The sequence below is a fragment of the Oreochromis niloticus genome, linkage group LG2 (assembly GCF_001858045.2).
Source record: "Oreochromis niloticus isolate F11D_XX linkage group LG2, O_niloticus_UMD_NMBU, whole genome shotgun sequence".
Lineage (NCBI taxonomy): Eukaryota > Metazoa > Chordata > Actinopteri > Cichliformes > Cichlidae > Oreochromis > Oreochromis niloticus.
In genome coordinates this window covers 36,216,438-36,504,795 of record NC_031966.2, presented here as the reverse complement: position 1 = coordinate 36,504,795, position 288,358 = coordinate 36,216,438, and the positions used below count along the sequence as shown (strand labels likewise).

At 42.8% G+C, this 288,358-nt stretch overlaps 10 protein-coding genes across 22 annotated transcripts; 5 read left to right on the top strand and 5 right to left on the bottom strand.

The window, feature by feature from the left end:
• The first annotated feature begins 105,038 nt into the window (after positions 1 to 105,038).
• On the top strand, positions 105,039 to 135,689 carry polr2b (RNA polymerase II subunit B). Its single transcript, XM_003458660.5, has 25 exons — positions 105,039 to 105,174; positions 107,023 to 107,095; positions 112,884 to 113,034; positions 113,422 to 113,534; positions 113,618 to 113,837; positions 114,037 to 114,195; positions 114,375 to 114,539; positions 114,620 to 114,816; positions 114,904 to 115,023; positions 115,181 to 115,367; positions 115,468 to 115,611; positions 115,695 to 115,834; positions 115,915 to 116,026; positions 117,254 to 117,408; positions 117,505 to 117,703; positions 117,796 to 117,964; positions 118,040 to 118,136; positions 118,209 to 118,303; positions 120,109 to 120,359; positions 120,433 to 120,522; positions 120,705 to 120,812; positions 122,704 to 122,817; positions 122,896 to 123,056; positions 123,158 to 123,353; positions 135,472 to 135,689. The coding sequence occupies exons 1-25, from the start codon at positions 105,156 to 105,158 to the stop codon at positions 135,559 to 135,561; spliced, it is 3,525 nt and encodes a 1,174-aa protein (XP_003458708.1). The 5' UTR covers positions 105,039 to 105,155; the 3' UTR covers positions 135,562 to 135,689.
• Positions 135,690 to 137,273: 1,584 nt separating this feature from the next.
• On the bottom strand, positions 137,274 to 144,794 carry igfbp7 (insulin-like growth factor binding protein 7). Its single transcript, XM_003458662.5, has 5 exons — positions 144,324 to 144,794; positions 143,809 to 143,918; positions 139,919 to 140,023; positions 139,718 to 139,844; positions 137,274 to 137,689 (listed from the first exon to the last, which is right to left on the bottom strand). Exons 1-5 carry the CDS (start codon positions 144,742 to 144,744, stop codon positions 137,667 to 137,669), a joined length of 786 nt encoding a protein of 261 aa, XP_003458710.1. The 5' UTR covers positions 144,745 to 144,794; the 3' UTR covers positions 137,274 to 137,666.
• Positions 144,795 to 148,876: 4,082 nt separating this feature from the next.
• cox18 (cytochrome c oxidase assembly factor COX18) lies at positions 148,877 to 167,832 on the bottom strand. 3 transcript variants are annotated; one of them, XM_025898602.1, is made up of 8 exons: positions 167,701 to 167,832; positions 167,517 to 167,609; positions 157,892 to 158,276; positions 152,466 to 152,566; positions 152,204 to 152,358; positions 151,630 to 151,745; positions 151,449 to 151,556; positions 148,877 to 149,687 (listed from the first exon to the last, which is right to left on the bottom strand). In XM_025898602.1, exons 3-8 carry the CDS (start codon positions 158,258 to 158,260, stop codon positions 149,526 to 149,528), a joined length of 1,011 nt encoding a protein of 336 aa, XP_025754387.1. In that variant the 5' UTR covers positions 158,261 to 158,276; positions 167,517 to 167,609; positions 167,701 to 167,832; the 3' UTR covers positions 148,877 to 149,525. The 3 variants fall into 3 exon arrangements, with proteins under 3 accessions (XP_025754387.1, XP_019202480.1, XP_019202478.1); XM_019346935.2 differs by lacking the exons at positions 167,517 to 167,609; positions 167,701 to 167,832 and adding an exon at positions 160,573 to 160,748; XM_019346933.1 differs by lacking the exons at positions 167,517 to 167,609; positions 167,701 to 167,832 and adding an exon at positions 160,471 to 160,520.
• Positions 167,029 to 177,095, top strand: selenot2 (selenoprotein T, 2). Of its 2 annotated transcripts, XR_001223353.3 has the most exons (7): positions 167,029 to 167,282; positions 167,723 to 167,833; positions 167,904 to 168,030; positions 169,506 to 169,593; positions 176,339 to 176,468; positions 176,571 to 176,710; positions 176,848 to 177,095. XR_001223353.3 is itself a non-coding variant. In XM_003458670.5 (6 exons), the coding sequence occupies exons 1-5, from the start codon at positions 167,059 to 167,061 to the stop codon at positions 176,458 to 176,460; spliced, it is 672 nt and encodes a 223-aa protein (XP_003458718.2). In that variant the 5' UTR covers positions 167,030 to 167,058; the 3' UTR covers positions 176,461 to 176,468; positions 176,848 to 177,095. The 2 variants fall into 2 exon arrangements, 1 of the variants encoding a protein (XP_003458718.2); XM_003458670.5 differs by lacking the exon at positions 176,571 to 176,710 and having other exon boundaries at positions 167,030 to 167,282.
• A 952-nt stretch (positions 177,096 to 178,047) lies between these two features.
• rnf4 (ring finger protein 4) lies at positions 178,048 to 186,273 on the top strand. Of its 6 annotated transcripts, XM_005463796.4 has the most exons (9): positions 178,055 to 178,334; positions 179,441 to 179,529; positions 179,723 to 179,806; positions 179,916 to 180,057; positions 180,964 to 181,052; positions 181,183 to 181,195; positions 181,287 to 181,398; positions 181,481 to 181,532; positions 184,888 to 186,273. In XM_005463796.4, the coding sequence occupies exons 3-9, from the start codon at positions 179,795 to 179,797 to the stop codon at positions 185,035 to 185,037; spliced, it is 570 nt and encodes a 189-aa protein (XP_005463853.1). In that variant the 5' UTR covers positions 178,055 to 178,334; positions 179,441 to 179,529; positions 179,723 to 179,794; the 3' UTR covers positions 185,038 to 186,273. The 6 variants fall into 6 exon arrangements, with proteins under 6 accessions (XP_025754416.1, XP_025754419.1, XP_025754422.1 ...); XM_025898631.1 differs by lacking the exons at positions 179,441 to 179,529; positions 184,888 to 186,273 and adding an exon at positions 182,311 to 182,544 and having other exon boundaries at positions 178,048 to 178,334; positions 181,481 to 181,565; XM_025898634.1 differs by lacking the exons at positions 179,441 to 179,529; positions 184,888 to 186,273 and adding an exon at positions 182,311 to 182,544 and having other exon boundaries at positions 178,048 to 178,334; positions 181,481 to 181,569.
• On the top strand, positions 186,129 to 188,840 carry sqstm1 (sequestosome 1). The gene is made up of 8 exons (XM_005463795.4): positions 186,129 to 186,470; positions 186,780 to 186,875; positions 186,955 to 187,307; positions 187,384 to 187,528; positions 187,778 to 187,846; positions 187,984 to 188,120; positions 188,250 to 188,439; positions 188,524 to 188,840. The coding sequence occupies exons 1-8, from the start codon at positions 186,308 to 186,310 to the stop codon at positions 188,679 to 188,681; spliced, it is 1,311 nt and encodes a 436-aa protein (XP_005463852.1). The 5' UTR covers positions 186,129 to 186,307; the 3' UTR covers positions 188,682 to 188,840.
• Positions 188,767 to 210,686, bottom strand: mrnip (MRN complex interacting protein). Its single transcript, XM_025898642.1, has 7 exons — positions 210,560 to 210,686; positions 209,317 to 209,336; positions 192,894 to 192,953; positions 191,739 to 191,845; positions 191,477 to 191,653; positions 189,278 to 189,332; positions 188,767 to 189,165 (listed from the first exon to the last, which is right to left on the bottom strand). The coding sequence occupies exons 4-7, from the start codon at positions 191,786 to 191,788 to the stop codon at positions 188,884 to 188,886; spliced, it is 564 nt and encodes a 187-aa protein (XP_025754427.1). The 5' UTR covers positions 191,789 to 191,845; positions 192,894 to 192,953; positions 209,317 to 209,336; positions 210,560 to 210,686; the 3' UTR covers positions 188,767 to 188,883.
• A 1,021-nt stretch (positions 210,687 to 211,707) lies between these two features.
• Positions 211,708 to 225,349, bottom strand: tbc1d9b (TBC1 domain family member 9b). Of its 3 annotated transcripts, XM_019346877.2 has the most exons (24): positions 224,995 to 225,349; positions 223,835 to 223,843; positions 223,136 to 223,246; positions 221,913 to 222,031; positions 221,605 to 221,836; positions 219,089 to 219,347; positions 218,788 to 218,995; positions 218,445 to 218,642; positions 218,224 to 218,370; positions 217,995 to 218,145; positions 217,699 to 217,913; positions 217,400 to 217,517; positions 217,081 to 217,283; positions 216,893 to 216,975; positions 216,684 to 216,813; positions 215,803 to 215,901; positions 215,656 to 215,724; positions 214,847 to 215,087; positions 214,569 to 214,634; positions 214,153 to 214,221; positions 213,857 to 213,910; positions 213,524 to 213,562; positions 213,340 to 213,431; positions 211,708 to 213,042 (listed from the first exon to the last, which is right to left on the bottom strand). In XM_019346877.2, the coding sequence occupies exons 1-24, from the start codon at positions 225,101 to 225,103 to the stop codon at positions 212,419 to 212,421; spliced, it is 3,645 nt and encodes a 1,214-aa protein (XP_019202422.1). In that variant the 5' UTR covers positions 225,104 to 225,349; the 3' UTR covers positions 211,708 to 212,418. The 3 variants fall into 3 exon arrangements, with proteins under 3 accessions (XP_019202422.1, XP_019202416.1, XP_019202420.1); XM_019346871.2 differs by lacking the exons at positions 223,835 to 223,843; positions 224,995 to 225,349 and adding an exon at positions 224,153 to 224,624; XM_019346875.2 differs by lacking the exons at positions 213,857 to 213,910; positions 223,835 to 223,843; positions 224,995 to 225,349 and adding an exon at positions 224,153 to 224,624.
• An 11,742-nt stretch (positions 225,350 to 237,091) lies between these two features.
• rnf130 (ring finger protein 130) lies at positions 237,092 to 270,851 on the bottom strand. The gene is made up of 9 exons (XM_003458659.5): positions 270,304 to 270,851; positions 269,872 to 270,168; positions 265,849 to 266,040; positions 263,388 to 263,638; positions 262,609 to 262,680; positions 262,072 to 262,148; positions 261,813 to 261,909; positions 238,842 to 239,028; positions 237,092 to 238,606 (listed from the first exon to the last, which is right to left on the bottom strand). Exons 2-9 carry the CDS (start codon positions 270,137 to 270,139, stop codon positions 238,494 to 238,496), a joined length of 1,257 nt encoding a protein of 418 aa, XP_003458707.2. The 5' UTR covers positions 270,140 to 270,168; positions 270,304 to 270,851; the 3' UTR covers positions 237,092 to 238,493.
• A 92-nt stretch (positions 270,852 to 270,943) lies between these two features.
• Positions 270,944 to 276,768, top strand: si:ch211-132p1.2 (proteinase-activated receptor 4). 3 transcript variants are annotated; one of them, XM_025898586.1, is made up of 4 exons: positions 270,944 to 271,081; positions 271,440 to 271,683; positions 271,795 to 272,422; positions 275,649 to 276,768. In XM_025898586.1, exons 3-4 carry the CDS (start codon positions 272,311 to 272,313, stop codon positions 276,737 to 276,739), a joined length of 1,203 nt encoding a protein of 400 aa, XP_025754371.1. In that variant the 5' UTR covers positions 270,944 to 271,081; positions 271,440 to 271,683; positions 271,795 to 272,310; the 3' UTR covers positions 276,740 to 276,768. The 3 variants fall into 3 exon arrangements, with proteins under 3 accessions (XP_025754371.1, XP_019202414.1, XP_003458715.1); XM_019346869.2 differs by having other exon boundaries at positions 271,043 to 271,203; XM_003458667.5 differs by having other exon boundaries at positions 271,043 to 271,340.
• The last annotated feature ends 11,590 nt before the right edge of the window (positions 276,769 to 288,358 follow it).

Genomic DNA, 288,358 nt, shown 5'->3' with positions numbered 1-288,358 from the left:
AAAAACCCTTTCTTTATGTGAGATATCTGGATGACATATTTGGGATCTGGACCCACTCACAGGAGGAATTTGCGGAATTCATCCAGATATTAGACACTCACGATCCCTCCATCAGACTAAAACACAAGCTGGATCATAATTCCATTGATTTCTTAGACACCACCGTCTACAAAGGGGAATCATTTCCACGAGATCAAAATTTAGACATCAAAGTCTTTTTCAAAGAAACGGACACACATTCACTACTGTTCAAGACCAGCTTCCATCCCACTCACACTTACAAGGGACTAATTAAGTCACAATTGATTAGGTTTCAACGAATCTGCACACAGGACTTTGATTTCATGGGGGCAGTAAAAACACTATTCGCCGCATTAAAGAACAGAGGCTACGGTCGATCGTTTCTCAGACATTGTCTCAGAACCTTTCGGACTCGGAAACCCGCATCACAAAAGGAATTCATCCCACTCATAACGACCTTCTCTTCAACTAGTAGGTTGCTCAACAACAAAATCAAAGAAAACTTTCGGGAAATCATTGAGAATTCGGGACTTTTGGATAACCATCAGGTGATCTCAGCGTACCGCAGGAACAAGAACCTAAGGGATTATTTAGTCAGGGCAAAACTGCCACCCATTCAGCCAAAACGTAAAACCAACATCCTATCAGATACATTAGTAAAACTGGAGTACGTTCAGAACAGGATTAACAAAACTATTTACAAAATTTCACAAATTTTCACACCTCAGACCTGCAATTGTGTGTATATCATCTTTTGTTCACGGTGTGAGAGACAGTATATTGGCGAAACCAAAAATTCGATCTCCACCAGGATGACACAACATAGATACAACATCAGACACAAGAAAGAAGTCCACACACTTTTGGTTAAACACTTTATTTCTCATGGTTGGCAGAGTCTGAGGGTTGCTGGAATCCAGAGCAACTCAGGTTGGACAGATGGACAGAGAAAGAAACGCGAGAGACAATGGATCCATCGGTTGAACACAAGGGAACCTTGGGGATTGAACATGAAGAACAATTGATAGCAACTATCCCGGTTGCTCAACATTCAATCCCCAATCCCGGGATCATTCCCAACCCTGACCTCATTTATTTTGGACGCCAACCTGACGCTAAGCCCTAATCCTAACCATTTGGATCTTTTATTTCTAACCCCAACCCGGTCATAAGCCCTAATCCTAACCATTTTGATCTTTTATTTCTAACCCCAACCCGGTCATAAGCCCTAACCCTAACCATTTTGATCTTCTGTTTCTAACCCCAACCCTGTGTATAAGCCCTAACCCTAACCAGGGGGGGGTCTTTATTTTTCATTCCCCAAACCCCACTCATGTGAGGAACCCTCATGTTCAATAGTTCATTAACATTGTTTTAACACACATTGAAAAATACACAACATCACTGCAAAAAAGCAAAAAAACAAAAAAAGCAAAAAAACAAAAAAGTACACAAAAAAATACACAAAACACTGTAAAATATCTTGAAAAAACATCAAAAACTTCATTCATATTTGTTCACATTGTTTGTAAATAGTTAAAAATAATTTCTCCTGTTAGTATTGTGTACAACATTGTTTATCTTTAAAACGTGCAAAATTCATAATTAAAAATATAATTAAAAGCACCAAAAATGAATAAACAGAAAAAATTTAAAAACCACCAAAAACACCAAAAAAATATTTAAAATCAGTTCATAAAATACTAAAAACAATTTAAAAACCACCAAAAACACCAAAAAAATATTTAAAATCAGTTCATAAAATACTAAAAACACTTTCAAACGAAGTTTCATTTAAAACTTTTATGTTGGTTAAAAACTATTAAAAAAAACCTTAAAAAACAATTTTGTGTTACTCAATTATATGCACATGTTCTATTTTCTATTTTTTTCATCACTATTGGCAAGGCTGCAAACACTCCAAACATCAGTTCATTGAAAACTGCATTTTCAGTTTACTTCATCAGAGGCTATATAAGGGGAGGAGTGCTGAACACCCTCATTCTTGCCCTGACAGCCGAAGGAGCAACATCTCCTGATAGCTTACAGCAGCCAGTTTTTCAGTTTGTACAGCGTGTGCCCTGGCCTGAAGAAGACCCTGTTGGGTCGAAACGTTGCCCCGGGCACACTCATAATTGGCCTATTTTGAATTTATTAAAAATTAATTAATTTTTTATTTTAATTAAAAAAAGTAATTTTTCATTCTTTTCATTTATATATTTTTTTTCACTATCAATTAGATACGTTATCATTCATACTTACATTCATAAATAACAAACAAACAAATTTTATTAAACTATAATACCAAAGGCTGCATCATCCACACAGAACTTTATTATTAGATAACAAAGGCTTCATCACAGACAACACAAAACAACACAACACAACACAAAATGGTCTACCTGGATGGGGACCAGGATTGGATCCCTGTGCGGTACCGGGGACGGCGCTTAGTGCCTGGTGGCCGTAACAGGCAGTGGAGTAGCGGGAGGGCCCAAGGGAAGGACCGTGCACCTCCGCGTCCCTTCAGGGACCGGAACACTTTTCCTCTCCCTAACCGGCCAGTGCCTCCCTTTGGTCCGAACCGCTACTATGGACCGCAGTCTCGGTCTTATGCAGCAGTCACACGGGGATTTGACAGGGGCTCTGCCACTAGGTTTGGGCGGTGGCAACCCAGAACAGCTGGTTATGGGAGACAGCAACCAGCCCCCCAGCATTTGGAAGACTTGTGCGAAAGATGCACATGGTGATTAAAATGGTTCATCACCTACAAAATGTGGCCCCTAAGCCAGGGAAACCCCACCCTAGGATGATCTCCCGGATGGTTGAGATCTTGGGCTCAATGATCAAGCCCGCGTCCCCTACTTCTAAGACACTTGATCTTATACAGGGGAATGCAAAGAATTGGGGCTACACGACATTGCTTGTGCTCGAGGACCACTACCTCACAAGTCTTGAGTCCCTGTTGGATGACTTGGAGGGAGACTTGGTCCCAGATTGGAAGGATGCGTTTGGGGTGTCCAAACGGTGGGCTCGCCGCAATTTGCCCCGCATATCCCAGGAAGTTCTGGATCATGCGGAAGCCTTGATCACTGCAAGAACAAACAAGGACACTGATCAACAAACACAACATGACAGGCAGGCTCCTACAGAGGAGTCTAGCGACAGAGATCGCACAACACACAGACGTGACGCACAGCAACAGACATCCACAACACAAACCACTGACACTGAACAAGCGGAAGCCCCACTTCAACGCACTGGAGCACGCACAGCTGCCACGATGACGGAGCAGGTTATGGTGCATGCTGCACCTGCTTCCCAGTCCCCACCTCCTGTACAACCTCGGGAGAAAAGACCACCACGCAGGAGGAATGCATGTGTGATCTCGCAGGATGGTGACCTCCTCCAGGTAGAGGACTTGGGACACAGTACCCCCCAACAGGTGAGACAGGGGGCCTCACCTAGCCTTTATGATAGTCCCATACTTGATGAGGCGGTAGGACAGGATGTGGGAACGAGTGAAATCCTGGTTCCACTTCCTGTATTCAGTACCTCAATGGAGCAATCCTCACAAGCAGAACCGGACGCACAGCAGTCACATGTGATGGGAGCAGTTTCTCCCAGTCAAGGGTCACCAAACCTACAGGCCTCTACCCCAAAACCACAGATCTGTAGAGTAACCAGACACGTCAGAACAGAGCGCAAAATGATTGACTGGGGCCTGAGTGTGCGAAAGAAGTGGCTGATCTTGGGTGACTCCAATCTTGCCAGGTTCCCTGGATATTCTATCCCAGACCTGCAGGTTGATAGTTACCCGGGGGCCAACTTTCGTCATGCACAGGCATTGATGGCCAAATCCACAAGCCAGGTGGTTGTGGAGAAGCTGGTGTTGGCCTTTGGCATCAACTGCAGGGGACAAAGAGCCAAAGAGACGGCAATTAAACAGATGCAGGGGCATTCAGAGCTGCCAAAAAGTACTTCCCGTACGCAGAGATTTGGATTCCTGTCATCAATTACTCGCCTGGTCTCCCCCTGATGGAACGGAACACTCTGCAAATGTTGAATGCCCACCTGATCAGGAACCAGCCGTTTATCCCAGCACTCAGGAACTCAGCGTTCCACACGGAGTCGGATAATGTGCATTGGACCAGGGAAACGGCTAGAGCCATGTTCCGGCATTGGGTCGCCTATTTAAACTTGGAAGCCCCGTAAGCCTTCCAGAGGAGGGGCATAGTGGGGCTAGACCCCAGTTGGTTAACAATGTGATGGTGTTGGCCAACAATTTCAACCTCACTAGCTCACAGGCGGACCTACTGAACCGCGGGTTGACCTTCATTCCCACGCTTGGCGTGAACAAAAAGCAAAAGGTACAACTTCTATTGGATATTCAAAATTATCACAGGCGGCTAAAATTGGCAGCGTATTTTCGAAGGAGAAGACATCGAGACGCACCTCGGTTCACACTGAAATCATATTGGGTACCACCCTTACATAAATTGCCCCCAGAAGTTCTTTTCCTACTCAAACAAGATTTAAAACAATTTAATACACATTTCAAATCACAACAAGAAAAACCAAATTTATCACAAGCTGAACAGCAAGCACTTAGGGAATTGGCAACAAACAAACACATAGTCATCAAGCCTGCAGATAAAGGCAGTGCAGTCGTTATTTTAGACCGGGAGCAATACATATTTGAAGCGAACCGACAGTTGGACGACAAAACATATTACAAAAGATTACAACAACCAATTTATTTACAGACAGTCCCTAAAGTATATGAAATTGTGGAAGATTTACATAAAAACAAATTCATCAATTGGAAACAAAAACAATATTTAAAAGGGGAACTAGAACCCCGACCCAGGAGGTTTTACATGCTCCCGAAGATTCACAAGAATCCAGAACAATGGACAGTTCCATTCAGGATACCTCCCGGACGACCAATCGTCTCCGATTGTGGCAGCGAAACCTATCAAACGGCAGAATACATAGATTATTTTTGAATCCTCTCTCGGTTAAACACCCATCATACGTGAAGGATACTTACCATTTCATTGGCATGATTAAAAATTTAAAAGTTCCACGAAATTCATTATTTTTCACGATTGACATAGACAGTCTTTACACAAATATTGACACAAAAGCTGGATTGACAGCAGTTAAAAACATCTTCCAGAAGTATCCCCAACAAGACAGACCGGACCGGCAATTATTAGCCCTATTGGAAATTAATTTAACTAGAAATGATTTTGAATTTAATAATCAATTTTTTCTCCAAATCAAAGGGGTGGCAATGGGCAAAAAGTTTGCCCCTGCCTACGCCAACATTTTTATGGCGGAGTGGAGGAAGCTGCTCTAGGAAAGTGTCCCAAAAAACCCTTTCTTTATGTGAGATATCTGGATGACATATTTGGGATCTGGACCCACTCACAGGAGGAATTTGCGGAATTCATCCAGATATTAGACACTCACGATCCCTCCATCAGACTAAAACACAAGCTGGATCATAATTCCATTGATTTCTTAGACACCACCGTCTACAAAGGGGAATCATTTCCACGAGATCAAAATTTAGACATCAAAGTCTTTTTCAAAGAAACGGACACACATTCACTACTGTTCAAGACCAGCTTCCATCCCACTCACACTTACAAGGGACTAATTAAGTCACAATTGATTAGGTTTCAACGAATCTGCACACAGGACTTTGATTTCATGGGGGCAGTAAAAACACTATTCGCCGCATTAAAGAACAGAGGCTACGGTCGATCGTTTCTCAGACATTGTCTCAGAACCTTTCGGACTCGGAAACCCGCATCACAAAAGGAATTCATCCCACTCATAACGACCTTCTCTTCAACTAGTAGGTTGCTCAACAACAAAATCAAAGAAAACTTTCGGGAAATCATTGAGAATTCGGGACTTTTGGATAACCATCAGGTGATCTCAGCGTACCGCAGGAACAAGAACCTAAGGGATTATTTAGTCAGGGCAAAACTGCCACCCATTCAGCCAAAACGTAAAACCAACATCCTATCAGATACATTAGTAAAACTGGAGTACGTTCAGAACAGGATTAACAAAACTATTTACAAAATTTCACAAATTTTCACACCTCAGACCTGCAATTGTGTGTATATCATCTTTTGTTCACGGTGTGAGAGACAGTATATTGGCGAAACCAAAAATTCGATCTCCACCAGGATGACACAACATAGATACAACATCAGACACAAGAAAGAAGTCCACACACTTTTGGTTAAACACTTTATTTCTCATGGTTGGCAGAGTCTGAGGGTTGCTGGAATCCAGAGCAACTCAGGTTGGACAGATGGACAGAGAAAGAAACGCGAGAGACAATGGATCCATCGGTTGAACACAAGGGAACCTTGGGGATTGAACATGAAGAACAATTGATAGCAACTATCCCGGTTGCTCAACATTCAATCCCCAATCCCGGGATCATTCCCAACCCTGACCTCATTTATTTTGGACGCCAACCTGACGCTAAGCCCTAATCCTAACCATTTGGATCTTTTATTTCTAACCCCAACCCGGTCATAAGCCCTAATCCTAACCATTTTGATCTTTATTTCTAACCCCAACCCGGTCATAAGCCCTAACCCTAACCATTTTGATCTTCTGTTTCTAACCCCAACCCTGTGTATAAGCCCTAACCCTAACCAGGGGGGGGTCTTTATTTTTCATTCCCCAAACCCCACTCATGTGAGGAACCCTCATGTTCAATAGTTCATTAACATTGTTTTAACACACATTGAAAAATACACAACATCACTGCAAAAAAGCAAAAAAACAAAAAAAGCAAAAAAACAAAAAAGTACACAAAAAATACACAAAACACTGTAAAATATCTTGAAAAAACATCAAAAACTTCATTCATATTTGTTCACATTGTTTGTAAATAGTTAAAAATAATTTCTCCTGTTAGTATTGTGTACAACATTGTTTATCTTTAAAACGTGCAAAATTCATAATTAAAAATATAATTAAAAGCACCAAAAATGAATAAACAGAAAAAATTTAAAAACCACCAAAAACACCAAAAAATATTTAAAATCAGTTCATAAAATACTAAAAACAATTTAAAAACCACCAAAAACACCAAAAAAATATTTAAAATCAGTTCATAAAATACTAAAAACACTTTCAAACGAAGTTTCATTTAAAACTTTTATGTTGGTTAAAAACTATTAAAAAAACCTTAAAAAACAATTTTGTGTTACTCAATTATATGCACATGTTCTATTTTCTATTTTTTCATCACTATTGGCAAGGCTGCAAACACTCCAAACATCAGTTCATTGAAAACTGCATTTTCAGTTTACTTCATCAGAGGCTATATAAGGGAGGAGTGCTGAACACCCTCATTCTTGCCCTGACAGCCGAAGGAGCAACATCTCCTGATAGCTTACAGCAGCCAGTTTTTCAGTTTGTACAGCGTGTGCCCTGGCCTGAAGAAGACCCTGTTGGGTCGAAACGTTGCCCCGGGCACACTCATAATTGGCCTATTTGAATTTATTAAAAATTAATTAATTTTTATTTTAATTAAAAAAAGTAATTTTTTCATTCTTTTCATTTATATATTTTTTTCACTATCAATTAGATACGTTATCATTCATACTTACATTCATAAATAACAAACAAACAAATTTTATTAAACTATAATACCAAAGGCTGCATCATCCACACAGAACTTTATTATTAGATAACAAAGGCTTCATCACAGACAACACAAAACAACACAACACAACACAAAATGGTCTACCTGGATGGGGACCAGGATTGGATCCCTGTGCGGTACCGGGACGGCGCTTAGTGCCTGGTGGCCGTAACAGGCAGTGGAGTAGCGGGAGGGCCCAAGGGAAGGACCGTGCACCTCCGCGTCCCTTCAGGGACCGGAACACTTTTCCTCTCCCTAACCGGCCAGTGCCTCCCTTTGGTCCGAACCGCTACTATGGACCGCAGTCTCGGTCTTATGCAGCAGTCACACGGGGATTTGACAGGGGCTCTGCCACTAGGTTTGGGCGGTGGCAACCCAGAACAGCTGGTTATGGGAGACAGCAACCAGCCCCCCAGCATTTGGAAGACTTGTGCGAAAGATGCACATGGTGATTAAAATGGTTCATCACCTACAAAATGTGGCCCCTAAGCCAGGGAAACCCCACCCTAGGATGATCTCCCGGATGGTTGAGATCTTGGGCTCAATGATCAAGCCCGCGTCCCCTACTTCTAAGACACTTGATCTTATACAGGGGAATGCAAAGAATTGGGGCTACACGACATTGCTTGTGCTCGAGGACCACTACCTCACAAGTCTTGAGTCCCTGTTGGATGACTTGGAGGGAGACTTGGTCCCAGATTGGAAGGATGCGTTTGGGTGTCCAAACGGTGGGCTCGCCGCAATTTGCCCCGCATATCCCAGGAAGTTCTGGATCATGCGGAAGCCTTGATCACTGCAAGAACAAACAAGGACACTGATCAACAAACACAACATGACAGGCAGGCTCCTACAGAGGAGTCTAGCGACAGAGATCGCACAACACACAGACGTGACGCACAGCAACAGACATCCACAACACAAACCACTGACACTGAACAAGCGGAAGCCCCACTTCAACGCACTGGAGCACGCACAGCTGCCACGATGACGGAGCAGGTTATGGTGCATGCTGCACCTGCTTCCCAGTCCCCACCTCCTGTACAACCTCGGGAGAAAAGACCACCACGCAGGAGGAATGCATGTGTGATCTCGCAGGATGGTGACCTCCTCCAGGTAGAGGACTTGGGACACAGTACCCCCAACAGGTGAGACAGGGGCCTCACCTAGCCTTTATGATAGTCCCATACTTGATGAGGCGGTAGGACAGGATGTGGGAACGAGTGAAATCCTGGTTCCACTTCCTGTATCAGTACCTCAATGGAGCAATCCTCACAAGCAGAACCGGACGCACAGCAGTCACATGTGATGGGAGCAGTTTCTCCCAGTCAAGGGTCACCAAACCTACAGGCCTCTACCCAAAACCACAGATCTGTAGAGTAACCAGACACGTCAGAACAGAGCGCAAAATGATTGACTGGGGCCTGAGTGTGCGAAAGAAGTGGCTGATCTTGGGTGACTCCAATCTTGCCAGGTTCCCTGGATATTCTATCCCAGACCTGCAGGTTGATAGTTACCCGGGGGCCAACTTTCGTCATGCACAGGCATTGATGGCCAAATCCACAAGCCAGGTGGTTGTGGAGAAGCTGGTGTTGGCCTTTGGCATCAACTGCAGGGGACAAAGAGCCAAAGAGACGGCAATTAAACAGATGCAGGGGCATTCAGAGCTGCCAAAAAGTACTTCCCGTACGCAGAGATTGGATTCCTGTCATCAATTACTCGCCTGGTCTCCCCTGATGGAACGGAACACTCTGCAAATGTTGAATGCCCACCTGATCAGGAACCAGCCGTTTATCCCAGCACTCAGGAACTCAGCGTTCCACACGGAGTCGGATAATGTGCATTGGACCAGGGAAACGGCTAGAGCCATGTTCCGGCATTGGGTCGCCTATTTAAACTTGGAAGCCCCGTAAGCCTTCCAGAGGAGGGGCATAGTGGGGCTAGACCCCAGTTGGTTAACAATGTGATGGTGTTGGCCAACAATTTCAACCTCACTAGCTCACAGGCGGACCTACTGAACCGCGGGTTGACCTTCATTCCCACGCTTGGCGTGAACAAAAAGCAAAAGGTACAACTTCTATTGGATATTCAAAATTATCACAGGCGGCTAAAATTGGCAGCGTATTTCGAAGGAGAAGACATCGAGACGCACCTCGGTTCACACTGAAATCATATTGGGTACCACCCTTACATAAATTGCCCCAGAAGTTCTTTTCCTACTCAAACAAGATTTAAAACAATTTAATACACATTTCAAATCACAACAAGAAAAACCAAATTTATCACAAGCTGAACAGCAAGCACTTAGGGAATTGGCAACAAACAAACACATAGTCATCAAGCCTGCAGATAAAGGCAGTGCAGTCGTTATTTTAGACCGGGAGCAATACATATTTGAAGCGAACCGACAGTTGGACGACAAAACATATTACAAAAGATTACAACAACCAATTTATTTACAGACAGTCCCTAAAGTATATGAAATTGTGGAAGATTTACATAAAAACAAATTCATCAATTGGAAACAAAAACAATATTTAAAAGGGGAACTAGAACCCCGACCCAGGAGGTTTACATGCTCCCGAAGATTCACAAGAATCCAGAACAATGGACAGTTCCATTCAGGATACCTCCCGGACGACCAATCGTCTCCGATTGTGGCAGCGAAACCTATCAAACGGCAGAATACATAGATTATTTTTGAATCCTCTCTCGGTTAAACACCCATCATACGTGAAGGATACTTACCATTTCATTGGCATGATTAAAAATTTAAAAGTTCCACGAAATTCATTATTTTCACGATTGACATAGACAGTCTTTACACAAATATTGACACAAAAGCTGGATTGACAGCAGTTAAAACATCTTCCAGAAGTATCCCCAACAAGACAGACCGGACCGGCAATTATTAGCCCTATTGGAAATTAATTTAACTAGAAATGATTTGAATTAATAATCAATTTTTCTCCAAATCAAAGGGGTGGCAATGGGCAAAAAGTTTGCCCTGCCTACGCCAACATTTTTATGGCGGAGTGGAGGAAGCTGCTCTAGGAAAGTGTCCCAAAAAACCCTTTCTTTATGTGAGATATCTGGATGACATATTTGGGATCTGGACCCACTCACAGGAGGAATTTGCGGAATTCATCCAGATATTAGACACTCACGATCCCTCCATCAGACTAAAACACAAGCTGGATCATAATTCCATTGATTCTTAGACACCACCGTCTACAAAGGGGAATCATTTCCACGAGATCAAAATTTAGACATCAAAGTCTTTTTCAAAGAAACGACACACATTCACTACTGTTCAAGACCAGCTTCCATCCCACTCACACTTACAAGGACTAATTAAGTCACAATTGATTAGGTTTCAACGAATCTGCACACAGGACTTTGATTTCATGGGGCAGTAAAACACTATCGCCGCATTAAAGAACAGAGGCTACGGTCGATCGTTTCTCAGACATTGTCTCAGAACTTTCGGACTCGGAACCCGCATCACAAAGGAATTCATCCCACTCATAACGACCTTCTCTTCAACTAGTAGGTTGCTCAACAACAAATCAAAGAAACTTTCGGGAAATCATTGAGAATTCGGGACTTTTGGATAACCATCAGGTGATCTCAGCGTACCGCAGGAACAAGAACCTAAGGGATTATTTAGTCAGGGCAAAACTGCCACCCATTCAGCCAAAACGCAAAACCAACATCCTATCAGATACATTAGTAAAACTGGAGTACGTTCAGAACAGGATTAACAAAACTATTTACAAAATTCACAAATTTCACACCTCAGACCTGCAATGTGTGTATATCATCTTTTGTTCACGGTGTGAGAGACAGTATATTGGCGAAACCAAAAATTCGATCTCCACCAGGATGACACAACATAGATACAACATCAGACACAAGAAAGAAGTCCACACACTTTGGTTAAACACTTTATTTCTCATGGTTGGCAGAGTCTGAGGGTTGCTGGAATCCAGAGCAACTCAGGTTGGACAGATGGACAGAGAAAGAAACGCGAGAGACAATGGATCCATCGGTTGAACACAAGGGAACCTTGGGATTGAACATGAAGAACAATTGATAGCAACTATCCCGGTTGCTCAACATTCAATCCCCAATCCCGGGATCATTCCCAACCCTGACCTCATTATTTGGACGCCAACCTGACGCTAAGCCCTAATCCTAACCATTTGGATCTTTTATTTCTAACCCCAACCCGGTCATAAGCCCTAATCCTAACCATTTTGATCTTTATTTCTAACCCAACCCGGTCATAAGCCCTAACCCTAACCATTTTGATCTTCTGTTTCTAACCCCAACCCTGTTATAAGCCCTAACCCTAACCAGGGGGGGTCTTTATTTTTCATTCCCCAAACCCCACTCATGTGAGGAACCTCATGTTCAATAGTTCATTAACATTGTTTTAACACACATTGAAAATACACAACATCACTGCAAAAAGCAAAAAACAAAAAAGCAAAAAACAAAAAAGTACACAAAAAATACACAAAACACTGTAAAATATCTTGAAAAAACATCAAAACTTCATTCATATTTGTTCACATTGTTTGTAAATAGTTAAAATAATTTCTCCTGTTAGTATGTGTACAACATTGTTATCTTAAAACGTGCAAAATTCATAATTAAAAATATAATTAAAAGCACCAAAAATGAATAACAGAAAAAATTAAAAACCACCAAAACACCAAAAAATATTTAAATCAGTTCATAAATACTAAAACAATTTAAAAACCACCAAAAACACCAAAAAATATTAAAATCAGTTCATAAAATACTAAAAACACTTTCAAACGAAGTTTCATTTAAAACTTTTATGTTGGTTAAAACTATTAAAAAAACCTTAAAAACAATTTTGTGTTACTCATTATATGCACATTTCTATTTCTATTTTTTTCATCACTATTGGCAAGGCTGCAAAACTCCAAACATCAGTTCATTGAAAACTGCATTTTCAGTTTACTTCATCAGAGGCTATATAAGGGGAGGAGTGCTGAACACCCTCATTCTTGCCCTGACAGCCGAAGGAGCAACATCTCCTGATAGCTTACAGCAGCCAGTTTTTCAGTTTGTACAGCGTGTGCCCTGGCCTGAAGAAGACCCTGTTGGGTCGAAACGTTGCCCGGGCACACTAATAATGGCCTATTTGAATTTATTAAAAATTAATTAATTTTTATTTTAATTAAAAAAGCAATTTTTTCATTCTTTTCATTTATATATTTTTTTTCACTATCAATTAGATACGTTATCATTCATACTTACATTCATAAATAACAAACAAACAAATTTTATTAAACTATAATACCAAAGGCTGCATCATCCACACAAACTTTATTATTAGATAACAAAGGCTTCATCACAGACAAGACAAAACAACACAACACAACACAAATGGTCTACCTGGATGGGGACCAGGATTGGATCCCTGTGCGGTACCGGGGACGGCGCTTAGTGCCTGGTGGCCGTAACAGGCAGTGGAGTAGCGGGAGGGCCAAGGGAAGGACCGTGCACCTCCGCGTCCCTTCAGGGACCGGAACACTTTTCCTCTCCCTAACCGGCCAGTGCCTCCCTTTGGTCCGAACCGCTACTATGGACCGCAGTCTCGGTCTTATGCAGCAGTCACACGGGGATTTGACAGGGGCTCTGCCACTAGGTTTGGGCGGTGGCAACCCAGAACAGCTGGTTATGGGAGACAGCAACCAGCCCCCCAGCATTTGGAAGACTTGTGCGAAAGATGCACATGGTGATTAAAATGGTTCATCACCTACAAAATGTGGCCCCTAAGCCAGGGAAACCCCACCCTAGGATGATCTCCCGGATGGTTGAGATCTTGGGCTCAATGATCAAGCCCGCGTCCCCTACTTCTAAGACACTTGATCTTATACAGGGGAATGCAAAGAATTGGGGCTACACGACATTGCTTGTGCTCGAGGACCACTACCTCACAAGTCTTGAGTCCCTGTTGGATGACTTGGAGGGAGACTTGGTCCCAGATTGGAAGGATGCGTTTGAGGTGTCCAAACGGTGGGCTCGCCGCAATTTGCCCCGCATATCCCAGGAAGTTCTGGATCATGCGGAAGCCTTGATCACTGCAAGAACAAACAAGGACACTGATCAACAAACACAACATGACAGGCAGGCTCCTACAGAGGAGTCTAGCGACAGAGATCGCACAACACACAGACGTGACGCACAGCAACAGACATCCACAACACAAACCACTGACACTGAACAAGCGGAAGCCCCACTTCAACGCACTGGAGCACGCACAGCTGCCACGATGACGGAGCAGGTTATGGTGCATGCTGCACCTGCTTCCCAGTCCCCACCTCCTGTACAACCTCGGGAGAAAAGACCACCACGCAGGAGGAATGCATGTGTGATCTCACAGGATGGTGACCTCCTCCAGGTAGAGGACTTGGGACACAGTACCCCCCAGCAGGTGAGACAGGGGCCTCACCTAGCCTTTATGATAGTCCCATACTTGATGAGGCGGTAGGACAGGATGTGGGAACGAGTGAAATCCTGGTTCCACTTCCTGTATTCAGTACCTCAATGGAGCAATCCTCACAAGCAGAACCGGACGCACAGCAGTCACATGTGATGGGAGCAGTTTCTCCCAGTCAAGGGTCACCAAACCTACAGGCCTCTACCCCAAACCACAGATCTGTAGAGTAACCAGACACGTCAGAACAGAGCGCAAAATGATTGACTGGGGCCTGAGTGTGCGAAAGAAGTGGCTGATCTTGGGTGACTCCAATCTTGCCAGGTTCCCTGGATATTCTATCCCGGACCTGCAGGTTGATAGTTACCCGGGGCCAACTTTCGTCATGCACAGGCATTGATGGCCAAATCCACAAGCCAGGTGGTTGTGGAGAAGCTGGTGTTGGCCTTTGGCATCAACTGCAGGGGACAAAGAGCCAAAGAGACGGCAATTAAACAGATGCAGGGGCATTCAGAGCTGCCAAAAAGTACTTCCCGTATGCAGAGATTTGGATTCCTGTCATCAATTACTCGCCTGGTCTCCCCCTGATGGAACGGAACACTCTGCAAATGTTGAATGCCCACCTGATCAGGAACCAGCCGTTTATCCCAGCACTCAGGAACTCAGCGTTCCACACGGAGTCGGATAATGTGCATTGGACCAGGGAAACGGCTAGAGCCATGTTCCGGCATTGGGTCGCCTATTTAAACTTGGAAGCCCCGTAAGCCTTCCAGAGGAGGGCATAGTGGGGCTAGACCCCAGTTGGTTAACAATGTCATGGTGTTGGCCAACAATTTCAACCTCACTAGCTCACAGGCGGACCTACTGAACCGCGGGTTGACCTTCATTCCCACGCTTGGCGTGAACAAAAGCAAAAGGTACAACTTCTATTGGATATTCAAAATTATCACAGGCGGCTAAAATTGGCAGCGTATTTCGAAGGAGAAGACATCGAGACGCACCTCGGTTCACACTGAAATCATATTGGGTACCACCCTTACATAAATTGCCCCAGAAGTTCTTTTCCTACTCAAACAAGATTTAAAACAATTTAATACACATTTCAAATCACAACAAGAAAAACCAAATTTATCACAAGCTGAACAGCAAGCACTTAGGGAATTGGCAACAAACAAACACATAGTCATCAAGCCTGCAGATAAAGGCAGTGCAGTCGTTATTTTAGACCGGGAGCAATACATATTTGAAGCGAACCGACAGTTGGACGACAAAACATATTACAAAAGATTACAACAACCAATTTATTTACAGACAGTCCCTAAAGTATATGAAATTGTGGAAGATTTACATAAAAACAAATTCATCAATTGGAAACAAAAACAATATTTAAAAGGGGAACTAGAACCCCGACCCAGGAGGTTTTACATGCTCCCGAAGATTCACAAGAATCCAGAACAATGGACAGTTCCATTCAGGATACCTCCCGGACGACCAATCGTCTCCGATTGTGGCAGCGAAACCTATCAAACGGCAGAATACATAGATTATTTTTGAATCCTCTCTCGGTTAAACACCCATCATACGTGAAGGATACTTACCATTTCATTGGCATGATTAAAAATTTAAAAGTTCCACGAAATTCATTATTTTTCACGATTGACATAGACAGTCTTTACACAAATATTGACACAAAAGCTGGATTGACAGCAGTTAAAAACATCTTCCAGAAGTATCCCCAACAAGACAGACCGGACCGGCAATTATTAGCCCTATTGGAAATTAATTTAACTAGAAATGATTTTGAATTTAATAATCAATTTTTTCTCCAAATCAAAGGGGTGGCAATGGGCAAAAAGTTTGCCCCTGCCTACGCCAACATTTTTATGGCGGAGTGGGAGGAAGCTGCTCTAGGAAAGTGTCCCAAAAAACCCTTTTTTTATGTGAGATATCTGGATGACATATTTGGGATCTGGACCCACTCACAGGAGGAATTTGCGGAATTCATCCAGATATTAGACACTCACGATCCCTCCATCAGACTAAAACACAAGCTGGATCATAATTCCATTGATTTCTTAGACACCACCGTCTACAAAGGGGAATCATTTCCACGAGATCAAAATTTAGACATCAAAGTCTTTTTCAAAGAAACAGACACGCATTCACTACTGTTCAAGACCAGCTTCCATCCCACTCACACTTACAAGGGACTAATTAAGTCACAATTGATTAGGTTTCAACGAATCTGCACACAGGACTTTGATTTCATGGGGGCAGTAAAAACACTATTCGCCGCATTAAAGAACAGAGGCTACGGTCGATCGTTTCTCAGACATTGTCTCAGAACCTTTCGGACTCGGAAGCCCGCATCACAAAAGGAATTCATCCCACTCATAACGACCTTCTCTTCAACTAGTAGGTTGCTCAACAACAAAATCAAAGAAAACTTTCGGGAAATCATTGAGAATTCGGGACTTTTGGATAACCATCAGGTGATCTCAGCGTACCGCAGGAACAAGAACCTAAGGGATTATTTAGTCAGGGCAAAACTGCCACCCATTCAGCCAAAACGCAAAACCAACATCCTATCAGATACATTAGTAAAACTGGAGTACGTTCAGAACAGGATTAACAAAACTATTTACAAAATTTCACAAATTTTCACACCTCAGACCTGCAATTGTGTGTATATCATCTTTTGTTCACGGTGTGAGAGACAGTATATTGGCGAAACCAAAATTCGATCTCCACCAGGATGACACAACATAGATACAACATCAGACACAAGAAAGAAGTCCACACACTTTTGGTTAAACACTTTATTTCTCATGGTTGGCAGAGTCTGAGGGTTGCTGGAATCCAGAGCAACTCAGGTTGGACAGATGGACAGAGAAAGAAACGCGAGAGACAATGGATCCATCGGTTGAACACAAGGGAACCTTGGGGATTGAACATGAAGAACAATTGATAGCAACTATCCCGGTTGCTCAACATTCAATCCCCAATCCCGGGATCATTCCCAACCCTGACCTCATTTATTTTGGACGCCAACCTGACGCTAAGCCCTAATCCTAACCATTTGGATCTTTTATTTCTAACCCCAACCCGGTCATAAGCCCTAATCCTAACCATTTTGATCTTTTATTTCTAACCCCAACCCGGTCATAAGCCCTAACCCTAACCATTTTGATCTTCTGTTTCTAACCCCAACCCTGTATATAAGCCCTAACCCTAACCAGGGGGGGGTCTTTATTTTTCATTCCCCAAACCCCACTCATGTGAGGAACCCTCATGTTCAATAGTTCATTAACATTGTTTTAACACACATTGAAAAATACACAACATCACTGCAAAAAAGCAAAAAAACAAAAAAGCAAAAAACAAAAAAGTACACAAAAAATACACAAAACACTGTAAAATATCTTGAAAAAACATCAAAAACTTCATTCATATTTGTTCACATTGTTTGTAAATAGTTAAAAATAATTTCTCCTGTTAGTATTGTGTACAACATTGTTTATCTTTAAAACGTGCAAAATTCATAATTAAAAATATAATTAAAAGCACCAAAAATGAATAAACAGAAAAAATTTAAAAACCACCAAAAACACCAAAAAATATTTAAAATCAGTTCATAAAATACTAAAACAATTTAAAAACCACCAAAAACACCAAAAAAATATTTAAAATCAGTTCATAAAATACTAAAAACACTTTCAAACGAAGTTTCATTTAAAACTTTTATGTTGGTTAAAAACTATTAAAAAAAACCTTAAAAAACAATTTTGTGTTACTCAATTATATGCACATTTTCTATTTTCTATTTTTTTTCATCACTATTGGCAAGGCTGCAAAAACTCCAAACATCAGTTCATTGAAAACTGCATTTTCAGTTTACTTCATCAGAGGCTATATAAGGGGAGGAGTGCTGAACACCCTCATTCTTGCCCTGACAGCCGAAGGAGCAACATCTCCTGATAGCTTACAGCAGCCAGTTTTTCAGTTTGTACAGCGTGTGCCCTGGCCTGAAGAAGACCCTGTTGGGTCGAAACGTTGCCCCGGGCACACTAATAATTGGCCTATTTTGAATTTATTAAAAATTAATTAATTTTTTATTTTAATTAAAAAAAGCAATTTTTTTCATTCTTTTCATTTATATATATTTTTTTTCACTATCAATTAGATACGTTATCATTCATACTTACATTCATAAATAACAAACAAACAAATTTTATTAAACTATAATACCAAAGGCTGCATCATCCACACAAAACTTTATTATTAGATAACAAAGGCTTCATCACAGACAAGACAAAACAACACAACACAACACAAAATGGTCTACCTGGATGGGGACCAGGATTGGATCCCTGTGCGGTACCGGGGACGGCGCTTAGTGCCTGGTGGCCGTAACAGGCAGTGGAGTAGCGGGAGGGCCCAAGGGAAGGACCGTGCACCTCCGCGTCCCTTCAGGGACCGGAACACTTTTCCTCTCCCTAACCGGCCAGTGCCTCCCTTTGGTCCGAACCGCTACTATGGACCGCAGTCTCGGTCTTATGCAGCAGTCACACGGGGATTTGACAGGGGCTCTGCCACTAGGTTTGGGCGGTGGCAACCCAGAACAGCTGGTTATGGGAGACAGCAACCAGCCCCCCCAGCATTTGGAAGACTTGTGCGAAAGATGCACATGGTGATTAAAATGGTTCATCACCTACAAAATGTGGCCCCTAAGCCAGGGAAACCCCACCCTAGGATGATCTCCCGGATGGTTGAGATCTTGGGCTCAATGATCAAGCCCGCGTCCCCTACTTCTAAGACACTTGATCTTATACAGGGGAATGCAAAGAATTGGGGCTACACGACATTGCTTGTGCTCGAGGACCACTACCTCACAAGTCTTGAGTCCCTGTTGGATGACTTGGAGGGAGACTTGGTCCCAGATTGGAAGGATGCGTTTGAGGTGTCCAAACGGTGGGCTCGCCGCAATTTGCCCCGCATATCCCAGGAAGTTCTGGATCATGCGGAAGCCTTGATCACTGCAAGAACAAACAAGGACACTGATCAACAAACACAACATGACAGGCAGGCTCCTACAGAGGAGTCTAGCGACAGAGATCGCACAACACACAGACGTGACGCACAGCAACAGACATCCACAACACAAACCACTGACACTGAACAAGCGGAAGCCCCACTTCAACGCACTGGAGCACGCACAGCTGCCACGATGACGGAGCAGGTTATGGTGCATGCTGCACCTGCTTCCCAGTCCCCACCTCCTGTACAACCTCGGGAGAAAAGACCACCACGCAGGAGGAATGCATGTGTGATCTCACAGGATGGTGACCTCCTCCAGGTAGAGGACTTGGGACACAGTACCCCCAGCAGGTGAGACAGGGGGCCTCACCTAGCCTTTATGATAGTCCCATACTTGATGAGGCGGTAGGACAGGATGTGGGAACGAGTGAAATCCTGGTTCCACTTCCTGTATTCAGTACCTCAATGGAGCAATCCTCACAAGCAGAACCGGACGCACAGCAGTCACATGTGATGGGAGCAGTTTCTCCCAGTCAAGGGTCACCAAACCTACAGGCCTCTACCCCAAAACCACAGATCTGTAGAGTAACCAGACACGTCAGAACAGAGCGCAAAATGATTGACTGGGGCCTGAGTGTGCGAAAGAAGTGGCTGATCTTGGGTGACTCCAATCTTGCCAGGTTCCCTGGATATTCTATCCCGGACCTGCAGGTTGATAGTTACCCGGGGGCCAACTTTCGTCATGCACAGGCATTGATGGCCAAATCCACAAGCCAGGTGGTTGTGGAGAAGCTGGTGTTGGCCTTTGGCATCAACTGCAGGGGACAAAGAGCCAAAGAGACGGCAATTAAACAGATGCAGGGGGCATTCAGAGCTGCCAAAAAGTACTTCCCGTATGCAGAGATTTGGATTCCTGTCATCAATTACTCGCCTGGTCTCCCCCTGATGGAACGGAACACTCTGCAAATGTTGAATGCCCACCTGATCAGGAACCAGCCGTTTATCCCAGCACTCAGGAACTCAGCGTTCCACACGGAGTCGGATAATGTGCATTGGACCAGGGAAACGGCTAGAGCCATGTTCCGGCATTGGGTCGCCTATTTAAACTTGGAAGCCCCGTAAGCCTTCCAGAGGAGGGGCATAGTGGGGCTAGACCCCAGTTGGTTAACAATGTCATGGTGTTGGCCAACAATTTCAACCTCACTAGCTCACAGGCGGACCTACTGAACCGCGGGTTGACCTTCATTCCCACGCTTGGCGTGAACAAAAAGCAAAAGGTACAACTTCTATTGGATATTCAAAATTATCACAGGCGGCTAAAATTGGCAGCGTATTTTCGAAGGAGAAGACATCGAGACGCACCTCGGTTCACACTGAAATCATATTGGGTACCACCCTTACATAAATTGCCCCCAGAAGTTCTTTTCCTACTCAAACAAGATTTAAAACAATTTAATACACATTTCAAATCACAACAAGAAAAACCAAATTTATCACAAGCTGAACAGCAAGCACTTAGGGAATTGGCAACAAACAAACACATAGTCATCAAGCCTGCAGATAAAGGCAGTGCAGTCGTTATTTTAGACCGGGAGCAATACATATTTGAAGCGAACCGACAGTTGGACGACAAAACATATTACAAAAGATTACAACAACCAATTTATTTACAGACAGTCCCTAAAGTATATGAAATTGTGGAAGATTTACATAAAAACAAATTCATCAATTGGAAACAAAAACAATATTTAAAAGGGGAACTAGAACCCCGACCCAGGAGGTTTTACATGCTCCCGAAGATTCACAAGAATCCAGAACAATGGACAGTTCCATTCAGGATACCTCCCGGACGACCAATCGTCTCCGATTGTGGCAGCGAAACCTATCAAACGGCAGAATACATAGATTATTTTTTGAATCCTCTCTCGGTTAAACACCCATCATACGTGAAGGATACTTACCATTTCATTGGCATGATTAAAAATTTAAAAGTTCCACGAAATTCATTATTTTTCACGATTGACATAGACAGTCTTTACACAAATATTGACACAAAAGCTGGATTGACAGCAGTTAAAAACATCTTCCAGAAGTATCCCCAACAAGACAGACCGGACCGGCAATTATTAGCCCTATTGGAAATTAATTTAACTAGAAATGATTTTGAATTTAATAATCAATTTTTTCTCCAAATCAAAGGGGTGGCAATGGGCAAAAAGTTTGCCCCTGCCTACGCCAACATTTTTATGGCGGAGTGGGAGGAAGCTGCTCTAGGAAAGTGTCCCAAAAAACCCTTTTTTTATGTGAGATATCTGGATGACATATTTGGGATCTGGACCCACTCACAGGAGGAATTTGCGGAATTCATCCAGATATTAGACACTCACGATCCCTCCATCAGACTAAAACACAAGCTGGATCATAATTCCATTGATTTCTTAGACACCACCGTCTACAAAGGGGAATCATTTCCACGAGATCAAAATTTAGACATCAAAGTCTTTTTCAAAGAAACAGACACGCATTCACTACTGTTCAAGACCAGCTTCCATCCCACTCACACTTACAAGGGACTAATTAAGTCACAATTGATTAGGTTTCAACGAATCTGCACACAGGACTTTGATTTCATGGGGGCAGTAAAAACACTATTCGCCGCATTAAAGAACAGAGGCTACGGTCGATCGTTTCTCAGACATTGTCTCAGAACCTTTCGGACTCGGAAGCCCGCATCACAAAAGGAATTCATCCCACTCATAACGACCTTCTCTTCAACTAGTAGGTTGCTCAACAACAAAATCAAAGAAAACTTTCGGGAAATCATTGAGAATTCGGGACTTTTGGATAACCATCAGGTGATCTCAGCGTACCGCAGGAACAAGAACCTAAGGGATTATTTAGTCAGGGCAAAACTGCCACCCATTCAGCCAAAACGCAAAACCAACATCCTATCAGATACATTAGTAAAACTGGAGTACGTTCAGAACAGGATTAACAAAACTATTTACAAAATTTCACAAATTTTCACACCTCAGACCTGCAATTGTGTGTATATCATCTTTTGTTCACGGTGTGAGAGACAGTATATTGGCGAAACCAAAAATTCGATCTCCACCAGGATGACACAACATAGATACAACATCAGACACAAGAAAGAAGTCCACACACTTTTGGTTAAACACTTTATTTCTCATGGTTGGCAGAGTCTGAGGGTTGCTGGAATCCAGAGCAACTCAGGTTGGACAGATGGACAGAGAAAGAAACGCGAGAGACAATGGATCCATCGGTTGAACACAAGGGAACCTTGGGGATTGAACATGAAGAACAATTGATAGCAACTATCCCGGTTGCTCAACATTCAATCCCCAATCCCGGGATCATTCCCAACCCTGACCTCATTTATTTTGGACGCCAACCTGACGCTAAGCCCTAATCCTAACCATTTGGATCTTTTATTTCTAACCCCAACCCGGTCATAAGCCCTAATCCTAACCATTTTGATCTTTTATTTCTAACCCCAACCCGGTCATAAGCCCTAACCCTAACCATTTTGATCTTCTGTTTCTAACCCCAACCCTGTATATAAGCCCTAACCCTAACCAGGGGGGGGTCTTTATTTTTCATTCCCCAAACCCCACTCATGTGAGGAACCCTCATGTTCAATAGTTCATTAACATTGTTTTAACACACATTGAAAAATACACAACATCACTGCAAAAAAGCAAAAAAACAAAAAAAGCAAAAAAACAAAAAAGTACACAAAAAAATACACAAAACACTGTAAAATATCTTGAAAAAACATCAAAAACTTCATTCATATTTGTTCACATTGTTTGTAAATAGTTAAAAATAATTTCTCCTGTTAGTATTGTGTACAACATTGTTTATCTTTAAAACGTGCAAAATTCATAATTAAAAATATAATTAAAAGCACCAAAAATGAATAAACAGAAAAAATTTAAAAACCACCAAAAACACCAAAAAAATATTTAAAATCAGTTCATAAAATACTAAAAACAATTTAAAAACCACCAAAACACCAAAAAATATTTAAAATCAGTTCATAAAATACTAAAAACACTTTCAAACGAAGTTTCATTTAAAACTTTTATGTTGGTTAAAAACTATTAAAAAAAACCTTAAAAAACAATTTTGTGTTACTCAATTATATGCACATTTTCTATTTTCTATTTTTTTTCATCACTATTGGCAAGGCTGCAAAAACTCCAAACATCAGTTCATTGAAAACTGCATTTTCAGTTTACTTCATCAGAGGCTATATAAGGGGAGGAGTGCTGAACACCCTCATTCTTGCCCTGACAGCCGAAGGAGCAACATCTCCTGATAGCTTACAGCAGCCAGTTTTTCAGTTTGTACAGCGTGTGCCCTGGCCTGAAGAAGACCCTGTTGGGTCGAAACGTTGCCCCGGGCACACTAATAATTGGCCTATTTTGAATTTATTAAAAATTAATTAATTTTTTATTTTAATTAAAAAAGCAATTTTTTCATTCTTTTCATTTATATATATTTTTTTTCACTATCAATTAGATACGTTATCATTCATACTTACATTCATAAATAACAAACAAACAAATTTTATTAAACTATAATACCAAAGGCTGCATCATCCACACAAAACTTTATTATTAGATAACAAAGGCTTCATCACAGACAAGACAAAACAACACAACACAACACAAAATGGTCTACCTGGATGGGGACCAGGATTGGATCCCTGTGCGGTACCGGGGACGGCGCTTAGTGCCTGGTGGCCGTAACAGGCAGTGGAGTAGCGGGAGGGCCCAAGGGAAGGACCGTGCACCTCCGCGTCCCTTCAGGGACCGGAACACTTTTCCTCTCCCTACCCTTTTTGCTGATATAGGCCCTTTCATGGCCATCCCATTATAAACTCCTGGCCCTGAAGCCTTCCCTAACCTTAACCTCTTTTAACCCCATGCAGGGACTTTGTTTCGGGCCTAAACCTAACCGCCCAGAGCCCCACCTGGACACTGGGCCCTAACCTTAACCCCCATCTTCTCCCGACCCTAAACCTAACCTCTGGGTCCCCTACGCCCACTTTTAAACCCCTTCAGGACTAGAGAGGACACTCCCCTCCTGAAAAGCAATCGGTGAGTGACGTGGGGCCCCGGGATGGGAACAGGTATGGATTGTGCATGGAGTTTGGCCACCGAACCTCCCAACTTGATCTCCCCCTAACCAGACAATTGGTGGACTGTCACGTCTGCCCCAGGGTCTCCTGAGAACTATACAATTAACACCTTATGGTAGTTTAACATAACCAAGAAACTTAAAAGGAAGAAACACAACAAACAGTGTTAATATGAAAATAGAATACCCAACGCCAAACGATTCAGTGGACAGGGACGGAGCTGAGAGGAAAACGGAAGTAGAGACTGAACAAGGTCCAGAAGGCTACGCATGACGTGCGCCGGCCCGTGCATTTCCAATGTTCCTCTATCCAACCACCCAGTCGTCGGACGAGGTGGGGAGGTTCATTGCGTTCTATCTCAAAACCCTAACCCCCTAACCCTAACCCTGAAAACCGTGGAATCACATAAAATGTTAAAAACAGGAAATTAAAAACAGCATTTCTTTACAATACAAGTTCATAGTGTAGAACATTAACATAATTATATTCAAGAAAGCTTATAATAGGGCAAAATGTTAAAAAACAGTTTATTTACACAAATAACATTTACACAAAGCAAATACGGTTAAAAGCATTAAATATTAAAAACTATGGATTCCACAATATTCAAATTCATATATACACTAGAATCTTAAAAAAGGTTTATATACACAGGATAATATAGGCTTCAACAGAAGAAAACTGAAAAGGTTTTGTTAAAAACAAAAAACCACACACAGAGGGAAGGGTATAAAGTGAAGTGGAGTCAGCCTGGAGCTCATTTCGACTCTGGACTCCGAGGAGTGAACATCAGTAGCCACAGCCTTGTGCAATACAGCCTCATTCTTTCATCTTTTTGTGTGCCAAGCACCTGAGGAAGACCCTTAAAGGGTCGAAACGTTGCGCGTACGGCACACTACTTTTTTGAATTTATTAATTAAATAAAACTTTTGCTTTAATTTATTTTGATTTTTTTCCCTTTTTTTTCATTTTCTACATTTATTTCTCGCCTCATAAAAGCTCACATAAGAGTTATAATTACTTATATAACAAAGGCGAACCCAAATCACAAAAACTAAAACAGAACAACACAAACACAAAAATTCACCAAAGACTGAGGACCGGATGGCCTCAGCAGGTTGGACCGTCGTCCGATACGGGAAAAGGCGGAAGCTTTCCCGTAATCGTGACAACCAGCAGGGTGGGTTTCCTTCGGGAGGGATGGCCCGTGCATTTCCTGCCTCACAGAGGTGGCAGGCTCAGTCCTCTTCCCCTAACCCTTTCCCCCACCAATCAGAGGAACCCTCTTTCCGCTAACTGATGACAGGAAACCCAAGAGAGAGTGTGTTTTCAGGAGCTAGAAACACCAGAGGAGGGACAGGTCACCCAGACAGCTTCCCTAACCATAACCACACCAAAACCAGGCACTTGGCGGACTGTCATGTCTGCCCCGGGGTCTCCTGAGAACTATACAGTCAACACCTTAAGGTAGTTTAACCTAACCAAGGAACTTAAAAGGAAGGCAAACAACAAAGAATGTTAATATAGAAATAGAATACCTAACACCAAACATTCAGTGGACAGGGACGGAGCGGAGAGGGAAACGGAAGTAGAGACCGAACAAGGTCCAGGAGGCTACGCATGACGTGCGCCGGCCCGTGCATCTCCAATGTTCCTCTATCCAACCACCCAGTCGTCGGACGAGGTGGGGAGGTTCATTGCGTTCTATCTCACAACCTTAACCACCTCCCCCCTCTCCTCTTTACCCCCCTCCCCTCACCCCTCACTTCTCTAACCCCATCCATGGGACCCCATTTGGAGCTTCGCTTGGGGTTTTCTGGAGACCTGAGATGGGAGCGGGTATGGTCTGTGCATCGGAGCTTGGCCCCCCTTGGGGACCGTGCTCCCAATCTTGATTTCCCCTAACCAATTTGCTTATCTAAAATTAATCTAACCCTAATTGGAATTTAGCCCTATTTTTCCTACCCCCGGATCTAATCTGGCCCTAAAAATTCACAATTTTGGAAAATCCCACTTCTACTTCATTTTTGGAACTAAATCTTAAACCTTAACCCAGTACTAGCTCTGAAGCCCAAGTAATCCTAACCCTAGCTGAAACCTAAAGCCTAACCCAACGTCACATCGCCTTTCTAAATTGTTTACTCCCCAAGTAGGGTTGAGTCCTCCCCAAGCAGGGTAGAGAGTTTATAAAAAGCCAAGTCGGCATTAATGGAACCTAAAAATTGGAAGAGAAAGAGACAGATGTAGGCCAAAAGGAAGGGTAAAGGGCAGAGGTCAAGAGAAGGGAAGAAAAGGATGATGAAAAGGGAAAAGTCCAAAGGGGAAAGAGGAAAAGACTGAAAATGAAGAGAGAAAGAAGAAAAGGGAAAGATGAGAGCCAAAAAGTCTGGCAGAATTGGAGAAACGCAAAAAGCAGAAAAGAAATTTAAAAGAAAGCCGAAAAAAAATGCCAAAGGAGGCGGGATCAGAGGGGAGAGTATAAATAGGAGGCTCAAACACAGCTCTTCAGTATGCCCTCGCCTGAGGAAGGAGGAACATCTTCGAAACGTCGCGACAGGGGCATACTCATTTAATTTTTCATCTTTATGTTAGTTTGTTATTTTAGTTTGTTATTTTGGGGGATTTTATTTCATATTTTAATTCATGTTTTATTGATTTTCCTTAAAAACTCAAATTGGAGATTACTTAAAACTAAATGTGGACAAAAAACACAAAAAACACAGAAAGCAAATTGGAATTAAAAATCTTTATTGGAAACAAGCCAAAGTAACGGACATGAAATATGACAACCTGTAAAAAAGTAAAAAAATACTTACCTGAAAGGAAAGAACCTGCAAAAGAAATACTTACCTGAAAATTAAAAAACAATCATGAGGTAGAGGGATGTGGGGCTGCAGACCGTCGGGTGCGATGGCCCGTGCACGCTCTGTTCCTCCTGGAGTGCGTACAGGGACTCGATTGCTGTGACCCTGTCCACTCTGAGAGGGACAGGTTCTTTTTCTCACTCCTAGTCCCATCCCCTTCCCCCACCCCCACTTATTTTGTTTTTGTACATTTTATTGTAAATAGTTTAAAAATTTAATATATAAGTTTTGTAAGTTTAAATTAGGGGTTACAACAATTTACACACAGTTTGAATAAATATATGAATAAATAAATACTTGTCATAAATAAATACATAAATAAATAATTTCGTTTAAAAAGTTTTTATGTAAATAGTTAATTTATTTTATATACACACCATTTAGTTCATATCATTTCATGTGGTGTGGTTTTAGTTCATTAAAAAATTATTGGTAAGATTTAAAAACGTTTTGGTTAATTCATTTGGACTGTGGTGATTTCTTTTTGTTTAAAATTCAGAAGCCGTAGGGGCGGAGCCAGAGCTTATTTAAGGGGTGAGCCTGCAGACCAGGCTCATTCTTTCGTTGCCCTTCAACGGAGACAGTCGCTCTTTCTGCAGCAGACATATTTTAGTTGGTTTTAAGTGTGCCCAGGCCTGAAGAAGACCAATAGCGGTCGAAACGTCGCCACAGCGGCACACGATTTTTATTTTTTGAACCTTTTTAAAGGTATTTTTAGTTCTTAACAGTTTTATTTTTATTTTTTATTTTTTCATTAAAAAAAAGCAATAAAAAAATAAAAACAACAAAAAAATATTGAAAACTTTACCAGCCCTCCATTATGGCTGATGGAGGGTGGCAGCAGGTCCGCTATGGGAGGAGGGGTCGCTCCCGTATGCAGACCAATATCAATCGACCCCAATCTCAAGACCAGGATTGGTCTTCTTGGGACCAGGGAGGGAGGGGCCCGGGAGGGAAGGACCGTGCATACCTCGGTCCTCCCCAGGGAGGACGGGGCCGTAACCAACGTCCTAACCCCCCCCCAGCAGCAGCTCCATGTAACAAACATAAACATGTTTCCACATGAGATAGAGAGCATGACCCTGTTTTTTGCATTTCTGTGAAGATTCAGACACTGATGATCTTTCACATGTCAAGTGTTTTTGTTACCGTGCGCTCACAGATTTGGAAGGAGCGCTTGCTTGTTTTGTACTCGTGTATTTAAGTCTCTGTGCTGAAGGACAGACCCTGATTCATGTGCATGAGGAGAAGCAGTGACTTGAGTGTGTTTATAGGTGTTGACAGATTCATGTTTAAGCTTGGCCTCAGACTTCAGTGTGCAGGAAAAGGACATGAACATGAGTGGAAGGAGCACTTTATGTAAAATATTTGATAGATGAAGTTTGACAGCAGGTTGACCAGGGTGGGCTCAGGGGGGTTTCATGGGGCCACAGAACCAAAACAAGAGGCAATATTGAACCGTTTCATCCATGAAGTGAATTTATTTGAAGCACAAACAAAGTGAACATTTAACAATCAAAGTGAAGATTTCACATCCAGCACACGTGCACATCTTTAAAAAGCACTGACTGACATCACTGTGGACTGAAACGTCTGCATGCATGAGTCCATAGTTACAGAGAAGTCCACCCAAGGAGGACTTTCCTACCAGCTGGGCTGGAAGCTGCGCCTCCTGTCCCCCATTCATGTGGTGGGGACGTCCTCAGACTGGGGGGGTCGTCCTCGCTCCTGCTGATGTCTGAAAAGAGACGAATGTGGAGGAAACACGAGGCTGTAACTGAGAACTACAGTAACTTATTACTTTATCTTTTCATTGTTGTTCATGAGTGTTACTGAAACTGAGTGTGTGGAGTGTAATCACAGTGTGAGACACACAGGTCTGATGGTCCACTGCGTCCCTCACAGCCCGTGTCCTCCTCCTCCTCCTCTCTGTAGTTTCCTCACGCTCTCCATCTTCATCTTTGCTAACAGGGAACAAACGTCTGGGTTTCTTTCATGTCAGCTGATGTTGTTCCAGCTGTGACGCTGAAAGCTGAGCTCCTGTCTCATTATGAGCGACAGCGAACAAAATAGAGGAGATCTTCCACACACGGCTCGCTTTTCTTGCTTTTAATGAAGATCCTTTAAAGCCTTCTCTCCCTCAAGGCTTCTCCTTGCTATTTCTTATTTGTAACTGAAACATACAGAAAGTGAAAATAAATTGCTAGCTAATACACATCTTAATGACAAACTTAATGATTAGCTTAACACGTGCGTCACATTAGCATCACAGGTAACTCCAGGTAAACACACATAAAAGTTATTTGGGAAACACAAAGACGAACGTTTCCCAGGTACACGCGTGTAGGCACTTTTAGCTTTGAGCTCATTCACAGCATTAACGGAGAAAAGACGTCAAAGATAGGTGAATGATCAGAGCGCTCCCTCGCTCCCATTTTCGCACATACAATACAAAGATCGCTTGTGATAACGATGTCTCACTCTGAGCAAATTTCGAACCCACACATTTTACCTGTTTTTAGCATGAATTACTTATGATATTTCTTAACTTTGAACTTATTTATCACCTTGTTACGTAACTTAATCAGACTAACTACTGACTTTTGACCAAAAGGCATAACAGTTTGAGACACAAGTGCATGATTATAATACTGTGTAGTTAGATGAGACAGAGCTGATGCTTCCTCTTAATTATCCTCTTCATGTTTCCCGAGCCTCAGCAGTGGAAGCTACCATGGATAGAAAAACAACGACTCATCTTAAATCTCAAATCTTTGTCTCCAAAGAGCTGCTGATGTGTCCGATATGATCCACAAGCTTAAACTAGGATTATAAATGTGTGCAGTGATGTGTGTGAAACCTCTGAGGACTCACACGTGTGTGCTTCAGCCCACGCACACATGTGAAGCTCTGTGACCTCACACACAACTATTTTATACATCCAACCTGAACACATCCTGATCATTTCTACAGTTTCTTAAGTTGAGCTTCACCTGAACATCAGTGATGAAGCTGCTCTGACTCCATCACAGCTCACAGCTGCTGGAATGAGTCAAACAATGAAGAAGGTTCAGAAAACAGCTGATGATTTTACAGAAACATGATGCAAACATGAGGATGGACACATGATTTTTATTAACAGACTGTTTATGTTTCACTTTGCATGACGTCATCAACACTGTGACACCAGGGGGCGCTCATCACCAGCCTGAGGCAGTGTGCAGTGATAATGGGGGGAGACGCAGTATTGTGTGTACTGCAGTCGGACAGAAGGAAAAACTTCCTCCTGAAAATATTTTCATCCTTCACAAAAGTGTATAAATACAATAAAATACAGGCTCTTACATAAAGTTAGTGATGCAGTTGTGCACGGAGCACCTTTCCAATGTTCCTTCCTCACATGAGTGCCCAGCTGCTGAACACATTAACATCTGTATGTAAATGTAGCCGAGAACCAACCTGAGCACTGCTGGGAAGATAAAAAGGCAAACATCTAAAGTGCTGTATTATCTTATTTATTTTAAAATGTTGACTTAGATCCACACCACGATTTATGAAATTATAGAACTAAAATAACAACAATCGTCTGCTTTAAAATTTCTTTTATGACATCAAACCAGTGAAAATTGAAAAAAACAAAGAGCTGTTAGCATGTTTAGACCAACTTTGAGACAGAGACTGTAAAGTTCTGCACTTTAAATCCTGCAAATGATTCCCACTGAAAGTATCTGAGTTTAGTATAAGTGAGCCACAAAGCAGCCTGATAGCTTTAAAAACAGTAAAAGTAAATGAAATTCCCAGTTTCAGTGTAGCTGGATCTGATTATTGGGGGGTCGTGACCCCCGTAACCCCCCTGGAAATTACGCGCCTGGTCCTGAGGTCAAATCCACCATCTTTGTTTCAGTGCTTCATGTTCTCCCGTGCTTGCGTGTGTCCTCTCCGGTACTCCGGCTTCCTCCCACAGTCCAAACACATGCAGTTAATGGGGTCAGGTTAACTGTGAGTGGTTGTGTCTCTGTGTTATTCCACCTTAATAAATGACTTCCTGTTAGCATTAAGTGCTTCTGTAGGACTGATGTCATTTTCATGGTTGGATCATTTAAATGAAGCTGGACTCAGATGCAGTAAATAAGTTGATTGATCATTAATGAATAAAGCTGGTCAAATCCATCACGTGGACACATGTGATTGTGTAGTATTGATCCCAATGCTGGTATTAGTCCTGGATCAATAACACTGGATGGATGCGTTCAGCATGGAGCCCCTGAGCTGTGTTACAGACAAACATGGAAACTGACAGGTCTGTGTCATTCACAGTCTGTAACACTTCTAAACAACAGAGGCTGACCCAAGTGCCTCAGAGCCAGGCACGCTCACATCACAGCTCTCTAAAGAAGTTTCAAAATAAGAGCTGAAAGCTGTGTTTGCTTGTGTTAGCTTATTATTGTGGAGACTAACATTCAGTGATCATGTGTTCAGACTCATAATGATTACTCTCATAAATCCTGATCTTTGTATTTACTGTGTGTTGGATCAATAACTGAGATTCATCGTATCACACAGCTGTGCTGCTGCTGCTGCTGCTGGTGATGTCAGCACATCTGGAACTTCTTCAAATGCAGCTGAACTCCAGCTGGTATTTTATTGGACTTTGCAGCTGTTTCTGGTCATTAGTTCATTCCTGCAAACCTCTGAACCTGAACAACAATGATGCTGCATTGCTGGCTGATCCCAAAAGGTTGATTCTGTTCATCTGGATGTTTTCACGTTTGCTCACTGATCAGGTGACTTCTTCAGTCTCAGCTGACTGCAGCTTTACAACCTTACAAACAGCACATTTGCACAATGACTGGAACCAGCAGCAGCTGATATATATGATACTAATATAATACATATACATATATAATCCATACTAATGATGAAGGAGCTGAGCTCACAGTGTTCATTCAGTGAACTACTCAGTTTATTTTGGCCTCAGAAATGCTCACTCTGTTTGTACATCACTGTCAGCAATAGACTCATTCTGCTGTGTGGACAGGAACACATGTGACATCACTTCCTGTTTGTTTGTGACTGAAGAGGAGGAAGTTTACAAGGAATCATTTAGAAGAGTTTCAAACATCAACTGATTGAATCCATGAATGTGAAAACATGTTTGTGAGTGAAAGAAAGCTGTGCGAGCTTCGGGCACGGATCTCATTCCAGCGAGAGATGCGGGACTGCTGCGTGATCTGCCTCACAGAAACCTGGCTATCGGACAAGGTACCGGACTCCGCAGTACAACTACCGGGGTTCTCTGTGCACCGCGCGGACAGGTCACAGGAGCTTACTGGGAAAAGCAGAGGCGGTGGTGTGTGTTTCATGATCAACAACAGCTGGTGTGATTATGGGAACGTGCACCCGGTCAAATCCTTCTGCTCACCGGACCTGGAGTACCTGATGGTTAAGTGCCGGCCATTCTGGCTACCGAGGGAATTCACAGCAGTGATTATTACGGCTGTTTACATTCCCCACAAGCCGACACTGACCGAGCACTCAGGGAACTGTACAGCGCGATCAGCAGTGAGGAAACCGCACACCCAGAGGCGGCGTTTATCACAACCGGGGACTTTAATAAGGGTAACCTGAAGAAAGTCTCACCAAAACTACACCAACACATCCATTTCAACACTCGTGGAGACCGGCTTCTTGACCACTGCTACACCTCTTTCCGGGATGCGTACAAAGCCCTCCCCCGCGCCCCATTCGGCCGATCAGATCACCGCTCCATCCTGCTTCTACCCGCCTACAGGCAGAAGCTGAAACAGGAAGCTCCAACCCTGAGGGCGGTGCATCGTTGGTCGGACCAATCGGAGTCTACGCTGCGGGACTGTTTTGATCACGCGGACTGGGAAATGTTTCACGTGGCTGCTAAAGACATTGATGAGTACACAGACTCAGTCTGCGGATTTATCAGAAAATGCGTGGAAGATGTCGTCCCATCCAGAACAGTTAAATCCTTCCCAAATCAAAAACCCTGGATTAACGGAGATGTTCGCACGGCGCTGGCGGCACGGAGCTCCGCTTTTGCCTCCGCGAACACATCGGACTACAAACACGCACATTACCAACTCCGGAAGACGATCAAAGCAGCCAAACGTGAGTACAGGGACAGGGTGGAGCAACAGTTTGACAACCCTCGGAGTATGTGGCAGGGACTAAACACGATCGCAGACTTTAGAGGGAAAACCAGCACACCGCAGACCACGGCCTCTCTGTGTGAGGATCTAAACGTATTCTACGCTAGATTCGACACAGCGAACACCATGAGACCGGACAGTGTGCACACCGCGGATGACGTCAGTGCGCACACTGTGTCTGAGGAGGATGTGCGGAAGTACTTCAGGAGAGTGAACCCACGCAAAGCTACTGGTCCGGACGGGATTCCCGGCCGCGTCCTCAAGTCATGCGCGGCTCAGCTGGCTGGAGTGTTTACACACATCTTCAACCTTTCCCTCTCTCTGTCTGTAGTCCCAGCCTGCTTCAAAATGGCCACCATCGTCCCTGTACCCAAATCCTCCACCATTTCCTCATTGAACGACTGGCGACCTGTAGCCCTGACCCCCATCGTGAGCAAATGCTTCGAGAAGCTGGTCAGGGACTTCGTCTGCTCTGCACTACCCGACTCACTGGACCCTCTACAGTTCGCATACCGCCACAACAGGTCCACTGATGATGCCATAGCCCTGACACTCCATGCTGCCCTGTCACACCTGGAGAAGAGAGACACGTATGTGAGAATGCTGTTTGTAGATTACAGCTCAGCATTCAACACCATCGTTCCCTCGAAGCTGGACAGGAAACTGCAGGATCTAGGACTGAGCAGCTCCCTCTGCAGCTGGATCCTTAGCTTCCTGTCTGACAGACGTCAAGTGGTCAGACTGGGCAGCACCACCTCATCCCCCATCACACTGAACACTGGTGCTCCACAGGGGTGTGTACTGAGCCCTCTCCTGTACTCACTCTACACCTACGACTGCACGGCCACTAGAAACTCCAACATCATTGTGAAGTTTGCGGACGACACTACAGTGGTGGGTCTTATCACCAACGGTGATCAGACGGCCTACAGGGAGGAGGTCAGCGCCCTGACCCACTGGTGTCAAGACAACCATCTCACCCTCAACGTCGCAAACACAAAGGAGTTGACAGTGGACTTCCGGAGGTGCAGAGGAGTACACACCCCCATCACCATCAACGGCGCCGCTGTGGAGAGAGTGAGCAGCTTCCGCTTCCTTGGTGTACATCTGGCTGAGGATCTTACGTGGTCAGTACACATAGAGAAAACAGTGAAGAAGGCGCAGCAGCGCATGAGCCCCCGCATCCTCAGGACCTTCTATCGCTGTGCCATTGAGAGCATCCTCACTGGATGCATCACCACCTGGTATGGCAACAGCACCGCCTACAACCGCAAAGCTCTCCAGAGAGTAGTGCGGTGTGCTGAACGGATAATTGGAGGTGAGATTCCCTCCCTCCAAGACATCTACAGGAAGCGGTGCCTGAGGAAAGCGGGGAGGATCATCAAGGACTCCTGTTAGATTTGTGTTCTCATGAGTAAATATATTAATTTATCTTGTGTTGTAAAAGACGTTTTCTGATTGTCATTTTATTTTGGAAATGATTTTATTTTGGTGATCATAGAGGACTTCACTTCCTGTCCCGTTGTTGTTGTGAAGCGCGAACTGCCAAAAATGGATGTATGTTTTTCCCTCCTGTGTTGCGGACAATAAAAGAAACGAGAAAAAGTAATCAACCAACCAAGTGTGTACATTATTAAGAGAACATGGCCAAAGAAGAAAACTCTTCGAGCTCAACAACTCCAGTCACCCCAGCCACAAACTGTTCAGACTACTTCCATCAGGAAGGAGGTTCTGCAGCATCCGGTCCCGTACCAGCAGACTGAGAGACAGCTTTTTCCATCAGGCCATCAGACTGCAGAACACGTCATAGACACCGCACCTTCACTACTGGAACTTCAACATTATGCACTCCATACTGTACATTAATGCCACTGTTTTGCACATACCAACCTCTGTATATTTTATATATCTTATTTTATTGTTTACTTTATTTCATTTGTAAAACATGTATATACACACACTCTCACACACACACACACACACACACACACACACACGTAGAAAAACATATTTAGTACACACATTCAGTAATGTGTATACCTTTATATATTGTACATATATTTATTACTTTTTAGATTAGCCATTTTTATATTTTGCTTGTTTTACGTTATTGTATTTTTGCACAACTCTGTTGCTTGTGAAGCTCGCACACAAGAATTTCACTCACATGTACTGTACCAGTGTACCTGCACATGTGACGTGACAATAAAAGTGATTTGATTTGATTTGAAGAGACAGACATGTACAGACTGAACTATCTGTTCAACAGTCAGTGTGTTTCTCTAACAGGAGACACTCTTTACACTCAGCACAGGGACACTGAGGAAGCAGGCCAGACCCAAAACCCAGAATAAAGAGTTTGAGTGAATGTGGTGTTGAAGGTGTGGAGGTGGATCAGAGTGTCAGAGGAGACTCTGTAGAAGGACAGAGTGCCAGCAGGACAGTCCACATACACTGCTGCTCTGTTAGAGACAGAGGAGGAGGAGGAGGAGGAGATGGGTGTTAGTCTGTTATTGTGATAGACAGACTGAGGACCATCATCAGAGCAGCTCAGACTCCAGGACTGCTCATTCCATCCAAACACACAGTCAACACTGTCTCCTTTCCTTCTGATGCTTCTGTAACTCACTGATATAAAAACGTTTCCTCTCCACTCGACCTCCCAGTAACACTGACCAGTCAGACCATTTCTACACAGCAGCTGAGGAACATCAAATCTGTCTGGATGATCAGGATATGACTGAACCTTCTTCACACGTGTCACCTTCCTGTTGTTGTCAGACAGTTGGAGCTTTGTGTTCACTGTGTTTGCGTCGATTGTGAGTTGACAGGAATCTGATGGAGAGAACAAACACAATCCAGCTGCAGTTATTGATCCATCATCTGTTCATTGATTGACACTTTGATGATGACTCCTGACATGATGAAGATGGTTGAATGTGTGCTGCTTTGTTTTCATGAATCCCATTAAAAACACACTTACACTTCCTCAGACCTGGTCTCAACCATCGGACTCCAGCAGGCTCCGCCCTGAAAGGAGGAGGGGTCAGAGCAGTCAGCATGCACACATGGACATTACATGGCTCTCATACACACACTGTTACACACTGATAAAGGAACAGTCCAACATTTTCACAGATACACTTCAATCCATCCGTGGATCAAACTGCTGATGATTGGACTGATCCTAGATCAGTTCATCACTGTGTTGAATGAAATATGACTGATTCAAACTGTGACCTTCATCATCTTTATATTCCTCTCCTGTTTAGGTGGAAAGGACACCTCCCTGCCTTTGCTGCCAGCTGCTTTTCTCCTCTTGGAAACACATTTACCATGGCTGACACTTTATTAGGTACACAGTGGCCACTGTCTCAGGTACAGTACACCTGTGACCTAATAAAGTGGCGGTCACTTGTTTATGAGCCGTCTCTCTTCAGCTTTTTTAGCCGACCTGTTTACCTCCAACTTTGTATCAGCAGCAGCGACACAGACGAGTCCTGCAGGAGCAACAATCCACCACAACTTCTCCAGAAACGACCTCGTCTGGTTTCATTTATTTTATTTCCACACAGAACAGACTGGATGTTCTCAGCACACAGAACATGAACGTGTGCATTAAAACATGTTAGTGGATTATCCACCAATGAATGAGGAGATGTTGGACGTGTTAATAGATGACAGATTAGGCCTGGGTCTGTAATACTGTGAGCAAACACAGAATATTAACCAGGAACAGCTCTTTAATTTCCATCATTTAAGTTGGCTGATACAAACCACACCTCATCTCCTAATGCACTGAGCTTTCCTCATCTCTGACTGACTGCTGGTCCATGGTGTTGCTCCCCCTGCTGTGCAAACAGCTGCCTTCTTTGCGTCACATCAGTCTGTCCACTGTCCTTCTTTCCATGACTTTCCCAGGATGAGATGTTAGAGCTGCAAGCCTATAACCTGAGGTCTTAGTGGGGTCTTTCCCTGCTTTCACAGTTCTTTCCAGCTTCCTGATATATTCTATTATAGAAGAGCAGCAGAGCATCCTCTAACTGCTTCATCATGATGTAACACACCTGATCCTTCACAGGTGGAGTCATTTTTATGCATTTAAGAGCTGCTTTGAACTCAAACATTACAAACTGAACATTAGAACTATCCTCCTCTCCAGGATTTTCCTGATTTAACATTTCAATATTTTGTTCTCTCTGCCGTCATCACTTCATTTATTCCCACTGTGGATTAGATCAGATTGTTTGCCCAGCATCTCTACATTTTCCCATCCACACTTCCTGTAGCTCATTAATACTATTAATACTGGAAACTGCTGTTGAAGCCTGATGGTGACACTTTCTGATGAAGAAGTTAACAGCAGTAACAGGACTGGCTGGCTTATGATACACTGGACATTTCCATCAGTGCGTTTATGAAGCCACTGTAAGTAATAACAGGTTTATTACCTGTCAGGACCTTCGTGGTTATTAGTTTATTGCCTGGCCTGTTAATGTGTGTCGAGAGGAGTTGTTGTTGAAGCTAACAGTATCATTATTATTTCACCTGTGTAACAGGTATTATGTAAACTACATTTATATTTCACTCATTGTGGGAGAATCAAAGCTCTTTGTTTTCTCTGCTCACAGACAGCACAGACACACGCATGTATATACAGCCCACGTCCAGCTCTGCATGTGCTCCTTCTGATCCATTTCTATAGAGAAGAAACAACAGGATCATTCTCCATTGTTTCCAACTCAACCAGCTGCATTTAATGAAGGAGTCTGAATTTACTTTACGACAGCTGCTGTTGTTTCTGCGTTCATGTTCTTAACTGTACTCCACACATCCTGAACTGGTGGAGTTCTTCCTAAAGTACTGCAGTATTCCTGCCAGTACATCCTTTTAGTTTTCTGTTTCCTCACCTCTGATGCTCGTTGCTATTTTTTCCTCAATGCAAATTCATGCTAAGCTCCTTCATATCCATCCCTGTTTCTAAACCTGTAATGATTCCTTTAATGTGTCTTTGGCCTAATTATGAGTCTGTCCACATGTTTTTAGTTCCCCACTTGCTTTTGATTCTCTGAAATTTATCCTTGAAATCATTTACTGGCATCTCTCCCTCCCACTATCCCCAGAATACCAGAGTATTCATCTCCTGGTTTATCATATGGCCTCTTTACATTTGCTCCAATTATCCCTGCTTCTTGCCCCATCTGCAGGCAGTCCAAGAGAAACTGCCTCTGCCATTTTCTTCTTCTTAATCTTTGATTTTTCTCTTCACTTTCTCCATTGGCTCTTCTTAGACGCACTTTCCAGAAAGCAGCAACATTTTTTGTGCCCCATTTTTCAAATTGTGCATCTTACTTCAGCTTAATGTGTTTACTGTTTTGTTTTTACACAGGTCATATAAAAAAGTGTTTGACATTCAAAAATCCTACCAGAGGCTGCACAGAGCTGAACTGAAAGACAGCACGGGCAATAGATCAGAGCAGCACAGAACTTAAGCACACGGTGCATAGAAGCTGGGGTCTACAGGTGTACCAGGACAAGCTTAGTGGAAAGTCCCCCGAAAAAGTTTCACTTGTGCTGTTTCTGTGTAAATTACTGGTTTATTTGAACAATTTCATCAGCTGAACCATAAATGCTCCAAAACAATTTCTTTGTGACTCCGTGTGATTTTGCACTTTGTAATATTAGCATGTCAAACTCTACCTTCTCTACACAGATGAGAAATGACGTGTATTTAATAATAAAGTTATCTCTCAGAGACAAAGTTAGTGTCTCATTCAGGTCTGTATCTGTGTCGTCTCAGACACATGCAGTGCTCATATTTGATGTTTTGTTTGTCGCTCAGACCTCTTCCTGACAGGGGCAGCAGTATCATGTAAAGTCACATTCACTGATACAGGCTGCTGGAGCTCCAACCAGGAGGGTACACACATGATCCAGGGAAAAATCTGATTAATATTTTTGTGCTGAAACGTGAACATATATGTTCTCTTAGATACATATTAAGAGGTCCTGTGTTTTACTACAAAATCAAAGTAGTAAAACACAGGACCTTTGGGTTAGATATAAGGTGCTTTGACAAATCATGTCAAATCATCGTCTGTTGTAAATGAGTAAGCCATTTATCGACCTGACTCAGGTTTTAAATCATCATCAGAAAAGACTGAATCCTGACCTGAGAATTCCCAGTGTACACTTTGGACTTTCCACTGCAGAAAATAGAAGCTTCAGTCCTGAATCCTGCAGGTTGTTGTGACCCAGGTCCAGCTCTGTCAGACGGGAGGACTGGGAGCTCAGCACTGAGGACAGAGCTTCACAGCTTCTGTCTGACAGCTTACAGCCACTCAGTCTGAAAACATGATGACAAGAAGACATGAAACACTTGTGTTCGATACTGTTGACCATAATATCCTATTAGAGCGATTAGAACATGCTGTAGGTATTACAGGTACTGCACTGCAGTGGTTTGTATCATATCTATCTAATAGACTCCAATTTGTTCAAGTAAATGGAGAGTCTTCTTCACATGCTGAGGTTAATTATGGAGTTCCACAGGGTTCAGTGCTAGGACCAATTCTGTTCACATTATACATGCTTCCCTTAGGCAGCATCATTAGAAGCCATAGCATAAATTTTCACTGCTATGCAGATGACACTCAGCTCTATCTATCCATGAAGCCAGATAACACACACCAATTAGTTAAACTGCAGGAATGTCTTAAAGACATAAAGACCTGGATGGCCGCTAACTTCCTGCTTCTTAATTCAGATAAAACTGAGGTTATTGTACTCGGCCCTGAAAATCTTAGAAATATGGTATCTAAGCAGATCCTTACTCTGGATGGCATTACCTTGGCCTCCAGTAATGCTGTGAGGAACCTTGGAGTCATTTTTGACCAGGACATGTCCTTCAACGCACATATTAAACAAATATGTAAGACTGCTTTCTTCCATTTGCGCAACATCTCTAAAATTAGAAATATCCTGTCTCAGAGTGATGCTGAAAAACTAGTTCATGCCTTCATTACTTCCAGGCTGGACATCCTGATAATAACGAATTACAATTCGTTATTATCAGGATGTCCTAAAAACTCGCTGAAAAGTCTTCAGTTAATCCAAAATGCTGCAGCAAGAGTACTGACAGGGACTAGAAAGAGAGAGCAGATTTCTCCTGTTTTGGCTTCTCTTCATTGGCTTCCTGTTAAATCCAGAATTGAATTCAAAATCCTGCTCCTCACTTACAAGGTCTTAAATAATCAGGCCCCATCTTATCTTAATGACCTTGTGGTACCATATCACCCTATTAGAGCACTTCGCTCTCACACTGCAGGCTTACTTGCTGTTCCTAGAGTATTTAAAAGTAGAATGGGAGGGAGAGCCTTCAGTTTTCAGGCCCCTCTTCTGTGGAACCAGCTTCCAGTTTGGATTCGGGAGACAGACACTATCTCTACTTTTAAGATTAGGCTTAAAACTTTCCTTTTTGCTAAAGCATATAGTTAGGGCTGGACCAGGTGACCCTGAATCCTCCCTTAGTTATGCTGCAATAGACGTAGGCTGCCGGGGATTCCCATGATGCATTGAGTTTTTCCTTTCCAGTCACCTTCTCACTCACTATGTGTTAATAGACCTCTCTGCATCGAATCATATCTGTTATTAATCTCTGTCTCTCTTCCACAGCATGTCTTTCATCCTGTTTTCCTTCTTTCACCCCAACCGGTCGCAGCAGATGGCCGCCCCTCCCTGAGCCTGGTTCTGCCGGAGGTTTCTTCCTGTTAAAAGGGAGTTTTTCCTTCCCACTGTCGCCAAAGTGCTTGCTCATAGGGGGTCATATGATATGATTGTTGGGTTTTTCTCTGTATTTATTATTGTGCTATCTACTGTACAATATAAAGCGCCTTGAGGCGACTTTTGTTGTGATTTGGCGCTATATAAATAAAATTGAATTGAATTGAATTGAATTGTTAAAGTATATTCATGGTGCCATGAGGAGCTACTACATTTACAATATTTCAACACTGTTTCAGGACATGCTCGAAGCCTTATATTACAAAACTCAAATGTGGCAGTTTACTGTGACTTGCATGGATTCATTAAAAAAACAAAACATACACACAATGTTAATTTTTTCCAAATGAAATTGATTAAATGACGTTAATTGATGAAAAAAAAAAATCTATATTGCTTGATCTGACCTCAGCGTTTCCAGTTTGCAGTATTGACTCTTCATCCCAGCAGACAGAAGCTTCACTCCTGAATCCTGCAGGTTGTTGTTACCCAGGTCCAGCTCTGTCAGACGGGAGGACTGGGAGCTCAGGACTGAGGACAGAGCTTCACAGCTTCTGTCTGACAGCTTACAGCCACTCAGTCTGAAATCAAGCGTAAGGGAGACAAGATCACAAAACACATTACAGCTTTATTGCTTTTTCTGTTGTTATTAAGCAGAAATCAGTGAGGTGCTGGTAGATTCTGTTCTTTTGGTTTATTACCCAATAACACACACATACACTAATATTTGTGACTTTTGTAATAGTAATAGTAACTTTTGTAATAATGCTACTTTTGTAATAGTAGTATTTACAATGCAAAAATGCAAAGCAACAGCGATCACAGATTGAAGGGGCCTGAATAAAACTACAATGCAGTGATTTTTAAGATGACCTGTTCTTCCAATTTCCAACAACAGATTTCTATTCTCCAACCTTACGCCATTCCTTCAACTGACCTCAGTCGCTCTCGTCTGCTCCCTCGTAACACTGCTCTTTATTGAGGTTACATGAACATGCATGAGTTCATTAACATATGACGTCTTACACAGGTATGAACAAAGAGTACCAGTCTGTGCATAGTGTAGGTGTGTGTGTGTTCCAGATGTGACCCTGTGACCCCAAAGCTGGTGCTAAGAGTCCAGCGGTCCCCCTAACAAAGGGCTCTTATACTTAACCAGACCCAGAGTAGGTGTCCTCCTACACCATAAATCAGTAAGAGAAGGTACGACCTCTCTCATGACCGGTGTGTGTGCATGCCAGAGCACTCTGGAAGGCACACAGAGTCTTCACAGACTACTAAGGATCAAACCTCTATCATTATGCAATCGATTATAAAACTCATATAGGAGTAAATATTTCTAAGCATAAATGACAATCAACAATATAAACCTTACAGCTGGTTTTAATAACAGAATGTATCTGTTTCTCAAATGAGAAAGAGATATCGAGAAACACTAATAAATCTTTAGCAAACAGAGTTCTGAACTTTTCCAGTGGGCCAAGGTCAACATTATTCGATAATGCTAATTCTTTTCTCTTGCATTATAACAATGCTAAGTATACTGCCATTAGCGTCTAATTCTAATTAGGGGTCAATAATTATTACCAGCTAATGCTAATATCGTTTTCTCTTCCCTTCTAACAATGTGAACAGCTAGTGCTAGGCAGGCTGATGCTAGCAGCTAATGCTAATTTGATGTGAATTAGCATTATATTAGTGAGGAGTTAATGCTAAATAGACTGCCATTAGTCGCTAATGCTAATTTTAGGTGAATAGGAATTGGCATCTAATGCTAATACCATATCTTCTTGCTTTATAACAATGTGACCAGCTAATGCTAAGTAGGTTGCCGTTATTAGCTAATACTAATTTGAGGTGAATTAGCATTATCCGTTAATGCCAACAATATTTTTTCTTACTTTTTAGTAATATGTGTAGCTAATGTGAACACTTTTTTCCGTTCAATTTTAACTTTTCCCTTGCGATGTGAATAGGGTTGCTAACCGTCCCTTAAAAAACGGAATCGTCCCGTATTTAGAAACAAAAGTACACGTCCCGTATTGAGCTGAAAAGGGACGCACTTTGTCCCGTAATACAGTGAGAATCAAAAGTAGTCTATAAATGTTAATGGAATTAACGCTTTGTTTGAAAACATAATTCCCAGCCCCTCTCCTGCTCTGTGACCAATGAGCTGACACTTATGACAAATCGAGTATGACAATTCAGATTACGGCTTATCTCATTGGTCGAGGAAAGGTCGCTTGCGGAGAAAATACCTGAAGACAACAGATGACCACAACAAGAAGCATGGCCAACAGGGAAACAATCACTGACACTGTGGCACAAGTCTCGGACCACAGTACACCTAAAGCTGGGCTCACACTGTGCGATTTTTAAACTGCACCATTGACTCGCAGGGGTTATAAGTTCAGAGGTCACGATGCAGGTCTCACACTATACGGCCCGATGCTCTGATGCGACCTGAGTGCTCACACTGTGCGTCCATAAAATGAAGGTTATAACTTTAAATCTGTTACTGGCTCTCCCTCTCTGTCTTTCACTCACACACACACCACCACCATCAACTTTGCTAAATTGCTAATGAAAAACATTGATCAGGCAGCTGTGATTGAGCAGCAATGTAGATCCAACTATTTTCATGGTTGTTGTGGTCGTGATAATTTTGTGAGGCCACATCCAAAAGGTTTGGATGAGCTTTCCAAAGTTCTACAAGTTGTGCCTCCATCACTTGTGTCCAGATCACACGCTACAACGCCGTGCTGCTCCGTCTTTTTCACGGACTTTTACGTGTTTGCGCGTGAGCAGTGTGAACAGCTGCGGTGACACCGTCACGAGCGATTGATGATCGGGAGCTGGTCGTGAGGTGTTAATCGCTTCTCGTTACCCCACGTATACTACACGATGCACGATGAAGGCCAAACTCGGGCCGATCACCAAATCGGTCGTACGACTCAAAAATCGGCTCAAAATGGGCCAAAAATCGCACAGTGTAAGCCCAGCATTAGACCAGCAATGTTTGTTCTCCTCAGAGAAAGAAAAAAGGCTGCAAAAGTACTGGGAGGAATGGGAAAAGGAAAACACCTGGCTGGAAAAAGGTCACCATAATGGCACATAATGGTGGGCACATGAAGAACATGAGGGGCGTGAACCCTTAACCAATTTGTTGTCCACCAGGCCACGGCAGAAGCAGATATGGTCTGTAAACACTGGTTTGTTTTTTTAAACCCTCTGGTTAAGGTTAATATGGGCATGTGCAGTGAATATCAGCGCTATGTGGCCAGAAGTGTGATAATATCATTTATTTTGTGTAATAAACAACTGCAAGGATAGATGATTACAACAAATAGATGACTAATACATAAAAGTAATACATAGATGAATAATGATGATGAGTTATGATGCGTAATCATGGGAACAAGCGGGTTTACAAATGGCAGCAGCTGATTAGCATTAGAAAAGCTGAAATAATACCTCAACTGAAGCCAATTGTACTAAATGCACTAAATGTGCACTGTTACAAGAATGTTTTTCATTCTATTGTTTTCTATTAATTTATATAATTTTAAGTTAAGCAGGACAGAGTTCTTTTAAAGAAAGATTCACTTATATTCTCAAAAGTTAAGCATGACAGGCTTCTGTTTAAGAAAGAGACCTGTTTTATTGTGTTAATGTTTCATTTTGAGCTAAAAATAAATGGCTAAATGATCATTTGTTTCCCATGTGTTCATGTCACAAAGAATATGCATCTACTTAAATCAACTTCAAGTCAAATGGTTAAAAAAATAATTTCACACACAAAAGAAAGAGCTACAAAATTCACCACACTGGGAAGGGTGAAGACAACTGGGTTGCCCGGCCCTGGCCACGAGGTGTCCCTTATTTATTTTTCAGGGAGTTGGCAACCCTAGATGTGAAGAGTTAATGCTAAATAGGACGCCATTAGGGGCTAATTCTAATTTTAGATGATAAAGCATTAGCAGCTAATGCTCATATGTTTTCCTTTGCTTTGTAAGAATGACAGCAGCTAATGATTAGTTGAAGTCTACATTTAAACATTATTTCACTAAATGGATGGACTGAGCTCAGCCTACAGATGAACTGGTGCCAGAGATCATAAAGAACATCAAACAGTCAAATTCAACACTTTAGATGGAAATATGAGATTAATGCTGCAGACAATCATGAACCTGCTGAATTCATGAACATCAAGAATGCAGCGAGTGGTAAAATAAAGACTTGACCTCAGTGTTACTGTCTATTCCTAACATATTCCTAACATGATAGCTGCACTTTAGAGCTCTAAAACTGGAACTGACACATATTTAAACTTTACATGTTACTCAGTACATTCAATTCTGACACTCGCCCACAGTCCAACAAAGGAAACATGGAGATCACATCAGTTTGTCATCAAAGTCTAATTATTAGGGCAACTTAACCTGTTATTATCTTGTTAACTCATTAATTGATTAACGTCAGCAATTATTTTAATCACAGTTTTTAAAATCATGATTATTGTGAAAGTGCTCACTGGCTCTGAATATAAAAGCCATGGGTCACAGGAGGACTGTTGATCAGTGCTGAAATGGGCGTCATTTTGCATCTCAGCCAATGAGAGCATTGAGGGTTGGCCTAATACTACTGTAGCGCTCACATGACCCAGGACAGAAAGAAAGGGGCGGGAACAGAAACATGGAGACAGGTACAGATCTTTGACATGTTCATTTTAAACTGTTCCAGGAGGCAGTGTTGATACAACCAAAGTTATCTGGAAGCAAAGTTGAGTTTTTATAATCGGAGTACTTGAAGTCTGAAGTATCACTTAAATGCATTACACGCTGTTGATGGCAGCAAACAAACCCAAACAAACAGAGGTGGGAGGCTTGGGCAGACTACGCAGATTCAGCTTGTGGGAGGAGTCTAGATAAACCAAAGAAAGACAAGCTAACAAACGCCACAGTGAAGTGAGTAGCGACAAACTGCAGGCCGATTAGTGTTGCTGAAGAAGTCGGTCTGAGACACGTTCTTAGGAACAACAAATGACGGCATGTATGAGCCTCAAGACACAGCATCACAAGAAGAACACATGAGCTGTAGAGAAAGGAGAGACTACGAAAGCCACGGCGTTACAACATGAACCTGCTGTTGGTCTCTCTGGAGACTACTGGGCGTGGCTGGGAGTTACAGAAACGTGCTAACATGTGATTCATGTTGCACAGCAGTGGGACATTTGAAATAAAGTCAGCACACTCAGTACAGATAGTGCATCAAATATGCTGCTGCTTCCAGACGTCTGCTGAGAAGAGATATTTTACTGTTATTTTATCATTGCATCAGAATCATATAATAAGCATTGCATTAAAGCATTTATTGAAGCTATTGATATTACATTAAAGTTTGGATGCCAGTGATTGTTATAACCTCATGTTAATCTTCTATTTACAGGTGTTAGTATAATCATATAATCTTTCATTACAGGTGTAACCTGGATCATCTTTATACACATTGCTGCTTGGTGCTTATTATGGAGTTGTGCTCAAGTCAGTAAGGGTTAAAAGCTACAGTCAGCGGGATGTCTGACTGATCTATTGAGGGAAGTGGCTCAGAGCGTAGAAGGCCGCACATGCTTACAAGACACTTACATCATGTTATTTTATGATCTTTTATTTAGTTATATCTTTTGTTAACCTTTAAGTAGTGTGTATTGGCAATAATTACTCAGTTCATTTACTCATCATCATTAATTGTGATCGTATTAGAGAATTTCTTTAGGCTGTCGGCCTTATGTTACAACTTCTATTACAGGTATCGTCGTAGTCCCATATTAACATTTTCTATTACAGGAGCAGTGATAATTATTTTCATATACATGCATTGTATTTTTGTGCTTGCCAATGAGGGGGGCTCGATCAACTAGTGGAGGGTCGGAAACTTTGTTCGGCGCGAGGACCAAACAATCTATTGTGTTAAGGATCTTGAGCTATAGAAAGAACATGCTTACAAAACACATATACCATGTCATGCATCATTATCCTTTATTCATTTATATTCTTTTATTAAGCTTTGAGTAGTGGCATTTGATTAGAACATTTATTCAACATATTACCTGTATGGTTTCAGTTAGGTCACTGCACACATGAAGAGTTGGCCTCTGTCCTTATAGACAGAGTGAATGCTGAGGTCGAGGCACACACGCACACACACAGGCAGTAGTTAAACTCATGTGTAGGGGAGAGTTCAAATATTTAGAAAACAGTTTGCAAGGCCTTGTAGCTGTTTGATTGTGCTTGCAGGAGAGACTGTTTGTTCCAGGGGATAAGCAGAGTGGAAGATTACTGGGAAGGATCTGGCCTCGGGAAGAAGATGTTCTTTTAATGTGTTAAAAGTTGTCAACATTGATTGTATTGTACCTACTTTACGCATGAGGGGGCGTTCTAATACCCTGATGTTCATAAAAACTATTGTTGTGTGGTTTTCGGAGAGAGATCGGTGCTGTCTGCCTGCAGTATCCATCTCCCACACGTGTGTTCATTAAAATCATCGTTTTGACCTGACTCGGCCGGACCAGTGTTGTTATTTTGGTTTTCCTCTTGTATCCATCCCCAATATTTTGAACCCGTAACACTGCTTTTGAACACGTCCCTGCATCGCGCACAACACAAAGGTTGCCATGGCAATCACAGCTAACAGGGACAACGTGCACAGCTGGAGCCCTGCAGGTATATTTAACATGATGTATTTCTCAGTGTCCTGTCTGAGTGTGAGAGACAAACAGCCTCTGTATGTGTGTGTAAATACAGCATGAATATGTAGAGGACATGTTTGTGTATATAAGTACATGAATGCTCTACATTCTCATTTGAATCTTTGATTCTTGTTTCTGTTGCAGGTCTGTGACTGAACTTCTGGGAGGAGAAAAGTTGGTTTCATGCTCTGTGATTCTGTGTTTTGTCGTCTCTCTCAGCTGATGGAGAGCTCAGATGATGACTCCGCCTACGTGGTCAGATTCAAGTCTACATTCAGAACAGACCTGGAGACACGCAAGCAAAATGCCAACATTGTATATGTGAAAGCTGCTGCTGCACTGGAGCCAGATTCAAGGAGCTCAAGTGTTTTCCCAGATCTTACTGAACTTACTGAAGGAACAGAGGGTTGTTGGAGGGAAACCTGTGGAAGCAACAACATCCGAGCCACCAGAGAAAAAGTTGGTCCTATTGGTGCTTCATCAGAGTGTGAACAGGAGGAAGACTCAGCTGAGAACAGTGTGGTGGATACAGAGCAGAGCCCACCATCAGTACAGAGGCCTGTCCATTAGAGTGCTGCTCCAAACATGCAGCACATGTACTTGGCCACAGCTGCAACATCTGTACCTGTGAAAGCTTGTTCTCTGTTGCTGCTCATATTGTACAGAAGAAGAGAGTTTCTTTATCATCAGAAAATGTCAGTGAGCTTGTGAGTCTTAGCAGCTGGCTCAGTGCAGAGGAGGAAGAACATGTCAAGTCAGAGGAAGATAAATGCAGTTCATGTTGTCAACTCAACCTGGACTATTGAAAGAGTTTTTCTTTGTCTTGTTTCTGACTGAGATTCTCCAAAGGAAATCCAGTACAAACACACACTTCACACACTCAAAGTCCCTGCACAGTAAATGAGCTGATGAGCGTTTGTGCTGCTGCCTGATAACAGAAAAATAGTTCTGCTGGTTCCTGTTCTGAAAACACACATTTATAAACGTTCACTTGCTGTTGGTCAAAGGTATGTTGGTGTCTCTGGACTCTGAGGGGAACTTTGTAAAAAACTAGATCAAATGTTGACGTCCTGGCAGAGGCAAAGAACTTTGATTTGATATTTGATTAGATTCATGTTTCAGCTCAGACTGACAGAAATATTTGAACTGCTGCTGTGTTAAAGGGAACACTGCTGTTAGAAAGCACCTGATTTGTTTCTGCACACTGAATGTTGCACTTCTCATACTGCAGTACTATTAACATAAGGACACAATACACTACTTTTGAACTCATGATTGAATGTTGCTGTAACAAAGCCATTAATGGTGTTCATGGTTTCCCAGCACAACAAATGATTGCACAAGTGTGACTGATCCACTTTCTAATGTGTGTGTAGCCACACTGTGTGTCACTGTGTCACAGGTGAGTCTGTGTATCCAGGTTCTATGAGGAGAACAGGATATAGTGACTGAGTCCAGCAGCTTAAAGTCTGACTCCATCCTCCATTTAAATAACTCACACCAACAACTGAACAGCTTTGCCTTTGTGTAGCTGACACTTCATTTTAATGTCCTTCTATTCTGGTTCATCTGGTTTCAGTTTCTGTAAGCACACAGGTTTCATCAGTGACTCTGTGACCTCAGTAATCTTTGCTGGGCCTTAATGCTCTGAACAAAGCTGCACATCACAAGACTAAATAGAAATCAGTCTTTCATTTCTCACTGCTGTTTGACTTCAGCTCTCACCATAACCCATGGAAAGAATTACTGTCCATCCAGGCTCCTGAACATGAAGCTGATGAAGGTGGAGTATTGTGAGGGCTGATGGAGATGATGGTGAGGAATCCAGGAGCAGTGGGTGGATGGCAGCATCAGAATGAAGGATCAGTGTGAGAACACATCATCATCCACAAAGAAAACCAGTCTGAGTGTCTGACGCTCTTGTTAGACAGACGCAGTCCCAGCAGTTAGCTTGTCTGCTAGTTAGCTAAGAGCTAACTCGTACATTGAATACCAAACTGTGTAAACCAGGGGTGTCAAACATATGGCCCGTGGGCCAAATCCAGCCCCTGAGATAATTTCATATGTCAAATATTGATGAATTTTCAGGCTTGCTGATAATCAATGTGAGCACGGCTGAGGTTTTATTCTGATGAGCAAACCATGTGGCCAAACACTTTAAGAGAAAGACTGGGATCATACCATTATGTGAAAGAAGACATGTCCCATAGACAGCAAGGGTAGTGGTATAGACCAGGTACACAGAGAAATGGGAGCTGTATTGAAATGCAAGCGTGTCAGGAAAGAGTGAAAAGGCAAAATGAGCAGCATCTGGCTGCATTTCAGTGATACTGGAGATCACAAAGCTGAGTGCAACATTTATATAGGAGATATACAGGAGACGCTGAGAGTAGAACTGATAAAATTAGGAGCTGGCTAAAGTGAGACCCATTTTTATTTCCACCCATTTTCCATTGTGGAGGACAAAAGGTTTCAAACTCGTCCAGATCTTAAACCTCACGTGTGTTATTCCTAATAGCAGTAAATGGATAAAAATAAGGCTTTTATGAAAACACAGAATACAAATTGCTGCCTTTAAAAAGACTAAATGTACAGTTCAGCATTGAATACTACATAAAATAAACTACATATAAAGTGTGTCTGAATGGCAGAGATGCAGAAATATGTGCATGTAGCACAGAGCCACGGCTCAGTGTCTGAACGAGTCTCACAGACCTGAATGTGCTGTTGAAGCCATTTATAATTATAACGTAATTCTTTACTCGTTTGATCTGCTCCTTACCACAAGCGACCAGACATAGAAGGTTTTGGACTTTTAACTATATTTTCTTACGTTTTACAACTTTTCTTACTGTTAAAAACCTCGTTATGGCCATTCATGCTATACAAAGTAATTAGACATGTGTGGTATCTACAGAAATGTCAGAATCTCAGCTAAAAGTTCACAAAACCATCTCAACAACCACCAAACAGCTGAAACAGCAGGTGAACAGATTACACAAAAAAGATGTAAACACAAATCCCCCTGATCATCTGTTTTTTTAAACATGAAGCGTAGTTTTGGACGTTCATTTACTGCTGGTTCAGTGAATTTTGGTTGGACAGTGATGAAACCTGCAGTCTCAGAATCTGTGAGAAGTCTGCTTTCAGCAGCATTGTTGTGTTGTGTGCTGTGGATTCACCTCTGGAAACTCATCACTGTTTTACCATCATGTTTCTACTCAGACAATAAAAAAGGAAGCAGTTCCCAGGAACTACTTCCTGTCTTGTTAACATAAGAGTATGTTGCCCTTCAAAACACCTCCACTTCTCCTCTTTTTAGAGGACTGCCTTATTATTAATTTGCTAATTCTGTCAGTTGATGAAAAAACAATGCTTGATCTCACCTGAGAGTTTCCAGTGTACAGTGTGGACACTTCAGTATTTCAGACAGAAGCTTCACACCTGAATCCTTCAGGTTAATGTTACTCAGGTCCAGCTGTCTCAGGTTAGAGGTCTGAGAGTTGAGACCTGAGGCAAGAGCTTCACAGCTTCTCTCTGACAGGTCACAGTGACTCAGTCTGAAAAATAACAGGTAAACAATTACAAAAATAAAACACTTATGTTGAAGTGTAATGAGATACTATTATATTTAGCAATATTTAATCTTGTTTTTGTCAGGAAACTGAGCACTGATGCAGAGCAACATGTGGAGAGAATCAGAGGAGAAGAAGAGAGAACAGCAGTAAAACAACACTGAATTGTTCAGTGTGCTTTTGATATCAACAAAATGTGTTAAATGTCTTTATTTTGTATTTGTTTTAGTAGAATTGATGATCACTTAGATAACAACCACAGGCCAGGTCTAAATTGCACTTTGGTAACAGTTACACCCAGAAATATTTCAGAAATGTGGACAATTTGTGCTCCAATGTATTCAGTATTGAACAAACTGAGTACCGATCACCACTTAATATTTTTGATATTTTATTTGAGTTGTTCCACCTGATCTGTGTTAACTAGAATAAACATTTAAAAACTAAAGCTATGATCACAGATTTACTTACAGAGCTTTGTTGGAGGGTTTGACTACTGGCAGCAGCCTCAGAAGAGCCTTTTTAAAGGCTCATGTTCTCATTTAGATCATCGATTTCTACTTACATTTCTTTCTGGGAAAAATGGGGATTACTTTGAAAACAGGAACTATACTATAAAGGACACTCAAGGCTGGCTTAGAAAGGAATGAAGTCCATGGTGGGGATGCAGAGCAAGGACAAAAGATGAATGTGATGCTGAATCAGCAGAAGACTTGGACCCATGTGATTCTAGCTTTGATATCATTGGTTTCAATGAAGAGCTTTGTGATTTTAGGAAAGGGCTGGTAGCTCTGAGAGTCACACTGATGAGGTGTCTGTGAAGGTTCGCAGTCATCTAAAGAGCTTAGAAAAAAAGGCATCTGGACTTCTTTAAGTTTCTTGAAGACATTTCACCTCTCATCCAAGAAGCTTCTTTATTTCTAGGGTCAAATGGTGGAGAGTCCCAGATGTAAGCCTTGTGGGAGAGTCCACCAAGGGGGTCATGAACCCCCCTGATGATCCTCTACCTAATCACACGAGCCAAGGTGTGAAAATGGGTGTAGGTCACAATCAGCCAAGGAGAGCTCATTGTGAAACCTAGCCCCACCCTATCGTGTGATTTCTTGAGGTTAGCCTGTGTACAAACAGACTTCAGCCATATGAGAGTGAGTGAATGAGAGCACACACAGGACACTCTGATCTCTGAATGTGTGTGACTCAGTGAAACAGAGGATTGTACTGGATATACTGTAACTGACAGAGTTTAAAGACAAAGGTGTTTGGATTAAAATGGATTATGCTAAAGTGAACGTGCTAATGAAATCTGACCTGACTGAAATGTGAAGTGAAGATAATTCAGATGTAAAAGAGAGAGGGGTGATAATAAGGTGGGGCTGAAGATCAGTGAATATGATGTAAACACCTGATTGGCTGAGTAGATATCAGATCGACAGTTTCACAGTTTTCCCTGCGGATTATAACTTTAAGAAGATGTGACATTCATCAAGGAATCCTGCTCTCCGGATTATTTCCATCAACACTGAGCTGGAACAGATCTACAGTGCTGAAAGTGCCCATCTCACCACCAACCTCTCTGTGCACATTCACTTTTTAACTCTTTGTGAGACAATAAAGATGTAAATCTGAGTATTTATCTATGTTAGTGCTCACCCACATCAGCTCAGAACTCTGCATTATCTACTGAGTCAGACTCAGAGGATCAGGGATCAGAAGTTCTAAAAAGTGTAGAACCAGACTTCCTTTATAGAGGTTTGTGGGCCTGCTGATCCACAGTGTCAGCACAACTCACACATCATATTCATCTCAGCACAACTAAAACATGGTGACTGACCTCAGAGTTTCAAATCGACATCGTGGGTTCTCCAGAAGAACACACAGCTGCTTCAGTCCTGAATCCTGCAGGTTGTTGTAGTCTACACTCAGGTCCAGTACTCTGGGACACGAGGGGTTGGACTTCAGCGCTGCTGCCAGATAATCACAGCTGATCTCTGACAAACCACAGCTCACCAATCTGTATAAAGAATGAAAGATGTAAGTTTATTAGACAAAGTGCTTGAAATCATTCAGTGTTTCATCATCTGTTCAGAGCTGAAGAAGGTTCAGAATGTAGAAGTTTAGAAAATGGAAATTCCAAACAGCTGAAGCCAACAGGAAGCAGCTTCAAACAAACAAGAGAAAAAACTCTGAATGTTTCACATTAGAGTCGTACATTTATCATAAAAACAGGACAAAGTCGTGTTTTTCCTTCCAGGAACAACATGGCTTCACTTTTAAAGGTGAAGTGTGAAAGAAATGGACATATTTGAAGTCCAACACCTTTTTCCAGTCACATGATTAAAGCAGACAAACTACAAGCTCATTTTCATTCCAAAAAGTCATCTTCTGACCCTTTATTATTATTGTTATTATTCAATATTTATGGAGGATGTTTTTAAATTCGGCTCAAATATGTGAAAGACATTTAATCCCATTTCAGTTTGGCCTCATCCTGGGCCGGATTATCCAGCACACACTCTGACCACAGGCCCAGGGGCCACGCACAGCTGGGCTCCATCCAAGAGACAGGAAACAAACCAACACAATAATAAAGAGCATCCCTGAGCGATCCCTTGGACCACTGTGAGCAACAGCAAATGTGTGTACTGTGGTCATGACCAGTGTTGGGATTATATAGTTACTTCTTCAAAAAAGTAACTCAGTTTGGAAAACAACAAAGTTTTTTGCAGCTGTTTACCTAAAAATGCAGCCAAGGCGTTTTTTTAAATAAACATTTCAAACTATTTACAGAACAATCAGCTGTTGTGCATCAGATCTGATGGCACACAAATTATTTGTGCCACTCCAAAAAATAATTTCTGTCCACTATGAGATAAAGGAGAACAACAGCCTGATACCTGCAGGCCTGACAGCAGGAGATGTATCACTCCTGTAACACCTGTAACATTCAGCAGTCGCCTCATTGTTCTGACACACACAACAAATCTATTGACTACACTACACACTGACTACACGCTAACTATAGGCTAACTACACGCTAACTACACACTAACTAGAGGCTAACTACACGCTAACTACTTTGCGCTGAACGTCGCAAATCTCTCAAATCTCAAAGCACCGCCGTCACTCCTAAAATTGCCCCCTTCCTAAACAACAAATGCCATGTTTTGATTGGTCGACATGGTACATTTTTCCACCAATAGGAAAGGGTGGGGGTGTTTTGGTTTTGTTTTTGCTCACAGGTGGAGTGCGCTTGTTTTTACCGTTTGTCCCGAGGTAAATATAAACAACGACAGTATTCAGGAAGAAAACCAAACATTGCAGATATTTTATCATAACTCTGGTTTTACGTGGCCTATCAACACAATTTAAAAACTGGTATAAAGTCCACACTTTTCCCGTCAGTTGTTCCGTCTGTCCTGCTCACATCTCCAATGGTTGGACACGTTGTCATTAACGTGGCTTCACTCCACATCAGCCACGCCGCTTTGCTAGCTAAAACACCGGTGTCGGCACATAAGGACGCTGTCATAACCTGTCAACCACCTTGATTAGCTGCGTATATACGAATGTGAATCGCATCAGTGGCTGGACTGTGGGATAAGGTGGCATCGTTCTAATCCCATACTGGAGCAGCCATATAGGCAGAAATCTGTGCCATCAGAAACTGAATTTGAATAAGTTAAATTTGAATTTGAATTACTCGGATTGAATCTGAATTGTAACTTGAATGAAAGCTTTTGAAAACTGAATTTGAATTAGTCTAATTTGAAATTGAATTTATGGTTTGAAAATGAATTGATTTGCTTTGAAACTGCATTTTATCCTTTAAAAATTCAGCTCTCGAATAATTTCAGATTCACTTCTCACCATTCAGTTTCAGTTCTACAATTCAATTTCAGTTCCAAAATTCAGTTTTTTGGGACTTACATCCGGTTCCGGTTCAAGCGCAGATTAATAGAACTACAGACTGATAGCGTTACTGACGGGAATCTATAGCGTCTTGAGCTGAATTAAGACTTCAGAAGTCATTCGTCATGTCGAATGACCAGCGGATAAACTCTCAGGTTGGTAATAAATGTATTACATGTATAAGAACAAGCGTCATGTTAACAAATGATAGCCGTACAGTAACCTTTATGCTTATTGTAGCTGCTAGCTAAAAACGCTAATTTAGCGTAGTTTGCCCTGATTTCAGCTTTGACAAACAAATATGATCGACTGTTTCTAGTAGAATTCCAAAGTTGTCATCTTGTACCCTGTCAGAGCCCTGTATGCTTGCAGAGACCCCTACAGTAAGGAAACATGCAAAACGCTGTCCAAACCTTTGTATTTTAGCTTTATTTATGTCTTACACAGCATCCCAACTCTTTAGCTAACTTAATATCTTTAGCTAAAGTGAATAGTTAGTCTAATTCATTAGTGCAGCATTACTGGATCACCTCTGTTTGAAGTGATATAATATGATATACAACTATCACTGTGTTTAACCTCCATAATAATTCTTAGGGTACTGAGTGCATGCTTAATTAGATTTTTTTTTTTAAACATACTGCTCCATTGCTATGTTTGACAGGCTGAAGTTGTCGGGTCACCTCCTAAATCGACCATCTTTTACAGGTGTTTTGTGCCAGAAATGGAGTGTCCACTGAAGATACTGAATTTCTACGCCGTGCCATTGATCCCTCCTGTGCCTTCATCTAGACAAGAGACATTAACTTAACCACTCTCACATCTCTGTACCTACATCACCTTCCCTGACACTCGTAGCTTGGCTCATCTGAGGGTGAAATTATAAGAATGTGTTATTTTGCAAAGTGCTCTCTAGGGTTCCTAAATAAAATATGGCATTGAGGTCATTTCTTTTGAATTAATCCCTTCTTCTGAAATATAAGAACCTCTCCTGGTTTAAATGGCACTTTCTGTTCCTTACTTCCTGTTCCACTCCCAAACCCAAATAGATGCTGACAAGCTGACACAGTAATATGGAAGAGGGAAAGAAGCTGGAAAGGACTACTACAAATAAACCCAATGCCTAACAATGAAAAATGTAAAATAAGAACAATAATAATAATAAAGATAAAAGATGAAGTAACAAGTTTTTTGTTTTTTTGTTTATTCCAAATGATCATCCAGATGTCTGTGACATGTGATGACAAACACCATAATGGAAGGCCTTAGTCATCACATGCTTAAACTCATCATATATTTTTGCACATGCTGAACAGGCAGTCAGACATGCTGTAACTGTGGGGTAGAAAACAGCATGAACACCATACAGCAGGGGTCTCAAACTCCAGTCCTCGAGGGCATGGAAAAGTTGCATGACACCGGCCCTCAAGGACTGGAGTTTGAGACCCCTGTCATATTCCATATGACAGGTGTGGTTGAACTTCATGAAGACTCTGAAGTTTCTCTTCTCTTCTGGCAGGACAGGAATGTTGCCTTGTCCTGTGAGCCACCGTAAGGATGTACTTAGTGTAGAACTGGAGTGTCACCGGCCTCAGGCTCTTCACCTTTTCAAAGACAAAGCAGTCATTTAGATAAAATATTAGATATTGTTTACCTGTAAATGCACAAAGAGAATTTAGAAATGTAATTATTGTCAAGAGTGAACAAGCACTGATAGTGTAATCTACAGCTGTGGCCAAACGTTTAGAGAATGAGAAGTGTTGTTTATTTACAAAGTTTGCTGTTTCAGTGATAGTTGTATATCATATTATATCACTTCAAACAGAGGTGATCCAGTAATGCTGCACTAATGAATTAGACTAACTATTCACTTTAGCTAAAGATATTAAGTTCGCTAAAGAGTTGGGATGCTGTGTAAGACATAAATAAAGCTCAAATACAAAGGTTTGGACAGCGTTTTGCATGTTTCCTTACTGTAGGGGTCTCTGCAAGCATACAGGGCTCTGACAGGGTACAAGATGACAACTTTGGAATTCTACTAGAAACAGTCGATCATATTTGTTTGTCAAAGCTGAATTCAGGACAAACTACGCTAAATTAGCGTTTTTAGCTAGCAGCTACAATAAGCATAAAGGTTACTGTACGGCTATCATTTGTTAACATGACGCTTGTTCTTATACATGTAATACATTTATTACCAACCTGAGAGTTTATCCGCTGGTCATTCGACATGACGAATGACTTCTGAAGTCTTAATTCAGCTCAAGACGCTGTAGATTCCCGTCAGTAACGCTATCCGTCTGTAGTTCTATTAATCTGCGCTTGAACCGGAACCGGATGTAAGTCCCAAAAAACTGAATTTTGGAACTGAAATTGAATTGTAGAACTGAAACTGAATGGTGAGAAGTGAATCTGAAATTATTCGAGAGCTGAATTTTTAAAGGATAAAATGCAGTTTCAAAGCAAATCAATTCATTTTCAAACCATAAATTCAATTTCAAATTAGACTAATTCAAATTCAGTTTTCAAAAGCTTTCATTCAAGTTACAATTCAGATTCAATCCGAGTAATTCAAATTCAAATTTAACTTATTCAAATTCAGTTTCTGATGGCACAGATTTCTGCCCATACAGCCAGTCACTTACTGACTAAAACTGCAAAACAGAATTGTTAAAGTTTTTATTTTAATTTTTTTGTGCGCAGAGACCGGGCCAGCAGTGTGCAATTGTGCACGCACGCAGCTTAGAGGGAACATTGGGCACCACCACAGTTCACTTCAACAAAACTTTACTTCAGATTTGTTTTCATGTTTTGATCCAGTGATGAGAGACGTTTCCCCCATGTCCAGTCCTTGTACTAAGCTAGGCTAAACTCGTCCAGTGCCTGTCTCTGTGCAGCTTTTAATCTGATGTTAATAAGGTAGAAATGGAGGAAGAAGAAAATCACTTCATCAATCAACATGCAGCTACCAACCCAAATGGTGAGATGGTGGTTAGTTATTACTGTTGTTTATGATCCCCTACATTATCCTACATTCAAATATATTCTCCAGCTACAATAGTGTTTGTGTTCCTAAAAGGATTTCATGAATGTGTTATTGTTCATGTCACATCTGTATGAAACAAAAAGGAAGTGAGGTTTATCCTTCATGATCACAAACTGTTCCAGCATGTAAACCTGAGATCTGTGTGGAGCAGCTGACCTGTGCGATGTGCTCAACACAAACATTATTTACCATCAGTTACTGTGTGACTGAACCACGTGGGTGTATGAAACATCGCTTTTAGTTTTAATAGAACATTGCAACATTCAGACGTGAATCACTTTGATGTGTTACAGTGAGGAGACTGTTGAAGGGAACGATAAGGGGAAACTGTAACAGCAGCAACAGAAACCAGGACACAAAGCTGAGGTCTGGGTTCCTCTATGCTACACACAGCCTCCTGCTCCTGGACTTTAGTAAACACATAAATATCTCCAAGTACACTTACCTCAGAAACTCTATTAAACTCATTACAAGTTTACTTCAGCTTTAAATTAATCACAACATCCTTGCACATGAGTAAACAAAGTAACTCACACAGCTACTGTTCAAGTTTAGTCATCTTTAATACAAATATACCTCATTATTATGAATCTCACAGCTACCTGCTCATTGAACTGAACAATAATTCTGTTTTACCATTAAAACAAAATATGTGACTGTAAAAACTCTTCAGACAGTAATTAAGAATCTCCTAAGCAAGCCAAAGATAAAGAAAAGTTCACCTGCCAATTCTATAAAGCTCGGTTGTTTATACAATAATATAATTTAATGATCAGCAGTGGGGATGTTTGGATCCTGACCTGAGAGTTTCCAGTGTACAATGTGGACTCTGCAGTGCAGCAGACAGAAGCTTCACTCCTGAATCCCGCAGGTCATTGTTACTCAGGTCCAGCTCTTTCAGACTAGAGGACTGGGAGTTGAGAACTGAGGACAGAGCATCACAGCTTCTCTCTGAGAGGTTACAGCCACTCAGTCTGGAAGAAAACAAACAAATTAACTAATTAAATCAGTCAAATGAAACATTTTTTAATGCCAGCATGCAATACAATTATTGGTTAACTAAATAGCTTCATTAAAACACAACTCTTCTTCTATATCAGCACTTACTCCTTGTAAGCCTCGCCTGCTCCACCTTCTGAGTCCGAAGACATGAAAACAAACTGCAAATCTAGTAGAAACATGATTGGAAATCTTCTCAGATCCATTTGTACATTTAGCCTGATACTGAAATATAGCAGCACGGACATTCACAGCAGCAAAGGGTTCATGCGGATCTGAGCTGGCTTGGCCCTGGCTTATTGAAGATTAAAGAAAGCAGAATCAGCTGTTCAAAACCCCACCAAGCTGCCTGCTGTGACTGAAACAATGGGACGGGTCGTGACTTCTCAAAATGGGCTCATTGAACGCAGCACGGATAAGATCTTGAAGAAGCTCGTGGCGGTCGTGAGTTCTCAGACTTTGCTCTTTGAGCGCAAAACTGATAACCTCTCGGAGAAGCTCGTGGCTCTCCAAGGGGAGATTGAGAGACGAGTGACGGACTGTTAGATCAGCTGTGAAATTGACATGCAGTTGTTGGGACTAAAAAAAAACACCATCATTTCATGCGGCTAACATACCGGCGCCAGCTGTGGTCTCAAGGCTGGAGCTGAACATAACAAATCTCACCCTGATGACAGACGGTGTTTAGACTGTTCCTTCCCATCCTAAGCATGCTTATCCCCTCCCGGTGCAGGCGGTGGGTCGAGGAGACCAGCGCAAATGCTGCAGGCCCGGATGCGCTGTCTACACCAGCTGTCTCTCACCTTTTACCCATCCCTGTTGCTTGTCATGTGTTTCTATGGCGCATTAAGAGTTTTCATGTGCTCTGCACTAAGGTCATTTTTTTTCTGTTCTCAAACTGATCTCCCTGTTGGAGCTCAGTCTGGGTGGAGTTCTTTTTTCTCCTCATCTTTCCTGGTGTTGTGCATTTTCTGCTGTTCAGTTCCGGGTCGCTGCTCTAGCGGCTGACCGGCCAGCTACCTGGCCTGACCTGTCTCCCCAATGCGATGTTTGTGTATTGTATGTACGGTTGGCAAGGTCAGTATCCTAATTGCCCCTTGAAAATAAATACAGTGTTCTGAATCTGAAAAGATTACAGAAGACGACTCTGTTCAGTAAATATTACGCTCATGCTGTCAAGAAAAACCAAAGGTAGGTAAAACTCTGGTTGTTGCAGCCACCCAGTATGACATGCTTTGTACTGTCCTGCTGCAGTTTGTGACACCTGGTGGATGAGCTGTGAAGGATGATGAAACAAACACTTCACTCAATGTTTTTCTTCTAAACTGGATGTAATTTTGGCAGCCGAGAGTTTTTCACAATCTATCCCAGCTGCAAATAGGAACACAATAAATAAATAACTTTACCCACTTGGATCCTTATCATTCAAGATTGTGAAAAGATTCTCTACTCAGAGAATACTGGTGATTTTAGATGAGAGAGATGATTTGTAAAATGATGAAGGGGGAGAGTTTTCACAACTTGAGGCCTTTTGTCTTCACTGTATAGGACAGAGAAGACAGGAAGGGAGGGAGAAGTGAGGAGAATGACACACAGGAAATGGTCTTGGGCAGACTCAAACCAGGCCCTGGAGTCACGACTCTAACCTTCAGTACATGGGTCACCTGCTCAGCCAGGTAAGCTACAGCAGTCAGCAGTGTATCATCAACCAACAACTTTTTTTTAACTTTTAACTTTAACTTTTGTCCCAGATACCACCTTAAAAATCATCTAGATTAGGATATGTTGGCTGATCTGAATTGTGTTCTAGATCCAGTCACACCTAACAGAGAGCTGTTGTGTGTCCAAGGTGAACAGGAAGAATATATACATGCATAAAGTCAATAAAGTCAGAAGGTTTGCTTTAGACTGTGCTGCAGTTTATCATCAAAGACAAACAGGCACCATGCTGCCAATAAATGGCATCAAGTCTGACTTGAGATTTTTCTTTTTTTTTAATCAAGATTAAATTTTATAGCAACCACAGCAGAGATGACCAGGGGAGGTGTGCTTGAGGGGATAAAACAGCTGGTTTCAGACTGAAGATGAACTGAGGTGTTGCACCCAAGTCTGTACCAACATTTTGACAACAGTGTGAAAGAAAAACTGGAAGAAAAGCAGGTTCAGGGAGGGACAAACATCTGCTGCAGCCAGACTGGAGTGAGAGGAGAGAGCAGGCCAACAACAACAAAGAAACAACAAACACACTGTGGAGGACCGAAGCAGAGATTGAAGTGTAACTGACTGGCTGCCATGATTCACTGAGTAATTCAAATGCTTTCTTTAATGCAGGACCCACCATGCATGGAAAAGCAAGTGTTTCACCAATATTTGTGACTAAAAATAGACCTGCAGTAGAAATGTATCTAGGAGCATGCATGTGAATATAAAGTATCACAACATCAGGCACATGCAGCCTAAGTTTTTAAACAAAGACTGATAACATGGGGGGGCAGGGATAGCTCAGTAGGTAGAGTGGTGGCCCCATGGTCGGAAGGTCGGGGGTTCGACTCCACTAAAACGGCTACCCTGAGGTACCCCTGAGCAAGGTACCGTCCCTACACACTGCTCCCCAGGCGCTGCATTGGTGGCTGCCCACTGCTTCACTGGGTGAATGGGTTAAATGCAGAGGAGTAATTTCCCTACGGGGACTAACACATACACATTATTATTAAAAAAACATAACAGCAGCAGTGATGTCAGAGTTTATGGTGGATTCAGCGTCTCGAGTGCACCGAGTTCTGGAGCCATCAAAGAGGTTACAGTTGTATTAGAGAAATCCCAAAACTTTAGGATACAAATTCATACAAAGACAGAAAGCCTGGTGAAATAAATTACTGACACAGTCGGATGTTAAAAGTAAAGACATGAGTACAAATGTACTCACAGAGCTTTGTTGGAGGCTTTGACCACTGGCAGCAGCCTCAGAAGAGCCTCCTCTGAAGCAGAGTATTTCTTCAGGTCAAACTCATCCAGATCTTCTTCTGATGACAGTAAGATGAAGACCAGAGCTGACCACTGAGCGGGAGACAGTTTATCTGTGGAGAGACGTCCTGATCTCAGGGACTGTTGGATCTCCTCCACTAGAGAACGATCATTCAGTTCATTCAGACAGTGGAACAGATTGATGCTTTTCTCTGCAGACAGATTCTTACTGAGCTTCTCCTTGATGTACTGGACTGTTTTCTGATTGGTCTGTGAGCTACTTCCTGTCTGTGTCAGCAGACCTCGTAGGAGAGTCTGATTGGTCTGCAGTGAAAGACCCAGGAGGAAGCGGAGGAACAAGTCCAGGTGTCCATTTGGACTCTGTAAGGCCTTGTTCACAGCACTCCGGTGGAGAGAGATTAAACTCTTTTTAAATAATTTAGGTTTCTTGGAGGTTGTTTGTTGTTCTTCCAGCAGATTGAGTCCAGAGTTGATGCAGGTCAGATGGACATGAAGAGCAGCCAGAAACTCCTGAACACTCAGATGGATGAAGCAGAACACCTTGTCCTGGTACAGTCCTCTCTCCTCTTTGAAGATCTGTGTGAACACTCCTGAGTACACTGAGGCTGCTCTGATATCGATGCCACACTCTGTCAGGTCTGATTCATAGAAGATCAGGTTTCCTTTCTGCAGCTGATCAAAAGCCAGTTTTCCCAGACACTCCATCATCTTCCTGCTCTCTGGACTCCAGTGTGGATCTGTCTCAGCTCCTCCATCATACTTGACCTTCTTCACTTTGGCCTGAACCACCAGGAAGTGGATGTACATCTCAGTCAGGGTGTTGGGCAGCTGTCCTCCCTCTCTGGTTTCCAGCACATCCTCCAGAACTGTAGCAGTGATCCAGCAGAAGACTGGGATGTGGCACATGATGTGGAGGCTTCGTGATGTCTTGATGTGGGAGATGATCCTGCTGGCCTGCTCCTCATCTCTGAATCTCTTCCTGAAGTACTCCTCCTTCTGTGGGTCAGTGAACCCTCTGACCTCTGTCACCATGTTGACACACTGAGGAGGGATCTGATTGGCTGCTGCAGGTCGTGTGGTTATCCAGAGGCGAGCAGAGGGAAGCAGTTTCCCCCTGATGAGGTTTATCAGCAGCACATCCACTGAGGTGGACTTTCTAGGGTCAGTTAGGATTGTAGTTTTGTGGAAGTCCAGAGGAAGTCGACACTCATCCAGACCATCAAAGATGAACACAACCTGGAAGTCTTCAAAGCTGCAGATTCCTGCTTCTTTGGTTTCAGCAAAGAAGTGATGAACAAGTTCCACCAAGCTGAACTTTTCCTCTTTCAGCACATTCAGCTCTCTGAAAGTGAATGGAAATATGAACTGGAAGTCCTGGTTGGCTTTGTCTTCAGCCCAGTCCAGGCTGTATTTCTGTGTTAAGACTGTTTTCCCAATGCCAGCCACTCCCTTTGTCAGCACTGTTCTGATTGGTTCATCTCTTCCAGGTGAGGCTTTAAAGATGTCTTCTTGTCTGATGGTTGTTTCTGGTCTGTCTGGTTTCCTGGATGCTGTTTCAATCTGCCTGACCTCATGTTCATCATTGACCTCTGCAGTCCCTCCCTCTGTGATGTAGAGCTCTGTGTAGATCTGATTCAGAAGGGTTGGGCTTCCTGCTTTAGCGATGCCCTCAAACACACACTGGAACTTCTTCTTCAGGCTGGATTTAAGGTTACGAGGACAAACTGCAGCTTGAAGTTCTGAAAGAGAAGAAATATGTAGAAAATAATTTGAAAGTGGAAACAAACACTTGATTCCAAAAAGAATGAATCTTTAAAACATGTTGCTCCGTCTCTTCAGACATTAGAAAATATTCATTTATCCAGCAGCTTAAATCTTTAGATAAATCCGCTTACTGCTCTGCAGACGCTCAGCCAGCTCCTCCTGCTTCATTCTCCTCAGGAAGTCCACTGTGATCTTCACAAATGCCTCTCTGCTGCTCATCTGACTCTCTAAGCATTCTGGGTAATCTGGACTCAGAACCTTCTGGATCTTCTTCAGCTCGTTCTTCACAAAAGTGATGATGTTGTCCTCCAGCAGCTGGAACAGAATATTTATGAATGATCCAATCAGACTGAAATCATGGAGCCAAACATCAGATCCATGTTGGACACACTGACAATCCACTGGTCTACAAAGAGCAGCATGGAGATGACTGTGGACACAATAGATGTAACAGTAGTTGTTGTACATGTACAGACCATAAATATGGAGTCCAGCTGTGTTTGATGCTGCTGGGCAGACTGACCACTGGGAACCTCTGAGCTCTGCTGGTCCACTCTGTGGAGGAACCATGAAGGATTAGATCAACACAGGATAAAGATCCAGGAGTTTCTGCTCAAATAACTTCATCTGAATCAAGTCTGTCAACTTTTAAACTCAGATTGTGAAAATATCAGTAATTTTTACTAAGTTTTGTTTTTTTCCTATCAGCCTATCTCTCTGACATGTCTCCCCAATGTGTTGTTTGTGTTTAGTTTGGTCAGAAGGTTCCTTTGTAAGTGCGCATGCGCCATTAGCGTGCTGCCTGCTGTAACCGTAATTTCCCTTGGGATTAATAAAGTATATTGATTGATTGATTGATTATAAACTCTCAGATTGTGAACATATCAGTAATTTTCAGTCTGTTTTCATGGACATCCTTTCAGTGGTGATGTCAGGGAGGATTTTGAAGAAGCTCATTAAACTGAACCATCAGCAGATCACTGCTCCAACACCAGAACATGATCCGAGGTCTCCCTCCACCACCAGAACACCAGCTTTACTAACGTGGTAGATCAGTGTAGTACAGATCAATAACTGATGAGTCATTTGATCAAAATCACTGAGTGCTTCACATCTGACCCTCTGATGTTTCTGTGGACATTTTGCATATTTAATGAATGTCTGACAGTTTTACATTCATTCTATGAATACAGTGGAAGAACCAGCACGCCCGCTAGTTCTGCATATGAAGAGTGCACACAAGGCAATAAACAAGTGCTGTCTGCGATTGCTTCTTTGGACGCCAAGATAACTTAAATGAAAGCGGACATTTGTGATACTCTGTGGGGGGAAATTGCAACGCTGAGGGTTGAAAATGAACTTTGAGAACTGTGATGGAAAACCACAATGTCCAGCTGAAGGATTTATCAGAATCGGCACATCAAAATCCGTGGTGAAATTAGAATAAAAGGTTAAACAACTTTCTATCAAAGTGGAACGACTGACTGAAAAATGCATTGATCTGGAAGGGCGTTCAAAGAGGAACAATATAAGGATAGCCGGGGTACCTAAAGGCAGAGAGAATGGTCAGCACATCAGTGATTTTGTGGCAAAGCTGTTACGAGATATATTGGACCTGGATGAAACTCCGCTGCTGGACCGAGCACACAGAGCCCTGCGAACGATCCCAGAAGATGACGCCCCGCCACGACACTTGATCACGATATATTAGTTTTATAGAAAGGTTTTCAGCTTAATCCCAGATATACCAAATGGTAATTTAATAATTGGAGGCGATTTTAATTTAGTGCTAGACCCATACTTAGATAAATCCCTCTCCAAAAAAACACATTGTGTAAAGGTAGCAACTTTATTAAAACATATATGAACAATATGCATATTTGTGATGTGTGGAGAATTTACATCCATCAGGTAGAGAGTATTCTTTCCACTCTTCTGCACATAACGTTTATTCAAGGATTGACTATTTTCTGGTACATGGAAAAATGCTCTCCCTTGTTCACTATATGACCTCTGATCATTGCCCTGCCACCTGTTCCTTTGCACTTAGCAACTCCACCAAAGCATATAGGAACTGGAGATTTGACCCACAACTACTGAGCGATTTAAAATTTCAACAGTATATAAACTCTCAGACCTCTTTAATTTTCAATATAAATGATAATGCCGAAATCTGACCTGATATATTATGGGAAACGTTTAAAGCCTATATCAGGGGGTGCATAATATCATATCAGGCCTCACAGAATAAAAATAATAAACTACATACATTACAAAACGTATGATGCCTTTTCTATGGCCTGCTTTAACAACGTGCTAACCTTATTTACAGTTAAAATTAGAAAAAATGATCCACGACTTGGACGCCAATAATGCAAGGGCTCCCTCTTTAGATAAGTACAACACTATTTGTTCATTAAAATCTAAATCAAATACTAACCAGCAACATTTCATTTATTCATTTATGAAGCACATTTAATAACAACAGGGCATTGACCAAAGTGCTGTACAACATAACAATTAAACAGTGACATTAACAACAACAACAGGTAAAATTTAAAAGCAGATTAGGATAAAAGAATTGGTAACTCTCCTACAGTTTCGAAAGCCAGAGTAAAAAAATATGTTTTAAGATGCGATTTAAAAAGAGTAACAGCTGGGGCCTTTCTAATGTGGAGAGGTAGATCGTTCCACATTTTCGGTGCCACAACCGCAAATGCCCGATCTCCTCTATGAACCATCCTAGACTTATGTAAAGTAAGGAGTAGGTGATCACTTGATCGAAGGGCTCTAGAGGGAGTATACAGCTGCACAAGGTCAGACAAATAGTCCGGTGCCTGGCCATTTAGCACTTTATAAGTTAAAAGTGAGATTTTGAATTTAATTCTAAAACGCACTGGAAGCCAATGAAGGGAAGCAAGCACCGGAGTAATACGTTGGTGTTTCTTCACACGAGTCAAAAGGCGAGCTGCAGCATTCTGTACAAGTTGGAGCACCAAGCTGGACTGACTGACACCCACATAAAGTGAATTGCAGTAATCCAGTTGAAATAAAACAATTAATAGAGCGTTCACCTTTGTAAGACAGAAGTACTTTGAATTTGGGGACAAGCCACATAAGTTGTTAGCTAGACTGCTAAAGAAGTTAGAAAATGACAGAACAATTCACAAAATTAGATCACGCAATGGAAACCTGGTTAAATCACATAAAGACATTAATGATAACTTTAGACAGTTTTATGAATCTCTCTATACTTCTCATTCTACTGCAGGGCCTAAAGATATGCAGGACTTTTTAGACAGGTGTGACCTCCCTGTGTTAGATCAGGTGGATCGCAAAATTTTGAATGCCAAGATTACAACTGAAGAAATCATTAAATCTATTGGTTTATTAAAAAATGGGTCCAGGCCCAGATGGGATAGGGAACGAATTTTACAAACAGTTCAAGATTAAACTGGTTCCATATCTATTTAAACTGTACAACCATGTATACAAAGTGGGCACTCTACCACCAACATTAATGAAGCAGTTATTACAGTACTCCCAAAAAACGGTAAAGACTTGGAGGAAGTGGGACTATGTAGACCTATTTCTTTATTAAATTCAGATCAAAAAATCCTGGCTAAAATACTAGTGAGTAGACTCACTATGGTAATAGATAAATTGTACGGGTGCAACAATACTCGTATCGATATTGAACCGTTCGATACAGTGCTTTCGGTTCGGTACGCATGTGTATCGAACAATGCAACATTTTTAATTTATTTTATCAACTTGTCTGCTGACGATGCTGTCTGTGTTGAGAGCTCAGTGGATCTGCGTTCGTCTACTGCGCCTAGGCTGCACTGTCGAGCGCAGATCCACTGAGCGCAGCGCAAGCTAGCAAGACAGAAGCTAAGCTAATTGCAACATGGCAAATTGAACCTCCCCCGCCCGCATTCAGATCTGGCCTTTGGAACTATTTTGGTCTTCATGTAAAGCATGACCCTGAAGGTAAGCGCGTCATGGACAAAAGTAAAACAGTATATCAGTATGTGCCACACAATGCTCAATTACATGGGTGGGAACTACTGCGTTAGCAGTTAGCTCGTTAACGTGTTGACGCTGTCCAGCCCCACGCACGGGGCGATCCGCGGTAGTTCTCAAAGGAAGATTTGCCGTGTTGTGGCGTTAACGTCATTTCAGATTAATGCTGACAGCACTAGTGGGAACACAACGAATATGACTGCACATTTACGCCGACATCATCCTAGTGCAAAGACAAGTGGAAGCAGACATAAACAACAAGCATGCATGCTACAAACTTTACCCGAGTCATTTAGACAGCCGTTAGCACATGATTCTCCTTATGGTGACCTGATATGTTTAATATGCTGCTGAGAATATCGCCCAGAAGAAGCGTATAGTAGAGCTTTTATTCTGGAAAGAGCCATTTCTCTGTAATAAACTCTCTTTTCCAAAGATGAGTGATTTCACGATCAGATTTATTTTTTTATTACTTTGTTTCAGCAACATTAAATTTAAAAACTGTACTTTTGAGTTAAAATATATATTTATAATTTTAATAAATGACAACTTAAAAAAGCATGAACATTTTTTTGTATCGAAAAAATATCGAACGGTGACACCAAAGTATCGAACCGAACCGTGAATTTTGTGTATCGTTGCACCCCTAATAAACTGGTACACTCAGATCAAAAAGGCTTCATACCAGATAGGAGCTCCGTTAATAATCTTAGGTGTCTATTCAATATAATTTACTCCTCCAAGGTGCAACAGGATCTACTTGTACTTAGCTTAGATGCCGAAAAGGCATCTGATCATGTGGAGTGGCCCTATCTCTTTGCTGTCTTAGAGAAATTTCAACTGGGACAAGATTTTATTTCCTGGATAAAATTAACCCCACAGCCAGAATCCTTACAAACCAAACATAATCCACTCAGTTTAAGCTCAGCAGAGGGATACGACAGGGATGTGTTCTTAGTCCGTTATTGTTCGCTCTGGCTCTGAAACCCCTGGCACAGACAATTCGTACATGATATACATGGCTATGACACAGTATATACTTCCAATACTATATCGCTCTATGCTGATGACATTTTACTATACATAACAAAACCCCAAATTTCCGTCCCAGCAGTCCTCTTCGTTATTGACAAAATTGGCACCTTCGCCGGTTAAAAGATCAACTGGGGAAAAAGTGAAGGACTGCCCATCAAATTGGAAAGCAATGAGTGGCTTGCATCCATCCTATTTAAAATAACATGTGAAAAAATTACATATCTGGGCATCACAATAACAAGAAAATATAGTTCCTTAGTGAAAGAAAACTTTCTCCCTCTACTGGAGCAGCTAAAAAACAACATCAGTTTTGGAGGACACTCCCTATCTCACTGATAGGAAGAGTGAACTCAATAAGAATGGTATTTATCCCCCAATATCTTTATTTGGTCCAACATATCCCAATTTTCCTGCCCAGATCCTTCTTCAAACTGGATGATACAGCGTTACTCCCCCACGGTCTGCAGATGGAGCGAGAGGACTGCCTTCCTTATTGTGTTGGTGGAATATTACTTTCTCCCACTCCCATGACAAGTGCATACTATAATTATAACCCAGTGATTCATACCACTTTGCCAATTTGAAAACAAATAATTAAGCACTTCAAACTGAAACCATTATCAATGAGTATGCCTGTTACACCCCTCTTTCCTCCCATCATGTGCAGACGGAGCCTTCAACGTGTGGCAGGAAGTGGGAATTCGTAAATTAAAAGACTTATATTCAAATGACAGCTTCATGTCATTTCAACAATTAATAGATAGATTTGGACTACCGTGCAGCCATTTTTTTTAGATATCTTCAACTACGAAATTATATCCGCACACATCTGCCGCAGTTTGAAAGCATGTCGTCTGACAGCTTGCATAGATGCCTTAGTGATAGCCGGGGTCCCACCAGAGAGTCTCATTATTCTATAACTCAGTACAGGAGATGAGGGTACCTTCAACTCACTCAAAGAGGAGTGGGAAAAGGAATTTGGGATTTCCCAATTCCCGTCACTGTTTAATTCAGTATAAAATTGTACATAGGTTACACTACTCAAGGGAAAGACTTCACAAAATGTACCCAGACTGCTGTCCTCTCTGTGAAAAATGTACGACACATTATGGAAATCTGTTACATAGTTTTGCACTTTGTCCAAGGCTTCAGGGTTTTTGGTGTGACATTTTTACTTACCTGTCTGATATTTTTAAAAACAAGATTGAGCCAAATCCAACAGTATTATCTTTGGGATCTCCAAAGAAACACAAAGTTTACAACATTCTCAAAAAAGGTTTATGTCATATGCATTGATCATCGCAAAGAAACTGATCCTGCAGCTTCGGAAAGGCAAAGAGGTTCCTGTGTTAAAGATGTGGTTCGAAGAAATTACAAATACTAGATATACCACGAATGGCAATGTGAAAGATTTGGAACTAATTTGGCACCCTTTACTTGCATATCTTGGGAAAATATAAATTCAGTCGGGGGATCGGGGTCCATAGAGGGTGTTTTTTTTTTTTTTTTGTTTGTTTGTTTGTTTGTTTTGTTTAGAGAAAAAGGGGCATAAGTTCTATTCATTTGTAACAACTGTGATACTTGCTTCTAATAAAAGATATTCGAAACATGAATTCTTAAGTTCAGAAAATTAGATTCTTTTTCACAGCTGAAAAACAACAACATTTATTCTCTATTGAAATCTGCATCGTCCACTCCAAAGGTCACAATCTGAAGGTAACATCTGGTTTTGTTCCCTGTGATTAACTCTGAGCATCAGTATGGTGGGATTTATCCACTACATCCACACCACTGTGGTTCAGTGCTGTCCTGATGGAGTAACAGCAGCCAGTATGATCCAGGCTTTAGCTGCTGGGTCTCTGTGTGACCTCTCAGACTGTTTAACAGATCAGACACAAAGAGAATCAGAGCAGCTCTTTAAAGACAAACATGAACCCACTCAGGTCACACTTTCCCCACAGATATGAGCATCACTGTCCTCAAACAGCAAATGACCAAGTCGAACATTTGGATCTTTTCTCTTTGTTTTCTTTTTATGAATCTTTGTAACAATCTGAGGATGTTTCAGGTCATATTTATCCAGGAAACACAAACATGTAAAGGAGTCATCACAGCTCTCTGACCTCGTTGGTCCTGGTTCACCACTGAAGTTTGGAGTCTTTCCTTTGGACCAGTCACTCCTCACAGACGGACAGCTGGACCCTGCAGACTGTGACCTCTGACCCCTGCAGACACAAACATGATTGAAGCAGCTGTGATCACACAGACTGCAGATGATGCAGCTGTTTCCTGTCAGTAACATCCTCTTAGATTAGAGTTCAGCTTTTTACAGGAAAACTGGACAAAACTGATTTTTATTGAATTTAACTGAATCTTTATTTTGAACATGTTAAAAAGTACAACCACAGAGAAATAAAAAGAGACAAACAAACAAAACAAAAACAAAACGAAAACAAAGCAACCACAACTACAAAAATCAAACAAAGAAAAAACAAACACAAAACACAGCTCTCTGACCTCGTTGGTCCAGGTTCACCACTGAAGTCTGGAGATTGACCTTTGGACCGGTCACTCCTCACAGACGGACAGCTGGACCCTGCAGACTCTGCTCTGTCCTCCTCTTCCTCCATCATCATCTTCAGTCAGTCTGAGAGGTAAACCACAAACACTCAGTGAGTCACATTAACAGGAGTAACTGAGTTACAGTCGCTGACCTCTGACCTGGTCAATATGTCTTTAGGTTCTCAGTCATCCAGGTCATGTGATCTAAGGAGGTTGGAAAGAAAAAAGAGACTTCTTTAAGTTTCTTGAAGACGTTTCATCTGAGAAGCTTTTTCAGTTCTAAAACCAAACGGTGGAGAGTAGAGCTGCCACGATTAGTCGACTAGTCACGATTAGTCGACTAGTCACGATTACGTCGACTATCAAAATCGTCGACGACTGATTTAATAGTCGACGCGTCGTTTGAAGCTTTGTAAGATCACAAAAGACGCAGGAATAAGTAGTAGGATTTAAAAGTGTAATAACGGACTGAAACAGAAGATGGCAGCAGTGCATGTAAAGGATGCCAGCTGCCGTTAAACCCCGAAGAAGAAGAAGCTGTGTCCCAGAATTCATAGTGCGGCCCAGCGCAGTTGTCAACAATGGCGGCAGCTAGTTAGTTTTAATATTACTCTTATTATTCTTTCTGGGTCACAAAATAAACGTTTAACATATTTTCAAGCTGTAAGTTTTACGTCCAATCGATGCATGATCTGATTAGTCGACTAATCGCAAAAATAATCGGTGACTAGTCGACTATCAAAATAATCGTTTGTGGCAGCCCTAGTGGAGAGTCCCAGATATTTAAACCTGAGAGGGAAAGAAAGCATGTCGCTGACCCACTATTGATCATGTTATTTCAAGGAGGAAACTGAGAGCCTTTTCACCAGGAGCACAAACATCTGGAGAACAAACATCAGGAGCACAAACATCTGGAGCACAGACACCAGGAGCACAGACACCAGGAGCACAAACATCTGGAGCACAAACACCAGGAGAACAAACATCTGGAGCACAGACACCAGGAGCACAGACATCTGGAGCACAGACACCAGGAGCACAAACATCTGGAGCACAAACACCAGGAGCACAAACATCTGGAGCACAAACACCAGGAGCACAAACATCTGGAGCACAGACACCTGGAGCACAGACATCAGGATCACAAACATCTGGAGCACAAACATCAGGAGCACAAACATCTGGAGCACAGACATCTGGAGCACAGACACCAGGAGCACAGACACCTGGAGCACAGACATCTGGAACACAGACACCAGGAGCACAAACATCTGGAGCACAAACACCAGGAGCACAAACATCTGGAGCACAGACACCAGGAGCACAGACATCTGGAACACAGACACCAGGAGCACAAACATCTGGAGCACAAACACCAGGAGCACAAACATCTGGAGCACAGACACCAGGAGCACAGACACCTGGAGCACAGACATCTGGAACACAGACACCAGGAGCACAAACATCTGGAGCACAAACACCAGGAGCACAAACATCTGGAGCACAGACACCTGGAGCACAGATACCTGGAGCACAGACATCTGGAACACAGACACCAGGAGCACAAACATCTGGAGCACAAACATCTGGAGCACAGACACCAGGAGCACAAACATCTGGAGCAAAGACACCAGGAGCACAAACATCTGGAGCAAAGACACCAGGAGCACAAACATCTGGAGCACAAACATCTTGAGCACAGACACCAGGAGCACAAACATCTGGAGCAAAGACACCAGGAGCACAAACATCTGGAGCACAAACACCAGGAGCACAAACATCTGGAGCACAAACATCTGGAGCAAAGACACCAGGAGCACAAACATCTGGAGCACAAACACCAGGAGCACAAACATCTGGAGCACAAACATCTGGAGCACAGACACCTGGAGCAAAGACACCAGGAGCACAAACATCTGGAGCACAGACACCTGGAGCACAAACACCTGGAGCACAGACATCTGGAGCACAAATATCTGGAGCACAAACATCTGGAGCAGCATGTCGATGCTGTTGGTTGAGATCCTGAAGACTGAAGTCCAGGCAGCTCCAGCAATGATCCACTGATGTGTTTTTATTCCATGTATGAATGTTGTTATTGACAGAGATGAAGTTTGTGTGTCAGTGATGCAGTGACTGTTGTTGTTACCTGTACAGGCTGGTTAGACTCTATGAAACAGATCATACAGATCTCTGCATGTTAGAAGAGACTATTAAAGGTCATGAATGAGACAAAGGCAGGGAGGCGTCCTTTACAGCTAAACAGCAGAGTGAGAGAACAGCCAGCACCTCTACATTTATCACATTATACAGCACATGTATGATACTGACAGGGATGATAAGGATTTAGTGATTCCATCATTGATATTACTTATTGATTCTCAGTAGCTCTGCTCTATCAAAGACATTTGTGCGCATTAACTGCATGTTGTGGGTCAAATGTTTGTGCATGTCGGAGGCATTTCCTCTTTGTTGTGACCAGTGTTGGACCATTAATCAAAAAAGTTATTATTACACAGAACAATTATTAAAAGTAATGGAGTACGTTACTTCATTACTCCTCATAACATTACTTTGATGTTACTGTGTAAAATGAACAAATGAGCATGTAACAATCCAAAGCTGAGGCTACAGCCCCACACACCAACACAGATCCTGATGAGATCACGTGATCTTTGTCTGAGTGTTTATGAACACAAAGATGAAACAGCACAAAGACACTTCAAAGTGATTTTACTGTAGAAACATGAACAGGTAGAAACCTGGAGCCTGACTGCTCATCACTGTGTTACCTGTTCAGGTTCAGCAGCAGCTCACTTTATCACGGTGCTGGTCTGGGGTCAGTCTTACTCAGCTTTAACCTCACTCTGGGCTCTTGGCTAGCTTAGTGTTATCTTAGCGTTAGCTTAGCGTTAACATGCTGTCAGGTGTCTCGTGTGTAAATATTAATCACAGTGACAGTAAAGGAGGTAAAGGGCTGTGACGTCATCACGTACGCTGCGTCCTCTGTGGACTCTGAGTGAACTCACAAAGTACAAACTACAAGTACACAAACAGGAACGTAGCTCAGAGTGGCGGACACACTCGGCCTCGTTGGTCCAGCTGTGAGTCCGTTACCGTGAACTATGGAGCGGCAGATTTGTGCTGAACTAAGCTGCACACAGCTGATGTTAGCCAGGAAACATTACACACTGACTTTAATGGAGAGACCGGAAATACAAACACACACACAGTTTGTTGTGTGAAGAAATCAAACATGAACAAACAGTAAAGTTCCTAAAGACAAACTGTTAAAGGAGGAAACAAAGCAAACTTACAGTTTCTTCACACCAACAACAACAAGCTCCACTCCACACCTGGACACTAAACAGGGACACACAGGTGAGCTGCTTCCTGGGAGGAGGCGGGGCTCCACCTGAAGCTCAGCACAGGTGGGAGGGCCTCAGCTCTGTGCTGATGTGTTAACTTTAAAAATATGCAGTCTGACTGCTCAGACTGAGTCAGAGTAAAGTTCACATGCTGACCTGTGGAGACATGAAACCTTGTTGTAGCTGCAGGTGTGAACACACTGATCCCAGATCAGCTGTATTTGTAACATGAACATTTCTGCTGCAAAGCTTCAAGTGTTCAGCATGTTTCTCTGTTTCCAGTCTATAGATCCAGACACACTTTCTACCTTCACCTGTGCAGTAAAGACTGAGAGCAGAGCTGAAACCAACCGTCCAATCAGTGAGCAGCATCAACACCTGAGCTTCATTCAGGCTCTGTTATTGAACATGTTGATTTATTTCACTGAATGTTTCTTCAAAGCTCATTTCAACCTGTTGAAGTCATGAATGAAAGTGCAGACTGAGAGTGGATCATGTGATGTTTAAGGTGTCTCATGTGACATGTTCAGTATTGTCACACGTGTCTAGATTGTCCCTGATATCATAACTGCTCAAACACTGATGATTATATGCAGTGTTGGGAAGGTTACTTTTAAAATGTATTCCATTACAGATTACCGAATACATGCCCCAAAATGTATTCTGTAACGTATTCTGAATACTTTGGATTACTTAATATATTATCATGCTGTTTACAACTACGTGAATGTACTATTGCTGTGATTTATTACTGTTACTGAAGGTCCGCGGCTCCTAACTGTAGTAAAGGGACCTCTGGCTAATACGGTGGGTTCCTGTCAGGCTGGTAGCTGAAAACTAGCTTTACTTTGTTGTCTGGGTCACTTTGCTTCCGAGAGACAGAGAGAGACGTTGAAAGGCTGCTCAAAGGAACTTATTTTTACCAGAGGAAAACACGAACACAGCGTACAGTCGAGTCTTAATAGCTTAATAGCTGGGCTCGTCAGGCTCTGTGTTTGGCTGCTGTGGTTATTATTATATTTACATGCTTCCAGCTCCCGTTTTTGCTCCATGACAGCTCGGACTTTTCCTTTCTCTGTATGGTAGTCCATTCTCCCTGCAGCACAGACTACACTGCCCATGGTGCTACATTCTTTAGAGCTATGCCTGTAGCATTCTGCCTATTAGCTTAGCACAACAACAACAAAAATGCTCTCTCTCACCCAGGAAACACGCACGGAACACGGCGGTACATGTATTCCCTACTCCCCAACACTGATTATATTTGAAGAATTATTACTGATGGCAGCAAAGTTTGAATGGAGCTCTCTGTCTGTGCTGATTTGTCGCCCTCTGGAGGTCAAAGCAGAAACTGCATGATGCCGCTGTAACCACCACAGAGACAGGAAGTGTTTTTGGCTAAGTTCACACTGCAGGCGAAAGCGCATCAAATCCGATTTTTTTGACCCTATGTGATCCATCTATCCGATCATGGTATGACAGTGTGAACGGCACCAATCCGATATTTTCAAATCCGATCTGGGTCACTGACAGGGGATTTCTTTAAATCACTCTGCCGTTCTTTCTTTAGCCAAGACTCCTGAGTTTAGAAAACACACAAACACTGCAGAAGTTTTTCCTCGCGAGGGGCAGTCATGTACACAGGATCTGCAACCCACGACTGTCCGCGACCTTTATTTATACAAGATTGTTGTGCGTGTGTGTGTGTTACATAGATAACATCATCACTCCAGTAGCGGGACTTTCCCTTTTCTACGTCTGTATGTTCTTGTAATAGAGCTGAGCTTGGTCTTGTTCTACATCTAAATGTTCAGAACAACAGGATGCGGTTAGTATCTTTAAGAGGTTCAGCACACAAGTTACTAGGTGAAAAGTCATGTAGAAATGTGCTTAATGATAATACATTTCATGTAGCTGATCACATATATACCATATTCTCTTAACATTCCGCCCTGTTTATCAGAGAAATGAAATGTACAATAAGCAACTCAGTTACTACATCATAAGTTACACTTCATCTTCATCTGACAAACAGGAAAAGAAGTCTTCACTGGTTTTGGTACATCTGCGTATGCTGTGAATGACAAACTTATCATCTGTGAAATTACAGCTTCAAACAAAGAATAACATAAGTAAAGAAAAGCAAAATAAAAACAAGAAAAATTCAATGACGATCAACAGTCTCTTTAAACTTGTTAAAGTTGAGGGCTTCTTCCTGGATCAGGATGACGATGTTGTTGTTGTTGTTGTTGTTGTTGTGCACTTTACAAAAGTCACTCTGAAGGTGGTCGGAAATCAGAATTAGTGCACCTGTCCCAGGGTGTTTCCCATATATGGTTGTGTTAATATGCTCGGCATGTGCAAGCAAACATAACAGTCTTTCTCTGTGGTCTGTATCAGGCATTTTTCATCCAAGGATGGATGTAAGGGTGAGCTTTTGTAGTCAAGGTAACCAGGAGGCTTCCCCTTCACATTGTTGCACATTGGTCCATCACACCTGCACCTGGCTGCCCTAAAGTTGATCGGATAGAGAGTGGAGTGCAGGCTTACCCAACGGGGGCCCAATCGCACTACCCCCCCCTCACCCCCGAAGCAACCAAACGTAGGTGAGGCCTTCCTAATGTGCTTCCTCCTTAGTGATGGGGCTTCCCGGGACCTCAACCCTTTTGCAGTGGCTCTGATGTATCCAGGAGGGTCTCTCTGCAATTTTACAGGCTGTGGGTGTCGTCAATAACACTTGGTGTCAACCTGCAAGAGACTGGAGAGTCTTACGGCAGTTTATTGTTCAAAACAATATCCTTATTTTCTAGTAGTTTTGCCATCCATTCTGCCAGAGTTGTTTCTCTGACGGATTTTTCTAAAGGTTCACTTTTTACAACTGAGATTGCATCTGCTTTTTACACTGGATAAATCTATAATCACTAGAGTATAAAAGTGTGTATTAGGGACCTGGACTATCCCCCCCTGAGGACGCATGGGTCACCCCATGTGTCACACTGGGATTTGGGGAGTATCGGTTTACCTTCACAAGTCATCAAATCATATTATTTTGGGTATTCTGATGATTAAATTGTGCCCTAAAGCAATGTCAGCTGACTTTCTTACTGCTTCTGCTGCGGCTGCACAGGCCTGCACGTCCCTTTACGTGTAAGTAGAAAGGCTTATCATAATCAGGCAAAGCCAAAACTGTATTTGTCTGTAATGCCAGTTTCAAGTTACTGAATGCTTCTTCTGCTTTCTTCTTTGTAGATGCAACACTACATTTTGACTTAGGGCATTTTAGGCAATTCCTATTTCTCAAAGAATTCATACATCTTACATATTTCAAACTTTTAAGTTAAGGAAAAACTTTGCATTGCTTACAGCTCATAACTCACAGCTCTAAAACTAGGCATTAGGAAATCATATGCCTAATCATTATTTGTCATTGTGATCCAGAGGCATGATCACAAATTTATTTTTCAAACCAACAAAGCAAACAAACAAAAACAAAAACAAATTGCCTATGGCACCAAGGCTTTGCGTTCATATTAATTGAGTGTAAGCTGCTTTCTTCATTGCAAGTGTTTGTTACAATAAGGTTTAATTCATGCATCTTATCACTGAGTTCTAAATTCAAACTATCTCACTTCTAATTCATTTCAATAATAATCTCACATGTAACAATTTGTGTATGTGTGTGGTCTATTTGTGTTTACCTCTTTTAAACGTGATATTCGTGGACATCACTAAACAATCATGAGTTCCCGCTTCAATTTTTCCAATCCAATTATATCCTATATTCTCGCAGTCTTACTCGTCCACATTCACCTGACACTGGTCCCTTTTTCATTCACATTGTCCTGTTCGGGCTTCAAAGCTCCAGCAAACACAATTTGTTCCTTCTCTTTTTCTTCTCCAGTCTTCTCTTCCAAAATTACTCCAAGCATGGCAAATATGACACTCAATGTCCAGTGCTCTTCCACAATTCTTTATCCCACTGTTCAACTGCCCAGCCTGTATTTTCACAGTACATGTTGCATTACTCTTACATGCTGCTGCTGGTCGTCAGTCATCATCAGTGTTAATGGATCAGTGGCACTGTCGTTTGCCTGCTGTATTCAAGTCCACGATGTTCTGTCGGTCTTCATCAGGCGATTAACTGTCCTTTGAACTTCTTCTCAGTTTAGGGACAAAGTGACAGGTGAAGCTGTAGAATTTCAGCCAAATGTGGCCTGTTTTTCCCAATTGTTCCTCTATACTCTCTGCCGGTTACTCAAGGTTCAATGTTGAGAGAAGCCCACCTGTATTGGCACACTAAAGCATACAATTAGTATTATATTCATTTCTTTTCCTAAAGGCTTCATTTGCTTTATGTGCCTAGAGGTAACTCATCTATCTCTCTGTGTTCTTTCTTTACACCCTCAGTTCCTTTTATGGGCATGCAAAGTTCCTGTTCCAGACACACAACCACCACGTCCTCTCACACAGCAGGCACACAGAGCCATATTTCCTGTTTCTTCAAACTAATCTAACTCTTTTGTTTTTTTTGTATTTATAATCTACAGGCCCTCTTTTATTCTACTAAATCTTAGTCTAAAAACAATACACCTTCATTTCACTCCCACACATTTAAATAGAGCTCTTTCAACCATCCAAACAATTAACCAAGTGTATATGCTTATGTGTTTTTGAACTGAGAGAAAAGAAACTCAACCTCTCATACCATCACTCATGCATTTCTTGAATTAAAAGCACTTTCAAACTTTAGCACATCCTACTTTTCATCACACAAGAAATATATTTCACACACACCTTTAAATGTTCTAACCTCTTTCAGACGCCATAAATCGTCTCACACGCACTGCCTTTTCTCTCTCAAACTTTCATTTTCCACTCACTCAGACAAATCATGCAGAGTCACTCAACTCAAATACTGACAGCATTCACACGGTTAAAATCACTCGAAATACGCTTTCATACGAGTATTTTGGACATGCCTTCCATGATCAGAAAGAGCAAGTCAAAAGAAAAAAGAAAAAGAAAACTGAAACCTCTCATCATCCTCACGGCTTCTCATTTGCATTCTCACACACACCGTCTAAAAATAGAATCAGCAGCCAGTGCACTGTTGTGTTGTCACAAACCTGTAGCTTTAGCTGTTGTATTCAGGGCTTGACTTATTATTTATTAGTATAGGTTTGCTCTTCATCTCAAGAAAGTCTCATCTAGGCTAACAGGTTTACAGACAGGTCAGGTGTCTCTATGCACTTGATTAGATTTGGTGTTCTCCTTATTTTTTCATCGCATATATCATTGTACTGAGTTTGAGCAAACCTTAAGCTTGAATCAGACTACTTTTAACAATTATCCACCTCACATCATAACTGACTGAGGTGTCTCTTATTATTTAATATTATGTCATTATTAATGTTATTATTGTTTTGGTCTTCCTTTTTTATAACAGCAATAGTATATTACAATACACTACTTTACTACTTTACTATTAATATACAATAGTATATTAGTTTATATTTTATTATGTATCCATCACGGGTCTGTGTGAACCTGCAGCTTCACACCTTCCCAAGCTGGAGACATTTGCATTTTCACACTCTTTCTTTGGCTGAACAATGACACAGCCTTAATATACGTTATGCATTTCTCTTTCTTATTTGATATATTTTCGTGTGAATTATCTGGTTTCATTCATTCTATTCATTCTGGGTATGGTTGTCTACCCAATTTTGTATCATTTGGTAACACCAATTTACAGGTTGCTATGCTTCCTATTATTAGTTTGAATATAGTAGAGATAAGCTCTAATTTAATTTAAGTTAACCTTAATTTAACCTTTTGTTTATTCCACTTCATTCCTCTTGTATTTATATATATATTCAGTTGGGTCTGTATCCAACTCTTTTTAAACTTCTACCTTGATCTCTAATTTTACACTTGATGAGGGATTATTATTTCCTCCTGATATGGGTGAATGTATAGTGGGACATTTTGTTGTCTTGGGAATTCTTCATCTACAAGCACTGATTTGTCCGGCGCCTGGACATTTCTTTTCTAACCACTGCTCGTCAACAGTGAGTTTTGTGGGCTGATTCCCCATTATCACAGAACTACAAAGCTTTCTCTGGTACTAAACTCAGGGGTGGTTGCTGACACGCCCTTCTACCTTTCCCCTTTATCACCAGTACTTGAGCTTATGCGGGATACACAAAGAAAACAATAAAACAAACAATGGAAGTAGTTCAGCAGCGTATTGTGCTGTAAAATCAACTTACTTCCAAACACATACACAAAACAAATATACATACACACAGATAGACATTTGCGCGCTAATTTGTCACGAAGTAATTCACGGTCACTTCTGAAACCAGTCTAAACACAGTTCCTTGTGGCGAACTTAAACCTTATTTGTCACGAAGTATTTGACGGCTACTTCTGAAACCAGTCTAAACTTAGTTCCTTCCGGCGAACTCAACCTATTTCACGCGTTTATTTCTTCAGACCCTTGGGGCGGGTTAGACCTATGCGCTTCTCTTTTGTGCACCCGTGCAGTGGGTCAGCCTAATGCGCTATTAATCCTTGCGGCGGATAAGACCTATGCGCTTCTCTTTTCAAACCCTTGCGGCGGGTTAGACCTAAAAAGTGTTTTCTTACCCTCAGTTGTCTTTTGCTGGTTGTTCAGGTCATCTGGCTGGACCCCAACGCCGTGGACCAGGCCCGGCCTGGATACGAATTTACGCCCAGGGCTTTCACCTCTACCTAGAGAGGGCTGTCGACAGACTTCGGTTCTGGTTTACCCACGGCGTCAGGATGCAGAAGTCAGACCTTATTGGAGTCACAGAAATGAGTCTGCTGTTTCCATCTCTAGGTTCGAAGGACCAATTTAAATGACAGGGGATTTCTTTAAATCACTCTGCCGTTCTTTCTTTAGCCAAGACTCCTGAGTTTAGAAAACACACAAACACTGCAGAAGTTTTTCCTCGCGAGGGGCAGTCATGTACACAGGATCTGCAACCCACGACTGTCCGCGACCTTTATTTATACAAGATTGTTGTGCGTGTGTGTGTGTTACATAGATAACATCATCACTCCAGTAGCGGGACTTTCCCTTTTCTACGTCTGTATGTTCTTGTAATAGAGCTGAGCTTGGTCTTGTTCTACATCTAAATGTTCAGAACAACAGGATGCGGTTAGTATCTTTAAGAGGTTCAGCACACAAGTTACTAGGTGAAAAGTCATGTAGAAATGTGCTTAATGATAATACATTTCATGTAGCTGATCACATATATACCATATTCTCTTAACAGTCACCTTCATATGTGGTCCTGAATCCGATACATATCCGATGTTTTAGAAAGCGACTGTAGGTATTACAGGTACTGCGCAGCAGTGGTTTGTATCATATCTATCTAATAGACTCCAATTTGTACATGTAAATGGAGAGTCCTCTTCACCCACTAAGGTCAGTTATGGTGTTCCACAGGGTTCAGTGCTAGGACCAATTCTGTTTACATTATACATGCTTCCCTTAGGCAGCATCATTAGAAGACATAGCATAAATTTTCACTGCTATGCAGATGATACGCAGCTCTATCTATCCATGAAGCCAGGTAACACACACCAATTAGTTACACTGCAGGAATGTCTTAAAGACATAAAGACCTGGATGGCCGCTAACTTTCTGCTTCTTAATTCAGATCAAACTGAGGTTATTGTACTCGGCCCTGAAAATCTTAGAAATATGGTATCTAAGCAGATTCTTACTCTGGATGGCATTACCTTGGCCTCCAGTAACACTGTGAGGAACCTTGGAGTCATTTTTGACCAGGACATGTCCTTCAACGCACATATTAAAAAATATGTAAGACTGCTTTCTTTCATTCGCGCAACATCTCTAAAATTAGAAATATCCTGTCTCAGAGTGATGCTGAAAAACTAGTTCATGCATTTATTACTTCCAGGCTGGACTAGTGTAATTCACTATTATCAGGATGTCCTAAAAACTCCCTGAAAAGTCTTCAGCTAATCCAAAATGCTGCAGCAAGAGTCCTGACAGGGACTAGAAAGAGAGAGCATATTTCTCCTGTTTTGGCTTCCCTTCATTGGCTTTCTGTTAAATCCAGAATTGAATTCAAAATCCTGCTCCTCACATACAAGGTCTTAAATAATCAGGCCCCATCTTATCTTAATGACCTTGTAGTGCCATATCACCCTATTAGAGCACTTCGCTCTCACACTGCAGGCCTACTTGTTGTTCCTAGAGTATTTAAAAGTAGAATGGGAGGCAGAGCCTTCAGTTTTCAGGCCCCTCTTCTGTGGAACCAGCTTCCAGTTTGGATTCGGGAGACAGACACTATCTCTACTTTCAAGATTAGGCTTCAAACTTTCCTTTTTGCTAAAGCATATAGTTAGGGCTGGACCAGGTGACCCTGAATCCTCCCTTAGTTATGCTGCAATAGACGTAGGCTGCCGGGGATTCCCATGATGCATTGAGTTTTTCCTTTCCAGTGTGTGTGATTTCTCTCTCTCACACACACACACACACACACTTCAAGAACAGCTTCCCGTCTAAAAGTCTGTTTTCTGCATTATTCGCTTGTTTGTTACGCATAAGCCTACCGTTGTTTACAGCGCTGTCGGCCGCTGTTTTTTCCCTTTGAAATACTTCCATGAAGAAAACCTAATTTCTGCCGTTCAATAGGCTAATAAACAAATTTAAACTTTTTAACATTATGCAAAATTGCAAAAAGCTAAGGCGTGTCTCTAATAAAACCTCTGTAATTTGCTCTGCTTCAATTCAGCAGCATCAGGTAATGCTCATTTGTTGCTTAATGGTTTTCTTTCGTTTTTGATCTACTGCTGAATATTTTTATAAAATGTTTTTTTCTGTTTTAGCCTCAGCTACGGTGACACAAAGGCATCTGCTGTGATGCTTACACATTAGATAAGGTCTGGAAAGTGTCAGCTTTCATTTTATAGTTATAAAAATATGCAAATGTACTGATCTATGATCTGAACTAAACTATTGACTGACTGTCTGAGGCTAACAGTTACACAATCATACCAAAACTCTGTCATGGTAGTTTCCACTTTCTCTTTTGTATCACACATACTGAGACAATATTCGGGATAAATAACCACGAAAACAATTTATTTATTCAGTTTAGAGGTTTACACATCATTATAATCACAGAGCCCGCTTCACTGGAATTGTCCACTTGATGGCGCAGTAGAGCAAATGAATCAGACCTTCACAATAAAACAGGAAACGAGAACACTACACCAAGACACAGACCTGACACTGAGAGACAGACAGACAGAATGACACATGGAACCTGAACTAAACTAAACGTGAGATACAACCGAGAACAAATCCTTAAACATGAAAAAACAGAAACATAGAATTCAAATAACAACCGACATATCACAAAGGTAACAAAATGATCGTACAAGAATAAACCAAAACATTAGAACTCAAAATACTGGCTCGCACCGACCCAGAACCGTGACAAAAACATAAAGTTAAGCAACATAAAAATTGTGGCAGTGCATGCCATGAGTCCCATTTTCTTCCTTATCCTCTTTGACTCCCAGTATACGTGAGACTCAAGCTGACATCACTGTTGAAATCTTACCCAGTGCCTTCAGTGATATTTTCTATAGAGAAGTATGTGTACAGCCATCTTAGCTATAAACTGTAGATCACAACTGAAGACAGCAGTGAGGATTGATGTGCAAGTAATTGGATTTCAAATAGCAGTAAATATATTGCAGTGTCTTTAAAGTCCTTTATGCTCTCCTGTCTTTACATTGTTACTTCAGAGTTAAACTGAGTACACAAAGCATTCAGATATTAATCACAAGATTGTATTCAACAAAATGAAACGCTTTATATTGATATTACTACTTATAACAACATTGTACTTGATTCCATATATTGACCTGTGCTGTACATGTTTCTGTCTTTAAAATAATGCCACATGCTGTTTGTTTGATGTACTGGAGAAATGAAGGATAATAAATGAAGATTAACTTATTACAAAGGCTACGTCATCAATTTGGGAATGTTGGTTGCATTCTAGTATAAAAAAATGGTTTATAGATAAAGTGTAATGTCCATGAGTGTTGGCAGTGCAGCCAACCTTCAGTCAGGGTGGAGGTAGGGCATGTTTGACAGCCTGTGGGTAGAAGCTTCCATTGAGTCTGTTTGTCTTTGACCTGATGGACCTGCAGCGTTTATCAGAGGGAAGGGGGAAAAGTGAGTGTCCAGGGTGCGAGGGGTCCTTGATGATGATGGTACTGGCTTTCCGCTGAAGTCTGCCAGTATAAATGTCTCTGAGGGGAATTAGTGAAGTGCCGATTGCCCGCTCTGCTTTCCTCACCACCCACTGCAGTTTCCTCTTGTCCTCCACAGAGCAGCAGTTGAACCAGAGTGTGCAGCAGTAGCTCAGAAGGCTCTCGATGGTGGAGCGGTAGAAGTTTACTAGCAGTCTCTGGGATAATTGTGCCTGATGCAGCTTCCTGAGAAAGTACAGCCTTTGTTGTGCTTTCCCTACCTGGTGGGAAATGTTCGTGGACCAGGTAAGGTCGGCCGAGATGTGGACTCTGAGAAAGCGTTCTACCCTTTCTGCCTCCTCCCCATCAATGTAGAGGGTAGCGTGCTCAGATGGCCTTGTTCTCCTGAAGTCGATTACCAGCTAGCAGCAAGTGTGTATACCGTAGAATTGTATGTGAAATTTGAACCAGGTGCGCCATTGTATTTCACGCACACGGTATGCACAGCAGTCTCAGTAGGCACAAGGTGTTATTCTCTCCCTCCATCATGTCAGCCTTGTGAACCTGTCCAGAGGGTGTGGTCACCTGAGCGCTCCCCTCCGCTATGCTGATCTCTGAGGATACAGAGATGTAGAGATACAAACATCAAGTCTAAAGATCATCTAGCGTCAGCTGCATAAGAGAACAGTTCCACTAGAAGGCTGGTAACCTCCCCCCTTTGACCCTTGAGCACAGATGTTACATATCAGTTCCTGCTTATCTCACCTGGGATCTTGAGGCTGAGAACTCTGTAGGCTCAAAAGTCCTGGCCTCGCTCAGCCCGCTGCACTCACACGCACACGGTTCGCGTCACCAATTCCTGACTGCTTGCTCATAACAGCAACTGGGCTGCTGGGAACATGACAACCGTTCTTCTCGATGTTAACAAGGTGCTCACCGATCTCCTTGGGAACAAACGAGATTCCTAAGACAGACAGACAAAACAGATACTGGCTGACTCACACACCTGAGCCCATCATCTAATCATGTCTTCCCTGTTAAAGACGTTGCCGGGACCGCGGGAGAGGGTGGTGTGCGTGCTACAGGAGCCGTGTGAAAGCCAATAAAAACGTGCTGAACTGCAACGCTGCTGTTGTCGGGTCTTCATTGTCACACATATATCCTTACTAAATTGACTGCATTTTTATTGCTTCAGTTTAGGCATCTGATCAGAATGTTTCCAGGCATGTAGACTTATAGAAAACCATTATCAGTGTAAGTGTAAGCGTTGCTGCAAAAACCCTCCGCACTTGTACCTGCAATATTTCAGCCCAGCCATAGCGCCAGGCGGAGCTCATGACCCTCAAAACTTCAAAATGAGACCGGTCTACTGTCATTTAGGTTTTACACAGTTCAGCTGGCAGACTTCCCTTTATTCCCTTCATAAAGTTACTCACACAAGTTTGGGCCCTGACTTGATCTGAATTCTGCAATAATCGACACTACTGGACAGACGAGCCAAAAGATCAGATCACCTTCTTTGAATAAAGCTGTGGTGATAATGGGGAGGAAGAAACAAGCACCAGCACAAGCTGGTCTTTGCCAACAGCTATCTCTGCCAGAACAGAGACCAAAGAAAATACACTGACACCTCTGATCTGCTCGAAAAGCTTAGATTCATTTCAAAAAAATCATAAAAACATCAATGTTGGGTCTAAACTCAGACCCCACTGTATCCAGGACTTATTCCCATGAAAGAAAAACAAGGCAACAGCGTTTGATCGATTACTTGCGCGAGGGAGGCCTCGTTGGTAAGTAAGTAAGTAAGTAAAATTTTATTTATATAGCACATTTCTAGATAGAAATCACAAAGTGCTTTACAAGATATAACAGATTAAAAAGACATAATACAAACAAAGTTAGCAAAAAGCAATTTTAAAAAGATGTGTTTTTAACTGTTTTTTAAAAGTAATCAATGAATCAGCGGATCGTAAGTCCAGAGGAAGGGAATTCCACAGTCTGGCGGCCACAGTAGCAAAAGCTCTATCACCCCTAGTTTTCAGTCTCGTATTCTGGATGACAAGTAGGCCCTGACTACTCGACCTCAGAGACCTACTAGGGGCATAGGGCTGTAAGAGTTCAATAATATATGGTGGTGCCTGTAGTTGAAGAGCCTTAAAAGTTAGAACCAGAATCTTAAAATGGACTCTAAATTCGACGGGAAGCCAATGTAACTGCATAAGCAACGGTGTTATATGTGAATATTTAGAAGCTTTCGTCAAAAGTCTTGCTGCAGCATTCTGAACGATCTGCAGACGCTCCAAAGAACCTTTGTTTAGACAAGTAAACAGGGAATTGCAATAGTCCAATCGTGAAGAGATAAAAGCATGAATAACAATCTCCAGTTCGGTATAGGATATTATAGAGCTCAATTTAGAAATATTTCTTAGATGATAAAAGCAAGACCGAACAAGAGATTTAACATGACTATCTAACGTAAGAGCAGGATCAAGGATAATCCCTAAGTTCCTGACAGATGGTTTTACAAACGTTGAAAGAGGACCAAGAGCATTTATTATACTGGGTATGTATCTTAGCTCATCACGAATGATCCCAACGATGGCCTCATCTCGCTGCCTTTTATTGAGAGACAGTTCACACAAAACACAGCAAAGCAACGCCCACATAGTTCTAAGGCATTGTATGTATATGTGTGAACTTCTATATGTAAGTAGGAATGTGTGTGTGTGTGTGTGTGTGTGTGTGTGCTGAGACCTCCTGCTGGGCAGGAAGCTTACATCAAAAAGACCTTCACAAGGATGCTGCCTGTAATAAAAGACTACAGGCCCTCACCCAGAACCTCGAGAATCTGGGGAGGGGGACAGTGGAATTCCTTTCATCCTACAGTTAAACAATGTAGAAATGGATGGTAAGCATAAAAATGACAAACATTTAACCATCCACTCTAACAATCAATATACTGGCAACCGTACAAGGGTGGCGGAAAAAAGCCATAGTAAAAACATTCATGCTTAGAAAAACATCCATCCATTCGCTTCCGCTTATCCTTTTCAGGGTCGCGGGGGGCGCTGGAGCCTATCCCAGCTGTCATAAGGCGAGAGGCGGGTACACCCTGGACAGGTCGCCAGTCTGTCGCAGGGCCAACACACAGGGACAGACAACCATTCACACCTAGTGACACATGGCGCAGCCAGGCTTTGGCAGGAGACCACACATTTATGCACTCAAATACTCACCAGATTTCACACACTCACACCTGCTTTTTTCCCTGCCCACCTCTTTCTCCACGTATTTATCAGCAACCACTCCTTTGTCATCTCTGCTACCTTGCCTTTATTACATGCTCTTAGCTAGCATCAGTGAGCGGAGAGCAACAACAGCAAGCCAGTGCTTTTCTCATCATTTCTTTAGTCACGGTCAATTCATTGGCCTGTACGGATTAGCTAAAGCAACTTTACAAAACAAGTTTCCCCGAAGAGCCCAGTTCTCATGTTAGCTGCATAGATTTCAGGAGCTAGCTAAGGACGGTAGTTATGGACACAAAGACATGTAACTTACGGAAAAAAAAGGCTGGGGTCCCTCTGTGGGGTGGTCAGTGTGCTTATTAGGTGGTAATAATTGGATGTAAAAGTGTGTCAGACAGTAGCGGGCGGAGGAGTTGTGGAGAGCAGGAAAAAGGAAAAAGGGAGAAGCCAGTTGGCGTCTCCCCGCCCCCAGCAAGCACGGCTGTGGCAGCGAGTCCGTGAGGGGTTCGAACTCGGGGCGTTCAGGTTCAGACCACTCCGTCATACGACTTATGCCAACCGGCCGGCTGCAGGGAAACAGGAAAAAAAAGGACTTTTATCTTTTATTTATTTTCAGTATTTTTTGGGGGGGAGGGGCGGGAGGGTTTCTCCAAAATAGCCATTAAGTTTCTTGTGCAATATTGTTCCACACAAATTACATCTCTCACTTTCATCTCAAAGTATGCACACAGTAACAAATATCACCAATCATAAGCACCATAATAGAAATAAACAACAATACACATCCTACAATCTCATTTCTGTCTTTTAGTTTATTACAAAGTGAAGCACCAAACACTAGTTTGTGTCATTATCCACATGTACACAAGCATGATTACACAGTTACTAGGAGCGGCTTTTGATTATCCATTCAAATCAATTTTAAATCAACTTTTATCTTTTATTTATTTTCATTATTTTATTTTTTTTGGGGGGGGGGGGGGGGGGGTTTCTCCAAAATAGCTATTAAGTTTCTTGTGCAATATTGTTCCACACAAATTACACATGGAAACCTAGCTGGCTTTTGTTTTTATTGCCTTTCACAAAATGCCACTGCCAATGTTGGATGGCTTACCAAGCCAAAGCCTTCCTGCTACCCGCAATCCCTGCTTGCAAACCTGCTGGCGGCGCCACTATGTTTACACCACGCTCTTCAGCTTCAGCTTTTTTGCCTGTTTTCAGCACACCTACCTAGTCCCAGCTAGCGTGTGTGTGTGTGTGTGTGTCACTTCCTGACACCATACAAGGCATGATATCAATCAACGACCTAACGTGTGTCATGCTGAAACAGCAGAAGGGAGCATTGCCGAATTTGCTCCGAAGCCCATTGTAATCTGGACAAGCTCACCGTATATTTGCTCTCAATGACAGATTTTATAGCGCTTTTAATTCCAATCTGGCAGGCCTGCTTAAAAGAGAGCCGACTATTAAATCATCAACACACAAAACATCATCACCAGAGGGCTGACACCTGACAGGTTTTCTCTAAGTGCACTGTTACACAAATATTAGGCCCAATTCCAGACATGTCCACCTATAGAAAAACTCTCTCTCTCTTAGAAAGGGAAAAACAACGGATGGCTTATTGAACCACTACTCCAACAGGGTGTCATGGCTGGGTCTGTGACCCAGCATTTTGAGTTCATTATATATTGTGTATTTCTGTTTTTAGTATGGGAATATGTTAAGTTCTTCTTTTTGCATTATTAGTTAAAACTTGAGTCTTTGTGTTTTGTCATTTATTGTTTGGGTTAAGCTCATCTAGCTCTCTTAAACCCCTAAGTTGTTCAGCCTTAGTTCTGTTTATTGGATCTCCTCATTTCCCCTTCCCCTGGATCTTAGTCTCATTTGCCCTTTGTGTTCCACGTCTCATGTTGTCCAGCCCATGTTGTTTGGTCTGTCTCATCATGTTTCCTGTTTTATTTTGTAAGAGTCCTCTGTTCTTTGTTCATTGCATTTAGTTTCACTTCCCCTGTCCTGTCATGAGGTTATGTGTGTCAGCTGTGCTCCCATGTGTGGCCACTTCCCTTGATCATCCCCTATGTGTATTTAGTCTCCGTGTTTCATTCAGTCTGGGTCGCGTCGTCTGTGTAACCTTCCCAGTTATGTCTCGTCATAGTCGTCACAGTTCTCATAGTCACAGTCATAGACTTGAGTCTCAAAGTTTCATAGCTTTATCACAGTTTCATGGGTTTTTCTTAGTCTGTTTTTCAGTTTAGTTGTCTTGCCTGCACTCGTCTTAGCTAGTGATGGGTAGATGGGGCCTCGTGAAGCGTTTCAGCACATTCCCCAAACTGTATCGACACTGTGTCGACACAGTTTTGCTGTTTTGCTCCATACTGACACCTGCTGGACCTTAAATATCATTGCAGGCAACTTACTTGAGACTCACAACAGACACTGATTCAATGACCTAGTCATACTTGTACACTGTAAGGTATTGTACTTTCCATGGAATCATTTTATATCTTTTATATTGCAAATATTGTAGACATCTTTAAAATATATTGTGAATGACATTAAGTGAAAATTAAAATGAAAGTATTGTGAATGTAATATTACCCATTTGACTCAGTTTATTATAAATTTCTATTCAGAAAAATAGGTTTATCCAATGTTTTTGCATTCAGTCTATTGCGGGGTTTTTTTGACACCATTTCCCCAGCTTTGGAAAACTCACAGGGACAGATGAAGCTGGGGTACACAAAAGCTGTAAAGCCAGGTGGAAAAAGTTCTGATAAGATGTCTTCCTATTCCCCCAGTACGTTAAAGGATCCTCTGATCTTGGAATGTTTCTCTCCGACACTCTCCACAATACTAAGGGGTTGGCAGTCCTTTATAATAAAATTCAGGACTGCCTGGTCCAGAGCAGTCTTCCTAGATGCTTGATTTGAAAATAATAAAACACATATTAATAAAAAAAAATGATGATAAAGCTGTTCAGTGTCTATATAGGCCTACCAGTGTTCATTCTCGGTGAGTTTGTCTCCTCATTTTCATGTTTGGCTCTGTAATGCCTAAACACGGAGGAGGTGCTTTTGTTTGTGTAAGAAAGCAGAACAGATGCGACATTTGACCTGCATAAAATGAAATAAAAATTTACACTTCAAGTCACATTGCTGTTTTTCCTATTCTGATAGATTACACTGAAACAAAGACAGACAAACTATTACCTTATTTGCAGTTAAAAGATCAAAATGATCCCACACAGCAGAAACATTTCTTTTTCTTTCAGGCTCCATTTTATTATAGAGAGATGTGTTTTGTTTTTTTTTTTTAATCTTTGCGAGAGTAATTTTGTGGGTTTTTTTGGTGGCGACTCATTCCGTTGGCAGATGCGGATGCGGTATCTTTTAAACACAGTTTGGTGCGTTGGCAATGAGCGATACAGCAGCTGTATCGATCACGTGACTTTTTCTTAAAGCGACGCACGCACCGATACAGGCATCGCTAGGTGAGCTTGATACATGCGTCGGTGCGTCAGTGTTGCAGGACCCATCACTAGTCTTAGCTTTTGTTTTTGCCTTCTGTTATCAGTCATAAAGGCTCGCTTTTTGTCCAGTCCAGTTTTGTGTCCTCAGCTCTGTCTGCTCTTGGGTCCTCTACTCACTCCACACGGTCTGCCCCGGCAGTCTGTGACACAGGGTTGGAAATCAAGTCATCTGGAGCCACAAACAACATTCCTATAAGAAGGTAGAAGCCGCAATGAGTTTTTGGTAGTGACTTTTATATATGCTTTATTTATCTAGTTCCAAAATGTGGTTGACATTAAAAATGTGTTTGTTTTTTTTAAGAGTAATGTGGGCAAAAGGACAGCAGATCTTGCAAGAAATCTAAGAGTAGTTGTGTAAAGATATTTTAAGTGGCCAAAGAGGATAAGGCGTTTGTAAACCCTGTTCAAGGAATTCTATCTAGCAAGATATGTAAAGATATTTGAGATAAAATAAATAAATAAATAAATAAAAAAACCACAGGGAAACATAGGAAATAATTTTTTGTCAGGCAATGACTTGTTGGTAGCCATGACAACAAGGAGGTCCCATAAATGGGGCTGGGCTGTTTGTCCCTCTGTGGGGTGGTCTTGCTGCAAGCAAAAGCTCGCCGGACCTCCTCTCAGCGTCCCGCTCTATCCGCCATTCCCGAGCAGAGATAATCAAGTTTCTCCGTGACTGCAGCTGCCAGTCAAAGCTGTAAAGATGAGGTTTTAGCCCAATTGAACAGCCTCGTGTTATATGATGCAAAATACATCCTGAAATTATGATTATAGAGCAAGCCGAGTAGAAGCAACTAGAAAAATGAAGATAAAAACAAGATATTCAGGTTAACTTATTGTACTTGTATGTATGTGTGACTTTACAATGTGAAAAGGCATTATGGCTCCTTAGAGGAGCTTAACTGTAAATCCTGCTCAGTGTGAGGAGCACCAGTGACGGTTTAGACATTTGTTGGCACATTACCACAGTGGCTGATGCGAATTTGAAGTCAATTGAGAAAAAATGTAGAAAGAAAAACCCAAATCACGGGATGTAAATAATGCATTAAAGATTGCATTTTTCTTTAAAAAAAAAAAAAGCTTCAGTGTCTGCATGTACTTTATATTAATGAGATGAATATTGAGCACAAGACTGTGCTTATTAGGTGCTAATAGTTTGATGTAAAAGTGTGGCAGACAGTATGAAAAAATGAAGCCATGAGGCCCAATTAATGAGATCATCTGCACGCTCCACAGAGCTCCAGAGTTACTGTTCATAGCAAAAGTGTAATGCTGTCCTTGGAGATGTTCTGTTGACCCACTGAGAGAGGCATCTTTGAGAAACATCAGGAAGACTGAAGCTCATGGCAGGAATGAAGGAGGACCTTGTGACCTGCACCAGCAGCTCCCTCACAAGGAACTCTTCAGAAGTCCGCTGCAGGCACGCCCCAGAAGATGGATAAAGCCAGCGTTTCATGAAGACACTGGAACCTGGAATCTATCTTCATAACAGTGAGTCTTATCAACAGGTCATATGCTCTTGAGACATAGTCTGGCGATACCAATTATACACAAATTGTCGGTGTGTTTAAATTATAGCAGCTATGTGGTGTAGCTTATAGCAACATGTACTGTGTGCTCTGGATGCTTTGTAGGTGAAAGCAGCATAGTTCACTACAAAAAGCTTTCATGGTCAACATTTCTGCCTCTATAAAGCAAAAATGTATCAGGAATTCATCGATCAAACTTTATGAGTCCCTCGGGTGGGTTCAACCTATCATGCATTTTAATCTCCTTTACAAAAAACACACACTGACATGATTTGAAAGTTGAAATTGTTACCAATTAACCAACTTGTTTCATTTGAGTTTATCTGATTAAAAACAAAATGCTGCTAAGTAAGCTTGTTACAGTATTGGATGTAAATTGTGTATGCTGTTGAAATATCTAACAGACCAAAATATTTTTCAGTGGTGAATGATATTAGGAAAATCCGTAGATCTTATTTTCTAACTGCATTATAAGTAGCAGATAATAAGGGATGGCGTTCAGCTGCAGTTAAAGAGGTTCATGTTTACAGCCGTACCCAAGCTGCTCCCTGCCTTTGGCCACACAGCTGTGTAAATACATTTGGCGAGGTGGCCTTTGGTCTGACTGTAGACTGAGTTTAAATGACAGTTGCACTTGCACTGGGTGACTGATCTCCATTTCCTGGACAGTAAACGCAGGGTTTCCCTTCTTGGAGTGAGTCAACTCAGATTTTAGGGTAAGTTAAAGAGGTTGTTGTCTATATTATGATAAATGCTCATGCCTCCATGGATAATGCTGCAGTTTCCCAGACATGGATTAAGCCTAGTGCTAGGCTTAAAGTTGTTTAAATGGAGGTCTTCACTGAATTATTCTTTTAATCTGGGCCTAGAAATAACCCATATCTGGGAAACCCTTTGAAAACATCTTTAGTAGACATTATAAACAAAACTTGCTGAAGTGCATTTTTAGAATAATTTGAAACATGAATTCTGTCCATGATTACTTTCAAGCAGACTTCTTCTAAAATTGCAAGGATCATAGTTGCCTCGGTCTGTCATAGCGTTCGATGTCTGTACTTTAGCCCAGACAGATCTGTGTTAAACCAGTGTGAGATATTGGTCATCTGTGTGCTTGTGCAAGTGTGTCTCAAACTGGGGACCTGATCATAAATGTGTGTCTCCATTGAGCTACAAGTGATCAAAGAAAAGTGCTTCAAAGTGTTGCTTCTGGAATATAAATAGTACAGCAAATCTGAGCCAAATAGACTGATCATTTTTTTTCATGTGGCGTCTCATCAGAGGAAACTTTTCCTTTTCCAAGCTCCTGTAGAACTGGCAGAAAAATCCTGGAAGCGCTGTCTGAATTCTGTTTCCAGACATGTAATCACAGACACATATTTCCCTTTTTTAGCAAAAAGGTTGGCCTGTGGATAAGCAGCTCTGATCTTGGACAGTGTGGGGAAGTTGCGTTGAAGTTGTCTTAAAGAGATTGACCTTCACACAAAATGCTTTCATGTGCGCATAAAGTTGTGGTACAAGCTGCTCTTTCCCTTGTAGGCTCTTGTTCAGGGTGGTTAAATGATCAGCAAGATCAACTAAAAATGCAAGATCTGCTAACCATAGAGGGTCATTCAGCTCATGAAGAGGTCGGTCCTTCTCTTTCAAAAATGGTCAATTTCTGATCTCAGGGAGTAAAGACGCTTCAGCACGGCGCCGCGGCTTAGCCAGCGCGCTTCCGAGTGGTAGAGTAGATCCCCATGTTCAGCATCCACATCAGAAAGGAAAGCCTGAAATTCTCTGTTCGAATTGTTGACAGTTTTTACAATAGTGTTCATTACATCTCCAAGATTGACTGTCTTGGCACAAAGGGCTTCTTGGTGAACAGTACAGTGCATTTTAACAGCCTCACCTCCAGCCTCTTTCACCTCAGCGCACATCATAGACGCCATTCCTTTGTGTGCACCTGTCTGTTGTATCTGCACACAGCTTGTCCCATTTAAGTCCCATTTTGTCAGTTGAGTCTGACACAGCTTCAAAAGTATCCATACCCGTTCTTGTGCCTTTTAGACTCTTAAGATCGAGCAGCTCCTCTGTAACTCCATGTCTTGCGAGGAGTTGGGCCACCTCATAGCTGGCTATTGTCGCCTTTTCCTGGACTTTTTGAGCACAAACAAATACTGTTGCTGACCCTGCAGGACAGCTACTATTTACTTTACTTTCTGCTCTCGCTCAGCACCAGTGTAGGATGCATAGACCTGATATTTGGTTTCATAATGACGTCGTACATTACACTCTTTCATAACTGCCACAGTTTCAGTGCAGATAAAACAGACACACTTCCCCTTGAATTCTTTGAAGAAATATTCACTCTCCCACCGTGTCTGAAATTTTCTGCACTCACTTTCTACCTTTCGCTTCTTTGGTTCTGCCATGTTCAGTAACTTGGGGTAAATTTCTTCTAGGATTGTCCTTTTTGGTGGAGCAACTGCCTTGATCAACAGTAGCCTCCCCGGTGTTAAAACTAAGAAGTGCAATACACTCAAGCAAAAGTTGAAGTGCGGGCCATATTCTATTCTATTTATAACATTTCTTGCGGGCCAATTAAAAATGGACCGCGGGCCGTAGTTTGGACACCCCTGCTATAGACATTAGCACACACTCCAACAGGTTTTCATCCTCTAGAGTCACTTGGATGACACTGAAAACACTACGTCCAGATCAACTCCGTGTATATAGTGTATTATCTTACAAAAAATACAAACAAATATAAAATAAGTATTTTATTTTCTAAATGTAATGCTTCCTTTTAGGAGGAAGGTGGAGGCGCAGCTCCAGCAGAGCAACACCAGATGTGTGTGGAGAGGACTGAACACCATCAGTGGACGGAACACTGTGAGCGGAGGGGGTCCAGAGTCTGGAGACCAGGTTCTGGCTAACAGATTGAACCAGTTGTTTAACAGGTTTGATTCAGTAGCCCTTCCCTCCCCCATCCACCAGAGCTCATCACACCTCTCTGCAACCCCCCATAGCACCGGGGACATGAAATGCACCTCACCTGTCCCCCTTTTCCTTTTCCTTCTACCACTCTACTGGGTCTAGGTCGTCTCCACCTGCTACGGCGGCTGAGATCCTTTGGGGTGAACAGGACACTCCTAAGGACATTTTATGACACTGTGGTGGCGTCTGCTATTTTCTATGCTGTGGTCTGCTGGAGTGGTGGAATGGCAGAGAGGGACAGGGGGAAACTCAACAAGCTGGTCAGGAGGGCCAGCTCTGTCCTGGACTGTCCGCTGAAGTCCATCGAGCAGGTTGGGGAGGAGAGGATGTTGTCTCAGCTAACATCCATCATGGACAACACCTCCCACCCCCTGCATGAGACTGTACGAGCACTGAGCAGCTCCTTCAGCAGTGGACTTTTACGCCCACAGTGTAGAGAAAGTGAAACAAATAGAGGTCCCCGTTGATGCTTTTTTAATTTTCCATTGATATTGACAGCTCTATACAAATATAGACATTAGAGAGGGAATCAAGTCCATAAGCAGAATCTTTCAAAAATATCCAGATAAGAGAAGACCAGATAAAGAACTGTTACAGATATCGGAAATAAACCTCATGAGGAATGATTTTGAGTTCAACGGGGAATTCTATTTACAGATTAAGGGTACGGCAATGGGGGAAAAAGTTTGCCCCAGCCTATGCCAACATCTTCATGGCAGAGTGGCAGCGGACCCTACTAAATAGAGGCCTTAAATTCATCCCCACAAAACTCTAACTGTATTCCATAAATGATTTCAGGCAGAAGGTGGAGAATAATAATAATAAGAAGAAGAAGAATCAATGTGAGGAATAGTATAAGTGTGCCTCTTGGCATAGGTACACTTAATAATATGCGTTAGTGGAATTACTACAGTCTCTTGAAATGTGCCGTTTCCGTTCGTGCTTTTATTTTGAAGGCAGCCCATTGAAACGGAAATGTTGCACTGGGTCACGCGGCTAGCGTTTCGCATTTCCTTTCCCTTAGCAAAGTTGCAGATTGCAAGACGTTCTTCAGGAGTATACATTTGAGCACACCAGAACAAAGGAAATACACACATATAAAGCACGGTATATACACCGAGTTGTTGTAAAGAAAAAAAACCCCAAAACGGGCTTGTAGACTTGTAACATGGGACGGTCTAGCCTCCCTCGCGCTGCCCAGGTTGCCTAGCAACCATGATTAAAAGCGGGAAACGTGTCATACAGCTTTGTTTGACAGAAATGAAAGAGAACATATTTTGTTCATTTGTTTCTACATGAGCTTTGTGTGATGTGATAAGTATCTGAGTCTGAGACCACAGGACTGTAAAACATGATTTTTGGGCTTCATTTTTGTATTGAACAGTCATTTTAAGATTAGCTAGTAAATAACAATTAGCTCATGTTGTTCATGAGACTAAAGTCATCTTACTTTGGTAATGTAAATACAATATGGCCAATATGATAGTTATTATATTAATCATTATTATCACAGCACTGAGTTTGAACTCTGTGTCAGATACTGGGCTTTCAGTAAAGATTAGGGCTGCCAGGAGTAGTTGACTAGACACGATTACGTCGTCGATAGTCGACGACTAATTTAATAGTCCCAAAAGACGCAGGAATAAGTAGTAGGATTTAAGAGTGTAATTGACTATGTGCACGAGAAAATGCTAACTTCCTGGTTTGAGGCCGGCTGTGGGGTTGCACATTTCCGGTAGCTTTACTTTGCGGTAAATCGCTACTGCGAAGATATACTCCAAAATCATGTCCAAAACTTGAAAACGGAAAGATTGCGTTAAGTTCCAAAGAGCAGAAGTTGGGAACACTCACCACTGTTGTGTCACAAAAAAATCTAATGATAGATTTTGACGTTTAACCACTTAAGCCCCATGTCTCCGGTACCGGGGGCAAAAAGGAGGAGATCACGTTTAATCGGTTATAATGCGGGTTGAGAAATATAAGTCCAGACATGTGTGGTATCCACAGAAACCTCATAATCTCAGCTAAAATGTCATATAAACCATTTCTACAACCACCAAACACACCGAAAATAAGCCGCGATTAAACGAGCAGTTATGTAAATGCGCAGAAGTCCGCTAAACAAACAAAACCGAACCAGAAATTCTTCAGACTTCATGTAAGTAACCGGTTAAAGATAGGCTGGTTAGCTCCCAGAGCTATCACTGACTCCACACACCAAGTTTCACCACGATCAGACCAAAATTCACTGAATTAGCCGCAAAAGAAGACCACAAAAACACACAGCAGCGCAAATGCGCTAAGACAGAAATTGGCTTACCGTCCCGATTATTTTCGCCGGTAGCCGGTAACCACGTGATTGACGTTTAAAGAGTTTAGATCAATCGGTTGTTTGCATCACTCAACACAAGCAGAACTGCATCACTGCAGCATAAGGCACATCGTCCACATTCAGAAGCACATCTCTGTATAGTGACTGGTCTTATTCTTTAAACAGGCAAATGTTCAGCATTCAAACTACAGGTGAACAGTCACAGATGTTTCCCGTTATGTCGACATCAGCGAGTCAAGTACACACCTACACAGCATGTTAACAAACCGTGAAAAAAGCCACACAAAAAATGAACGATTGCTGGTGAGGGTTTCTATACATTAGTATGTATGAAGGGTATGTTGTGACTTACCTTCTAAATTAAAAAGTGCAGTACTGGATGTCCACGATGTCCACGCATCAAAAAAATAAAATTGGCTACTTGATTTCACCTATCGCTGGTTATTTTTAGAACATAACACCCGCAATAAACGAGGGACAGCTGAGAAATATAACATTTGAATCCCTTTTCTCTTTTGCTCTGAGGCGTGGGGGCAAAATATCGACAAGTCCATGAACATCATTTACAGTTATATTGGGTAAATGACCAAGACATCTATAGAAATGTAAATCGACGCTTAATTCATTTATTTGGTTAACTTCTTTTGGACATTAAACAGGGCGCGAATAGGACACCGGAAACAAAGCTCCACACAGGATTTTCCGCACCGGAACTAGCATATGCTAACGTCCACATAGTCAATAACGGACTGAAACAGAAGATGGCAGCACTGCATTTGCCAGCTGCCGTTAAACCCCGAAGAAGAAGAAGAAGCTCTGTCCCAGAATTCATAGCGCAGCCCAGCTCGGTTTCCAACAATGGCGGCAGCAAGTTAGTGTTAATATTACTCTTATTACTCCTCTGGGCCACAAAATTAACATTTAACATATTTTCAGGCGAGAATGTAACTGTGTAAACCTCAAATATCTGCTCAGTTTATCAAGACACCACATATTTTCAAAAGCGCTCCGACGTTTTCGGAGACGTCTGTTACCCACCAGCTCGATAGCGAGCCGGGGGCAAGGCTCAGTAGAGCCCGTGAGAACACCGGACTCCCGGCAAATCGTTTTCAAACCCACCGCCGTCTTTCGCTACTCAGGTTAAACATACATAAGTCACTTAGATAACTTAAAAATGTTATTGTTTGGCTTTTTTAAAGTATTTTATTTGTTCCTGAGTAAATCGGTTTGGCTGAGATTAAAGTTATAGTTTTTACACAGCTGAATAAACGTCAAGCAGACAGCTGATTATCAGAAGTGTGAAATGCTCGAGAATATACTCCGGTGTCCCGTTATATTTTAGATAGCAAGGAGTTTATTAAACTTCACCGAAACAATCTGCAAATTTCATTAAAATTTAATAAACTATCATCTTGTCTTTATTTTTAGTTAGCACATACCTTAAACACTTAAAGTTGTAAGCTAATGATAGTTATATAAGAGCAGATGCTGCGGGTGCAATAAGCTGTACGTTTTACGTCCAATGGATGCATGATCTGATTAGTCGACTAATTGCAAAAATAATCGGTGACTAGTCGACTATCAAAATAATCGTTTGTGGCAGCCCTAGTAAAGATTCAAGTTACAATTATTTATATTTCCTATCTCCTTAAATCTTCACTCAAAGACAAGTATCTTTGACAGTGTGTATATAGATGTATCATATATAAAAGACAAATATTGTTCTTTTAATATGTTGGCATTACTACATTTGGCTCAATGCTTACATATATGTGTAAAAAGAAAATGTACGAGCTGTGATAACTGTTGCTGATAAAATGAAGAGTAGACTGATATATGAAATATTCCTTTATTGGGTGAGAAAATCAGACCATGTCATAACTGCTTTAAGTCATACAGAATAGACATCAGAGCTTTAAACAGGCTGACTTCTGCTAAATGGGTCAAACTGGGCAGAAAGTCTACAAACACATAACATCCTTATAGAACATGATGTAACACTATAGATCAACTTACCTCAGAATATGTAAAGCATACAAACAGTTACAGCAATGTGATGCAACAAACACAGCAGTGCTACTAATCCAAAATACTCAAAGCTTCATAGAACTGAAACAAACATTTATTTTTAGCTCCATTCTGCTGCTGATATATACTTTAGGTTTCTGAATATGAAACTTGTTGCTGCCTTTCATAGTGTGTAACTTGAAGGCCCTGAGTACTTTCTCCCACACTGAAAACACTGGGATGATAACATTATTTGAACATTACCTAATAAGACTGATTCAGGACAGACAATTAGTTATGTTAAACTTTCCCAGCAGTCCTTCACAAACAGGGAACAGTCTGTCTATTCTCTCCATCTGTCAGCTGCTGCTGGCTCTTCCTCCTCCTCTTCCTCACACACTGCTGAGTTTGTCCTGGTGGATCATCAGGGCTGCAAAGCCTCACAGATGATGTGCAGCAGTGGGTCCCTCAGTCTGTCCTCACTCTGGACACTTGCAGTTGTCACACATGGAAATCAAATGTGCGATAAGCTGCAGGATTCAAACACAAGTGTAACTTATAAATACATGTTCATACTTTTATTCCACAATCAGAGAGAAAGAAACAGAGAGAGAGTGCAGGACAGACAGACAGGTGACAGTCTCAGGTGTATACACTGCTACAAAACAGCACAAGAGAAGGAGGATTTAGTGTTTGTGTTATTACGAGTACTAAAGAAGAAGAGTTCCCAGATGGTCCAGTGGACACATGTGTGACTCCTGTGATTAAAGCATCTTTCTTTCAGCTTAACGAGTGAACCGTCAGCTCGTTCAAACACACGTTAAAGTCCGTTTGGCTCGACACCACCGAACAGAGGCAGCAATATAACATAGCTAACATTAACAGTGCAGTGAATCCTGCTTGTGCCGTCATATTCAGGACTGCAAACCGAGCAGCATCACTGACTTTCAGCTTGTTGTGTTTGTGGATATATGACTGACTTTAATTATCCATAAAATCATCACATTCTCTGTAAGATTAAGGTCAACTATTGAACGGCGTATATTTTAAATAAAAGGCTTTAAAACCAAGTTAGTACAAACATCACTAATGTCACATAACTTTGCCGACATGTGGCCAACAGTAATGTTTTAATGTTCTTCATTATTAAACATTCGCACATATGTGAGTGACATCATATTCAGTACTTATGTTGGGTCTAAACTCAGACCCCGCTGTATCCAGGACTTATTCCCATGAAAGAAAAACAAGGCAACAGTGATCGATCGTTTTTACTTGCGCAAGGGAGGCCTTTGGTCAAGACCAGCTCTTGGAGCTCACGCTCCTATCTGTCTCCAGCCCAAAGTCCTTCAAAGAGCAGCTTCCCTCGCAGCTATTTATTGACAAACTGTTACAGTTCACACAATAGTTTACAACACGTACCTCCCCTCTTAACCCCCCTTGTTTACAAAGACGAGGCACTGTATGTATATATATGTGTGTGTGTGTGTGTGTGTGTGTGTGTGTGTGTGAGAAAGAGACCTCCTGCTGGGCAGGAAGCTTACATCAAACAGACCTTCCAGATAGGATGTGTCTGTAATCAAACCTACAGCCCCTCACCTAAAAACTCAAGAATCTGGGGAGGGGGACAGTGGAATTCCTTTCATCCTACAGTTAAACAATGTAGAAATGGATGGTAAGCATAAAAATGACAAACATTTAACCATCCACTATAACAACTTACTTTTGAAAGTTCACTCTTCGGCCGCTCCACTTCAGCCGCCTGCCGTATTTTTCGGCAAAATTATCCACACCCACCGCCACGCTATGAATTGTGGGATATATGTGACCACGAAGTGTACACCGGACCACACTTCAAATTTGGGGAAATGGACGGCAAATTTGTCGACGGCATTTGGAGTACACTTCGAACTGGGACAGGCGTCGTCACGGTGCTGTGGCATAATCGGTCTCCAAATGCGCACTACGAAGCATGTGGTCGCTGGGTTGGGACAAAGCCGTAGGCAGCGAAGGCTGCGTTCTCCAAGGATGCAGACCCTGAATTGACACACATGAACCTAATGACAGGACAGGTGAAGTGAAACTACATACAATGAACAAAGAACACCAGACTCTTTCAAAATACAACCGGAAACATGGAGACATAGACATGACACGAACTTGACAACAAGGACAACACAGTCATGAAACATGACAGGTAGACGTGTGGACCAGGGAGACTTAGTACAGGGGAAGATGACAAAAAGTACTAAGAAACAAAGGACTAAACTGCAATCTAAAAATTAACTACATGAGCTAAACTAGAACATAAATGAATACAAAAGATACATAAAAACTCATACACTGGGTCACACGACCCAGTACCCTGACAATTGCTGTGCAATGCCCAACCATTAAATGACAGTAAGAACTGACAGTAAGATTTACAGATTACTACAAAATTTACAGATTTTAACTGAGAAATTTACAGTAAAACAATGCAAATAACGATTTACAGAAGAAATTATGGATAAAAAGAAATTATAAATTATAAGAAGTGTGCAAATAAACAGAGCGTGTCCGGTGCAGTGATGTATGGGACTCCAGTCATGTCCTACAGCTGGTTCAGGGCCCGAATAGCCTGAGGGAGGAAGCTCCTCCTCATTCTCTCTGCTTTGGTCTTAAGGAAGCGTAAGCACTTCCCAGACCTCAACAGTGAGAAGAGTCCATTATTGGGATGGGAGAGGTCCATCATAATCTTCCTAGCTTTGGTCTTACACTGCTTGGTGTAGATGGACAGCAGGTCAGGAAGCTCTGCTCGAATGATGTGTTCGGCTGAGCGCACCACTCTTTGCAGATCTCGTCTGTCCTGCTTGGTGCTTTTCCCAAACCAGGTGCAGATGTTTCCATCAGGACGCTCTCGATGGTGCAGGAGTAAAAGTTCTTGAGCACCCTCAGTGGCAGATGGAAGTCTCTGAGTCTTCTGAGGAAGAAGAGACGCTGGTGAACTTTGGATTCTAGCCAATCATTTTACCTTTGCAAGCGTAGTAGGCGGGCCCAGATACATACATTCTTTTAGAGCTACAGATTAAAAATACCCAAGGCAAAGCGGTCAAAAGTCTGGCTGTACTTCACAGCAAAAGATGCAAACTCAGCAGCCTGCAACAAGTGCTTTAAGCTGATACTGTGATACTGTCAAAGGAGGTAACTCCTCGAATCTGATGAAACACCTGGCGATGTATAGCATTTTGTTAGAAGCCGAGAAATGCGCCATATTTGATAGCTTGCTGCGAGACCTCACACCGAGCACATCTACTGCGGGTGTGGTGCCTCGGACCCGGAGTTAGCAACATCCCCCAAAAACCCGAAGAGGAGAGTCCTGGCCCCTAGCCCTGCCAGTGTAGCAGAAATGATGACGATGATGATGGCAGCAGCAGCCGTTCTTCTCTGCGTGAGTATGAGTAATGTTGTTCGTGTGTAATTTACGTTGAGTAGGCTAACCACATTATTACATTAATGCATGTAAGGTGAACTAGCAAACACCGTCGTAGTTACATGCGGCTGTCTTCTTGTTTGATGGCAGGTACTCCCTTCACCCTGGCCAAAAAGGCTAAAATGACCAAAGAAAAAGTGGGAAACAGTTAAACATGAGAACATGAGGTTTTTGGACAAAGTTTGTGTTTTTACCATTGTTTAAGCACTGCTTCCAGCCAAGAGTGATGCCATATATGCCCTATAGCTGCAGAAAAGGCTAACTTTGTAATTGTTACTTGTGCTTCACAATAAAATATCTGAAGAGAAATAAAGAACGTTTTTTGGAAAACCAAACAAACAAAAACACACACGATATTGACTTGAGAGCAAGCTTGAGGATTTGTGCAGTTGTAGCATCCAGCCTGTGAGGGACAGTAATGCTTCACCTCTGCCTATTACTAACAAAGAAGAACAAAGCGGAAGTGACCTGCGTTTCCGGGGCGCGCGGTGATCGCATCGTTTTGTGGTTGTTGTTTTTATTTTTGTTGTTGTGGTTTTAAGTTTTCAGGAGATAAACATGTATGACCAGGATGAAGGTGAGCTGCACAGCCGTAAAACTTCATTACGTCACATGGTGGATTATTTTATTTGCATTTATTGGGTAATTTTATTAACAGGACGTGACAGAGGAGCTAACCCGTGCTACAGCTAACCATTTTAGTAATTTCTGAGAGAACAAAAGCTAGTATCACTCATCCAAACAAACACCTGTCACACAGGTACGCGTCGGCTTCACGCAGATCACGAGCCTCACCTGAATCGTGTGCTAACAGCAGCTAAAAGCAGCGGGGCTTTGTGTGAGCTAACAGGCTAAATGCTGCTAACGCACGAGGACCCTTTATTTAACTTATCGCTGCAGACGTTTACACTCAGCGTTACTGTGACACTACACCCACAAATACTGCAATTTATAAACAGTACCACAGTATAAACGCGAACACTTATATTATGTGTAAATTCTGCAGTATAAAAACAGTGTACAATCCGCCACATTTACACAGTATAAACACTGCATAAAGAAAGCTCTACCGTGATCAGAGATTGATCAGCGATGGAAGTAAACGTTGACCACAAGATACTTGACCGATCTATCTTTAAGTTAAAGGTGAGAGGTCATTACCCAGTTTCTCAGGGAGGCAAAGCTACAGGCAGCAGGTCAGTTCCTCCTGTCTTCTCCTCCTTACCTCCTTTTAACCTGTAAAGGTCATGAAATGAAAGAGATGATGAGAAAAATAGACGTGTGCTGTGCTGAGACACACTAGTCTCCTCAATTACGTGAGGCTGAAGGGCTGCCGTGTTAAAACTACAAAGTGCAGAAGATGGACTACAAAATGTCTTCCTTCATCACAGGTGTTTTACAGGTTGTGATAATGAAAATGTCCCTTCAAAGACAGGACAGGATGTCTGCTGCACCTCAAAACACTCAGCTGTCTTTATCCTGGAATAACTGAAGAGGTTTAGGACTCAAAGTCAGGGACAAAGTGTTTTTGCAGTACACTAATGACACAAGTATTTGTAAGAGGTTCCTTTCAAGAGCAGAATATTTAAATGAGCCACATTAACAGGATTTGTTCCACAAACTTTAACTCTGAGTAAATAGTTTGTGAAGCAGAGTAATAGCTGATTTGATCATTTATGATTCATTTGAATGAGGGGGACGAGAGAGTTTGTAATCAGCTCAAAGCTGTGAGAGCAGGTCCAAGACTCCTCACTTAAGTGTTTCAAAAGCCAAGCTTGGATTTTATGAAACAGTTGTTTGAGCTCACAGGGAGCGTCATCTGTAGTGTGAGAAATGAAAGTGAAGTGTCTGTCAGACTGCAGCTGTTAATGAGATTCTGTGTGGGCTGGAAAACGCTGAACGTTGGATTTAGCCGTGTGTCACCTCCATGACTCGTGATCTGACAGTAAATCATCACCATCGTGCGGTCAGCAGTTTGGAATCAGCTCTCTGATGAACCCTGCGGCTCAGTCTTCAGGACCTCACAGTTCATATCAACAGAGTTCTCCTGATACAACCAGCTTCAGGCTGTGTGCTGCATTTGCCTGCACTCAGATAGGAAGTGATGTCATTACACTCAACTCACACCAACAGGAAGTTTACTTAACAGATCAGATGTGTTGCTTCTGATTGATCAGTTTGCGTGATCAGAGCCAGTGAGTTGAAAACAGAACGATCAATAACTTTCCTGTGAGATTGTCATCTGTTTTTATTGATGTATCTGATCAATTCACCAGTTGTTTAAACTGATCAGTAAACTCTATGTGCAGTTATCTGTGAAAAGGAAGCAACCTGAACCGACAATCTGTCATTGATTGATCGGTGAAGCTTCTATGTCTCAGTATGTGTATTGCTCATGTATATTGATCCCTGCTGTCTCTGTCAGATAATCAGTATGATGAAGATGATGATGAGATCACTCCTGACCTGTGGCAGGAAGCGTGCTGGATCGTCATCAGGTAAACTCACCTGTGTGTCTTTGTGGAGATGTAGTGATCATCTGTTCTTACAGGAAAAATATTATGGTGAGTCCACACAAAGCGCGGACCGGAGGGCATGTACACGGACCCGCCATCGGTGTTCAAAGCTGACAGCTCAAAGGTCTCTGATGCTGCAGGTTTTGTCTCTCTCTGAACCAGCAGCAAAAGAAGATCAAACTACGTTTCTCGTTTGATAAACATAATCATTAATTCCCTCTGACTTTGGCTAGTTTCCCATCTCAGATCTCTGTTTTTTGCATTATTCACTGGCTCATTACCCACCAGCAATGTTCCCTCTAAGATACGCACGTGCGCAATTGCGCACTGCTGGCACGGTCTCTGTGCACAAAAAAAATTAACCTGAATTGCAATTAAAATTAAAACTTTAACAATTCTGTTTTGCAGTGTTAGCCAGTGAGTGACTGGCTGCTCCCGTATGGGATTAGAACGATTCCACCTTATCCCACAGTCCAGCCAATAATGCGATTCACATTCGTGTATATGCAGCCAATCATCGTCGTTGACAGGCTATGACAGCGTCCTTATGTGCCGACACCGGTGTTTTAGCTGGCAAAGCAGCGTGGCTGATGTGGAGTGAAGCCACGTTAATGACAACGTTTCCAACCATTGGAGATGTGAGCAGGACAGACGGAACAACTGACGGAAAAAGTGTGGACTTTATACCAGTTTTTAAATTGTGTTGATAGGCCACGTAAAACCAGAGTTATGATAAAATATCTGCAATGTTTGGTTTTCTTCCTGAATACTGTCGTTGTTTATATTTACTGCGGGAAGAAACGGTAAAAACGGCGTTTTATAAGGAAAACGCTCGAAAGCCTGTGAACAAAGACAACACCAAAAACCCCGCCCTTTCCTATTGGTGGAAAAATGTACCATGTGGACCAATCAAAAAATGATATGGCAACATGGCATTTAGTTTTTTAGGGAGGGGGAAGTTTTAGGAGTGACGGTGGTGTTTGAGATGTGAGAGATTTGAGACGTTTAATGCAAATCTTGTGTAGTTAGTGTGTAGTTAGTGTGTAGTGTAGCCAATAGTTTTGTTGTGTGTGTCAGAACAATGAGGCGACTGCTGAATGTTACAGGTGTTACAGCAGTGATACATCTCCTGTTGTCAGGCCTGCAGGTATCAGGCTGTTGTTCTCCTTTATCTCATAGTGGACAGAAATTATTTTTTGGAGTGGCACAAATAATTTGTGTGGCATCAAATTTGATGCAGAACAGCTGATTGTTCTGTAAATAGTTTGAAATGTTTGTTTAAAAAACGCCTTGGCTGCATTTTTAGGTAAACAGCTGCAAAAACACTTTGTTGTTTGCATAACTCAGTAACTTTTTTGAAGAAGTAACTATATAATTAATTGCCCAACATTGGTCATTATTTACTGTACTTTGTAGACAGAGTTACAGACTCTCTCCCAGACCACAGACTCATAATACAAGTCAGAGCTTTATAAAAAAAAAAGAAAGTTGTGTTTTAAAAATTGGAGTTGAAGTTATTTTTCCTTCCAGTAGTGTTAACATACTACACAGGTCATGAACAAGATTTTTTTACATTTTCATTGTAAGTGGGCTAAAGCAGTTAATTAAAAGTAGTCTAACATAAATGCTGTAATTTGATTACGTTAATAAACATGTAACTTGGATGGATTGGATGCTGGCGTGACCACAGTGCACACGTCTGCTGTCGCTCACAGTGGTCCAAGGGACGCTCAGGGAGTTTGTGTGTTCGCTCAGACACATGAAAAATTAGACGGAACATTGCTCACCAGTCTGCCGTTTTTTTACAGCGCTGGTGGCTGCTGTGTTTTTGTTTTTGTGCAAGCAGCTGTTTTAATGCCATGCAGCCTCAGGTTTTTGGCCCGCTTGGATGTTCTATCAAAAATTGTGCTATGTTGTGTATCTGACGAACAAAAACCAAACCAGTAACACACCACTGAAGTAGCAGCATTTTTACAAACCAGTTCTGGTTCATCTGTTTCATTTACCGATCAGCTTTCGCCCTTCTCATTCTCCGTTGCCGCCATGCTTTTTCCGCCATGTGCGTATGAAAACAAAGGCACTGTGCATGCGCGTTTTACCCATATTCTATTGCGATATTTCATTTTCTTATCATTGCCTAACATTATACCGGTATTACCATGAACGGTATGATATTGCCCGGCCCTAGTAAAGACCCTACGTTAATACAGAGAAAGCCCCCAAAATCATATTTGATTCCCAATTCTGCCAAAGCGCAGAATTGGGAAGGAAAAACTCCCGTTTAACAGGAAGAAACCTCCAGTAGAACCAGGCTTAGGGAGGGGCGGTGATGTCCTGTGACCGGTGGGAGTGGGGGGGGGGGCAGGACAAAGACATGCTGTGATAGAGAGTCGGAGATTAAAAATCACTAATGATTAAATGCTGAGAGGTGTATAAACACATGGTGAGTGAATAACAAACAATGGGTGTCATGTGATGATTTTCACATCACTTCCTGTGTCGTTACAGACGATCTTTGTGGCGTGTCGGTCCGTCTTTTGCTAACCTGGCAGATTGCGCTGCAGCAGTCGCAGCTGGTTTGTAGACACAACTATGCGAACGTGCCATATGAGCAGCTCAAATTGAAAATACTTGTTTTTCCCTCTTTTGAGTATTTATTATTGCTCATTTATAAGACAAAGTTATTTCTTATCTGATTACTTGATTAATTGGTGAAATAATCAACAGATTAGTAAAATAATCCATAGCTGCAGCCCTAATCCAGAGTAAGAGTCTGGTTAGATCCTATATTTCTAAGACTGCATGTTCTCCCCGTGTTTGCGTGGGTTCTCTCCGGGTACTCCAGCTAGTGGGGACAGGTTAACTGGAAATTCTAAATTGTCCGTATGTGTGAATGGTTGTCTGTGTCTATCTGTCAGCCCTGCGACAGACTGGTGACCTGTCCAGGGTGTACCCGCCTCTCACCCCTAAGACAGCTGGGACAGGCACCGCCATCGTGGACCCTGAAAGGGATAAGCGTGTGTTATCTGGCTTCATGGATAGATAGAGTTGGGCGTATCGAACGCTGCACTGAGGTCTAGCAGGACAAGCACAGAGATCAGGGCTCGCAAAATTTCAAAATCCCTGGTAGCCCTTCGGGCAGGGACTCTTCAGTTTTTGGTAGCCCAAAATAAATTTAAGTAGCCCGAATAAAAAAGGGAGCAATTTTTTTTATGTTTTGTTTCCTGTTTTGTTTCCATTACAATATTATACTTTAATGTATAATATTGTAACGGAAACAAAACATTAATCAAAAAATTGTTGAAACACAAATTACAATATTGTATAAAAATTACAATCATCAACTCAAATACTTGGTTGTAATTGAACAGAAATTTCTATGAACTTGTAAGAACTGTACAGCAGGAATCAGTCTGTGTCAGATCCTGAATTTGAAATTTCCACTGAAATCACAGGTAAGAGGCAAGTGGAACCAAGATCTAGGCCATTTGCTTTTTGAAGTTTGCAAAGACTGCTGAATTTTGCCAGTGGTAGTTCACTCTTTGCAACATAGTAGTTCATCATTTGTCTAAAGCCAGCTCACCTCCTGCAACCACTTTTCCTAGAATACGGGCTTCTTCTGTGGTTCGGACTCCATCTGACATTTCTTTGGAGGTGGAGGAACACCAAAGTAATCGCTTAAAGGAGCTTCTTCGACATCTTTAAGAGTTCTAAACAAATGTCTGTCCTCCTCCAGAAAATCTTATGGACGCAAACATGCGTTGCAACTTCTTATCTTGTGCGTCTTTTATTTTGACAGCGAATGCGCACCTGCGGACCACTTATGTGCACCCCTGGTTATTTAGCTTGTCATATTGCAGCCACGGAAATTCTTTTGTCCATGAAACCATAAAGCTGCACTTTCTTTTTGCCTTATAGTCTGATTTCTCATAACTTTTCCGTTTTGTGGTAAGCTTTTCTTTGGCTGTCACTTCTTCACCCTGACCGGTCTTATTTGGCTCAGCAGAACTAAAATATATATCCTGCTGCTTTTACACACGCACTCACATAACGCTCAGCGATTCTCTGCGCGATCAACCTCTCACATGTTTAAGCTTCCTGCGGGAGATTTCACTTGTCATGTTTGCATAGTAAACTAACGATTGACAAGACGATGTCAGAGGAATTGGTGCGCAAATTATCATCACTCACCAATCAGTACTGTCGCTCTCTATACACAGTTCGCACGATTGCAAAGTGAAAGCAAAAAACAAGAGCAAATTCAAATGTGATTTCAATATGTCACATATAGGGCTGCTCGATTATGGCAAAAATGATAATCACGATTATTTTCACTGAAATTGAGATCTCGATTATTTGATGATATTTATTTAACAATAACAATGTATTGAATAATGGCTTTAAAGATTGTCAAAAATAGTATAAAATAGTGTGCAAATACTGATAACAGTGCAAATGTTTGCAATATAAAAAATAAAATGTAAACATCTATGTTTAGTGAACTTTGCCATGTCGCTCTGTGGTGCAGCTACGACACCAAAGTTTACACACTATGTCTACTTGATCCACGTCTGACTCCGCGAACCCATAATGTTTCCACACCACTGAAGGGTTTTTTACCTCTCTTTTCAACCAACGGCAGTCACTCTCCTCTCCAAATAACTTCTGCTTAGCTTTCCGAGCTTCCCTCTGTTAGCTCCTCTTAATTGTTGTGACGCGTGTTCGAAACGCAGAGAGGTGCGCTCGATTTGCCACACGGAGCAGCGCGAGAGTAAAGCACGAGGGAGGTGCTAATCATCGGCTCGGTCATTTTTAATGATCGTTGAAAGCCCAGATCGTAATTTAGATTCAAATTCGATTAATTGAGCAGCCCTAGTCACATATTGCGGGCGACCGTGGCTCAGGGGGTTGGGAAGGGCACCTGTAACCGGAAGGTTGCCGGTTCGATCCCCAGCCTCTCTGTCCTGGTCGTTGTATCCTTGGGCAAGACACTTTACCCTACTGCCTACTGGTGTTGGCCAGAGGGGCCAATGGCGCGATATGGCAGCCTCGCTTCTGTCAGTCTGCCCCAGGGCAGCTGTGGCTACAACCGTAGCTTGCCTCCACCAGTGTGTGAATGTGAGCGTGAATGAATAATGTCATTGTAAAGCGCTTTGGGTGCCTTGAAAAGCGCTATATAAATCCAATGCATTATTATCATTATTATTATTATTGACAGTGGCTCACCGATGCCAATGACATATTTACCCAGCTACATTTCCGAAAGAATGCAAAAGCATTGACACATATTTTTCCTTCCCATGATAGCCCGACGGGCAGGGCAGGGATAGATTCTGGTAGCCCGACTGGAAAAATCGCTAGCCCCGGGACGTCGGGCTAGCGATTTTGCGAGCCCTGGAGATAAGTCAGAGGCTATAAGAAGATCTGTTGCCACAAATCTGAAACTGAAGTAAATGATCATCTGCTCTGTAGAACAGTTCATGTGTCTGCCATTTTGAACTCAGCTGCAGGTAAGGAATTCAAGTTGTACCCACACCAGACCAGCGCTGGTCTAGTGATCGGTCCGCTGATCAACATTGAAGTATCGATCAGAGACTGGACAGGTAGACCTGCAGCTTTAATTCATTCTGATAGGTGATGTTAAGCTTGGGTCATGTGATGGCCTGACAGGGTATTTTTTTACTGAGTGCAGAATCTGGAGCCTGTGAGGTTCTGACGGGGCCAGCACAGTATCTCAGCTCTTATTTTGATGTCCCTCTCTCTCTCTCAGCTCTTATTTTGACGAGAAAGGGCTGGTGCGGCAGCAACTAGATTCCTTCGATGAGTTCATTCAGATGTCTGTTCAGAGGATCGTGGAGGACGCTCCGCCCATCGACCTGCAGGCTGAAGCTCAGCACACCTCAGGGGAGGTGGAGGAGCCGGTGAGTAACACAGGTGTGAGTGGGAATGGGGGGGGTAGCTCTGTCACATGGGGCGACTTGGCTCAAGAGTTGGCAGTTCGCCTTGTAATTGGAAGGTTGCCGGTTCGATCCCCGGCTTGGACAGTCTTGGTCATTGTGTCCTTGGGCAAGACACTTCACCTGTTGCCTGCTTGTGGTGGTCAGAGGGCCCGGTGGCGCCAGTGTCCGGCAGTCTGTCAGTGCGCCCCAGGTCAGCTGTGGCTACAATGTAGCTGCCATCACCAGTGTGTGAATGTGTGGATGACTGAATGTGTTAAGCGCTTTGGGGTCCATAGGGACCAAGTAAAGCGCTATACAAATACACTACATTTACCATTTACATCACCGACATCACTGTTTTTGGTGTAGCCTCGGTACCTCCTGAAGTTTGAGCAGATCTACCTGTCTAAGCCCACCCACTGGGAGAGAGATGGAGCACCATCTCCCATGATGCCCAACGAGGCGCGGCTGAGGAACCTGACGTGAGTTTGACCTCTCGCCTGTCTTTGCTGTCATTTCCTGTTCACCCCTTCTCACATCCTGTCCCATTTCACCTGCCCCTCAGGTACTCTGCGCCACTGTATGTGGACATCACAAAGACAATCATCAAGGAGGGTGAGGATCAGTTGCAGACGCAGCACCAGAAGACCTTCATTGGGAAAATTCCCATCATGCTTCGCTCCACGTACTGCCTGCTAAGTGGCCTGACTGACCGAGACCTGTGCGAGCTCAACGAGTGCCCATTGGACCCCGGAGGTTACTTCATCATCAATGGGTCAGAAAAGGTGTGCTTTGACATCAACGCGTGGCGAGCTGCTTACTCGAGAGAACGATGATTCAGCTACGCCCGCATGCCGTGTCCTGCTTACAAGCTAACAGACGCACATTCATGTCTTTGCATGTTTTACATGGAGCGTCATACACTGATGTCGCATCAGTGGCATCAGGCGGCAGCCGTGTAAACAAATGTGTCACTATTTCCAGGTGCTGATCGCTCAGGAAAAGATGGCCACCAACACGGTGTACGTGTTTGCCAAGAAGGACTCGAAGTACGCGTACACTGCAGAGTGCCGATCCTGCCTGGAGAATTCATCCCGCCCAACCAGCACAATCTGGGTCAGCATGATGGCTCGAGGAGGGCAGGTGAGTCACCTGGAAGCAGGAAGTGAAGTGAGCGCCCAAGCCGGGCTGCGATTGAGTGAGAAGAGCTCATAACATTGAGTTAGAGAGATAAGCGATGCTCTTATTTCTGTTGTTGCAAACAGAACGTTGTCTGTCAATTGACCCAGACCACTGATTACTGATTACTGATCATCTCTCAGGGAGTGAAGAAGAGCGCCATAGGTCAGAGGATCGTCTCCACGCTTCCCTACATCCGACAGGAAGTTCCCATCATCATCGTGTTCCGGGCACTGGGCTTCGTATCGGACAGAGACATCCTGGAACATATCATTTATGACTTTGATGACCCTGAGATGATGGAGATGGTCAGTCTGCGACGCATTGATGATTTTTTTTTTGACTGTCTCAGTCTGCAGGTAGTAACTGTTAACCCCGCCTACTTCAGGTGAAGCCCTCTCTGGACGAAGCTTTTGTGATCCAGGAGCAGAACGTGGCGTTGAACTTCATTGGCTCACGAGGCGCAAAACCCGGTGTGACGAAGGAGCGACGGATAAAATACGCAAAGGAAGTCCTACAAAAGGAGATGCTGCCACATGTCGGCGTAAGCGACTTCTGCGAGACCAAGAAGGCCTACTTCTTAGGGTGAGTCACACCTGAGGCTGACTGTCGCACCTGAGGCTGACCTGAGTCACACACTTGACAGGAATCCTTCTGTGTTTGTGTTTTCAGGTACATGGTGCACAGGTTGCTGCTCGCCGCTCTCGGCAGGCGGGAACTGGATGACAGAGATCACTATGGCAACAAGAGGCTGGACCTCGCCGGGCCATTACTGGCCTTCCTGTTCCGAGGGTGAGGACTCTCTGTTGTCACCTCTGACCATGCAGATTTTGTGTACACGCAGGTTCTGTTACTCAAAGAAAGCCTTCCAGTGTGACGCTGTTATTGTTGGAACTCGCAATCTGATTGGATGAAGGAATGACATCGTTCTTCTTCTTATCCTCATCAGCATGTTTAAAAACCTGCTGAAGGAAATCAGAATCTATGCTCAGAAGTTCATCGACCGCGGGAAGGATTTCAACCTAGAGCTCGCCATTAAGACGCGTATCATCTCTGACGGGCTCAAGTACTCTCTTGCCACAGGTAACTGGGGCGACGTGAAGAAGGCTCACCAGGCCCGAGCCGGCGTGTCACAGGTGAGCTTACCTGTAAACTGATGCTCACTCTGAAATACAAATGAGAGCCTGACACCTGCCGCTCTGCCTCCACTGATGCTCATCATTTATGTGTTCACAGGTGTTGAACCGTCTCACCTTCGCATCCACACTGTCTCACCTGCGCCGGGTCAACTCTCCTATTGGTCGAGATGGAAAGCTGGCGAAACCTCGACAGCTGCACAACACGCTGTGGGGGATGGTGTGTCCGGCTGAGACGCCCGAGGTAACGCTCACCGCTCACATGAAGATTGGTTCACCTTTAACACAGCGATCCGGCGTATTGATTGTGGAGTTGATGGTTTGCAGGGTCACGCTGTGGGGCTGGTGAAGAACTTGGCCCTGATGGCCTACATCTCTGTGGGCTCGCAGCCATCGCCCATCCTGGAGTTTCTGGAGGAGTGGAGCATGGAGAACCTGGAGGAGATCTCACCTGCGGCCATTGCAGAGTCAGTGACCATTTCATAGTCAGACGAGGTTATTGATTACCCTGCAGGTGTGTAATGTGTGTCCCGCTTTAACATTTTAGTGCCACTAAAATCTTTGTGAATGGCTGCTGGGTGGGAATCCACAAAGATCCAGAACAGCTGATGAATACGCTGAGGAAACTCCGCAGACAGATGGACATCATCGTCTCTGAGGTAACCACCGTTGCACACATCCACACGCGACCAGTAATCAATACTGGAATGTTTACACGGTGGATGGTGACAGAAGGCATAAATCTGTTTTCTGCTCGTGAGACGTCACAAACACTTTGATTACGGCTGCCGCTCTGCTTTACCTGATAGAACAGGTACGGTGGTTGTCTCCTCCTGCTCTCTGCTCTCATTGGTCAGTCTCTCTGAGACTTGTAGTAATCAGTAACTGTTTCCTGTTCATGCAGCCTGGATGCAGTCGATTTAGCAGTGTGTGTGTATACCGAGCAGTACACTTCACCGATTTCCATCACACATCAAAAGTAGACAGTAGGGCTGCCACGATTAGTCGACTAGTCACGATTACTTCGACTATCAAAATCATCGACAACTAATTTAATAGTCGACGCGGTGTTTGAAGCTTTGTAAGATCCCAAAAGACGCAGGAATAAGTAGTAGGATTTAAGAGTGTAATAACAGACTGAAACAGAAGATGGCAGCACTGCATTTGCCAGCTGCCGTTAAACCCGGAAGAAGAAGAAGCTGTGTCCGGTATCGTAGCTGTGTCCAAATTCAGGGGCTGCATCCCTTAAGAGGCTGCATTTACTCAGGTTAAACATGATATATAAGTCACTCAGATAACTTAAAACTGTTGTTGTTTGGTTTTTTCAGTGTTTTATTTGTTCCTGAGTAAATCGGTTTGGCTGAGATCAAAGTTATAGTTTTCACACAGCTGAATAAACGTGAAACAGAAAACTGATTAAACAGAAGTGTGAGACGGTCGAGAGTTTACACCAGTGTCCTGTTAGATTTTAGATAGCAAGGAGCAGACGGCTGAGTTTATTAAACTCCACCGAAACAATCTGCAAATTTCATTAAAATTTAATAAACTACCATCTTGTCTTTATTTTTAATTAGCACCTTAAACACTTAAAGCTGTAAGCTAATGATAGTTATATAAGAGCAGATGCTGCTGGTGCAATAAGCTGTACGTTTTACATCCAATGGATGCATGATCTGATTAGTCGACTATCAAAATAATCGTCTGCAGCAGTTCTAGCAGACAGGATGTTAACACAAACCTTTAGAATTTGAGTTATTGATTGGCGGGGCAGCGCTCGGTCATTCAAACTGTTTACCTGATCAAATATTTGATGGTATTTAATTGAAGTCCTTGTTAGGCCCACCGGGCTGTTGATCAATCACTGAGCACTCGCCTGATCGTTACAGGTGTCGATGATCAGAGACATTAGAGAGCGTGAGATCAGAATTTACACGGACGCTGGACGAATCTGCCGACCGCTGCTGATCGTTGAGAAACAGAAACTGCTGCTGAAGAGACGCCACATCGACCAGCTGAAGGAGCGCGAGTACAACAACTACAGGTGAGGCAGAATACAGACAGTTGAGATGGTGCTGAAGGTTGGTAATTGCTGCAGATGCTGCAGGTGGTGTTGACATAAATGTTCTTTGGCACTTAGCTGGCAGGACTTAGTGGCCAGCGGTGTGGTGGAGTACATAGACACCCTAGAAGAGGAGACCGTCATGCTCGCTATGACTCCAGATGACCTCCAGGAGAAAGGCGTGGCCTATTGTTCCACCTACACCCACTGTGAGATCCATCCATCTATGATCCTTGGAGTGTGTGCGTCCATCATCCCGTTCCCCGATCACAACCAGGTACTCAGACAAAACAAACTAATAAACAAGCAAACAGATAAATAGATAAGCAAGCAAACAGGAAGCTCGGGCCTGAACACGCGTGTTTTCAGTCTCCCAGGAACACGTATCAGTCCGCCATGGGGAAGCAGGCCATGGGTGTTTACATCACCAACTTCCACGTTCGAATGGACACGCTCGCTCACGTGCTGTACTACCCTCAGAAACCACTCGTCACCACTCGCTCCATGGAGTACCTGCGCTTCAGGGAGCTCCCCGCAGGTATGCTCAACTGCCCACTGAGATGCTCAACTGCCCACTGAGATGCTCACATATAAAAGTTCTCACACCTTTCAGGTATCAACTCGATCGTGGCGATCGCCTCATACACCGGCTACAACCAGGAAGACTCTGTGATCATGAACAGGTCAGCCGTGGATCGAGGATTCTTCAGGTAAGTTGTTGGTTGATGCACCTGTGACCACATGTGTGTCAGGGGTGTTAAAAGTGTGATTTCACCTGGCAGGTCTGTGTTCTATCGGTCATACAAAGAGCAGGAGTCTAAGAAAGGCTTTGATCAGGAGGAGATCTTTGAGAAGCCGACGCGTGAAACCTGTCAAGGTGAGAACTCATTAATTCAGCTTGGTTCAATTCAGTTTTATTTATACATCACCAAATCACAACAACAGTTGCCTCAAGGTGCTTTATATTGTAAGGTAGACCCTACAATAATGCATACAGAAAAAAACAACAATCATATGACCCCCTACAGGGCTCTAGAGTGCGACCAATTTGGTCTTAGGTCGCACCAGCGAGTCCAATTGAGACCAACTGTTCAAGTAAAAAAAAAAAAAAAAAAGTCTTTGCAACTGTGAAAGTGTCCGTGTGGTCAACAACAGGCACACATTATGCCCATATTGTGTTCTAAATCAATCAGAGATAGTCAGGGGCATTAATTAATGGCAGGACTTCTTTGAGCAGTTTTGTAGGAATGGGGTCTAAAAGACACGTTGATGGTTTGGAGGAAGTAATTATTGAAGTTAACTCAGAAAGATCAATTGGAGAAAAAGAGTCTAACTTAACATCGATGGTACTAAAAGTAGCTGTAGATAATATTACATCTGTGGGATAGCTAGCCGGGGTTCAAGGCTCACTAGAGCCGGCGAGAACAGCGAACTCCGGGCACATCATTTTCAAACCCCCGCTGTCTTTCGCTACTCAGGTTAAACGTGATATTTAAGTCACTTAGATAACTTAAAAATGTTATTGTTTGGCTTTTTTCAGTGTTTTATTTGTTCCTGAGTAAATCGGTTTGGCTGAGATTAAAGTTATAGTTTTCACACAGCTGAATAAACGTCAAACAGAAAACAGAAAACTGATTAAACAGAAGTGTGAGACGGTCGAGAGTTTACACCAGTGTCCTGTTAGATTTTAGATAGCAAGGAGCAGACGGCTGAGTTTATTAAACTCCACCGAGACAATCTGCAAATTTCATTAAAATTTAATAAACTATCATCTTGTCTTTACTTTTAGCTAGCGCATACCTTAAACACATAAAGCTGTAAGCTAATGATAGTTATATAAGAGCAGATGCTGCTGGTGCAATAAGCTGTACGTTTTACATCCAATGGATGCATGATCTGATTAGTCGACTAATCCAAAAAAAACATTGGTCACTATTCGACTGTGACAATAATCGTTTATGGCAGACCTAGTAGTGAGGAGGTGAAATTATTAACAACCTCTGTTGGAGTAGCATTCAGATAGCTGCTCTGCTCTATGTTGGTACAGGGCATTGAAGATGATAACAGTGGGTGGATTATATTCTTAAACTTACAGCGCTTTCAGAAAGACATCTACTGTGATGGGCCCTGGAAGACAATCGATTATGATTGCAGGTGTTTCTAGTTTGACATGTCTCAAAACAAAATCAACACTTACTCTAGTGTTTATTCCCCAGTGGGTGTGTCACAGTGTGGGGAAAAACATTTAGACACATAAACAGGTTGGTGGTGTACCCGGGGCTTCTGTTTAACACTATGGTCACCCAGCCATCATGTTTTCCCGGCTGCTTGGTACTGTCTGCTGGAGGAGAACTAACGGGGCCTTCGCTACCTTGGTACGCTACCAGTGGTCCTGGTCTGCAGAGCTGCAAACACTACACTACAAGTATCATTGTGAATGAATTCAACAGAGTGCGCTTTGGATAAATCATGTGAAGATGCAGTATGAAATAAGAAGTTCTCTATAAGCTTTAATTAAATTGGTTACATAGATAACCTATACAAGCTGTGCACTGGAACAGGAAGCGATACTCTACTGCAGAGGGAGCCACACCCAGTGTGCCATTTACAGAAAATCACCTCGGGTCTGACAACCGGTCAGGTTTTAGGAGGCGGGGCTAATCATATTCTAATCACTTGCAGGGATGCGACATGCCATCTATGACAAGCTGGATGACGATGGACTCATCGCACCTGGCGTCCGTGTTTCTGGCGAGGACGTGATCATTGGGAAGACGGTGACACTGCCAGAGAATGACGACGAGCTGGATAGCACGAACCGCCGCTACACGAAGAGAGACTGCAGCACGTTTCTGAGGACCAGTGAGACGGGCATCGTGGACCAAGTTATGGTGACCCTGAATCAGGAGGGCTACAAGTTCTGCAAAATCAGGGTGAGCGCACACCTGAGACACCTGAGAGGTCAGATGACACGGCCACACTCTAACAGCTTCGTGTTTCCGGCAGGTACGCTCTGTCCGAATTCCTCAGATCGGCGACAAATTCGCCAGCCGACACGGACAGAAGGGAACCTGTGGGATCCAGTACAGACAGGAGGTAATCCCAGCAGGTCACGTAGCTGTCATCAGGGCACCGCTCCCCATACACACAAAGGATTCATTAAAGTTCTATTTTTTAACAAAACAGGAAAGGAAACAGCAAAGATGCTCAAAGTACAAAAACAATCAAAACTGAGATTTTATTTTTGAAGGATCTCATTGATTTGTTTTATTTTGAAGGATATGCCATTCACCTGTGAGGGGATCACTCCTGACATCATCATCAACCCTCACGCCATTCCGTCCAGAATGACAGTCGGCCATTTGATTGAGTGTCTGCAGGGGAAGGTAACGATCATTACACCTCAGTTTATTCATATAGTGTCAGTCACAACAACAGTCAAATTGTAGCAGATCTTTAATTAATTTATAACAACTGATCTTTAAGGTAAAGAAGTCTAACTCTGTGACAAAGTGCAAGGTTTTTGTCATAATAAGGCTTTTATTTTGACAGTTGTGGTAGCGTGTGTCTTCCTGAAAAGATTCCTGAAAGCTGTTAGCTCAAGCTACTCTGCAACCCTGTGCTAGCTTTAAAGCCCAATTTCAGATCTCTTGCTTCTCTTACCTGGCGACAGGTGAATGAAGAGTTTGGGTTATTTCACACCTTTCATTTCGACACTGTGGGGATCAGCTGCTAGCTGCTGAAGCCTTCTGCACTATCAGAGGCTCAGGTACCCAAGTACACTTTTATTTCACCGTAAAGACTCATCTGAGCACCAGGTGTGGAGTTTTGAAGCTACCGCTGCTCATTTGGATGTGGAGGACTGAAGATGGTGTGCAGTTAAAATAAACACCTGTGCACTCGTGGGCCTCATAATTAGAAATCTCTGCAAGAACGATTGAAAAGAACGTATGAAACGACACGAAGCGATTAAAGCGTGAATCAAGTGTTTGCTACTGATGTTAGCAGCTCTGTGTTTAAGTAAAATCTCTTGATGTTGGGCAGAAAATGAAGTGAAGTGCACACATACAGTCGTGGCCAAAGGTTTTGAGAATGACACGAGTATTAGTTTTCACAAAGTTTGCTGCTTCAGTGTTTTTGGATCTTTGTGTCAGTTGTTTCTGTGATGTATTGAAGTATAATTACGAGCACTTCATAACTTCCAAATGCTTTTATTGAGAATTACATCACGTTTATGCAAAGAGTCAATATTTGCAGTGTTGGCCCTTCTTTTTCAAGACCTCTGCATGTTGCCAATCAACTTCTGGGCCAAATCCTAACTGATGGCAACCCATTCTGTCATAATCAATGCTTGGAGTTTGTCAGAATTAGTGGGTTTTGTTTGTCCACCTGCCTCTTGAGGATTGACCGCAAGTTCTCAATTGGACTGAGGTCTGGGGAGTTCCCTGGAAAATGCATTGTTCCTCATCAGACTGTTCTTGGATGGTTGGAAGAAGTTGCTTTCAGAGGATGTTTTGGTACCATTCTTTATTCATGGCTGTTTTTGGCAAAATTGTGAGCGAGCCCACTCCCTTGGATGAGAAGCAGCCCCACACATGAATGGTCTCAGGATGCTTTACTGTTGGCATGAGACAGGACTGATGGTAGCGCTCACCTTTTCTTCTCCGGACAAGCCTTTTTCCAGATGCCCCAAACAATCGGAAAGGGGCTTCATCAGAGAAAATGACTTTATCCCACGCCTCAGCAGTCCACTCGCTGTACTCTTTGCAGAATATCAGTTCGTCCCTGATGGTTTTGTTGGAGAGAAGTGGCTTCTTTGCTGCCCTTCTTGACAACAGGCCATCTGCCAAAAGTCTTCGCCTCACTGTGCGTACAGATGCGCTCACACCTGCCTGCTACCATTCTGAGCAAGCTCTGCACTGGTGGCACTCTGATACCGCAGCTGAATCATCTTTAGGAGGCGGTCCTGGTGCTTGCTGGACTTTCTTGAGCGCCCTGAAGCCGTCTTCACAATAATTGAACCTCTTTCCTTGAAGTTCTTGATGATCTGAGGCCTGGAGTTCGAGACCCCTGTTCTAGAGTATATGGAAATTGCTATCATAAAAACTGAAGCAGCAAACTTTGTGAAAACCAGTATTTGTGTTATTCTCAAAACTTTTGGCCACGACTGTAGGTGTGACGGAGCCTCATCGTTGTTGCTTTTGTTGTGTAAACAAAGATAAACATGTACCCGAGCTTTTGACTTGCAGGCTGACGGGTGACTCGGTCTTGTTTCAGGTGTCTGCCAACAAAGGTGAGATCGGTGACGCCACGCCATTTAACGATGCCGTCAACGTGCAGAAGGTGTCAAACTTGCTGTCTGAATATGGATACCATCTCAGAGGAAATGAGGTCAGCGCAAGGTCACATTTCCTATTGGCGGAGTCTGATGGTTTTGAATATTTATATTGAGTACTGGTTTGTGATCAGGTTCTGTATAACGGCTTCACTGGGAGGAAGCTGACGTCTCAGATCTTTATCGGCCCGACATATTACCAGCGCCTGAAGCACATGGTGGACGATAAGATCCACTCGAGAGCCCGCGGCCCGGTCCAGATCCTCAACCGACAACCCATGGAGGGGCGCTCACGGTGAGTAACACACCTGTCCGTGGCTGCGCATGTCTGCGCCCAGCATCAGCCTGCCTGTGCTCAGTAAATAAAGATTAATGTCTGATCTCGTCCATCCTCAGTGATGGTGGTTTGCGGTTTGGCGAGATGGAGCGTGACTGTCAGATTGCTCACGGAGCAGCTCAGTTCCTGAGGGAGCGTCTGTTCGAGGCGTCTGATCCCTACCAGGTGCACGTTTGTAACCTGTGCGGACTGATGGCCATTGCCAACACGCGGACACACACGTACGAATGTCGTGGTTGCCGCAACAAAACCCAGGTAAGCATGATCAATATTAAGTCCATCAAGGTTTCTGGCACAGCTTCAGCTGGATCTGAGGTTTTTGGAGAACGTAAAGTCTGAAGAAGCTACAGGAACAGACTAATAAGCTTTTATAGAGGAAGTGGCACGAGATGCGCTGAATGCTGCGGCAAACACTGTGTTGTTGGTCTCAGACTTGTGTTGATCTGTCCACGGCACTCTGCCTATACTTTTTTTTTTTTTTTTTTAAATGGCTGCTTGTGTCTCCATGTGTACTGTCTTTCTGCATTTCTACCAGTCGTCTAAATTCATGTGACACTTTGCTGCGGGTAGAGGTCATCAGCATGCGTGTTTGCCCTGCGTTGTGCTTTGTGTGACACAACAGAAAGCAGCCATGGTACCATAGAAATGCTGTTTAAGTGCTTGATTTAGACATAACGATTGGTTCTTACCATGTGTCTAGATGCGCAGCCGGTATCTCATTGGTGGATACATATGTTGGATTTATTGATTGGCTGCTTTTTAGAGAGATCTGCAATGACCCTGATGAGACCACAGCTACAGGGTCTCAGTTGAGTAGTTTTCAGTTTAATAGGTTCTTCAGTTAATTAAGTTGTTCATACTGAAAGTGTTGCCAGACCTTTAACCTTTGCTTTACTGTAAATGGCCTGTATTTGTATAGCGCTTTACTTAGTCCCTATGAACCCCACTACATCCAGTCATCCACCCATTCACACACTGGTGATGGCAGCTACATTGTAACCACAGCAGCCCTGGGGCGCGCTGACAGAGGTGAGGCTGCCGGACACTGGCGCCACCGGGCCCTCTGACCACCACCAGTAGGCAACGGGTGAAGCGTCTTGCCCAAGGACACAACGACCGAGACTGTCCGATAGGACTGGGCGATATGACCCAAAATTCATATCTCGATATTCTTTAGCTGGATGACGATATATATCTCGATATTTTTTAAAGCCATAAAGTAAGAACAAAAAGAGAGTTCTTGGTCAAAGCTGTGTCCCAGATGTCACACAGGCACTTTTATTAACATACAGCGCAGATGTACAAGAAAAAATTACTCCGAAATAAATTATGAGCATTCATTAAATAATAATGCTCCATAAATAAAATAAAACTATTTGTTATGCACAAAAACAACAAAGCTCACAACTGTGCAGTCAAAATGTAAACTAACAGACGCTGAGCAGAATAACAAAGATTTCACAGCTGCTCTGTTCCCAACTTCTACTGTGTGACTGACAGCCTGGAGTTTGAAATCTGCTTCATAACCGCGTCTCTGAACAGCTGCCATTTATGTTCCTTATACACACACAGTACCGTAATATTACGTTGAAGCACAGAACGTATCACTCCGCGAGGCTCCTCGGTAGCTGTAACAATCCATCAAGCAGTGCAGCTCCGTAGCTTACCAAAGCATTGTTGACAGATTGCTGAGTGCCGTGTACCACAGAAAATCGGTTTGCGGTCAGTAAGCACAACCAGAATTCATACATAAGGCGCACTGTCGATTTTTGAGAAAATAAAAGGATTTTAGCCCGGTTAACTCATTAACGTGTTGACGCCGTCCAACCCCAGGCATGGGGCGATCCGCGGTAACTCGTTAACAGAGATTTGCTCCATTGATGCAGTTATGTCGTTTACCGACCAGCTCCTCTTTGATAGCTGCCGTGTCCATCTTGTCGTTGCCTGCAGGTGAAGCGATGGGGGAGGGGGAGCTGTGTTCAGTGAAGGAGAGGCGAGGCCGAGTAACGTTGCGTAGAGACAAAAGTGGACGAAAGAGAGGCAAACTTGCAGCTCCACAAGTATAATTAAAACGTAACATAGACTATATCGATATAAATGATATTGTCACATCTCATATCTCGTATAAAAATATATCGATATCTTTAAAAATTCCATATATCGCCCAGTCCTACTGTCGGAGCCGGGGCTCGAACCGGAAACCTTCCAATTACAAGACGAACTGCCAACTCTTGAGCCACGATCGCCCCACACACTGTGACAGAGATTTCAATCCTGAGCTCACGATAAATCCACCAATGGAAACATCTGCAAATGTATTCAGTCTGAGCGCTGAGATAACCATCTACTCTATTACCATGGTAATAGAGTAGATGGTTATATATAATAGAGTAGTAGGCTTACAAAACAGTAAGTGCTTACTGTTTTGTTTTTTTAACTTTTTATTTAGAATTTTCATTCTGACAGGAGTATGACAAAAAATAAATAAACAAAAAAACAACAAAATTATAAGAGGAACAAAATGTTCCAGGCATCATACAAAAAGAGAGAAGAGCAAAATTAAGTGACAGAATTTTCAAGCCTTTGCTTATATTTATGCCATTTAGTCCAACATTGTTGAAAGAGATGACCTTTTAGTTGTAGAAGGAAAGTCAGTCTCTCCATAAGATGCATTTCCTCTATAATCTCTAGCACTAACTCGGGAAGGATCTGTCTTAGGCAAATTCCTTGTTATGGCCTTTTTAGATGCGATGAACTGGATTTTAAAAATATATCTGTCCTTTTTTAGAATCGAATCCCTGGGTAGCAAGCCCAGTAATAAGATTCTGGGATCCTTAGAGATGGCATCGGACATGATGTCATCTGTTAACTTGGATATACTGTCCCAAAAGGAAGTCAGTTGTGTACATGTCCAAAAAATATGAGAGTGATTGGCGTTCGGGTGGCCACACTGTCTCCAACATTGTTGCTGGTTCCCTTGAAAGTTTTTAGTAATATGTAGAGAAATAAAGAATCTAATCAGAGTTTTCCTCCTGAATTCCCTCCACCTTTAGGAGCTAGTTGATGTTTGTTGTGTGGTTAGGGTTAGGGTTATTTAGATTACATTTAGAGCCAATCACCCTCTGACAATCCAATTTTCAACTCAGCTTCCCATTTTGACTTCACATATAGTGTGTTGTTGCCATATTGTTTTTGTAGCCCTTTCTAGTGTTTAGACACGGTTTTGGTGGGCAGACATTTGTAGACATTTGTAAAGACTTTGACAAGATCAGTTTCTGGGGAGGAGGGGCCCTGCAGATATCGCAACAGATCCGTATTTTCCAGATTAAATTCTGTTTTCATTTTTTTTAAATGATTTAAAGGTGCCCGCTTCCACAAACAGACACAGAGCAGTTAAACCTTTTCCAATACAACCCGAGAATGCTGGATCTAACCTTCCAGGTGGGAACTTCTGTAAGTAGGAAGGCCATGACAAAATGTTAATATTGCTCCCCAGATTGTATTTGTTAATAACTTCATGCCAAATTAAAAGAGTGTTTTCCACTATATGGTTATCTAAGTTACTTATCCTTGATTTTTCTACCAATCGTGTTTGGGGAGGAGACTTGCCCATGCTAAACTCAATTTGTTTCCATTGGGCCCCCACTACCCGGGAACACCAACAAACAATGTTGCTGCCAAGTAATATCCAGGGTTCGTACGGATGCTTGAAATCCTTGAAAATGCTTGAATTCTAATGTCATCTTTTCAAGGTTTGAAAAGTGCTTGAATTTCAGATGTAGTGCTTAAAAGTGCTTGAAAATGTAACTGTATTTCATTCACAATAAATAGCTATCTGATTGAATTGTTTTCTTATCAGATAGAGAAATAAAATGAGACGCAAAAGCAAAATTTCCCCGCCTGGGCTGCCTTGGTCTGTTTCAATATGTGACCCCGCCCCTCCCTCGGACAGTCGGGGATGAGTGCGCTAACATACCTGTAGGTTGCTGTTTTAATGAGTGTTTGATGGAAAACAACAATGGCGGAGTTTGCGTTCTCCAGTCGCATGATAGGTGAGTGCTAGTAAATAATTTTACAGTACGCGTACGTTACACATGCTATTTTTTTTTAATTATGGTTATTATTTTGCTAGCTATCAAACTCGCTGGAGAAATGATTGAAATGCACTGAGTGTGATGCAGTATGGCAGCACTATTACGGAATATGCTGTGAACTTAGCTAACATTACTTAGCAGTAATATGAGTTAATTTACTCAAGTGAAAGCTTTAAACATTAGCCCGATACATAACTAGCTAACTTAAGGCTTTCGGATTAACCCTCTGGGGTCGACGGACCCAGAGTCTCCATTTCAACTTGGGTCGAACGTGCGGACTTCAAGCTATATACCAGTTTTTAAATTGTGTTGATAGGTCACGTAAAACCGATGTTTTTTTGGGGGGGTCTGAATAAAACAGTGGCGTTTACTCCGGGAAGAAACGGTAAAAACTGCGTTTTTTATGGAGAGCGCTAGCAAACACGCTTTGCTTGTGAGTGAAAAAAGAAAAAACACTCCTTCCCTAGGGCTGTTCGATATAACGATATATATCGGATGACGATATAAAAACGTCTATCGTTTCATTTTACGCTATCGTTTGTTTCGTGGTGTCGCAAAATAAACTGTTTACGGCAATATTTTTTCATTATTTTGATGGTCACTGTAGTGGCTATATGAATTTCCTAAAGTTCTCTCTTTCTCTTATATTTAATATAACCACACTACAGACAGAAAAGCGCTTGTTTTTATGCGTTGTCCTTAGCAACAACGACGGTAAAACCACCTCGTGTCCGCTTGTTTATTTTCCACATAAACCTTTCACAATAAAGCTCAAGATCCTGTTGAGACTTTTCAAAATAAACTGAATCACGTGAAAGATGCAGAGTATTTACGGATGAGAAGCAGAAAAGAGCCGCCAGGTGCTAAAAAATAAACCTTAGACTCAAACGTTAGAACAGGCTTTTCCCCCGCAGCACGCTGTGTAATAAATACTCACAAAGAAAACGGAGGCCGTTACAACCTATGTCTAAAAATGTATCGTTTCATGCATCAGTTAAAACACTCGACTCCAGGTACGCGACGCCCAGCTGGAAACACTTCACGCAAGTCGAGCTGCCCGACATTCACAGAATTTACAGAAAATGTTACATTTTTGTGATTTATATCGTTATCGGACGATAGATGTCTTAATATCGGGATATGAGATTTTGGTCATATCGCACAGCCCTATCCTTCCCTATTGGTGGAAAAATGTACCATGTCGACCAATCAAAAAATGATACGGCAACATGTGGTATTTGGTTGTTGGGAAGAGAGAGAGAGCGAGTGAGCGAAAAAGAGAGAGAGAGTTTTGATACGTGAGAGATTTGTGATGTTTATCATGTTTGGAGTCTCAAGTTAGTGTGTTTTCTTGTGTAGTTAGTGTGTAGTGTAGTCGTTTTGTTTTGTTTTGTGTGTCAGTTCTACTAGTGAACATCACAGTTGCTGCAACTGTGTGCTGGAAAAGCTTAAAAAGGGACCTTGAAAGTGCTTAAAAAGTGCTTGAATTTGACCCTGAAAAAAGCGTACGAACCCTGAATATCCCTTTAAGTTAGGGAGGGCCAGTCCGCCATGATCTCTATCAATTTGAAGGATTTTGAATTTTATCCGTGGTCCAGCTCCTGCCCATATAAAGTGTGATATTAACTTGTCCCAGGTGTTGAATTGAACATCTGGGATTTTAATGGGAAGAGCCATAAAGAGATATAAGAATCTGGACAACAGATTCATCTTCACAATCTCTATTCTTGTACTAAAGTCCGGAGTCAGTGAAGACCAGCGAGTTGTGTCCTCCTGAATTGAGTTCAACAGATTATCAAAGTTCAGGACTTGTGTTTTAGTAATATTTAAATTATAACCCGACAGGGCCCCAAACTCTTTCAGAGTTGACATGAGCTCAGGGAGTGACATATCAGGATTCTGGAGGTATGTAATGATATCGTTGGCAAAAAGAGCAATTACCTGTTCAGTATTGGATATGGTAATGCCTTTTAACTGGGTTCTGTCTTATTGCCTGGGCTAAAGGCTCAATAAACAAAGTGAAGAGCGAGGGGCTGAGCCCGCAGCCTTGCCGGGTGGCTCTATTCAATTGAAAACTAGAGGATAGATGTCCATTGATCTTTAACCTGGCCACTGGGTTACTGTATAATGATTGTATACATTTAATGAACTTGTTGTTGAATCCTAGACACTCTAGTACCTTATAAAGAAGGTCAGCTGACCCGGTCAAAAGCTTTTTGTGCGTCTAGGCTTACTAATGCCATACTCAGTTTCTGATTCTTTGCTTCTTCTATAATATGAAGCGTTCTTCTGATACTGTCATGTGTTTGATGGCCTTTTATGACGCCTGTGTGATCTTCATGTATTAAGTCCAGCAAATTGACTTCTAGTCTTTTAGAGATTATCGAGGTAAATAATTTATAGTCTACATTCAAAATAGAAATGGGGCGGTAAGATTCGCAGTATTCTTTATTTTTACCCTCTTTAGGGTAGGACAGATATTACCGCCTCATCCCAGGATGGGGGTATTTCAGCATTATCGAGGGTCCAGTTTAGTGCTGGGCGATATGGAAAAAATGTTTATGACGATATGAATTATTTTATATCACGATAACGATATATATCACGATATACCACCTGACCTGTGGTCATCTGGAACGTATGCAGTCTGTAAACAGCGAGTGGAGAGGGTGCAGTCTTTGTTTTGAGTTACCGTAAAGCATGTCGCAAATCCGGGTGCACGTAAAGCAGCACCATGTCGCAAAACCACAAGACGGAGTTTCTTTGCGAAAAATATCATTTTTTTATACTTTATTTTCTCTTGCATAAAGTTAAGGGTATGTATAGTGAGAAGACAACACTAATACATTTGCCGCAGGCTATTTAACCCTTTAAGACCTACCATAGAACCAAGTCCGCCAGAGCTTATCTTTACATTTTACATGCTGTAGTGCCATTTGTGGGAGCATTTCAAGTTGCTATACATCAATACAACCGTTATAGCCCAAATTTTAATAATATGTATGCATTAAGTCCATAGTAAATACATAAATTGCAAAAAAGTGCAATAAACTACAAAAAAATTGAATTTTTTTTTTTTTTTTTTTTTTTTACATATATTTCTAGTTAGAGAAATTTAAGAGGCTTATCCCTCAAAGCTGTAAATACAAAAAAGTTGCACAAAATAGTTTCCAACCACGAGAAATTTACTTTGAGTGTGTTCATAGTTTTATGTTTGAGATACACTAATTTTTATATACTACAGGAAAAATTAAAATAAATATTATAATGCAAATTTGCAAAAAAACAGCATGTGCATCAAAATAAACTATTTCCAACAGTGTAATTTGACTTCTAAGCATCCCAGAAACGATACAGAAAAGCATAAAGTCAAACATGACTTTTAAAAACACCAACATAGGCTTTGAAGGTAAAAAAAACTACATTTTCCGCAAAAAATGACGTCACTTCTGGTTTCGGACAGGTAATGGCGGACATGCGATAGTTTGCGCTGACTTATATTCCAACGTAGGAAGTGTTGTGAACAGCTGATCGGATCGGCAAAGCGTGTTTCTGGAATATTATGTTTTTGTTGCTGGAAGTGCTTTTTATGCAATTTTTGCAAAGCTATATGTGGAAGGAAACCGTGACCTAGGGCAAGCTAATGGAATAAGATGTAAGTACAACTCCTCCGGTTTCATATGCAAAAAAAAAATAAAAATATTGCGCTACCTTACGTGGTTCCAGTTCTACAGGGATTTAAAAATAGTTAGGCAAAACGGAGTGTGCCTGCTCCGACCGGTTGTAAAGGGTTAATGATATATTTTATGTAATAATTTATAAAATTAGGGTTAGAAACGATAGAAGACAAATGGCACGATAGACACTTTTCTGTCGTCCACACGATATATATCGCCCAGCACTAGTCCAGTTAAAGGATTCGAGTAAAGTAGGGGCAAGTTCCTCTTTAAATATTTCGTACCACTCATTTGGAAATCCATCACTACCAGGGCACTTATTTGCTTTTAAGTTACTGATTGCAGTATCTAATTGTTCTCTAGTTATACGTGTGCATAAGGCTTCATTCTGTAATAATCCAAGAGAAGGAAGATCTAAAGAGGATAAATTTTGAATAATGACATTTTCTGCTATTGGAGCTGGACACGAATACAATGATTGGTAGTAGTCATTAAAAATTGTGTGAATTTCTACCGGATCATAAATCAAGTTACCGTTAGAGAGGTCCCAAGGACAGCATAATTTAATTCCTGCTTCCGGAGCCGCCTAGCTAGAATTTTTGTTGCTTTCGGGGATGATTCGTAAAGGGATTGCTTGCAGAATCTTAATCTCTTTCCAAATTCGTCTTGCACTAATACTTTTATCTTGTTTTTATTTACTCTAATTTGGTTGACCAAGCTTTGATCTTTGCCGTTTTGTTGTAGTTTGATTTCTAAGTTTCTCAGTTCTTTTTTGAGATCATCATATGCTGCCCTTTTAGCTTTTTTTAGATGAGCCACCCTTGAAATCAGTCTACCCCTCATCACTGCCTTAACCGTGTCCCACACCACAATCGGCTTAACCTGACCATCGTTATTATCTCCTGTGCAACTGGTTATTTCCCCCTTTAACTCCTTTATAGTAAACTCTTTATTGAGGATACCTAAGTTCCATATTGTAGATTTTGCAAAACTTGACAATTGAACAGATAAATAAATCATATTATGATCTGATAAATCTGAAGTACCAATCGACCACTCATCATGTCGGTCAACAACGTTCATCAGGAAGAAATCAAGTCTGGAATGAACTTGGTGCGAGAATGAGCAGTGGGTGTAATCCCTGTTTTTAGGATGGAGGGCTCTCCAAACATCGAACAGACCAGTTTCTTTCATCAAGATATTAATATCCTTTGAACTATATGTTTTTTTTGTCTCTTACAACCTGTCATATCCAGGGAGAAGTTAAGAATTGTATTCCAGTCTCCACCACAGAATAAAATCCCTTCGCCCACTCTAATTAAAGCATCAAAAAAATGACTTAAAAAATTTTCTATCATATTCTGGAGGAATATACACATTAGCTAGTGTGATAACAATATTATTAACTCTCCCTTTGACAATTAGATATTTGCCCTCCTTGTCACCAACCTCATCAAGGAAAAAAGTTTAATAGATTAGAAAAAAGAGTTGTTACTCCTCTTTGTCTGCTATTGCTACAGGTGCTATTAAAAAAAGGTGGAATATCTGGGAAATTTAAATTTAGCTTGTTCCTTTTTTGGCAAATGTGTCTCTTGTAGAAAGGCCACGTGTGAGCCATCCTTTTTCAATTTCTCCAGAACTCTTTTTTCTTTTAAGTGGATTGCCCAAACCATTAATATTCAGGGAGGCTATTTTAAAATTATCCAACATTGAACAAAGCAGCAAAAACAAGCAAAACTGGAACAGTGGCCCCCGAAAACATAGCAAAACAGAGATAGGGGAAACAATGAAGAACTGACTTCTGGAGGAGACTCTTGCTCCCCAACAAGGACCCCGTTGGTGGGTCGGGGGGAAGCCTCTCAAAGTGAGAGGGCCTGGAAAGGAAAGTAACTGTGTCTATAGACATAAACACCACCATCCTAAAAGTCCCAACGTATTTCAATTCAATTCAATTCAATTTTATTTATATAGCGCCAAATCACAACAAAAGTCGCCTCAAGGCGCTTTATATTGTACAATAGATCGCACAATAATAAATACAGAGAAAACCCCAACAATCATATCATATGACCCCCTATGAGCAAGCACTTTGGCGACAGTGGGAAGGAAAAACTCCCTTTTAACAGGAAGAAACCTCCGGCAGAACCAGGCTCAGGGAGGGGCGGCCATCTGCTGCGACCGGTTGGGGTGAAGAAGGAAAACAGGATGAAAGACATGCTGTGGAAGAGAGACAGAGATTAATAACAGATATGATTCGATGCAGAGAGGTCTATTAACACATAGTGAGTGGCTGGAAAGGAAAAACTCAATGCATCATGGGAATCCCCGGCAGCCTACGTCTATTGCAGCATAACTAAGGGAGGATTCAGGGTCACCTGGTCCAGCCCTAACTATATGCTTTAGCAAAAAGGAAAGTTTGAAGCCTAATCTTGAAAGTAGAGATAGTGTCTGTCTCCCGAATCCAAACTGGAAGCTGGTTCCACAGAAGAGGGGCCTGAAAACTGAAGGCTCTCCCTCCCATTCTACTTTTAAATACTCTAGGAACAACAAGTAGGCCTGCAGAGCGAGAGCGAAGTGCTCTAATAGGGTGATATGGTACCACAAGGTCATTAAGATAAGATGGGGCCTGATTATTTAAGACCTTGTATGTGAGGAGCAGGATTTTGAATTCAATTCTGGATTTAACAGGAAGCCAATGAAGGGAAGCCAAAACAGGAGAAATATGTTCTCTCTTCCTAGTCCCTGTCAGGACTCTTGCTGCAGCATTTTGGATTAGCTGAAGGCTTTTCAGGGAGTTTTTAGGACATCCTGATAATAATGAATTACAGTAGTCCAGCCTGGAAGTAATAAATGCATGAACTAGTTTTTCAGCGTCACTCTGAGACAGGATATTTCTAATTTTAGAGATGTTGCGCAAATGGAAGAAAGCAGTCTTACATATTTGTTTAATATGTGCGTTAAAGGACATGTCCTGGTCAAAAATGACTCCAAGGTTCCTCACAGTGTTACTGGAGGCCAAGGTAATGCCATCCAGAGTAAGAATCTGGTTAGATACCATATTTCTAAGATTTTCAGGGCCGAGTACAATAACCTCAGTTTGATCTGAATTAAGAAGCAGAAAGTTAGCGGCCATCCAGGTCTTTATGTCTTTAAGACATTCCTGCAGTTTAACTAATTGGTGTGTGTTACCTGGCTTCATGGATAGATAGAGCTGCGTGTCATCTGCATAGCAGTGAAAATTTATGCTATGGCTTCTAATGATGCTGCCTAGGGGAAGCATGTATAATGTAAATAGAATTGGTCCTAGCACTGAACCCTGTGGAACACCATAATTGACCTTAGTGAACATAAACGTATAAGAACATAAACGCAGAACCGACTCTCCCACCTGGCTGGTGAATGAAGTGAAGCCAAAAGGGAGCGGAAAGGAGCTTCCGCATTAAAACTAAACCACTGGATCTCTCTGGAAACCCTGTAGCTTATCCTTCGCTCTCATTGCCGTGACTAGACCGTTGCCTTTCCCTGATAGCCAGCCCAGAAGCTCTCGAAGTCGCAACACTGCATTCGGCTGATCTTCCTCCTCTGAAACCAAATGTTTTTCTCTTTGAGCAGCTTCTTTATGGCTGTGTATTCTTTGCGTTTTTTGACAATTTCATATGGATAATCATGGTCGAAATAGATGAAGCTGGCACCTACTTTGATTTTCTTTTTCCATGCTTTCCGTGCTCTCAGGACCATGTTGCTGAATATTCCTGAAAGTTGATGATGACAGGTCTCAGAGGTGCCCCCGGTAGGGGTTTACTTGCCAGCGAGCGATGTGCGCATTAAATTTTCATGTCAAAATCCTCCGGTATTTGCAGGTGGGTCCATGGATTATGGAACTGGGTTCGTTTCTCCCCCCTCCAACAAACTGAATAGACGAATATTGTTTCTCTGCGACCTTGATTCCAGATCAGTAATCTTTTGCTGAAGATTTTTCCATTCCTCCAGACTCGTGCACATGGCCATGGTCACCTCTTCAGCCCAGCTCTCCAGCTGGGTGATCCTGGACTCCGCCTCATCCACCCGCTCTGATAGGCACTGTATGTCCCAGGCAATGTTATCCAGCTTGCCATTAATTTCATGGCTCAGTTTGTCAATACTTTGTCTGCTGTCCTCTTGAATCTCCGCTTTTAGTTTTACTATAGCTTGGAGTATCTCCGAGTCTTTGCTAGCGGCTGCGTTGTTGCTAGCATTAGCTTGGTCCGGCTGAGAGTTAGCTTTAGTGGTCGAAGCGCTTCTATCTTGTTGTTTCGGCATATTTCCCCACTCCCTTAAGGCCTTTTAGGGGTTATAACCCTTTCGATGTTGAGTGAGTAGAAAACAATCCAAGGTAACGAGATGAGAAGGAATAACTAAAGGTAAGGTGGGAGAGCAACTCCTCGACATGACCGGTTACTCCATTGGCTAAAGCGGAAGTCCCTAGGCTTACTGTTTTTCAAGAACAGCAAAGCCAGAGTTTTATCTCAGGGTCCAACCATGTTTCAGAAAACCAGCTGAAGTGATGCTTTGGTTGTCTTTGTTCTTATGTGTTGTTTACCTCACTTTGTTTGTTGTTGTCAGATCTCTCTGGTGCGGATGCCGTACGCCTGTAAGCTTCTGTTCCAGGAGTTGATGTCAATGAGCATTGCTCCTCGTATGATGACATCATAAAGTAATCAGCCGGATGCAGAGAACATTGTGACGTCACAAGGAAGTGAAAGTCAAAGTTTAGTTGTTTTTTTTAGTTTTTTTTGTCTTGCTTTTTGTAAAAGTCAATAAATCAGTTCCTGATTATGTGATGATCTCTGTTTTGTTCTTCATGTGACCATCCTGACGGGTTATATGACTTTAAGGTACAACTGGTGAGTCTCCAGTATTGATCAGAGATGTTCTTGAGTCAGGTGATTGATTTAAAAACTCAGATGATCCAAGTTAACTGAATCCTCTCTCACTCTGAGCACGCTCATGTTACAGGCATTTGAAGGGTCATGTTACCTGCATATAAGAATATTAATATACACACTACCAGTTAAGTTTTAGAACACCCAGTTTTTCCACTTATTTATTGCAGTTCAAATTGTGTAAGTCCAGTGAACAGCTTGAAATGGTACCAAGGTAAGTGGTGAACTGCCAAAGGTTAAAAACGGTAAGGTTACCCAAAACTGGAAAAACACGTACATGTCAGAATTATACAAAAAGGCCTTTTTCAGGTAACAATTTAACCTCCTAAGACCCAAACTCTTCCATGGCATGCATTTTTAATTTCTCTTTGATATTTGGGCATGTTGGGACCTGATGAATGTAAAAACCTTTTTTAACCTGATTTTTGTTTCCAAGAAAAATGAGATCCACATATGAGGATATTCGTTTAAAATTTCGATAGAACAGTAGCAGTATAATGTCCTAAGTGGATATCAGGCCCTTGTAGAGCAAAATTGAGTGTTGTGGTCTAAATACCCAAAATGTGATGTCCACATATGTGGACGCCAGGTCCTAGGAGGTTAAAGCTGTTCTGCAGTACTGGAGGTTGATCAGCCTTGAAAGTTGGTGCTACTAATTCCTACAGGTGTTCCAACTTGTCTGGATTACTTCCCCCTCTGTCTGCATGAAGCAGTGTTGGAGCACACGGTGGTGCCGTACCCTCGTCAGCATCAGCTTAACAGTACTGTACTGCAGAAAGCAGTGTGTTGATACAAACATGGCGAGAATAACAGTGGAAGAGACACAAACCATCATAACACTTATAAATGTCGGTCTGTCTAACAGAGAGACTGCAAAGAAAGTCAAGGTGTCAGTGAGTCCAGTTTCCTTCAGCATCCAGAGGCTCAGAAACAAACTGACAGGAAGAGGTCTGCAGACCCAAAGACACGACTGAACCAGAGGACACGTTTCTGAGAGTTAACAGCTGTGATATAGGTGACTCACAGGACAACAGCTTCAAGGAGCTTAATAGTGGTCGTAATAAGCAAGTCTCAGTTTCAGGTGTGAGAAGACTTTGACCTGCAGGTTTGACAGGACGAGCTGCAGCAAGAAAGCCAGACGTCAGAATAAGACAAACAGGCTTGTCTGGGACATGAAACACCACCATTGCACTACTGAAGACTGGAAGGTTTTACGGACTGAGGAATCAAAATTTGAAATCTACGGTTCATCATGCAGGATCTTTGTACGCCGTTGACTAGGTGAAAGGATCTGCCCCAGGGCCTCAGCTGACCTAGGAACAGCTTGATGTTCCACTGGATCAGCTGGGGAGAGGGAGGTCTGGGCTTCTCTGCTTAGCCTGCGGCCACCATGACCCAGCCACAGATAAGCAAAAGAAAATGGATGAATGCGTGTTTGTATTTAATGAAAGTTCACATTGATCACAACGAATTAGTTGATCGTTCCATTTTTCTTTTTTTATTCTTGAAAATATGTTTTTCTGGGACCTTCACAGTAAAAACATTGATTATTTAACTGAAAGAGTTGAAATATTGATTAGATTCAAACAACACACCAACATTATTATGGTTTATTAAATTGAGGGGGAAAAAACATGCAGTTTAAGGTTCATATTTAATGTGTAGACTGCAACAAACAAATACACCTGTTTCACCATTTCAAACTTCCGCTGGTGCCCAGAGGAGGAAAAATACTTTAAAAGTTACAAATATAACATGTAGAACAAAAGACTGAAGTTTGAAAAAGTCTGATTTAAAACTAAAAACGACTGAAAGGAAACAAATTCAGGTTTTACTGAAAGTTAAAAGTCTGGGATTCCTGAGACGATCAGCTGATCACAGGTCGGCTTCCTTTGTCACTGAAAGAAAACGACATATTTACTTTCAGATATGTTTCTTGTTCAACAAATTATCATTTTAAAATGTCAATAATGTAAAGGCGGTGTCCCAATCTTTTGATATATTGTTTATATACAGTGGTGTGAAAACATGTTTGCTCGTGGGTCTGCTCATGTCAGATCATGAAAGATAACACAAGTAAAACAGTAAAAACATCATGCATATTCTAAATAAAGGTTTTTGTTCATCTCTGGGAAAAAAATCCAAACCCACGTGTGAAAAAGGTGATCGCCCCACCCCAATTTATAACATAAATTACCCCAAGAGTGGAGCAACGGCACAAAAGATCCCCGAGCAAGATCCAAAACACTGCACGCCTCACTTGCCTTAGTTAAGGTCAGTGCTCATGACTCCACCATAAGAAAGAGACTGGGCAACAATGGCCTGCATGGCAGAGTTCCAAGACAAAAACCACTGCTTAACAAAAGGAACAGAAAGGCTCGTCTCAGTTTTCTAAGAAAACATCTTGATCCCCAACATACTCTGTGCTCTGGCAAGACAAAACTTTTTGGCAGCTGTGTCTTGCAGTTGTTAATGGAGCCATGAATTCTACCAAAACATCTTGAAGTGCACTTGTGTTCTGCAGCAGGATGATGATCCAAAGCACACCAGCAAGTCCATCTTTAAATGGCTTAAGAAAGACAAAATGAAGACTTTGGAGTGGCCTAGTCAAAGTCCTGACCTGAATCTGATTGAGATGCTGTGACATGACCTCAAAAATGCGGGTGATGCTGATTAGAACGATTCTCATAAGATGAGGGGACCAAAATTCCTCCATAGTGTGTAAAAGACTCATTAGCAATTATCACAAACACTTGGGTGGCATATATACATGTATCTATGTATAAATGTAATACATTCAGACATATACACATCATCCCACATACAGCGATTATTAACATTTCTATGTTTTTTAAAAGGGTCCCAATCTTTTGATTTTCCTGTATATTCAGTTCGTTTCATCATCTCCTTGTGAATGTGATGTTATGTTCTCTGTTTGCATTTGTTTGACGTGTCATGTACAACATATGTTGCTCATATGTAACTTAACCATCACCAGTCACTTCTAAATCTGGAATGAAGAATTTAAAAAGTGTCACAGGTCATTTTTATTTTGCTAGTATTAAGACCAGTTATCAGATCCAAGTTCAAAAGTTGGAATTTGGTTATCTAGATTCAACTACATGAAGGAGACAAGCTAACCTCACAACCAAAGGCACTGTTCATTTTCTGTTGTTCATTTTCTAAGTAGACACATCCCAAAAATGTGCTTTTCCTGAGAAAAAGCACAGGACAGCACATTATGAAAGAGCAGTACAGATGGAGGAAGAGGAGGAGATCGTCAGCTTTGTGTGGGCACATTAAAGTTAGTACTAGCCTTACAAAACAAAAAAGCCTGGGCTGCTTCATTATTCGTTTATGTTAGAGACTTTTGGCAACGCTGGATTCTGATGGCTATGCTTTATTTTGTCAGTAAGGTTGCAGTGCTCTCCATCTAGAGCCCACATTCCTGTATGATATATCTGTCATTAGTGAAGAAAAAAAGACTGATCATCAGAATAAGTTGGCAGGAGCCCAGCAGTCCGTAACTGGATGATCTGGGCATGCTTGGAATCATCTCTGGATCATTTTTCTGCTTACTTTGTAATGGGATAAAAAGAGAACAGGCCTCAGGTAATAAAAGCTGGATAATGTCTCTGCAGATGTTTTATTTATCATTTTAAAAGTTTCAGTAACAGGAGCTCTGATTCCACTGCCGCCCTAAAACGTGTTTCACTGACATGGATAAGTCTGCTTCTTGGACTAGAAACATTTTTCTTCATTTAACAGTTTATAGTTATGGAAGAAGTGGAAGAATCTACACCTGGAAAACTGAGCTGAGTCTGATGGTGTTTTTGAAAGGCTGACAAAGGCTGAGGTAAATCCTCCAGAGACCAAGGTCAGTGATGACCACGGAGGATGTTTCATAAGGTAATTTTAGATGTTACCTTTCCTGGCAGTGAGCTCATTGATGGACTCAACCACGTGAATTGCTCCAACAGCTGAAGCTTCTCCTTTGGCGTTTGTGGCGTGACACTCGTACGATCCTTCTTCTTCTTTGGTCAGAGGCGAGATCTGAAACACAAACACCATGGTCTATTTTGATTGGTCCCACTGCAGCAGTGACATAACGTAGTGTTTGTACTGACCAGCACCCAGCCGGTCACTTCATGCTTCTCCGGTCCTCCTCGAGTCTGGATCGCCAGATTGTCACGGTCTCCAGGAAGAAGCTCCATCTTCTTCCCACTGAGGATCTGAAAGAAGAAACCCATCATTATCATCATCACTCTAATCTTAGAGATCCAACTTCAAATACCTTATTGACTCTGTGACGTCATCACAGAGTTGTCTAACCCCTGTGGTCTTCTAACGGGTTTCTCACTCATACTCTGTGGTGGAGGAACCACCTGACATCCCCACTTGAAGCTGAGACTGATGACTGGACATCCTGCTTCACCACAGCTCTGAGCAGGTCTTAGGTCTTAAGGTCTGTATATTCTCTTCAAACAGGCCGTTACTTGCCACCCTGATAGACACACCTGAACATACCTGAGCCCTTAGTGTACAAGCTGTCAGCTTGTCAGAATCATTTTTTAAGCCCTGATGTCAGGAAAAAATAAAGAAAGTTCATGAAACATGCTGTTATCTCTGAATGCTGCAAATTAACCTATTTATTATATTACTGCCTTGAGGCAGCTGCTGTTGTGATTTGACACAATATAAAGAAAGTTGAACTGAACTCCTTACATGGCCAATCCGGTCTTTAAGTCTGACGTTATTAGCCATGTCTGGGCCCAAACTCCGCTGCAGGTCCCAAAGTCAAACAAACACTGCAGCATCACTGAGAGTTTAAACTGTCTAAATTCTTTCATGTGTAATAAAATGATCAGCATTGCTGCTTTACCAGGTGTAACTATGAAGTTTAACATCCAGGCATCCATGAAAACAGGATTTATGATATTTAACAGAGTTAGAAGTTAGCAGGAAGTTAGCTCGCTAGTTTCCACCTAAACAATTCAAACGTACAGCTCTGCTATCACTTCCAGCATAAATGAAGACAGAAAACTAAACAGCAGTGACGTTTGTAGGGTTACTGAAGTTGGGCTAGCTGGTACATAATGATGAGCTACGTGACCCTAGCGACACAGCTACATTAGCATAACATAAACACAGTGAAGCTGGAGGATGAACGCTAACTTTTTTCCACTCGATAAAAGTTAACGTGAGGGTTCCCGATGGTTAGGGACAAATGCAATCGCATGGCAGGATGCTGTAAACGGACCAAACTTCAGTCAGGAGAACAACTGAGATAATCCATCCACAATACGAGGTTAGTCATTAATATACTGCTGCATGGGCTGGGCTGTAGTTACATCGTAAGGGTTTAAAAACTGGTTTTTATTACCACTGTTCATTTTACAGCTCGGTTTTTAAACCCTTACGCTGTAACTACAGCCCAGCCCATGCAGCAATATATTAATGACTAACCTCGTATTGTGGATGGATTATCTCAGTTGTTCTCCTGACTGAAGTTTGGTCCGTTTATATGGGCTCAAAATGTGGTCATAAATATTTTGTACTTGTAAATCAGGATTTGTATGTGTAAAAAAGATTTGTATGTGTAAAAAGAATTTGTGCGTGCGTAAAAAAGATTTGTGTGTGGACTTAGCCAAAAAAAACCCTGCAAGTTACAAGTACGAATTTTGACCCTATTTTTCTTCCTGTCATCTGATTGTCAAAGGAGTTTGCAAAGAAAAGCGTCTGGACTTCTTTGAGTTGCTTGAAGACGTTTCACCTCTCATCCGAGAAGCTTCTTCAGTTCTAAGGTCAAATGGCCGAGAGTCCCAGATTTAAACCCAGTGGGAGTAACCCCCCAAGGAGGGACAAAGGACCCCCTGGTGATCCTCTAATCACATGCGCCAAGGTGTGAAAGTGGGTGTGGGACCTAATCAGCCAGGGTTTCGGGTGAGCTCATTGTGAAACCTGGCCCCACCCTATCATGTGATTTCCTGAGGTCAGATGGCCCAGGATGTGAGTGGGCGTTAAGGCGTCTGGGGAGGGAACTCAAAACTGGATTATAGATGGCAGACAGTTGGTGTCGTAAACCACCGCCTCTGTTCAAAGATGGTCGCTCACAGTGGACATAGATGGCCTCTTTCACTCCTCTTTCAAACCATCTGTCCTCTCTGTCCAATATGTGAACATTGGCATCCTCGAAAGAGTGACCTTTATCCTTAAGATGCAGGTGGACTGCTGAGTCTTGCAGTTCAAAAAAGTGCCCCTCCGACAGCCAAACCCATCTGTTCTCTGATTGGATTGTTACATTTGTGATTGACATGACATTGACCAATCAGATGAAAGGAAGAAAAATAGGGTCAAAATTCGTACTTGTAACTTGCAGGGTTTTTTTTGGCTAAGTCCACACACAAATCTTTTTTACACATACAAATCTTTTTTACGCACGCACAAATTCTTTTTACACATACAAATCCTGATTTACAAGTACAAAATATTTATGACCACATTTTGAGCCCATATATCAATCAACAATAGAGCCAAAAACGATTTAAGTTTTGAAAGGCCGACTCTGAGCCTCATAACACGCTAACCAAAAAACTGAATTGTTGTTATCTATCATGCAGCTGACCCATACTCAGACTTTCTCTACGATTTCTCTTTTACTGAAAATAACAGCCTCAACATGGAATTTAATCTATTATTAGACTCAATTGAGTTCACATCCTTGTTCTGACATATGCCACAGAAACTGAACATTTAACTATATTTCTTGAAAACTGTCTTTCGTGATCATTTTTAATAACATTTAAGTTTACAGTAACAGATTACACAGCAGTGGGGAATACACTGCATTACAGTAGCTTCTGAAGGTGCAGTAACAGTTTAAGGATAGAATTCATCCGTGTTATTCTCTCATGTTATTGAAGAATATCATCCACTCCCACAGAGGTTGGTTGTCTTTTAATACTGTTACATCCTCACCAGAAATTGGCAGTAATGCATTACTGTAATCTTTTCCCAAGTAACGAGTAAAGCAAGGGATTACTATTGCAAAAAAGTAATTAGATTACTGTTACTTTCCCATAAGCATGCTGCATTGCTGTGGTACTAACCTGTGATTTTGTTTGTGAGTGTCTCATGACAATGACGTAAGCGCGTGGTAACAGACGTGTGCAGATATGGAGTGCGGGAGAGAGTATGACCATGCAGGGTTTAAAGCATAACAAAAACATTAGCGTCCACTGTTCACTCTGCGTGGGAAGAAAACTTCTTTCTACAGTTGAAAAAATCCCTAAACTTTTGAGTGAGCACGCTGCCACGGGAATGTGACATTCACAGAGAAACCCCCGGATCCCCCCACTGACATGACTGCTGTGGGCAAACCTCCACCCGCCCCACTCCTACTAAACTGGTGACAATAGATTTAAGAGCTGCTGAGTCTTTGATTTTATTTATTTTCTGCCGCTTTACTTGCATCTATTTCAAAGAGTGAGTGTAAACACAAAATATGATTTTATTTTATATGCTGGAATATGTGTACCCCGCCTCTCGCCCTATGACAGCTGGGATAGGCTCCAGCGCCTCCCGCGACCCTGAAAAGGACAAGCGGAAGCGAATGGATGGATGGATGCTGGAATATGCAGAACATAGGTTTAAGTCTTAAACAATTTCTTCAAGTCAAAGACTGTTGATATAATTAAATTTTTGCTTGGCGTCCCTCTAATAGGTCTGTTCCTTACATTTTAAAGTACCTCAAGGTGACTATTGTTGTTAAGTAGTGATGTAAGCTGCTGTTGGGGGGAAATGTTTAAATCAGGATAATTTCCTGTTTTATGTTTCCAGGTGGAGAACTTTGATTGTTTCTATTGGCAGCAGCAGGAAACAGGAAGTCAGCAGCAAAGAGGAAGGCAAACACTTCTGTGGAGTCACGCCTGAGCCTTTGAGTGTTTCTTTTTATGGAGAAAAACAAAAGACATCTTAAATGTGTGACAAGCTGCTGAGTGATGGCACACAAACTCACCTTCTTCCAGGTTAGCACTGGTGTGGGCACGCCCACCACCTCACAGCTCAGGTACACCTGAGAGCCACTCACGTTGTACACCTCACCTGGAGGAGTAACAATGAGTGGAGCTGCAGACAGAGAGAAAAGATGAATGTGGGTGAAACAGGCCCAGACAGGAAGTCCTCAGTGACCTCACAGGAATTCAGTTTGCTCTGAGTACACTCAGTGGGTCTTTTCATGTAGAAAGGAATGTGATGTTTGGGATGGAGGAGGATTATCAGAGGCGACATCAGTCTGCAACTGACAGACTGCCTCATAGTCCGCTGGACCACAGACGGGGAAAGAGACGTTTTGATTTTTTTAACTGCTCTACATTTACATCACAGCAACATATACGTATACGTACATATATATGTACGTCAGCTGCAGGTTATTTCTCCAACTGTATCAAGTCACATATCAGAATAAGTGAACTGTAGGCTACATAGATGAACAAATGCTTCACTGATCGATACCATGACCTGCGACCTCACCTGAACCACAGCGACCTTTGTTCTGCATGTTGACAGGTTCTTTTCCCTCACTCTGGGCTCTCAGGCTTGCAGTTTTCAGTGCACAGGAGTTCCTGTAGGTCACTCCGTTTGTCCCGCAGACCTCGTATTTGCGCTTACAGACACAGACTCCCATCTTGTTCTTCTTGTTCTCGCTGCTTCTCACGCACTCCAGACCAGAGCCACAGCGGCGAGCTGCCGACTGGCGACCTCCGCACAGCTCACCCTCTGCGGCAGCGCAGACAGAGCAGCAGCCACAGGAGTCCACCAGAGAGCCAGCAGCACAGCCCTCCGCTGGAAGAGGAGCACACTGAGCCAGGTCACAAGATCCACATCCCAAAGGGGCAGAGTCCTGGACTGAGAGGACCGGGAGGATCAGACAGAGGAGGCAGAAAGACTTCATGTTTGCGAGCAGCTCTGAGTCAGTCTGAAACTGAGGGGCTGAAACACAGCTGCTTTAAGGGTGGGACTCCGCCTCCACCCACAGCTGATCCCACCCTCAGCCTAGAAACACAGGAAGATAATATGACCCTGTAAAGTAATACTGCATTACTGTACTGTGTACTACTGTACTTTACACTATTTCCATACAGTATTACATGCACAGAGACCTGCCACCTTCAGGAAATTTCTGATGACTCCTTTGTCACGTGATGCGAGCAGAATCATCTGCAGCTCAACGTGACAAAGACCAAAGAACTGATTGTGGACTTCAGGAAGACCAGGAAACTCGTGACCCCCGTTTCAATCCAGGTGGTCGATGTGGACATTGTGGAGGAGTATAAACACCTCAGAGTACACACTGACAATAGGCTGGACGGGGTTAAAAACGCCACTGCACTCTACAGGAACAGCCAGAGTCTCTGAGGTCCTTTAACATCTGTCAGACAATGTTCAGGATTTTCTGTCAGCCTGCTGTGGTCAGTGCTATCCTCTGTGCTGTTGCATGCTGGGACAGCAGGTTGAGGGTCGCAGATGCGACTAAATAAACTGATCACAAGGCCAGTAATGTGGGAATGGAGGCCATCTCTGTACAGCTCCATCAGCACACAGTGCAGTATTTATACTCTTTGCACACGCTCTGCAGTAAATAACAAAGTTTTACATTTTAAAGTAAAATGTGGATCGTATATATCACGTCTGTATTATTCTAGATATTTATAATTGAGATATTTTTATATATTAGAGTTAGTTCTTATTTTATAAACTTTGCATTATAGTGTATTATTATTTAGTTTGGTCTGTTACTGTTCTTATTGACCACATACTTTCCTCAGGGATCATTAAAGTATTCTGATTATTGCAACTGTGCTGTACTCTATGTTATAGTATTACTGTGGGAAGCAGTCTGACTCGAGCATCAAGGAAGGGGGTAGGGTAAGCAGACATTTTGGGTTCCCAGAGACGAGCAATTTACTTACAGTGACCTCCATTATTTGTGAAACTTAACACAACTCAAAAGCACATGGAATCGGTAACACAGCTCACCTCTCCTCCCTCACCTGAATCAAGCAGAGACTGACTATAACTGTGTCCCAATTCCTAGGCTGCATCCTTTGGAGGACCCGTCCTTCGTGGTCTATGTGGGCCATGTCCTCCGAAAACCGGGTAGGCCTGAAGTGAGCGGCTGTGAAATTAGCCTTCAGATTTGCGTCACCGCTGTCTCAGTGGAGTTTAATAAACTCAGCCGTCTGCTCCTTGGTATCTAAAATATAACAGGACACTGGAGCAAACTCTCGACCATCTCACACTTTGACGTTTTTTGACGTTTATTCAGCTGTGTGAAAATTAGAACTTTAATCTCAGCCAAACCGATTTACTCAGGAACAAATAAAATACTAAAAAAAAAGCCAAACAATATAATTTTTAAGTTATCTGAGTGACTGATATATCATGTTTTACCTGAGTAGCCAAAGACCGCGGGGGTTTGAAAACGGTGTGCCGGGAGTTCGCTGTTCTCTAGTGATGGGAATTCCGGCTCTTTTTGGAGAACCGGCTCTTCAGGTTGTTTTGCTGCTTTAATTAATTTATTATCAACAATAATATAAAATTATGCACAAAATGAATTACTAATGTAAAAAAACAACATGTTTTTATTTATATATGTTTATATATAAATATGCTTTTATTTATTCACTTCACATAAAATGTAAAAAAATCTATTATATAATTAAAAAAACAAATATTTACATTTCAACTTTTAACTGTGTTATGATCCAATGTTGTCAGTGTTTGTTTTATGTGTGACTCCTCCCACCAGAGGATGGCTGTGGGTTTTTTTTCCCCCTTTTCTTTCTTAGGCGGTGGACACCTGGGCGTGTCTGCTGAGTTGTTGGGTGGAGTCTCTGCCTGTCCTGGGATTGGATAATTGGTTGATCACCTCCAGTATTTAACTACCAGATGACAGCCACCTGGCCCCCTCTCTCCTAGCCTCCACCGTCCAACAAAGAATTTGTGTTTTTGATTCGTTGTTTCGTAGAGTGTCGTTGCCTATTGATTTGCAAGTACAGTGGCTTGCAAAAGTATTCGGCCCCCTTGAACTTTTCCACATTTTGTCACATTACAGCCACAAACATGAATCAATTTTATTGGAATTCCAGGTGAAAGACCAATACAAAGTGGTGTACATGTGAGAAGTGGAACGAAAATCATACATGATTGCAAACATTTTTTACAAATAAATAACTGCAAAGTGGGGTGTGCGTAATTATTCAGCCCCCTGAGTCAATACTTTGTAGAACCACCTTTTGCTCCAGTTACAGCTGCCAGTCTTTTAGGGTATGTCTCTACCAGCTTTGCACATCTACAGACTGAAATCCTTGCCCATTCTTCTTTGCAAAACAGCTCCAGCTCAGTCAGATTAGATGGACAGCGTTTGTGAACAGCAGTTTTCAGATCTTGCCACAGATTCTGGATTGGATTTAGATCTGGACTTTGACTGGGCCATTCTAACACATGGATATGTTTTGTTTTAAACCATTCCATTGTTGCCCTGGCTTTATGTTTAGGGTCGTTGTCCTGCTGGAAGGTGAACCTCCGCCCCAGTCTCAAGTCTTTTGCAGACTCCAAGAGGTTTTCTTCCAAGATCGCCCTGTATTTGGCTCCATCCATCCTCCCATCAACTCTGACCAGCTTCCCTGTCCCTGCTGAAGAGAAGCACCCCCAGAGCATGATGCTGCCACCACCATATTTGACAGTGGGGATGGTGTGTTCAGAGTGATGTGCAGTGTTAGTTTTCCGCCACACATGTTTGCTGTCCCCCACATGGCCTGTGGCAAACTACAAACAGGACTTCTTATGGTTTTCTGTTAACAATGGCTTTCTTCTTGCCACTCTTCCATAAAGGCCAACTTTGTGCAGTGCACGACTAATAGTTGTCCTATGGACAGATTCCCCCACCTGAGCTGTAGATCTCTGCAGCTCGTCCAGTCACCATGGGCCTCTTGGCTGCATTTCTGATCAGCGCTCTCCTTGTTCGGCCTGTGAGTTTAGGTGGACGGCCTTGTCTTGGTAGGTTTACAGTTGTGCCATACTCCTTCCATTTCTGAATGATGGCTTGAACAGTGCTCCGTGGGATGTTCAAGGCTTGGGAAATCTTTTTGTAGCCTAAGCCTGCTTTAAATTTATATAATAACTTTATCCCTGACCTGTCTGGTGTGTTCTTTGGACTTCATGGTGTTGTTGCTCCCAATATTCTCTTAGACAACCTCTGAGGCCGTCACAGAGCAGCTGTATTTGTAATGACATTAGATTACACACAGGTGCACTCTATTTAGTCATTAGCACTCATCAGGCAATGTCTATGGGCAACTGACTGCACTCAGACCAAAGGGGCCGAATAATTACGCACACCCCACTTTGCAGTTATTTATTTGTAAAAAATGTTTGGAATCTGACCACAACCAGGTGAAGTGTATTGCCCAAGGACACAACGACCGAGACTGTCGGAGTTAAAACTAAGTAGCTGCCACCATCGTTGGAAACTTGGCTGGGCCACGCTATGAATTCTGGGATATGGTGAGCCACAAAGGATACACCCGACCCATCCTTGAAATCTGGGAAAATGAAGGACACATTTGTTGGCCCCATTTGGAGCAGCCTTCGTCACGTCGCTGTAACTAATTGGCCTTCAAATCCGAAGGATGAGGCCCCTGAATTGGGACGCAGCTCATATCAGTTTACCTTCAGTTATTCTAGCCAGTACCACTGGCTTGAGCTGAGGAATCTAAAACTCAACAGAAATGACTGAGAATTACAAAAAGCTCCCCAATCTTTTGATTAACACATTTATGACTAAATGGCTCAATATAAGAAAAAATATGCAACAAATCCCTTTGTATCATGAAACAAACAAAAGGAAGCAAGCAAGCAAGAAACCCCTCCTCTTGGTTTAACCTGCTGATGTCAGACATGACATCATCAGTAGTAGTCAGGAGATGCTGGGCGGGCCTTTCCCGCACATGACCTACGTGAAGACTGAAAACAAGAAAACAAATGACTTAATCCTGCGACATAATAAAATATAAAGCAACATGTAACTGAGTATTTGCTTTAATTTGCTGACTGTTTGTTTTGCAGGGGACAGAATGCTCAAACAAACAAAGCCGGGAGAGTCAGTGCATAGCAAATCATAGCAAACAAATATATAGAAAGAATAATGTACAAAAAGTCAGTACTTCTGGGACAAGTGCAGAGTATCACAACTGCTCATCCACTTTGTGTCACACTGTGTGACAGAAGAATCAGAGAAGAGACTATTGATCCACACAGGTATAAATACGGGAAACATCTGATCGATAAGTGGCTGATCTGTAATCCTTCCTCTTGAACTGTTTCTAAGTTTAGAGAGTGTCTGTGGGAAAATAAACAGGCGGTCAAAGATCATGCATTCACTTCCTGTTATTGTTCAGAGATGAACACAGAGCATTCAGTCTGAAGTTACTTTATTTATGACCAGACAGACACATCTCAGATTAACATCAAACACTTTAAACGTCTGAGGTGATCACATCGTCACAGACGTTTACCTGACTTTATATGACTTTAAACTCTGACAGGAAGTCACAGTCAGCTGTTTTTATTTCATCAGGTGGACCCAGGCAGCTAGTAAATATTAAACTGAGTCAGTCTGCTGTCCTCAACTTGTTTTGTAGATGTTTGCAGCTGTATTATCTGACAGCGTGGTCATTTGTGGTATTTGGCGATGAAGGCGGTCAGCAGGTCTCTGTATGGAGATGTCGAGTGAGGAGTCGACAGTTGCAAGAGACGGTGGATTGAAGGAGAGCGAAGGAGGAGGTTGTGACTGAATCCCACCAGACTGGAAGCAAACCAGTACAGAGCCATGGACTGTGAGGAGAGACACAATGAGACTCTTTCAGAATAAAACACCTTAATCTGATTAATACACAGGAACATTCTTTCAAAATAAAACCCTGAACAGACACTTTAATCTGATGACCTGACAGGAATGCGGGAGCGACTCAACACGTTCAAACATTCATTGACTCGGCAGATCTAAACATGAAACATTCCTCAGCCAGAGCTGTGTTTATAAACAGGAAACGAGGCAAATGCTGCTTCACACACAAATGTCGGGAGAACGAGCTCACCAGTGTAAAGCTCGTAGGTGGCAGTACCGACATTTCACAGACTGTGGAGAGATTAAAAACTTTCACTTACATACAGATCAACTTAATCTCCTAACCCATTCAGTGGCCATAATAATCTTTTACCTGTAAGAGATATAAGCCAATTAGAGCTCAGAGAGGGCGGGGCTATGACACTCATCATCAGCTGATGTGAAGGATAAAGAATGCCTTAGAATGTTTAGATTCTATCAAACGTTGGATGGCTGTAAATTTCCTCCAACTCAACGAGGGGAAAACTGTCGTATGTGCTCCGGACAGATTTGTATCCCAGATAGTGAAAGCCCTTGGTCCTCTTTCTGTGTATGTTAAATCCTCTATCAGGAATTTAGGTGTCACTTTTGACTCGACCCTCACATTGGATGGGCACGTGAATTTTCTGGTTCGGTCTTGTTTTTATTATTTAAGAAATGTGGCTAAGTTAAGCCCGATTTTATCTCGCTGTGAACTGGAGATAGCTATACATGCATTTATTTCCTCACGCTTGGACTATTGTAACTCTTTGTTTATGTGTCTAAGCAAAGGTTCTCTGGATCGTCTGCAGGTTGTGCAAAACGCTGCAGCTAGACTTTTGACAAGATCCTCCAAGTATTCACATGCGACACCATTGCCATTTCAGCTACACTGGCTTCCTGTTGAATTTAGAGTCCATTTTAAGATCCTGGTCTTGACATTTAGAGCTTTGCATGGACCGGCACCTCCCTACATCTCCGATCTGCTACAGCCCTATGTCCCCAGCAGGTCCCTGAGGTCATCTGATCTGGGCTTACCTTGCTATAAAACAGACTAAGATGAGAACTAAGGGTGACAGAGCTTTTGCCACTGTGGTCCTGAGACTGTGGAACTCTCTCCCTCATACATTAAGAACTGTGGACTCGGTAGTTGTTTTTAAAAAACAACTCAAAACTCACCTTTTTAAACCTTTTTTTGGTTAATTTTCTGACTGTTTTATGTTGTCTGTTTTACCCTTTTATTATTTGTTATCTTATGTGCAGCACTTTGTGACTCTGTCTAGAAAGGTGCTATATAAATAATATTTTATTTATTTAATGCCATTTTTGTCTCATGTTAGCAGCTTACTACACCTTCATCACCTGCATATTTGTGCTGTGAGAATGAATAAGACTCTCAGTCTCCATGTGTTCATTCTGAGTCCTGATCGAAGCTCAGAGTAATCAATCTCTGATCACAGATCAAATTCTGAGTTCTTGTTCAGGTTGAATGGGACGTGCAGTGGTTGGGAAATGAGGGTGGTCCAGGTGTGCACATGTCTAAGCGGGCTGTAATGTGTAAAGGTTATTTTCCCTGCAGGTGTAGTGCGCATGTTTTATGACTCAAATGTTTTTCTTTTTTGTAAATTTCAGCTTGTACCTCGTTTCCTGAATGTCTCAACCAAGTGGCTGTTCCGACCTGGTCTAAGACCTCAGGCTGAGAAAAGTGATGGACTACACCTTAAACTCACAGAGGGCACCGTGGCGGCGATTGGGATCATCAGCAGAGAAAATCCTCTAACGGTGTTCAAGACCAGCCGCTGGGTTCGAGACGCTGCGACTCTCTGCAGAGAAAAGACCTGAAGAAGCACACAGGAAGCTTAGACTGATTACACCACTGATCAGCTAATTACATACTGCTGACAAACTGACCTCTACGATGAGCAGGTTGGTGAGTCCCAGACAGACAGGGAGGATCCAGGTGGAGTCCGGTATGGTGAGGTCAGGGAACCACAGAGCACCTCCTGCTGCTAGCGCCCCCTGCAGGTCTGCAGGAAAAACAGAGGTCCTGGATCGGGAGTGGTGTAGACTACATCCTGGACCAGGTAAAAGTCACGGTACTATGCAAGACTCTTGAGCAGGTGCACCAATTTTTCGAAGCTTGCAAACATATAGGTAAATATATTATGCAGCCTGTTTCAGTTGTTTTTTCTCTGTACCTTAAACGTTTCTCTTACTTTTTTGTCTCTTATTTATGATATCAGCCTTTTTTTGTGCAGTTTGTCACGCAGTATGTCTGCTAGCTGAAGCTCCAGCTGCTGTATGTCGCAGGGAGGGAAAACAATGAGCACGTGAGAGAACTCTCGCTCAAGAGCACTTAACAAAAATACAGGAAAGTCAAAAATTTAAAGACATGAGGGGTGGCTCAAGACTTTTGCACAGTACTGTATCCTACCTCATAATTTTGGGCTGGGTTAGGTTAGTTTCACTTGGTCCATGTTCTTACCAGACTGATCCAGGCTCAGATTTCGGAGGGCCAGAGACAGACTGATCCAGAGTGGCAGCTGAACCCAGACCAGCAGACTGGCTTTGAAGGGGTGACAGTTATCTCTGATGTAGAGCTGAGAGACGATCCGCCGCAGGTTCTTCTTGAACTGGAACCTAGCAGGAGGACAGACTGACTGGTTCTATGCTGTCTATTGGATGTTTTTTTGTTTCTTTGAATGCATTTGTTTGTTGTTGTTTTAAGTCTGTTAGTTGTGTCTCACCGGCTCTCTCTCTCCGTCCAGCTTCTCTCTCTTGCTCTGACTGACACTTCATAGCGTAGTCTCTTAGCCAGCTCAGAGATTTCAGTCTGTAGTGCCTCCACCTGCACATCACCTGAAGGTTACTATGGTTAGATTCTGGGGGGTTGGTTAACAATAGTTACTTTTGTGGGTTTTTCATTGCAGGAACTAGGGGGCTGCTTTAGATCAAGCTTACATCTTTGCTCTGACCAATTCAATTCAATTCAATTCAATTTTATTTATATAGCGCCAAATCACAACAAAAGTCGCCTCAAGGCGCTTTATATTGTACAGTAGATCAACTGGAACTCTTTCGGGACATCTCACGGGAAAAAAAAAAGCACCTTAAATAAACGGATGCTTCTGATTGGATAAACTCAGAGGCAGTTGCAGAGTATTCCTCCAAAACATCCATCCATCCATCCATCCATCTTCATCCGCTTTATCCGAGGCCGGGTCGCGGGGGCAGCAGCCTAAGCAGAGAAGCCCAGACCTCCCTCTCCCCAGCCACCTCCTCCAGCTTATCCAGGGGAACACCAAGGCGTTCCCAGGCCAGCCGAGAGATATAATCTCTCCAGCGTGTCCTGGGTCTGCCCCGGGGCCTCCTCCCGGTGGGACATGCCCGGAACACCTCACCCAGGAGGCGCCCAGGAGGCATCCTTGTCAGATGCCCGAACCACCTCAACTGGCTCCTTTCGATGTGGAGGAGCAGCGGCTCTACTCTGAGCCCCTCCCGGATGGCCGAACTTCTCACCCTATCTCTAAGGGAGAGGCCAGCCACCCTTCGGAGGAAGCTCATTTCTGCCGCTTGTATCCGCGATCTCGTTCTTTCGGTCACTACCCACAGCTCATGGCCATAGGTGAGGGTAGGGACGTAGATCGACCGGTAAATTGAGAGCTTCACTTTTACACTCAGCTCCCTCTTCACCACGACGGACCGGTGCAGCGTCCGCATCACTGCAGCCGCAGCACCAATCCGTCTGTCGATCTCCGGCTCCCTTCTCCCATCACTCGCGAACAAGACCCCAAGATACTTGAACTCCTCCACTTGGGGCAGGAACTCATCCCCGACCCGGAGTGGGCACTCCACCCTTTTCCGGCTGAGAACCATGGCCTCAGATTTGGAGGTGCTGATCCTCATTCCCGCTGCTTCACACTCGGCTGCGAACCGTTCCAGTGCGAGCTGGAGGCCCTCACCTGATGAAGCCAACAGAACCACATCATCCGCAAAAAGCAGAGATGAGATTCTGAGGCCCAAGTTCCTGAAGGCTCTGGACGTTGTAGGGCTGTCCTGGTTGACACGCCTGTACAATGTTGCGTGGAGATCAGGGGCAGTACCCCTGGACTGGCAGACCGGGCTGGTGGTCCCCATCTTTAAGAAGGGAGACCGGAGGGTGTGTTCCAACTACAGGGGGATCACACTCCTCAGCCTCCCTGGGAAAGTCTATGCCACGGTGCTGGAAAGGAGAGTTCGTCCGCTAGTTGAACCTCGGATACAGGAGGAACAATGCGGTTTTCGTCCTGGTCGCGGAACACTGGACCAGCTCTTTATCCTCTCAAGGATACTTGAGGGTGCATGGGAGTTTGCCCAACCAGTCTACATGTGTTTTGTGGACTTGGAGAAGGCATTCGACCGTGTCCCTCGGGGTGTCCTGTGGGAAGTGTTGCGGGAGTGTGGGGTGTCTGGCCCATTGCTACGGGCCATTCGATCCCTATACAACCGTTGCAAGAGTTTGGTTCGCATTGCCGGCAATAAGTCGGACTCGTTCCCGGTGGGTGATGGGCTCCGCCAGGGCTGCCCTTTGTCACCGGTTCTGTTCATAATTTTTATGGACAGGATTTCTAGGCGCAGCCAAGTGGCGGAGGGCTTTCGCTTCGGTGGCCTCAGAATCCTCCAAAACATGATGAGGTAAAGTAAAGTAACTTAAAGGCAGTTAAAAGCTGACGTGTCAGCTGAGAGTCTCAGAGGCTTCCTTTTTCATTTCAGTTTAAAAGGACACGAGGAGGAGGAAGAGGAGGACAGAATTCATGGGAGAGAAGGGGGAAGAAAAAATGTCTGGATTCCTGAAATATTTCTTCTCTCTGAGGACAAACTACAGCCTGATCTAAGATCAGATGTAGAGACGTGGGAGCGCTGGACTTTCTTTTAAAAGCACAAAGATGGATTAGAGGCGGCAAAAACATCATGAGACCCTCAAACTCTGACCTGAGATCATGTGACCAGCATTAAGTATGTTGGATGAGTCTGTGGACACAAACAGACCTTTCCCCTCTTACTGACCAATCAAAGTATTTTAAACCATCAACATGTTTAAGTCTGCATTCACGTAGTGAAGCAGAAAGGGTCTGCACTCTGCACTCATCCGCCTCACCTACAGGCAGAAACAGGATCACACAGGAAGAACGAGCTGAAGCAGCAACCTTGTCATTGTCAGGTGACTCTGGTAACCACTGCAATGACACTGCACAGATGACCTTCAACAGCTACAACACGGTGGCTCTGACATCCCACCTGATGAAGATCCTGGAGCGGCTGGTCCTGGCTCAGCTTCGGCACCTGCCTACCAGCCTGGCATTGGAGCGGATGATGCCGTCATTCACCTCCTACATCGTTCAATCGCTCACCTGGAGACCGCTGGAAGCACTGTGAGAATCATGTTCTTTGATTTCTCCAGTGCCTTCAACACTATTCTTCCCACGGTCCTGAAGGACAAGCTGGAGAACTCTGGAGTGGATCATCACCTCACTACATGGATTCTGGACTACCTCACCGACCGACCACAGTATAGGGCTGTGCGATATGACCAAAATCTCATATCCCGATATTAAGACATCTATCGTCCGATAACGATATAAATCACAAAAATGTAACATTTTCTGTAAATTCTGTGAATGTCGGGCAGCTCGACTTGCATGAAGTGTTTCCAGCTGCGCGTCACGTACCTGGAGTCGAGTGTTTTAACCGATGCATGAAATGATACACTTTTAGACATAAGTTGTAACAGCCGCCGTTTTCTTTGTGAGTATTTATTACACAGTGTGCTGCGGGGAAAAGCCTGTTCTAACGTTTGAGTCTAAGGTTTATTTTTTAGCACCTGACGGCTCTTTTTTGCTTCTCATCCGTAAATACTCTGCATCTTTCACGTGATTCAGTTTATTTTGAAAAGTCTCAACAGGATCTTGAGCTTTATTGTGAAAGGTTTATGTGGAAAATAAACAAGCGGACACGAGGTGGTTTTAACGTCGTTGCTAACGACAACGCATAAAAACAAGCGCTTTTCTGTCTGTAGTGTGGTTATATTAAATATAAGAGAAAGAGAGAACTTTAGGAAATTAATATAACCACTACAGTGACCATCAAAATAATGAAAAAATATTGCCGTAAACAGTTTATTTTGCGACACCACGAAACAAACGATAGCGTAAAATGAAACGATAGACGTTTTTATATCGTCATCCGATATATATCCGCCTCGGACCGGAAGGCGTTGCAGAGGGTCGTGAAAACTGCCCAGCGCATCGCCGGAGCACCACTTCCTGCCATAAAGGACATCTACAGGAAGCGGTGTCTGAAAAGGGCTGGGAAAATCATCAGAGACCCCAGTCACCCATCACATGGACTCTTCACCCTCCTGCCCTCTGGGAGGCGCTACAGGAGCCTCCGGACTAAGACCACCAGGTACCGGAACAGCTTCTTCCCCACAGCTGTCAGACTCCTGAACTCTGCCTCCTGACATCTGACCCACGTTAAACTCATGGACTGAACATACACACACCCACAACCACTAGCACTTAATCACTATCACAATTATCCTAACTGCACTACTGTATAGTTCTGTGTGAATATCATTCTGTACATATGATAATTTTCAATCCTACAACTGTTTATAACTTGCATAGTTCACATTTCTGTATAACTGTATATCTCAGATTTCTGTATAGTTTTTATTTCATATTTATATCCTGTTCATAGCCTGTACATAGCTTGTACTCACTACAGCCTGTACATACTTATAGTTATAGAATATTCATAACATACTTCACACCGTGTACATTATAACATACCATAATAGACCCATTTCTGTAATATACTTACACATCTATATTATTGCTAATATATATTGTAATATACCTATATCACGGCTAAAGCACTTCTGGATGGATGCAAACTGCATTTCGTTGCCCTGTACCTGTGACATGTGCAATGACAATAAAGTTGAATTCTATTCTATTCTATTCTATATCGTTATATCGAACAGCCCTACCACAGTATGTGAGAACTCAGGGCTGTGTGTCAGACAGGGTCGTCTGCAGTATGGGGGCCCCACAGGGAACGGTTCTGGCGCCGTTCCTCTTCACCATCTACACTGCAGACTTCTCCCACAACTCCACCCAGTGCTTCCTGCAGAAGTTCTCTGATGACTCTGCAATAGTCGGCCTCATCACTGATGGGGACGACAAGGAGTACAGAGGACTGACTCAAGACTTTGTGGACTGGTGCCAGCTGAACTACCTCCAGATCAATGCCAGTAAAACCAAGGAGCTGGTGGTAGACTTCCGCAGGCACAAACATCCTCCACTGCAACCACTGAACATCCAAGGTATGGACATTGAGGCTGTGGACAGCTACAGGTACCTTGGTGTTCATCTGAACAACAAACTGGACTGGACTCATAACTCAGACGCCCTCTACAGGAAAGGGCAGAGCAGGCTGTACCTGCTGCGGAGACTCAGGTCGTTTGGAGTGGAGGGCCCACTCCTGAAGACCTTCTATGACTCTGTGGTGGCCTCAGCCATCTTCTATGGTGTGGTCTGCTGGGGCAGCAGCATCTCTGCTGGGGACAGGAAGAGACTGAACAGGCTGATCCAGGACCAGCTCTGTTCTAGGATGCCCTCTGGACCCAGTGGAGATGGTGAGTGACAGGAGAATGGTGGCTAAGCTGTCATCCCTGTTGGACAACATCTCCCACCCCATGCAGGAGACTCTGAGAGCACTGAGCAGCTCCTTCAGTGGGAGACTGCGGCACCCACGGTGTGGGACGGAGAGATTTCACAGGTCTTTCCTCCCCACTGCTGTCAGACTCCACAACAAAGACTTCAACTGATCAAACACATCCACACATGTGCAATAATACTAAGTGCAATACCCTCTGACAAAGTTGTATTTTTACTCAGTTGTATACAGCATTTGTATTCTATTTTTATCCTATTGTATATATTATTTTATTCTATTCTGTACAGTTGTGTACAGTATCTTATTCTTATTGTGTTCCAGTGTTCTCCAGTTTTTGCTATGTAACTTTGCACTGTCCACTTTCTGCTGTGACAAAACAAATTTCCCACGTGTGGGACTAATAAAGGTTATCTTATCTTATCTTATCTTGTATGTGAAGCCCTGCGCCACTGACCTTAGAGATGACAACCAGCTGGTAGGCAGCGAGCGGCAGAGTGACGAGTGTCCTCACTGACAGCGTCGCTACGCAGATGCTAAACCACCACGGCAACCCGCTCGCCTCCTGTACGCTCACCAGGAGCTGTTCACACAGGTGAACTGGGGTCGAGTCCGCCAGGCTGCTGTACCACCCACCTGCAGCATCGCTGCTGCCACCTGACAGGGCCCGCACACCTGACACGTGTGCCCCCCCTCCTGATCTATGGAGGTAGTTGCCAGGAGAGGAGGTGATGACAGGTGGAAGTGACTTCCTGTAGATCACAACTGAGCAGAATCCTCGTACAGGAAGGCTGAAGATCCTCGACGAGCCCCCCACACTTAACATGGTGACCCTCACAGGCCTGAAAGGATGACACAGAAAGGACGGCCGTAAAATATCATATGACTGCAACAGGAACCAGGATGGAGTGAAATATGGTAAATGGAAATATGAAGTCCATGTGTAGGAGACCATGCTGACGGGAAGGATGAGACTCCTCTTCATCTTCCATCATGAGCAGATTATTTACAGGTTATTACAATTGGTGAAGCAACTGTGAACTCGAGGTTTTTCAGTGATCGATTTATCGATGAGGAAACTTCCTCAGAGATCAGAAACATTTCAGGACTTCACCTGTTTGCCAACAAACAAACGTGAGTGTGACCGGTGGTCCAGGTCTGCTCTCTCCGTGTTGCAGACGTTGCGTCGTTTTCACTGGATGTCATCTCTGTTTCTGGGTCATGAGGTTTGACAAGACAAAAATGGGCTCCATCTGCAGCTCGTTCAATATTCTCATCAGATATAATATTCTCAATTTTTTTTTTTTTAATCAAGAAGTCTTCCACCTGGTCTCACAGCTCTGTCCTTCTGTAACTTAAACAAGCCAACGTTTTCCTCATGACACTACAGACAAAGCCTTGAGTTTACCTGCAAACATCCTGTTCACCTGTCAGCTGTTTAACACCTGCTGATCACGGAGAGTGGAGTATGTAAACGGGTCACACCAGTTAAACAAAAACCTGTGTTTTACTGTCACAGTCTGTGTGGAGAAGAAGAGAAAACTGCCTGTTTGTGTTTATTAAGCTTCATGTCAGGAGGAAGTTCAGCTCAGCTGTTCCTCAGGTAGCTGTGAAGATCAGCTGCTATTATTTGGCACAGGGGAAAGTGGGGTGATTTGGTTTTTGATTGTTTCGTCTGAACAGTTACAGTTAAGTCTGAAAACATTTCACAGATGTGTTAGAGATTTGGTAAGCTACACTGTGAGTCTATACTCAAAACTGTTGGATGATGCTTTTTTTTTTTCAAAATGGTGTTGTTGGGGTAATTTGTGCCAAGGGGCCACACTTATGAATATTTTAAACATATTATTTTATTGTAACTGTAGATTGTATTTTTTATAGTTTTCCACTGTGACATTCTTAATTTCAGACCAAAAACAGAAACAGACCATCATGCCACAGAGTTATAACAGAGAGAGTTTACAGAGTGAACGAGGTGGAGAAGGGAAGTCCATTCGTCAGGTGGCGAGGAAGATGAACATTCAGGATGACATTAAAACGATACATGGAGAAGAAGAACATGGATGGTGTAAAGGTGGATATGTAAAGCTAGCTCATATACACATAATATAACGTTTGTGCTTTTATTTTTGGTAACTTCCTGTGTGACCAGAAGTGAATGTTGCAAACGGAAACTAGCTTGATGTAACAAAAAGACGCAAGAAAACTGTAAACTACTGCTAAAAGAGAAAAGGGAGAGAAAAACATGGTTAAATTGTATAAAAATGAATGGTTCTAGCTACAGTCGACAGGGGAACAAGCTCTTACGTTGGTTCGTTGTCGGATACACAGCAAGGAATAATAAAAGTCATTCAACAACCATCAGTTCTGGCCTTCTCAGTTCAGCTGGATGCTACAGATGGAAATGCCATCAAGTATTTGACAAAACATCTAAAAGGCACTAGCAGCCTTTATATGTTCATTTCTTTGTGAATACTCAAAAGCCAGTTGATGGTCTTTGAATATGCACAAAGAAATTAGATTTTGATCCAGCTGGCAGGGATATCACATGCAAAAGCAGGTTTGGTTAAGTGTGCATTTATTAAGAAAAAGTAATAGAGAATATTCATAATTATTTCCCATAGAGAAAATGTGCATAAAAATATTAACCACATCACAAAAACTTCGTGGTAGAGCCAGAAGAGGGCAGTGAGTAGCATCAACAGCTGGGATGTTATGGAGTAGGCCAGATTTGTGAAGACAACTGCAGTTAATTTCATCTTCATTTGAATTTCATTTTGTTCTGAACATGTCAGAACTTTTTTATTTTAATAATCAATGGCACAGCTTACCCCATACCGCGTGCAAGTTGTGCGGCAAGACCACTTTTTTTCAGAAAGCTATATTTCAGATCCACAGTGATTGTTAGCAGGGATGCTCAACATCCTGAAATATGTGTACATGTTTTAGTTGGACATTACAGTCGCTTTAAAGTCACTTTAAGTAAAAACTGGCACAACTCACCCCACTCTCCCCTACATTAATTAAAGTCTTTACCTGTCCAGGTAAACATGTTTACTGCGTGAATACATCTCATGCGTTCTCCTGTTAACAGCTCGATATTGCAATCTTTAACATGACCGCACAGCGGAAACGTACCTGTGTGACGTCAGCCGTTAGGTGCTCTGTGCTCGGGGTCAGAGGCTGAATAAATTATTAAATCCCCGATTTTATTTGCTTATATCTGTTCTATCACCTTGGCGCCTCCAACCACACGCTACGCTGTGTCCCACGTTTATGACGTTGTACTGTTTACCACTTTGTGTCGGGTGAATGTGACGTCACTATGGGACGATACATGAGTCAAAAAGGAGGGGGTGAGCGAGTCCTGAGTGAATCGCTCGCTCTATGATTCAGCACAGGATGGAGGGGGTGAGCGAGTCCTGAGTGATTCGCACGCTCTATGATTCAGCACAGGAGGGAGGGGGTGAGCGAGTCCTGAGTGATTCGCTCGCTCTATGATTCAGCACAGGAGGGAGGGGGTGAGCGAGTCCTGAGTGATTTGCTTACGCTACGATTCAGCACAGGAGGGAGGGGGTGAGTAGCTCAAATGTGCTGTTAGCATGTTAGCAGAGCGATTGTCTTGATGTGAGCTTCTACTCAGGGTTTTTTTCTTCCAGTTCAGAGCAGAAATGTTTTTGTTAAGATACTGGATGTTGTGTTTTTCTCCACAATTTTAATTATAAGCTAGATATATTGCTGCTAACAGCAACAGGGATGAGTCAGTGAGTCAGTTGGGCTTGTGAATCATGATTCATGAGTCAGTAAAGTGATTCTCGAGTATTGAACGATTCGTTCATGATTCGCGCATCACTACTTCCGATTCCTGTATGGGCTCAAAATGTGGTCATAAATATTTTGTACTTGTAAATCAGTTTTGTACTTGTAAATCAGGATTTGTATGTGTAAAAAGAATTTGTGTGTGCGTAAAAAAGATTTGTATGTGTAAAAAAGATTTGTATGTGTAAAAAGAATTTGTGCGTGCGTAAAAAAGATTTGTATGTGTAAAAAAGATTTGTGTGTGGACTTAGCCAAAAAAACCCCTGCAAGTTACAAGTACGAATTTTGACCCTATTTTTCTTCCTGTCATCTGATTGGTCAATGTCATGTCAATCACAAATGTAACAATCCAATCAGAGAACAGATGGCTTTGGCTGTCGGAGGGGCACTTTTTTGAACTGCAGGTCCTTGAAGGGAATAAATGCCCTTTTACATGCCAACTCAGCGTTTTCCTTCATCACCACGAAGGAAAACAGTCTGTGGTCGTCTGAGTTTGGTGATTTTTGTGTCACAGGTCTACGTGCTTTATACAGGGACTTCCACAGCCTTTTCAACAGCGCTGCGGACCGCGGGGGGGGGCAGTGTTTTGGAAATGACAGTCTTCATTACAAAGCTTTCTTCGTTATGAATTAGCATACATGTTTTTATTGAACATTTGAAGAACTAGCAAAAAAACCAGAAACTGTTGTAGAGGACATAAAGTCAGAGATAGAAACGACAAGGAGCAGGTGCATCTAGTACAGGTAGAGCTGCTGCAAAAACCCACAGAGCTCAGCAGCCAGCGCAACAAATTCTGGATCCTTTGCTTTTAGTTAGCAGTTAGCATTAGCAGCACATCCTGCGTCCGATGTGAAAGGACCTTTATGCTGCGCACTGTGACTCACAGCAATGGTCCCGGGTCAGCCCTGACTTTGTGTTAAACTAATCCTAAAGTAATAATGGTATTTCTAACCACTGACATACCACAACTTTATCCTTTCAACAGCTGCTGAAAGTAAGGTGACCTAGCTGCTATCGGATATTTATATAGAGATCCTCCAGCTTCAAACTGTATTACCCTTCAAGGACCTGCAGTTCAAAAAAGTGCCCCTCCGACAGCCAAAGCCATCTGTTCTCTGATTGGATTGTTACATTTGTGATTGACATGACATTGACCAATCAGATGACAGGAAGAAAAATAGGGTCAAAATTCGTACTTGTAACTTGCAGGGGTTTTTTTGGCTAAGTCCACACACAAATCTTTTTTACACATACAAATCTTTTTTACGCACGCACAAATTCTTTTTACACATACAAATCCTGATTTACAAGTACAAAACTGATTTACAAGTACAAAATATTTATGACCACATTTTGAGCCCATATTCCTGTGTTTGACTACTGCAATCTGTGGGGGATGATCAGGAAAATGGGGGGAGACAGAAGAGACTGGAGTTATCCAATTCTTGAAAAGAATAATCGAGTAGCTGTTACTGATGGGGAAAAAGTTGATTTGTTGGCAAGTACTTTTGTTGATGTACATAGTGGGAGAAATTTATCAGAGGAAAGTAAACGAGGAAGAGAGAGAACTAAAGAAAGACATTTGACACTTTAGGGAGGAAGGAAAGTACTGCAGATGTAATGGGTTGTCCCTTTTCTATTGGAGAACTGAAAAGAGCTCTGGGCAGAACTAGGAACAGTGCTCCAGGGAAGGATGAGATATGTTATGTTATGCTGAAACATCTAAGTGATGAAGCATTAAATAAATTGCTAATGTTGTTTAATAAGGTATGGACAGTAGGGCGTCTCCCACATCGGTGGAAAGAAGCGCTGATTGTACCAATCATTGACTGTAGAAAACATGGACGACGCCACAGCTCCCCAAAAATGAAGCCAAAACGTCTCTATCACCCCCTGGTGTCTGGCTGCAGTATAGGTCATAAACCCCGCCTCCTCCATGTTAGCGGATGGGACTGGGGTCAGACTAAAATTAATTTATTCTCCTTAGATAATTTTTTTCCAAAGATTCTTTCTTTTGTTATCAATAGTTCTCATCATGCTCATTGATGTCCAAGGGGTCTCCTTTCCCATAAGTTTGATTCTAATTCCTACAGCGGCGATGTTAAATTGGGGTGAAACGTCATCATAGCAGCTTTGACTGGCAGCTGCAGTCACGGAGAAACTTGCGTATCTCTGTTCGGGAATAGCAGATAGAGCGTAGGCTCTGAGAGGAGGGCCAGTGTTTACGCTACGAAAACACGACCGAGTGTTTTAACCTGACAGTCTGAGGTGCTCTTCAGTAAACTGGACTACCTGACAGAAGGACCCGAGGCCCCGCTGCACTTTTTCGGTAAGTTAATCGTGTTTGTAAGCTAATCCATAACTACTGTCCTTAGCTATGTCCTGAGACCTAGCTAGCTAAAATGAGCACTCGGCTGTCAGGGTTCGTTTAGCTAATCTGTGCAGGTGAATGAATTTACTAAAGAAATCAAGAGAAACGTTCCGGGCTAATCAGTCACTAATTACTGTTACTGTACTTTTATTACAAGTATTATACTGTAAAAGCAACAGGCTGCACCCTGCTGCAGCTCCTGTGCAGAACTGAATATTAAATATGTGCAAACAACAGCATGTTTTCAGTCTCTTGCCACATCTGTAAAGACAGTAACATTTTTTTAAAAGCTTGTACTTCAATAACTCCTCATTAATCAGGAACTATGGATTAAAGTACTGTAGTGTACTGTAATACTGAAAAAATGTAAGAGAAGAACTTCAGATCCTGTGTGTGAGGACAGAAGAATCAGCTTTATTTCAATTTTGAGGGATAAAATTTATATTTGAGTTTGTGATGGTTCTGTTCTCTTTGTGATTACAGGAGCTGCCCTCAGATTCAGACCTCAGCACCACCCAGTGACAGCAGACAGATCATCCAACATGTTAACTGCAAAATGAACTGATGAAAACAGTACAAAGATTAAAGTACCACATGTGCTGTAGTGAAAGCTGCAGCTTTATTGATAAAGTTAAAGACAAAAAAACAAAAGGATTAATCACTCATGTAACTGTGTCACTATATATCAGCATTAACAGGACCTCAGTTTGTATCTCAGACCTGCACAGCTTCTGCTCTAAACACTTGATGTACTCAGCTGCATGAAGAGCATATGAGATTTTCTCTGGCACAATTAAATAAAACCTGATGAAGGTCAAAGGTCGTCACTTGTATGTTGAACTACAAACTTGTCATCTGGAATTCTTTCACAGTTTTTTGCAGATAATGTGTTATTTACCATAAAGTGATTCAGAGTTATTCATACCAGAGTAACCAGAGAGGATCATATTTTTAAATATATAACTTTCTACAGGACTGAATATAATATCTTTATGTAAAAGTCTGGAGCCTCTGGGGAGTATCCGAGTATTTATAACATTACACAAAGCAAAGGTCTCCATCACAGTGTTCATGAAATGCTGGGTTTATCCATCTCCTGGGGCGGGCCTATGGAGGAGTGCTGAAGATTTCCCTGTGAGGGAGCTGCTGGTGAAGATCATGAGTCCTGCTTGATCAATGCGATGAGCTTCAGTCTTCCTGGTGTTTCTTAAATGAAGCCTCTTTCAGTGGGTCAACAGAACTTCTGGCACAGGACATCTGTGATGAAAGAAAAGGAAGAAGTTTCTCCAAACCTCTGGACCCAGGAAACCCAGCTTGGTCCTGGTGGTCTCCCTCACTAGTTTCTCTCCAGGGTGAATGTAGCTGTTGATATAATATGGACTCTGTTATTAAATGAAAAGAACAAATTAGACTACACTACTGAAACGTTCTGCTGATGTTTTTAAAGTCTCCATGTTACCAGGCTGTAGAGGGCTCTGAAGATTTAAACAGTTTTGGATCCATTACACTCACAGTCTTATGTTAAAATCTCAAAGGACAGCATTATATTTTTGATATTAACAGTAACTCTGGGCCTCTGTAGAGTGTGCAGATGATCTCATCGCTGTCTAAAAATGGATAAAAACAAACATAAGAAGTGCTGAATCCTTCAATAACACAGACTATTGGAGTAACAGGTGTGTAGCATCGCTAACTAGCTAGCAATAAGCCTCCAACACAGTGCGTATGCTAGCGGCTAATCTAGCTAACGAATTAACAACAGAGTGATTTTAGAACTGTAAGATGATAAGCTGTGCGTCTTTTTTTATAACAGTGACATGTTTGTATTTACCTTAATTAAACGAGTCGTCAGTCGCGGTAAACCAGCAAAAAAACTCGAGCAGCCGGGCTACGTAAAAAGTGTAGGGGGGCGTGTTTGCGGTCATGTCCAGCGGGTGTGTGGGCGGGAGCGTTACACAGTCGCTCCACCTCAAGTCACTACTGCGCAGACTCTGGCTCCAAATTTGCAAGATGGCAGCCTCCACAAGCGGGATATTTTGGCTTCATTTTTGCACAATGGTAGGAGGCGGAGTCGCGTCGTCCATGTTTTCTACAGTCAGTGGTACCAATAAAGAAACCAGGGAAAGACCATAGCGATCCTGGAAATTATAGGCCCATTGCTCTGACTTCCAATATGTGTAAACTAATGGAACGGATGGTGAATGAGAGATTGGTTCACTTTTTAGAGTCAAGAAATGTCTTAGCACCCTATCAGAGTGGTTTTCGTAGAGGAAGAGGGACGATGGATCCTGTCTTATGTCTGGAAGATGATATCAGGAAGGCGCAAGTTAGTAAAGAGGTGGTGGTTGCTGTCTTCTTTGATGTAGAAAAGGCATATGATATGCTTTGGAGAGACGGTCTACTGATTAAGCTACATGAAGCAGGGGTAGGAGGAAGTATGTTTAATTGGATGTTAGACTTTTTATGTGACAGAACAATTCAAGTTAAAATAGGGTCGCATGTTTCTGAGCCGTGTGTGATAGAAAATGGAACTCCTCAGGGAAGTGTAGTTAGTCCAACGGTTTTCTCACTTATGATTAATGATATTTTTAAAGATGTGTCTGGTAGTTATGGTAAATCACTTTTTGCTGATGATGGAGCATTATGGGTGAGGGGGAAGAATGTTGACCATCTCGTCCGGAAACTTCAAGAGGGGATAGGTAAAGTAGAAAAGTGGGGTGTAGAATGGGGTTTTAAATTTTCTGTTGAGAAAACTAAAGTAATGTTTTTCACAAATAAGAAAATTGGGGGAAATAAACGCTTATACTTGTATGGGAAAGAGTTAGAAAGGGTGGATTGTTTTCGTTCTTTGGGTGTGGTTTTTGACAAGCGATTAACTTGGAAACATCACATAGAGCATGTTGTGGGGAAAAGAAAAAGGTTCTTAATATTTTGAGGTGTTTAGCGGGACTGACATGGGGTAGTAATTTTGCTGCACTTAAGAGTATTTATCTCACGATGATTCGATCAAGATTGGATTATGGGTGTATATAGCGGATTAAAGAGACAAGAGGAGGTTGTTATCAGTAGAATACGAACGGGCCACTGCTTTTTAAATGGTACTCTTTTTAGGATAGGTAAACATCCGACAGGGTTGTGTGATGTGTGCACTGATATGGAGACGGTTGAGCATGTACTCCTTAGTTGTAGGAAGTATGCAAGTCACAGGAGGGTGATGTGGGGTGAAATGAGTGGTGGAAGGGAACTTACGTTTGAACAAGTGGTTAATAAGTTAAGTCATGGTGAAGGGAAAGTGGTGGTTTTTCGTTTTTTGAGAAATACTGGTCTCATCAAGAGGATCTAAGGACTCAGGAGTGACGGACGATTAACAGCCAGGAGATGGCAGTAATGCAACAGTTTTGGATGCAAGCTGCCGTTAAACTTGACTGAAGACGATGAAGAAGACTACTGCAATCATGGCGGAGTACAGCCAGACTGGCCTTCTGGCGGCTCTGCTCCTCTTCACGGCGCTCACCCTCCGGGACATTTATGTTGGAAGGTCGAGCTCGCAGAGTGGGCACCAACCGCCCGACAACTCGGCCGTCTTCCCGGACACGGAACCGCGAAAGCCCGCTAAGGCGGCGATCTACAGCGGCCCCGTACTGCGGTTCCAGTACTGGTGAGTTAACACAGAAGCTAACAGAGGCTAGCAGTGAGCCTCCGTGAGAATGACCGAGGTGAAGAGAAAATAAAGACAGGGTGGGTGAAAATCTAAAAACAAACCATCGACGATACGAGTTAAGTTAGCGTGATCTACAGCGCCAGCGCTAACAACTAGCGGTGAATACTTGTCGTTAACGAGCTTCGGGTAACCCAACTTTGCTCATTTGGTCGGTTGGAATTTGGAGACTACCCGGATTTTGTTGGCTGATCAAGTTCGAGTTGCTTCGCTTCTGACCATCTAATTGGACACCTTAAGGCAGGTGTTCTTGTCTTCAACGTCAGTCTGTCGGGAAAAGAAAAAAATACACCTGATAATTGATCGGCTAATGTTATTGTGTGTGACAGTGTGTGTAAGTGTGACAGATTATGATCACCTAACAGATGTGCTTCTTTCAGTATCTCCTGAGGTTACAGTAAAGTCTTCCAGGATTACTCTCAGGCCATCAGCCAGGTGTACCCGGACATCCGCATCCAGGGCGAGAACTACCCTCCCACTGCCTTCAACAGGTGAGGTGCTCCGTCTGTAAACTCTGTCCCCAGCCTCTACAGCTGTGTCTAACCTGCCTCCTCCCGTCAGGTGTGTGGCTCAGCTGATCTCGTACCTGAAGCTGCTCTCCATTTTGGTTATCGTCAGTGGTCAGAACCCCTTCTTGCTTCTCCACCTCCAGACGCCACCTGCCTGGACCTGGAGTCAGAACAACAAGGTACCAGCACTTAGCAGATAGCACATGTGCATGGCTCTGTGATTGGCTGTTTGTTAGTGGTTCTTGATTGGTGCAGCCTGAGCCGCTGTTCAATACTGATAATGTTTAATCACCAACTGATGACACATACAGGCAAACTCCACCCACACTGTGGTTTTAGGTGGGACTTACTAATGACAGTAAATCTACCATTCCATCAACACGCCGGTCCACTGTTTCCATGTCAGGCTTTGCCTCTCCAAAATGTGAAATGTACACGCTTGCAGAAGTTGCAGTAATCTGCAGTACCAGCAGAGGGAGTCGTTTTATTTCAAGCCAACATGAAAATAATCACAGCAACGTGTTTAAACAGACATTTACATGGAAATACATATTAGCCTAGTATAATGGATTTTGCTGATTAAGGACCCTGGAATTAACTTGATATGTTTTTTGCTCACTACTGACTTGACTTTAAATACATTAGCTCCCCCTGCTGGTAATCCAATTTTTACATGGGTGTGTAAATGGACACAGTGGACTGGCGTGCCTATTACACATTTTGCCGTGACATCAGAGCTACTGGAACATGCCCACCCGCTGTGAAAAAAACATTACTGGAGTCCTTTGCTCTCCAGTCATCCTTCAAACATCTGGAAGTTTAACTTATCCAAAGAGCCAGATAGTCGCTGTGCTATCTGATGCACTAATCAGTGCTGGTTATGGATCCAACAGGTGAGCTCAAGTCTCTTCACTCTGAAGCCCTTTTTCCATTAGTGCCTGCTCAAATCAACTCTGCACGGTTCACCACTGTTTACAGGGTTTTGCATCAGGTCACAGTACCTGGTACCAGGTACTTTTTTTGTTTTTGTGACTGCTCTCCCAGGATTCCAATCGATCCGGGCAGGTACTAAAATGTGACATCGTATGACTGCATGCCACTGATTGGCTGGTCAGTAGTATCGCTCGATGTGTCTGAGAGCGCGTCACTCACGAAAATCTAAACCACCATTTTTTTATTTTTTTTTTTAAACACTTGGGAACGATGAAAAGGGCTACAAAGACAACGCTGTGGTTCCCGAGTCTAATGAAAAGGCACAGACTGAGCAGTAGTTATATCATTGCTTCAACGCCCACCTTTGTTGTAGTGTTGCGGGAAACTCGGGCGTGTTGCTCTGACCACACACTAGGCAGTAATGGAAAACCAGTCGCTCCGAGTCGTGGCGAGTTGATCCGAGTGGGTAGTAGTGGAAAAGGAGCTTGACAGGCCAAATCTCACCAATCCCGGTTTCTCCAGGCTGTCAGTGCAGCTCATTTAAACTGAGGAATGATTTAAATGACCTTGGAAAAACACTCATGAATAGACTGATGACTGAGGTTATGGTGTGATCAGAGCGCTAGCTTGTAGAATCGTCTGCCTATCCTGCTGCTGTTACCACGGTAATAGGTGCTGTTTACTGATTACCATGGTAACGGACACTGTGCTTCTGTTGCAGATCTTCTCCTGCCTCATGGCCTTCTTCCTCTGTAACATGATGGAGACTCACTTCCTGTCCACTGGAGCCTTTGAGGTCACACTAAATGGTGAGTTCTGATTGGACCAGACCTTTGTGTTAACATCATGCTTGTGACACAGTTTCAGTACTACAACTCAAATTACTGCAGTACTTCACGCTTGTCTGCACTAAAGTCAAAGTATTCAGAGTAATAAACTGTCAGTCATCAGAAACAGAACAGCACTTCTTACTGTAACCAATTACATCACTGCTGACCTCACTTCCTGCTGTAATGCTGCCTGATCTGTACCAGAAACCCAGTTTATTTACTTATAAGAAAGTGCTCATACTTCCTGTCACTCTGACAGCAAGCTCTGCGTACATGTCTTAGACATGATCTCTGCAGAACGCACTCTTTTCTTTGTGTGAGTTATTAAAGAGAACATGTATGTATTCAGTCTAATTTCTATCCTGGAGCTCTGCTCAAACAAACTGTATGTGAAGCTTGATTTAAAAACAAAAAACATTCACAGTGATAGGGCTGTTCAATATAACGATATATATCAGATGACGATATAAAAACATCTATTGTTTCCTATCACGCTATCATTTGTTTCGTGGTGTCGCAAAATAAACTGTTTACGGCAATATTTTTTTCATCATTTTGATGGTCACTGTAGTGGCTATATTAATTTCTTAAAGTTCTCTCTTTCTCTTATATTTAATATAACCACACTATGGACGGACAAGCGCCTGTTTTTTACGTGCTGTCGTTAGCAACAACGACGGTAAAACCATCGTGTGGCTCCGCTGTCCGCTTGTTTATTTTCCACATAAACCTTTCACAACAAAGCTCAAGATCCTGTTGAGACGTTTCAAAATAAACTGAATCACGTGAAAGATGCAGAGTATTTACGGATGAGAAGCAAAAAAGAGCCGTCAGGTGCTAAAAAATAAACCTTAGACTCAAACGTTAGAACAGACTTTTCCCCGCAGCACGCTGTGTAATAAATACTCACAAAGAAAACGGAGGCCGTTACAACTATGTCTAAAAATGTATCGTTTCATGCATCGGTTAAAACACTCGACTCCAGGTAAAGGACACAAAGCTCGAAACACTTCATGCAAGTCGAGCTGCCCGACATTCACAGAATTTACAGAAAATGTTAAATTTGTTTATATCGTGGTCGGAACGATAAATGTCTTATATCGGAATATGAGATTTTGGTAGTCAAAGGAGTTTGCGAAGAAAAGCGTCTGGACTTCTTTAAGTTGCTTGAAGACGTTTCACCTCTCATCCGAGAAGCTTCTTCAGTTCTAAGGTCAAATGGTGGGGACTCCCAGATTTAAACCCAGTGGGAGTATCCCCCCCCCAAAGAGGGACAAAAGGACCCCCTGATGATCCTCTAATCGCCTGAGGCGATCGGCTCAGGCGATTAGAGGATCATCAGGATCATCAATATTGCCGTAAACAGCACCTAGTGTCCAGGGCATGGAGGCGCTACCAGGAGACAGGCCAGTACATCAGGAGACAGGCCAGTACATCAGGAGACAGGCCAGTACATCAGGAGACATGGAGGAGGCCGTAGGAGGGCAACAACACAGCAGCAGGACCGCTACCTCTGCCTTTGTGCAAGGAGGAACAGGAGCAGCACTGCCAGAGCTGTGCAAAATGACCTCCAGCAGGCCACAAATGTCTGTCATGTCTGCTCAAATGGTTAGAAACAAACTCCATGAGGGCAGCATGAGGGCCTGACATCCACAGGTGCTTACAGCCCAACACCATGCAGGACGCTTGGCTTTTGCCTGAGATCACCAAGATTGGCAACTTTGCCACTGGTGCCCTGTGCTCTTCACAGATGATGGCAGGTTCACACTGAGTACATGTGGCAGACATGACAGTCTCGAGATGCCGTGGAGAACGTTCTGCTGCCTGCAACATCCTCAAGCATAACCGGTTTGGCAGTGGGTCAGTAATGGTGTGGGGATGCATTTTTTGGGGGGGCTGCACAGCCCTCCATGTGCTCGCCAGAGATGGCCTGACTGCCATTAGGAATGAGATGAGATGAGATCTCATCTCATTAGAAAATCATCAGGTGTAACAAAGGCAGAGATGTTAGAGGCACGTTCAGTTAAAGGGACCTGCCAGTAACCTTTAAGAAGATCTAACTTGGTGACGTACTGAGCAGTCCCAACACTGTCCACACAATCCTCAATTCTTGGGAGAGGATGTGAGTCAGCCACAGTCACAGAGTTCACCTTCCGGAAGTCTGTAATAAAACGGGGCGAGCCATCTGGCTTAGATTCCACTATACAAGGTGAGCTCCAGGGGCTTTGACTGGGCTTCGCTAAGCCATTTTGCAGCAAATAGTCAGCCTCCTGTCTCATGAGCAAGCGTTTATGGGGGCTGGCTCGATAAGGATGCTGCTTAATAGGTTTAGCTCCCTGAACATCAATATATCTTCTCTAGCACTGTAGTGCTAGAGCCCGCCTCAACTACATGCAGATCAGAGTGTGCCAGACCACTCACACCATTGGCTGCTGCAGGAGCCTTGAACATGACGGAGATGAGATGAGATCCGTAGAGCCCTTGTGAGACTATAGGCTGGTGCGGGTGGCCCCGGGTTTCTCCTAATGCAAGACAATGCTAGACCTCATGTTGCTGGAGTGTGTCAGCAGTTCCTGCAAGACAAAGGTATTGATGCTGTGGACTGGCCCGCCTGTTCCACACCCCTGAATCCAACTGAGCACATCTGGGACATCTGGGACATCATGTCTTGCTCCATCCAGGAGTTGGCGGATGCTTCAGTCCAGGTCTGGGAGGAGATGGCTCAGGAGAAAATCGGCCACCTCATCAGGAGCATGCCCAGGCATTGTTGGAAGGTCATACAGGCACGTGGAGGCCACACACACTACTGAGCCTCATTTTGACGTGTTTTAAGGACATTACATCAAAGTTGCTTCAGCCTGTAGTGTGATTTTACACGTTTAATTTTGAGTGTGACTCCAAATCCAGACCTCCATGAGTTGCTATATGTGATTTCCATTGATAATTTTTGTGTGATTTTTGTTGTCAGCATATTCAACTATGTAAAGAACAAAGTATTAAGAGTATTTCATTCATTCAGATATGGGATGTTTATTTTTGTGTTCCCTTTATTTATTTTTTTGAGCAGTGTATTTTTCCGAAAGACACTTGCACTAGGTGATGCTACACACACACGCTAAAAACTGTGAACACTTATTTGTTAAATCAGCTTTACAAATGGAGTTAAATCTGACAGTTTCTTAGAGCAGGGCTCCATGGTGTGATTTTTTTTTTTCTTTTCTTTTTTTTTTTTTTTTTCTGAAATCACGCAGAGTTTCATGGTGTCAAAAAAACAAAAAAACCCTCTTATAATATCTATAAAATGCACTACCTGTCAAACGTTTTCGAACACCACAACTACACCCATACCAGAGAGTACTGCATGGTGCTGCAGAATGCTGTGGTAGCTGTTCTGGTTCAGGGAGCCTCTCACTCTGTACCATTCACTGACCCTGGATCCAGCAAACAGCCACACACTGTGGAACCATCCTTTCACCTACTCCACGGCCTACAAAGATCCTGAGTGATGAAACGAAGAGTCCAAATGTTGATCCATCAGTCAATGATACCTTCTTCCAGTCTTCAGTAGTCCAATGTCGGTGTTTCATGGCTCAGACAAGCCTGTTTGTCTTATTCTGACGTCTGGCTTTCTTGCTGCAGCTCGTCCTGTCAAACCTGCAGGTCAAAGTCTTCTCTTCACAGCTGAAACTGAGACTTGCTTATTACGACCACTATTAAGCTGCTTGAAGCTGTTGTCCTGTGAGTCACCTATATCACAGCTGTTAACTCTTTGGATGCTGAAGGAAACTGGACTCACTGACACCTTGACTTTCTTTGCAGTCTCTCTGTTGGACAGACCGACATTTATAAGTGTTATGATGGTCTGTGTCTCTTCCACTTAGGGCTGTGCGATATGACCAAAATCTCATATCCCGATATAAGAATTCTATCGTCCCGATAACGATATAAATCACAAAAATGTAACATTTTCTGTAAATTATGTGAACCTCGGGCAGCTCGACTTGCGTGAAGTGTTTCCAGCTGCGCGTCATGTAGCTGGAGTCGAGTATTTTAACAGATGCATGAAACTATACATTTTTAGACATAAGTGGTAACGGCTGCTGTTTTCTTTGTATTTATTACATGGCGTGCTGCGGGGAAAAGCCTGTTCTAACGTTTGAGTCTAAGGTTTATTTTTTAGTACCTGGCGGCTCTTGTTTTGCTTCTCATCCGTAAATAATCTGCTCTTTCACGTGATTGAGTTTATTTTGAAAAGTCTCAACAGGATCTTGAGCTTTATTGTGAAGGGTTTATGTGGAACATGAACAAGCGGACACGCGATGGTGTTACCGTCGTTGTTGCTAACCGCAACGCATAAAAACAAGCGCTTGTCCGTCTGTAGTGTGGTTATATAAAATGTAAGAGAGAGAGAGAAATTAAGAAATTAATATAGCCACTACAGTGACCATCAAAACGATGAAAAAACATTGCCGTAAACAGTTTATTTTGCGACACCACGAAACAAACGATAGCGTAAAATGAAACGATAGACGTTTTTATATCGTCATCCGATATATATCGTTATATCGAACAGCCCTACTTCCACTGTTATTCTCGCCATGTTTGTATCAACACACTGCTTTCTGCAGTACAGTACTGTTCAGCTGTTGCCCATGAGGGTATGGTACCACCGTGTGCTCCAACACTGCTTCATGCAGACAGAGGGGGAAGTAATCCAGACAAGTTGGAACACCTGTAGGAATTAGTAGCACCAACTTTCAAGGCTGATCAACCTCCATTCCTGCAGCTTTACATTGTTAACTCATGTTGTGCTCCCTGGAAAAAGGCCTTTTTGTATAATTCTGATGTGTACATTAATTTTCATCTTGGGTAACCTTTTTTTTTTTTTTTTTATTAACCTATGGCAGTTTACCACTTACCTTTGTACCATTTCAACCTATTCACTGGACTTGAAACAGATGAATTTTGATAAATAACTGGAAAAACTGGGGTGTGTGTATAAATAATAATATAGTAAACCAAGATATTTTCACACTGTAAGCAGTAATTAAACATCAAGTTGTAGTTTGTACAGTAAATATAATAAAACAGCAAACACCTTTTATATTTATGTAAAGGACTTTTATTGGGAAAGGAGAGATCTGTTCCTGTGTGGAATCTTAAGCAAATTAAGATTCCACACAGGAACAGAAGGTTCATGAATGAGCTGAAGTATTAGCTCAGAGAGTGATGAAGGCCTGTAAACCAGAATAATCGAGTGTGCGATCAGGTTTTACGGTGTCTGTCCAAAAGCGGTGAGCTCAGACCGATACGAGGAGGCACATTGCGTGTTGTTCAATATAGTTTTATTCCACTTGAAATCTGAAAAACAATGTTACAAAGCCTGGAGGTAAATATGGTGTTTGACAGCGCTCCCCAACCCCCGGGCCTTGGACCGGTACCGGTTCGTGAGTCGTTTGGTACCGGGCAGCGAGAGTTGAGGCTCAGGTGTGAAATGTGTGGTTTTCAGGGTTTTTATCGGTTTTCAGCGTTATTTTGTTATCGTTTTTACGTGTGTTATGAATAAATCTTCTTTTTTTCAGTACCTGTACTAGTTTTATTTTGTTGTATTTATCCGCGACACCTTAAAGGTCGGTCCGTGAAAATATTGTTGGGCATAAACCGGTCCGTGACGCAAAAAAGGTTGGGGACCACTGGTGTAGGACACTCTATGCCCCCCTTTAGACTCAGCCCTGTAGGGATCACTGGGACGGAGAGTGGGCCGGCCGCCGTCAGCCTTCAGCGAGCTCTATAAATTAAACATTATATCAGACTCAGTTAACAGTTCATCTGCATATTTTGATGTAGCCTTACTTCTGCAGCTTTACTGCAGATTTTTCTGTAAAATAAACGGCGATGGGTGGAGCAGCTACAAAGTTTGCTGTTCTCCATTGATCAGCTGTTTCCAGGTTTCAATGGTGACTTCAGGAACAGCGCTGCTGTTTCGGAGGCTGTGCTTTCTTTCTTCTCACCTGAGCTCACCGTGTCGGTAACGCCTCTGCCTCTTTACTCTTCACGTTGTATAAACAGACTCCGCCTCCATGTTAAACTGTGCCAGCGTCATCATCGCTGCTGCCGTTATCAGTGTTTTCGGTTTAACACAGTTGATTATTCACACACTGCTCATAGATACACTTCTGTTGTAGTCTGTAGTCAAAGTTTATTGGTCACATATCATGCACTGTGTGACATACGGCGAAATGCTTATTGCTGTGCAATTCCCGCCCATTAAAAATATTCGAATAAACTCAAGAATCAAAATGATGAAGGTGTGCAGATTGATGTATTTATTTTGTTATTAAGTGTGTGTACAGTGACGTGATACGAGAGACACCAGATCAGAAGTATGTTGTTGTTGTTATTAAAGTGCCGTCCGTTAAATGAAGAATCGAGGATTTTTTTTTAAATAAGAAAGTTATAATTGGAGTTACTCGATGAATCGTTGCCGCCCGCCTCTTTAAAACTGTGGATGACGACGAGCTCAGAACACGAGGGGAGGTAAGAGGTGCGGCCCGCCTCTGGATGTTGTAGTTTCACCATACGAGTCTGAGTTACCTTCTCCTAAACAGGAGGTGAGGGGTCATTTTTGAACTGTACAAACACACCCAGATTTCCTTGTGGAGATCAGGTAGGGACATTCCTGTGACCTCATTTCCTGGTGTAACGCTTTCTGTCCTCCCCTCAGATGTGCCCCTGTGGTCGAAGCTTCAGTCTGGTTACGTCCCGAACATCCAGGAAATGTTTCAGATCCTCGACAACCACATGAAGATGAACCAGGTGGATCACATGACCTTCACCTCCACTTAGAGCTGCAGGTGAATGCACATCAAGTTAACTGCGCAAAGTGACGAGACTCACAGGAAGTTTGTGTGAACTCGGCAGGTGCGATCAGATTATCAGCTTCACCTATCTGTTAGATTTTCCTCGTACTGATGCATGGAGAAACGCCTGACAGGTACAGACTCACCTGTGACCCCAAAGACTGAATTTAGTCAATTTAAGAGGAACAAAAATTCGGTCCAGTCATCCTGATGAGACGGGTGTGACACCGAGACAGGTGAGGCAGAGGCGGGGCCAGAGTTTGATTTACAGACAAACATTTCTTTAAGTGCTTCAGGGAGTATGTTTTGTGAGAGGGTCTCAGCTGTGCTGTATTCAGGTGTGTCTCTCTCTCATTACCTGTTCTGTGTCCAGGTGCTCTGGCTTGCTAGGCGTTCTCCTGATGGCGTTCATGAAGGGCGGGCCTTAAAACAGATTCTGAAGGGCCCGGCTGGATGTTCCTCGCCATGAACTGAGCACTCCCTCTGCACCGGCTCACCTTCAGCACTACAATACCAGAAAGCACTGCTGGCAGCTTTGTGCTAATTAGCGTGTAGACAGGAAGTAGATGGCTGTTTATGTGAAGCTTTTATTGTGAAAATAATAAAATGTTCAGGTCTGTTTCCTGTTTCCTGCCTGTTTGTGCATGCAGATCGAGTCTTTTATTCACAGCATGTTTTCAGTGTGGCTCATTTATGACCAGAGAAGCAGCCATGACATCCCAGAATTCATAGCATAACGCTCAGATATTTCTAATGAGGACAGTTTCACCTGTTCTCATTTATGTGACCTGCTGAAACATGCCGACATCAGTGGGGTGAAGTGAGTTTAGTTTGTGGATGGGATTATGATCCGTCTCATGGACGCTGTTTCCATCACAGTGTTACTGAGTCCACTCAGAGCAACAAACTCCACAAATGCTTCTTTTCTGTCACCTCCTGTTTTATCAGATGACATTAAAAGCGGTGAAATGAGGTAATTTCTGCACTGAATCCAAAGAGGCCACAAAGGTGGAGCGGGTATGTGGTGATGATGTGAGCTCATCATCACTTCCTGTTTGGAGACATGAATCATCTGAAATGTGAAGGTTCATCTCCAGGCTCTTTGTGGAGGGTCTGGATTTTCCTACATCTGAGTTTCAATGGTGCAGGTAGACTGAGCGGGTCAGGCTTGACACAGTGGAAAGGTTCCATGTGTCTCTGAGTTTTAGTATCCTCATCAGTAACTACAAACAAAATAAATACAGTCATGTTTAAAATAAAACAAGTTCAATGTCCCAGGTCAGGTTCTCCTTTCAGGTGTTACTAATCCAATCCAATGTAACTTTGACGTGAATATAGTTTGATTTCAGCGACTGACTCAGAGTTATTTAAACAATTTCATTTGAATGTCCTGTGTTTTTATAGCCTTTTTTGCCTGCAGTAACCACACAGTAACTGTACTTTTACTGGAGTACTTCGAAGTACATGTCAGGTAGTTCAGTCTGAGTACATAAAATAAACTGTAAACAAAACCATAAAGACACAAAAAGGTCTTCCCTTCAATCAGTGGACGCTGCGATGCACGCAGTGAGGCAGCAGGGGGCGCCAATGAGCCGGCGTTTATGAACACTTCCGGTACAAAAGAAGCGGCTGTGAGACGGACAGTAGCTAACGTAAGCCTCCACAGTGTGTTTATTCGACTTAATTATTTTTTTACTCTACTAAAATGTTTGAGGCCGGAAATCTGTCGCTGACACGCACGCGAGCTTCACGCTAACGGTAGGAGCCACAGTGACGAAGAGAGAGGTGCTAACGGCTAAAAGTGAACTGCTAAGAGGAGCAGTGACGGTGACAGCGGAAGCTAACAGTTTATTGCTAACAGTAAGTAAAGTTTAAGCTCAACCGTACACATGTCACGTTTAAAGTATCGGTGTGTCTGAATCTACTGTTTAAATCCTGAAGAGCCAGGCCGTGTTTCTAATTCTTGTAAAGGTAAAACTCCATCATCATCATCATCATTATCAGTGACAGCAGGGTCACTCTGGGTCACCAGAAGCGTTTCTTTCGGCTCCTGGTGACCTCTTAGTGTGATCCCCCTGCAGCTCCACGAGTTTAGCTGGTCCTGGTTTTATGTATCAGGCTCAGATTAGAAATTCTTGACTTTCTGAACAGAGACGAAGCAGCTTCTGGTACGGAGAAAAGGTGCGAGTTTCAAAGGTCCCTCCTGTTTCCTTTTCCTAACCTCTTTTACTTGCCCTCGGTGGAAGCATCATTGAGGTAAAGGAAAGGTGGTTAGGAGACGTACGCTGAGGAAAGGAACGGCCTCACACTCGTTTCTTTTAACAGCGTGACACTGCAGAACATGGACTACAGATTGATTTTCTTTCACCCAGATCTCTTTTATCCAAATTGCATCGCTGTTTTTAGAGAAAAAAAATGAGTAAAACCTGAGTTTGCACTGGGTTATTTTGGTTAGCATCCTTCACGCTCCCTCCTTGAGTCACTAATTCAGCTGCTTCTGCTACCTCACAGAGTAAATCTGTCCCATTGCATATAATATCCAGATGCGGCTGTCGCAGCACCTTTCCTCTTCTTGTTTGAGGAATTCTGCGACTGCATTAAATTTCCTCCATCACCACTGATCCCAGCTGACCTGAAGTAAACACAAACCCTACAGTACCATAACAAAGGACATCACTAATAACCACTGATCATACAGAACCTTGAGCACACTTTGTTCATATAGATCATAATTTTAGCTCGTACAGCGTTCTTTGTGCAACACTACCTCAACAGGAAGTAGTTTTTATTCCAGCAGTGTGATGCTCAGCTGTGAGTTTAATCGCTGCTGTTAAAAACTATAAATCTATCAGCGGGTTAAGGAGGAAATGGAAAATGCAGTCAGAAGGAACATTTACATGATCCACTTTGGTCATGTTTGTTTTCATGCGTGGTCAGATGTTTTCTTTCCCTCCCCTTTCATAAAGGATGCTCCAGCGTCTCCTATGCTAAAGGAAGCAAGATCCCTGTTCCCCTATGAACAAGGATCAGATGGATTCATACACACCTGGCTGAGGTGTGTATGAAACCTGTAGGACTCTGTTCTTCCATGTTTATTTAGTTTTATTTTTTTAAATCTCACAGCATGGATTCATTAAAAGAATTACCAAGGGTTGTTACTGATTGGCTGGAGGGTATTGTCACAGGTGGATCAAAACAGACTGATTCATGTCTAAAACCGACAATCGATAACACTCCAGCTGTTACAGGTGCAGGTACCTGAGCTGTTTCTCTGGTCTCCATCCTCACCTGTGCCGTGAAGGTGAATCATTAAGTCAGAGATGAGCAGCTCTGTAAGTCTTCTTCTTCTTCTGTGGTTTAACCTGTTCAGCTGTCACACTGTCAGCTGGTGTTTACCTGGTCAAGTGTGTTAAGCTCCACCTCCTGCTGTTCTGTTTTCAGGTTCAGAGGAAGAGGCGGAGCACACAAAGTCCCCCGGTTTCTAGACACAACGCCAAGAGCGGGAGAGCTGCGAGTACCAGGAGGACGGCGAACGCCGACAGTGATCCCACCCCCCCAACAGAGACCATTGACGTGGTGGACGGTCAGTCCCGATCAGTACACTCAGTTTCCAACTGATCGAACAGTCATTGATAGGCCTGCATCTACAGGTGTTTTCAGACCAGACCTGACTCATCTAGACACACTCTCAACCTCTCGGCCAATCAGAGAGCTGCTTCTGGTCAGAGGGCCCGGTGGCGCCAGTGTCCAGCAGCCTCGCCTCTGTCAGTGTGCCCCAGGGTGGCTGTGGCTACAATGTAGCTTGCCATCATCAGTGTGTGAATGGGTGGATGACTGGTTGTGTAAAGCGCTTTGGGGTCCTTAGGGACTAGAAAAGCGCTATACAAATACAGGCCATTTACCATTCTTTTTGAAGTAAAACTGAAGAGAAAAACATGTTCAGACCTCACCGGAAGTGATGTCAGTAGCAGGTCCTCACTGCTAAGAGAAATAAACATACCTGAGCTGTTTGCTGAAGGTGACCTCCCACACCTGAAAATACAGTCAGTGGGTTTCCTGGTGTGTCCTGATCACTGACACACCTGCAGCCCAGAGGAAACAAAATCCACCTGACGGTTAAAAATTCATCAGAGGTGTGATTAACACTTGACCACACGTCTGACACACAGGTGACCAAAAATGGGACAGTCACAGCTGTGTGGGGGACCTCTCTGCTCCTTAAAGTCGTTCATGCTGGGGACCGCCAAATGGAGCCACTTTGGGTATAAAGAACCACCAGCTGTGAGAATCCAGATGTTTGACAGTGTTCATGCCTGTTTATCTCGATCTGTTTACCTGATTATTGGTTATCGATAAAATCACCAGACTTGGAGATGAAACACTTTGATTGTAAAGATGGAGCCGCGTTACGTCACTGATGTCGGGTAACGTTGAGAATGATGAATAGTTGAATCTTGACACTCGACAGTTTGTGGTTGTGTGTGTTCAGGTGAGGAGGAGGTGGTCGTGGATCTCACCTGTGAGAGTGGAGCAGAAGCTGCTGTGGTCGACCTGACTACCAACAATGACTCTGTGCTGGTAACTCTCTCTCTCTCACACACACACACACACACACACACACACACACACACACGAAGTGTGTTAATGTCTAATTCTTCTTCTGTGTTTATTTGTTTTTTTGTTTTTCCTGCTGTATCCACAACTTCAGCTGGTGGATGAGGGTAAGTCAGACTTTGTGTTCCAAAGACTAGACTGAGGCCTGAGCTCTCACTAAGGAAGTGGTCTAATGCCTGTGTGACTGTTTTCACTCAGGTCCTCAGAACTGGAGACCACCTGTACAGAGTTATCTTGTTAGCAGCGATGAAGATGAAGACACACCCCCCGTCCTCAGTGCCACCCTCCTGCCACCGACAAACACCTCCAGGTGATACACCGACCCCTACACACTTCTGCAGGTGATACACTGACCCTGTCAGTGACCCCCCTCAAATGTTTTTGTGTTTCAGGTCAACTCCAGGGACAATCAGCTGTCCTGTGTGTCTGGACGGATACTCAGAGGTCAGTCACACCTGTGTGTGTGTGTGTGTGTGTGTGTGTGTGTGTGTGTGTGTGTGTGTGTGTAGGGCTGTTCGATATAACGATATATATCGGATGACGATAGAAAAACGTCTATCGCTTCATTTTACGCTATCGTTTGTTTCGTGGTGTCGCAAAATAAACTGTTTACGGCAATATTTTTTCATCATTTTGATGGTCACTGTAGTGGCTATATTAATTTCTTAAAGTTCTCTCTTTCTCTTATTCTCTTATATTTAATATAACCACACTACAGACGGACAAGCGCTTGTTTTTTATGCGTTTTCGTTAGCAACAACAACGGTAAAACCACCTTGTGTCCGCTTGTTTATTTTCCACATAAACCTTTCACAATAAAGCTCAAGATCCTGTTGAGGCTTTTCAAAATAAAACGAGTCACGTGAAAGATGCAGAGTATTAACGGATGAGAAGCAAAAAAGAGCCGCCAGGTGCTAAAAAATAAACCTTAGACTCAAACGTTAGAACAGACTTTTCTTCGCAGCACGCTGTGTAATAAATACTCACAAAGAAAACGGCGGCTGTTACAACTTACGTCTAAAAATGTATAGTTCCATGCATCAGTTAACACACTCGACTCCAGGTACACGACGCCCAGCTGGAAACACTTCACGCAAGTCGAGATGCCCGAGATTCACAGAATTTACAGGAAATGTTACATTTTTGTAATTTATATCGTTATATCGACGATAGATGTCTTAATATCGGGATATGAGATTTTGGTCATATCGCACAGCCCTATGTGTGTGTGTTCAGACTGTTCAGCATGAATAAAGCAGAAAAATGAACTTTACTGACACAGAGTGCCAGCAGCGAGGTTCTTTCTTTATCCTGCTGCACATGCTCAGTGTGAGCTCCGAGGACGCTTCCTTCAGGGTGAGCGTGCTCAGAAAGTATACAAACACATAACATCCTTATAGAAAATGATGTAACACTATAGATCAACTTACCTCAGAATATATAAAGCATATAAACAATTACAGCAATAGGATGCAACAAACACAGCAGTGCTACTAATCCAAAATACTCAAAGCTTCATAGAACTGAAACAAACATTTATTTTTAGCTCCATTCTGCTGCTGATACATACTTTAGGTTTCTGAATATTAAACTTGTTGCTGCCTTTCATAGTGTGTAACTTGAAGGCCCTGAGTACTTTCTCCCACACTGAAAACACTGGAATAATCAAATGATTTGAACATTACCTAATAAGACTGATTCAGGACAGACAATTAGTTCTTTTAAACTTTCCTAGCAGTCCTTCACAAACAGGGAACAGTCTGTCTATTCTCTCAATCTGTCAGCTGCTGCTGGCTCTTCCTCCTCCTCTTCCTCACACACTGCTGAGTTTGTCCTGGTGGATCATCAGGGGTGCAAAGCCTCACAGATGATGTGCAGCAGTGGGTCCCTCAGTCTGTCCTCACTCTGGACACTTGCAGTTGTCACACATGGAAATCAAATGTGCGATAAGCTGCAGGATTCAAACACAAGTGTAACTTATAAATACATGTTCATACTTTTATTCCACAATCAGAGAGAAAGAAACAGAGAGAGAGTGCAGGACAGACAGACAGGTGACAGTCTCAGGTGTATACACTGCTACAAAACAGCACAAGAGAAGGAGGATTTAGTGTTTGTGTTATTACGAGTACTAAACAAGAAGAGTTCCCAGATGGTCCAGTGGACACATGTGTGACTCCTGTGATTAAAGCATCTTTCTTTCAGCTTAACGAGTGAACCGTCAGCTCGTTCAAACACACGTTAAAGTCCGTTTGGCTCGACGCCACCGAACAGAGGCAGCAATATAACATAGCTAACATTAACAGTGCAGTGAATCCTGCTTGTGCCATCATATTCAGGACTGCAAACCGAGCAGCATTCACTAGCTGTGTCCCAAAACCTAGGCTGTATCCTCCTGAGGCGGCATTTGAACGACGTGAGGTAGGCTGTCCCAAATTGAAGACTCCTCCAAATGCGTCCTTCATTTTCCGAGATTTTGAAGGATGGGTCGGGTGTGTCCTTCGTGGCCCACCGTATCCCAGAATTCATAGCACGGCCCAGTCAATTCCAGTTTAGTTTAATATTACTCTTATTAATCTTTCTGGGTCACAAAATAAACTTTTAACATATTTCCAGGCGAGAAAGTAGCTGTGTAAACTTCAAATATCTGCTTGGTTTATCAAGAAATCGCATAATTGCAAAAGCGCGACGTTTTTGGAGATGTCTGTTACCCACCGGCTCGATAGCTAGCCGGGAGGTCGAGGCTCACTAGAGAACAGCAGACACCCGGCACATCGTTATCAGACCCGCCGCCGTCTTTGGCTACTCAGGTTAAACATGATATACAAGTCATTCAGATAACTTAAATGTTATTTTGTTTGGCTTTTTTCACTGTTTTATTTGTTCCGGAGTAAATCGGTTTGGCTGAGATAAAAGTTATTAGATTAGATAATAAAACTTTATTAATCCATCGGGAGGGTTCCTCGGGGGTTTTCACACAGCTGAATAAACGTCAAACAGAAAACTGATTAAACAAAGTGCGAGATTCAAGATTCAAAGTGTTTATTGTCATGTGTGTAGAAGAAATAGCTTTTCTCTGTGCAATGAAATTCTTCCTTTGCTGTCCATACAGAAGATGGTCGAGATGATCGAGAATTTACTCCAGTGTCCTGTTATATTTTAGATAGCAAGGAGCAGATGGCTGAGTTTATTCATGCCCATCGAGATGGCTGGTGACACAAATCTGAAGGCTAGACCGTCCCCTTTCACAGCCTCTCACTTCCGGCCTTCTCGGTCTTCGGAGGACCCAGCTCACATAGACCACGAAGCCCGGGTCCTCCGAAGGATGCGGCCTAGGAATTGGGACACAGCTAGTGTGAGCTCTGAGTAACCTTCAAGATCGACTTTACAGCCCTCAGCTCGCTGCTGATTTAATGCAGGGGACGCTTCCTTCAGTGTGAGCGTGCTCAGAACAAATTGGTGTTGGTGACTCGAGTGTGTCTAAAAAATAGTCCAGCACAATGCTTGATGAGATGTGTGCTTCCTGAGGCATTGTGGGTAATGAAATACAGGCTTTACTACATTCACATGGCCACTGATCAGTGAACCTAATCAATAAACATACATATCCTGACTCTTATTTTGAAACTTTCAGTGTGGTTTTGTGTTTTACTTTGAAAGTATTACAGTGATGTTTGAGTGCATTGCTCTGATTGGCTGTTGTGGGTTTTGTTTTTTTGTTTTTTGTTGTTTTTTTTTTTAATTTCTTTGTTCGCTTCTTTTTTTCTTTTTTTTTTTCTTTTTCTTTTTTTTTTCGCAGATCGTTGGGAGCGGCCGATTGGTCGTGTCCACCCGTTGTGGTCACGTGTTCTGCAGTCAGTGTTTGAGAGACTCTCTGACATCATCACACACCTGTCCCACCTGCAGGAAGAGACTTACTCACCGCCAGTACCACCCCCTGTACATCTGACATCACTCTGAGACCACAGCTGAGTCCTGCTGCCATTGGACCACAGGCCATGATGTTGATATTATTTGCTGCTGAATTGTATTTTTTTCTTTTTTGTGTGTGCGCCTCTGTTTGGACATTAAAGTGTTCAGTCATAGCTGGTAAACATTATGGATTAATGATTCATGTGTATTGATTTGTTTGTTAAAGCTGAAATAAATTTTGATTTGTTTCACTCATTGATCAGCTGATGGATCTACAAAGTTACGGCAGTAATGTGGAGGAAAAATACTGCACAATGTACTTTCTGTAATCAGAGTACAGGAAGTACTCACACACGCACAGCACTGTTTTAGTCTGACTGTGTGTGTGTGTGTGTGTTGGGGAGGGTGCTTGCACTGATGAATCATGGGTAGTGGATCTTAGTCTTGTGACTCTGCGTCACCGTCTCCTGTCTGCAGTGACTCAGAGTCAGCTGCCTGAAGAGTTGCTGCTGATTGGCCGAGGCTGCCAGAAAAACAGATAAGTTTAATAGACATGAATACAAACGCGTCAAAGATCAATAAATCAGTCAGACCTAAGAACTTGGACACTCGTTCTGAAGTTTAAAACTTTATTTAAAATGTTTACTGGGTGTTTTTAGAGATAAAGGTTAAGTTATCAGTTGAAAGGTTTTATTGTCCAGATCTCAGGATCAGGTTTAAAACGCTTCAGTCACGTGACCATGAGCATATCTTTGGTTTTGATTGGAGAGTAAGCAGCAGAGCCAGAATGATTGATTTATTAATCCAAACCCCGTCAGCTGTGAGCTCTGATCAGTCCGCCTGATTATTGATGATCAGTTTCATGTCGAAAGCCTGCTCTGTGATCAGGTATTGAAACCGTCTTGTAACGATGACTTTGCGATATTTTATTATGAACTTTAAACAGGTCACATGACTCAGGGAAAGTACCTCATTGGAAAGCCGTCGAGTCATTCCTCGGCTGCCATTGGTCCTGTGGGCGGGACTCTGAGAAAAAGCCAATAGAAGGCCGAATCTGTGTTTACTTCCCTGACGTCACATACGTCGTTTCCCACGTCTGTCGCGGAAGTAAACATAAAGCAGAGCGAGAGATTTCAAAGTGCGTCACAAACTCACCAACTCCTGGACCTGGACACCTCTCAGCGGACATAGACAGAGATAAACCCGGCCTCCGGTTGACTATCAGCGAACAACACGCAGACATACACCCAGCCTCCGGTTGACGATCAGCGGACAGAGACACAGGTGTACCCGGTGTCAGTGGCAGGATGTCGGTGACTGTGAAGGCCTACCTGCTGGGGAAGGACGAGGCGGTGAAGGAGATCCGCAGGTTCGCGGTTGATCAGGACGTATCCTGCAGCTTCGAGTACCTGAGCAGGAAAACTGCGGACGTGTTTGGAAACCTGAACAACTTCAACCTGTTTTACCGAGGTGAGCGCGCGGGGGTTCAGATGAGGGAATTACACTCTGATCGCTTCCTGGATTGTTATTGACTTAAGTTGCGACTGTAAGAGTGGGGACGTAACTGAGTTAGTGCGCAGGCGCACACTCACCTGACCAGACTCACCGGTTTCCCTGTAAACGCATGAAACCATAATCCGCTGTTGAATTAATCTTTATTTATAGTCATGTAAACGGACAAACACCCTCAAAGTTAGTCTGGAATTAGAAAGTCACCTGCAGCCTTTGTAGTTCACCAGCGTGTGACTAATGATGATGATGATGATGATGATGATGCAGATGAAGATGGGGACCTGGTGGCCTTCTCCTCTGATGATGAGCTGATGATGGGTCTGGGGTGCATGAAGGACTCCACCTTCCGCCTCTTCATCCGAGGTATGTTTGCGGTTTGTATAAATGTTATTGCTCGCTGTATCTGTCCTCCAGCTGTGCTAATAAAGCTTCATTCTTACAGAGAAGAAGGAGCACAGACGGGACTTCCCTCTCCATGCCTTCCCTCCCTTTGCCTTTGGGCCTCCCCCTCCCCCTGCTGGAGGTCCTCCACCTCCCCATGCTGGAGGTCCTCCACCTCCCCATGCTGGAGGTCCTCATGCCCCGCCCCATGGGCCACACATGGGTCCGCCTCCTCCTCATGTGGCCCCACCCTACGCCATGCACCCCAACGTTACCTGTGATGGCTGCGATGGCCCTGTGATCGGGACCCGCTTCAAGTGTTCAGTGTGTCCGAACTACGACCTCTGCTCCTCCTGCCAGGCTAAGGGGAAGCACACTGAGCACGCTCTACTGCCCATTTGGCATCCACTGCAGGTGAGTCTACCTGTGCAGGTCTGCAGGTGTCCTGTTCAGGCCCTTCAAAACATGACTGTGAGGCTGTGTTTTTCAGTGGTTTCCTCGGGGGAAGTGGATGAAGAGGATGAGACACTGCATGTGGAACCTGAACCAGAACCAGGCTCAGAACCAGGACAACGACCAGGACCAGAACGAGTCTAGCCCTTCTAAACCTGCTGCTGATGCCAACACCCCCTCTGGTGAGTTCTGCCATCTTGGTTAAAGTGATACTTGATCAATAAGTCAGATCAGAGCAGATAAGGTCAGGAAACGATGTACAAGAGGGAAAATGCAGCAACATTTCAAAATAAAAAGGCTGTGTGCGGACTGAATGGTCATGACATCAGAGCCGCGTTTGTGTGGCCCTTTAAACATCCTGTCACAGCACTAAAATAATGTTATGTGTGACATCTGTGTGATTTTAAAACATCTTTCATTTCTCCCTGCAGGCTCTCAGACCAATGTGGACTTCCTGAAGAACATTGGCGAGGGTGTGGCAGCCATGTTGAGCCCACTAGGTGAGTGTCAGCCTTATTTAAACAGTTGTTTGATGCTGTAAGGTAAAGACTAAGACGTCACTGTGTTTGTGCATGTGAGATGAGTGAACATCTCTAGCTGGCTCTAAAACAGGAAGTGGTGCGTGTGTTTTACACAGGTATCGATGTGGACATCGACGTGGAGCACGAGGGCCAACGGACCAAGGTGACCCCACCTACTCAGAGTGGGGGGGGTGAGGGCGATGAGGAGATGGAGCATACGAGCAGTGAGGGCGGGGCCAGTCTGGGAGCAAAGGTAACTTTTATTTTTATAAAACCTCAAAGTGCTTCATGATGTAAATATCAGAAGAAAGAACAATCAGCTGATCCTGACGGGACAGCAGGGAGGAAGAACTCCCTTTTAACATCTCCTGTGACCTTGTAGCGTAGTGACCCTCAGGTGAGCAAGGACTCTGATGAGGAGTGGACCCACCTGAGCTCTAAAGAGGTCGACCCCTCCACAGGTGAACTGCAGTCCCTGCAGCCTGACAACCAGGAGCAGGGGCCCCTGTCTGAGGGGCAGGCGGGCCCCAGCGGGCTGAGGGAGGCGGCACTGTACCCACACCTGCCTCAAGGTAAGCTGGCGTCCACACTCGGTGACTTTAGTTCTGTTAGTACTGACCTCTAAACCCTGCTGACCTCTGACCTTTTGTCCTCAGAGGCCGATCCCCGCCTGGTTGAGTCGCTCGCCTCGATGCTCTCAATGGGCTTCACGGACGAAGGCGGCTGGCTCACCCGCCTCCTTCAGGCCAAGAACTTTGACATCGGCGCTGCGCTGGACGCCATCCAGTATGCCAAGCAGCCCCGCCCACACTAGCACTGATGATATCATCACGATGTCAGAACCTGCATCTGATTATTTCTACTCTGTTGTCTGAATGACAATCAATACTGTCCATTAATCAATGTTTCTGTTCTCTTTATTGATCATCCTATAAACGTTTCTGTGTGAGCAATAAAAGCATGAAGAAAAGCACAGTCTGTCAGAGTCTCCTCTTTAGAAACAAACAAATGCACGGTCACTCTGGGCGACGTTTAACAAGGAAGTCGTCGTCAAAGTTAAAGTCCTCGCCGCTGTCAAACATGGAGGTAACAGGAAGAAGAGGGCGGGGCCTGCTGATTATTCCAGCGCAGGAGGGAGCAGCGACACCGCTTAAAGACTGACTACACTCATGAACTGTAGGCTTCTCCCCCTCCTGCACCTTTGAGTCAGGGCTGAGGAAATGAGCCCACCTGGTGGTGGAGAGGGTGGGGCTACAGGTGTTCATGGTTGAAGGTGTTTGGAGTTTCATACAGTTTAGCTGCAGAGAAGAACAAAGGTTAAAGGTCAAGTGCATGACGAGGAGGCATTCTGCTCTTCTCACAGTCTGAAGGTCATAGGTCTGAGCGCTGAAGGTGAGCAGCTCTGTTTACCTGTTCAGATGTGTGGACATCCTCTGCTCCTGCTTCCTCGGCTCGCTTCCTCTTCCTGTCACAGGTCAAAGCGATGATGTCAATGTGATTAGTCATGATTGTTGGGTTTTTCTCTGTATGTATTATTGTGCGATCTACTGTACAATATAAAGTGCCTTGAGGCGACTTCTGTTGTGATTTGGCGCTATATAAATAAAATTGAATTGAATTGAATTAGTGATGCTGAACTCTAACGGTGCGTTCACACCGAACGCGATAGAGGCGAGCGAAAACGCCCCTAATTTGACGCGTGCACATTCGCACCTCAACGCGTGTCCAAGACAAATCCATCGCGCCTCAAAATTGCATCTTTCCACGCGCGTGGACCGGAAATGTGGGAGGAAGTTGTGCTGCAGATGTCCTCTGAATAAACACATCATCTCATTAGCGGAAAGGTATTTGTACATCAGTGGGAAAATAGCGGGACAGTAGGCGGGCTTGCTAGCTTTTGCACGGTTTCATCGGGTCAGTCTGAACATTAAAAAGCAGAATTAATGAACTTACCAGGTTGCCCAATCTCCCCACTAATGTGCCTCCAAGCTAGGTCCTTTTTATTCCTGTCTCGGTAGAAGTAGCAACCAGCATCATTTAGCTCTGGATGATTAGCCACGGCACTGATGAGCTTTTCCTCCATACTGAATGACGAATGAAGGGCTTTGGCTGGATCTGCCCCTTTGACCTAGTTACAGCCACGTCACCAGGCTCCTGATTGGTTGTCGCGGCGCGATTTGACGCCGGAGTTCAGATTTTCCAACTCGAGCGGTTGGCGCGATACGCGCGTGTGCACAAAATGCCACACACAATCTGACACGCGTGGTTTTCTTCGCGAGTCAAACGCGCCCCACGCGCTACACTGACGCGCGTTTCACAGGTTTTGGCGTTTTGGCCACGCAAATCTGCTTCCGAATTTTCGCCGGACGCGCAATCGCGTGTCATCGCGCTCTTTCCATTGACTTTACATGTAAACCTGACGCTCTGGCCGCCTCTATCGCGTTCGGTGTGAACACACCGTAAGAACTCTTTGTGAGCCACTCATCATGAATGAGTAATGAACTGCTGTTCCTCCAAATGTCTTTAAAAACAAGTCTGAATTTATGTGGGATTTTCTCTGATCCACACAGGCTCAAATATGTACGCAAACTCCACTGACATTTGGTTTAATGCTCCTTAGCAAGTTCCACATCGATCCCATGCTTCAACAAGCCTCTGCCATCATTCTGGCAGTTTAACATGTCTTCTTCTATATATATAGAGAGAGCAGCTGGATAATGTAGTGGTAAGACTACACGCCTTCGGAGTGGGAATCACAAGTTCAATTCCCACCGGGGGTGTCTGTATCCAGTAAGCCTCCTATGCTAGACCCCCCCCTCCTCCAGGTAGGCGACCCAAACCTACTGCAGACATGACATGGTAAATGGACTGATTCTTATATAGCGCTTTTCTACTCTCCCGGAGTACTCAAAGCGCTGTATACAACATGCCCCTCACAAGCACTTACTCTAAACTGAGTGCTTTTCTAACAACATTCACACATTCACGTTCCGATGGATGCATCGGAGAGCAACTTGGGGTTAGTATCTTGCCCAAGGATACTTGGCATGGAGGAGCCAGGGATCAAACCACCAACCTTCCGATCAGTAGGCGACCTGCTCTACCTCCTGAGCTACAGCCACCCCACAGATAAAGATGAAGGCGGTAACCCAAGCGGAGACGGTTTCCTTGAATCTTATTGAATTGAACTAGAAGCTCAGTGTTCCAACATTCACATGTTGGGGTACAACACCCATGCTACGGTAAGGTTGAACCAGGACAACAGGCTGAGATTGGGTACCAAGCCCCAAGTGGGATGGAAGAAGGATAGCTGTGAGAGGACCTGAATGACAGGATCATGGCGATGCTTGAAACCTGGATCCTCCAAAGATCTACCTATCCAGCTGATGCTTGTATAGGTGTTCCTGTAGTTCTTCTTTAATCGTCACTCTGTTCTGGCCAAAACTTTTAAACATGCTGTACAAACAAAGCTGACTTGACTTAAATCTTTCAGTAACTAAGTTGAGCCGGACGATCAGAGACAATCCTAAATTAATTCAACAGTTCCTTACCCTAACATTCATGCCTGTGATGATGATGATGCCTCCAACAACACCTGTCAACATTCACCTGTCAGTCATCTTGATGCCATGGAGCTGCCTTCGATTTCCTAAATCCTTCTCCTCAGGCTCTGCCTCATCGTCTTGCTCCACCTCCTCAGGTGTGTCCAAGTATTTGCTCCAGCGGCTCACCGGTTCGTCTGTCTGCTGCTCGTCCTCCTGCTGCGCCTCCTGCTGCTCCTGCTCCCTGTAAATGGGAAAGACCTGTGAACACCTGGTGGTGTTAAAAGAGGGCGGGGCTACAACACACAGCAGAACTGAAACCTGGTTACCATAGTGACCAAGTGCGTCGCTCTTGCTCCTCCATCATGGCTCCTCTCATGGCGTTTAGTTTCTGAACGTGACGTCTGCAGTCTGCCGCATTGCCCCGCCCAAACTCCTACCGATCAATCAGACGAGACTATCGATCAGTCAGAGGATAAACTAAGGCTACATTCACACTGCAGGCAAAAGCACATCAAATCCGATTTTTCTGACCCTATGCGACCCATATCCGATCATGGTATGACAGTGTGAACGGCACAAATCCGATATTTTCAAATCCGATCTGGGTCACTTTCGTATGTGGTACTGAATCCGATACATATCTGATGTTTTAGAAAGCGACTGCTGTTTGAACGGTCATGTCGCATTAAATCCGTCTTTTACGTCACTGACACAAGACAGACGCCAATTATCAGCGCCGGAGAAGACATCGCGAACGCTTCCTGGCCATCCAGTGTAGATGTCAGTGAAACTGTTTAGAAGACAACGTGAACATTTTATTTGTACTGTATAATCTGCAGATTCTGACAGAAATTTGCAGCTATCCTTTGAAGCACCGCTCCTCTAAAACAGCAATAAGGATCATTATTAGGCCATATGTAAATAACTTTATAACTTAAAGCAAAATTGGGGAACGTAAAGTCCGAAACAAGTCTTTATATTAAGGGCCATCAGTCAAACAATACTGTTTGGTCTGGGTCTAAACAGAGCGCGTTGTGTGTGACGTCTTTTGCGCATGCGGGCCGCTTTGAGGGGTCACACTAGAGCGCATTTGCTGTCACATTTTATTTGTAGTGTGAACAAGCAGACAAAAAAATCGGATTTGATCAAAAAATGTGAAAAATGTGAAGAGCAGCCTGGTGAATGCAATGACGTCCTCACACTGAGCTGTTTATGTGGTGTGTCCACCGATTGATAAGAAACACAGTTTATACATTAATGATACCCATGAACCATCCTGCGTGACACCCATGAAGACTAGCCAGAGAACAGAAAGTACAGCAATAAAGGTTATTCAAAGCAGTAGGGTACGAGTGAACAGAGTCAACAGGTGTTTTCTTTCTGTTTGTTAATGATTACAGATCAATATAAGGTTTAGAACTAAAAAATAAAAGCATGAATTGATGATATTGTTATTGATAAAGCGACTGATAGATTCTGACCTTCAGCAATGACTGTTTCTCTCCACACAGTTTACAGCTCCACTTTCTCGCTTTCTTCACCTGTCAGACAAAACATAGGGCACAGAAATAAACGGACCTCTGATTGATCTTCTGATTGTTATTGTGATCTGTAGCATTATTGATAAATGATCAGCTGTTAATATCAGTGCCCTAGCCTATGTAAAGTGATGGAGGGTTTACACTGTAAGCGTGGCGCTGTCACTTGGTGTTCACTCTCTCTGGGGTAGAGTATCACTTCCTATTCCTGTTCTAACACACAGTGGTGTTTTTGTGTAGCTTATCTGCGTCTCCAATTTAATTAAAACTTCTAGATAACTTATTTCATAGTCTAATCTTCACGTGCTTTGTGCAAGCACACTCTCTGTTGATTCACCCGCTAATGGTTTTCACGGTATTTACTCACAAGCTGTGTCCCAAAACCTAGGCCGCATCCTTCGGAGGACCCGGCCTTCGCGGTCTACGTGGGCTGGGTCCTTCGAATACCGAGAAGGCCGGAAGTGTGAGGCTGTGAAATGGGACGGTCTACCCTTCAGATTTACGTCACCGCTGTCTCGGTGGAGTTTAATAAACTCTGCCGTCTGCTCCTTGCTATTTAAAATATAACAGGACACTGGAGTAAACTCTGGACCATCTCACACTTCTATTTAATCAGTTTTCTGTTTGACGTTTATTCAGCTGTGTGAAAACCCCGGAGGAACCACCCGAGGGATTAATAAAGTTTTATTTAATCTAATCGAATAACTTTGATCTCAGCCAAACCGATTTACTCCGGAACAAATAAAACACTGGAAAAAAAGCCAAACAATAACATTTTTAAGTTATCCGAGTGACTTATATATCATGTTTAACCTGAGTAGCGAAAGACAGCGGGGGGTCCGAAAACGATGAAGCCGGAAGTCCGCTGTTCTTGCCGGTTCTAGTGACCCTTGACCTTCCAAGTCAGCTATCGAGCTGGTGGGTAACAGACATCTCAGAAAACGTCGGAGTAGAGCAGGGCGATATGACCAAAAATATTTATCACGATATACATTTGAAAATTTGCAATAACGATATAACTGACGATATAATTGACACTAGACAAAATACTTTACAACTCCACAACTTTATTAGTGCAAAAAACCCCATCAATGTATTTTCACTTAAACAAGCAGCTGTTTTGTATGTGCATTAAAGTTATATAAAAATGTAACAGTGCAAATTCCTTGCTGACAGTTTAACCAAAAGGCATTTCCATCATCATCATCATCATCATCATCATTTATTTATATAGCACTTTAAAAAACACACCTGGTAGACCAAAGTGCTGTACAATAAATAAATAAATAAAATAAAAATAAAAATAAAATGTCAGTTACCCACAGAGTTAAAAGCCAAGGAATAAAAATAGGTTTTTAATAAAGACTTAAAAACTGGCACTGATGTAGCCTGTCTAATATGGAGAGGAAGGTTATTCCAAAGCATCGGCGCTGCAACAGAGAAAGCTCGGTCTCCTCTAAGTTTCAGCCGTGACTTTGGGACAGAAAGCAGCAACTGCTCAGCTGACCGAAGGGAACAAGTGGGGACATGGGGCTTCAACAAGTCAGACAAATAAACAGGTGCCAGACCATTTAGAGATTTAAAAACCAATAAAAGGACTTTAAAACGGGTCCTAAATTCAATTGGAAGCCAGTGTAGAGAGGCCAATATCGGAGTGATGTGATCAAATTTTCTTCTGCCAGTTAAAAATCGTGCCGCAGCATTTTGTACTAATTGCAAGCGTGACAGAGTGCCCTGCCCAACCCCTATTAAAAGAGAATTACAATAATCTAAACGTGAGGTAATAAAGGCATGAATAACACTTTCCAAGCCACGGTTGGAAAGAAAGGGCTTAACCTTTGTTAAACGTCTGAGGTGATAGAATGGTGATTTTACCACCCCGTTTACATGGTCATCAAAGGTAAGTGCAGAATCAATTTTAACTCCAAGATTTGTGATCGAACTCTTTAGTTGGGAAGTTAAAGCTGCAAGATCAACATCCGGAGTATGAGAAGAACGATTTGGGCCAAATAAAATTGCTTCTGTCTTCCGATCATTAAAATTTAAAAAGTTTTTTGCCATCCATGCTTTGACATCAGTAAGGCAGTCAAGCAGAGGTCGAGTTGGGAGACTATCAGAAAGACTAAAGGGTAAGTAGAGCTGGCAGTCATCTGCGTATAGATGGAATGGCACTTTATGTTTCCGGAAAATCGCGCCAAGAGGCAAAAGGTACAGTGAAAACAATAACGGCCCAAGAATAGATCCCTGTGGCACACCCCAAAGCAGAGGGGCCACAGAGGATGAAGCCGACCCCAACTTAACACAAAAGCTCCTATTTAAGAGATGGGACTTTAACCACAAAAGTGCCAAACCAGAAATTCCCACACAGTGCTGCAAGCGGGAGATCAACAAATCGTGATCCACTGTGTCAAAGGCAGCGGTCATGTCCAACAAGACCAGCACTGCATATTTACCATGGTCTGTGGCTATCAGGATGTCATTCATAACTTTTATGAGGGCTGTCTCCGTACTGTGGAATGGCTTAAAGCTGGACTGAAAGATTTCTGACAATTTAGAGTCATTCAAGTAGTCCATCAACTGAGTATAAACAATCCTTTCCAGAATCTTACTAAGAAAGGGAAGCTTAGAGTGGAAATTGGCCGACATATCTTCAGCATAACCATGTATAATATCCACAAAACTTAAAAAGAGGTTATACAGGTGCAGGTTCGTAGCTTAGCAAAGTCGTACTAAAACATTTGACAGATTTTCAAGCGCCGTGTACATAAAATCGTTTCGAGGTCAGTAAGCACAACCAGAATTCATACATAAGGCACACGGGATTATAAGGGGCACTGTCGATTTTCAGAAAAATCAAAGGATTGATTTTAAGTGTGCCGTATTTTCCAAACAACACAGTAATAACGACGCCCCGCTAGCATGTGCTACCAAAAATAGTGCTTTGTTGTGTACCTGACGGACGAAAGCTAAACCAGTTCCACACCACTGAAGTTGCAGCATTTTTACAAACCAATTCTGGTTCATCCGTTTCATTTAACGATCCGCTTTCGCTCTTCTCATTCTGCATCGCCGCCATGTGCGTATGTAAACAAAGGCACTGCGCATGCGCGTTTTACCCACATTCTATCGCGATATTTCATTTTCCTATCGTTGCCCAAAATTACACCGGTATTACCGTGAACGGTATCATATGGCCCAGCCCTACGTCAGAGCACTTTTGCAAATATGCGATGTCTTGATAAACCGAGCAGATATTTAAGGTTTACACAGCTACTTTCTTGCCTGAAAATATGTTAAAAGTTTATTTTGTGACCCAGAAAGATTAATAAGAGCAATATTAAACTTAGTGGCGGCCGCCATTGAAACTGGAAACTGGAATTGGCTGGGCCGCGCTATGAATTCTGGGATATGGTGGGCCACGAAGGACACACCCGATCCATCCTTCAAATCTGGGGAAAAGGTGGACACATTTGTCGGCCAGATTCAGAGGAGTCTACGAATTGGGACAGTCTGTGACATAATCGGCCTTCAAATGCGGCCTCAGGAGGATGCAGCCTAGGGATTCACTAGCTTAGCTCATGGCCGACTCGCTAGCAGCATGGCCTCTTCACCTGTCCCTACAACCACTCTGCTGGAGTAGCTCTCTGTTTGTACCGATGTCCAGGGAAGGTCGTGACTTTTCAGGCTGATAATTCAGGACACTGGCAGGCAGTTGTATTGAATATTGATGGTTCATTTGTGATTCTAGTAAATGTTTATGGGTATTCCTCTGTAACTCTAAATAAGCTCATGCTGGAAAAAATAACAGATGTCCTTTCCAAGTATAAACTTTCATATCACACAGACCATGTCTTACTAAGTGGCGACTTGTTCCAAACGAATGGCAGGAAAGAGATCCTCCCAGATACAGTTTTAATCAGTGGAATCCAATTCTGACAGAGTTCATCGATTCAAACAATTTAAGTGATTTTTGGAGAGAGAAAAACCCTGGATTTACTAAATTCTCTTGGATTAACCCAAATGGTAATAATATGTCCAGACTAGATCTGTGGTTGGGCTCGACTGTACTATATAGATATGTTTCACATGTTTCCATTTCAGCAGCCCCGCTAACAGATTACAGTATTATTACTCTTAAACTTAACCCTGAAAATAAAATGCAATTTAAAAAAAGATTACTGGAAATTAAATGCAGATCTGTTAATTGATGATGGCTATGTTAAGTTAGTTAAAGAGCTCCTCCATAAAATTTACAATGATGTAACAATTGGCACTTACATACATAGATGGGAATTTTTTAAATTTAAAGTTAGAGAATTTTCAATTATGTTTAGTAAAATGAAAAGTAGACAACAGATGGAATTTGAAAGTAAATTACTTTACAATATAAATAACTATTGTAATAGACAGTTTATGTCAGAGGCTGATAAGAAATCCCTACTGTCTTTACAGGCTCAATTAGATGATTTATACAAGAAATGGGCTCATGGAGCATACATTAGAGCTCATGCAAAATGGATAGAAGAAGGTGAAAAAAGTACTTCATATTTCTACAATTTGGAGAAACGGAGGCAAGAAAAGAAATCTATTAATACATTAATTGTAAATGTGGAGGAATGCACAAAACATAAGACTATAGCAGAAGAAATAAATAAATTTTACTCAAATTTATACTCCTCAAAATATTTAATTACTGATTCATTAACTTTTTTGATCAGATTGAACCTTATATTTCAAAAATTGATTCTGTATTCAGAGAAATTTGTGATTCTGATATATCACTCGATGACTTAGATCAAGCCTTAAACAAACTGAAAATGGACAAAGCTCCTGGTCAGGATGGCTTGACTGCAATCTTTTATAAATTCCTTTGGAAAGAAATAAAAGAATTTTTCTTCAAAACTATTAGGGAAATCATTAGTAATGAAACGTTAGCAACAAAAATGAAACATTGTCCTATCTCCCTTATTCCCAAACCTGGTCAAGATAAAAGACTAATCGATAATCTACGACCAATTACACTTCTGAATACAGCTTATGAAATTCTTGCTCATGTAATTGCAAACAGATTAAAGGACGGCTTAGAACAAATTATTAGTGAAACACAATCCGGGTTCCTTAAGAATCGTTCCATCCACAATAATATTAGATTGGTTTTAGATCTACTGGACTATAATCACTTAATTGAAGATGATGGTGTGATTCTTTTTTTAGACTTTTATAAGGCATTTGATACGGTCGAACATCCTTTCATTTTAAAAGCTCTACACTATTTTGGTTTTAGTTAAAAAAAAAATCATAAATTTAATTTCTTTATTATACTCTGACATCAATAGTTCTGTTTCTTCACCTTTTGGAATGTCTAAACGCTTTAACGTCAGACGAGGAATCTGTCAGGGGTGTCCAACTTCTCCGTTACTTTTCATTATTGTAACTGAACTTTTAGCTATTTTTATGAAACACAATCCAAATATTCAACCACTGAATTTGATGGGAGCCTCATTGATCATAAGTCAATTAGCAGATGATACCACACTGTTTTTAAAGACCATGTCACAGGTTCCGCTCGCACTGAATGAAATTTCACTATTCTCAAAGGCTTCTGGTTTGTACCTGAATATTAGAAAATGCGAATTATTAACTCTTCATGATTGTGAACCTAGTAGCTCTCTTAACATAGCTATTAAAACTGACATTAAATATTTGAGTATTATAATCTCAAAGAATACAAATAGTAGAGAAAATCTAAATTTTGAGCATATTACCCAGAAATCTAAAAAGATTTTAATCAGCTGGTTACAAAGAGACCTCTCCATCTTTGGACGTGTCTTGCTTACTAAAACAGAAGGTATCTCTTGATTGATTTATCCATCACAATGTTTATATGTTTCCAATAGACTAATCAATAATATAAATCAAATTAATTTCAATTACATTTGGAGAAACAATCAACATTATATTAGGAAGAATGATATAGTGAAGTCATTTGAAGAAGGAGGTTTGACTGCGATTGATTTTGAAGCAATGGATGGTTCCATCAAACTCAAATGGTTGCAATCTTTCATAAATAATTCAAACAGTATTTGGTTTTATTTCCCCAAAGTAATTTTCAAGAAGCTTGGTGGCATTGAATTTCTTATAAAGTGCGACTTTGAAATTTCCAAATTACCAATTAAAGTATCCATTTTTCACAAACAAGTTCTCCAGTACTGGAAAATGATTTACAAGCATAATTTTTCTCCACATACAAATTCGATTTGGAACAACAGATGTATATTGATAAAAAGAAAATCCATCTTTAATAAGGATTTTTTTTTTTTTTTAATTTGTTCATTTCAGGCACAACAATAAAGTTGAACATAAAGTGCACAAAAAACAAAAACAAACAACAAAATGTACCTGAAAAGGAGTGGGATGAAGAAAACTTATTAAATCCCACCCCTATATTCACTTATCAACAGAAACAATAAACTTCCCGCAGCTACGCCCAAGCAAAACAAATAGAACCTTCATAACTGAATACAGAATATATTAATTATAAATTGCGTTACCACAGGTAACAGGCAATAATAATTACAAGTAACAAACACACATACATATACATACATACATATATATCTACACACACATGTACATATATATACATACATACACACAAACTTTTTTTTCTTTTTTTTTTTTTTTTCTTTTTCCCCTTGGAATCCATACCAGCAATGGTAAGAGAACAGACATTTCAGAGCACACTAACACCATCATTGATTATACTGTGACCAGACCAACTGTTTGTAGAGAAATTTAAATCTATGAATATTTTTGCATTGTTTCAGTTGTAAACTCAGACTGTTCCAGATTTTCACACCACATACAGACACACAAAAACCTTTACGGGTTGTTCGAATTCTGGGTAATTTGAATTGTCCAAAGCCTCTCACATTATAAGCCCTTTCTCGAATTTCAAATATAGATTGTAAATTTGCAGGTAGAAGTTTATTAAAGGCTTTGTATAAGATTATGGATGTATTGTAATTAACCAGATCCTGGAATTTAAGTAACTTTGCCTGAAGAAAGAGTTTGTGAGTATGATCTAGATAACCAGCCTTGTGAATAATACGCAGTGCTCGTTTCTGTACTGTGACTAATGGATTAGTTGTGTTTTTATATGTGTTTCCCCACACTTCCACACAATATGTAAAATATGGAAGAACCAGAGTACAGTACAGAGTACGAAGTGCATCTTTATCAAGGTATGGTTTCACTTTATTCAAAACTGCGAGGCTTCTGGAAATTTTGGTTTTTATGTGTCTGACGTGGGGTTTCCATGAAATTTTGTTATCAATTATGACTCCCAAAAATTTGTTTTCACTCACATTATCAATGGGTACACCTTCTATAGTAATTGGTAATTCTATATTATATTTTAAATTACCAAAAAACATTGCCTTAGTTTTATTTATATTTAATGATAATTTATTTATATCCATCCATTTTTTAATTAATTTTAGCTCCCTGTTTACGGTCATTACAAGATCGGTATAATCATCGCTACTGAAAAATATGTTAGTATCATCTGCGAACAGTATGAGTTTAAGTACTTGAGAAACATCAAAAATATCATTTATGTAAACATTGAAAAGTTTTGGTCCCAACACTGACCCTTGGGGAACACCACATGTAATACCAAGTTTCTCTGAATGGTAATGCCCTATACTAACATATTGTTCCCGACCCGTTAGGTAACTTTTTAACCAGTTTCCAGCTTTCCCTCGAACACCATATCTTTCCAATTTATCCAATAAAATTGAGTGATTGATTGTGTCGAAGGCCTTCTTGAGATCAACAAAAATACCGACTGCATATTTATTTTTATCCAGTGCATTGGTAATTTCTTCTACTGCCTCAATTATCGCCATAGAAGTGGTTCTTTGCGTTCTGAAACCATACTGACCAACATTTATTATTTTATGTTTTTCAAGGAATTTTTCTAATCTTGAATTAAAAAGTTTTTCTAAAATTTTTGAGAATTGAGGCAGTAGTGAAATAGGCCTATAATTGGTAAAACTGTGTTTGTCATTACTTTTGTATAGTGGTATTACTTTTGCAATTTTCATTTTTTTCGGAAAACAACCAGACTGAAATGATAAATTACAGATATATGTTAAGGGACTAGCAATGTTCAGAATAACCTGTTTAACTACAGACATATTTATGTCATGATAATCCATTGAAGACTTACTTTTACATTTTAATGTGATATTTATTACTTCTTGCTCATTTGTAGCTGAAAGGAACAGTGAAAAGGGATTTGGTTTTATATTACTGATATTTTCATTTTTTTGACACGGGATGTCCGCTGCTAGTTCAGGGCCAACATTTATAAAAAATTTATTGAACCCATCAACAATGTTACTCATGTTGTAATTTACACCATTTGCATCAATGAAATATTCAGGATATGATGTTCCAGAAGATCCTTGTTTAATTAAGTTATTTAACACATCCCAAGTTCCTTTTATATTGTTTTTATTATCATATAATCTTCTTCTATAATAAAGTTGTTTACTCGTTCTTATAATATCAGTCAATTTATTTCTATATGCTTTATATCTTTGTTCCACTTCTTTTGTTTTTACTTTGATGAACTGTTTATACAGATTGTTTTTCTTTTTGCATGCATTGATAATTCCTTTTGTAAGCCAAGGACTTTTTATCTTTTTTTTCTTTGTCCTGTATTCGTTTACAGGACAATGTTTATTGTACAACATAGTGTAAATATCTAGGAAATTTTCATAAGCCTTGTCCACCTCTGACTCTTCATACACCGAACTCCAATCTTGTTGCGCTAAATCGAAATTGAAGGCATGAATTGCTTCTTCATTTATTGTTCGCTTTGCTATCGTAATCTTGGTATCTATTATTTTTTTTAAATCACAGTCATACAAAGTAAAAACTGGTAAGTGGTCAGTTATGTCACAGACAAACAGGCCACTATTAATTTGGAAATCCATGACATTAGTAAAAATGTTGTCAATAATAGTGGCGCTATGTGATGTTATTCTGCTTGGCTTTGTTATTGTTGGATATAGTGATAAGCTATACATCGTGTCAGAAAAGTCATCAATGGCTTTTATCCTTGTTGGGTTTAGCAAATCAATATTGAAATCCCCACAGATGAATAGTAATTTTTGGTTCACCGAAGAAAACACTTTTTCTATCCATTCATTAAAAATGTCAATACTTGAACTGGGTGTCCGATATATACAACTTATTATAACATTTCTCTTTTTTTCATTCATGATCTCAATAGTCAAACATTCCAAAATTCCATCAATAGCCATAGACATAGTTGTGACAACATTATATTTTATAGAGTTATGAACATATATAGCAACCCCGCCACCCACCTTATTTAATCTATTCATGTATTTTAAATCATATCCATTCAAACAGAAATCTATTCCTTTATCGACATTAAACCAAGTTTCAGTGATGGCTATAACGCTAAAGGGGCGAGAAAATTGTTGCAAGTAATCCTTAATGAAATCAAAATTAGAGTACATACTTCTACTGTTAAAGTGAATTAATGAGAGCTTCCCGTCTAGGTTGATTTTTTTTTCATATTGTTCCTGTGTGAAATAATTACAATTTTAACAAAAGAAGAGAGAAAATTACTTTCAGAATCTATTTCTGGGTCTATTATATTATGCTCCTTATATTCACAATCTAGATCAATTACTTTCTGTTGGAGAATTGATTTCAACGTGTCCATGTCATTTCCTGGTGTAATTAGAGATGTTGGTGTATTTATCATTTTTGATTGTCATTAGAGTTATATATTACCTCGATACATTAGTGTCAGTTGTACTTGTCCAGGTCCTCCATGTTCCTCACTATCAGTACTTTTGCCTCTTCTGGTGTCCCGTTTAGCTTGATGAAAATCTTGCAGTTTGTTACCCATGTATGTTGTATTTTACCGTTCTTCTTCAGTTGCCTTGCCTTCCTCGCGATGTCTGCGTTTTTTCGTGTCAGATGCTCATTAATGAAAACGTCCGTGCCTTTCAGTTTGCGTCCTTGTTTCAGCAGTGCGACCTTGTTTTTCCGATTGACGAATCTCATAATGACGGCCGGCGGTCTGTCGCTCCTCCTGGGCAGTGGGTGACATGCTTCTACATGCTCCAAGTCCATCTCTATCCCTTTGCTTTGGAGGAAGGACGCCACCTGTTGCTCCACCGAGCGGTTCTCCTCATCGCTTGGCTCCCCGACGTTCCCGGCCACCGCGCGCGCATACGAGCGCGGCTTGATTTTAATACCGCTGATGACCACGTCGTTCGTACGGGTGTACTGCTCCAGCTCATCCACCCGCCGCTCGAGATCCATGATTCGTCTATCCTTCTGGGCATTTTGGAGGCGTAGCTGTTTTACCTCCTCCAGAAGCCCCAGAAGCAGCTCCTGCTGCGCCCTGACTGCGGCCACATCTCCACACAGCGCTCCGAGGGAGGTTTTTATGTCCTCGACCTCCTCTGGTGTTGGGCCTTTCTTGGGTGGCATACTGGGTAACCAGCCTTTCCAGTCCAGGGGTCCTTTTTTATTTAACTGGCGAGCTAGCAGTTGCTGGTAGTTAATTCGTACAACTTGCTAGCTATCTCCCGGTTAGGGAGCGCAGCCCGAAACACTTCGATCGATAGAACTAGTAGGATGTTGGTTGTCCTCTTCTTAACCAAAGTCCTGTTTGCCGTTTTAGAAGTTACAAAAGTTACAAAAGTCATTGTCCGTTGATAAGCAGCGACTGTAGAAAGCTGTAGAAAGCTAGCAGTTCAATCCAGTGTCTTTTCCACAACCGGCCTCCGCCATTCCATGAACCGGAAGTCATGAAGCATGTGATAACAGATATGAAGCAAAATGGGATTGGATGGATCATGGAATTTGGACGGTTTTACACCTTTTAGACAATGATGGAAATGTGTTAACATATAACAAATTCATAGATAGTTATGACATATCATACACTCAAAGTAAATTCACTAAAGTTGTGAAAGCCATTCCCCCTGCAATGATTCAGATGGCTAAAGCCAGTTTAACCTATTCTTCCTCTATAATTTGTGAACCGTCCTTAATAATTGATGATCGCCAATTTAAAGGAAAGGCATGCAATAATAAATTTTTAAGGAAAATTCTCACCAAACAACTTTTCCCTTCTAAACTAAAAAGAAAATATATGTTTAGAGATTATAATTCGAAGTTTTTGACTAAGTATCTTTCTTTTCCAATTCCACCTAAAGCAAAAGAAAATCACTTTAAAATTTTAAATGCCATATATCCGTCCAATGACTATCTTGACAAGAAGTTCAATATAGACTTCTGGTGTCATGGTGGCGAGAGTAGCAGCATAAACAGGAGCTCCTGCATCGATAGCTAAAATAACCCGCAATTCAAGAATATAATCCATTAAAACTGACTTTCCCCTCAAGAATAATGAGCGGAGATAAAAATAAGAAGGGACGAGCCCCAGGCCGAAGCTTAGAAACGCGACTTGAGAGCAAGACATACGAAACACGCTCCGAGCAGGAGGGTGAGAAGATGGCGGAGGAGGCCTCAACATCAGCGTTAGGCTCCCTCAGACAGGTGGTGAGTGAAGTAGTGGCAGAGAGCATGCAAGACCTTAAGGCAGAGATGAAGAAGGAGCTATCGCTCGTAAGAACAAGTTTGAAAGAGGACATGAAAGCCCAAATGAGCGAGTTAACACACGAGATAAACCAACAGGTTACCGCCGCCACAAGCAGGATCGAGGAGGTGGGGAAACGTCTGGAAGAAATGGAAAGAAACATGGTAGGGAAGGAGAAATGGGACATTGGAGTGAGGGATGCCATTGTTCAGCTGCTGGATAACCAGAGGCAGCTCCAAGAGAAGGTTACAGATTTGGAGGGGCGCTCACGCCGTAATAACATACGGATATATGGCATCCCTGAGAACATAGAAGGCACCTCCATGCCAAGGTATGTGGAAAGCATGATGATATCGGAGTTGGGGGACGGTGTGGACTTGGGCAGCAAGAAGAACCTAGGGATAGAGAGAGCTCACCGGGCGCTGGGAGCACAGCCGCCGCCGGGGGCGCCCCCCCGATCAACGGTGGTGCGCTTCTTAAAGTTCAATATTAAAGAACAAATCCTATGCGCTGCATGGAAGAAGCCTGTATGTATAAAGGAGAAGCGGATTTTCTTTGATCACGACTATGCCGAAAACATACAAATGAAGAGAAAAGAGTTTGGCCCAGTTAAAAAAGTACTTAAAGAAAACGCCATCCGGTTCCAGACCCTGCTTGCCAAAATGCGGATTCATTTTGACTCGGGAATGGTCCTATACAATAGCGCGGAGGAAGCTGCGGCGGATCTAAGAAGACGCGGATACACGGTGGGACTGGTGGCATTACGGCGGAGATGATCAGCAGTATGCTACCGACGAGCGTGGTTGGGCTGCGACGTGCCGGGAATACAGCTGATCTACGCGGGAGCGCACGGGAAAAGCTGAAGGTTTTCCAGCGCACGGAGGACGTCGGTATGGAGGAGTAACACCCGCTGCCCTGCCCACCCCGTTTCGCTGTTAAGATGAACATGGAACGACAGGTGCACCGGGCTGCTGATATAGGGGTATATGGTTGGATGGCCTCCTCCCCTGGCCGTGATGGAACTTGGCACGTCAATCCCCCTTTGATCATGGAGTGGTGAGGGTCCGATGCAGGTGACTCACATGTTTTTAGTTTCCCTTTTTCTTTTAAAATAGGAAACGAGAGGGGCCCCACACTGTGGCATTTCCCCCCAGACTGAGAGGAGAGAAAAAAACCTCTCTCATGGAAGACCTGGTTTGTTTGGTTAAGACAAGTTCTGTCTTTGTTCATGTGTGTTTATTATGTGTTCTGAGGGCTGGGAGTATTGTTATGTTGGTGCAGGAAAATAAGTTGGAAATATATAGAATGTATGCGGTATTATAAGGTACTGTCTTTGAATGTAAATGGTATAAAGAATCCCATTAAGAGGAGTAAGATAGTTTCAAAGCTAAAAAGGGAACAAAGGAGGAACACGAGAAGTGGAAGAGAATGGGATTCAAAAATATTTATTATACCTCACATAGATCTGGGAAAAAAAGAGGAGTGGCCATTCTGATACCAAACAAGGTTGGTTTTGAGTTTACGGGAGAACATAAAGATAAAGAGGGAAGATTTGTGTTGGTGAAAGGGAAAATGGAACAGGAAGATGTCACGCTGTGTAATATATATGCACCCCCTGGTAGTAGTACAGGGTTCTTTAAGGAGATATTCAGTCTTATTGCCGCAGAAAGTGTTGGAACATGTATATGTGCGGGAGATTTCAATTTACTTCTCCATCCAAAATGGGATACAACTAGCCGAGACCGGAGGGGAACTAAATTAGAGAAACAAGTAAAAACAATGTTATCTGAGTTGGGGCTTATAGATATATGGAGATATTTACACAAAAATGAACGCAAATTTACATTTTATTCAGCGAGACATGATATGCACTCGAGGATTGATTATTTTTTAACTTTTTAGTAAAGATCTCCACAGAGTGAAGGATTGTATAATAGGACAGAGAGATTTATCTGATCATTCAGGATTAACTATGAAGATTGGGTTTAAAGCTAGCCCCCAAAACACCTTATGGAGGCTTAACACAGGTCTGTTAAATAATGACTCGTTTAAAAGAGAAATGGGACAGGAGTTAAAAACATATTTAGAACTCAATGACAATGGAACAGTTAATCCTACAATTTTATGGGATGCGGCTAAGGCATACCTTAGGGGTAAAATTATTGCAAAATGTGCAGTCCTAAAGAAGGTGAGCGCAAAAATGCTGTCAGATGCTGGAGACTCAGGAGGCAACAACAGGAGAACACTATTCATAAAGTTCGAAATTTAAAAACAAATAAGATAACTAATAAACTCAAAGAAATTCAGAGAGCATTTGAAGAATATTACGCTGAGCTATACACACAACTGGATAAAGCAGATGAGCATAAGATTCAGAATTTCTTATCCAGCTTAGATCTACCATTTATAGGTAAGCAGCAGAATGAAAAACTCATCAGAGAAATATCAGCAGAAGAAATTAACATTGGGATCTCAAAACTCAAGACTTTCAAAGCTCCAGGATGTGATAGATTCCCACCAGAGTGGTATAGGCAGATGAGGGAAGCCTTAATCCCACTATTAAAGGCCTCTTTCAACTACACTCTGAGTGGCGGGAGGCGTATATCTCTGTCATACCAAAAGCAGGGAAGGATAAAACTGACCCCAGAGGTTATAGACTTATTAGCGTGTTAAATATAGGCTATAAACTATTTGCCGCGATTTTGGCTAAGAGGTTAAGTACATTGATGCCCACGCTGATAGAGGAGGATCAAACAGGCTTCAATGGTATCAGACAAACACACGATATATCAGAAGGGCCATTCATATTATTGACCAGATACTTAAAGGGAAAACTGGAACAGTTCTCATTGGGCTTGATGCAGAAAAGCCATACGATACGGTCGGATGGGAATTTCTGTTTCATGTGTTGAAGAGATTTGGGCTATGTGACAGGTTTATTCAATGTATAAGAATGATTTATATGTCTCCAACAGCGAGGATCAAAGTTAACGTCAGCCTCTCAAATCGGATAACACTACAACGTGGCTGTAGGCAGGGCTGCCCGCTGAGCCCGCTGCTCTTTAACCTTTTCATTGAACCGTTGGCTCAATGCATCAGGGAAGAGACTCGATTGGAGGGGGTTACAACAGGGAACGTGGAAAATAAAATTTGCTTGTATGCAGACGACGTGCTGGTAGCGCTAGGAAACCCGAAAGAGGGAATCCCTCTGCTTATGGAAATGCTGGAAGAATATGGCAGACTGTCTGGTTATAGACTAAACATTCAAAAAACTCAAATCTTGACATTCTTTTTTAACCCCTCAAGACAATTGGTAGCTAAATATAGATTCGGATGGCATCAATCCCAAATGGAGTACTTGGGGATCCTGCTGACAAAAGACCTTGCATTGTTATATGAAGTTAATTATAATCAGGTGAACAAGAAGATATATGAAGATCTGGAGAGGTGGGGTCTGCTCCACCTCGATCTGGGCAGCAGAGTTAGAGCGATAAAGATAAATATCCTCCCAAAGCTGCTATATATGGGATATGCATTGCTCAAGATTCATATGGGGAAATAAAAGGCAGAGAGTGAGATATGCAACATTGCAGCTGCCTGGTGAGCGGGGGGGGCATGGCCCTACCGTGCTTTGAGGATTACTATCTGGCAGCCCAGATCAGACCTCTAGTGTGCTGGTGTAACTCTAAGTATGAGGCAAAATGGAAGGACATTGAGCTTTCCTTGATGGATTTCCCAATACAGTCTGTTCTGGGGTCTCTTGAGAGTTTGCCACAGGCGTATCAGATGCAAAATTTCTGTGTAAGTTTTTCCCTGAAAAAATGGGCAGATGTGATTAAAATTTTTGGTCTTAATAGGGAAATAGGGTTGCTGGCATGGCCAGCGTATCTCCCGTGCTTCTTTCCAGCATTGTTGGACCATAAATTTAGGGAGTGGTCCAGGCATGGAATCACCGCAATCTGTAAGATAGTTAAGCATGGGGAGCTGATAAATTTTGAGGACGTGTCAGATTTACGAGATCGGCAGGGAAGATTTTTATCGTTACCTACAGGTTCGGAGCTTCTTCCGGAAGGAAGTTAGAATGCCTGACGCAGATGTTAGTGGGGTGATCCAAATATTTATGGATGCTTATGGTGAGAACATTATAAAAGGCACTATAAGCAAAGTGTACAGAAGTTTTATAGCTATGAAAAAGACCTCAACAAGATATGTCAGTCATCGATGGGAAAAAGAAGCAGGTATAACTATCTCAGAGGAAGATTGGTCGCAGATGTGGAAGAATGTGTTATCTACCACAAATTCTTTAACATGGCGAGATTTTGGATGGAAGAATTTAATTAGATTCTTCATCACACCAAAGCAGAAATCCAAAATAAGTGGTTCAGGCGCTTCATGCTGGAGGGAGTGCGGGGAGGTCGCTGCAGGTTGCTTCCATGTCTTCTGGTCATGCCCTAAACTGAAGACCTTTTGGGAGGAGATTAAACAATTGGTGTTGGATGTGCTGGAAGTAACACTGGACTTCTCCTTTAGTACCATGTACCTTGGGAATATCCATGAGGATATAAATAAAAGAGACTCATACTTACTGAAAATAATTATGGTTGCATGCAAAAAGGCAATTACTAAATGTTGGTTACAGACAAGCCCCCCCACACGGAAGCTGGTCATAGACATTATTAACACAATTCATCATATGGAACTGATTACCTTCTCACTGCTTCTCACGGCTGCAGAAGGAGAAAGGAGAGAAACTTTGGGAAAGATGAGATCGTTATACGTCAAGAGACTAGAATCTGATACCTCTGTGATGCACACCAGCTGCAAATTTGTTTGAATGGAACATGCACCTGTGTAATATGTAATATATGAAAGTAAAACGAGGCGATGGGTATTTTGGACTATGTGAACATATGTGAATGTGTTGGTTTCCCTTGCCCTCTTTAGTTCTGTATGTAAAATAAGATGAAAATCAATAAAGAGAAAGTATTAAAACAAGAAAGAAGTTCAATATAGATACGAATGCATGCACTTTCTGCAATACTGATATTGAGACTACAGAGCATCTTTTTTATTCATGTGAAAGTTCCAGATCTTTTTAGGATGATTTTCAGTACTGGTTAACTTCTAAAAATATTGACTGCCCTTCTCTAACCTTTCAAGTAATTAGATTTGGCCTACAAACAAAAAATAAAAAAATAGAATTTGGGATTAGCAACTTATTTATAGTTGCAAAATTTTTCATTCACAAATATCACTTCTTGAAAATTACTCCGATTTTTGCTGGCTTTAAAAATGAAGTCCTGCTGTGGAAGGTTTCACTAGACAAGTGTAACTTAAATAAAGCTCACACCTTACTTGAATTTTTGATGCAGCTTTTCAATTGATGTAGCTAGATTGTATGCGCGTACTTTTGTTTTTTACTTTCATATGACAGGTCACGTTACTGTACTATGTATAGCTGTATGCTATGGTATGTCTGACCTATACTGTTCTTTAAATGTTCTTTGTTCAACGACTGCTTTGTTCTTAAACACTTATACCTGTATGTAACTTTTTGTTGACATAAAATAAGCGCTGTAATTGTTATTCTGTTTGACAATGAAGAATAAAAAAAAAACCTCCAGGGCTAGCTGATGCTAACCTTAGCATCAGTCTGCTGGGATATCGTCAGTTAGGAGGTCACGTGTCAGCGCCACAGGAGCTCAGGTGACTTTCATTTTCTGACGTCACACAGGTGAGCATGGAAACGGGTACCTAATGTTTTGTCCACAATCACTGATGATGACTTAATGTTACAAATAGCGCGCGTTCACTGTGATGTCAGTGTGAGCCGTCTGAGAACGGCTCTGTTACTAATAAATACTCTGATTACCCAGTTCTCCAGCCTGAAAAAAGCACCTGCTGCATGCTAACCCTGTTAGCTTGTTAGCCTCACGTTATCCGCTCTCACCTGTTGCACCTGGAAGCTCTGACAGCGGAAACACCAGACGACGTGAAACTCCTGACCCATGGCCCCAGCCCCACGGTCCCGTTGCTTCCGGTGTCCGTTCGGTCTGTTCAGTTTTGGCGGATCTGTTTCAACCCGCGTCCCACGTCACAGTTTGCGTGACAGCAGTAGCTGCCCCAGTAACGTAAGCGCGCCCCCTGCAGGCCGGAGGATGACGTGTTTCGGGGGCGACTCGGGGGGCTCAGCTCCCAGTCACATGTCAGGCGTACATGGTCTTCTAATTAGTATTAGCAGAATATGCTGCTTGCTAATGTTGTCTGCGCCTCACATTTGAAAACATTCATTCAACTGGGACACATGACGATGCCGTCCTTTTGGACCCTTTAAATTCAGCTCAGTTTCATTTATACAGCATCAAATCACAACAGCAGTCACCTCAAAGTCCTTTATACTGTAAGACCCTGCATTAATACTGATCATGCGAAAAACGTCTTTTTAAGAGGAAGAAACCACCGACAGGCTCAGCCTCTGTAGAGGCCTACAGAACACGAAATGAGTAATTAAGGGAATTGGAACAGGAACACCAAACCAGAAATCAGCAGATTAAGGAAACAAAAAAAAAATGAAAAAAAAAATGAAAAAAAGAGAATATTTGTTTAAAACAGGGTTTTTCCAAGCCGACGACCCTAGAGTGACACTAGCAGCAATATCGCATGCCTTCGACTGAGAGTTGAATCCATCCATTCACGGTCCAGGATGAGTCTGGTAGAACAAAATATCAGCGTGTGACCTTACCTGGTGCACAGGTAAGTCTGACATCTCGTTTTACTTTATCAGGTGAAGTTTGGCTCAGCGGATTATCACCAAACCTGCAGGTAACAATTTTCCCATGCTCTGAAAAAGTGTGTCACTTCCTGCATCAGTGCTGAGTTCAGAGGTCACATGACTTAATCACATAAACACCTGCTCACCAGTTTATCAAAAGTAATTACTTTAAACGTCTTTTCTTAAAGTGTAACTGTGTCATTAAAAAATCTTATAAACTTGAAGTAAGATGATGAAGCATGAGACGACCTCTGACCTTTGAAACTGTCACATGTTGTGCCGACCCTTTAAATGATGACACATTTCTCAAAGATGACACAGCAGCATAAGAACTTCCTCCAGTATTTATTAGAACAACACACGAATAACAGATCAACACAGCGAGTTTAAAATCAGATCAAACACATAAAAACATGATGACATCATCACCAACAGAGTGATGTCATCACACAGGCAGTGGGGAGAACAAACAAGGCTTCAAAGTAAGAGTCCAGGTGTAAACACACCTGGTGAAATATGGCGTCTTTACCGTTATTGATTATAAACCATTAGTACTGATTATAAATCTTTATTTCACAATAAAAGTCTGATGCGACTCACACGTGTTTGAGTCTTTTACAGGGGAGCTCGCCAAGCATTTATGTTTCTGTTTCCTGTTCACTGATTGGTCCTGCAGAGACACAGGAGCTGAATAATTAAAAAGATGAATAAATGATCTATACAGCGGTGTGGGACACTTCCTCCAGCTCCTTCACAGTAAAACACCTCAGTCACTACATAAAGGCTTTTATTGTGAAACAACTAAAGGAAATGCAGACCTTTAACAGATCAATGCGCTTATTGATTGATCAGATTGTCTCTAATCGATAAGATCTCAAACACATGGACACTGAAACAGGAAGTTTAATCTGCAGGACCCGCCAGCCAATCAGAGTCATTGTCACTGTAACACCATCAGAGAGGCTCCAGTCACATGATCCACTTAGCTGATTACATCGGTTACCTGTATGGTGTACGTGGACAGGTGAGGGAGGTGCTCAGGTAGAATGCTGCGTGAGTTCATGGTCGGAGGCGGAGCTTATCTGGCGCTCCACTGCCCGCTGAGCCTTGCAGGCGGCCATTTTGGCCTGGATGTCCCTCTTCCTCTCAAAGTAGTCGACAAGCGGCGGCTCTGTCAGCATCGAAGCCAACACCTGCTCAAAGGTGATCGACCAATCCGTATCCAGCACGCTTCCCTGCCTCTGCTCGCTGCCCCTGATCAGCACCGTGTCCTCAGCGATATCCTCGCACTGCAGCGAGCCGGCACTCACCACCGAATACGAAGATACAGACACGTCATCTTTTGTTTCCTCGTCGGACATCTGAGGCGCCACCACCTCCAGCTGGGCGTCGGCCAGAGCCCGGCACACCTCGGACTCACCAGACGCCCCGTGACCGGGCCCCTCCTCCTCCCCCTGAGGGCTGTGGGGCGGGTTCTGAGCAGAGAGTGAGGTCTGTGGCATGGTCTCGCGCTTCTTGGTGCCGTTGTTGAACTTCTTGCCGACTTCGCCGATGCGCAGCAGCAAACTGGCAACCGTGGCGATGGCGTGATAGAGCTGCTGCTCAAGAGCCTCCTCACTGAACATGTTGTACAGAGTTTTACACAACTCAATGAACTGCTCCTGCACACACACACACACACACACACACACACACACACACATTAATATATACAATAACACACACAGGTGTACATAATGTTTTACAGGTGTGCTTGTTTGTGTCTTCCTCTCCCCACGAGGACTAAGAATAAAACACTAATTACTTAATTTTATTAAAATTAATCAGTCTCTCTGTGGCGACCTGTCCAGGTGTGTGCTGCCTTTAACACCCCCTTAGATTTCCGGTTTGAACCATCCTTGCTACCTGTGTGTCACACCTGTGTCTGTAAAAAATGGTGTGACACCTCACAGGCTCACCTGGTTCATCCTTGGCAGGTCTTTGATGGTCTCTCTCTTGGTCTCCTTCTCCTTGGCCCACATCCTCAGGTAGTACCTGTAGTCCTTCACCTCTAAAACAGACCAAAGGTCAGGGGTCAAACAACTGGGCTAGGCCTCAGTGATTCCTCCACGTTAAAGGCTCGAGTCAGGGAGGTCAAGTTACCTTTTTTCTCCTCACTGTCTCCATCTTTTGGCTCCTCACCTGTTCAGATAGAAATCATCCTCATTATCAAACTATGGGGTTAAATGTGAGAAAGGAACAGACGGTCTAAAGATGGATGAGGTCACCACGACCTCATTTTCCAGGTTAAATTCAATCCTGAGCTGACGGTCTTCTAAGTTTAGTTAACGCTGGGGAATTAACCTGATAGCTTAGCCAGAAACTTTCAAATTATCTGCTAATGTTATGATCATCATCACAAAAACACGAGAAAAACATTAGAATAACTTGGCAGCAGAGTAACGTCCCTAACCCTCAAACCAAGCAGACACAAACCTGGTGTCACTTCCTGCTGCCGCAATGCATTCTGATCAGAGAAGAAGGAAGCTTCTGGAAGGAAACATCACAGAAAGAGGAAGAAGGAAAAGAGGAAGGAGAAGCAGAGTGAAATGTTCAGGTGTGTTAATCCAAGGTTTGTTCATGCAGATTGATCAGTTTGATTTAAGCTTTACGCAGACTCAGCGGTTACCGACAAACACAGGATCCTCTCTGAGCAGCAGGGAGGAAGAACTCCATTTTAACAGGAAGTGACAACAGATCCAGGATCAAGGAGTGTGTGAGTGTGTGTTCACCTCGAGGTTCCTCCTCGGTGAAGAACTGCGTGGCCTCTAGAGCAGACTCCGCCTCCTCCGGACACAGAGCTACAACAAACAAGCAGCAGGTGAGTCGCAGGTTCTCCACCTGTGGTTCAGTCTTTGATCCATTCAGTTCTCACCAGCTCTCAATTTACCAGCCTTCAAAACCAGGAGACCCCACAGAGACCCCAAACCCGATCTGACACCCAAAACCCGACTTCAACCCCATTCACACCTGGTCCACCACGCTGGGTTTGGCCCCAAAAATCTGGCAGTGTAAAGGCTGGAACCTCTGACGTCACGGCCAGAGGGTTACAGAATTCATCAGGACCAAAACCGGATCAGTGCAGAATAAGGAAGAGCTGATCTCATGATTCAGGGTTACACTCACCTGTACAGGTGAGCTGTGTTACCTGGAGGTAGGTGGAGCTTGTACAGTAGCTTCAGTTTTTCCGTCATGTCCCCGTGATACATCCCACCTGCAAAACAAACACACACTAAGACCTGTGGAGCTCTGCAACCTGAAGCTCTAATGCTGACCTGTAATATATAATATGTAATTTGGATTGTGAATCTGTAATCTATTTTCTGAAGTGCTAATCTAGATCTGTAATCTGTCATTTGGATCACTAATCTATCATCTGGATATGTAATATGTAATCAGAGGCTGTAATCTGTAATCTGGGCTCACTTAGTCCTGTGATGAACTCTTTAAAGTTGACTAGCCCATCCTGGTTCTGGTCCAGCAGCCTGAAGAGGCGGGCCGACAGCGTTGGATTGTGCCCTCCACAGACCCAGGGAGCGAGCGAGACGAAGAGCTGACGGAACTGAAGCGGGTCGATGCGGTACTGCTCCAAGTACGGCAGGCTGGGATCGTGACGCTCAGCGGCAGAGCTGCTGGAACCCCAGTAACAGCTGGTCATGTGTTTGGACTGGATCGGTGGGATGGACAAAAAAGGAGGCGGGGTTAGAGGCAGTGACATACTAGAACATACAGGTAGAGCAATGTTTACATCACAGAACAGATTTGAAAAAGGAAAAAAAATGAAGTTCTGACTCTTGCAGGGTCACACAAAAACAAGGTCACTTCCTGTCTGATAAACAGGCGCGGGTTACACCTACATCTCTTCATAAGTGATGAGACGTAATGGAAGCTACTGTTAGACAGGAAAAATGAGAACATCGGGAAAGGACACATCAACACTTTGGTCCAGAAGCAGAAACAAGAACATCAAAAAGCCGTGGGAAGGGGTGCTTTCCTTCATCGCAGCATACAGCCAAGTGAGGAAGACCCTCCGAGAAGGCTCGCTGTCTCACAGAGCAAACTCAGAGCACCCAGGAGCAGAAAGATTAGAGTGTAAAAGGCTGAGCAGCTCTGGATCAGCCTGCAGGACGATGAGGAAGTTTCAGAGCTTTGTCCTGTTTGCTGAAACACTTTCTAACAGAATCATACCTGAACATCAGGTCAGCACAGGAACTGTGTGACAAACATGAACTCACCTTGAACAGACAGTAGAGCTCCTCCAGCTCTTCAATACTGAAGGCTGACTCCGTCATCATTGCCCTCACCTGCACGCACACACACACACACACCTGTGAGCTCAATGTCTTCATTAACGCGCTGTATAAGTTCGTGATAACACTCACCACACTTCTCTTGGCAGTGTCCTCCAGGGACTGGATGACCTTTAACCTCTGCTTGAACCTCATCTGCTCAATGACATCAGAGCGCAGACTGCCAAACTTCTGCACAGAGAAGAAGAAGCTGCAGTTACCTCAGAGAGAAGGCGATGCATTTCATCACAAGCATCCTTCCTGCACCACCAAAGCTGCTCATCAACCTGCCGAGGAAGATCCATCAGCTCGTGTGGGGAACGAGAAAGACTCAGTCAGTGTGGCGCCGCTCTCAGCAGGTAGTGTGGACTGTTAGACCACCCACAGAGCTTTACAGTCCACTCTGGGTGCATTAAGCCCAACAATAGTTCATGTTCAGTACAAAAACCCAACAGTGGTGTTTGAGGGTCTCTGCCTAGGTGCAGACCGTCATCTATTCAACTCTACTTTCGATTCAGGTTTTTTCACACAGTGCCAAATCACAACAACAGTGGCCTCAAGATGCTTCATATTGAAAGGTCACAACCACAGCCCTTAATGTGACAGCTGACTTTCAGCCAGTTAAGTTAATGGTGAATATTTTATTTGTGCTCCTCTTGTGCTCTGTGTGTATTTGACTCTGTGGGGTTTATGGTTTGTGGCCCTGCCTCCTGCAGCTCTAGGTGAAGACCTAACGTGCAGCTCAAAGGCAGCTTGCGGCGTGTTCTTAAGGCGGAATAATTCATTAAATGTTAGAAAACATTTACGCTTCCAACATCAGTCACAACGTAGAGCTCTCATCGTTTTATTGGCTGTCTACATAAAGTAGTTTGTTTTTCAAGGTTCTGACCTTCACGTCATCCGTCTGGATTTATCCCAGTGAGAAAGCTTAGTGAGCCCCCCACCCCTCCAACAGAGAGAAACTCTGGCATCACCTCGTACGATGACTTTATGAGGTCAAAGACGTCAATTTCGGGCGGCGGCTCATCTCCACTTGTCAGCAGGGCGTGCGGGTGAGGGATGGGCGGAGCCACAGTCTGTTTATTGACCACATTATCCAAGTACCTGCAGCACAAGTTGGATTTATTCCTCAGGTGTACACAGAACAGTTCGGAGTGAGCCGATTCTGGCTCTGGACTCGTACCTGCCCAGGATGGTCATGGCCTCTCCCTCGTCACTACAGGAGAGCAGGGCATCCATGTTGTCATGGAGGACAGCCAGCGCCACCTGCGGGTACATTTAGAGACAGGAAGTCATTCAGCTATAGCAAGATCTCATTCACATCCAAAATAATGGATCTGTGGGTGTCCCCGGGTCCAGCAGCACACCTACCTGAAAGATGACCTTGATGCCCTCATAGAAGAAGCAGTCGACCAACAGGACGGCGCTGTCGAAGGGCATCACAGACAGGAAGAGGGTGAGGAACCAGGACAGGCTGATGGTGGAGATGACCCCCAGCTCCTGCATGTGTTCATAGAGCAGGGGGAGGAAGGACCGGGTCAACTCCTCAAACACCCCCTGATCCACCAGCGCTCCTGCAGGACATACAGAAACCACGTCACTAACCCCATGCCTAAGAAGGACTCCTCAGATCCCCGTCTCCACCAGAGGATGGATCTATTCTGGTGCTGTGACCCTGCCTCCTACTGACCTACGACTCGGGTGTTGTAGTAGTCGGGAAGCATACGCTCACACAGCGCCACCAGCAGCCAGAAGGCCTCTTCCTCGGTGCAGTAGAGCAGCAGGACAGAGGTGACGATGTTCATTGCCTGGTGGAGGAGACAGCAGGTCAGAAACAACAAACCGACACCACCTCAGGACGCCTTACACATTCTTAAACATCATGTTAGTGCAGACTTCATCAGCTGTGTCAGGGGGTCGTTTCAGTCACCCGGCTGAGCTTGATGGGGAAACATGACACTTCTGTTTCATTTTGCTTTATGGGAGTACCTGGCAATATCCAATGCCCGGGTTGCGGTGGGCGTATGCAGTGAGGACGCGGCGCAGGGCGGCAATGCCCATCTCATTCTGGAAGGCTCGGTGTTCGGGCATCGAGCGGTGAAGGTCGCGCTCAATCTCCTCAGTAGCTAATGAGCATAGCCCCATGGCCTGTTCCACCAGTTCACCATAGTAACCAGGGTGGGTGGCCATCTCGTTTTGTGCTCCTGGATGGACGGGAGGACAGATGAGTATGCAAAAATGAGCATAAACTGAAATTCATGGATGGATGACGAGTGAACACGAACCAGAGAACAGCAGCCACAGCTCCCCTCTCAGGCGCTCTGGGATCCCATTGAGGACCAGTTCTCTGGTTCTGGAAGTCCGGTACATGCAGACGCCTCGACCAAACTCTAAGAAATGGATGTTCCATGACTCCTCCTTCATCTTCTCCCTCATCTGCAGGAGGGAGGAAATGAGGTCAGTACCAGGACTGCCTGGACAGTACTGCTGGGTACTGAGCGGATCTGTACTCACGGCTTTGGGTCCCAGGTCCTCTGGGTCGTCTCGGTGATAGAGCTGCAGGAGACCCTGGATGGCTGTGGGTAGGCCAGGGTGGTAATGGCGACCCTTCTGAACGGACTCAGAACCTGGAGAAGAAGATGGGGGTACGGCGGAGGACGCCTGAGGACAAGAACAAAAACCATGAGGACTGTGTGAAAGCAGCTGAACCACGGTACGAGCAGTGATGGACATACCGAGTGACTAATCTGAGACAGCGGGTTGGTGTCGCCCCACGAGCTGTCCGGCGTTCGCTGGAGGAAGTCAGAAATACGTTGGACCAGGAAGTCCCTGTCTTTGAGGTTGGCGAACAGGAAGTTCATCTTGTTCTTGGTGCTGATGGAGACAGGGCAGGGCAGGACGCTGCTGCTGTCCGCCTTCTCCACAATGGAGACCTGCAGAGAACGATGGGTAAAATGACCAAAGTATGAAAGTATTTGTGTTCATCTGCAGCACTCTGTAATATCTGACGTTGTAGCCATCATGTGACCTCTGACCCCAGCTCATCTACTTCCTGCAGCACCAGCTGACCCAGCTAACCTCTCGGAGGGGTATGATGAGCTGACACAGGTCTTCCTCTTTGCTGCTGAAGCAGATGTAGTTGTTGGAGATGAAGAGCTGTCCGACAACGTGCATCTTTGCGAACGGCGTCCACAGGGTGCAGTCCGTGTGTCCGTCAAGCCGCTCCTCCTGCGTCAGCCGAAACATCGCCCGGTATCGCTCGTTCTTCGCCCGGGCGTCCAGATCCCTGCAGACAAGAAACAGATGATGAGGGTAACCAAGAGTGCGCTGAAAACAGACTTAAGGCAAAGAAACCCGTCTGGTGCAAACAGAGGGACACCTCTTCAGCGCAGAGACGTTCTTCAACGTTTTGCTGGGTTTGGGCAGCGACAGGTCGGCGGCAAATGCCTCGTTGTCGAGCAGCTGGCGCATGGCAATGTTAGCGAGCTGCTCCATCAACTTGAAGGTGTCGTTGATGTTGAGAAACATTGAGAAGAAATGTTCGGTGTCACGAGTGCTCACACGGACACTCTCTGGAAACAGCAGGGTGGCGTTCTTCTCCAGCTGTGTCACCTCGGTCCATGGCACCACCAGAGTCACTGAGGTCAGAGGTCACAGGATGACATCAACAAAGAACTTCTGAATGCTTCTAAACCCCACCTCTCACACATAAAGACAGCTGGGAGAAGCTCCAGCATGCAGAGCTGGTTAAGACAATGCATGGGTTTCTACAGTAGAGACCAAAAGTGGAGAAAAATCTAGGTTTTCTGACATTTTCAACATACTACTATTTCTGATTCAAGGTTCTCCTAAATCTGAAAAAAAAAAAAAAAAAAAAAAGACCACGAAGGACATTTTGAGTTTTTGTTACCTGGTCAAGGAGAGTTACCTGTAATCTGTAAAAGTTTGCTCACAATAAAGAGATGAACTTGAATCTGGTTGTTCAAAGAGGATGATTTCTGGGATATCAAAGAAAGCCCCCAAACACAACAGTGGTCCACATGAGACAAATATAATGTTCGCAGTTGTGGTGGGTTTTCATCCCCCTGATAAGGTCTCCTGTGGCAAATTGGTCAAAGGAGAAATCAAAGGTTCCCCTGCTAGGCACAGGGTTAGGAGTTTTCACAAGAAGGGGGACATCAGGTTCAGGGGGCTCACACTCCTCAGCCTCCACTGGACATTTTGTGCCAGGATGCTTGAGAGGACAGCCCGACCGTCAAACGTAGTCCCTGTCCAGGTCGTGGAACACTGGACCAGCTCTTTATCCTCTGGAGGATATTTTAGGGTGCCTGGGAGTTTTGACGATCTAGTCCATGTGTTTTGTGCACTTGGAGAAGGCATTCGACTGCGTTTTCTAAATTCTTTCACACACATATACACGAAAAGTGAGGGCGAGGGCCCTCGGTGTGCCTGCTGCTGCTGTGCTGAAGTCGAAAGGGGAGGGGGCGGGCTGCTTCCAAATAGTGCACATTTTATTTATAATGTTGTCAATCCAAGCCCATTAAGTATGAATTATTTTTTCTGGGTTGTGTGCAATCCCAGAAAGAAAGACCCTATACAAGCTGTAGGTCTATTAGTTTATGTTGTGGGGTTGGGTGTTAATACTGGAGTGCAAAATTACTGATGGAAGGTGGACAAGAAAAGGTCAGACACAGGTAAGCAGATGTGTCTTTGGATAATGGCAGGTATTATGTATCCTGAAATAACATTCATTAGTAGGGCCAGGACTCTGCAGTCTATTTACACCTACAGGCCAGTGGACACTCTTTCAATGGACAGGGAGGAACGCTGGTTTGAGGGCGGAGTCAAGGAGGCCATTTACGTGAAAAGGGAAAGACCATCTCTGAATCAAGGAGGGGTCCTAAGAGTACATCTGTCCCCATCTTACAATGCTGTGATTGCAGCCACTCCCCAACTCTCTGTGAATGGTACTCATGGCATAGAGGGAGTGTTCGCCCAGGGCACCAAACAGGCCAGGACCGCCCCTGCCTGGGAACATCTCGGCGTCCCCCTGGATAAGCGAGGGGCAGGACTGGAAAACTTTGCTCAGGCTGCTGCCACCGTGATTCGAATGCACACAAGCATTAAAAAAGTTAGGAAATGAATGTATGTGTGTACATTCTGCACTGACCTGTTCTATGATCAAGAGAACGACCAGCTGAGAAACATATGATGTGAGGAAAACCTTCAGTGAGGGCAGAATGTTTGAGTTGGTTCAGATAGATCATAAAAACGACTGCACCCACAGGAAGTGCTGAGGTTTGTGTCTTCTGTGGCTTCAGGTCTTACTCTGAAGCAGGGTCCTTTCCCTCACATAGTTATTTTACAACACAACACAATACTCACAGCTGACCCAGAGTCCTGATCCAAACCCAAGAGAACCTGGAAGACCAGCTGTAGCTTTGTCCCCAGAAACCGGGGACAAAGAAACCAGGCCCAGATATCAAAGTGTGGGTGAGATGGAGACAGGAATGAGCTCAAACCAACCTCACACAAAGAAAGAATGTGCAAGAACCCTGATTCTGAGGAAGACCTGTAGCCACACAAGACACAACCTCAGCACTTCCTATGGTGCAGTCGTTTTTATGATCTATCTGAACCAACTCAAACGTTCTGCCCTGGTTGTTTTATATCAAATCTTGGTAAAACACGCCCACAGAATCGATTCCTTCACGTCATATTCATCAACAAGAGAAGAAAAATAAGCACTTTATCCTCTAACTTTGGTCTCTGCTGTTCAGTCAGGTGCATATGATCCAGCTGTTTTATGTCTGAGCTCTCTCTTTGAGCTTTAAGCAACAAAGCATTCAGTGTAAAAACAGGATTAAATGCTGGCCTGTGATTGGCTGCTCGTACCTTCCTTTCCAAGCAGGAAGGAGTAGAAGCACAGGTGGTTGACGGACAGGTAGAGCCAGCCCTGTCGTGGCACTCGGCCCTTCCAGTAGCTGCAGGAGTAATAATTCACCAGCTTCTCCTCCTCAGGCATGCCAAACAGCTTCCTCATCTTCAGCTCTGCCTCCCGAAACTTCCCGCTGTCCTCCTCGTGCTCCTCTCCGGGCTTTAACCGGTTCTCCTCTGCGATGATGCCCTGCAGGAAGTGACATCACTCAGCAGCAGCACACAGCAAAAAAACAGACAGCCTGAACAAATAGGAGGTGACATACAGAGATCTTTCCTTTGACGAAGGTGGTGATATCTTCATCGTTGTCGAAGATGGAGATGGTCTGGAGGAGATTGGCTTCCAGCCAATCCCAGTGCTCAGTGATCTCTTTCCTAGACGAACCTGCAAGACACGGCTGAGGGTTTAACCAGGTGGCTCCTCTCACATGACACAATCAGGTGTTACACACCTGACACAATCAGCCAATCAGTGCCTGTGATGTCATTACGCGAGAACAAAGAACGCAAACTACAAATGAAAGCCGATGACCTTTGCTTCAGTGAAATTCATATTAGCTTCTTAGATTAGTGCCGTCCACCAGGAAAGCTGCAGGTGAGCTAACCAGGTAACTACAAATCTGTGAAATGATTTAGATCTTAGCCAGTTAAAATGGAGCTGAACCACAGAGTCACGGTTACGTTAACTGAATTTAAGCAATGTGCTTACAGCCAGTCCAACTATGATATCATCAAGTTAAGGATAATCTGGGCAATCTTTGGACAGGAGACATCCTCAGCCCATGGTGTCGACCTCAGTGACGATGAACTTGTGAGTTTCTGTCCTCCCCCTCACCAGAGGAAACAGTCAGAGGCCTTTCGAGCGACGGCAGCAGATATTTTGTGCAGACTGAGGACAAAATGTTCTCCATCTATTTGAGGTCACAGTGGAGGTCATTACAAGAGGTTCATGCATCAGAACTCTTTGGAGGCTCTCAGAGGCAGTGATCACTGAGCTCAGCATTCATGTGACAGTGTGACGGCAGCAGTGACATCGCAAACAAACATGCTTTTGAAGTGAACATGGGAACAGACCAGCCAACAGGAGCTTTGGGGAAAATACACCTGTTAATTGTTGAGCTATTGTAGAGTTCTTACTTCACAGTATGAAGCTTTTTCCAGGCAGCTGTTACTGAGATTTCACACTTCTTAAATAAAACTGGACTGAACTAAGCTCTGCAGCAGGTGAGCTGGCTCAGCGAGTCTCCTCACCTCGGGGATGGTGACTGTCACACCAAAATGACAAGCAACTTTTTATGTTAGAGATCTTTAACAGCAGCAGTCGAAGGCTGCGAGTTAAACTGCTGGAAGCATCAACTCGAGCTCATCGCATCAGAGCGGCCCTCTGCTTTATGACTCCCGCCTTTGTGTTTCTACACGTTTACCTGTAAACATGAACAGAAATGACATTTTCCGCATTCACGTTCGTAGCTCGGCGAGGCCCACTCACCACAGGCGATGTTCCAGTAGATCTGAGAGTCCGCAGTCTGCAGCAGAATCCTGTACGGTGCTACCCGGGCACTGGAGTCCAGAACCACATCCAGAGTCCCAACCAGGAGACCTGCACAGAGACAGACAGGTGAAGCAACTTGGGCAGTTATCTGGATCTGATCAGTGTTTGGATTGAAGGTGTTCTGGACTTGGACCATATCAGAGAGCATTTCTTGTTCCAGACCTTCACGGTTCTGGTTTTGGGAGACAGTTATTTGTTCTGTTCTGACTGAACAGATGTTGAAGGCAGAGCTCGGACACGTCAGAGCCGAGTCGGTCCGAGTCTCAGAGATGGTCACAGAGCTGATGGTTCCTGTCTGTGATTTAACTGCAAGTCACACCTGACTGGTCCTCTGTCAAACTGTTATGGTGCTGCAATCGCTGGCCCTGATTGGTCTGGTTCCCAAGGTGGACTCGCACATGAAAACCTATTAAATAATTCATTTAATGACTTAAACCAAATCCCAGCAGCATCCAGGTCGTTACTCTGACACATTGTTTCATCATTTCAGTGGTGACCACATGTACATGTCCACCAGCTGAACGCAATTTTAAAAACTCTCAAAAGTTTTAATTAGTTATATCGTACATATGAATTCATCGTTCTATGAGAGCCATGCCTCCCATTGAGCTACACATACATTGCAGGGCGACACACCTGTTCTCCCTGATCACCTGCCCCAGGTTGTCTTGGGCGTTACTGCAGCCTTGTCAAACCAGCCGAGAGTCTTCAGTGTGTCCCGGATCAGCCCCCCCCCAGTGTGACAGGAAACACCTCATGTAGGAGGCGTTCTGGTTGAATGTTGAATGATGATTAGACGTCAAACCAGATTCTTTGTATTTACAAATTAAGCCACTTACGACATATAGATCATCACACGACACCGAACAGAGCTAAACTCTGTGGAGTATCCTCTCCACACTGAGCACACGGACCTCAGCTCAGGGTGGGTCTCTGCTGCTGTGTGGTCTTCACCTCTGATTGTTCCTCCATGTTCAGGCTCCATGTGAGGCTTTGCTGCACCTCCCTGTGGCAGCATCAGTGAGACCTCCTCGTCGTCGTCCTGCAGGCTGAACCACAGCTGCTCAGCCCTTTTAAACTCTAACCTCTCTGTTTCTGAAGCTGACAGATTCTTCTCTTTACGCTTCACTTGGACAGTGGGCCTTCTTCCTCACGTTGCTGCGATGATGAAACGACCCGCCACCCCAGCACTGTATATGGCCTCACACCTGTCCACCCCCACTTCTTTAAAAATACTGTGACTTTTCAACCCAACAAACTCGATTACTGGGACAGTAAACACTCCTGTCAGCTGACCCCTGAGGACCTTTCTTGCATCCTGCAGTCAGACCATGAATCATACTTCCTGTCAGCTGGTTTTCGAACTGCAAGTCACTTTCTGCACACCACGAATGAACACCATCTTCAGGAGCTCCACCTCAGACACATCCACGCAGTAAAATCTAACAGACAGCAGCATGTGGGCTGAGTGTGCAGGTCACTCAGCAGCCATGTTGGTACGTCAGTTATTTTACAGCACTGTGTGAGCTAACGGTGATGTCCGGGTTAGGGTTAGCTGCACAGCATCACGTTCAATCACGTGGAAATTTGCTGATGTGTGCTAAAGTTCAAACCAATCATTTTTACCCTGTAGACAAACTTTGCCTCCATCTTTGCTCGTGCCTGATTAACCCGCAGATCACCCACTCACAAAACAGCAAACACCCCCGGATCTTCAACTTTCAGCTTATCGATCACTAATCGATTATTCCATCTGCCGCAGAGCTAATGTTTGAAATACCAACTCACCGGAGAGCCCCCTCCGCGGCCGTGCCCCCTCCTCCTCTGCAGGACGAAGAACGGGTTCGCCCGCTCGGACACCCACAGAGCCCCGGCCAGCAGCACCTCCTCCGGGTGGATCCACATTTCTGCCCGCTGCCGAAGGCCCTCCTCCGGGCGCTCAGGGGAACACAGGCCAGGGAGTCAGCGGGACAGAGGCCGGAGTGTCGGCGTGCGAGGGCTGTCTCTCCCCCGGGGAAACGGCAGGAAAAGGCGCTGAAGCCTCCGCGAGAGTCACGCAAACATCGAGCTGATGTTGTTGTTTTCACTCAGTCTGATGACTGCACATTACTACCGGGTGTCAGGCCACTCCCCTGCGCACGCTGCGTCATGACGTCCACATGTCTGCAGTTTATGAAACGTTAAAGCAAAAAACAGCAGGCGGCGCTGTTGTCAGGGTTAGGGGCTGTGAAATGTATTTTACCAAAACACCGCTTAAAGTTTACATTTCAGGAGAAGAAAATGTAATTTAGAAAAAGCCGAACAAAGCCACGTTCAAGCTTTCCCCACAGTCATGTGATAGGTTACACGATCCCACACGTGAACTTAGGAGCTCCAGTATTCAGGGACTGTGTCAGAGGTGTTGTGTCAGATAAATACATGCACAGGGGTGCACATAAGTGGTCCGCAGGTGCGCATTCGCTGTCAAAATAAAAGACGCGCACCAGATAAGAAGTTGCAACGCGCGTTTGCGTACATATAAAAGGCACTGTTTTTGTCCGCTAGAGTGGGATTTTCACGGCATATTCTGCACCACATCTCTGTGCGTTCATCATTTCTTTGAAGCCAGCTCTTCTTTGAAGCCAGCTCACCTCCTGCAACCACTTTTCTCGGAAAAGTGGTTGCAGGCTTCTTTTGCGCTTCGGACTCCTGACATTTCTTTGGAGGTGGAGGAACACCAAAGTAATTGCTTAAAGGAGCTTGCTTCGACATATTTAGGAGTTCTAAACAAATGTCTGTCCTCCTCCAGAAAATCTTATGTACGCAAAAGCATGTTGCAACTTCTTATCTGGTGCGCGTCTTTTATTTTGACAGCGAATGCGCACCTGCGGACCACTTATGTGCACCCCTGTACATGCACTTCTGTCATTTAGTGCCGCCTAAAGATCAGATCAGATCATTTCCCAGCATGTTAACAGCAGCAGGCCCACCCGGACGGTGTTCACGTAATTGCAGGTGACTTTAATAAGGCCAACATAAAGACTTTGCTCCCAAAGTTCTATCAGCATGTCAAATGTCCCGCCAGAGGAGAGAACACTCTATATCGTGTTTACTCCAACATCAAGCATGCATACAGAGCCATACCTCTCCCCCACCGCGGTCAGTCCAACCACCTCTCCAGGGCCGTGCAGAGACGTTTATAGGGGCGGGTGCTCAAAGCTAAAAAGGGGCACATTGAACCAGGCTGAATAACAACAACACACATTCATCAAGAATCCAGGGGCGGATCTAGAAGGGTGGCATGGGGTGGCAAGTGCCACCCTAAAATGATTCCTTGCCACCCCAAGTGCCACCTCAGTTTTGCATATGGCAGTGTTGTTTATTAAAATAAGATAGCATTAACAGTTTGAGCGTAGTTACAGTCAACAGTGAATATAAATACTAAAACTGAATATATTGCATAGTGTCCCCCCCCCCTCCACCATAAACAAATGGTTCAGCCCATAGCAGGGACCGGCTTTTTTCTTGTTTTCAGTAGCAAGAGATGCTTATGATTGTGCCAGAGCACATTTTGAACAACACCATGGGAATTTCGGATTCTGGATGTTACACTCTGGAAATGGAAGGAAGGTGAGTGTTATTAACCCTCTGTGGTCCACGGACACGCTGCACCTCCAAATCACATGACTGATGTAAGCTGACATAGCAACAAGCTGCAGCCACGCTGAGTCTCTATTTCAGCCCACATTGAAAGTTCGGACTTCAAAGTTTTTAAATTTTAATTACAGGCCAGTAAATCCAGAGTTATGATAATTGTGTGTGTGTGTGTTTTAAGCGTTTTCTAAGGACAGCGCGAAAACAGTAAAGAAAGGAAAAAATGCCACCTCTTTCCTATCGGTGGAAAAATGCACCATGTCAACCAATTTTTTAAAAAGTCAACACGTGGGATTTGGTTGTTTAGGAAGAGGGGAGAGTTTTTAGAGTGACGGTAACGGCAGCGAGACAGAGCGAGCGAGTGAGAGACAGAGAGAGAGAGAGTTTTTAGATGTGGGAGATTTGTGACGTTTAGTGTGGAGTGTACAGTTAGTGTGTTGTGTTGTCTTGTGCTGTTCTGTTGTGTAGTCGTTTTGTTTTGTGTGTCAGTGAGGGCACTAATGAATGTCACTGAGGCACATTTGCAACTTAAACACTGTCACTAAGTAGAAAACCAGCGGAGTGATACACCTCCTGTTGTCAGGCCTGCAGGTTTGTCCCTGTGCTGTTCTCCTCTGTCTTTTGGTGGACAAACTTTTTTTTTACTGGCACACATCATTTGTGGGGCATCTTATTGCAACACCTGATTGTTCTCTCATTTTAGTTTTAGTAATATTTTTAAATGGTTGTACAAAATGAAAAAAACGGCAGGTGTATTGGCTGCATTTTTAGATAAATAGTTGTATATGTTTACAAAATGTACATTTTATATTTGCATTTCAAGTTATAAAAATTTACTCAACATGTCTGTGGGTTTTTTTACAGTAAAAAGATACTACTAGGATTTTAAGTTCTTTGTGTGATTTCAGATCAGTAATACTAATGCAATATGTCAGTGACAAAAAAAAAAACTAAATTCAGTTAGGCTGAAAAGAATGAAACCAAACAAGGCAAGGGGAAAAAAATAAAATGAAACAATTTGAGGGTGAAATACAAACGTAAACTCAAAAGGAGTCAAAAATGGCCGGTTGTATTTCAGACCTCAGTGGGTTAATCCAACAAATCATGAAAAATTAGGTTTAAATTTTTGTTCATGACAGTGCAGATTTCTGACATTTTGTGTAATTTAAGCATCAAACAATCTGATTGTTTTCTAACAAAAAACAGTGTGAAAGTTAAGTTAGACTTGTGTTTGTAAATGAACCACCCCATGTTGTGTAACTTTCTGGGTTTTATACTCATTGGGCTACATATTTATTTATTATACAGGCTGTACAGTACATAAGATCAAAACTCACGTTTTATGTAACTAAAGTGTTTAATTATGTGGGCTTGTCAATGGAAAATTGTACTTAGTAGTCAGTATAAGCTTTTAATGATATAAGTTTGCATATGATAGAATACTGTATGTTGACCTTTTGATGACTAAGACTGTTGTCCACTACAAGACTGTTTTATAAATTCTTTCTCACTGCGATAATAGCTGAACAAGCAGGAAGAGGAGAGCTGGACACTTTTATCTGCGCTCCTTAACAAAAAGAGGGGCTGCGTCCTTCTGAATCTCACAACACACACACATACACCTGAACCACTCTTATCTTCACTCCCTACGCACTAACATTCCTCTGCCTATGAATAGACGTATTCACTGTAGTATTGCTTTGTATATAAATAAAGACCGGTAACAGGGTGCGCACCACAGGGCCCCCACTCTGGTGTGAGCGTTCTGTGACCGCCCTTGTATACAAGTGAAAACCACAGCGTCTGTGTGTTTCTACCCTTAGACTCTCAGCTGAAGAAGTGTCTTTAGAATAAATCTCTTGACAGGGCTACAGACAATAATTAAGTTATAGACTATATTTATATGAAAAACGTGTATACTTACTGCATTTGAATCATTTTAACCATATGTAACCACCTGCATATGTGTTTGAAAAAAAAAGCCTTGATTTTGCCACCCCATTTGATTTCTTTGCCACCCTCTTGCCACCCTAAGAAAATTTCTCTAGATCCACCCCTGCTTGGTCATCTTACGTAAACTTGATCCAATTTTTTTGAGTTCTGGGAACAAATGAGCTTGTACAGAGTACTCAAAATAAATAAGTTGTCCTAACTTAGTCATTTATAGCTAAGCTTTACTCAATTTTTTTGAGGCAACGAGTTTCCTCAATTTTTTTGAGTTCTGGGAACTAATTAGATTTTACAGTGTACGTAATAATACTCCTGTGTGCTTTAGACTACAGTGTGCGCTGTACACCTGCTTACTGGTTTTGTCGCATCAGTCTGTGTCTCTGAGTTCATTTGTTTTTCCCCTACAGCTCCGGACCGCCAAAAATGCGCGTGCTCTTAAATATCGATTCCTCCAATACCAGTCATTTATGTTCTAGAATCGATTCTCACATTAAAATATCGATATTTTAGTAATTTAGGGTACATTTGCAGTTTATCATTAACAGGAACACAGTGGAAAGAAACTATACCATTCGGATTGTCTAAATTCAAAGGAACTACTTCCTCTTCCACCTTTCATAGTCATGTGCGAAATACGGCTGTATAAATGTCTCGCAGCCCCTTGGCGTGCGCACTCACAACAATGGCTGAGCGTATTTTACCTCCACGAACAGCTGAGACGTGGTTTGCGATACATGTGGCAAAAAGGTGAGGTGTTGTGGCCATACTTGCCAACCTTTAGACCTCAGAATTAGGGAGACATTCAAAAGTGCTGTTGGGGGGGGGGGGGGGGGGTGATAAATACATTTTACAGTGTTTATTTATTGGATAAAATACGTTAAATGTCACCGTTATTATTGGCCGGCCCGGAAACAGCGTGGGTGTCCAAATTCAGAGGCTGCTTCCACCTGAGGACCCGGCCTTCGCGGTCTAAAGAAAGCCGGGTAGTACGTCACGAGCTCCCTCGGTGTTGTGAAACTCAGCCGTCTGCTCCTTGCTATCTAAAATATAACAGGACACTGGCGTAAACTCTTAGACCGTCTCACACTTTGTTTAATCTGTTTGACGTTTATTCAGCTGTGTGAAAACCCTGGAGGAACCCTCCCGAGGGATTAATAAAGTTAAATTTAATTTAATCTAATCTAATAACGTAAATCTCAGCCAAACCGATTTACTCACACACAAATAAAACACTGAAAAAGCCAAACAATAACATTTTTAAGTTATCAAAGTGACTTATATATCATGTTTAACCCGAGTAGTGAAAGACCGCGGGGGTTTGAAAGCGATGTGTCGGTCGGCTCAGATATTTGACGTTTACACAGCTACATTCTCATCTGAAAACATGTTAAAAGGTTTTTTGCGACCCAAAAAAAGAAATAAGAGTAATATTAAAACTAAGTATCTGCCGCCATTGTTGGAAACTGGAATTGGCTGGGCCGTGCTATGAATTCTGCGATATGGTTTTTCAATTTTGTTGTCCGGATGGAAATTCGGGAGAAATCCCGGGTGGCTCCGGGATTCTCCCGTAAAAATCGGGAGGGTTGGGATGTATGGTTGTGACAACATCACTAACCTTGTCAAACACCTCAGAGTAAATCATATCACAGAATATGACGAGCGTATGTTGAGGCGAACTGAAGAGGAGGACAGGGACAGGTGCTGCTAGGGGACAGATGTCTCTCACGGAGTCCTTTAGTGCTGCAGGCAGGCAAGGTGTTCAAATAGCGCACAACGTCAGTTTTTTTATTTCTATATGGTGAAGCCTGCATTATTAAGTGATAAGAACAAGTAATCTGATGTCCTGTAATCATTATGACGCTATAATTTCAGATACAATAAATAAAATACATTTTTGTACAAACTATCGGTATCGGATCAGTATTGTCGATACCACCCTGAATATTACTTGGTATCAGATCGGAAAGGAAATCAGTGGTATCGCACATCACTACTCGTAACCAGCGCGTTCTGCCGTCAAGGGCGATCATTGGTTAATGGTGATCATGTGACTGATGCAAGCCAGATCCTTTTATTTACCAAAACTGTTATTACTAGTTAAATGTTATTGTTGAGGGGCACAGACAGGACTCCGCACGCACACGCACACTTAAAAAAAAATGATTAAAAATTTTAAAAAAAATTGCCTCAACAAAAGGGCACTGTGGGTGTCACGGTCCTGAGCCTGCCGACTCAGTGTTTTGTGTTTCCTTATGCTTTTGTTCATTCCGAGTATGTATTCTGTTGTGATTTGCCATTTGTTAGGTTTCTGTTCTTTGCCTGCCTGCCCCCACTTCTCTGTGTTCCCTCCGTCTGTCTATGGTGCCACATTGTCTGCTTGTGAATTTGTCTGTTTAGTTCAGTGTCTTGTTTGGTTCTGTGTCTGAGGTTCCTGTTTTATTGTGAAGGTCTCCGTCTGATGTGAGTGTGTTCAATTTACGTTTCCCCTGTCCCGTCAGCTCTGAGTTCTCCCAGCTGTGTTGCCCTCCTGTTTCTCATCCCCTGATTACTGGTGTGTGTATTTAAGCCCTGTGTGTTCTCCTGCTTGTTGCCGGTTCGTCTGTGTTCCACGGTGTCCTGTTCCTCATCTGCGTCTCTCTGCCTCTCACCCCGTTCGTATGTTCTCTGGTTTGTTATTTAGTTTTCCCAGTTTAGGTTGTTCTGTTAACTCTCTTCCCTCACTGCCTGTTTTTTGCAACTCCACCATTTGTAAATAAACGTCACTCGAATCATCAGTCACTGCCTGCATTTTGGGTCCTCCTTTTCCTCCAACACCACACGGCTCGCCTCGGCAGCCGTGACAGTACGAACCGGCCACTATGGACCCAGCAGCATTCAACCCGCCCAAGGAGCTCCGGGAGGACATTGTTTACTCTGTGGACAAATTAATTAACGTTTGGCTGGAGCACGAGGGAGGGAATTTCGCCAAGCCATAGCTAATCGGCTACAGCGCTTGGTTTCCGGTCTCCCCTGGCTGCTCAGCTCACTTCACCCGCTCGCACAGAGTTTCATTCTGAACGAGCTCCATCTTCACCCCCCGGCTGCTACCACCCACCCGGCAACTCATGCTTCACTGCCTGGTCCGACGAAGGATGTTCTGCCCGGCCTGTCAACCCAGCCTTCAAGAGGGAAACGGCGCTCACGCGTCCGATGCTCCTCGCCACAGTCGGACCTAGGGATTTCTAAGCGGCCGGCTGTGGTGAGTGGACAGGACAACAATATTGGTTTGAACTGTGAGACTTTTTCTTCTGGGGTTGTTAGGGGTGTGTCAGTGGGAGCTAATTCGCATAGCCTTCCAACCTTCGTAGTAACTGATCTCTCCCAAGTTGGCATTTTGAAGACTTCAGTGAAAGCAATGGGCTGTTGTTCTTCTGTTGCTTCTGAGCCTGTTAAACCTATGTCCGCTAAGCCAGAGTCTGCTAAAGCTGTGGCCTACCCCCCGGATACTATTAACACCAGCTCTAACAATACCCAGACTGTTTATTCTTTCAAGCTGCAACCTCAAGCTGAGTTAGCCATATCATGAGTTCAGCCTCCTGTTCAGCAGCCACTAGCCCTGCATCCTGTATCAGTTTCTCTTTCTCCACCTGTACAACTATGCAAGTCATTTCAACCCGAAAGAAACTGTTCTTCGCCCATCCATTCCAAGCAGAGAGACAAACCTAATAGTAACGACAACATTCCTCAAGAGCTGGCCAGTTCTGAGACTGAGATGCTCTCCAGGGCCTCCCCAGAGGCTGGGTTTCAGCCCCCAGCTGACTCTGGACCCCTGGAGGTTAAGAAGCCAGCTGAGGACTGCACCCGGCTGTCGCTGCCTGAGCTGAGTCAATGCTCTGTGCAGCTGCAGTCTGCTTTGTGTTTGCCAGAGGCCACCATGCCTGCTGGTCCTGTTCTGTCCCGGCCAGAGGCCCGTGTGCCTGCTGGTTCTGTTCTGTCCCCGCCAGAGGTCCCCGCACCTGCTGGTTCTGTTCTGTCTCTGCCAGAGGTCCCCGTACCTGCTGGTCCTGTCCTGTGTGTGCCAGGGGCTCCGGTGCCCACTGGTTCTGAGACTGTTTTCGCTGGGGGCCCGAGGAGCCCGTCCAGCCTCCTGCCTCGTCAGCTGGGGGCCCGAGGAGCCCGTCCAGCCGCCAGCTGCAGCTTCATCCACGCCGCCGCCAGCAGCAGCAGCTTCATCCACGCCGCCTGCTGCAGCCTCCTCATCTGCTTCAGCGTCGCCTGCGGCGGCTGCCTCATCAGCACCGCCTTCGGCGCCTCCGCCTGCGGCTTCCACGCTGCCGCCTGCGGCGCCTCCACCTTCGGCACCTCCATCTTCGGCTTCCACGCCGCCGCCTGCAGCGCCTCCGTCTCCGGCTTCCACGCTGCTGCCTTTGGCGCCTCCGCCTTCGGCTTCCACGCCGCCGCCTGCAGCGCCTCCGTCTCCGGCTTCCACGCTGCCGCCTTTGGCGCCTCCGTCTCCGGCTTCCATGCCGCCACCAGCTGCAGCCTCAGAGTCTTCATCCTCGCCAGCTGCAGCCTCCGTGTCTTCATCCTCGCCAGCTGCAGCCTCATCGTCCTCATCATCCTCGCCAGCTGCAGCCTCATCATCCTCTTCATCCTCGCCAGCTGCAGCCTCTTCATCCTCGCCAGCTGCAGCCTCCGTGTCTTCGCCTTCAGCGTCGCCTGGTCCAGCCCCCGCTTCAGCTTCGCCTGGTCCAGCTTCATCATTGGCTTCGGCGTCGCCTGCAGGGGCCTCCTCTTCAGCTTCATTAGCTTCGCCCGGCCCGGCCTCCGCCTCAGCTTCGCCGTCACCTGGCCCGGCCTCTGCTCCGGCTTCACCCCCGCCGTCGCCTGGCCCGGCCTCCGCTCCGACTTCATCTGCCTCATCCTCGCCTGGTCCAGCTCCGGCTTCATCCGCCTCATCCTCGCCTGGTCCAGCTCCGGCTTCATCCGCCTCATCCGCGTCTGGTCCAGCCTCCGTGTCTTCATCCTCGTCTGGTCAAGCTCCCGCATCAGCTCCAGCGTTGCCTGCAGCGGCCTCCTCTTCAGCCTCATCCGCTTCGTCTGCAGCGGCCTCCTCATCCGCTTCGCCCGTCCAGCCTTCAGCTACATCCACGTCGCCTGCAGCAGCCTCCTCATCCGCTTCGCCCGTCCAGCCTTCAGCTACATCCACGTTGCCTGCAGCAGCCTCCTCATCTGCTCCAGCGCCGCCTGCAGCAGCCTCCTCGTCTGCTCCAGCGCCACCTGCAGCAGCTTCAGCTTCACCCACGCCGTCGTCTGGCCCAGCTTCAGCCTCGTCTGCTTCAGCCTCGTCTTCGCCTGGTCCAGCTTCAGCCTCGTCTGGTCCCGCCTCGTCTGGTCCCGCGGTTGCCACACTGTCATTGGACCCAGCTCTGCCTGTTCCGCCTTGCCTCAGCCAGCCGTTTTCCAGGCCTCTAAGCTGGCATCATGGCCGTCGGGGACGGCCTCCAGAAAGAGTTCGTCGCCGCCGCTGGCATCGCGGCCGACCTCCGGACCTGCTCTGTGGCCGCCTCTGCCTTCCAAGTGGTCGGCCACCTGATTGGTTTTGCCTGCGCCGCCGTTGCCGTGTGCACGGTCAGCCTCCAGAACTGTTTGCCCGTTGCCGTCCGCACGGTCGGCCCCCAGAGCTGTTTCCACGCCACTGCCTACTGCATGGCTCGCCTTCGGACCTGCCCCGCTACCACTGCTTTTCGCATGGTCGGCCTCCGGAACTGAACTGTTTTGGCCTCCTGTGCTGTCGGCCTCCGGGTCGGCCCCCTGAACTTGGCCATCTGGGCCTTTTGGACTCTGTCCCTCCGTCCTGGACCCCCACCGCCCGCCCTGGTCGGGTTGTTTTCTGTTTTTTGGTTGTGTTTGTGTTCTGTTGGGCTGTCTGGAGCCAGCCCTTGAGGGGGGGGTACTGTCACGGTCCTGAGCCTGCCGACTCAGTGTTTTGTGTTTCCTTATGCTTTTGTTCATTCCGAGTATGTATTCTGTTGTGATTTGCCATTTGTTAGGTTTCTGTTCTTTGCCTGCCTGCCCCCACTTCTCTGTGTTCCCTCCGTCTGTCTATGGTGCCACACTGTCTGCTTGTGAATTTGTCTGTTTAGTTCAGTGTCTTGTCTGGTTCTGTGTCTGAGGTTCCTGTTTTATTGTGAAGGTCTCCGTCTGATGTGAGTGTGTTCAATTTACGTTTCCCCTGTCCCGTCAGCTCTGAGTTCTCCCAGCTGTGTTGCCCTCCTGTTTCTCATCCCCTGATTACTGGTGTGTGTATTTAAGCCCTGTGTGTTCTCCTGCTTGTTGCCGGTTCGTCTGTGTTCCACGGTGTCCTGTTCCTCATCTGCGTCTCTCTGCCTCTCACCCCGTTCGTATGTTCTCTGGTTTGTTATTTAGTTTTCCCAGTTTAGGTTGTTCTGTTAACTCTCTTCCCTCACTGCCTGTTTTTTGCAACTCCACCATTTGTAAATAAACGTCACTCGAATCATCAGTCACTGCCTGCATTTTGGGTCCTCCTTTTCCTCCAACACCATACGGCTCGCCTCGGCAGCCGTGACAGTGGGCACCCATCAGGAAAGGGGCGGGTGCTCAAGCCCCTCCCCTGCACGTGCCTGCACCTCTCCTTCCTGTGCCCCCAGTCTACAACCCCCTCAGACGCAGCGTCTGGCCTGAAAATGCTCTCTCCAAACTACAGGACTGCTTCACACAGACAGACTGGGACATATTTGAACACCAGGACCTAGAAAGTTTCACAGGATCAGTACTGGACTATATCAAGTTCTGTATTGCAAATGTGACTGTGGACAAACCAAAAACCCTGGATGACCAGTGAGGTCCGCACACTCCTCAAAGCCCCCAATGCCGCCTTCTGGTCAGGTGACAGAGCTCTGTACAGGGCCGCTTGAGCTGACCTGAAAAGGGGAATTAAAAAAGCCAAGTCAGACCACAAAAGAAACAGAGTCCCAGCTGTCCAGCAACAACACACGGGAGGTGTGGCAGGGAGTACAAGACATCATAAACTACAGAGGCTGTGAAAACAGAAAACCTGAGTGTGCAGCTGGCAGACGAAATAAACAGCTTCTTCGCCCGCTTTGAAACGCAACAGCAGCACTCATCTGCTCGGCAGCTGCACTAAGGCGGACAGAGCGAGGCTTCAGAGTGTAGTCAAGGCAGCACAAAAGATAATTTCTTTGATCACCCGTAAACTTATTGTGAACGGTGATATAAAAAAGTGCATGATATTTTAGGTCACTGAAACTATCAGGCCTACAGTCCATAGATAAATCTTTCATGGTTGATTGTTCATATGCTTCTACATCCACATTGAAGCGTTTTCATTCTGTGTATCACAGTGCATTATGATTCCTCACAGCTGACTCGTGTCTTCTTCATTGTGTCTCACATGAAGAAGTGGGACGGTGCTCCTTAGCAAATCAAAGACAGCAGCTCTATTTCCAGGCTCAGCTGCACAGACTGCCTGCTTTGACTGTTTTTAAAGCAGAATACTTACAATCAGGTTACAGGACACTTTAACATTAGCTTGTTTTTCACACTGAACTGGGGAAAGCTTTCCTGCCTATAAATTGAAGGCGGTACAAAACAACATTAACCTCCTAAGACCCGAACTCTTCCATGGCATGCATTTTTAATTTCTCTTTGATATTTGGGCATATTGGGACCCGATGAATGTAAAAACAAAGAATTACCAGATTTTTTTTTTTACCTAATTTTTGTTTCTAAGAAAAATGAGAGCCACATATGAGAATATTCGTTTAAAATTTCGATAGAACAGTAGCAGTATAATGTCCCCGTAAGTGGATATCAGGCGCTTGTAGAGTAAAATTGAGTATTTTGGTCTAAATAACCCAAAATGTGATGTCCACATATGTGGACGCCAAGTCCTAGGAGGTTAAGCTGTTTTCACTGGAACATCTTAAAGGGTTATATTTGTCTGCAACTATTCTTGCATGTCTTTTTAACGTGTGATCACGTCCTTTCATTATGTAGCTGTCTGCGTACATTTTCATATGTTTTTAGAACTCACCTGTTTAAATTGTATAAAGGCAATATTAGGGACATGGCCTCATTGAGTGACAGGTGGATGGTTCACCTCCGCTAATTTTAGGCCCCAAACTGGACATCTGGACCGTGTTTGTGCTGTTGGAGCATTTTTAATGACATTATCTGACCAATAACACGGCTCTTTTTATATACACCCTGTCTCTGATGTAGATTACTCTCTTTGGCAGGTTCTTCAGGTTGGTTCAGTTGGTCATAAAGAAACAGAAACTTTGCATGTTGAAGACACTTAAATGACATTTAATGCTGAGGCAGTACAGACACAGTGAACGAAAAGCGCCACGTCCTTCTTCATCACCACCACCATGAAACAAAGACACAAAGACAGAGAGATAGGTAGCAGCTGAGCGTCCTGCAGGACTTCAGGTCACTTCAGAGATAATACTGATCGATCAGTCAGGTTACAGATTGTATTATGCTGTTTATATACTGATTATTATTATTGTTAGAATAACAGAATGAGTAGTTCAGAAGCTGTTTAACACACATTAATGGCGCAGTCCCTCACTTCAGGACCCCCCAGTCTTTACTGCACAGACATGTTAGCAACGATCAGCATCTGTTAGTATTAGTTAGCAGCTCAGCAGCCTGGTTAATGTTTATCAGGATGACTGATGTACCCGTATTAATAGTGACTAAACAGTATGTGCATCACATTATAGTTGAAAATAATGAAAACCTCCTAATCTAACATCTCAGAGGTGTTCGGTGCCCACGTTAGTTTTAGTCTGTCGCGGTCAGCAGGCTAGCAGTTTCCCCTCGGCTTCAGCCTCTGTGCTAAGCTATGCTAACATCATAGGTTGGATTTAATTAAATTCCTCGTCTTTACCCATCTCTGAGACGGGAACGTGAGGTTTCTGAAAATGCTGCGTTGTTCTTTAAATCTGAGGTCAGAAGACCCAGAACGGCTTCCTGAGAAACGCCACACCCACTGGGAGGTTTCCTGAAGTGGTGGATCGGTCCTTTAATATAACATCTCTTGATCTACAGACAAACTGGATTATTATTAAATTTCTTTTCTTTAATTATTTTTTGCTACAGGGAGTTAATAGTTAACACTATTAAAGTCCATGTGATTGTTTAGGGTCCAGGTCTAGTGTTCAGGTCCAGATCCGGGTCCAGAATTTTGTCTGGCTCTTGTTCTGTCCAGGGACACAGAGGACTATAGATCTCATTCAGCATTTACAAACAAGAAAAAATTGTGGTCCAGGTCTTTACAGGGTTCAGGAGCCTGTTAATGATGTCACCATCAGTCAGCCGGGGCTATGCCTGAACACAGAGACGTGGACAGGAAGTCTGGGTTCAGGTGCTCTGGTTCAGTTCAGGCTGATGTGTTTGCTTCCACGTCTTCTAGTTTCCCTCTACTAGGAGAAAACAAACAAACACAACAATCTCTAATTCAAGAGTGGGATCCAGACCAGGATTGAGACCCAGATTCAGACCCGGATGTGTTCAGTTTGTAGAAAATCTGGTAGAATAAACGATGGTTAAAGATCAGAGTCAACCCCCCCCCGAAACAGGAAACACTATATCAAAATTTCCTGTGTCCATAAAAGGTCCTCCATCTCTCAGCAGCTGGACTGGTGCTGTTGCTGGAGGGCAGTAACCATGACAACCAGCCTCAGGACTTGTTGTCATCGTAGAGGTCGAGCGAAGCCTGTATATCCGGAAGCTCCATCTCACAGACGACGCTGCGAGGAGACATGGAGTTCCTGCTGAAGAAGCGACCGCCGCCTGGAAGGACAGAAGAACGTCCATCAGAGTTAATTCACTCAGCAGCAGATGCAGATGCAGACGCATAACTCCTTACTTTTCAGTTTTACTTTGGTTGCTGGACAACGTTGCTCAGTTGCACTGTAAACTTGTTGCTCTACATCAACATGAAGTTGTCTTTTACTTGCCTACAACATTTATTTGCAGTGACAGTGAATTGCAGATGTTGTCTTTACTCTGTTGTCATGTCACTTACTGGTCACGGCGATAGTGATATCGGCAGGTGTTCTGGGCGTGGCCTCAGAGTGGGTGGGGCTAAGTGGCTCCAGGCTGATGGATGGCTGGTTGCTGTCACTAAGGAGTGACCTCTGGTTGCCAGGTGCCTGACTGGCACCGAGACGATCCACATCCAACACAACGCTGTCCACACAGGGAACACTGGTCTGAGGACAGACAGAGGCAGTCACCCCCAGGTATAATTCAGACACACCTGATGTCTTATAGATGGAAATTTTCTTCTTCAGAAACACTGCGTTGCATCATTGATGCAGCCTGCACTTTTATATCCAGGGCTTAACAAAGGGAAAAGTTCTGTGCCTAAATATATATTTAAGCAAGAATATTTAATATAATTGATCAAACTAAAACAGACAAATGCATGAATTCCAGTGTTCTACCATCCATCCATGCATCGTCTCCTTCTTTACACTTGAGATACTTAACAAGTTATTATTGGCAGTGCAAACCAAAGTCTTGCTACGGTTGTACAGGGACTGAGTGGCCTGTAATAACAAGCCGGATACCCCAAATTCCTGAAACAACATCACAGAGCGTCGCAAGAGATGCAGTCAAACGCATTCTCAAAGCCCACAAAACACACATGGGCTGGTTGGAAAAGCTATTGTACACTCTCAAATATCCCTAAAAGGATAAAAAAACAAAAACAAAAAAAACAAAACCATGTTGATCTTCTTCAATCCAAATGTCATTACGACTCTTTTGACTTCCTGTGGAGGCTGACGAGTGGGATAAATAAACGTGCACATATGCAGTTTGTCCCATTTCAGTTAGAGAAAGCCTTACTGGTGTTTTGCAGTTTTATTGGACAAAGCATCACAACTTTGATGCTCTTAAAAGCAATGTGCTTTTTAAAATAAAAATATTTACGTTTGCTCATGAATACAGCTTTACTGTAAATGTGAACGATATTTGTCAGCTTACAAAGGTGAATTTAGAGTTTTTGATGAGACAGTAGGTGAAGTAACGCTGTGTGCAGACAGCAGATTGCTACAGTCTGAATATTGGTTCCAAGATTAAACGCAGTGAATCACAAGAACTTAATCGATGCAAAGCAGGAATGGAAAACTGAACCTCTGCTAGCAAAGCTGCAGCTTCACATGGAGCAGTCTGGACCAGCTTTGTCTTTTCTCAAAAGAACAACAGGTTGTTCTCAGAGTTTATCAAAGAGCGTTCGGTGGACTCTGTCATGCTAAAAAGAAGCATTTTAGATCGTGCCTTTTCAGGCGGACTGATGGACTGAGGACACTGCAGGAGATCTGGAGCTTCAGCTGAAAAACAAAGCGGATGTTAGCTCTGGACGAGAGCTGCGAAGTCTGTGACGCAGCTAGGGATGGGTATCGAAACCTGGTTCTTGTCGAGAACTGTTTCCCACTGTTTCAATTCCTTGGAATTGTTTGCCATTTTTGCAAACGATTCCCTTATCGATTCCAGTCGCCCCGAAAGACGTCACCACGTTGCGGAGCGTCATTTACCTGGCAGGGCGCCTAAGCGGCTCAAACGCTCAAAAGTTTGGTTATACTTTACGAGAACGGATGACAACAGGGCAACTTGCAATACTTACAAAGTAGATATTTCATTTAAGGGAGGAAACACTACGAATATGCAAAAGCATTTGCTCACAAAACACGCGATGACCTTAAATGAATGTCGTGTTTTTAATTCCGCTCCGGACTCGTGAATCTCAACCCAGCAGCAGCGGTAACGTTTGCACGTCCTCTCCCGTTAATGGGGCAGGTAAATAATCAGCTAACAGTGCATATTATGTTAGCGCGATCTGCCTTATTACAAAACCTGCCATTACTGTGCATTTAGGTGACCATGATGAGAGAGACAGAGTCTGGCTGGCAGTTCTCGCTGCAGTCTACCGGTAGTTTGTGGTCAAAGGCTTGCACCCATTTGCCCGATTTTCGGTAAGTGAATGTGTTTAATTGTAGGCAGGGACATTACTGGATATTCTTCTGTAATTGCTACAGAATAATTTATGTTATACTTTGTTATTGCTACAGAAGAATATTTATTTTATTATTAGTGTGAATGCTTGAAAAGCATTCACAGTATTGTTGTTGTAATTGTGTGGATGCCCTAAAAGGGCTTCCACACTATTGAGTTCCTGTTTTAAACTTCTTCAAGTTGCTGCCCTGTTTTTCGGCACTTAACTACTCCCTCAGTTTTCAGCCGATTTTCTCCGTTCAAACTCTAAACTGTTCTGCTATTTCTGCTAATTCCGGCTATATCTTTTGGTGTTTATTACTATTATACTTTTTAAAATATTACACTTTTTGTGTCCCATTGAAATGAATGGGAAACTTCCAAAATTCTGCTAAAACTTGCTTGTCTTTGAAACTTAACTACTTCCTCATGCTTTCACCTAGAAACTCCATTCAAACTTTAAAATGTTCTCAGATTATTGGGCTATTCCTGTCTGATTCAGCTTTTTCAGATCTTCTACCGTTTTAATCTTATCTCTCTTTAAGTTTTCAGTTGCAAAATTGTGATTTTTCAGAAAATACATGCGTTGCTATGGTTGCTATGCAATTAAGTCAGAGTGAGTGCTGGTCCGTTCTGAATTTTCTCTTCATGTCTAAACAACTTCTTGCTACTCGCTCAATTTCCACTCAACCCCGACAAATTATACATCAAAACGTAGGTATTTTTGCTGGCTTTCAGAAAATGTCACCATCACTGTTGTGGAAGTTACAGATTTTTATCAAATTGCCTCAGACCAACACAAGGTCTTAAAACTCTCCATAGAAAGTCAATGGAGAGTCTGTTCAAAATCAGCGCTGGGACTCTCTAATGAGAGGCATTTTCAAATCGTCATATCTCTTAAACAAAGCAAAGTTAGGACATGAGGCTTGTGCCAATATATCTTCAGACACTGCTGACACTCACAGTGGAAGCAGTTTTTACAATTATCTTACCGTTGAGCAATGAATTACGTTTGTTTGAGGGGTGGAAATCTGTCCTCCTCTCAGTTTTCAAACTCCGAAAATGAAGCCGTTTCTTCTCTCGTCATATCTCCGCGACAGAGGTACAAAGAGCAATGAAAATCGCAGTCAAAGTACACCAAAGTCCGCTGATTCACCCAGTACAAGAATTATGCCGCTAGCCCTCCTAGTTTTTGAGTTACACGACGTTTTGTAACACCAAAAAACGGCGTTTTTTGCCTCTCACCGCGATCTAATTCTGACTGATCAAGTCTCTGTCTTTCAGACCCCCGCCCCCTTTCCAGGTGGCGCAATCAGTAATGACACGGCTCTGCAGCTCAAAGGTGGTGAGTTCAATCCCACCTTGTTCAACATTTTTTTTTTCACTACAAATTGATACACTATCACAGACGTGTAATTTATATTGCTAATTTATTACAATTCTGCAAAGTTTTATGATTTTAGCAGCTTTTCTAATATGGACCTCAGATTCTTGTCAACACCACATGGCAGAAATACATACAAGTAAACAGCCTGATGAAGCAGACAGAAGCAGTACCTCTGATTGGTGAATTTGAGCAGAACCAGGTTGTTCTTTCATTTCATTTCTTTATTTATTTCACACATGGTTCAACAGTGTTTCTTTTTCTACATACAGAACCTTCTGCCTCTTTTCAGCAGAAATTCTGCTCATTCACCTCTTTTCAGCGCAACGTTCTGCTTCTTTCCCTCTTTTCTGCAGAAATTCTACTGAGTCACCTCTTTTCTGCAAAATTTTCAGCCTTTTCACCTCTTATCAGCACAATCCTCAGCAGCTTCTGCTCATTCCACCATAATTGTCAGTCTCTCCAGCTCTTTCCTTGTGAGAGTGAGTTTGGCACAGTGAGATGAGTTGTCGCCTTGAGTCCAGGAGGGCTGGGTTCGAATCCTGCTCAGGGTGACAGGTTTTTTTTCACCACCTTGCAACTTTTCAGCTTTTTCAGCTTTTCAGCAGAAAGCTTCAGCGTTAAGGCATCCACACAGCATTTTCGCAGGAAATTCAAATTTTTCTAGTTATACTTTATTCTGGTTGCTTCCGTACGTTTTTTGCCGCTTAACTACTCCCTCAGTTTTCAGCCGATTTTCACCGTTCAACCTCTATACTGTTCTGCCCTTTCTGCTGACGTAGGCTATGACTTTTGTTGTTTATTACTATTATACTTTTTAAAATATTACACTTTTTTCCTTTAATTTGTCCCATTGAAATGAATGGAAATCTTCAGAAATTCTGCTAAAACTTGCTTGTTTTTGAAACTTAACTACTTCCTCATACTTTCACCCAGAAACTCCATTCAAACTTTAAAATGTTCTCAGATTATTGGGCTATTCCTGTCTGATTCAGCTTTTTCAGATCTTCTACCGTTTTAATTTTATACCTCTTTAAGTTTTCAGTTGCAAAATTGTGATTTTTCAGAAAATACATGCGTTGTTATGGTTGCTATGCAATTAACTCAGAGTGGACATGCTACTTGGTCAATTTCCACTCAACCCCCACAAATTATACATCAAAACGTAGGTATTTTTGCTGGCTTTCAGAAATTGTCACTATCATTGTTGTGGGACCTATAGATGTTTTGCAAATCTCCTCAGAGCAACACAAAGTCTGAAAACTCTCAATAGAAAGTCAATGGAGAGTTTGTTCAAAATCACCGCTGGATTTCTCTAATAAGAGGCATTTTCAAATTGTCATATCTCCTTAATGAAACAAAGTGGAGACATGAGGCTTGTGCAAATATATCTTCAGACACTCCTGATGCTCACAATTCAAGAAGTTTTTTCTCACCTATTACCGTTCTGAGATGAGTTACACTTGTTTGAGGGTAGGAAATTCGTCATTCGCTCAGATCTGTTCAGATTTCAAACTCTGGAAATGTGGCACTTTTTTCTCTCGTCATATCTTTTTGATGGATTTCCACAGAGCCCTGAAAACTTCCATGACTGTTCACCAAAGCCTGCTGTTTCTTACGGTGAAAGAATGATTTTGATGCTCCATATAGATTTAGAGTTACAAAACGTTGTTTGAGGGCAAGTCAAGGCAGTTTTGCTTTGCCTCTACTCAGTTACAGTGTATTACAAGTCATATATCTTCAATAATTTATAGTTTATCTCTGAATTATGAAGACCTGCAGATTCCCCCATCTCTTCTGAACAAAACGGTGTCAGAATGACCCTTCTAGCTCCTACGGTTAGGAAATTATAGCCATTTGTTCGAGGGGAATCCTGAATGTGAGAAATACACTGCAGAAAACTCATACTTCTCTGTGTCTGTGTGTGTAAGGGCTGATTACAGCAGATGCAGCCAATTTACCTGACCTAGATATACCAAGCCCAGACTCTTAACAGCCCCTGTACACTTTGCTCTCTGTGTATGTGTGTGTGAGTATCAATATTTCTCACATGTTAAAGTATTACTCCTCCATAATAGTATTTGTGCTAAATCAAAGTACTTCTACTACATCTTAGTCCTTCTGCTCAATCATAGTATTTCTGCTAAATCATAGTATTTTTGAAAAATCATGGTATTTGTGCCAAATCATGGTTTTGGGGCAAAACCATAATATTTATTTTATGTTATAGTATTACTACTAAGTGGAGGAATGTCTGTTATGTTATAGTATATTTGCTGAATATAGTATATCTGCCAAATCATAGTATTTATGCAAAATTACAGTATTTCTGCTAAAAAGTAGAAATAGTACCTTTTAGCAGAAATTTCTGTCAAAAGATATTATTTATGTTAAAACATAGTATTTCTGCTAAATCATAGTATTTGTGCCAAATCATAGTATTTGTACTAAGTCATAGTACTTGTGCCAAATCATAGTATTTGTTCCCAATCATAGTATTTCTGCCATATTATGGTATTTGTTTTGCCAAATCATGGTATTTGTGCCAAATCATGTTATTTGTGCCCAATTAAAATTTCTGTTATGTTATAGTATTACTACTAAGTCGTAGAATTTCTGTTATGTTATAGTATATCTGCTGATTATAGTATATGTGCCAAATCATAGTATTTATAGCAGATCATAGTATTCCTTCAAAATCATAGTATTACTGAAATTTCATAGTATTTGAGCAAAATCGTTGTATTTTTGCAAAAACATACTATGTCTGCAAAATCACACTATATCTGTTATGTTATAGTATTACTACTGAGGATTAGTATATCTACCAAATCATAGTATTCGTTCAAAATCATAGTATTACTGCAATTTCATAGTATTTGAGCGAAATCGTAGTATTTGTGCAAAAACATACTATGTCTGCAAAATCAAAGTATATCTGTTAAGTTATAGTATTATGGCCTAAGGACCCCAAAGCGCTTTACATACCCAGTCATTCACCCATTCACGCACACATTCACACACTGGTGATGGCAAGCTACGTTGTAGCCACAGCCACCCTGGGGTGCACTGACAGAGGCGAGGCTGCCGGACACTGGCGCCACCGGGCCCTCTGACCACCACCAGTAGGCAACGGGTGAAGTGTCTTGCCCAAGGACACAACGACCGAGACTGTCCGAGCCGGGGCTCGAACCGGTAACCTTCCGATTACAAGGCGAACTCCAAACTCTTGAGCCATGATCGCCCCTTACTATTACTACTAAAGCATAGTATTTCTACCAAATCAAAGTATTCCTTCAAAATCATAGTATTACTGCAATTTCATAGTATTTGAGTGAAATCATAGTATTTGTGCAAAAACATACTATGTCTGCAAAATCACAGTATATCTGTTATGTTATAGTATTACTACTAAGTCATAGACTCTCTATTTTGTTAAAGTATATCTGCTGAATACAGTAGATGTGCCAAATCATAGTATTTATAGCAAACCATAGTATTTGTGCTAAAACATAGTATTTCTGCCAAATTGTAGTATTTGTGCAAAGACATAGAATGTCTGCAAAATCATAGTATATCTGTTATGTTATAGTATTACTACTAAGGCATAGTATTTCTACCAAATCATAGTATTCCTTCAAAACCACAGTATTACTGCAATTTCATAGTATTTGAGCGAAATCATAGCATATGTGCAAAAACATACTATGTCTGCAACATCACAGTATATCTGTTATGTTATAGTATTACTACTAAGTCACAGTATTTCTGCTAATTCGTAGTATTTGTACTAAATCATACTACTCGTGCCAAATCATAGTATTTGTTGCAAATCATAGTATTCAAATCAAAATATAGTATTTGTACCAAAGCATTGTATTTGTACGAAGTACAGTATTTCTGCCAAATCATAAAATTACTGCAATTTCATAGTATTTTGAGGAATCCCTTTTGTTATAGTATTACTTCTAAGTCATAGTATTTCTGCTTTGTCATAGTATTTGTACTGAAACATTGTATTTATGCTAAATCATAGTATTTCTGTTATCTTAAAGTACTTGCACTCAATTATAGTATTTGTGCCAAAGTTTAGTATTTCTGCCAAATCATATTATCTCTGCTAAATCATAGTGTCTGCCAAATCATAATATTTGTGCCTAAGCGCAGCATTTGTACCAAAACATAGTATTGCTGCTTTATCATAGTATTTGAGCCAAATCATAGTATATGTCCTAAAACATAGTATTTCTGCCAAATCATAGTATTTGTCCTAAAGCATAGTATTTCAACAAAATCGCAGTATTTCTGCTATGTTATAGTATTTGTGCTTGTAGAAAAACCTGTGTTAGTGTGAGCTACATTACCCAGCAGCCTTTGAGCAGTGAGGGAATTCATGGGACTTCTGAGCTAGATGGTCTTCCTTCGTTCCTGGGCTAACGATTGAGGAGAGAGCTGCTGGGAAGGGGAGCAAATAGCCCATCCTGTATTTGTTGGGGATGGTGTGTGTCACATAAACGTGAGTTAATGTTCCATGCTTAAGATGTTTACCCTGCTACTTGTGTGTATTGGTTTTAGTTACCTTTAGCGTATGTGCTAGTTAGCGATAGCTATGGCAGCCCACTTATTTTATTGTTTTGGGCTTGTTCCTGCTTTGTTTGTTCCCCCTGCAAATTTATGTGAATTTGTACACTGTAATATCGCTGTATTACGTAGTGGCTAAGTAGGAGGCTGACTGTTACTAAGTGCATCAGTGTACATAGGTCATCTCTTGTGTTAGAGTGCCCTCTTGTGGCGCCTTTTGGGTAGTGCCTTAGTAAACGTGAACACTGCAAAGAAGTGGTATCAGACTGGTTTGTAGAGGAGGAATTTGTTGCCAGTTTCTTTTATCTTTAATCCGTATTCATGTTGTAATGTAGTAACTTTTGTGGCACAAATACCACAATATGGCAGAAATACTATGTTTTGGCACAAATACTTTGATTTGGTATACTTTAGCTTCTTCACCCATTTTCAGCAAAATTTTCATTTTTTTCACCCCTTTTCAGCACAAATTCCAGCTTTTTTGGCAGTTTTCAGAAAAAAAACCTCTTTTCAGCAGAAACTCTGCTGATTCACCTCTTTTCAGCGCAACGTTCTGCATCTTTGCCTCTTTTCTGCAGAAATTCTGCTGATTCACCTCTTTTCTGCAAAGTTTTCATTCTTTTCGCCTCTTATCAGCACAATTCTCAGCAGCTTCTGATAATTTCAGCAGAATTGTCAGTCTATCCACCTCTTCTTTGTGAGAATGACTTTGGCTCAGTGAGATGAGTAGCTGCCTTGAGACCAGGAGGGCCAGGTTCAAATCCTGCTCATGGCAAAATTTCTTTTCACCACTTTTCAGCAAAAATTTCTCCGTCTTTACCCCTTTTCAGTAGAATCTTTGGCTTTTCACCACTTTTCAGCAAAAATTTGTGCTTCTTCACCTGTTTTCAGCAGAATTTTCAGTTCTTCACCACCATACAATTTTTTGCAACTTTTCATCTTTTTCAGCTATTTTCAGCAGACAGCTTCGGCGTTAAGGCATCCACACAGCATTTTCGCAGGAAATGCAAATTTTTCTAGTTAGTGTGAATGCTTGTAAAAGCATTCACAGTATTGTTGTTGTAATTAGTGTGAATGGTTGTAAAAGCATTCACAGTATTGTTCTTCTAATCTTTATTAGTGTGAATGCTTGTAAAAGCATTCACAGTATTGTTCTTCTAATCTTTATTATTATATCATATTCCGTACGTTTTTTGGCATCTATCTACTTCAAAACCGCTCAACTTAGAAAAACCATTCAAACACCATTAGATTCCTCTTCTTTTGGACATGACTGCTTCTATTTTTCTCATTTATAACATTTATATTTTTAAAATTATTCAACTTTTTTCAACAAAAATTTCCCATGTATTTCAATGGGGAGTCCCTTCAAATTCTCCTTCAACTTACTCCTCTTTAAACTGTATCTACTTCCACATACATTGACATAGAGCCACCATTCAAACTTTAAAACGAAGACAAGACATTCAACTATTCAACTTGTATTTATCTTTTCAATATCTATTATACTTTTTCTTCAGTTCCAGTTTAAGTTTCATGAGGTTTTTTCACCCGTTTCAGAGTTTATAATGGGTGTGTATGGGACGGAATGTTGGGGCTAGAGTGAGACAGCTCAACTGCTAGAGTGAGAGGAGCAAAAAAATTAATCTTAAAATCTTTTTTAAAACTGCTGCTGTGTCCACGGTGCTTGGTCTACAGGTATGATTTTACCCTCAAAACGTAGCCATCGCTGTCCTCTTTCATCCAATGTGTTTACTATTGTACTAGGTGTTGTGGTTCTTTCAAAAATGTCACCAATGCACAGCCTCCTCCCTCCAACTCCTCCATAGACTCTAATGTTAAAATGGCTCAGAAGGTTCATTTGAAAATCAGAAGAGCATGGTGTCTTTCCACTGTCACCACGTCCATATAATAAACTCCACAGGCATGAAAACTGAGAATTAGGTAGACTAGACATTGCTGTCGCTCACGGTGAAAGAATTTTGTCAATACGACTTGTACTTTTCATTTGGGAACGATTTGTTTTGGCCTGACTTTTCTGTTCATTTTAAGCAGCTAAAGTGAGGTGCATGTCTGTGCGCGTGTGTATGGAGCCATTGGGTGCAGTCACTATAGCAACCAGGCTCACACCTGCCTGCTTAACGAGCTCTCTCTCTCACTGTGCCAAGATTCATCTTAAACACTTCTCTTTCAACTGCTGCTGTGTCCACAGTGTTTGCTCTACAACCATCATTTTACCCTCAAAACGAAGCCATCGTTGTTCTCTTTCCAACACCGTGTCTTTCAAAGCTCATAGATACAAATGTTTTAAACTGTGTGCATCCAAGTGGAGGGATCACATTTTAGTCATTCAGTTATTCAAAGAATATGAACTTTTAATATTCATTCAGATGTTTTCTGACTCTAAATTTTCTTTTCTCATTTCTTAGGTTTTTCTAATTTTAATTTAAAAACTTTTCAGCTATTTTCCAACTTCTTCTGTGTGAACATCAGCTTTCAAAAGTTCTGCACTTTTGTTTTCAGGTTAAAAACTGTATTTTCCAGCTCATTCAACGTTTTTAACTTATAATTCAGCAATTAATTCATTTCAGTGCATACATTCAGATTCAAGCATTCACACTGCAGTTTCTTCAGAAAATGCACTTTCTAGTTATTAGTGTGAATGCTTGTAAAAGCATTCACAGTATTGTTGTTGTAATCTTTATTATTATTATTAGTGTGAATGCTTGTAAAAGCATTCACAGTATAGTTGTTGTAATCTTTATTATTATTATTATTGTTATTATCTATTCCGTACGTTTTTTGTAGTCCTACTACTTCAAAACCGTTCAACTTAGAAAAACCATTCAAACACCATTAGATTCCTCTTCTTTTGGACATGACTGCTTCTATTTTTCTCATTTATAACATTTATATTTTTAAAATTATTCAACTTTTTTCAACAAAAATTTCCCATGTATTTCAATGGGGAGACCCTTCAAATTCTCCTTCAACTTAGTCCTCTTAAAACTGTATCTACTTTCATATACATTGACGTAGAGCCACCATTCAAACTTTAAAACGAAGACAAGACATTCAACTATTCAACTTGTATTTATCTTTTCAATATCTATTATACTTTTTCTTCAGTTCCAGTTTAAGTTTCATGATGTTTTTTCAGCCGTTTCAGAGTTTATAATGGGTGTGTATGGGACGGAATGTTGGGGCTAGAGTGAGACAGCTCAACTGCTAGAGTGAGAGGAGCAAAAAAATTCATCTTAAAATATTTTTTAAAACTGCTGCTGTGTCCACGGTGTTTGGTCTACAGGTATGATTTTACCCTCAAAACGTAGCCATCGCTGTCCTCTTTCATCCAATGTGTTTACTATTGTCCTAGGTGTTATGGTTCTTTCATAAATGTCACCAAAGCACAGCCTCCTCCCTCCAACTCCTCCATAGACTCTAATGTTAAAATGGCTCAGAAGGTTCGTTTGAAAACCAGAAGTACAGCCTGTCTTTACACTGTCACCACGTCCATATAATAAACTCCACAAGCATGAAAACTGAGAATTAGGTAGACTGGACATTGCTGTCGCTCACGGTGAAAGAATTTTGTCAATAGGACCTGTACTTTTCATTTGGGAGCGATTTGTTTCGACCTGACTTTTCTGTTCATTTTAAGCAGCAAAAGTGAGGTGCATGTCTGTGCGCGTGTGTATGGAGCCAGTGGGTGCAGTCACTATAGCAACCAGGCTCACACCTGCCTGCCTGCCTAACGAGCTCTCTCTCACTCTGCCAAGATTCATCTTAAACACTTCTCTTTCAACTGCTGCTGTGTCCACAGTGTTTGCTCTACAGCCATCATTTTACCCTCAAAACGAAGCCATCGTTGTTCTCTTTCCAACAGCATGTCTTTCAAAGCTCAGAGATGTAAACCTTTAAAAGTGTGTGGATCCAAGTGGAGGGATTACACTTTAGTCATTCAGTGATTCAAAGAATATGAACTTTTAATATTCATTCAGATGTTTTCTGACTCTAAATTTTCTGTTCTCATTTCTTAGGTTTTCCAAATTTTAATTTAAAAACTTTTCAGCTATTTTCCAACTTCTTTTGTGTGAACATCAGCTTTCAAAAGTTCTGCACTTTTGTTTTCAGGTTAAAAACTCTGTATTTTCCAGCTCATTCAACATTTTTATTTTTAACTTAAAATTCAGCAATTAATTGATTTCAGTGCATACATTCAGATTCAAGCATTCACACTGCAGTTTCTTCAGAAAATGCACTTTCTAGTTATTATTATTATCTATACCACATTCCGTACGTTTTTTGGCATCCAACTCCTTCAAAACCGTTCAACTTAGAAAAACCATTCAAACACCGTTAGATTCCTATTCTTTTGGACATTAATGCTTCTATTTTTCTCATTTCTAACATTTATATTTTTAATTTTATTTAACTTTTTTCATCAAAAATTTCCCATGTATTTCAATGGGGAGACCCTTCAAATCCTCATTCAACTTACTCATTTTCAAACTGTATCTACTTCAACATACGTTGACATAGAGCCACCATTCAAACTTTAAAACGAAGACAAGACATTCAACTATTCAACTTGTATTTATCTTTTCAATATCTGTTATACTTTTCTTCAGTTCCAGTTTAAGTTTCATGATGTTTTTCAGCCGTTTCAGCGTTTATAATGGGTGTGTATGGGACGGAATGTTGGGGCTAGAGTGAGACAGCTCAACTGCTAGAGTGAGAGGAGCGAAAAAATTAATCTTAAAATCTTTTTTAAAACTGCTGCTGTGTCCGCAGCGTTTCGTCTACAGGTATGATTTTACCCTCAAAACGTAGCCATCGCTGTCCTCTTTCATCCAATGTGTTTACTATTGTGCTAGGTGTTATGGTTCTTTCATAAATGTCACCAAAGCACAGCCTCCTCCCTCCAGCTCCTCCATAGACTCCAATGTTAAAATGGCTCAGAAAGTTCGTTTGAAAATCAGAAGAGCAGGCTGTCTTTACACTGTCACCACGTCCATATAATAAACTCCACAGGCATGAAAACTGAGAATTAGGTAGACTAGACATTGCTGCCGCTCACGGTGAAAGAATTTTGTCAATACGACTTATACTTTTCATTTGGGAGCGATTTGTTTCGGCCTGACTTTTCTGTTCATTTTAAGCAGCAAAAGTGAGGTGCATGTCTGCGTGTGTATGGGGCCATTGGGTGCAGTCACTATAGCAACCAGGCTCACACCTGCCTGCCTAACGAGCTCTGTCCCTCACTCTGCCAAGATTCATCTTAAACACTTCTCTTTCAACTGCTGCTGTGTCCACAGTGTTTGCCCTACAGCCATCATTTTACCCTCAAAACGTCGCCATCGTTCTTCTCTTTCCAACAGCATGTCTTTCAAAGCTCAGAAATACAAACTTTTTAAACTGTGTGGATCCAAGTGGAGGGATCACATTTCAGTCATTCAGTGATTCAAAGAATATGAACTTTTAATATTCATTCAGATGTTTTCTGACTCTAAATAGTCTTTTCTCATTTTTTAGGTTTTTCTAATTTACATTTAAAACATTTTCAGCTGTTTTCTAACTTCTTCTCTGTGGATGTCAGCTTTTAGCAGTTCAGCTTTTTTGTTTTCAGGTGCAAATTTCTGTATTTTTCATTTCATTCAACATTTTTAACTTAAAATTCAGCAATTAATTCATTTCAGCGCATATATTCAGATTCAAGCATTCACACTGCAGTTTCTTCAGAAAATGCACTTTCTAGTTATTATATCATATTCCGTACGTTTTTTGGCATCTATCTCCTTCAAAACCGTTCAACTTAGAAAAACCATTCAAACACCATTAGATTCCTCTTCTTTTGGACATGACTGCTTCTACTTTTCTCATTTTTAACATTTATATTTTTAATTTTATTCAACTTTTTTCAACAAAAATTTCCCATGTATTTCAATGGAGAGACCCTTCAAATCCTCATTCAACTTACTCATTTTTAAACTGTATCTACTTCCACATACGTTGACATAGAGCCACCATTCAAACTTTAAAACGAAGACAAGACATTCAACTATTCAACTTGTATTTATCTTTTCAATATCTATTATACTTTTTCTTCAGTTCCAGTTTAAGTTTCATGATGTTTTTTCACCCGTTTCAGAGTTTATAATGGGTGTGTATGGGACGGAATGTTGGGGCTAGAGTGAGTCAGCTCAAATGCTAGAGTGGAAGCAGGTTGAAAATTAATCTTAAAATCTTTTTTGAAAACTGCTGCTGTGTCCACGGTGTTTGCTCTACAGGTATGATTTTACCCTCAAAACGTAGCCATCGCTGTCCTCTTTCATCCAATGTGTTTACTATTGTACTAGGTGTTATGGTTCTTTCATAAATGTCACCAAAGCACAGCCTCCTCCCTCCAACTCCTCCATAGACTCCAATGTTAAAATGGCTCAGAAGGTTCGTTTGAAAATCAGAAGAGCATGGTGTTTTTACACTGTCACCACGTCCATATAATAAACTCCACAGGCATGAAAACTGAGAATTAGGTAGACTGGACATTGCTGCCGCTCACGGTGAAAGAATTTCGTCAATAGGACCTGTACTTTTCATTTGGGAGCGATTTGTTTCGGCCTGACTTTTCTGTTCATTTTAAGCAGCTAAAGTGAGGTGCATGTCTGTGCGTGTGTATGGAGCCATTGGGTGCAGTCACTATAGCAACCAGGCTCACACCTGCCTGCCTAACGAGCTCTCTCTCTCTCACTGTGCCAAGATTCATCTTAAACACTTCTCTTTCAACTGCTGCTGTGTCCACAGTGTTTGCTCTACAGCCATCATTTTACCCTCAAAACGAAGCCATCGTTGTTCTCTTTCCTACAGCGTGTCTTTCAAAGCTCATAGATACAAATGTTTTAAACTGTGTGCATGCAAGTGGAGGGATCACATTTTAGTCATTCAGTGATTCAAAGAATATGAACTTTTAATATTCATTCAGATGTTTTTTGGCTCTAAATTTTCTTTTCTCGTTTCTTAGGGTTTTTTTTATTTGAATTTAAAAACTTTTCAGCTATTTCCCAACTTCTTCTGTGTGAACATCAGCTTTCAAAAGTTCTGCACTTTTGTTTTCAGGTTAAAATCTCTATATTTTCCAGCTCATTCAACATTTTTAGCTTAATATTCAGCAATTAATTAATTTCAGTGCATACATTCAGATTCAAGCATTCACACTGCAGTTTCTTCAGAAAATGCACTTTCTAGTCTTTATTATTATATATTCCGTACGTTTTTTGGCATCTAACTCCTTCAAAACCGTTCAACTTAGAAAAACCATTCAAACACCGTTAGATTCCTCTTCTTTTGGACATGACTGCTTCTACTTTTCTCATTTTTAACATTTATATTTTTAAAATTATTCAACTTTTTCCAACAAAAACTTCTCATGTATTTCAATGGGGAGACCCTTCAAATTCTCCTTCAACTCACTCCTCTTTAAACTGTATCTACTTCCACATACATTGACATAGAGCCACCATTCAAACTTTAAAACGAAGACAAGACATTCAACTATTCAACTTGTATTTATCTTTTCAATATCTATTATACTTTTTCTTCAGTTCCAGTTTAAGTTTCATGATGTTTTTTCACCCGTTTCAGAGTTTATAATGGGTGTGTATGGGACGGAATGTTGGGGCTAGAGTGAGACAGCTCAACTGCTAGAGTGAGAGGAGCAAAAAAATTAATCTTAAAATCTTTTTTAAAACTGCTGCTGTGTCCGCAGCGTTTGCTCTACAACCATCATTTTACCCTCAAATCATAGCTATTGTTGTTCTCTATCCAACACCGTGTCTTTAAAAGCTCAGAGATTTAAATCTTTAAAACTGTGTGGATCCAAGTGGCGGGATCACATTTTAGTCATTCAGTGATTCAAAGAATATGAACTTTTAATATTCATTCAGATGTTTTCTGACTCTAAATTTTCTTTTCTCATTACTTAGGTTTTCTAATTTACAATTAAAACATTTTCAGCTATTTTCCAACTTCTTCTCTGTGGTTGTCAGCTTTTAAAAGTTCTGCACTTTTGTTTTCAGGTGAAAATTTCTGTATTTTTCATCTCATTCAACATTTTTAACTTAAATTCAGCAATTAATTCATTTCAGTGCATACATTCAGATTCAAGCATTCACACTGCAGTTTCTTCAGAAAATGCACTTTCTAGTCTTTATTATTTTTCATACAACTTATATCATCTTCCGTACGTTTTTCGCCGTCTATCTCCTTCAAAACCGTTCAACTTAGAAAAACCATTCAAACACCATTTCGATTCCTCTTCTTTTGGACATGACTGCTTCTACTTTTCTCATTTTTAACATTTATATTTTTAAAATTTTTCAACTTTATTTAAAAAAAAATTATAATGTATTTCAATGGAGAGACCCTTCAAATTCTCATTCAACTTACTCCTCTTTAAACTGTATCTACTTCCACATACATTGACATAGAGGCACCATTCAAACATTAAAACGAAGACAAGACATTCAACTATTCAACTTGTATTTATAGAAGCCAAGGTTATAACGATTAAAGATCTTGAGGAATTGGACATTTATACGAGATAACATTATCAAGATTGGCAAACGGTTGCGACCAATCATGGCTATGAGCCTAAAAACAATTAGTTCATCCTTTACAAGAACAGATGCTACTTCGGGTGGAAAAGGACAAAAGGAAATTGTAAATTGGACATGGAAGAAAAAAAAAAAAAAAAAAAAAAGATCAACGGACTTTAAAATATGTCGATAAATGAATGTGTGATTGCTAAGGATCCCTTTCTTTTTTTGAGGTTAATAGATAGTTTTAGAATAATTATGCATAATGCTCGATGATTCAGATCATAAATCATATGATTTTGAAGCAGGTATTGACCCTGAAAGGAATGTGCTTAATACAATTAATGTCACATGTGAATATTATACAGAGGAGCAATTCAGGGATACGGTTGAAATAGTTAATACATTTTCATTAATTCATATTAATTGCAGAAGTCTTTATAGAAGTTTTGCTTCGATTAAAGATTTTCTGTATAGTTTGAGAGGCAAGTTCCAAATAATTGCTCTGTCTGAAACATGGTTAGATGAGAAAAGGGGTTGTCATTTTTGTATCGAAGGGTACGATTTATACTTTGTAAATAGAATTAAGAAAAAGGCAGGAGGGGTGGCACTTTTTGTTAATTGTGATTTGAAATGTAAAAAAGTTGAATGTATGTCTGTGGCTATAGACGATTTAATGGAGTCTGTAACAGTGGAATTGGATATAGAAAGAAGAAGTAATATAATTGTAACGTGTATATATAGGAAACCGGGGTCAGAGATTGAGTTATTTACAGAGGCAGTAGAAGACTTATTGAGTAAGGCTAAGGGAAATAAGACTTTATGTTTGTGTGGTGATTACAATATTGATCTTTGTAAAGAGGCAAATGATAAGGCTGCGTCAGATTTTTTTGAATTATTATTTGGTAAAGGATTTTATCCCTTAATTATAAAGCCGAGTAGAATAACGGATAAATCGGAAACACTAATTGATCATATTTTCATTAATAGCTTGGAGAGTAATATTATCAGTGGCCTCATCATAAATGATATAAGCGATCATCTACCAGTCTTTTTTACTTTTGATTTAAATATGAAAAGAAAGGAAGAAGTTGGGTTCGTGAGTCATAGAAGGTTAAGAAATAACGAGGCAATTAACAAGTTTAGACAAGATCTCATGGAAGTGGACTGGAAGGAAGTTTATGTTAATGAGGTCAACGTTGCATATGGAGCTTTTTTAAATACTTACTTGGCCTTGTATGATAAACATTGTCCATTGGTATCATTTAAGTATAAGAAAAAGAATAAGAATATGAAACCTTGGATAACTAAGGGTCTTGCAAATGCGTGTAAAAAGAAAAATAATTTATATAGGGATTATATAACACAGAGAACTAAGAATGCAGAAATGAAATATAAAGTTTATAAAAACAAGTTGGTAGTAATATTGAGGAAAGCCAAGAAAGACTACTATAATAAACTTTTTCAGGAAAACAAGAATAATATTAAGGGCATTTGGAATATTTTTAAGGAGGTACTGGGTAACAAGAACACACCCTTAGATCGGCCTAATTATTTTATTAAGAATAATCAAGTTGTCGAAGATAAGACTGAAGTAGTAAACGAATTCAATTCCTTTTTTGTAAATGTTGGACCCACTTTAGCAAATTTAATTAGAAAAAATGACGATCCAGAATATGAGGAAGCCTGGAAAGGAGAAAATAGAGTGGTTAATTCTATATTCTTGGCTGATACTACCATAAAAGAAATAGTAGCAATTGTAGAAAATTGTAAAAATAAAAAATCTACTGACTGTGATGGTATAGACATGGTCATAATTAAAAAGACTTTAGACTGTATAAGTATTCCTCTTTGCTATATTTTTAATCTTTCGTTACAATCAGGAGTATTTCCTGATCGAATGAAAGTGGCAAAAGTGATACCCTTATATAAATCTGGAGATAAGCATAGTTTTAATAATTATAGGCCAGTGTCTCTTTTGTCACAGTTTTCAAAAGTGCTTGAAAAACTTTTTGCGCAAAGACTTGATAGTTTTATTGAAAAATATCAACTAATAAATGAAAATCAATTTGGATTTCGTAAAAATAGATCAACGGCATTAGCATTGTTGACTTTTATTGACGATATTTCATCTGCAACCAATAATAATAAATATACAGTTGGGGTATTTGTTGATTTAAAAAAAGCTTTTGATACGTTACAACATTCTATTTTGATTTCTAAATTGTATAATTATGGTGTGAGAGGAGTGGCATTGAATTGGTTAAGGAGTTATTTAGAAAATAGGTCGCAATATGTGCATTATCTCGGTAACACTTCTGAAAGATTGAAGATTGTATGTGGCGTTCCTCAAGGTTCTATTTTGGGACCTAAACGTTTTAATTTATATATTAATGATATTTGTGACGTATCAAAAAGGTTAAATTCTATTTTATTTGCAGATGACACAAATTTTTATTGCTCTGGAGAGAATTTGAAAGATTTGGTTGAAATTATGACTTCTGAGATGTTAAGATTGAAAATATGGTTTGATGTAAATAAATTATCTTTGAATCTGACAAAAACGAAATTCATGATATTTGGCAATCGTGTAAAGGAGGATGAAGTCATTATGTCCATTGATGGAGAATTGATTGAAAGAGTTACTGAATTTCGTTTTTTGGGTGTAATAGTAGATGAAAATTTGACGTGGAAATCACATATTGAGTATATTAGAAAGAAGATGGTTAAAAATATTTATATTTTGGGAAATGTAAGAGATTTATTAGACTATAAAACAATGCGCATTTTATATTTTTCATTGTTTTTCTCATATTTTAGTTATTGTATTGAAGTCTGGGGAAATACATATGAGAATACTATAAAACCTCTAAACTTATTACAGAAGAAAGTGATACGAATGATTCATAATGTGAAATATAGAGAACATACAAATAAATTATTTATAAAATCGAAATTATTAAAATTAGGAGATTTAGTGAAATTACGGACACTATTAATTATGTTTAAGGCTAAAAATAATATTTTGCCCTTTAAGTTACAAAGAGTATTTTTATTGTGTTCGGGGGGAGAAGACAGCCGAAGGAAATTTTATTTTAAGCATCAGTTAGCTAGGACTACACAAAGGTTAATGAGTCCAACGGTTAGGGGTATACGACTGTGGAACTCTCTTCATTATAATTTAAAGAATTGTATAAATTTATATTGTTTTAAAAAGTGTTATATGCTTAAAACGATAACTCAATATGAAGAATGTGAATGAAATTGGAGTTCATTGATGAAGGATCCATTAAAATTTTTTGTTTTATTTATTTTAATTTTATTTTTCTCCTTGTTACCATGTGGAGTGGTATATTCTGATTGTAAATTTGTATATTTTGATGGTAAATTTGTTGTTTGGTTTGTGGTAGGACCGGAGATAAATGTTAATGTTAGTTTGTTCTCTGATTTTTGGTGCCCACTTGTAATATAAGTTGGATTGTAGATAGGGGGCAGGGTTTAATAAGAATATTTTTCTTCTTCCTGCTCCTTTTCACACATGGTTGTAGTGTTTTATTGATAGAAAGTGTGGTTGGTTTGTTTGAACTATTGTACCAGGTGTGAAATAAATAAATAAAATGAAATGAAATGAAATGAAATCTTTTCAATATCTATTATACTTTTTCTTCAGTTCCAGTTTAAGTTTCATGATGTTTTTTCATCCGTTTCAGAGTTTATAATGGGTGTGTATGGGACGGAATGTTGGGGCTAGAGTGAGACAGCTCAAATGCTAGAGTGGAAGCAGGTTGAAAATTAATCTTAAAATCTTTTTTGAAAACTGCTGCTGTGTGCACAGCGTTTGCTCTACAGGTATGATGTTACCCTCAAAACGTAGCCATCGCAGTCCTCTTTCATCCAATGTGGTTATTATTGTAATAGGTGTTATGGTTCTTTCATAAATGTCACCAATGCACAGCCTCCTCCCTCCAACTCTTCCATAGACTCTAATGTTAAAATGGCTCAGAAGGTTCGTTTGAAAATCAGAAGAGCATGGTGGCTTTCCACTGTCACCACGTCCATATAATAAACTCCACAGGCATGAAAACTGAGAATTTGGTAGACTGGACATTGCTGCCGCTCACGGTGAAAGAATTTTGTCAATTCGACGTGTACTTTTCATTTGGGAACGATTTGTTTGGGGCTGACGTTTCTGTTCATTTTAAGCAGCAAAACTGAGGTGCATGTCTGTGTGCGTGTGTATGGAGCCATTGGGTGCAGTCACTATAGCAACCAGGCTCACACCTGCCTGCCTAACGAGCTCTGTCTCTCACTGTGCCAAGATTCATCTTAAACACTTCTCTTTCAACTGCTGCTGTGTCCACAGTGTTTGCTCTACAGCCATCATTTTACCCTCAAAACGTAGCCATCGTTCTTCTCTTTCCAACACAGTGTCTTTCAAAGCTCAGACATTTAAACTTTTAAACTCTGTGGATCCAAGTGGAGGGATCACATTTTAGTCATTCAGTGATCCAAAGAATATGAACTTTTAATATTTATTCAGATGTTTTCTGACTCTAAATTTTCTTTTCTCATTACTTAGGTTTTTCTAATTTACATTTAAAACATGTTCAGCTATTTTCCAACTTCTTCTTTGTGCACTTCAGCTTTTAGCAGTTTAGCACTTTTGTTTTCAGGTTAAAAATTCAGGGTTTTTTTTTTATCTCATTCAACATTTTTAACTTAAATTCAGCAATTAGTTCATTTCTGTGCATACATTCAAATTCAAGCATTCACACTGCAGTTTCTTCAGAAAATGCACTTTCTAGTTTTACGTTTACAATCTTTTTCCCTGGGGACCCTGTGACACCCCATTGAAGAGCCGTAGGCTGTGGATCTCTTAAGATCTCACTGTTGGGTTTGTAAGGCCATGTTACTCCTAAATTTCTATCTTGTTCAAAGAGAAGATATAAAACAAAGTTCTAAGCTAATCGACCTTAGTGTTCTCCTTTTTTAAAAAGAATCGATAAAGAATCTGTTACGGTTCTGGGTCCGTTGGACCCAGTATTTTGAGTTTATTATATTTTGGTTTACTTTTGCATTATGGATTGTTCTTTGTTTCTCTGGCACTTTGTGTTTCAGTTATCTTGGTGTTTTTGGATTGTTTTCTCATTTTGTGGTGATGGTGATGGTGATGATGATTATTGTTATTGGAGTTCCATGTTTCTGTTTATTGGTATTTAGGATTTGTGTTCTCATGTTTTGTGTGGGGTTAGTTCCATGTGTCATTTTCTGTCTGTCTCTGTGTCAGGTCTGCGTCTTGGTGTAGTGTTCTCGTTTCCTGTTTTATTGTGAAGGTCCACGTCTCATGTGAGTGTGTTCAGTTTTACCCCTGTCTCGTCTTGTTGATTATTCCCAGCTGTGTTCCCCACCTGTGTGTAATCTCCCTGTGTTTCTCTGAGTGTATTTAAGTTGTGTCTTCTGTGTTTGTAGTTGCTGGTCCGTCTGTGTATCCACCCTGCTTCATTCGTGTGTTCTCCCTGCCGTCACCATCATGTACCGTTGTCTGCCCTGCTTCATGTTTGAGTTCTGGTTCGTATTCAGTAGTTTAGTTGTTTCCAGTATAGTTTAGTGTGATCTCTGTTTGCTGTTTTTTCACTTGTGCTTCATGCTCAATAAACCACCTTCACACTTCCACGACTGCCTGCGATTGGATCCTTCCTTACCTTTTCCACACGGCTCTTCTCACTCGCCGTGACAGAATCGAATCGTTAAACAGAATTGAAAATGGAATCGGAATCGTGAAAATCTTATCAATACCCATCCCTAGATGCAGCCCAGGTGAGGGATAACCAAAGAGCTCAAGACTGTGAGGAGCTGGCAGCAATGCACTCAGTGAAAGGACTGCAGGGAGGAACGTGATCATGCAGGTGTGTTTGTACAGTCGGCCATGCTGATGACTGGTGCTGTTTTTATTTTTGTCCACACGTCAGGAGACATGCTCAAGAGACATTAACTCTCTTTGGAGAAAAACGTTCTCAGTGATGAAACAGTGACGATCACCCGTCTGCTATCCTTCACATTTCCACCTCAGACATTGTCAAGTCATTAAACTACAAGCAAAACGTGGATAAAGTTAAAAGTCTTTAACATTTAGTAGAAAAATGCACATATTGTTGTCGTTTTTGGAGATATTGATTAAATAGTGAGGAAATGTTGGTCTCTTTACCTACCTCATATTTCTGTTACCTCACTGTAAAATCTACCCTATCAGCAGAAAGACATCAAAATAATACCGAGTTCAGCTGAGACCATCTGCAACAGACCCAGTTTCTCACGTTAGCCAAGCCTGGTGTACGGTGAGGGCACGTCAACCTCGTGTGAACGCTGGTTTGGATTACAACACATTTGGGTGTCTCTGTCTTTGTGTGTCAAACATGCCCATGTGTCAGCGAGGACTCACTGTGATGCCAAGAGCTTTCAGGATGTTCAGTTTGCACATGGGACAGGTGCAGTGCTCCTTCAGCCAGGGGTCCACACATGCTTTATGAAAGACGTGTCTGCAAAGACACAGGCGTGTTATCAAAAAACATCACGCTACATGTTATCAGCACAACATTAGACATAGCAGACAGAACGAGGAAGAGTTCATAAAACACTTTTAATTACAGAGCCAGACTGGTCTGAGGCTGGAGAGCCTGCAGCAACAAGGTCAGACTCACTTGCAGGGCAGGATTCGAACCACATCGTTTAGCTGGTACACTTCAATGCACACCGCACAGTGGTTTGACTCTGTGTCCTACACACACACACACACACACACACACAGGAAACAGGTCAGAGCTTTGCTGTGATGTCGTCTCTGCTGGTTTTGATAGTGGCTCACAGTTAGAAGTCTTTCTGATTTATGTTTCTCCTCTGAACAACATCATTGCTGTTTGATCTGAACGTCAGCAACACGTTAACCAAACGGCTGTGAGGAAACCAGATGTTCACATGCTGCATTCAAAGAACGAGGATGTGAAGGATCCGGACGCTGAGCTCATCGTGTATGAACGAGTGAGGTGGAAACTTCATCTGAGCAAAAACCTTTTTCAGACAGTTCTGCTCCAGCAGCTCTCTCTCCACATGTTACAGCTCTGCAGATGCCGTCACTCGCTGCCTGAAAGCTCACGTAAATTTAACCTTCTGGGTTTCGGAGCCTCATTCACGGGTCCTACATTGCATGTGAAGGAGAAACAGACAGCACATGAGCTCACCTTGTCTCCTTTTTTCACCGTCCTCGTCTTCAGCTTTCCGATGGCTTTCTTCGCTGCATCTCCAAGACGATGCTGACAGAGTGAGAGGGCAGAGTGTTAGAGTCACAAACATTTCCAGTTTCCGGTTTTGATTCTTTGTAAAATGTGTTCCGATTCGAGTCACACGACTAAACAAACTGATCTTCATCTTTACCAAGTCAGTCAGTGAACCTCTGAGCTAATGTGTTCTTCTGAAGCTACCTGGACTCAGTGCCTGCTCTTCTACAGAAAGGGTGAGGCACACCATGAAGGAAACTGCTGGTTTCCGAACAAACACGGCTCGGGTTTGAAAACACCAACACAGCAGGCAGAGCCATGTTTGGAGGTGGAAAACGAATCAAACTATATGAACAAAAGTCCCAGGAGAACATCGGGGGAGCAGAACATGAGAAGAGGGGCGGTCGGCTGGTACAGAAATACAGTAAAGGAAGAAAGTTAACCCCTCAGAGGGCTGATTGATTGGTCCTCGCAGGAAATACTGATGAGGTGAAGGAAGGATCTCAAAGTGACAACAGGAAGTGTCTGAAGGACGTTTCAATAGCTGGACTGAGTGAGATCAGGGCGATCGATCGCTGAAGAGCCCGACAGACTGTTTATCAGACCGTGTTTCTCTCTCTGCTCAGGAGCAGAAATCCTGGAAGCTCAGAGTCTTCACAGGAGGAGGAGGACAACACTCACATCAGCGGATATCACAGACTCGGGTACCTGAATGCAGCATCAGCCCGTGGCTAACGTGTTACCTGGCTGCGGTCGCGAGTGCTCGTGTAGCGGATCTTCTGGATGAAGTGAAAGATGAGCCAAGCTGACGAGATGATCATGAGGATGATGAAGGAGATGGAGACGAAGACCAGCGAGCCTCGGTTGATGTTCTTGGTGGGCCCGCGCTGACCGACGACCATGGAGACCAGAACCGTCATGTTCCGCTCAAGGTGGGCCAGGATCTCTTTACCGTACGCCTCTGTGATCATCACCGCCACGATGTCACCCGTGCCTGCAAACAGAATCAGAAACAGGGTGGCAGCAGGGATGAGGACGTCCATGTTAACAGTCATACAGTAAAGTGTACTGGGTGTACTGGCTGTAATGGGTCAACCACATGTTACAGGTTTAAAAGTGTTTACAAAAACAAAAGCATGTGTATCATGAGCGCTTAACCACAGCAGTTACTCTGGTGACGGTCTCTGCTCAGGCGCTTCACATCATTTAAACGTGGCGTTGCAGTTCTTCTGTTAAAAACTGCTCGATGTTCGTTAAACCCAGACTCCAGGTCAGATTATCGAATCAGCCCAACATAACACTGTGAACCCTGATCTCAGACCAGCTGAAATCTGAGCTCATACAGAGCTCATACAAAAGAGCAGGATGTTCAGAAGGCAGCACGCGTCACGCCAATCAGCTCGGTGCACACGTGAACAGCACGGTTGGCTCTTATTTATTTTTAAACCACCCAACAATCGAGATAAACAATCTGTTCTTAACATGGAGTACTTCCTGTTTGTGTTTTCTGAAACTCTAATTGGACGTTAGCTTTGTAATTTGTTTCTTTGTCTATTGATCTCTTTGTGCTGATGTTGTTCCCCATCATCACCCGCTCTGTCCCACACACAGAGTGTGAGGTCACAGTGACCTCAGCCTCGAATGACACGTTGATCTATATTTAGACTGAACATCGACTCCCCCCCCCCACAGTCGTCACTTACCTGAACATCTCTGAGGGACGATGCTGCAGCACAAACCAGCGTCAGACTTTAATGAACAGAAACACTCTGATGTGAGTCCATCCTGTGATCAATAAATCAATACGCTAGGATCAGTGACCCCAGCACGCCATCACATCGTGGTGCACGAGCTTCAGCTATGAACTCAAACAGCAGAAATTTTGTTTCACCGATATCGCTGTAGGCGCCCTGACACTTGGACACCAGAGTCCTTGTTGCTGCCATGGAGTCTTTTTTACACGCAGATGTGGCCGCGCACTGATGAGGGTGCAGAGGGCTACGCTAACACCAACCAGCTGCAGAAAAGTGAAGCCAACACTGCAGCACCAAAGCCTGCAGTTCCTCTAACGTCCACCAGAGGGCCCACCAATGAGTCGTTAAAACTTTGCCGCTCTTTTGGTCTCTGTAGCCAAAAGTACTGCGATTCTGTACTGAAGTACAAGTACTGGTGTTACAAAATACTCTGATAAAAGTTGAAGTCAAAGTGAAAGTGTACGAGCTCCGTACTCAAATACTTTTACTTTGCCTGCACGCCTGGCTCAGGGGTAACAGTGGGATCAGCTGCAGTGGCTCAGCGTGGGGAAAAAAATCACAGCTCACAATAATCATGTCCAGGCTGTGACCAGCTGACCTGCTGGTGCTGCTCTTTGTGGATGTACACAACTGAACAGGATGTAACCCAATGCTCCCAGTCCCCACACCAACAGTACACAGTTTATACAAAGTTAACATGAAGGTGGGATTTAATGAATGAATCTAAGCATCGTCAGCCTAGTTTCATCTCTGCTAAAACTCATGTAAGCTAACTCTGATCACCACAGCCACTGTGCGCCGTCCAACACGGAGCTTTACTGTAAATTCACCAACTAAGCCGTTTATCATTCACCAAACTGCAGAGTTTCATGCAGCCTCTGACTCACACGTCAGCTCAGTTTGTTTTGCAGGACATAAGACAGAAATAAACATCCCATCACACAGAGCTGTAAGTGAGCATCCTTCCCTTTAACTCTAAGCTCTCTTCTTCCTCTTCTGTCTTTCTTCTCTGAGTGAAGCTAGCTCTCCCTGTGAAATCTGCAGCTGCAACACATTATGAGTCAAACTGCACACAAACAGTTTGTGTGCTGATGTTTGTTGATGTGATAGAAACGTTTAGTATGAAGGAAGTAGAAGTCAAAAGTTATCTGAAAAATAAATACTCAAGTAAAGCACAGATATGCAGAAGTACAGTGAGGAGTATGAATACTTTGATACTTCCCTGCTCTGTCTGCAGCTATTCCAGTTTAACAAAGCTAGCTAGCTTTAGCTCATAGCTCTGCACACACTCGTCCAAATGTGGAGGTCCTTCACAAACCAGAGGGTGGAGAATACATCCATCTTTGCAGTGTGTAGCTAACACTCAGGTAAACGTTTCACCTGTTCTGATGAGTAATGTGCTTGTGTGAACCGCTTGTCTCTGATTGGCTCGTGCGGCGAGCGCACTGACCTTCGTGTCCCATCTTGACGGTGTATTCTGGGGAGTTGTTGTAGATGAGGACGGCCGTGGCGTTGTACGCAGCTGCCTTCAAGATCTTCTCCTTAAAGGTGCAGTTACCTCTCTGCATCAGCGCCACCCAGTGGACGCTGCGGGGCGGGACCAGGAAGTGAGTGTTTGGGTCGCATCCCTGCCGGTCGACCACTGAGGAGAGGAAACCAAAGTCAGTTTAATGAAGTGTAACTAAAACGACTCAGAGGTGAGCTGCTCAACATTTGATCAATAACTCGTCTTTAATCGAGTGAATTTTCCCAGATCAAACAATGATGATCAATAAAAACACAGACTTCAGATTAATCAATACATAAACAATAATAACAATAACAGCTGACCAGACTTTACACACATCGACAGACAAGAAGATGACATTTTGTAACACTTATACTACCTCATTGATTTTAACAGAACCAAGGAGATGTGCAGCAGCTGTACCGTGAACTCAGCTCAGGTTTCACTTACAGATGCTCCAACATGCTTTTCTCTGTGTTATTGTCTTTATTGTAGAACGGCTGCATTCAGCTGCTGCTGCGGTTTGAGCTGGAAAAACACTGAACTCAGTTATTTTACTTTGTTACACGTCTGATTGATCACAGTTATAGTGACATGAAGCTGGGCGCACAGGTCTGTGTGTGTGTGTGAGTCTGTGTGTGTGTTAGAGCTCCATCCAGCAGCTGCAGTGTCCTTGGACCATCTGACTGTAATCTGACACTTTGGAGCAGAGACTCTCCGACCTTCAGCAGCCAGAAAACCTCTGCAGTGTCTCATACACACACACGCACAATCCACTTCATCAGCTGCTTCCTAGTGTTCATGGGAGCAGCTGATGGAGTGGATGGTGTGTGTATTTGTAGTTTTTGTTGACAGTGGATGTTGGTGTGTGTGTGTGTGTGTGTGTGTGTGTGTGTGTCGCTGAATTTGGCTGATTACTCTGACGGCAAAGAAAACCACAAATCAGCTTCTCTTAAACTCACAACTTTTTCTGAAACAAAGAGATGATCAGAGTAACTTCCAGGATCCTCCATCAGTGGGTTAGGCCAGACATCCACCTTTTCTCTTTTTCTCCTGAACAGCTTTGATGCGTTGCTCATACCGAGGCTCTGAGCTACCTTTAGATTTGGCCTCTTTTCCTGTGTTCAGCTGAATGAGGGTGTTTTTAATTGCTTCCTGTCAGTGTGGACAAGCAGCACCTGAAAACTCCTCACCGGACTTCAAGCCCACACGGCCTTCAGAGGAAGCTGTTGTACTTCTGATATCTGCATTTTGGTGGTGACAGGTGGGGGTAGGGACATACACTGTAGGGCTGGGCCATATCATACCATTCACGGTAATTCCAGTATAATGTTAGGCAATGATAAGAAAATGAAATATCGCGATAGAATATGGGTAAAACGCGCATGCGCAGCGCCTTTGTTTTCATACGCACATGGCAGAAAAAGCATGGCGGCGACGGAGAATGAGAAGGGTGAAAGCGGATCGTTGAGTGAAACGGATGAACCAGAATTTGTTTGTAAAAATGCTGCAACTTCAGTGGTGCGTTACTGGTTTGGCTTTTGTCCATCAGATACACACCCAAACACAGTTTTTGGTAGAGCATGCAAGCGGGCCGTCGTTATTACCGAACCGATTTTATGTGGTACACGGCGCTCAAAAATTTGTCAAAAATGTTTCAGTACGACTTTGCTAAGCTACGAAGCCGCACCACTCGATGGATTGTCGGAGCATTATGGCTACCGTAGGCGGGAGCCTCGCGGAGTGATACGTACTGTGATTCAATACAATATCACCGTACTGTGTGTGTATAACCTCTTTTTAACTTGTGTGGATATTATACATGGTTATGCTCAGGATATGTCGGACAAATTCCACTGGAAATGCCTTTTGGTTCAACTGTCAGTGAGGAATTTGCACTGTTACATTTTTATATAACTTTAATGCACATAAAAAACAGCTGCTTGTTTAAGTAAAAATAAATGGATGGGGGTTTTTGCACTAATAAAGTTGTGGAGTTGATATATAAATTTTCAAATATATATCATGATAAATACTTTTAGCCATATCGCCCTGCCCTAATACACTGGCAGGTAACTAAACAGGTACACCTTCACACCCAGCTCTGTCTGCGCCACTTCAGACCAGTACAGCATCCACATTACACCACATTACTCCTTCTGTCAATCTCCTGTTTCCCTGTAGTGACCGAACTCCTTGAGCCAGGAACCCCTGCCAAACTCAGAGTCTGCCCTCCACCTTTGTGGCTGAGAACCAAGTGCACTTACAGTCCGCCTTAAGAAGCTGAATGTTAGCCTTCTTTATCCAAACGTGTGCCTGGGATCATCGTCCTATTGGAACACCCAACTGTGTCCAAGCTTCAACCGTGTAGCTGTTGATGAGAATATTGAGGTGTTCCTCCTGTACCTGAACCACTGACAGCCCAGACCATGAAGCTACCACCACCATGCCTCACAGTCGTACAGAGTCTTTACGCTTGAAATCCTCACCTTTACTCCTGCTCCCGTCTGACCATCAAACTTTTCTCCAGAAGCCGTTTGGCTTGTCCATGTGCGCAGCAGGAAATCTGAGTCGACCTTGAAGGTGCCGATTTGGGAGCGGGCACGTCTCTGTGTCAGTCCATGGAGATGAAAAACTAGCTCCACTGTGGGCAGTGATCCTGGTGTTCCAGCAGTTTCCAGTTCATGTCAGGTTTGAGCCTGGGTGGTTCCTGAACATCATGACCAGTTTACTGACTCTGCAGTTCTCCTTCTTACATCTTCAGTGAGTTCCTTGAACTTTCCCATCAGTCAGTCCAATGACTGCTGCATAGACAAACTACCAGCTGTGATCATCAATGATCACTAATGAGAAGTTAACAGATGTTGTCAAGTTTAAAAGTCACGCTGGAACTTTCAGCACCACCTATTAAATATTTAAGTAAGTGTAGATTTATATTTGAGCCTGTGTGGATGAAAGATAGTCCAAAATGTGTGCTGTACAATTATTCCACCCTGGAGGCAGAACACCCACAGACTCATGTCCACAATGAATGGATGAACTTCTGATGACAGCCAGCTACAAAACACAGCTTGTGTTCGATCAGCTGGTCCTCCCATTCGGTCAAAGAACCTGATTTAAATCATATTTTTAGTTTGTCTGTGAAGGTTCTCATTCATCCAGGTCATCGTAGTCAAAGGAGTTTGCAAAGAGAAGTCCAGACGCTTTTCTTTGCAAACTCCTTTGACCATATTTTTAGTTGAATCTATAAAAAATAACAGAGAGCTCAGAGATGATCTGGACCTTCAGCCAATCGTCTACTGTTCACTGAAGCCTCATCAGAAATGTCTCAGTGATGGACGGCTGTCAGGAAGACGTTCTTCATGAAGGGAAACGGGAAGATGACAAGAACTGGACTGAAGATCAGAGGAACAGGTCTGCTGGACAGATGGATCCACATCATGGTCAGTGTGTACGAGGAGGTCAGGAGGCGGTCCGACTGTCTGCAGCCACCTGTGAGGCACGGTGGAGGTCATGGTTTCAGCTGCAGGTCAGTCAGTGGTGTTGGTGATCTTTGATAAACTCATGAATTATGAAAAGTGCCATGAACAGTATCGGTCATGGATGGGCCTCCCCAGAGCCTGGAGCTCAGTATCACTGAAGCAGTGTGGGGTCATCCTGACAGAGGACACAACAAGGCAGAAACATCCAAAGAAGAGCTTTGAATGTCCTTGAAGAACCTGGAGAACTGTTCCTGAAGAACCTGCTCAGAGAGCTGAAGGATGAAGCTGCTCACACCAAATATTCACTTTCAAACTCGTTACAAAAGTACATTCAGTTTTTGCCTCATTTACTGTGTGTCCATCTATATTCCTACAAAACATAACCAAATGAGGGCTGACTCTGACTAGAAGTATGTGGACACTTCCACTCAGTCAGCATTCATTTTACTGACACTACAGGTGACAGGTGTGTGTGCTCAGATACCTCCGTGATGCGGTGCAGGTGCGACGATCACACCCCTGGTGTCGACCTTGGGGGAGTTCTGTCCATACTTCCCGTCATCGCTGCTAATCACATGGATGGCGTTTCCTCGCCCGTCCAGCACCGTCGCATTCACTGTAGCGCTCACCGACTCCTCCACCACCATGTTTGTGTCAGAGCGCCCTGCTGACACAGAGCGAGCCTGCACCGGGACCAGGACCAGGACCAGGACCTGGACCAGGACCGGCGGGAGGGGGAGACGGGTCCGCATCCTCACAGCGTCTCCTGGTCACATCCAAACTGTGAGAAAGAGAAACAAAGTTTATGAGCCTGACAGCAGCAACGGCTCGGGAGCTTCCTCTGCTTTAGGAAACAGGAAGTTCTCGGCACTGTGGATTTATCATTTATCACCGTGAACGAGACGGGGGCTCTCACCTGTCACTGAGAGTCTGTCCTCCAGATGTTGGTCTCTTTGTTTACATTAATCCTCCGGATGCCGTTTCCTGGTTGGCTCTCCAGAGGATGATCTGTTATTCCTCTTTTGTCCTCCAGATGATCCTTTGTCTCCAGATGTGATCTCGTGTCCGTTAATCCCTGGGTTCAGGCTGGAAGGTGCAGCTCAGACATCTGGAAGGTCGGAGCATCAGCAGCAGGCCAACATCTGGTGTTTGCGTCCCGGAGCCTCGCGCTGGTTGGAGCCCGGATGGTAGCTCGGAGGTCGGGGGAGAATAGCTCGTTTTCAGCGGACTGCAGCCGCCTGCGGTTCCGTTAACAGTGACTGAGCCTCCGCTGTCTGCCGCCAGGTGCAGGCAGACACACCGGCGGGCTCCCGCTGACCGCGCTCCCCCGGAGGTTCGGTGAAATGCTCGTGAGAGGATTTGGCTCGTGCTCGGTGTTTTTTCCGGTTTGCCGCCGGTGAAAGCTGCGCGCTGCGGAGGATTGAGCCCCGTCTCCGTCTCTCCGATCAGCGGGAACTGCGCAGGCGCACACTGAGGGGCCCGGGCTTCATGTTTTGTAGCTGAGATTTGGATCAGCTGTCGCGATACCTGCAGAGAGGCGGAGCTAATAGTAACAACGACGACGATCGCTTATTGATCACCGACAGGTTGTGGATGTCAGCTGTAACAATGCAACGTGAATGAGCAGCAGCAGGCGGTCAGCACCGCCCCCTGCTGGACACCGTCAGTACATGCAGGTGGGCTCAGTCTATCAGGTAACACTGACAGACAGCAGCTCACAGGTATGTGTGAGGCTTCGGGTAAATCAGACAGGTGGCGCTGCGGGTGCCCTGCACAGGAGCAGACCTGCTGAAGCTTCATGAGTGTCTGTGATGGGGTCAGTCATCCTGAAATATCTCACTCCTGTATAAACTCTTACCTGTGCAGGTAAATGCAGTACATGAGGTTGTTTTAGTGACCTGAGAGCCACTGATTCCTTTCAGAGCAGCTAAAGTCCAGTTTGCTCTTTTGCAGGTGACCTTTGACCCTTCTCAGGTTTTATTTTGTGCAGTTTTCTTCTTGCTCTGAATTTTTTTTATTTTGTTCAAGCTCCTGCTTTATGATTCCTTCCAGATGTTCCTGCTGTGCTCTCCAGGGCACGCAGAGGCCATCTGAGCCTGAGCTCGGGTGGAGCGTCGGACATGAACAACGCCCTAAACTTCTGCATCAGCCGCAGACGCAAACGGGAAGTCTGCTTATCAGCTGCTAACCGCTCGGGAAGATGGTGGAAGTTTCCCACTCGTTAGCTTCTGAGGACTGAAGCAGAGCTGCACGTCTGAGCGTGACGTCCGTGTGAGGCCAGGTGACAGCAGTGCAGGTAAGCCTCATCATGTTTTACAGGTTTTGTTGTTTATTCAGTTTTGTTTTTTATTTTCAGTTTTCAGAGTTTCCGTGTTTCTGTTTTTTAAATGCTTTTTTCTTTTCGCAGTAAATCAGAATACTTTATTAATCCCGAAGGAAATTATGGTGGAAAAATGGAAAATGCTTCAGAGTAGAAATGCAGCTCGCCCCGCTGAGCTCTGATTGGTCTCTGATTGGGTGTGGGTTGTGGAGTGGATGGCGGGGAGGTAATAGGAAGCAGGTACGTCAAGGCTTCTATACTTCTGAGGACATGACAGTTTTCAAAAGTCTACAAACAAAACCAGCTAGCCTGAAGTGAGAAGAGGAAGACACACACGGGTCCTCACAGAGGCACAAATACCAGACACACACACACACACACACACACTTGGATTGCATCACCAGGGGAGGGGACAGCACAGCAGCTCTGAGATCAGACAGAACGCCTCAGACCACAGATGGGACAACTGCTGACAGTATTACTACCAATACTACCAGTACCGCTGATACTGGGAGAGAGTACTGTCAGTACTAGTCTGAGGTGAGCTGAAAAACATCTGCTGCAGCTGTGACTCGGTGAAGAAGAAGAAGAAGAAGAAGAAGAATGAGGGGGCTCACTGGGACTCTCCTGGTCTTCGTCTGCCTGCTGGCGTTCGTCTGTAGCGTCTCTCCTCCTCTTCCTCACCCCACAGATGAATGTCCTTTTATGGCCATCCGTAAGTCTTCTTCTCTTCTTCCTGTGAGCGCGTAGGCAGGCTGACAGTTTTTACTGGCAGCTTTCTGAACCTGAGGGCATTTAAACAGAGTGAGGATGCACAGTGTTTACAGAGGGAAGCAGTGCCTCCTCCTCAGGGTCAATCATTTACTGACACTTTAGACAACAGAGAAAAAACATGTACAAACTTAAAAGTCTGAAAATACTTTGTGTGCATTTGAAGACGCTTTTATAAAATTCACATGTTTAATCAAACCTCTCAAATTAAACTGAAGGTCATCAGACGCGGAGAGACACCTGCTGTGTTTATCAAATGACCTTCAGTTAGGACCGGCTGTATATGTGTGTAATGCCAATCTTTATTACAAGAAGGCGCCACAAGTCGATGTAAACTGTATTTAAATAATCACTTTTTACAGACACAAGCTGTGCCCCAATTCCGAGGCCACATCCTTCTGAGGAACACCGGCCTTCACGGTCTACGTGGGCCGGGCCCTCCGAAGACCGATAGCGCTGAAAGTGAGCGGCTGTGAAATGGAACGGTCTAGGTTTGCGTCACCGCCATCTCGGTGGAGTTTAATAAACTCGGCCGTCTGCTCCTTGCTATCTAAAATATAACAGGACAGTGGCGTAAACTCTCGACCGTCTCACACTTCTGTTTAATCAGTTTTCTGTTTGACGTTTATTCAGCTGTGTGAAAACTATAACTCTAATCTCAGCCAAACCGATTTACTCAGGAACAAATAAAACACTGAAAAAAGCCAAACAATAACATTTTTAAGTTATCTAAGTGACTTATATATCATGTTTATCCTGAGTAGCCAAAGACCGCGGGGGTCTGAAAACGATGTGCCCTATCGAGCTGGTGACGTCTCACAAAACGTCGGAGCACTTTTGCAAATATGTGATGTCTTGATAAACCGACCTCGGCTCCTTGTTTTATCTCCTCCTGATGAGATGGGGCAGAAAACCTCTCTGGTATGTTCTGTTCTCTTCTAATCAGACAAATAAGGCCATGACTCTGAAAACGGTATTTCTTATAACTCAGCAGTATAATGCATCATAAAACAATATCATTCATTCACAATAAATCAGCAGTCTAATCTAATACAAATCAGTTTAATAAATCTAATAGTTATCACCTCTTCAGGAAAATAAAGCAAACTAAAACTACATAATAATTTCACAATCAGTAATCAGGGGTATAACATGGCATAAGATAATATAATAATCTCACAGAAGCTGTCCTGAACTTTGTTCGTGGTCACACCCCTCTGGTTTCTCTGTGACGATGGGTCGTCTGCACTGCTGACACAAGGCATCAGCGACCCCCCCCCCCCCCCCCCCCCCAGCCCCCTCTGTGCAAACGGATCCAGTTCCCTTTGACTGAAGCTTTGTGGAAACCTTTATGGAAAATGAATGTGCATGCAAAGTACCAACACAGTTCACTCATAACTTTGTGTGTCTTTGTACACTGTACTAACAAAATCCCACAGCTCACCATTTGGGATGTAAAAGGTTAGAGTTCATCCAAAGTAAAGTGGGTCTTTAACAGACAGGTGAGGTACAGAGGTCTGCAGAGAGAAGGGAGTTCCAGCTGAACAGAAGCACAGAGCACTCTGTTAGCTGTCCAGTTTTATCTCAAAGGAAACAGGAAGTACAGCTAACAGGACTCGACAAGCTCCAAAAAGACTTTTTAAAAGAAGTCTTGTCACTCGGCAGCCATTTGGAATGAACTTGGGCAGTATGCCACTGTTCAGTTATGATGGTTCTCGCAGGAGGGACATGACTTTTCTGTGTAACATTGTTAAATCTTTGAGCACAAACAGAGAAAATCTGATACTGGTGCATTGGAGCCACGCTGGGCGAAGTTCCCGTAGATGATTCAGGTTGATCAGGAAGTTTCCTGAAGTATGAAAAACAACTCAGCAAGTTGGACGCACTCAGGGACCCAACACAGGAAGTTTAGCTTTTAGCCACAACTGACTCATACCAACCTTTGATACAGCTTAAAGATAAATATCAGTCAGTCCTGCTTGTTTGCTGAGCAGTACAAAAGAAATGTCTCTCCTCTGTTGGAGACATTTGTAAGTCTGACAACTTTACTGGCATTTATCAAACTGTAGGAGGAACACAAGGGTGTTGGAGGTGATCAGTGTCCACACCACAGATATTCTGAGGACAGGCCAGGATACCACAGCGGTCTAAATGTCTTCACATGTGATTGAATCTCACTGATTCGTTCCACTGTGAGCTTTGTCAGCTTTTATTTTAACAGTCTGGAAGAACAGTTCAGCATCAAACTGCATTTCCATGTCCAGTGGAGGAAATCTGTGTTGGTCTTTAGTAAACATCTGCTTTAACAGTTTTATTTTCTTTTTCACTTGATAAAAAATGAAAACTAAAACTCACTTTCCAGGAATTAAAAATGCACCTGCAGTTCCCCCTGTTGTCCAGCCGTGGCTACAGTAGTGAGTCAGTCCCCAGAGAATCCCATGTTAAAACTTTACAGCAGAAATACCTGTACGGGGGAGGGGCCAGTGTCCTGCAGGTTTCAGATGTATCCTTGATCCATCACAGCTGATTCAAATGTTGACCTCCTCAACACGTCTTGAAGTTCTCCAGAGGCCTGGTAATGACCTAATCATATGATTCTGGTCTGTTGACCCAGGGTGAGATCTGAAACCTGCAGGACACCGGCCCTCGAGGTTGGAGTTCCCCACTCCTGCTCTAAAGCCTAACCTGTCACTGACATCAGACAGGTGTTTTTTTTTTAATATCTGTAACTCAATTGAAAGAATTCCAACTGTTCCTGAAAGCAGCGACTCTTCACTTTTTCAGTAATGTTGGAGTCATTACGGTACATCAGGCAGCCCTGTAAAGACAGAGGTTGGCTGAGAGAAGAGAGAGTGAGTGAGTGTGATGGCGCTGTAGACATTTTTTCAGTCATCTGGATTCTTGAGTTCTTTTTACCATCTTTTTAAAATTTTTTGTTTTTGTTGTTTTCTGTGTTATTTGCCAAGATTTGGATGTTGCGACTTGCAACACATGCGCAGAGTTGCTGCTTTCAGGAACAGTTGGAATTTTGTCAGTTGAGCCAGTGGTTAAATGGTTAAAGTTTGACCTAAAAGTCTGACCTAAAACTGATGGGAGTGCCCGCGCTCCCATCAGTTTTAGCGGGTTAAGGGGAGACCTGTTATGCTCTGATGTGTGTCATGTCCCTGCAGGTCTGCGGACCTTCCGGCTCAGGCCTACCTGTAATGGGACAACTCTGAAGGAAAAGCAGCTGAAGGAGATCCAGGCTCCAGCCACCAACCTGTACCTGCCCATCCTCTACCTGCTCGCCTTTGTGGTCGGTCTGCCCTCCAACTTGCTGGCTCTCTGGGTTCTGGTGTTCCGGACCAAACAGTTGCCGTCCACCACGCTGCTTATCAATCTGACAGTGGCCGACTGCCTGCTACTGATGGCGTTGCCATTTCGGATCGTCTACCACTTCAGGGGGAACAACTGGGAGCTCGGCGAGCCCTTCTGCCGCTTTGTCATGGCGATCTTTTACGGCAACATGTACGGCTCCATGTGGTGTCTGGCTTTTGTGGCCCTGGACCGATACATCGCTTTGGTCCACCCATTTCGCGCCAGGACTCTGCGCAGCCAGCAGATGTCTCTGTGTATGTCAGTGGTGGTGTGGACAGTGGTTCTGGTTGCCATGCTGCCGCTGCTGCTGTCACGGCAGACCTATGAAGTCAGCACGCTGCAGATCACCACTTGCCACGATGCGCTTCCAGAGGATGAGCATGAGAACTACTTCTTGCCGTATTTCGCCACCCTGTTCGCCACCTGCTTCCTGCTACCCTTAGCCATCGTCCTGTACTGCCACAGCACTGTGCTGCGCACCTTGCTGGCTGAGGGAAAATTCTACGGTCACGCCATCCGGGTGACGGTACTGGTGCTGCTGGTCTTCATTGTGTTTCTGTTGCCGAGCAACATCCTCCTCCTCCTCACCTATGCTGACAGCTCACTGGATGGAGATGGAGAGGACCTCTACATGCCCTACATGGTGAGCTTGGCGGTGAGCACCTTCAACAGCTGCATCGACCCGTTCATTTTCTACTACGTGTCCACGGAGTTCAGGCAAAAGGCCAAGAGCACTCTGTGCTGCCACTGTGATTCTGAGGATAAAACATACTCTCTGGTCAAGAATGTGTCATCTTTATCGTCAGGCCCAAGGTCAAAGGTCACCCTGCTGTCCATGTCCAGTCGACAGAGGCCACCTGAGATGCCATGCAGCTCCCAGGAGAACAGAGTAACGGACACCTGACTGCAGACTGTCACGCAAATGTCTTCAAATTGTTGGACTGCTCCTTTAAATGGGGAGCTACAGTATATTGATCTCTTATTGGCTCTGGTCACGTCAGCTGATGTCACATGTTAATGATTTGTTTTTTCACTAGGACCAATTCTGTTTACATTATACATGCTTCCCTTAGGCAGTATCATTAGAAGACATAGCATACATTTTCACTAGTGATGCGCGAATCATGAACGAATCGTTCAATACTCGAGAATCACTTTACTGACTCATGAATCATGATTCACAAGCCCAACTGACTCACTGACTCATCCCTGTTGCTGTTAGCAGCAATATATCTAGCTTATAATTAAAATTGTGGAGAAAAACACAACATCCAGTATCTTAACAAAAACATTTCTGCTCTGAACTGGAAGAAAAAATCCTGAGTAGAATTCAATTCAATTCAATTCAATTTTATTTATATAGCGCCAAATCACAACAGAAGTCGCCTCAAGGTGCTTTATATTGTACAGGAGATCGCACAATAATACATACAGAGAAAAACCCAACAATCATATGACCCCCTATGAGCAAGCACTTTGGCGACAGTGGGAAGGAAAAACTCCCTTTTAACAGGAAGAAACCTCCAGCAGAACCAGGCTCAGGGAGGGGCCCCCATCTGCCGCGACCAGGTGGGGGTGAGGGGAGGAGACAGGACAAAGACACGCTGTGGAAGAGAGCCAGAGATAATAACCAAAATCTAACTAATAAAACTAATAAAGACTAATAATTAAATGGAGAGAGGTGTATAAACACATAGTGACTGAAGAAGAAACACTACACCTATTGCAGCATAACTAAGGCAGGATTCAGGGTCACCTGATCCAGAGCCATCTGCTGCAACCGGTTGGGGTGAGAGAAGGAAAACAGGATAAAGACATGCTGTGGAAGAGAGACAGAGATTAATAACAGATATAAGCTCACATCAAGACAGTAGCTCCTCGGTTCACAGTAGCATCGCTCTGCTAACATGCTAACAGCACATTTGAGCTACTCACCCCCTCCCTCCTGTGCTGAATCGTAGTGTAAGCAAATCACTCAGGACTCACTCACCCCCTCCCTCCTGGCTCACAGCTTCTTCTTCTTCTTCTTGGTTGGCAACCAATGTTAAGGCGCATTACCGATGAGCTGCATACAGAGCTGGACTGGGACAAAAAAATCGACCCGGGCATTTTGACTAGAGACCGGCCCACCATTATAGGAAAAATCATAAAGCCTTTGAATGAAAACAAACACTGTAGTGACAGTGATGTACACTGTTCTGATGGTATATATGCATCAATCTATCAATCGTTTGTTGTAAGACTCAGATAATTATTTATTAAAAGCGAGACATTTTAAATGACAATAACAATGAAAAGTATTTCCTTGTGTCCCCCTTTCCCTGTTAATGCCCTACCTGGCCCCCTGGCATAACTTTGCTAGACCCCCCCCCTGCACAGTTACCAGCTGTCAGCTACTTAGAAAAGGATCCTGGTGTTATTTGTCTCTCAGAAACAGTTCATAACTTCCCTTCAACTCATCCATGTCACCTAAAAGGTAAACCTGTTTCTACATCACCTGTTCAGCTCTGATGATTCAGTAAGGACATCTCCTGGTTTCATCTTCATGTTTCCCTCTCACCAGATAACCAAACCGATATCATGACCAGCAGCTTTACAGCTGTGGCTCCAGCAAACATCAGCTGATACTAGAAATTAATATTAAATAAATTCTAACAACAGCTGATCAAGCTTAAACGTGCTGCTGCTGTTTAACGCGACATCCGCTGGTTTCCTCTTTCTGGCGCAAAGTGGGCGATAAACAAACAAGACAGAAAAGCCGATCAGCTGATCATTGATCAGTTTCATGATTGAAGTAGAAACAGAAGAGGGAGGGGAGAGAATGAGAGAAGAAGAGGCAGCTGACAGCGTAAACACAGAATAACTCCAGCTTTGTGTCTTTTTCATTGTAGCTAAAGTACGGGACAAACTGCGTCTCTCTCAGCTCAACACGAAATGCGTAATATTTTCTCTGAATGAGGGACCATTCCATTTTTTAAGGAGCCGTTGGAAACTCTACTAACTAACCTTATGAATAAAATAAAGTTCACTATCAGTAACATCACAGCACCACCCAGCTGTACAGAAACTCCTTCATGCTAGCTAGTACGCAGTACGAGTTATTGTAACTGACTGTAAAAAGTCAGCACAAGGAAAATAAACTCCACCTAAACTTGGTTTATATCTGACCCAGATAGACTGCAGGTCATAACTTCTTACCTGAAGTTCCGTTCACCTGACATGCGGACCGGCGGCCGCTTCGGGTCTCTCCTCTTGCCTCCACTTTCTCTCATCCACCTGCTGGCCTCCACCACTTGCTAATGTTACTGAATCTGTGGAAGCTCCGCGATAGCCACCACACGAAGTAACGAATAACGAGCCTATGTAAATCCCAGTAACGAGTAACGCGTTCCTGATTTTGGCGTAATAACTAGTTACTGTGCTCGTTACCACAATAATAACGTAGTTACTGTAACGCGTTACTTAATAACGCGTTAGTCCCAACACTGGTAATGACATAATTTTTAGTGTATTTTTAATGACATATTGGATGTATATATTGTTAGCTTTGATAAATTATGTTAGTGGAGTTAGGTTAATAGGTGAGTGTAAATTGCCCATGGGTGTACATTTGAGTACAAATTGTTGTCCGCCTCTCTGTGTTAGCCCTGCAACAGACTGCCGACCTGTCCAGGGTGTACCCCGGCTCTAGGCCTGGGGTAGCTGGGATAGGCTCTGGATCAGGTGACCCTGAATCCTGCCTTAGTTATGCTGCAATAGGTGTAGTGTTTCTTCTTCAGTCACTATGTGTTTATACACCTCTCTCCATTTAATTATTAGTCTTTATTAGTTTTATTAGTTAGATTTTGGTTATTATCTCTGGCTCTCTTCCACAGCGTGTCTTTGTCCTGTCTCCTCCCCTCACCCCCACCTGGTCGCGGCAGATGGGGGCCCCTCCCTGAGCCTGGTTCTGTTGGAGGTCATCTCTTCTTGTTAAGAGGAAGTTTTTCCTTCCCAGTGTCACCAATGCTTGCTGGGATTTTCTGTATATTCCTGTGGGGCCTTTACCTTACAATATAAAGAGACTGTTGTTTTTTGATGCTATAAAAATAGAACAAATAAACTGAATTCAATTAAATTGCGGCCCCCTCATGCAGACCCTTCATAGGGAAATCAAACACATCATGTGACTCTTTCTGTCATTTATCAGTATTTATGATGATCTGACCCGCTCACTGAATAAAGACACTCACCTGTTTCTAACAATGACACCTGCAGAGCTCCCTGTTCCTTGCTTGTTGTTCGAAAGGAAAGGAAGGAGCTTTGAAGAACACTGAAGGAGGATGAACCAACAGGATAAAACAGAAAAACCCATCATCAAACCTCATGATCCCTATGGAGCAGCAAGTGGCAGCAATGGGAAGGAAGAACTTGTTCTTCACAGGAAGAAACCTCCTGCAGAAGCAGGAAGCTGAGGGAGGGGCGGCCATAGTTTAATTATTGGGCGATCGTGGCTCAAGAGTTGGGAGTTCGCCTTGTAATCGGAAGGTTGCCGGTTCGAGCCCCGGCTCGGACAGTCTCGGTCGTTGTGTCCTTGGGCAAGACACTTCACCCGTTGCCTACTGGTGGTGGTCAGAGGGCCCGGTGGCGCCAGTGTCCGGCAGCCTCGCCTCTGCCAGGGCAGCTGTGGCTACAATGTAGCTTGGCATTACCAGTGTGTGAATAGGTGAATGACTGGTTGTGTAAAGCGCTTTGGGGTCCTGAGGAACTAAGTAAAGCGCTATACAAATACAGGCCATTTTACTTTAACTGCTTAATTACAGCAGTGGTGTATGAACACATGGTTCTTAAAGGCTGATGTGTACGGTCTGATGGAGGGTGGTCTACATCTGTCCAACACCATCAGGAAGTCGGGCTGGTTTAAGACAAAGTGAAACATTGCATGTTTTTCCTCTGCGGAGGGGCTGATTCTGGCCCCCGGGCCTTATTTTTGACCCCCTGCTGTGGACATGAATTAACAAGAATAATAATTCAGTGTCCAACCTGATAACCCTCAGGTCAGTGGCTCTGAGTTTAATGGCCCATCTACATTTTTATTGGCTTGTGAAGAAAAGCTTGTATTTTTCTATTTTTATATGTTAATGCAATTTAATTACTACAATATTTTATATTATTTCACTTTCAATCTGGAAAATGTTATGAAAGCTGTGAAATAAACATGGTCTGGTACACCCCACGCCCCCTTCAGAGTCACCTCTGTTTGCTGCAGATATGGCCTCCATGTAGAAAAGGACGGCTGCCGTCAGCGAGCTGTGCAAACGTCTATTAAACATGGTGTCAGACTAAGTTAACTGTTCATCTGAAGTGTTTAACAGAACTTTTCTCTGTGTAAAACAAACAGCGGTGGATGGATCAGCTACAGTTTGTTTTTCTTCACGTCAGAGTTTGTTGATCAGCTGTTTTGATGAAGGACTCCTGCTCACCTTTCCAGTAAAGGTTTTATTGGCGGTTACAAAACAGGAACAGTGCATGAGGTCACAGTCTCAGTGATGGCTCCGCCTCCTTCATGGTGTGTAAACAGACTGTTCATAGCCTGTACATAGCTTGTACACTCACTACAGCCTGTACATATTTGTAGTTATAGCATATTCATAACATACCTTCATACTGTGTACACCAGGGGTCCCCAATCCCAGTCCACGAGGGCCGGTGTCCCTGCAGGTTTAGATGTGTCCTTGATCCATCACAGCTGATTTAAATGGATAAATGACCTCCTCAACGGCCGTTTATCAATGCCCAAGTACGCGAGTACGTACTCGCGTTCTCAGTGAGTATGTACTCGCCGAGAACGCACGGGAGTACGTACCTGCCGAGAACGCGAGCACGGACTCGCGATATGTACAATTGGAACACCTGCGTACGTGATGATGTCACAGGTCCGGAGTTTTTACTGCCGTCCCCTCTTAATTTAACTGTGAGTAACATGTTATGAAGCTTAACTGTAATCACAGCCAAACCGGTTTACTCAGGAACAAATAAAACACTGAAATAAACCAAACATTAACATTTAGAAGTGATCTAAGTGACTTATATATCATTTTTAACCTCAGTAGTGAAACCTCTATTAATAAAAATAGTGTACATGTACATACGTGTACATACCTTAATAAAAACAAGCAGGTGAGATGTTAGAACGCTTTTATTTCTATTTTAGTGGACACTCAATACTATAGACAGCTGCTGGGGTTTCTTTAACCTGAGTAGTGAGAAGACCGCGAGCGGGGGTGGGGGGTTGAAAACGATGTGCCGGGAGTCCGCTGTTGAGTTTTGGACGAAATGCATTCTGGGATATTTAGCTGTACCAAGTCTACACCGATGCATGCTCGATAAAACGGGCGGAGCGAGAACACATCCGGGACTTTTTCGCGTTCTCGGCTTGATGCGTACTTCGAATTGGAACAGTACTTGGTCTCCGACTGATGACGTATCACGAGTACACGAGAACGCAAGTACGCACAAGTACGCATATTGATAAATGCCCAACATGTCTTGAAGTTCTCCAGAGGCCTGGTAATGAACTAATCATGTGATTCAGGTGTGTTGACCCAGGGTGAGATCTAAAACCTGCAGGGACACCGGCCCTTGCGGACTGGGATTGGGGACCCCTGGTGTACACTGTAACATAGATCCATATTCTGTAATATATCTGTATTATTGCTAAAGCACTTTCTGGATGGATGCAAACTGCATTTTGTTGCCTTGTACTTGTGACATGTGCAATGACAATAAAGTTGAATTCTATTCTATTCTATTCAGACTTCGACTGCACGTTAACCTGTGCCAGTGTTTCAGGTTAAGGGTGTCTGTGTCTGTCTGTCAGAGTGTCAGGCGGTTTGACAAGACTGAAGACCTCGGCAAACACAAATACATGCACGTATCGACATTATCCTCACGAAACCACCGATCAGCTTGACAGACCCTCCAGTTTACCTGCATACATCCTGTTCACCTGTGAGCTGTTCCTGATTCAGGAAACACACACCCTCCTCACTGCTGCTGGAGCTTGTGTTTAGAATAGAATAGAATAGAATAGAATAGAACAGAATCGAATAAGCCTTTATTGTCCCACGGATGAGTAATTTCGGTGTTACAGAGCGCTTATAGCAAGGGAAAATAAATATAAAAGGAAAACAGAAGGTGGTCCTATAAGTTTGTATATACAGGTAACAATGTACAGAATATGTATAGAAAAATGTAAACATTGTACGGAGCTATGTATATAATGTACAGTAAACAAGCTGCTGAGTAAGATGACCAAAAGAATGTTAAGCTGCATTATAGAGTCTGACAGCTGCTGGTAAGAATGACCTGTGGTAGTGCTCCTTCCTACACTGTGGGTGTAAAAGTCCACTGCTGAACGAGCTGCTCAGTGTTCGTACTGTCTCATGCAGGGGGTGGGAGGTGTTGTCCATGATGGATGTCAGCTTAGACAACAGCCTCTCCTCCCCAACCTGCTCGATGGACTTCAGCGGACAGTCCAGGACAGAGCTGGCCCTCCTGACCAGTTTGTTGAGTTTCCCCCTGTCCCTCTCTGCCATTCCACCACTTCAGCAGACCACAGCATGGAAAATAGCAGACGGCACCACAGTGTCGTAGTGTGTTTCTCCACAGAGTGACGGACCAGGAGAGACAATGGACACTGAGATAACTACAGAACTTGTCAGTTTAGAAGTGATAAAGTTTGAAAATTGGACGTAGCTTCCTGATCTGAAGAGTGAAGCCGAGATGGAAGCACATTCTCTCTAAAATCCAGCAGGTGGTGAACCCGCTGACTGGGAAACAGAAGTCCATGAGAAAACCATCACGGACCTTTGCGACCATCACCGACCCCTCCCTGTGATCAGTCAGCTGATATTTTAGCTGATAAACTGATGATGCGGGTTCTCTGTGTACGGTGTACATTTTAGGACATCGTCAGGTCTCAGGAAAAAAGTCGTCAGGTATCAGGTATCAGGCAAAAAAATGTCAGGTCTCAGTCTCAGACAAAAAGTCGTCAGGTCTCAGAACACAAGGTATCAGACAGAGAGAAAATCTTCCTGCAGGTGGCGCTGTTGTCATGTCCCACCAATGACTGTATAAAAGATGGACGACGCTACACCACCTCCTGCCATTGTGCAAAAATGAAGCCAAAATATCCCGCTTGTGGAGGCTGCCATCTTGCAAATTTGGAGTAGTGACTTGAGGTGGAGCGACTGTGTAACGCTCCTGCCCACACACCCGCTGGACACCCCCTACACCTTTTACGTAGCCAGGTGTTCTGGGAATCCATCCTACCTGGCAAACCATCCTACCCGTTGTTTCTGCGCATGCGCACAACACGAAATTCAGTGGCAAACCGTCCTACCTTTGTGAATATTAGCTAGAAAAATACTTTGACCGGTAAAATTAACTGCCAAACCATCCTACCTTTGTGAATGTTAATAATAATAATAATAATACATTTTATTTGAGGGCGCCTTTCAGAAACCCAAGGTCACCTTACAAAAAACACAATTAATAAAAGGAACAGTAGTCATAATATACATAAAATAAGTTAAAATTACAAAACAGAGCGTGACAACAGATAAAATCAGCATTAAAGCGAATAAGCCAGTTTAAACAGATGTGTTTTGAGCTGTGTCTTAAATACGGAGAGGGAGTCAATATTTCTTAGTGCAGGGGGAAGAGAGTTCCAGAGCCGGGGAGCAGAGCGACTGAAAGCTCTGTTCCCCATAGTAATAAGGTGTGAGGACGGAACAGTAAGATGAATAGCAGATGATGATCTGAGAGGGCGGGAAACAGTGGTGATATGGAGCAGGTCACACAAATATGAAGGAGCAGATTTATGGATACACTTGTATGTAAGAAGTAAGATTTTAAAATTTATCCTGGCTTCTATGGGCAACCAGTGAAGCTGCTGTAGAACTGGGGTAATATGAGCACTTAACGGAGTACGGGTTATGATCCGAGCTGCAGAATTTTGAAGAAGTTGGAGTTTATGAAGGGACCTTTTAGGGAGACCAAATAGGAGGGAATTACAGTAATCAATACGGGATGTAATAAGACTATGGACGAGGATGGCAGCAGCATGAGGGGTAAGGAAGGGATGGAGTCGGTTAATATTACGTAAATGGAAGTAAGCAGACCGGGTTATGTAATTAATGTGAGACTGGAATGAAAGAGTATTATCAAGTATGACACCCAAACTCTTAACCTGGGGGGAGGGAAGGGTGGGAGAATTTTCAATGTAAATGGAAAAGCTGTGGGATTTGGTTAAGATAGATGGTGTACCGACAAGTAAAACTTCAGTTTTATTACTGTTAAGTTTGAGGAAGTTGGAGGAGAACCAGGATCTAATCTCAATAAGACAGTCTGAGAGGGTGGTAGGTGGGAGGGATGAATTGGGTTTAGAAGAAAGGTAGAGCTGGGTGTCATCGGCATAACAGTGGAAATTTATATTATATTTTCGGAATATATAACCAAGAGGAAGCATATAAATAATGAATAAAAGAGGCCCCAATACTGAACCCTGGGGCACACCAGCAGAAACAGGAAAGAGAGTTGAAGAATGGGATTTAAGTTGGATAAACTGAGTGCGGTCGGAGAGATAGGAGGTAAACCAGGCAAGGGGGGTATGACTAATACCAATGGAAGCTAACCGGTTCAGGAGAATATTGAGAGAAATGGTATCAAACGCCGCACTAAGATCAAGAAGGATGAGAATGGATAGGAGACCAGAATCTGCTGCCATCAGAAGGTCATTGGTAATTCTTAACAGAGCAGTTTCTGTGCTATGATTAGGGCGGAAACCAGATTGAAATTGTTCATAGAGATTATGGTCATTGAGATGTAAATGAAGCTGGGCGGCGACAACTTTTTCAAGAATTTTTGAAATAAAGGGGAGATTTCATATAGGGCGAAGATTATCAAAGTTATTGGGGTCTGCACCAGGCTTTTTGGGAATTGGGATAACAGAAGCCTTTTTCAGTGCTTCAGGAACAATTCCAGTGTTCAGGGAGGAATGGATAATGCTGGTTATGAGAGGTGCTAACGAGGGAAGACAGGCTTTAACTAACACAGTGGGGAGAGGGTCAAGTTGACAGGTGGATGACTTAGATTTTTTAATGAGATTAGATATGTCAGTTATGGAGGGAAGAGTAAATCTTGAAAATAACTGACAGGAAGACAGTGGGGGAACCAGGAAGTCTACTTCAGAGTCAGGAGCTCCTAAAGAGTTAAGTTGACGGTGAATGTCTGAGATTTTACAAGTGAAAAAAGAGATAAGAGAGTTGCAAAAATCAACAGAATACATCTGGGAGGGGAATGTGTCTGGAGGTTTTGTAATTTTACTGAACAATGAATAGAGGGACCTGGAGTTACCTTCACTAGAACTAATTAAACCAGAGTAGTAAGCAGATTTGGCTGAGGCAATGCAATCCTTATAGAACAAAACATGATCATTGTGCATTTCTTTATGTACAGTAAGTCCGGTTTTCTTGAATAGACGTTCGAGTTGGCGTCCTTTGGCTTTAAGGTGACGCAGGTCAGAGGTAAACCATGGAGCTGAACGGGAAAATGAGACAGTTCGATGTTTAAGGGGCGCAAATATGGTAAGAAGGTTATGAAGGTTGACATTATAATGAGAAACAAGTTCATGAGGGGTTGAGGAGCTGTGGATAGATGGAAGGTCATGGACGGCAGATGAAAAAACAGCTGGGTCGATATTACTAATTTTCCTAAAAGTGATATTACGAGAGATACAGGTTTTGGAAGCGGTTATGTTTGCATCAAAAGAAATAAACATATGATCAGACTGGGGAAACAATGTGGCTTTACAATGGGTGGGGGTAATGCCAGAACAACAGACCAAATCCAGGATATGACCTTTGGAATGGGTAGGAAATTTTATGTACTGTAGAAGCCCAAAACTTTCCAGGCAGGAGGTAAAATCTGTTACCTACAAACATACTTTAACGGGTAAAATGAAGTGGCAAACCATCCTGGCTGTATGCATATGAGCTACAAGTATACTCTGATGGGCAAAGTTAAGTGGCAAACCGTCATACCTACTTAAATTGGTGCTGGAATTACTCTGTGACAGCAGAAATGTGCATAAACTACTTACGGTAGGACGTTTTGCCAAAGTAGCATGGTTTGTCAGAACACCGGCTGCTCGAGTTTTTTTTGCTGGTTACGCAACCGACGACTCGTTTAATTAAGGTAAATACAACCATGTCACTGTTATAAAAAAAAAGACACACAGCTTATCATCTTATAGTTCTAAAATCACTCTGTTGTTAATTCGTTTGCTAGATTAGCCGCTAGCATACGCACTGTGTTGGAGGCTTATTGCTAGCTAGTTAGCGATGCTACACACCTGCTACTCTAATAGTCTGTGTTATTGAAGGATTCAGCACTTCTTATGTTTGTTTTTATCCATTTTTAGACAGCGATGAGATCATCTGCACACTCTACAGAGGCCCAGAGTTACTGTTAATATCAAAAATATAATGCTGTCCTTTGAGATTTTAACATAAGACTGTGAGTGTAATGGATCTAAAACTGTTCAAGTCTTCAGAGCCCTCTACAGCCTGGTAACATGGAAACTTTAAAAACATCAGCAGAAGGTTTCAGTAGTGTAGTGTGATTTGTTCTTTTCATTTAATAATAGAGTCCATATTATATCAACAGCTACATTCACCCTGGAGAGAAACTAGTGAGGGAGACCATCAGGACCAAGCTGGGTTTCCTGGGTCCAGAGGTTTGGAGAAACTTCTTCTCTTTCTTTCATCACAGCTGTCCTGTGCCAGAAGTTCTGTTGACCCACTCAAAAAGGCATCATTTAAGAAACACCAGGAACACTAAAGCTCATGGCATTGATCAAGCAGGACTCATGATCTTCACCAGCAGCTCCCTCACAGGGAAATCTTCAGCACTCCTCCGTAGGCCCGATCCAGGAGATGGATAAACCCAGCATTTCATGAACACTGTGATGGAGACCTTTGCTTTGTGTAATGTTATAAATACTCGGATACTCCCCAGAGGCTCCAGACTTTTACATAAAGATATTATATTCAGTCCTGTGGAAAGTTATATATTTAAAAATATATGATCCTCTCTGGTTACTCTGGGATGAATAACTCTGAATCACTTTATGGTAAATAACACACTATCTGCAAAAAACTGTGAAAGAATTCCAGATGACAAGTTTGTAGTTCAACATACAAGTAACGACCTTTGACCTTCATCAGGTTTATTTAATTGTGCCAGAGAAAATCTCATGTGCTCTTCATGCAGCTGAGTACATCAAGTGTTTAAAACGGAAGCTGTGCAGGTCTGAGATCAGCAGCTTTATGAAACCCCAAACTGAGGTCCTGTTAATGCTGATATATAGTGACACAGTTACATGAGAGATTAATCCTTTTGTTTTTTGTCTTTAACTTTATCAATAAAGCTGCAGCTTTCACTACAGCACATGTGGTACTTTAACCTTTGTACTGTTTTC

What these genes read in the sequence shown, in the direction of transcription:
- polr2b (XM_003458660.5), top strand. An exon ending in CGTTCCCCGATCACAACCAG is followed by an intron (nt 117,704 to 117,795) that starts GTACTCAGACAA and finishes GCGTGTTTTCAG; the next exon opens with TCTCCCAGGAACACGTATCA. An exon ending in GTTGCCGCAACAAAACCCAG is followed by an intron (nt 123,354 to 135,471) that starts GTAAGCATGATC and finishes TGTTGTTGTCAG; the next exon opens with ATCTCTCTGGTGCGGATGCC.
- igfbp7 (XM_003458662.5), bottom strand. Translation starts at nt 144,744, where the DNA reads ATGAAGTCTTTCTGCCTCCTCTGTCTGATCCTCCCGGTCCTCTCAGTC. An exon ending in AAGTGACCGGCTGGGTGCTG is followed by an intron (nt 139,845 to 139,918) that starts GTCAGTACAAAC and finishes TTTGTGTTTCAG; the next exon opens with ATCTCGCCTCTGACCAAAGA. An exon ending in TGAGCTCACTGCCAGGAAAG is followed by an intron (nt 137,690 to 139,717) that starts GTAACATCTAAA and finishes GTTTTCTTTCAG; the next exon opens with TGACAAAGGAAGCCGACCTG.
- cox18 (XM_019346933.1), bottom strand. Translation starts at nt 160,505, where the DNA reads ATGTATTCACGCAGTAAACATGTTTACCTGGACAG. An exon ending in TCTGAGCCTGGATCAGTCTG is followed by an intron (nt 151,746 to 152,203) that starts GTAAGAACATGG and finishes TTTTTCCTGCAG; the next exon opens with ACCTGCAGGGGGCGCTAGCA. An exon ending in CCAACCTGCTCATCGTAGAG is followed by an intron (nt 151,557 to 151,629) that starts GTCAGTTTGTCA and finishes GTGCTTCTTCAG; the next exon opens with GTCTTTTCTCTGCAGAGAGT.
- rnf4 (XM_003458658.5), top strand. An exon ending in CCACCGACAAACACCTCCAG is followed by an intron (nt 181,399 to 181,480) that starts GTGATACACCGA and finishes TTTGTGTTTCAG; the next exon opens with GTCAACTCCAGGGACAATCA. An exon ending in GTCTGGACGGATACTCAGAG is followed by an intron (nt 181,533 to 184,887) that starts GTCAGTCACACC and finishes TTTTTTTCGCAG; the next exon opens with ATCGTTGGGAGCGGCCGATT.
- sqstm1 (XM_005463795.4), top strand. Translation starts at nt 186,308, where the DNA reads ATGTCGGTGACTGTGAAGGCCTACCTGCTGGGGAAGGACGAGGCGGTG. An exon ending in CCATTTGGCATCCACTGCAG is followed by an intron (nt 187,308 to 187,383) that starts GTGAGTCTACCT and finishes TGTGTTTTTCAG; the next exon opens with TGGTTTCCTCGGGGGAAGTG. An exon ending in GGGCCAGTCTGGGAGCAAAG is followed by an intron (nt 188,121 to 188,249) that starts GTAACTTTTATT and finishes GTGACCTTGTAG; the next exon opens with CGTAGTGACCCTCAGGTGAG.
- mrnip (XM_025898642.1), bottom strand. Translation starts at nt 191,788, where the DNA reads ATGAGAGGAGCCATGATGGAGGAGCAAGAGCGACGCACTTGGTCACTA. An exon ending in GGCATCAAGATGACTGACAG is followed by an intron (nt 189,333 to 191,476) that starts GTGAATGTTGAC and finishes GACCTGTGACAG; the next exon opens with GAAGAGGAAGCGAGCCGAGG. An exon ending in ATGTCCACACATCTGAACAG is followed by an intron (nt 189,166 to 189,277) that starts GTAAACAGAGCT and finishes TCTTCTCTGCAG; the next exon opens with CTAAACTGTATGAAACTCCA.
- tbc1d9b (XM_019346877.2), bottom strand. Translation starts at nt 225,103, where the DNA reads ATGTGGATCCACCCGGAGGAGGTGCTGCTGGCCGGGGCTCTGTGGGTG. An exon ending in CTACTGGAACATCGCCTGTG is followed by an intron (nt 222,032 to 223,135) that starts GTGAGTGGGCCT and finishes CGTGTCTTGCAG; the next exon opens with GTTCGTCTAGGAAAGAGATC. An exon ending in AGACAGTGAGGAGAAAAAAG is followed by an intron (nt 213,432 to 213,523) that starts GTAACTTGACCT and finishes GGTCTGTTTTAG; the next exon opens with AGGTGAAGGACTACAGGTAC.
- rnf130 (XM_003458659.5), bottom strand. Translation starts at nt 270,139, where the DNA reads ATGCGGACCCGTCTCCCCCTCCCGCCGGTCCTGGTCCAGGTCCTGGTC. An exon ending in CGTCAAGATGGGACACGAAG is followed by an intron (nt 263,639 to 265,848) that starts GTCAGTGCGCTC and finishes TTCTGTTTGCAG; the next exon opens with GCACGGGTGACATCGTGGCG. An exon ending in TGAAAGCTCTTGGCATCACA is followed by an intron (nt 239,029 to 261,812) that starts GTGAGTCCTCGC and finishes GTCTGTCCTCAG; the next exon opens with ACCAGTGTTCCCTGTGTGGA.
- si:ch211-132p1.2 (XM_025898586.1), top strand. Translation starts at nt 272,311, where the DNA reads ATGAGGGGGCTCACTGGGACTCTCCTGGTCTTCGTCTGCCTGCTGGCG. An exon ending in ATGTCCTTTTATGGCCATCC is followed by an intron (nt 272,423 to 275,648) that starts GTAAGTCTTCTT and finishes ATGTCCCTGCAG; the next exon opens with GTCTGCGGACCTTCCGGCTC.